We start from the raw sequence: 288,358 nt of genomic DNA on the forward strand, positions 1-288,358 counted from the left end.
GACTCACTTGGTCCAGTGGTTTCCCAGCAGAGATTCCACGCAGAGCTGCTGAATCAGAACCTTGGGTGCAGTCTGCTTCTCAGCCGGCTCCTAGCCAGGGATGGTCTGACAGCTGATGGATATCTAACCTCCTCACGAGGGAGCCTTCCTTCCTGTAGCCTTGACAGGTGGTCATCTTCTTGCACATTTCCAATGACCAAGAGTTTATTACCTCCCAGTTTAGTTCAGTTTAGTCACTCAGTCATGTCTGACTCTTTGTGGCCCCATGGACTGCAGCATGCCAGGCTTCCCTGTCCATCACCAACTCCCGGAGTTTACTCAAACTCATATCCATTGAGTCAGTTATGTCATCCAACCATCTCATCCTCTGTCGTCCCCTTCTCCTCCTGCCTTCAATCTTTCCCAGCATCAGAGTCTTTTCAAATGAGTCAGTTCTTCATGTCAGGGGGCCCAAATATTGGAGTTTCAGCTTCAGCATCAGTCCTTCCAATGACTATTCAGGACTTATTTCCTTTAGGATAGACTGGTTTGATCTCCTTGCATTCCAAGGGACTCTCAGGAGTCTTCTCCAACACCACAGTTCAAAAGCATCAATTCTGGGGCACTTAGCTTTCTTTATAGTCCAACTCTCACATCCCCACATGACTACTGGAAAAACCATAACTTTGACTAGATGGACTTTGTTGGCAAAGTATTCTTTGCCTCCCAGTATCTAGAATGCCTCCCATTCTATTATCTCCCAGTGTCTCTGCTTTTTAATATGTTGTCTAGGTTGGTCATAGCTTTACTTCCAAAGAGCAAGCGTCTTTTAATTTCATGGCTGCAGTCACTATCTGCAGTGATTTTGGAGTCCCAAAAAAATAAATAAAAAAAGAAAGAAAGAAAGAAAAAAATTTTTAAAGTCTTTTACTGTTTCCATTGTTCATTCTATTACCTCCCAGTGTAGCTCATATCTCATATATGCAGCTCATATTTTGCATTCCTATAATTTTCAGAACATGTTTTCTTCCACCTCACTGTAATTTTCTCACTGGTGTATTTTACTCTCTGATGTCACGTAGAAAACACTTCACACCATCTCTCCCACCCTCATTTCTCCTCTCTCCTCCCAAGACTCTTTAATCCATCCCCATTTGACTTGGTTTCTGGGATTTCTTCCCTCCCAATTCCCCTACCCTTGCTCCTCTCCTACTTGGGAATGTTGCTCAATATTCCATGTGTCATCAGACCAGGTCAGGGTGCTGTGAGTGTGTGACCTCCTCACCCCTGCTGTGGTAGCATCATCAATGCCAAAGAAATTCATCATCACCAGTTAAGCTTCCCATGTTAACTTCATATGGGTCCTTCATGTTGCTGCACCATGTACATTCATTGATAGTAGAAACACCTTTTATAATTGAATTGAGGTACTCTCAATTCTAGACATTTTCATCTAGAATTTCAAACTCTCATCTCAATATTTCTTTTATGTTTTCTCTTATGTGATATACTGGTTTGCAGTGCAAAATCTTAAAGATCTGATATCATCTATTTATTCTATCATAGTCTTATTTTATACCATAAAAAGTATGGCATCAAGACAAATACTGAACCTACAAGTAAGGTCAGCTGCTACCAGGTAGACCCAGTTCTGCTGAATAACATGTTTTAATATTTATTTTTATTTACTTGTTTGGGCTGTGCTGGGTCTTAGTTGTGGCACATGGAATCTCTGATCTTCATTGCAGCATGTGGGATCTTTAGTTGTGGCAGGTGAACTCTAAGTTACAGCATGTGGGATCTAGTACCCAGACCAGGGATGGAACCTCAGCCCCTGATTGGGAATGTGGAGTCTTAGCCACACTGGACCACCAGCGAAGTTCCTCCTGAATAACTTTTAGCAGGACACTTCCACTTTTTCCATCTCTCTGCATTCACCAATAAAATGAGACTAGAAATGCCTACCCTCCTGACCTCAGAAAGTTTTAGCAAGAATTAAATGAGTTACAAACTGAGAAAGCCTTTTAAAATGGCTTTTAAAATTATGCTATATTATTATTATTACAATGCAACTTGTAGGCATTTAATACATATTGGTGGGGAAATGAAACAGATAGATAAATGATATAGAGCAGACTGAATAATTACAAGAAGGCAGGATTAGAGGGAAGATAAGATGTAACATCAGTTCAAGCTCCTGGCATTGTAAGCTAGTGTCGTCACCAATGGCAACACAGACAAAATCAATGCTTAAGTCCAGTGCAGTGTTTAAAGAATGCAGGGCTTAGTTTCTGGTGAGAGATTATCTCACCTATGATTTCCATACCTCTGTGCAGTTAATGAGGCATCTAGTAGCACCTGTTCAGAATTTACCCAGGAAGAGATGAAATGGTGGGAGGCAGGAGCCAAGAGGCAGGGCTCACATTCATCAATGCGCATTGCTAGTCTTCTGGGGACAGCAACATATTTAACTGCTGAGCGGCAAATCCCATTTGACTGTTTAAGTAAAAGGTAATGATTAATATCAAGCTAAAAGTGTGTGCCTTTCTATCTTTTATTAAATAAAATACACTCAAGGCATATGTATGAAACGAAATTGCATTTTTAACAAGTTTTTCATTCTCCCATGAATTTGGCGTCACGGGATATTTGGTCCCGTGCATTTAGTCATTCATCCATTTATTCAAACAAACATCTCTTAAGTGAATTTTATGTGCCAAGTTTTCTCACAGATAGAGCAGAATTAAAAGATGAATAACCTCACAGCCTGAGGTCCCGGGGGTGGTGGGAAGGAGCGGGAGAGATGGAGAGAGTGAATGACTTAAATGCAACATGATGTGACAGAATATGGACTGACTCGGCGTGCACTGGGCTCCCAGGTGATCTTTGAGCAGCGGATGAGTCAGGACTCCACTGCAGATCAGAGAAACCACTCTAGCGAGTATAAGTAGGAAGAAATTTAATACAAGGAACAGGATGCTAACAAAATCAATGAACAGTCAGAAGGAGCCGTCTCTATGCTGGGCCTGGAGAGAAGAGCTCTAAAACAACACTACAGAACTCTCCCCACCCCTTTTAAGGGGAGTGCCCTCTCTGCCAAACTCAGGAAGCTTGGAAATCAAGAGGCTGCCAATGCAACGTTGTCTCCAAGAATAGGACGCACTAGCAGCTCTCCAGGGATGACAGTTGTTGGCTCCAACTGGGCCATTGTTGGGAGTCAGGGGTGGTGGAGGCTAATATGCCTCCATTGCTCTCACCATTTGACTCAAAGCATGTCCTAGAAACCTGCACTTGTGACACACACATAAAGAAATGAGCGAGCCAGAGCTTTGCAGTTTGCCGGGCCTTGTACTCAGCCAAGGGCTCCCTGGTGGCCCAGATGGTAAAGAATTCACCTGCAGTGCGAAAGACCTGGGTTCAGTCCCTCAGTTGGGAAGATCCCCTGGAGGAGGGCATGGCAATCCACTCCAGTATTTCTGCCTGGAGAATTCCATGGACAGAGGAGCCTAGCGGGCTACAACCTGTGGGGTCGCCAAGAGTCAGATATGACTGAGCAACTAAGCACAGCACATAATCAGTCAAGGTGAGTGTCTGGCAAGTGGTGGATCTTCCATTCAGAAGTTTTCATGAATATGTAATTCATCTATTCACGCTAGATGTACTTCATGCAATTTGGATAGTCACATGTTATTTCCTTGCAATAATGGCCTCCTCTGCCCCTGCTCAAAGAGGAAGAGCTGCTGAAAGCCAGGCTACCACTGAGTTACTGAGTTATAGCATGCAGACAGTGGCATGCAACTCACCTGCAAAAGTATGGGTGATATGAGGTGGCAATAAACTTCAAATGCCTCTCTCTCTCTCTTCCTATCTTTCCAGTCCAAGAGGAAAGAAATTCAAGCAAGCTATGAGAGAATATACAATCAGGTAAGCTTTTCAAATGGGTGATGAGCAGAGAAAAATGCAGTGCAACATGAACTGACCATTCTACTTGCTTAGGTTCTACCTCATTGTCTACACTTATGTGACAGTCAATGATGATAATACAGGAGACCAGTGCTAAACCAAGAAGTCACAGATAACCCTAGAATTAGACGCTGGGGGGCAAAAATCCCTAAGTAGATGTCTTCACAAGCAACCATCTACTTCATTCATGGTAGTGGAAGCAAAGAGTAACTCTGAGTTATAGCTTTCCCCAGATGAATGGAGCTAGTAACTTAGGTCCCTGCTGTGTTTCTGTTTATTCACTTGCACACACACACACACGTGTGTGCACACATAGGAAGAAAGAAATATCATAAAGATCATCTATGCTTTAACCAATTAACAGTTACAAAATAAGACATGTAACTATACTATAATTGAATTGTCACCATCAGTACAAGAGGGCAATGCCAAAATTTCCTTGTACTTATAATGAATTTTTTTCTTCTATTAAATATCTTTTTTTCCACCAAGCTTATGCCAATTATACCTCTCTTGTCTCTTTGACTAATGGGAATAACTGATCCCCACTTTCTAACATTTGTATCTGCCCAAATAATGTATTCTTCAGTCTTCCTCCTTTTCCCCAGAAAGTAGCTAACACTCTTGATTTTAGAAAGAATCTTTTAAAAGGTATCACTATTTCAAGAAATTTCTGGATCCTGGCCAACTTGACTTGCTGTTATTAAAAAAAAAAAATGAAATGTTTAAAACTTAAGAATACTTTATACCTGCAAGGTAACTAGCACCAATGATCTTGTTCAAGGTAAGATTTTTTTTCTCTGCTTTAATCTTTTTAACATGAATTAGCCACTGAGAGTTTGTATAGAGTTACGAGAAGATGGTCTGGAGCTTACAATGTGGCCAAAACATGAATGTCTCAGAAGACTGGCATTTCTTATATCTGCTGAATAATTGTCATGAAAGGGTTGCTGTGAGAATTAAGAAGGGCAGAGTAGGAACTATGGAAACAGAACCTTACAGAGGAATTAAAGAAAAGAACACTATCCAGAACTAAGAGCCCAGCACACGGCCTTGGCCTTGGGTCCAGCCACAGAGGCCGTTCCTCTGGCATTCTCTGGGAGGTCTCAGAACTCCTGGCCCTAATGTGGAGGGCACATCCTCTGAGGGGGACATCTTTCCTCTGCAGACAGGAGTCATGCAGACACAGCTGGACTCAAGGGGGAGACAGGCTGGTTCTCAAAGGCTAAAGGGGATGACTATCAGGTTCACCAAGAGGGTTCGTCTTCGCTTACTGTCCAGAAGACAACTATTTCAAGGCATAATGTGAGGAAAAGGATGGGTGAGCCAATTCCTTCAAGGGTAAGTGAAAGTCACTCAGTCGTGTCCAACTCTTTGCAACCCCATGGACTATACAGTCCATGGGATTCTCCAGGCCAGAATACTGGAGTGGGTAGCCTTTCCCTTCTCCAGGGGATCTTCCCAATCCAGGGATCAAACCCAGGGTCTCCTGCATTGCAGGCAGATTCTTTACCAACTGAGATATCAGGGAAAGAAGAGTATTATCCAGCTACTCCAGCCAACAAACAACTCATGCAGGATTCACAAAGTAAGAGAAGACCCTAGAGATCTGTTGCCTAAATATCCAACCATAACTTTATATGGTGTTCACAATCTCTGGATAATTGCTCTGCTTTTTGCTTTGTTTTGCCTGAGCAGCCTCAGCACTCATGAAATACCTACAATAGTGCATGAAAGCCTGCACAGAGGCATGATGGATTAGCCACAAATAATGCCTTGGCCAACTGCAAAATTTCCCATTTTCTTCAAGCTTCTGACGGTGGGGCAGGGGTGGGGGGAGGGGGGGAGGGCGGTGGCGCGGTACAGGAACCCTGCTTTATTAATTATTCTTTTGCCAGCTACTTAGGTTTTAAAGGGGCTTTTATGTGTTCTAAAACCACATTTATGTTAAATACCAACATAAACAAAGCACAGAAATAAACAGCAATGCTGTCTTGTGGGATCATAGTTCATGGAGATGATGGTTCTTCCCCCATTTCCGCTGTTTCACTCAGAGGACATTAAACTATTATCAAGCTTGCCTTCCCTTCCAGGCCTCAAGGACGGATTTAATTTTGTGCTATGCTCAGACTTGATGGCTAATAGCAATAATGCTAGTACAAACATCTGGACTCACTACAGGAAATCCTTTCCCTCATTTTGAGAGTCGGCCGCCAACTTCAGTGAAAGGCGGGTAAGAGGCTTCTGCACCTCAGCCACCAACAGAAAACTGCAACAGAAAGGTATTCTAGGAAGGAAGAAGGGAATCAGACAAGAAACAAGAACTGAACTTCAGAGAACATTCTGGAATCAAAGTGACAACCCATGTGGAGTTTTTATATTTAGAAAATGCTAGGGCAAGAGATACAGAAGACAGGGTTTTTAATCTTTTTTTAAAAAGTAACTCACAAACATTCCTAATTTAGCTAAAGTCATGCATATACCTTGAAAAGGCTGACAGTACAAAGCGAAACATGAGTTTTCATAATTGTATTTGAAATCCTGGTCCTAGCTCACTAAGATAGAGATAAAGTTGACCGAAACCCTCATACTGGAGACTGTGGAAGTCTAATAGTTCTCTGAGTATCTGGGGATGGGAGTGGGGAGGAGTTATAGTCACAGAAGTACTTTTTTTCCAGCTTTTCAGACTCTATTGAATTGTTCTGAGGTTTCCTATGTGGTGGGTCAGACAGTAAAAAAATCCGCCTGCGATGCAGGAGACCCAGGTTTGATACCTGGGTTGGAAAGATCCCCTGGAGAAAGGAATAGCAACCTACTCCAGTGTTCTTGCCAGCAGAAACCCATGAACAGGGGAGCCTGGTGGGCTACACTCCATGGGGTCGCAAAGAGTTGGATACCACTGAGCGACTAACACTTTCACTTTATTTCATTTCCTGTGTTTACACCCTTGACCCAAACCTGGGACCCAAATCCTTCTCCATGACTCCACTTGTCATGTGTTCCCTCCCCTCTACCACCAAAGCATCAGCAAACACAGGTACCAGAACTTCCCCCAGAAAGGTGGGAGCCTTTGGATACAATGGAGGAGATGCTTTGTAGACTGCTGCATCTTAAACTGTAAGAAAAGCACTTGAAAACCCTGAGTGAGTCCCTTCCACCATCCTTGCACCATCAATTTCTCAGTAGCTGTGGCCCCTTAGCCATATGACCTCCCACCATTTTACTAAGCCTTCGCACCTCTCTCCTGTCACATCTATTATGGGATGAATTATGTCCCCTCAAAGATACATTCAGGTCCTAACCCCTAGTATCTGGGTATGTGACCTTATTTAGAAATAGCATCTCTGCAGATGTAGTCAAGTTAAGAAGAAGTCATGAGGGTGGGCCCTAATCCAATATGACTAATGTCCTTATAAGAAGGGGAGAAGAGGCACAGAAAATGCCATGTGACCACAAAACCAGGGACTGGAGTGATACAGTTGCAGACCAAGAAATCCCCAGGATGGCCAGGCACCACTAGCCTCCTAAGAAGCTAGGAAGAGGCAAGGAAGGATTCAACCAAGAGCCTCTTAGCAAAAGCGTGACCCTTCTGACACCTTGATATCAGACTTCTAGTCTCCCAAACTGTGAGAGGATAAATGTGTGATACTTTAAGCCCCATTCTGTTATGATGGCACTAAGAAACTAATACAATACCTAATTCTTCCTTCTTTTTCCCTTCCTCCCACTTTCTCAGTAGAGATATATAGCATCTCATATGATCTTGACACCTACCCTTATATCCTCAATTTTGACCCACTAGTAGTTGTGAAAAGTGAAAGTGTTAGTCACTCAGTCATGTCCAGCTCTTTGTAACCCCATGGACTGTAGCCCTGTAGGTTCCTCTGTCCACCAGATTCTCTAGGCAAGAGCACTGAAGTGGGTAGCCATTCCCTTCTCCAGGGGATCTTCCCTACCCAGAGACTGAACACAGATCTGCATTGCAGGCAGAGTCTTTACTATCTGAGCCACCAGCAGTTGATGAGTGTATTTTCCTATTCAGGGACAGTTTTATCCCTAAGAGATAGTCTGGTCCCAGAGATTAAGAAAATATTTTTTTTTCCCTCCACTATCTGTAGTGTATTTAGATTGTAAAAACAAATAATCCAAACCCCCTAATTAGATTTGGAGGTCAAAACTCCACAAACTGGCGGTTGCTCTTGATCACAGAAGCAGACTTTTGCTTCATAACCATTGACAGCTTTCCATTGTCAATAGGGAGGAAGGTCTTCCTGCTTTTCGGAGCTTGTAATGCTGGTGTGACCTGGCCTCTGCCTCCCTGCACCTCACCCCAGAGCAGCTCCCCAGCCTCCGCTCTTGGCTCTGACAATACTGGCTTCTTTCACTTCCTCCTTTTCAATATGTGCTCCCTCCGCCCCCTCAGCTTTGGCTCTGCTACTCCCGCTGCCCGGAACTCTCTTTCTCTGGACCCCTGCCCCAGCCCCTTTTGAGCAACCACCTAATCATTTTCTGACCTCACTCAACTGTCACGTTGTCTGCAAGGCCTTTCCTGACACCCGGAGACTGAGTCACATCCCCCAGTTACAGACTTCTATGACACCCACTGCTTTTCCTTACTGATGTTTATTAGTTTTTAATCATAATAGAAACTCTTTTAATTGAGCTCCTCTGGGAAATTAACTGATGTTTTCAAATCCATCTGGAAAACGTATTGACTGATTGCAAGAGTATGATAAATGCTTGTGACTTCTGCCGCGTAATACCCTCATCACTTCTCCCCTGCCTAGTGGTGCTCTAGCCTTAGGAAGAGAGGGTTGTATTTGTTCCCTAACTTGTTTATGGCAGTTGAACTTGATTACTATAATTACATAGTTTAATTAAATATCACATAAGCTGATCAAATGTGAGCATAAAAAAGAGAGTCACTGTTTCTATGAAAACTTAAGTTCAATGCTATTGCTATGAAAAGACTTGAAAAAACTGGGGGAAAATTGCTCTTAAATTGTAGGCAAGATAAGTATAAAAGATTGGGGGAAAATAATAAGTTCTAAATGAATTCAAATTACTTCACAAGTGCCTTTAAGTTCTCCCTCTACTTTAATGTGTTTGAAGCTGGAAATTATAGATGATATACATTTTGAGTGGGCTTTATGCAAGAAAGATGATGTTAACCTTCAGTTATCAGACTGATCCTCAAAGAAAGCACCTGGGTCCTACCAAATTCGGCAAATAAACGTTTGTTTACACATTTTAAGTAAAAAATAAAACTGTTATGTTCGTGTATACATATATACACACACGCTCCTTCTGCCTGCATTTCCCAATCATCTAACCAGCTACTAGTCTTGCTCTCTGGATAAAAGGACTTCTGCAGTCAAGATCAGTAAATATTTATTGATGAGATCATTTGATTAACACCCATGTCCCCCACTTTGTGAATTCCATTATACCAAGGGGCATGTCTACTGGGTTCAGCCCCAGAGTTCTAGTGCCCAACACTGGCATGTCATACCTACTCAGTAAGCATTATTCTGAATAAATGAATGAAAGATAATTTCCCTTTACTTTGTGTTATGCAGGTATAGTAGATAACTTAGCAAAATATCTAAACTTATTTCTAAAAGATGCTGAAAGCAGTGGGAAAAAAGTATCCCTCGGAGTTCTTTTAAGCAATAAGTGTTAACTTCAAGTCTGTGGAAGACTGTTCAGTGTGTTGGGGCATGTTTCTTTCTGACCGATGGGCTGGCTACCCCATGCTGTCTGTACAGGGCTCCCTGGATAGGTGTAGATCGGAAGCAGGGAACGAAGGAAGCACTTTGTACTCTTCTCTGCTCTCTTTATGTTCTGAGAAATCTATTCTCTTCCATGATCGAGGTTTAGTGAACATAATAGATGGGTTTAATCCATAAAAGTGAAAAACTTTTCCCATTTCAAATCCATTTCCTGCTTCTCTAGGTAAAACAAAGCTTTCCCTGAGGAAATGATGTAAATGCACGCAAATGTTCTTAAAAGATGCCACATAGCACAAAATATTGCTATACACTGAACCATGTTTTTTTTCATTTACATTTAAAAAGAAATATGAATTGTGGTAGTGGAAAAGAAAAATACAAATAAGGGTTAGGACAGGTTTTTCAATCCCTGCTTCATTGTGTTCTCCCTCCCCAAGCAAGAATTTCCTAGAAAACGGGCTTGGTAAAAATACATGCCCTACCTATGTTACAGAAATCTTGCGAAGGATCAAAATAAAGCACATACACGAAAACCTCCAAAATACTACAAAAGGTAAACACACGTATCCTGTCATTGTCACTATAAGCTCCCCACACCAGATTTCCTCAGCAGCGTCAGTCTCTGCCCTTCTTTGTGCCTGGCAGGCTGCATACCATCCACTGACTTTTGCCCACTGCCTTTTGCCCAGACAGAGGCCGTCTTCTGTTACTACATTCAAGAGGTACTGGAGTGTACCAACTGGGGTAGACAGTCAGGTCCTGCTCCAGCAAACCTTCTGGGGAAATCCATAGGACACTCAATCCACATCTCCTCCCATAGTCTTTTCAAGACAGATATAGAGAGGCAGGATGGGTCCAGGTTCCTGTGAAAACCATAGTTTCATTGCCGGTGTGGGTTTAAACTTTAACAGCTTTGGTATCCATCTGTAAAATGTCATTTCTCTTGGTTCCATCCTAGTAGCTCAAACAATAGAAAATCACAAATCCACATCCCTTGATAAAATGTAAAAGACTGCAGTCTCTGTATAATATATGTGCACTCAAGCTATACTAATTTATTCTATAATTACTTTTATTTTTTAGCATTTTTATTTGGCTCTTATACTACATAATTAATGGTGTTTACATGGAAAGGTTCTTTAACTAATGTAAATAGCATAAGTGGATTACTGAGCAAGACTTAAAACAAATAAACATTTTTCTCCTTTTGAAATTTTCTTCACTCTTCTCTGAATCTCTGGCATGAGAGCAGAGTTTTTTAAATGTCAAGGGGAATATAGAAATCAGGTACCTGACATCCATTCTCCCCTGGTAAGACAGACTTATAATTCTCTTTCCTGTAATGGTTGGCCTGGGGGCGTCAACAGTGACCCAGCTGACCCAACACATCCAGACTCAGAAGCTCGTCTTTTCTTTGGGAGGTTGCCACTCTTTTTTTCAATGACCTTAAACATAACACAATATCTGGTCCCTACAGATGATTCCTGCAGAGTTTGCAGTACTGGGGATGAAACACTCAAGAGATAAACAAATCAGCTCACTATAAAAGCCAGAAAAAGACCAGGTTTCTAAATGCCTCTACCATCATGATCACATCGCCAGTTGGGGCAGTTATTAGGGCTGTCCCTCCTAGTCAAAGTTCAAACTACATCTTTCTTCAGTGACAGCACAGAGCCAGGTTACTGTAAAATAGAGTTGGCGTGATAGTCACTAACTGTCAGGACTTAGGTTATTTTTCTAAGGTGTTCTCAAGGGAAGGCACTGACATTAAAAGCCATTTCTTTGCTCCTTCTGTCCCAGAGGCAAAGCATGGCATATGGAGGGAAGATGCTTCACTCCTCACCACACATCCAGCCCTTAGGAGGCTTTAAAAGGAAGCCTGGCTCCAGGCCATCTCTGGAAGAACAGGCAATGTGTTTTCTAAAGCATCCTTGGAGTTGAGGAGCTGTGGACCAGGCTATACCAGCAGGCTTTCTCTAGAGCAGGATTCTGTCTCAGAACTGATCACAGAGCTGGCAGGGTCTTGAGATGTAACAGACAATTCAACCCAAGTGAGTTCTGACCAGACATTCCAGAACACAGAGATCCTTGCACCACTTCTATCCAGATTCCAAGAGCATAGCTTGGAACTGGAGTCCAGACCCAGATGACAAGATCAAATGTCTATGACAGGACTTCCCTGGTGGTCCAGTGGTTAAAAATCTGCCTTCCAATGCAGAGGACATAGGTTTGATCCCTGGTTGGGGAACTAAGATCCCACATGCCATGAGGCAACAAAGCTTGCCCACCACAATGAAGACCCAGCACAGCCAAAACTGGGGAAAAAAAAAATCCACATGACAAGCCAGTTTTGAGTGAACAAAGTCACTCAAGACCCATGGCTGCACTAAGACCTTCAGATTCTCTTAAGACTCTTCCTTTCACATCACATGAACCATGTTAAAATCTGTGCATCCTACACTTCATAATTTCGCTATAAGATTTTATAATTTTACTTTTGAAATTATTTAGCTAGAATAACTAAAATATGCTGTGATTTCTCAACACTCACTCAGGAAGAGCATCTCATCTAAAAACTGTTTTCAAATATAAAGAAATTGTTATGAGCACTGAATCCAGCAATCAATGAACATGACACAATACTGCAATTTGTAGCCATTAATAAATGTTTATTAATTTTGCTTTGGCAGATATTTTTTATTTTGGAGACAATTCTTCCTGGTGAGACTTCAGACATTTTCTCCAGTTTAACTCATATGCCCAGCACTGTGAGTCCTACTCCTAGAGGTAAACTGGTCCTCTGAGCTCGTGGCACTCAGCCAAATTCTCCTGGAGTGACTGGGCATCAATTACAGCAAGTAAACAGGGATGCCCAACCATCCATGGGACTTCCACTCTCAACTAAAAACATCATGAGGAGTTCTCGTACCATCACCTGAATGACCCAAGAAAGTCTTAGTAATTAAATTCTGCTTCTAGAATTTGTGAATTTTGGGCTCCATGGAGATATTTACCTTTAACCAATACTAAAAGCCTTCACTGTTGGCCTTTGGTGGAGTCATTCTTCTCATTCAGCAGATGAAATCAGGTTTCACGAATCCAATTATATTTCCATTCTCCAAGAAATGAGATTTGGAAGCTCATTTTGGAGTTGCATTTCTAGGAAGTTTTCCTACTACACCACAAAATGTGAGTTACACAGATTCCACCAAGGTGTTTATAACTAGACCCAGGATAACTTCTTTAAAGATAATATATCAGCAACTGTTAGGTGAAGTACACTTTGTCAACTGATTTCTTTTTCATTTTCTTCAGAAAGACTGGGTCTTATCAAAGTGTATCAACTCAAAAATAATCATAGGTAGTCTTAATGGATTGTTCTCAGGATCAATCAAGTTATAAGTGTAAAGCTGTGGTGAACAAATCAACAAGTGTTAGCTTTAAAAATTATTATTATCCACCATTTGATCACTATTTACGGTAACAGCTTCTAGAACTAACACCAAAAAAAGATGTCCTTTTCATCATAGGGGATTGGAATGCAAAAGTAGGAAGTCAAGAGATACCTGAAGTAACAGGCAAGTTTGGCCTTGGAAATACAAAATGAAGCAGGGCAAAGGCTAGCAGGGTTTTGCCAAGAGAATGCACTGGTCATAACAAACACCCTCTTCCAACAACACAAGAGACGGACTCTATTCATGGACATCACCAGATGGTCAATATCGAAATCAGACTGATATATTCTTAGCAGCCAAAGATGGAGAAGCTCGATACACTCAGCAAAAACAAGACATGGAGCTGACTGTGGCTCAGATCATGAGCTCCTTATTGCAAAATTCAGATTTAAACTGAAGTGCAGAAAACCACTAGGCCATTCAGGTATGACCTACATCAAATCATTTATGATTATTCAGTGGAAGTAGTAAATAGATTCAAGGGATTAGATCTGAAAGAGTGCCTGAAGAACTATGGATGGAGGTTCATAACATTGTACAGGAGGCGGTGATCAAAACCATACCAAAGAAAAGAAATACAAGAAGACAAAATGGTTGTCTGAAGCAAAATGGCCTTACAAAAAGCTGAGAAAAGAAGAGAAGTGAAAGGCAAAGAAGAAAAGGAAAAATATACCCAACTGAATGCAGAGTTTCAGAGAATAACAACGAGATAAGAAAGCCTTCTTAGGTAAACAACGCAAAGAAATAGAAGAAAATAATAGAAGGGGAAAGAATACTACAGATCTCTTCAAGAAAATGAGAAATACCAAGGGAAAATTTCGTGCAAAGATAGGCACAATAAAGGACAGAAACCGTAGGGACCTAGCAGAAGATATTAAGAAGAGGTGGCAAGAATACACAGAAAAACTGTACAAAATAGGTCTTAATGACCCAGATAACCACCATGGTGTGATCACTCACCTAGAGCCAGACATCTTGGAGTGTGAAGTCAAGTGGGTCTTAGGAAGTATTACTATGAACAAAGTTAGTGGAGGTGATGGAATTCCAGCTAAGTTATTTCAAATCCTTAAAGATGATGCTGTTAAAATGCTGCACTCAAAATTAGAGCAACTTTGGAAAACTCAGCAGTGGCCACAGGACTGAAAAAAGTCAGTTTTCATTCCAATCCCAAAGAATAGCAATGCCAAAGAATGTTAAAACTACCACACAACTGTACTCATTTTACATGCTAGCAAAGTAATGCTCAAAATCCTTCAAGCAAGGCTTCAAAAATATGTGAACCAAAAACTTTCAGATGTACAAGCTGGATTTAGAGAAGGCAGTGGAACCAGAGATCAAACTGCCAACATCCATTGGATCATAGAAAAAACAAAGGAATTCCAGAAAAACACCTACTTCTTCATTGACTATGCTAAAGCCTGTGACTATGTGGATCACAACAAACTGTGGAAAACTCTTAAAGAGATGGGAATACCAGAACCACCTTACCTGTCTCCTGTGAAACCTGTATGCAGGTCAAAAAGCAACAGTTAGAACTGGACATGAAACAATGGTCTGTGAAACCTGTATGCAGGTCAAGAAGCAACAGTTAGAACCAGACATGAAACAATGGTCTGTCTGGTTCAAAATTGGGAAAGGAGTATGCCAAGACTGTATATTGTCAACCTGCTTATTTATTTGCAGACTTGGAGAAGGAAATGAAAATCCACTTAGTAATCTTGCCTGGAGAATTCCATGGACAGAAGAGTCTTGCTGGCTACAGTCCACAGGGACGCAAAGAGTCGGACACAAAATGCTGGGCTGGATGATGCACAAGCTGGAATCAAGACTGCCGGGGGAAATATCAACAACCTCAGATACGCATGCAGATACCAGCCTAATAACAGAAAGCGAAGAGAAACTAAAGAACCTCCTGATGAAGGTGAAAGAAGAGAGTGAAAAATCTGGCTTAAAACTCAACAATTCAAAAAATGAGAATCATAGCCTCCAGTCCTACCACTTCATAGCAAATATATGGGGAAAAAAATGGAAACGGTGACAGATTTTATTTTCTTGAGTTCCAAAATCACTGTGGATGGTGACTGCAGCCATGAAATTAAAAGACGCTTGCTCCTTGGAAGAAAATCTATGACAGATCTAGACAGCATATTAAAAAGCAGAGACATCACTTTGCCGACAAAAGTCCACATAGTCAAAGCTACGTTTTTTCCAGTAGTCATGTATGGATGTGAGAGTTGGATCATAAAGAAGGTTGGCACAGAAGAATTTGTTGCAGGAAGGGGCCTGAAACTGGGCTCTTGTCTAACACTCGGAAATGAATTGTCCGAGGAGACACATGCTGACAAAGCAAGAGATTTTATTGGAAAGGGCACCCAGGTGGAGAGCAGTAGGTAAGGGAACCCAGGAGAACTGCTCTGCCGCGTGGCTCGCAGTCTTGGGTTTTATGGTGATGGGATTAGTTTCCGGGTGGTCTTTGGCCAATCATTCTAATTCAGAGTCTTTCCTGGTGGTGCACGCATTGCTCAGCCAAGACGGATGCTAGCGAGAGGGATTCTGGGAAGTGGACGGACACGTGGTGTCTCCTTTTGACCTTTCCCGAACTCTTCCGGTTGGTGGTGGCTTATTAGTTCCATATTCCTTATCAGGACCTCCTGTCATAAAACAACTCATGCAGATGGTTACTATGGTGCCTGGCCAGGGCGGGCAGTTTCAATCAGTGTGCTTCCCCTAACAAATTGATGCTTTTGAATTTGGGTCCTGGAAAAGACTCTTGAGAGTCCCTTGAACAGTAAGGAGATCAAACCAGTCAATCCTAAAGGAAATCAATGCTGAATATTCATTGGAAGGACTATGCTGAAGCTCCAATTCTTTGGCCACCTGATGGGAAGAGCCAACTCATTGGAAAAGACCCTGATGATGGGAAAGATTAAAGCAGGAGGAGAAGAGGGTGGCAGAGGACTAGACGGGTTGATGATATCATCGACTCAACGGACATGAGTTTGAGTAAGCTCTGGGAGAGATGGTAAAGGACAGGATAGTCTGGCGTGCTGCAGTCCATGGGGTCACAAAGAGTCCAACATAACTTAGTGACTGAACAACAACTATAGTAACACACTCAGGCCACCACACCTCACTCCTAGACTATTTATCACATCCTGCCTTTCCTGTTCCAGCTCTGCTCTCCTCTACCCCATCCCCTTCCCATGCCCTCCCTAAAGGTGAGTAATCTTTTCATGATGGAAAAGCAGTCAATTCAACCTACAAAAACAGTAAAAAAACAGTAAAAACAAAAAGTCCTCCAGCTGCCCTTAGCACAAACCTGAAAAGCCCTACAGGGTCTACTCAGGCCTATCCTTTCCAGCTTGTTTCCAACCCGCCCCCAACTCCCGGACCCCTGCCCCCATCCCCCAAGGCTTCAGCCTTGCTGGTCCCTCTTCTGCGCATTGCCCACATTCCTGCTCCCTCAGTGTCAGCAGTCCCTAGGCCTGGAGAGCACAGTCCCTGCCCAACCTGACCCTGTATGTTCCAGTCTAAAAGTTACTTCTTTACCTAGAGTACATTTCTATTCTTCCAGAGGTCCCCTTCACAACAGTTAGCCACAGGACTTGTAAAGCTCAGTTTCCAAATGTTTGACTTGCCTACACAGCCCTAAAGTTTGGGGCTGTGTAGGCAAGTCAAACATTTTGTTCATCATCCCTGTTCCCCATAACCTAGCTCAGCCGGGGCTCAGAGAAAGAGGGCAGTAAACAATAAATGAATGAACGCGGGGGAGGGGGAGTTAAACCGGCCTTCACTGCACGTTCTCTAAAAGCTGGCTTTCACATCTCGATATTAAATGGTTCCCAAACCTGCCAGGTCACTTTTCCGTGGTCTTAAAAACAAAAAAATAAACCAGTGTGGCCTTGATTTTCGCGTCTGTTTTCACGCGTTAACAGCCCAGGCGCGGCCACCTTTCAGAGGGGTGACTGGCTCGGGTTTGGCCTCCACTGACACGAGCCCTAAGGGCTGAGGGCCGGGGCGGAAGTGCGGGAGCCGGAGGGCGCCCGCGGCTGGGGCGGAAGTGCCGGGCGCAGGGCGGAAGCGGCGACAGGGGCGGCTGAGGCTCAGGTGGGTCCCAGCGGTTGGGCGCCGGCAGGTGGGCGCTCGCGGTCCCCAGCCCGGAGCCGGTACGCGGACGGGAGAGGAGGTCACGGGCGCTCCACGCTGTGCCGCACGCTGCCGATTTCGATTGTCATTACAGGAAATTTAATTAAACCGGAAGCCATAAATCCGTGAACCTCCGCGGGAAAATTATAAGCGCGTGTGTATGTGAGTGCGCGCGATGGCGCTTTGGGAAGTGAACACGGGTGGGAAGAGGCAGCTTTTTAAGAGGAAGCAGAAAACATCACAACTTCATGCCTCTTCCCTGATTAACAGATGCTCTGTTTCGGATTTAATTGAGTTCTGTGAAGTGGCAATGTAATCTCAGTTGGCTGAGATGACTGCCTTTTGAAATAAACGTTTTTGAGCAGCCATGTTGACCTTTAATTGAGGGCCAAAACGTTTAATCGTGAGTGCTGTCGGGAACACTGTGAGTCCTGGGGTTTTCTGGACCTCCTCTCTGCCTTTACTGGACAAACCCAGCCTTCTAGGTGCTGAACCATGAGAGAATAAATCAGAGCCTATACAATTCTCAATAAATATTTAGCCTTGTCAGTCACCCCTGACAAATATGACTCATACTTTTTTTTTTAATAAGTCCAGAGTTATAGAAGTCCCTACTGGATTGTTACTAACATGAATAGGCAAGTGTCTTTCTAAGGTTGTCCTGTGAAAGAACAAGGAGTTATTTTTCTTTTTTTTAAACCTGGCTGATCTTTATTCTTCATAGAAAGTATTTTATGTAGTACTTTGTATTTTATGTAGTACTTTGTATTTTAGAACACTTAAAAAAAGAAGAAATCCACAGTATGACCCAGCTCAACCCCAAGATTCTCAGCTCCTATAGCATGGAGATTGTTTCTAAGATCTGTTATGCCCCCCACACTCTCTGGCACATTTCCCAACATAAGTAGGTTTCCTTAACCACACACTGCCTTGGTTAAGCAGCAAAGAGCCATGGTTCAGTGTGTGACTGCAAAAAGATGAGGTGGCTAATTATCTCAGGAATGCTCTATGAAAGTGCTTAAAATGCTAGCAATATTTGGAGCTATATACATTGAAACTGAAAACACTTAGAAAAAGAGATGTGCCCTGAAAATACTGAGTGGTTATAGTAATGTTGGGGGTAAGGCAAAACTAAATCATGGTTCTGTGTGAAATGTCGTAACCTGATAACCTGCGTCTTGCTCTGCCAAGGAACTGCCTGGAACCAGAACAGGTCCTGGTGTGAAAATTAAAGTTGGTGGGCCTGGTGTTTTAGATAGGCAGACTCCCCAGAGTTTTTTCTTCATGCTTACTGTGGTCAGTAGTAACTGCCTGCCAAAGGAGGATCAATATTTTTTTGTCTCCTTTACCAGAGGAAAATGTGGCTATGTGGTTTTCTTTAGATGGATTGATGGCAGGTAAGGAAATAGAAATGAGGATTTTCCAACTTGGGAATTTATTGGACTGTATTTCTATTTTATTCCAGATGCCTGTTTCCAGCAGACTCTTAAATACTCAGAGGCAGTGTGGAGGTACGCCTTCAAAATAAGTTTTCTTTTTCTTATTATTAAGGTTTTTGTATTTCATAACGTGCAAACTCCAGGTGGCTGACGCATTTAGTTACTCTAATGCCAGGGCTCAGGGTTTCACACATAGCAGGACCTTGAGGTGAACTGGTACAAGTAGTAAGGTTTTTTATGTTCCTTATTTTAAATCTAATTTTGCCACTGCTTTATTCAAGGGGTGTACATCAGAGGAAGCCAAAAGCCAGCTGGAATAGTTCCTGCTTGCAGTTTTAATCTTGTTTGCAATTATTTTGAAGGGAGAAACCATCTGGATCCAGGGATGTGTAGTTACCCAGGTAGCAGGGACTAGGTGAGCTTCCATCATCCTTCCCCTAGCATCATGGCAAGTTCAAGAGACAAAAAAATTATTAGAGGAAGAACATGCAAAGTGAAAAGTTTTGGCTAAGTTTCACCTAGATATTATTCCACATCCCTACCTCCCCATCTCAGTTACAGAGGCAGGGAACTAGAGGCATGAAAACATTACTCTCTTTTTATTCCAATCCTTACCCAAGATAAGATTTCCAGAGATAGAAGTAAAACTCAAAATACCTTCTATTTTAAGAAAGTATCCATCTCCAAGGATTTCAGAGCATTTTACCAATATCTAGTAACAACCATTTTACTGCTGTAGACTTCATCACTGTGGTATTGTATTATTTGTTTGTAAATCTTTGGCCTACCCAAGGTGTGAGTTCTGTAAGGGCAGGGAAAGTATCTGAATCACGTTTATATTTCTAGTACCTGGCACAGAGCCTGGCACATTACAAACACTCAGTACATGGTATAAAGGGGAGGCTGGATCTGTAAGGAATATGAAAGCATCGGTGGGAATCAGCAACGTAGAGAAAAGAATGTAAAACAGTAATCTTTCAAGGGGCTACCAGATGCAGTTTTAAATGCTACAGTTAATGCCTTAATAAATAGCTTGGAGTAAGGAAGGGTATATTTGAGAATCTACAGATGGTCACCAAACTGCCATCCAAGGTGATCTAGCCTGGTGAGTTGCAGGGTCTTTCTTATACTGAACGGAATATGCAAAGTAAAGGACCCCACCAGCCCTATCTCCATTCTCTCTCAAGGCCTTCAGTGTCCAACTCCTCACTCAAACACCTGTTGAGTGAATATCTGAAAAGTATCCATTTGAAGGTATACTAAATTATTAGCTTATCTAAGCCACTAATATCTTGGTTTGGCCCTGCCTTAAGGATAAAGGATTTTGTTCACTATTTTAAGGCTAGGTTACCCAAATAATATTGAAGGAAAGCCACATCATCTTTTCTACTTGACTGACATTTCAAAAGACTTCAAACTTGTCAGCTTTTTGTATTGTAATAGGGCAAGCATGTGGTCTATCTATGCGGCTTCCTTCTGTTGCCAATGGGAGTCCAGCAGAAACCAGAATGGTACTGCTGGAAACAGATGACCTTCCTCTCATTGCTCCTGTGCTTTTTCATATCAATCATGAAATAATGGGGAAGTGGCTTCTAGTTTAGTCAGGGGTAAGGACATAAGACTGAATTATTTGATTTTTTTAAATTCTTTACTTCTTAAAACATGTAGTTCTTCCAGTCAGCCAAGAGAAAGGATACTGTTATTTAATAGAAATTCAGGAAAAAGAAAAATTAATAGAAATTCAGTCAGCTGAAGCAGCTTAGTTCATAGACTGAAAAAAAAAAGAGAGAGAGATCTAAATTCATCTCTGTTTCTCCAAGTTCAAAAATGAAGTTAATCTGTATCATCTTAGATTTAGAGATCAGAACCTTGTTCTTACCGTAAAGGAACTCTGCCATCTGAAGCTGAGACTTTTCCTCAGTCTCTCCATCCTTAAATCTTAAACAAAATGTGGTATCCATTACTTAGTATACTCTGAGGATTAAGGTATAAAGCTTTTGGAGACTTTTTGGGAAAAAAGAGTTGACCTTGGAGATCCCTTTCTGTTCTGAAAATTCTGTGCTGGTCTCATATGAAAAATAAGCATTGTTCAAAGAGAAAATATAGAGAAAAAATTATGAAAGTCTTTGGTAAAACAATTTCTTTATCAAGCACAGGCATCTCCAAAGTCCCTTGGAATCCATCTCCAAAATATTAAGATTTTCTATCAATGTCAGCTCCTAAGTAACCAGAATAGGACTGAGAAAATTGAGGAATCTCATGTATCTGAAGCTTACTAGAGCAGGACCTCAAGAGTGGATAGTCCCTAATGTTCTAGTATTAGTGTCACAAGTCCAAAGAAGTGATGGATTTAATATCTCAAATGTTCCAAAGGCATTTACTACAAAATGGCTAAAAATGAATGAAACATCTTTCAGGTCTTGTGTGGTCATGTGGATAACTTCACCTCTTGTGCAAAATGAATTGGAAATGGTGGAGTATTAGTGACAAATGGGAGACATTGCCTGGATGGATGGAATTTGAATTGCAAACAGTTGTTTTTGGAAATGAAATTGTGTGCTTTTTAAATAGCAAGGAAACTGACATTACTAGCTGGGTACAATAAGACTTAAGATTTTTTTAATGAAATTTCCTTCTTTCTGGGTCAGTAGTAAGCATTAGAGATACCTTCAAAGGGAATGGGTCATTTTGGTTAAGAAGGATAATAAGGAAAGGAGTCTGCATAATTCCTTATGCACTTTATCCCCAACCCTTGAACTAGCATGATTTTGCCCTCATCTTAATGCTATCTTTATGGAATGAAGGAATTTTCAAATTGGTTTTTAAACTCTATTAAGCCCTCATGTATGATATAACCCAAGCACATTATTCAGGCTTTCTTGGCTTTCAGGAACAGCTTTGCAGCCATTATGTCCTAATTGTACTGAACATTGTTGCACGCTCTGAATTCAGAATATACCTCTGGCTCTAGGCCAGATGCTGAGTCAATAACTTTGGAGTTGAGGATGAGGGGATGGGTACAGTGTGTGCAAGCCCCATTGTGTTAACAAGAATTAGTCTGGAATCCCTTTTGGACCCCTGGGTGCTAGAGGGAGGGGTCCTTCCTCTACTACTATTCTTGATCAGCATCTTCATTTTATTTTTCTTAGCTAAATGTTTTTCTGGTAACTAACCCTATTACCAAGTAGGCTCTTCTGAAGCAACGATCTGGAAAATGTGACTGCTAAGGTCCAAAGATTCTAAAACAAACTCTTGCTTACTCAGAAGATTCCTCCTCCCTCCTATTTCACATTTGTCAGCTTGCTATCGGCCTCGGCAAACACAGCCGCACTTCTGGAAGTGGAGGAGAATGCCAAGATGATGAGGGTCTGTCATTAAAAATCGTTCTTTAAATGTGTCTGTCAATAGGAAACATTATTCTTATTTTTGGAGGCACATTCTTGGTATTCTTTTTGGAGGTACTTTTCCATCTCAGATGCTTAAACAATGCAAGATCAATGTCACCTCCCCCATTTTCCTGCAGAGTATTTTTGGATGCCAAGGCTTCCCAGTTATGATCAAGGAGCTAGAGAAACAAGCTTGGGATCAGCAAGCCCATGTACACTTCTGCCCAGATCTATTTGAATGAATTTTGCCCAGATGAATTTTGGTCCTCTTTAAATGGGCCTAGCATTTTAGACTCCTACAGTTAACTACTTCTAAGGCTTTCTTTGGAGCCTTTTGACATCATGAGCTATTGCCACAGCATCTCTTCTGTATGTGATTTCCCCTTCTGTGATCTGGAGGACATTTGAAACCTAGGACAGTTTCTCCTAGTCTCTGTAAAATGAGAGAACAGGACAGGAGGTCATAGTTCCATATTACAGTTGATGAAACTGAGGCTTAAAGAGACGAGGAATTGCCTAGCATCAGAGAACTAATTGGTGGAGTTGTCTGTCTTTGGGGTTTAGATTTATGAAATCCTCACACAGGAATGCACCCAGGAATTTAAACGCGCTGAATTCCAACTGAAACTCTATAAGATATAAAGAGTAACTTTAAAGATGAAGAATCGTGCCATTTGTGCTTAATTCCCCTGACTGATGAGTTAGTGAAAGCTATATTCCTTTACATTTACTTTGACCTCTCTACACATTTATTCAAAATACTTTGGAACAAGTTTTGTCTTTAAAGATTATTAATAAATCCAACTTTACCGCTGCCTAAGCAGCTTCTGTTTTGATATACAGGAGTTGGGTTGAGGATATCATTGATAAAATAACAGTGGTACTGAATTTTCCCTTCTTTGAAAATATAAAGGCAAGTATTAGGAAGGAATAACGGGAAAGGAAGTGACCTTTGTTCAGAGCCCATCAAGGGAAAATCTCTGCCTCTTGCAAAATGAATTTCATTGTACTGTGTAAGGCCTGAGTAAGCTAAGCCAGATCCTGGTGCCAGGGTATTTGCTGGTCAAGATATTAAGTCTTAGTGGAAAATAAATGGGCTTCTCTGGTGGCTCAGACAGTAAAGAATCCACCTGCAATACAGGAAACCCAGTTCAATCCCTGGGACTGGAAGATCCCCTGGAGAAGGGAATGGCTACCCACTCCAGTATTCTTGCGTGGAGAATTCCATGGACAGAGGAGCCTGGCAGACTACAGTCCATGGGGTCGAAAAGAGTTGGATACAACTGACCAACTAACACCAGAAGATAAATATGTTGGGTCTTGAATCAGTTATATCCTGTCTTAGGAATTCCCATTTAAGTAATGTTCACAATCTGAAACTTTTCAGCTATTTGTTTGAAATGTTTTTCAGTTTTCAATTCCCTGTTTCTGAGACTATCACTCCTAGAGTTTTAGATCCTCCTTCTGGGGCCAGTAAAAACACATTTAAGTCAGTAGACTCATCATCATCAGTATTATTAACAGTACCTTATCTTTGTGTTATTTCGTAACAAATAGCTAAGCTTTATTTCTCTATTCTGCTTTTTAACTTGTACAAAGATTTTTATATTTATTGTCTCTTCTTAAGTCATCCATCCAACTTCTGCTTTTATTCTTCTCCTTACCCCACTGCCTCCATCTTCACCAGAAATATCTCCTTTTGTTTAAGAGGTGAAATTAGGCAGGGATCAGACAAGGCCATTCATTTTAGGGGTTGGCATTGGTTGTAAGATTTCATTCCTTTGGAGTAACATCAGACACATCTTATCTGATTCGTGGTAGATTCTTTGACTGTCCCTTTTCCAGTCCAAGCCCTCATCACTCTTTTTGACAATCGGCCACTCCTATCTTTCTGGACATACTTTCTTCTGCTGGTTTCCATGACAGCCCACTTTTCTGATTTTCCTCCTACCCCATCAACCTTTCTCTCTGCCTCCTTCACTGGCTCCTCTCCACACTACTACTGAATGTTGGATTGCCTGAGAGGTCTCTCCTGGGCCCTCTTCTTTTCTTAGCTATTTAGATGATCTCACAATCTCATCTGTAATAGGAGCCTTCAAACTGAAGGAGTCTTGAATGTTATCTTCAGTCCTGGTTTCTGTCCTGGCTACCAAACCTGTACATGCCACTTTCTACTTCAGCTCCAGCCTGTCCCTCACTGAGCTCCCAGACCCATACCCCGCTCAATCTGTTCCTGCCTCAGCATCCCTCATTTTAGTAAACTGGCACCACGACCCACCCAGAGGCTCACGACCGAAACTAGGATAGTCCTACTGTCATTTTTAATTACTCAAATCCAGTTCATTGGCAGGTCCTTTCACGCCTGTCCATGCAACACACCTTTCTCCCCTGGACTACTACAGTAGCCCCTAACTGGCTCCCTGGTTCCACTCTTGCCATCCCAAACCCATTCTTCACACAGTGCTAAGTGAAAGTGAAAGTCGCTCAGTGGTCTCCGACTCTTTGCGACCACATGGACTGTAGCCTACCAGGCTCTTCTGCCTGCTCTTCTCCAGGCCAGAATACTAGAGTGGGTAGCCATTGCCTCTCTAGGGGATCTTCCCAACCCAGGGATTGAACCCAAGTCTCCTACATTGCAGTCGAATTTTTGACTGTCTGAGTCATCAAGGAAGTCCACACAGTGCTAAAGTCATCTCTTTTTTTTTGACCGTGACATATGGCTTGCCGGGCTTCCCAGGTGGCACAAGTGGTAAAGAACCCACCTGCCAATGGGGGTCTTCTGTCTCCTGACGTAAGAGATGTGGATTCATTCCCTGGGTTGGGAAGATCCCCTGGAGGAGGGCATGGCAACCCACTCCAGTATTCTTGCCTGGAGAATCCCATGGACAGAGGAGCTGGCGGGTTACAGTCAGACATGACTGAAGCAACTTAGCAGTCACATGTATGTGGCTTGCAGGGAGTCTTAGTTTCCCAACCAGAGATACAGCCTGGGTCCCCAGCAGTGGAAGCACTAACCACTGAACTGCCAGGGAAGTCCCTACAGTCCTGTTTTTAAAATGTACATGTGATCACGTAACTTCCTTCCTCTAAATCTAATTATGCTTAAAACCTCAATTCTTTAACATAACCCCCGAGGCCTTAGGTGTTCCAACCCCCACTGACCTGTCTCCTCCACACTTCCCCTTGCTTACTTGCTTTAGCCACACTGTCCTTTCTTGTTTCTTTCACTAAATCAAAGTTGTCCTCAGCCTAGAGCCTTTGCACTTTCTGTTCTCTCTCCCACAATGCTCTTCTTTCAGATCTTTGTACCTTCTTAACCTTTAGTCTCAGCAAAAATGACACCTGCTCAGAGCACCTTGTTTAAAGGCCTGCCTTGGTTACCATCACATCAGCTGTTTCACTCCCTCCCCTCTGCTTACTACTGTCTGATGTTGTCTGACCTAAGAGTCTCTTTAATGTGCCCCGTGACAGTACGGACCCCAGGAGGGCAGGGACTTAACTGTTCGGTGCACCACTGAACCCAGTACCTGTGAGTTTCTCATACGTGGAAAACAGCAGGTAATTGTTGAATGAGTGACTTTCATCCCACACCTAGATTTTCATAACTCAACTCTTTCCTGCCTCCATTCTTCTTTCCTTTGCAGTCTATCCTGCTCACTGCTGCCAGATCAGTCTCCTAAAATACTGATTTTATCGCATCACTCTTTTCTTTAAAACCTTTCTTTGGCTCCCATCCAAAAGGCCACAGCATTCCTACCTCATGCCTTTGTGTCTAACCCTGACTTCAGAATGCTTTCCCCTTTTCTATGTATCCAAATCCTACATGACTTCAGATCCTTCTCTCGTGAAACCAGTTCCAATGTCAGCCCACAGTACTCTTCTCTTCTTTTCTCTATGACATCTGAAGTTGCCCATTAGATGCCCCCCCATTGCGATCTCTCCTCTATTTATATTGTTTCAGTGAAGAATTTATCTCCCTCCTAAATCCACTACAGCGTGTCTCTCTCTAGTTGCTTGTATCCAGAATATAGAGTTGATTTCTCCATGTGAGAGTTTTATTTGGAGGGAAAGAAATGGGCTAAACACCAGACAGGATGAAGGAAAAACAACAGGGGCTTAATTTTACTGAGAATTTGAAGGGAGTGGGATAGAGGAGCAGAGTGAATGTACTAAGTGATGGACATGTGAATGCCATATACCTTCGGAGTTGTAATGTTATTGGATAGGCCAGGGCCCACACTTCAAACAGTTAAAAAACTTTGTGCAGAACAGTGTGTTGAATGTAAATGAACGCAGCACCCATTGCATTCAAACAGTGGAGTGGAGACATCCAGATACTTGGAAACCCCAGAGTCATAGTAGTCATTTAAAAGAAAGTTAGAAAGGGGGCTTTGTCTCTAGGAGCTCATGTGACCAGTCATATCTTTCTGGAACTGCTTCTCTCTGCAGGCTTCTCTCTCCCCGGTGTGATGAACCTATTGCCACTGAATCCTGGAAATAGAAGCTGCAGGGAGCAGGGTGGATGTGTGGGTGTGTCTGCCCAAGATCTCATGTGTTATGTGGGATCAAGTCAACAGTCCGGATCACAGACAGATGAGGCTGTGATAATCATCTCACAGTATGTGCAAATATCGAATCAGTATATTTTATACCTGAAACTAATACAGTGTCACATTATTTTAAAAAAGAATGGAGCTGAGCATGAAGCCATGTACAGGTGGCCCCAGGGGTGCATGGTGAGCCAGGGATCCTTGTTATAACATCATGTCTGAATTGGGGCTATCTCCTTGGCAGTTCCCCTGGCCAGTTCCCCTGACTGCTGCAGCTGAGGTGCTGAAAAGCACCTGAGATCCCACCCAGAGAGTGAGGGGCCCCCTCCAGGCGGCCTGCCACCCCCTACCCTCTGTTTCTGTTCTGCAGCCTCATTCTAACGCTGCTTACTCTTGGAACTGACACCTCAAAGTATCAGCTCAATCTGCAGCTTTGACTGGGTCCCTATACACCGCCTCACCTTGTCAGTCTTGGCTCCACCCTTGGGCCCAAGATCCCAGGCTAGGCTCCCACTAGGGGAGAGAGGGAGGTTTGGACACCGCTGACTGACCACAGCACATAAGACCCCTGGGGAGGCATCATTCATCCCTGTCTCTCTGGATCAGGGAGAGCCCAGTGACCCAGATGAGTGGGTCACTTTCACCTCATTACATGAGCTCTCAGTAATCTAAAATAGTGGATTCTGTTCCCAATAGAGGGGTGTTTATGTGGGCCTGTGTGTGTGTGTGTGCGCACACACATGTGTTTCTAGTCACTGGATAACAATAGGAATGTTATACTTAGATGGTAGTGAATGTGAAATGGAGCACTTAACATCTCACGTGGCACGAATGACTGAACAGAAGCCCTGAGCCTCTCTGGAACTCAGGTCCAGCAAGAGCGACAGTAATAGTCTTAGGTTAATTCCAGCTCAGTATTAAATTTACGTTATACTCTTGTGAAGAAGCTCCAGCGTTTGGCCTTGGAGAACAGAATGAAGCAGGGCAAAGACTAACAGTTTTGCTAAGAGAACACACTGGTCATAGCAAACAACCTCTTCCAACAACACAAGAGATAACTCTGCACCTGGACATCACCAGACAGTCAATACCAAAATCATACTGATTATATTTTTTGCAGCTGAAGATGGAGAAGCTGTATACAGTCAGCAAAAATAAGACCAGGAGCTGACTGTGGCTCAGATCATGAACTCCTTATTGCAAAATTCAGACTTAAAGAAAGTAGGGAAAATGACTAGATCATTCAGGTATGACCTAAATAAAATCTCTTATGATTATACAGTGTAAGTGACAAATAGATTGAAGGGATTAGATATGATAGATAGAATGCCTGAAGAACTATAAATGGAGGTTCGTAACATTATATAGGAGGCGGTGATCAAAACCATCCGGGAGAGAAATGAATGCAAAAAAGCAAAATGGTTGTCTGAGGAGGCCTTATACATAGCTGAGAAAAGAAGAGACGTGAAAGGCAAAGAGAAAATGAAAGATATATCCATCTGAATGCAAAGTTCCAAAGAATAGCAAGGAGAGATAAGAAAGCCCTCCTCAATGATCAATGCAAAGAAATAGAGGAAAACAATAGAATGGAGAGACTGGAAAACTCTTCAAGAACATTAGAGATACCAAGGGAACATTTCATGCAAAGATGGGCACAATAAAGGACAGAAATGGTATGGACCTAACAGAAGCAGAAGATATTAAGAAGAGGTGGCAAGAATACACAGAAGAACTATAAGACCCAAAACAGACCTTTAAAGACCCAGATAACCATGATGATAGTATGATCACTCACCTAGAGCCAGACATCCTGGAGTGTGAAGTCATGTGGGCCTTAGGAAGCATGGCTACGAACAAAGCTAGTGGAGGTGATGGAATTCCAGCTGAGCAATTTCAAATCCTAAAAGATGATGCTGTGAAAGACCTGCACTGAATATGCCAACAATTTTGGAAAACTCAGCACTGGAAAAGGTCAGTTTTCATTCCAATCCCAAAGAAAGGCAATGCCAAAGAATGTTCAAACTACTGCACAACTGCACTCATCTCACTAGCAAAGTAATGTTCGAAGCTAGGGTTCAACAGTATGTGAACTGAGAACTTCCAGATGTATAGGCTGGATTTAGAAAAGGCAGAGGAACCAGAGATCAAATTGCCAACATCCGCTGGATCATAGAAAAAGCAAGAGAATTCCAGAAAAACATCTGCTTCATTGACTACGCTAAAGCATTTGACTGTGTGGATCACAACAAACTAGAAAATTCTGAAAGAGAAGGGAATACGAGACCACCTTACCTGCCTCCTGAGAAATCTGTAGGCAGTCAAAAAGCAACAGTTAGAACCTGACATGGAACAACAGACTGGTTCCAAATTGGGAAAGGAGTACATCAAGGCTGTGTATTGTCACTCTGCTTATTTAACTTATATGCAGAGTACATCATGCGAAATGCTGGGCTGGTGAAGCACAAGCTGGAATCAAGATTGCAGGGAGAAATATCAATATCCTCAGACATGCAGATGACACTACCATTATGGCAGAAAGCAAAGAGGCACTAAAGAGCCTCTTGATGAAAGTGAAAGAGGAGAGTGAAAAAACTGGCTTAAAACTCAACATTCAAAAAATGAAGATCATGGCCTCCAGTCCCATCACTTTGTGGCAAATAGATGGGGAAATGATGGAAACAGTGAGAGACTTTATTTTTGGGGGCTCCAAAATCACTGCAGATGGTGACTGCAGCCATGAAATTAAAAGATACTAGCTCCTGGGAAGAAAAGCTGTGACCAACTTAGACAGCACATTAAAAATCAGAGACATTACTTTGCCAACAAAAGTCCGTCTAGTCAAAGCTATGGTTTTTCCAGTAGTCATGTATGGATGTGAGAGTTGGACTATAAGGAAAGCTGAATGCCAAAGAATTGATGTTTTTGAACTGTGTTGTTGGAGAAGACTCTTGAGAGTCCCTTTGACTTCAGGGAGATCAAACCAGTTAATCCTAAAGGAAATCAGTCCTGAATATTCATTGGAAGGACTGATGCTGAAGCTGAAGTTCCAGTACTTTTGGCTATCTGATGTGAAGAACTGACTCATTTGAAAAGACCCTGATGCTGGGAAAGATTGAATGCAGGAGGAGAAGGGGACAACAGAGGATGAGATGGTCGGATGGCATCACCAATTTGATGGACATGAGTTTGAGCAAGCTTTTGGAGTTGGTGATGGACAGGGAAGCCTGGTGTGCTGCAGTTCATGGGGTTGCAAAGAGTTAGACACGACTGAGTGACTAAACTGAACTGAATGAAGGTGGTACCTGAGCTTAGATAGACTTTTTGATTTTGCACATGAACTAACAACACTGCAGCTTGCTGCTAAGAGATCATGTGAGCTTGGAGATTCGGTGTGCCAAAGGATTCTTTGAATGAATAAAAATTCTGATCTGTGAAGGTCAGTTTCTCTACTCAAGTGAGAACAAGTTGTTTGCCTTCTAATCAGACACACACAGCATTTGAAGAATCCAGGAGCCCCACAAAAGTGAGGTGCAGCCAGGGCATGGGCAGCTCCTCATGCAAGAAATGAGTAATCCTTAATAAAGGCGCAAATGACCCTGGCTTCTTTCTGTCCTATGATCAGTTGCTTTAATGATATGCCCTTCAGTGCTTCACAGGGAAAACACTATAAAGTTACCTTTCTTATACTGCTTCAAGGAGGACGGAATTGAGTCCAGTCAGCCCTCCCCCATGCTGTATTTGATTAGGCGGATAAGACCACTGAAGTTGGCCTCAGTTTTGTTGAAAAGCCAGCATTCCCTCTCTCTTTTGGGGTGATCCATGCCTTTGAGCAGCCGTGTACTTGAAACAGCAGGAGTCACCATCTTTATCGTTAGGCTGTGGAATTTGTTTTAGACACATTCTAAATCCAGTCTTATGCTTTTTTTTTTTTGTCTGTGACAAAGGTGACCCAGCTGTGCTTTTTTGATATTATGCACACAGCTCTTTTTGCTTATATTACAGAGACATGTAACAGAATACAAAGGATAAAATTGTGTGTGTGTATGTGTTTGTGTGTGTAGTAAAGACACACATTTCATGACTAAATTCAATGACATAATCAAAAAGTTGTCCTCCTAGTCATGAGCCAACAGGTACAGACCACCTTTCAGAACATTTCTTACAGTGCTGAGATACTGTTCAAAAATAATAGAACTATGACAATGTCACATTGACAGAGTAGTCCATATTAAGATTTTACTTCAAGAAGGCATGATTGGGTGAATATGACATTGACAGCAATGGCATTAGGGTTTACAGAGTTAATAAAATATTCTAAGAAGAATATTATAGGATTCCAATTGGAGTGTACCATTTTTCATTTTACTTTTTATTTCTAAAAGTAAGTGAACTCCAGTGGTCAGAACTTTAGCCTTAATACCTTATTTCTGCCTAGGAGAGGTATAGGGAATTTTTTTTTAGTATATATCAGACTCCAATATAATTTTATAATACAGTGCTCACGAAGAAATAAGTTAATTTAACAGTGTGGTAAAATGCATGTGCCTCAGGGCATTTGGAAAATATGCAGGTAGTAAAACTGCATAATACTCATGCATTTCTCAATAAACAAATGCCTCATGTTTAAGTGATTAAATTTACATGGGAGAAAAAAAGGAGAAATGGAGACTAACATGGAGAAGAGAACTAATTTAGGCAGAATGGTAGTGGCATCTCTGAAGACTTTATTTAGCTTTCTGGGTTAGTTGAACAAGTATTCTTGCAAATCTGAAATGAATAGCAACTCTGTTTACTATGACAGGTTTTATTTGTCTTGGGTGCAACCAAGACCGCATGCTGTGTTTTGTCATGTTGGAAATACTAAAGCAGATTTCCACTGTGATTGTGATTTTTTTTTTTTTTTTTTTACAAAAGCCTTAACACCTCAGTCTCAACTTAGCCAGCTAAAAGCAATAAGTTTTCTATTCCTTACCAGACAGACATCAATAAATCTTAAATCCTTCCACTCAAAGCACACAGCTGCCGTTCACTATCCTGGTTGTCATCTTAGGTCACTGCCTTACATGGCCTGCTCCTTCTCATTTCCAGGGCTGCCTTTCTGTTTTTACTCTCACAAAACTGATCTTCAGAATTTTCTTTCTCTTTCATTTAACACAGCTTCTTTACCTTCATACCCTAGGAGGGTGTGTCACTATTAGCATAATGCCTTCCCCAAACCAACGTGCAGAAATTTGTACCTAGTGTAAACATGGCTAGCATTCTACTTTCCCCCTTCATTTATATCCTCTGTAGACAGAGACATGTTTTGAAGCTACTGTCTCCAACCACATTCACCTATTGGAGTGCTGATTCTGCTGAATTTATGGAAAATATATACACCAGGGCTTATCACTTGGTTGAGAGTAGCACAGCATATTGTGAAACTATTTAGATCTCCTTTCCACCTTAGAATAATGCTGGGTCCTTGCAGAATTCTTATCACATTCTTTTTTATGCATTATCAGGATCATTTATAGCAGGGAGATCCAGGAAGAACTGGAAGACTAAGGGTTTAGGAAAGAAGGAAAGATTATTGTTTCCACAGGTCAGAATTCAGTCCTTTTGTCTGTCTTTACTCTAGTTTGATATGGGTTCAGTGCTTTTAAAGTCATATCATTCTGTTTGAAATGAGTTTGAAGCTAATGTTACACTGAGAAGCCTGGTCACCAGTAGAGACCAGAGCACGGTTAATACAGGCATGCCCTGTGGAGCAGAGCAGAATGAGACTGAGATGGTGGGGAAGGGCTGGGACCAGCTGCAGTGCCCTGCCTGCTCTTGTGGACACGCGGAGGAGCGCTTACCTTTAGTTATGATATGAGATCTCCCCAAACAGTGACTGCTCTGCACCCTGAGTGTCTGATGAGGGGCAGAGGTGAAACTGGAAAGGGGGATAAAAAGTGTTAGTCGTTCAGTTGTTTCTGACTCTTTGCAACCCCGTGAACTATAGCCCGCCAGGCTCCTCTGTCTATGGAATTCTCCAGGCAAGAGTACTGGAGTGGGTAGGTAACCATCCCCTTCTTCAGGGGATCTTCCTGACTCAGGGATCGAACCCAAGTCTCGCACATTGCGGGCAGAGTCTTTACCATCTGATTCACCAGGGAAGCCCCAATAGTGACAACTGTGCGCACTGAGTGTCTGTTGAGGGTTAGAGGTGAAACTGGAGAGGAGGAGGGAGGCTCACTGTAATACTACTGACATTCAGACAGTTATTTAAACAGCTACTGTATACCAGGTTAATGGTAGACACTCAGGAGTTACTGGAGTGAATAAGTATCTGCTCCTATGGAACTCATGTTGTAGTAAAGGGAACATACAGGTAAAGAAACAATTTTAGTGAAGGATAATAGAAAACTATAGCGAGATATGAGGAAGGAGAGTGGTGGACCGGCCCATGTTGATAAGGTAGTCACTAAGGCATCTCTAAAGAGGTGACATGTGCCCAGGCCAAATGAGAAGCTACCTGAGAGTTTTTCACACAAGGAGACAGGAAGTGCAGAAATCCTGACAAACAAATAATCTTTGGTTACTCAAGGAACAGAAAGAAAATCTTTGCTCTGCAACTCACCAAGATAAGGGAGGGGAAAACTGATAGGTGAAGTTGGAGAGATGGAGTAAAGAGAAGTTAAGAAATGAAGATCCCAGGAATGAATTCATGCTAGGAATATTGATAAGCAATAAAGTCAACAGTGCATATGTTTTAAAAGTAAAATGATCATATATGTAGTTTAAAGGACAAAGCTGGAGGCTCAGAAGAATAACTATAAATAAGTAGGGTGTCTTATGTCATGCAAAGTAGCAGGATGAGAGAACTTCAAAGCCTAGTGTTTGACATGCTGCTGTTACCACGCTGTTCTTATTGGAATATCTCCAGCAGAAACACTAGTACATTTGTGGATGTTTTCACAAATGATGGCAATCTCCTTTTAAAATACTTCTTAAAAGAGTTGAGTTTATTTTTGTTTTTGACAAGTTAGCTCAGCCTAATTCTCCCTGTAAGTTCCTCTGAGTACCGCTCTGTTTCCCCACCTCTTGCAGCAGAGCACAGATCTCATAAGTAATAGCCTTAACCTTCAGCTGGAAGCTTGTGCTGCTTACATACTGTTCCTTTACCGTGAAGGTGGCTGGGCACTGTTGAATGCCCACCAATAAGATAAGCTACCTCTGCAAATAAAAACCATCTCAGGAAACTTCCACATTTTAGAAGATCATCAGGATGCTAGCAAAACCTACAGGTGCAATTTAATTTTTTATTCTAATTAACACACACATGCAATTTGCTTACAGAAACCAAGTGATTAGACACATAGTTAATTCATACATTTGGATTTTTCTCCTTCTAAGTTCTGTTTTCTTTGGAATACAGTGCATATTGAGGCATCATGGAGACGTGCCAAACATCTTGGCCTCTCTGCCACTCCTAGACTCCAAGAAGTACATCTGAAGTCTTCAAATTCCATTACAGACTTGCAGCTTACTGTTCCTATTATAAAGAGCAAAGTCTAGGGCACATAAGTTTACTGCTCTGTTTTTCTTTTGGCAGAATTAAGATGCTCTGGTTTCAAGGAAATAGCATGCAACTTGCCAAACACTCCTTTCAACTGCTCTTGAGAAATCTCTCTGCCTCAAAGACTGCTCTGCCTGTGCTGACCTTATTCACAAAGGTACAGAGGAAAAAGTAAAATTACTACTTTAAAAACATAAAGTATTCAAATGTTGGGGGAAGAAAGTTGTACATTTATGAAAGGGGGGAAATGTTGAAAGGAAAGCAAGCAATGGTATAAATTTTCTTCAGACTCACTCATCAGTTTACAACAGTGCTAACTCTTACCCTACCCAGATACTTCATTGTCTCACTGTTTTCAGAGAGTAAATTAATATATTTGTCATCTAATCCTTACATTGAAAGAAAAGAACTGATGTTTACAAGTGTATCATTTAGCAATATAGTCAGTTCTTGTTATTTGTGATAGTCATAGTCTATAAAGTCGCTACAAATACTGAATTAGCAAGTATTGAACCACTGCTCCTAGGGTGACTATAGGGTTAGCGTCCTTTGAGCATCTGGTCACAACGTTTTTGTCAGCTGATCAATACGTAACCTTTGTTTTAAGGAAGATGGCCGGCTCTGCCAAATACTGCTGGTAGTTTGAAAGAGTGAAGTCTGAAAATTGACCAATGGATTCGGCAACATGAAGGTCATTGGAACTTACGAGCATTTTCAGAGAAATGATGAGGAGAAAGCTCTAGGGAGTTGGTCAAGAGAGGATAAGAGGCGGGGGAAAAATGCATAACTGTGTTTTAGGTGTGTCTCTGTTTAAAGGCACCTTATTTAATGAACACTGTTGATTCATTACCACCGAGCTCAGGGCCAGCAACATCATAACACGTGCCTGAGCGAAGCTCGTCGGACACAGCACCTTCTCCCTAAGGCACAGCACAGCCTTCTTACGCTTAGAAACAATGGACAGCACCTCAGCACTGCACTTGGGCTATTTTAAATGGCAGAAAAACACAAAAATGCAAGAATCATGGCACTCAGTAGATCATGATTTGGCCACCTGATGCGAAGAACTGACTCATTGGAAAAGATCCTGATGCTGGGAAAGATTAAAGGCAGGAGGAGAAGGGGACAACAGAGGATGAGGTGGTTGGATGGCATCATGGACTCAATGGACATGAATTTCAGCAAGCTCCGGGAGTTGGTGATGGACAGGGAAGCCTGACATGCTGCAGTCCATGGGGTCGCAAAGAGCTGGACATGACCGAGCGACTGAACTGAAGTAGATCATGAAAAGGACACTTGTTTCCAGTATGAGAGCTAGAAAGAGCTTCATCTTGTTGCAACTCAGCTGAAAATGTACACTTTGGGCACTCAGATTTTTTACTGCTCTATGCAACTGCACATCCATGAATGACTGCAAAAGTTTGGGTGTTAATTTTTAGGGTTACAAATAAGTTTTAGTGACTAGATGAATTCACAGATACAGAATCCACAAATAATGAGGACTGACTTGTACTTATTTTCTTATCCCTAACACTAGTTTTAAGTCTAAATTTGGCAATAAGGAGTTCATGATCTGAGCCACAGTCAGCTCCCGGTCTTGTTTTTGCTGACTGTATAGAGCTTCTCCATCTTCAGCTGCAAAGAATATAATCAATCTGATTTTGGTGTCAACCATCTGGTGATGTCCATGTGTAGAGTCTTCTCTTGTGTTGTTGGACGAGGGTGTTTGCTATGACCAGTGCATTCTCTTGGAAAAACTCTATTCGCCTTTGCCCTGCTTCATTCTGTACTCCAAGGCCAAATTTGCCCATTACTCCAGGTGTTTCATGACTTCCTACTTTTGCATTCCAGTCCCCTATAATGAAAAGGACATCTATTTTGGGTGTTAGTTCTAAAAGGTCTTGTAAGTCTTCATAGAACCATTCAACTTCAGCTTCTTCAGCGTTACTGGTCAGGGCATAAACTTGAATTACCGTGATATTGAATGGGTTGCCTTGGAAATGAATAGAGATCATTCTGTCGTTTTTGAGATTGCATCCAAGTACTGCATTTCGGACTCTTTTGTTGGCCGTGATGGCTACTCCATTTCTTCTAAGGGATTCCTGCCCACAGTAGTAGATATAATGGTCATCTGAGTTAAATTCACCCACTCCAGTCCATTTTAGTTTGCTGATTCCTAGAATGTCGACATTCACTCTTGCCATCTCCTGTTTGACCACTTCCAATTTGCCTTGATTCATGGACCTAACATTCCAGGTTCCTATGCAATATTGCTCCTTACAGCATCGGACCTTGCTTCTATCACCAGTCACATCCACAACTGGGTATTGTTTTTGCTTTGGCTCCATCCCTTCATTCTTTCTGGAGTTACTTCTCCACTGATCTCCAGTAGCATATTGGGCACCTACCAACCTGGGGAGTTCCTCTTTCAGTATCCTATCATTTTGCCTTTTCATATTGTTCATGGGGTTCTCAAGGCAAGAATACTGAAGTGGTGACATTGTATAGGAGACAGGGATCAAGACCATCCCCATGGAAAAGAAATGCAAAAAAGCAAAATGGCTGTCTGAGGAGGCCTTACAAATAGCTGAGAAAAGAAGAGAAGCGAAAAGCAAAGGAGAAAAGGAAAGATATTCCCATATGAATGCAGAGTTCCAAAGAATAGCCAGGAGAGATAAGAAAGCCTTCCTCAGTGATCAATGCACAGAAATAGAGGAAATCAACAGAATGGGAAAGACTAGAGATCTCTTCAAGAAAATCAGAGATACCAAGGGAACATTCCATGCAAAGATGGGCTCAAAAAAGGACAGAAATGTATGGACCTAACAGAAGCAGAAGATATTAAGAAGAGGTGGCAAGAATACACCGAAGAACTACAAAAAAGATCTTCACAACCCAGATAATCATGATGGTGTGATCACTCACCTAGAGCCAGACACCCTGGAATGTGAAGTCAAGTGGACCTTAGGAAGCATCACTACGAACAAAGCTAGTGGAGATGATGGAATTCCAGTTGAGCTATTTCAAATCCTTAAAGATGATACTATGAAAGTGCTGCATTCAATATGCCAACAAATTTGGAAAACTCAGCAGTAGCCACAGGACTGGAAAAGGTCAGTTTTCATTCCAATCCCAAGGAAAGGCAGTGCCAAAGAATGCTCAAACTACTGCACAATTGCACTCATCTCACACACTAGTAAAGTAATGCTCCAAATTCTCCAAGTCAGGCTTCAGCAATACATGAATTGTGAACTTCCAGATGTTCAAGTTGGTTTTAGAAAAGGCAGAGGAACCAGAGATCAAATTGCCAACATCTGCTGGATCATCAAAAAAGAGAGAGTTCCAGAAAAACATCTATTTCTGTTTTATTGACTATGCCAAAGCCTTTGACTGTGTGGATCACAATAAACCGTGGAAAATTCTTCAAGAGATGGGATTACCAGACCACCGTACCTGCCTCTTGAGAAACCTATATGCAGGTCAGGAAGCAACAGTTAGAACTGCACATGGAACAACAGACTGGTTCCAAATAGGAAAAGGAGTACATCAAGGCTGTATATTGTCACCCTGCTTATTTAACTTATATGCAGAGTACATCATGAGAAACTCTGGGCTGGAAGAAGCACAAGCTGGAATCAAGATTGCTGGGAGAAATATCAATAACCCTGGATATGCAGATAACATCACCCTTACGGCAGAAAGTGAAGAGGAACTAAAAAGCCTCTTGATGAAAGTGAAAGAGGAGAGTGAAAAAATTGGCTTAAAATTCAACATTCAGAAAACTAAGATCATGGCATCTGGTCCCATCACTTCATGGCAAATAGACGGGGAAACAGTGGAAACAGTGAGAAACTTTATTTTCTTGGGGCTCCAAAATCACTGCAGATGGTGATTGCAGCCATGAAATTAAAAGACGCTTACGCCTTGGAAGGAAAGTTATGACTGACCTACATAGCATATTAAAAAGCAGAGACATTACTTTGCCAACAAAGGTCCGTCTAGTCAAGGCTATGGTTTTTCCAGTGGTCATGTATGGATGTGAGAGTTGGACTGTGAAGAAAGCTGAGCACCGAAGAATTGATGCTTTTGAACTGTGGTGTTGGAGAAGACTCTTGAGAGTCCCTTGGACTATAAGGAGATCCAACCAGTCCATCCTAAAGAAGATCACTCCTGGGTCTTCATTGGAAAGACTGATGCTGAAGCTGAAACTCCAATACTTTGGCCACCTCATGTGAAGAGTTGACTCATTGGAAAACACCCTGATTGGGGGCAGGGAGGAGAAGGGGACGATAGAAGATGAGATGGCTGGATGGCATCACTGTCTCGATGGACATGAGTTTGAGTAAACTCCGGGAGTTGGTGATGGACAGGGAGGCCTGGCGTGCTGCGATTCATGGGGTCACAAAGAGTCGGACACAACTGAGCGACTGAACTGAACTGAACACTAGTTTTAAGTCATAAAGCAAGTGTAAATTTTTTAAGAGATTTTTCCTGTAAAACTTATAAGACAAGCATTATGGATTTCCTTTTGCTAATTAACATTACTTTGTGTGATTTATAATCAAAAAAGAAAGTGCTGGGTAACAGAATAACTTTAGTGAAAAATACTGCAATTCAAACAAAAAAGGTCTCTTGTTTAATAGACTTACTCAGATTTCAGGCATTTTAGCAATTTGAATATATCTGAAAATTACCTAATAAAATTTTAAAGTTAATTTCTTACTGAAAATAATCTTAACTACTTTTCATATTCATAATAATATATTGCACTATTATGGAACAAAAATATTTCATAATCTGTGTCTACATATGAGAAATGCATGTGAAAATTAACCACAAAAATAAAATAATCCATTAAGGTTAATGGTGCTCATTCAGCCTAACTATTCTGCACAATTTTTCAGTTTGAACAACAGCCAAGTAAGCCAAAAAAGAAAATGAAGTCACTCAGTCATGTCCTACTGTTTGTGACCCCATGGACTGTAGCCTACCAGGCTCCTCTGTCCATGGGATTTTCCAGGCAAGAATACTGGACTGGGTTGCCATTTGCTCTCTAGGGTGTCTTCCCGACTCAGGGATCGAACCCGAGTCTCCCACATTGCAGGCAGACTCTTTATCATCTGAGCCACCAGGGAAGCCTAAGTAAACCAACACATGTGCCAAAAAAAAAAAAAAAATTCCACCAATCTTCCGTTCAGCTTAAAACTTGTACTGAACCCTTCATTTATGTCAATAGACATACAAGATATTACTGTCACCTCCAGGAGTTCCCAGTTCTCTGAAAGAAAAAGTACATATCAGGTCTCTTCCATTTATAAATAATAGAAAGTACTTCCCAGAATGGCTTAAACGAAAAAGGGATTTTAGGGGTTAGTCTAGTTTCAGAAGTAGCTTGATTCTGCAACTTAAGCATATTACCAATCTCTTCAGCTCCACATTCTCTGAGTTAAATCAGTGCACACTCTGGCTCTTCAGATGGATAACTGCAGCAATCCCAATCCCAGATCTCACATTTCAGGTATCTACAGAAACCTCAGCAAAAGCCTCACATTATCCATTGTCTAAGACTGGCCAGTCCCTGAGTCATCTGTAGTCGAAGAGCTAAGGTGTGTGTGTGTTAGTTGCTCAGCTGTGTCCAACTCTTTGCAACCCTATGAATCCTGCCAGGCTTCTCTGTCCGTGCAATTCTCCAGGTAAGAATACTGGAGTGCACAGCCATTGCCTTCTCCAGGGGATCTTCCTGACCCAGGGATCAGACCCAGGTCTCCTGCATTCTTTACCATCTTGTCATTTTTCAGTTCATAGATTTCTTTAAAATTTGATGAACATTTCCTCATAAAAATACACACACATGTGATAATTTGCCCAGACATCCATGGTCCCTGGGTTAAAAAAAAAAAAAAGTGATCTTAGATCTACTAAAGTTCTTTATTATAAAAGCAAGTACTTCTGCAATTTCACTGGGTTTTGTTTTGCTTTTGCTTTTAAGATCCTCTCTTGACTTTTTTGAACTTTTTCAGAAAATTTTAATGTGGTTATCTTAAAAATCACAGACTACCCATCATCTGTTTATTATAATGCTAATAATAACATAATGAGCCAAATTCTCTGAAGCAGGAAAATAGGGCCAGAAAGACCTTTCGGAAGGAAAATGTCTTTTGATGATCTGGGCTCTTATTTCAAAATATGGTGAGTTAAGCTGGAGGAAGGGCCTCCATAACAGCTCATCGTTTTCTATCCTGTTAAAAAGCAGGTTTTATATAAGCATCAGTATGGTATCAGCATGTTGATATATAAGCATCAGTATGTTGAATCTGTTTTTAGCTCATACAAGAGAACCTACAGTAGTCCTTGTTCACTGAGTCAGGGCCTCATAAGCCTTTAAAATCTGCCAGTGGTCCATAGCATTCTCAGGAGACGTCTCCTCTAGACAGAGTGCAAACAACAGCCAAGAAACTTGCTCGTACAGTGGAGTGACTCTGGGAAACCTACTGCTGACACTTATAATGAGAAAACTGACAAAACATTAAAGAGTTGGTAAAATCAGCACCCAAAGTAAAGAGATTTTTCCCTTCTAAAGACGGGGTAGTAACTATCTAACTCCATCCCACTGGGTTGTTAGGAAAAACAGGCTGGGGACTTCCCTGGCAGCCCAGGGGTTAGGACTCCATGCTTTTGCTGCTATGGGTCCAGGTTCAATCCCTGGTCAGGGAACTAAGATTCCTCAAGCTGCATGGCATGGCCGAAGAAAAAGAAAGATAAAATAAATGGAAAAACAGGCTGGCAAAGCTCAGTGCCCCCCGTCAAAACAGATTTTAAGAAATTCTGGCAATGTCAGCCAGGCCTAGAAGGTGCTCCTCATCTAGGAAGGACAAAGCCCTAAAACTATAGATGTTTTGAAAATGATCTTCTCAGGTATCAATTATACTAAGCCAGTAACAAGAACATATAAACATCTAAATGTATTGTGTGTACATATATATACACATATATGCACATGTATATATATGTGTAACATGTAAGCATCAACATTTATTAGATAAATATGCTTGTAGAGAAGAAAATCAAAACACAATTAAAAATTGCCAAAAGCCCATTTACCATGAAATACCAGCTATTTATAAGATTCTGTAGCAGTGTTTTGCTTTGGAAATAAAACAGTATAATTAACCTGGGAGAAAATAGTCCTTTAAATTAAGTATAATCTGCTTCTTGTGGCTTTTGTCAGGCTGAATGCCATTTCTCTGGGATTAATGGCTTTTTTCTTCCTATAGGATCCATGTCCCCTTTGTGATGAAGCCAAGGAAGTACTGGGGCCTTATAAAAACCGGGTAATATGAAACACTATAGCTTTATGTATATGGAATGGATAGTATATGTAGTATAAGACAAAGCATCTGTCTGGATCCTTTCTTTAGGAAAAGACATTGAATTATTTTTCATTTAAATTTTCTTTCTGTTCTTTAGAGAGACTTTAGTGCTGATTTCCATAAAAGTCATTACACCTAAGTGTTTTTCTCTGAGCAGCACTGGTTTTCTTACTCTGACTGTTAAAATGAGTCAAAGTTAACCAGCAGGTACAGTATTCATGCTTTAAGCTTTTGTCCCTATTCCTTTTATGTTATTTTGTCATTTCCATGGAAGTGTTTTCCAGTTGCAAACTGTGACACCTTTCCCAATCTTCCAGTCCAAACATGTCTTTCTTGAGTCTCAGGCAGCTTCCCAGTTGGGGACATAGTTTATTTCATTTCAACTGAGTAGTAATGCTGAACCTCACAGATAGAACAGAAAAGTAGCGAACTGGAGAATTAAGGAATATAAAGAAATAAATCAGGTTGGGGAAATCAAGGTCATTAGATGACTGTGGACCTCAAATAAACAACAACCGTAAAAAAAACTCTCTGAGTGTTAGAACTGGTCTGGGGATCAGTTTGTCACTATAACCATTGCATTGTTCCATGTTGCTGAAAAATAGAGCTTTAGTCTGTCTCTGTTTCAGTTTATTTTACAGGAAGTGGACATCACACTTCCAGAAAACTCTGCCTGGTATGACAGGTATAAATTTGACATCCCCGTCTTTCATTTGAATGGCCAGTTTCTGATGATGCATCGAGTAAACATCTCAAAACTTGAAAAACAGCTCCAGAAACTTGAGCAGCAAGGTGCAAGAGGCTGACAAACACCCTCATGATTTTCTACCTTCTCTGTCCAGAACGTGTTTCCTGAGGAAATGACCGTGGCTTCAAACTCCTTTTGTCATTTTCACACAGCTCTACAGATGTTCTGAACTCAGTGGTACCAGATAGTGATATTCCTCTTGTGATTAATGGAAGTACCAGTGTGGGAACTGTTTACGTGCTGGCATTTTATAAAATAAGTGGAGTGTATTGGCAGGGAGGGGATGATGGAAGGCAGGAGAAATCCACTTGTTCTATTTATTTTACTCTTTTGTATTAATATGGAAGCATCTCACATTCACTGGACAGAGCCGTTTATAAGAAGAAGGCTCTGTGTCCCTGCTGCTGCCCTAAGGGCTTAACTTTTTAATGAAAGAATAAATGTTCTTCCACTTGGTAGATAAAGTGAAATGTGAATTGCTAATAAGTGTACACAGTCAATAAAAGGATGTTTTAACAAATACATCTGCATGAAGTCTATTTCAGAGGAATTTAATAATACCTGTTTAAAATTAGAGCTCATTTTTTTGGACAGAAGAGAATAAACTATCCTAGCCAAAGACATTTCATTTGAGAAAAACAAAAGGCTTGAAGCCCAAAATGTATGTAAGAATTTCAACATATTTTATACATAGTCAGTGAACTGATTTGTAATATTTGAGTACTGCCTTTCATAGTTTTTCAGTTATCATCAATTGAGTTAATTGAGCATATTTTAAGACAGTGGTTTTATCAGGTTTTAATATCTTGGGGAAAATTCACATCTGACCATAACTGAATAGATATGTCACCTAAAGACAAAATACTCTACCACCTTATGTAAAGTATTAAAAATGTAGTTTTGTTCTCTTAATTTGTAGTCAGGTTCAGCCAATAGAGGAATCAATTCATTTAAAAACATAACTGCCTTTTTCTCTTAAAATCACATCATTGCAATTTCATCTATAATGAAATTCTTTTGTGAACTATGTCAATGAATTTGGATATTGTGAGTCACTTAGCTGGATTTTAATTTTATCAGTATGAGTTAGTCTTAGAAATTAGAGAATTCTAAAGCTGGCCAATCTTAGACATTGTTTAGATCTACCCCCCTCATTTTATACATGAAAAGGACTCTGACATTCAGAGTTTCAGGAAGTTGACTAAGTCACACGGCCAGTCAGGTGTTAGACTAGGTCTTGCCACGCACCCCAAATCTCTAGTACCACCTGGGGCCTTGTGTTCTCTCAGAGAAAGCATTCTTAACCATTCTGGACCAACACAAATTAAGAAACAACTTTAGAAACCTTCCAAAGTAACAACAGGAAAAAGAAACCTTACAATTGAATGTCAGTATTCCTAATTTATAAATTTTGGAACATATGTCATTTGATTTTATAAATACTCATTGAGCCCTATGGTAGGCAAAATTCTAGGAGGACCCTAATGAACCATTTACCCTTGTATTCTCTCCCTTTTGAATATGGGTGAAACTTACAGATATGATGAAATATCCCTGCTGTGATTATGTTACATTACAGGGCAAAAGGAAGATGAACTAGGGTGGGCCTGGTCTAATCAGGTGAGCCCATTAAAAGCAGCCTGGTTCTCTCCGGCTGGTTACAGAAAATGATATCAAAGAGATTTGCTCCCTCTCTAGCTGCCATCTTGCATCCCCGCATGTGTGTGCCTAACCTCAACTGGTCTGCCTGAGACCACCTGAGCGCCAACCCTAGTCCCATGCATGCCCCCATTTCCACTCCAAGAAGATGAAAGAAACTATCATGAATCAAGAGAAACTCACCAAACTGCAGGCACAAGTGTGCATTGGTGGGAAAGGAACTGCTTGCAGAAAGAAGGTGGCTCACAGAACAGCCACAGCAGATGACAAAAAAACCAGTTCTCTTTTAAAGAAGTTGGGATAGACAATATCTCTGTTACTGAAGAGGTGAATGTGTTCACAAATCAAGGAACAGTGATCCACTTTAACAACCCTAAAGTTCAGGCACCTCTGGCAGCAAACACCTTCACCATTACAGGCCATGCTGAGTCAAAGCAACTGGCAGAAATGCTCCCCAGCATCTTAAACCAACTTGGCGCAGACAGTCTGATCAGTTTAAGGAGACTGGCAGAAGCTCTGCCCAAACAATCTGTGGATGGAAAAGCACCACTTGCCACTGGAGAGGATGATGATGATGAAGTTCCAGATCTTGTGGAGAATTTTGATGAGGCTTCCAAGAATGAAAAAAACTGAACTGAGTTAACTTCTGAAGAAAATAAATCTTGAAGAAGTTACTGGAAGCTGCGATTTTGTATTATGACTGCTTTTTAAAAATTTGTTTATGGATCTGATAAAATCTAGATCTCTTAATATTTTTAATCCTAAGTCCCTGGACACTGCAGCTCTTTTCAGTTTTTGCTTATATACAATTCATTCTCTGCAGCTAATTAAGCTGAAGAAGCCTAAGAATAAATTTGAAACAAAGATAAATAAAATTCCTTGCCTAGTGAAAAAAAAAGGAGAGAGAGAGAGAAAGAGAAAGATGTGCTCCTACCAGCCTGGCAAGAATCAGACATCAGTGTTGTGAACTGCCAGCAAAGCAAGGAACTGGGCAACCTCTAGGAGCTGAGTAGTACCTGGCCAACAGCCAGCAGGAAAATGACATCAGTCCTACAGCTTCAAGGAGATGAATCCTGTTAACAATCAGTGAATCTAGAAGAGACCCATGAAACCCAGGTGAGAATCACAGCCCTGGGTTATTTATATCTTGGGTTCAGCTCAGTGAGAATTTGATCAGAGAATTCAGCCACACCATGCCTAGGCATCTGATCTACAGACACTATGAGATAATAAATGTGTATTATTTCAAGCTGCTAAGTTTGTTGTAATTTTTTACACAGCAATAGAAAACTAATAGAAGTCCTTACAACACTGAAGCTCAATGGGAGGTGGTGGGAGTATAAAAGTGAATCAGGCACAGTCCTTGTCTCAGAGGCACTCACTGTCTCGGGCAGCAGCGAGAGGCAAGTTAACGAAGCACTATGATGCAGCACTGTGAGAGCTGGGGCTGAGACATGTGAAAAATGGAACAGCAGCCAGATGGGGAAAGGGGCAGGAAGACGTCACAGAAAATTAGACTTAAATTAGGTGAAGAGGAAAAGAGTGTGGAAGGGCATGGCATATTTAGAAAATGGCAGATGGCTTTGTGTGGCTGGCATGAAGGGGAGGGAAGTGAAGGGCATAAGACTGATGAAATAGATAGAGGTCCACATTGTGAAGGACCTCAGGTAAGGTGGTGTTTTCCCTGCAGCAGTGCCCTCCCTTCCTCCCTGCCCTCGCCCAGAATCAGCCCTTCTGGCTCCTGAGTCCTCAGAGGTATCTGGCCTCTCTACTCCAGCCCGTCTCAGTCCTCAAGCATGCTAAGCTCAGAAGTCCCCCGAGGAGCCCTACAGGACATTGACATCTTCCGTACAACCAGGGCTGAGGGGGCCATAGACAAGATTGCCCTCTCGTGTGTCTGGGCACCCTGTGTTCCTCCCTCCCTGCTCCGGGCAACTTGAAATCTACACGGCCCGTGTCCTAGGACTGTTGATCCAAGAGCTTCAGGCTCTGCTGAGCTAAGAGGGAGAGAATCCACTGGTTCCCTTCAGAAATCGGGGCTGGCCAGAGACCCTGGAGGTTGTTGTCTTGGACCACTTCTTGCTTGAGGATAGCCATGTGATCATAGGTGTGGAGGATCTGCAGGGACTTCATCCAAACAACACATTTCTGACATTAGGATTTCAAACAAGCAAACAAGAGAAAGGATATTTGGAGGATGTTTTAAAAGAAAAATATGCTCTCACTTCCCACCGAAGTAAAAAGTTGGGGTCACATAGTGTCAAGAACAAGCGACATAAGTGCAATTCATCAGAAAGCCTAATATATGTCCCTGGGTAGGAAGAACACAGTGATCTAGTTCCCTTCTGGACAATCACGTGAAAGAAGAGCTTACAAGCATTTCTGGTGTGGAGTAAAGGAGGACAGCTGCTGCCCCGAGTTTGTCCAGGGAAGAAGGGGTAGGTGGGTGTATGTTCAGGGATCAGATGTGTGCCAAACGTGAGAGAAGGCTGGCTGGGGAAAGCCTTGGGCACAGGCAGGCCTCAGAGGAGGCCAAGCGGAGGGAGAAGACTTGTTCCTCGGGCTGAGGAAGCAGGTGGCTGCTCAAGTGGAGAGCGCATTTGCCTGAGTCAAGGAAATAGCAGGTGAATGATACCAGCTAGGAGTGCAGCCTCCCACAAACCTGCGGAAGTCTCTGTGAAATGTCTGCACCACAGCCCCAGAAGGGTCAGAACCTGGCAGAAGCAGGAAAAGACCTTCTCCTTCCTCAGCTGACTGACGACACATGCCTTCTCGCTAGGGTAATGGTAAGACGTAATTTTAAACCAAGTTCCATATTATGCAACATAGGAATTGATGCACTAAAGGTGATTTAGAGTGACCAAGGATTTTCTGTTGCCTGTTGTTGTTCAGTCACTAAGCCATGTCCGACTCTGTGACCCCATGGACTGCAGCACGCCAGGCTTCCCTGTCCTTCACTGTCTCCAGGAGTTTGCTCAGATTCACGTTCACTGAGTTGGTGATGCCATCCCACCACCTCATCCTCTGCCATCCCCTTCTCCTCCTGCCTTCAATCTTTCCTAGCATCAGGGTCTTTTCCAATGAGTTGGCTCTTTGCATCAGATGGCCAAAGTATTGGAACTTCAATTTCAGCATCAGTCCTTCCAATGAATATTCAGGGTTAATTTCCTTAGGATTGACTGCTTGCCTAAGATTTCTGTTGCCTAAGAATGCTCAAAATAGTCCTAACACTACCTAGTTTTTATTTTACCCTAAACAGAGGGAGAAACTCCCAATGAATACATTTTATAGGGATAGAGGGAAACATAAATAAACATGCTTTCTAATTGTATTCCATATTCAAAGCATTGATTGCATGTACCTAATGTTCTTTACCTGTAGATCTTCAATGAATTTAATTATGCTTATTTGAGAGAGGAATCCAGTCCTGTGTCTAAGATTCCTGGAGAGCTTCAGTAATCCCTCTGGTCTCAACAGCTGGAAAACCAAAAGGCAGCTCTCTGGAAACATGTCATCTAATTATCCCACCATTGCTAAGCATCAGACAATGTTATGTCACTTATTATAGTCATTTTTGTATCATATTTGTAGCAGCAATTACTTTTCCTTTCTAAAAGTATGTTTAGGGATCAATTTCTTGACTAATTTTGACACAAGAAGCTCATAATATTCTCCCACTCCCAGAGGAAATAGTGAAAAACCTTCTCTTTTTTCCCTAAACTAATGCTTAAAAATGAAGTGGAATGAACACCAGGTTTGGGACTGCACATTGCTGCTTTTGGTTACAGCGCTGCTTTCTTCCAGATGTCTCATCAGAACACGGTAAAGGCTTACTGGAACACATAACTCTTTGGCCAATTTATTGAAGGAAGCAGAGGTTCACTCAGACTAGGGTTGTTGGTTTGTTTATAATAATGTCACGACTCCTGAAACTCTGACAATAGGAATGAGAGTAGGGCCAGGCCCCGGGAATTACTCTTAAAGAACCACAGAAGAGACGTAATGTACAACATGATAAATATAATTAACGGTGCTGGATGTTACATACGAAAGGTGTTAAGAGAGTAAATCCTAAGAGTTCTCAGCACAAGAAGAACATTTGTATTTCTGTAGTTTTCATATCTATATGAGATGATGGATATTCACTAAACTTATTCTGGTAATCACTTCATGATGTATGTAAATCAACATGATTCTGTATGTCAACTGTATCTCAGTAAAAACTGGAAAAATAAAGCACTGGATTAACATGAACCTTTAAAATTGTATTAAACATAAATGATAAAAAAAAAAAAAGGATAGTAGAAACTGAGGCAGCACCCTGCTCACAGTGCCTCAGCTTCTTTCTTTCCCTGTTCTCATCTTGCTCACTGGCTCCCCTCCTTAGGTACAGTATCTGCTTTCTCATAACTATAGCTTGTTCACGCCCATCATTCCAACTGACCCTTCTATTCAGCAATGCAGTGATCCCAGTCTCTCAGCTTCTCTATTCTGGAAGTTCCTCCAAAGGAGGAACTTTACCAGCTTGTATTTTGCAACCAGCCACTCAAGTCATATGTTGGCTGATCAAGCCTATAGCAAGAACCACCCTTGGATCAGGTACCCATCCCTAGCCCAATCAGCTATGGGGACCAAGATCATGTGATGCAAATTATAGTCACTGCCCACTCAGCAGAGACTGAGAGCATGACTGGGGATCAGCAGCTCTGGTACACAAGCGAAGAGTATGTCATTCTACCATATTCAGGAGAAGCTAAGAGGAACAGTTTGGTAAGTTCATTTATCTCCTACTTGTGGGAGTGACGAGGACTTGAACCATGGCAATGCAAGTTAGACAGAAAGAGATATCAGGAGATATTTAGCAGTCAGGCTGACACAACTTCATGACTGACTGGAGCGGATAGGGGAAGAGTGAGCAGAGAGAAAGTATGAAGTCTGGTATGGCTCCCAGTCTTTGTGCTTTGGCTAGTAAGTCAATCCTGGTACTTCCCATTCCCTGAGAGAGAGTATAAGGGGAAGGGGAGGTTAGTTTTTGGTGGTACTTGGTGGATGGGAAGGATGGGACATGGGGAATTTGCCATGCTTGTGGGCAATCTAAATTAAAGATTAAAGTTGGAAGTTCAAAGATCGGAGGTCTGGGCTCGTACAGATTTGAGAGCCCCCAGGATATGGTTGAATGTGGTTGGGACTGCATCTACCTGGCATGTGCAAGGAGAAAAGTAGACTAGCACCAAGTCCTGAAGGGAACACCAATCTTGACTGAATGGGTAGAGGAAGGACCACTGAAGAAAAATAAGAATGAGACGTGATAGAACTATGAGTGGGAAAGTTCATCCAATTTGTATTATTCAATCTCTTTCATGATTTGATAGTAGTAGAGACTATTCTAATCACTGGGGATAGAGCTTAGAAACAAGAGAGCCTAGATTTCTACTCAGGAGCTTGCATTCTAGAAGGAGAGGCAAAATAATATCAAACAAGAAGAACAAAATAACCCATATCTTGAGGTCAGAGGAGCAGTTTTTCCCAGAGTAACCGACAGTATCAAATGTCATTTGAGCAAGGATGGGAATAAAAAGAAGACACTGGGTTTGAACATTAGGAACTCAATGCTATAGTAGTTGAAATAGTGGCCTCCAAATACCTAGTAACTAATCCCTGGAACCTGTGAATGGTACCGAATATGGAAAAGGGACATTGAAGATGTAATTAAGGATCTTGAAATGAGGAAATGATTGCGGACTATCCCTGTGGGTTCTAAACATAACCCCAAGTGTCCTTATAAAAGGCACAAAGAGAGGGATTTGACTGCAGAGACGAAGTAGGAAATGTGCCAGTGGAAACAAGAGGTTGGAGTGATGCAAGAAAGGGGCCCTAAGCCAAAGAATGCAAGTGGCCTCCAGAAGCTAGGAAAGGCAAAGAAACAGATTCTCCCCTAGAGACTTCAGAAAGGGCGAGTCCTGCCAGCCTCTTGACTTTAGCCCAGTTAAACTGATTTCAGACTTCTGGCCTAGAGAACTGTCACAGAATAACCTTGTGTTGTTTTGAGCCAACAAGTTTCTGGTAATTTGTTACAGGAGCAATAAGAAACTAATACAAAAAGGTAACTTGACCTTATGGAGAACAATTTTGGTGGGAGGAAGATGCAGACAAAGAAAACTACATGTGGATGATGAGTGGGAGGTTCAGAAGAGATGGCAGACTAACTTCCAGGAAGTTTTCATACATACCTCAATTAATCCTCTAAGAAAAAGCATCAGAGAAGAGCTGAAGTCTGATTAACTGATGAGCTCAAATCCTCAAAATGGTAAGCAGTGTTGGGAAGCACTATAAGCTTCAACCTATCTTAGAAGAGTTAGGCAGCTGGAGAGAAGAATTCAGGGGCTCCCAGTTCAACTCTGCCACTGGCGAGTAGACCACAGCACCACATTCTCGTCTGCAGACATGCAACAGACCCAAGACTCCTGCTCATCACAGAGACCAGAATACTTTGAAACTGTGACCCGAAATCCTGCACCTGGCACAGATCTTATACTTCTCCATTAACACAGGAAGCCACACCAACCACTGAGCCAACAGAGAATGGCCTCATCTGGCCAGTCTTTAATTTCGGCACTGATGCTTTACACCTAGCCTCCCCTCTCAGGTTCGAAAAGGATGACTACCCAAGCCACAGGACTTCTAAATTCTAAAGCCTGAAAGAGCATATAATTTCAGGAAAGGGGGGAAATACTAACATGATACAGAAGATGGAGAGCAACTCATACAAGCAGTGGCTGCCAATAGATTTAGACACAACAAGAGAATCCAGTGAGGTATCCCTTCCTCACGCCAAAATATTGTATTTGAACTCTTGCTGGTGGAAAGCTTTCCACCCTCAGAAACAGGGTACACAGCATAATATCAATTTAGGATTTTAATGATTCAGAAACAAGAAGTAGAAAAGGCACAAGATAAAGGCAAATTCTGCCTAAGGTCTCATTGTGCTTCTCACCATGTACCAATGTGACCCGACTCCCCTGAGAAACACTGATAGCCTTACAGCAGCACTGCATTGTACAGACCCCAGCAATGATCCCATGTCCTCCTGACAAGGTCAACCCATGCTCTGCCCACCAAAGCAGGAGAAACAAATCATAAAAAACACTTCCCTCAAAACTGGGTTAAACATGAGACTAGGTTAAATATCAGTTGAGAAATTCCCTTTTTCAGGACAACCTATAGCCTGACCAGGTAAGGAAGATGGTCTTGTACGTTCTTTGTTATGAATTTAATGTCAAGAAGAGAAAATGGGCATCTATTTATAATCTGGGTAATAAAGAGGCATTAGAAATTGGGAAGATCCAGAAGAGCTAGGTCGCTGCCAGAAGAGCTAAAATTCAGGAATTATTAATAAGTCCACCTGTCCCTTACTTTTCTTCAAAGTAAAGCCAGCATCACTCTTTTAAGATTGGAGAAGATTAAGACATTTGGAAACCACAGTTTGTGGGATTTATTCCCATTGTGATTGCTGACTTCTAGTATTGGCCTTCTGTTCTGCATGATAGCTCTCGTCTTGAAAACTAGCAAGACTCCTGAATTTGGCAAGGATCCTGCTCTGTGAAGCATTTTCAAGTTAGAGTTTTTAACAATGTCACATTTCTCTAATCCAATAATAAAGAAAATGTTGAGAGGACAAAGGATGCCACTGAGTTCTCACCTAATAGCAGAAAACAATCTCCCAGCAGGCAGATGCAGGCTATGACCTGTGAATTACAAAAGTTTTTTTTTTTTTTTAATTTCTTTACCTTAACAAATGACTTTGATAGATAAAACTGAATTTAGAGATCATCCCTCCCCCCTTTTGTTCTATTCATTGAAGGTGGTATTTTCTATTTGTATATATTGTGACTACATGAAAAATACAGTATTTCACTTCTTGATATGTGTTATAGCCTGTACACAAAGTGAGGTCAAAAGGATGCCTTCAAGAGAAATAAAGGATACTACAATCACTCTATGGAGGAGGAAATGGCGACCCTCTCCAGTATTCTTGCCTGGGAAATCCCATGGACAGAGGGACCTAGCAGGCTACAGTCCATAGGCTGCAAAGAATAGGACATGACTTAACGACTAAACAACAAAGAGTCACCCTAAGTAAATTTTCCAGGAGGAGGAAGGAAGAGTGGAACAGATGATTACAAAGACTTAGAAAGACGCATCACCTTGCCAATGGTGCAGAGCCTACAATTATGTGCAATTCCCTGTTTAGACTTTTTAGTTTTGCTGAATATTGGAAAAAGCTAAATGATGGGGAGAAGAAAGAAAGGGGGAAATTTAAGCATTCTCTGTAAGGCATTCATTTAAATGGAGATAGCACTTCACCATAAGGGGGCAGATAATTCTGCTGGTATCCTGTTATCAGGGGCTTCCCTGGGAGCTCAGCTGGTAAAGAATCTGCCTGCAATGCAGGAGACCCCAGTTCGATTCCTGGATTGGGAAGAGTCAAACCTTTTTTTTAAACCATGAATTTGGGATCCTTAAAAATACTCTGTATAATTTATAAGTCAAGATTGGTTCCTCCTGCTCACAAAACCTGATCACTTTTCATTGATATTTTTTAATGCTTTGACTGGTTTTGCACAGGCAGAAAAGATAAATCTTCAACTCTTGGAAATAAATCTTTTTCCTCCCTGCCAAATCCATAATATGATCCCAGTCTGTCAGTGACAGCACCATCAGATAAGTAGATGTGTCTTGCTTGGTTAGAGGTGTGCTGTGGTTTCCAGCAAGAACAAGACTGTAGTTAGAGATCCAGACTGAGACATGTTCAGAGCACATTACAAATTCTTTTCAGTTCTATCCTAAAAGTATCTCCTGGAGCCCCAGTTTGACTGTGTGACTCATTCAGGGCTGACATCCTCTGGAATCGAGTGTCTCAGGGAGGGGAGAGAGGAGGCCTTTGGGACTTGGGCTTCAGGAGGTGACATTGTGATTCATGACCAGGTAGCTGTAGACCCTTGGCTCTTTACATTCCTGGGGTCTTCTCTACCCTCAAACTGAAGATGAGTTTACACCAGAATTGGTGCTCTGGGGTGGGAGAGGCAAATCTGAAGACGAGCAAACCACAGAATCACTCAGAGGTATCTGAAAATGTAGTGTGAGATTCTACAACAGCCCAGACTTTTTTTTTTTTCTTGTTCCCTTTCATCATTTCTAAGTAAAATGTGGAACAAGCGACAGGAAATAAGCTACACTACCTAGAGTTATATCATATTTTCTATGTTCCCCCAACTTTTATTTTTAACATATGTTTTCTTTTTCTTTTCCTTCTCAGAAATCCTGAGATATAAATAGGGCCACTATTATTATCTTTCTCTTTGAGATGAAAACAGTGAGGCCCAGAAAGCGGAAGTGGCCTCCATCAGGTCATGCAGCCAGTCAAAGGAGGCCCAAGGAATGATACTCAGTTCTGCTTTCATTTAATCCAGAAAAGTCACCCTACCAGCTTTCAGCCTCCCTTTCCTCCTTTTCCCTTTGGTGGTTTTCTATTGAATGTGATCCCTCACCAACTGAGGAGTGAAGATAGATCTGTGTTCAGAGCTGCAGAGAACTGTTGTTTAAAGGTCCCCCAAGGGGCCTGTTTCCATTGCTTACCTGCAAAACCAAAGTTTGAATGTGTGACGAAAGACCCTTAGAGGCATCTGTTGGGCTTCCTCCCACCCGAGACTGCTGTAATTAGCTCTGCTAACAACTGTGATTGAACATAGCTCCTTGCAGTCATTGTTCACTGACAGGCACAGATAAGAGCCGCATGTCAGCAAGTGGTGTTCTAAGTGGTGCTCCCTGCTTGGTTAAACTCATGTAAGGCACTTATCAGAAACGCTGTTCCCAACTTCAGCTAACAGCAGGCAGTGTCTTTGCAACACCTTCCAAAGCCTCCAAAGGAGACCTCCAGTGAGCATAACCAATACCAGGCAGTGGGAGAGACTTGGTCGATTTTGACCTTGCCCGGGAACTGGCTGTCCTCCTTCTAATGGAAAACATAGGTGTGGCCCTGCACAAATATGAGAAAAAGCAAACTTCATCATCCTTAAGACTCCCACATTCTCAGATCTCCCCTGTAAGAACACTGGTAAGTGAAAGTTACAAATGTGTGGTACATTCAGCCTATGCTTTTCAGAGGCTGTGCTCTCATTAGAAGCAAAACAGAACGCTGCTTGCGAACACCCGCTGGTGAGGACAGAGCCAAGAGGCAGCGTGGGCGATGGAGGGGAGGTGTTGCCCTGGCAGTAAATCCAAGCTGCTCACCCCAAGGGAAGGGTTTCCAGGGAAGTTATCTGAGCAAGAGGTAAATAAATACTTAGTCATTCAACAGGCCATATATGACTGCTTCACCTCTAATGTGGCGAGGTCTGATTCCAATGAGCTCCCAAAATGAGGGGATAGAATTTCTTTTCCAGCCACCCTTTATTCACAATATACATTCCTTTGTTAAGAAATGGAAGAATCTCCGTAATCAAACCCTTGTTGACAAGGTGTTAAAGAGCTACAATTTGGCCGGTTGGTGTTATTTCAACAATATGAATTATGATTCTAAATTACATAAAAAGACCCAGCCTTTCTGTGGCCCAAGATACCCTGTTGTATATATCCTGTGTCTTCTCACCTACTCCCCAGTGTCACAAAATTCTGTGATTCTACTTCTTAAATGTTTTCTCAAATCTGTCCTTGTTTCAGTGCTCACTGCTGCTGTCAGAGTTGAGGGCTTCATCATTTCTTGTCTACACGCACTAAACTAGCCTCCTAAGTGGTCTGCCCTGCTCACTGCCTTCCCACCCCATCTCCCAGCCACCTCAGCACCACCTTCAATTATCCTTCCAGATCACAGCCATAATCAAACCACTCACAAACCAGTCACAGTTCTATAAAAACGAAACCAGTAGTAGAACTAGTATGGTAGTGAACGCTGTGCATCTAGCCCCCATCGACTGCACCCTTCATGCATCCTAAACTGCATCTTTTCCAGATAACTAGCCTTTGCATAAACGTATCATCACTCGACTATCTTTGAGCATGTCTTCCCTCCTTACAAAAATCACTGTTTTGACTGAGCTCAAATGCCATTTCCTCCAGGAAATTTTCTACTACTTTCTTCCAGTCCAAATTAATTAACCACTCCTCTCATTAAGTCTATATAGCACTGTATATATATATATATATATATAAAAATACACACACACACACACACACACACACACACACACACACGGACTTCCTACATGGTGCTAGTGGCAAAGAACCTGCCTGCCAATGTGGGAGATGCTCAGGAGATGCAGGTTCGATCCCTGGGTTGGAAAGATCCTCTGGAGGAGGGCAAGGCAACCCGCTTCAGTATTCTTGCCTGGAGAACCCCATGGACAGAGGAACAGCAGGCTATAGTCCATGGAGTTACAAGGAGTCAGACACGACTGAAGTGACCAAGCAGTAGCCGTGTGTATATATATATATATATATGTATATATATATACACGTACACGTATACACTTTACTGAGATATGATTCTCATACAATTCGCCCATGTAAAGTATATGATTTAATGGTCTTTTAGAATAGTCACAGAGTTGTGCAGCCATCACCACAATTTTAAAACATTTTAATCAACCCCAAAAGAAACCCTGTACCTACTAACAGTTCCTCCCCACTCCTCCCCAACAAGCCCCCAGCCTTAGGCAACCACTAATCTATTTTCTATTTCTATAGACTTGCTTATTTAGGATATTTTATGTAAATAGAATCATACAGTATGTGGTTATGACTGGATTCTTTCATTTAGCATAATTTTTTAAAAATTCATCCATGTTGTTGTATGTATCAGTACTTCATTCCATTTTATTGTTGAGTGATAGATAGCTTATTGTGTAGACATACCACATGTTATTTATCCATTTATCAACCGATGGACATTTGGACTGTTTCAACTTTTCAGCAACTACGAATAAGGCCTCATATACACTTTGACTATCATTTAACATGTGAAGCTGAGTATAATAGGATTTTGGTTTGTTTGGCCTGTGTCTATTTTATCACTTGATTATAAACTCCTTGCAGGCCAGGACCATTTTTACTCTGCAACTCCACATAGTAAGTATTCAATAAATGTTTGAAAAATGGATGAAAGGCTTTTGGATAGCAGCCATCCTGACTGGCGTGTAATGGTACCTCATTGTGGTTTTGATTTGCATTTCTCTAATAATGAGTGATGTTGAGCATCTTTTCATGTGTTTGTTAGCCATCTGTATGTCTTCTTTGGAGAAATGTCTGTTTAGTTCTTTGGCCCATTTTTTGATTGGGTCATTTATTTTTCTGGAATTGAGCTGCAGGAGTTGCTTGTATATTTTTGAGATTAATCCTTTGTCTGTTTCTTCATTTGCTATTATTTTCTCCCAATCTGAGGGCTGTCTTTTCACCTTACTTATAGTTTCCTTTGTAGTGCAAAAGATTTTAAGTTTCATTAGGTCCCATTTGTTTAGTTTTGCTTTTATTTCCAATATTCTGGGAGGTGGGTCATAGAGGATCTTGCTGTGATTTATGTCGGAGAGTGTTTTGCCTATGTTCTCCTCTAGGAGTTTTATAGTTTCTGGTCTTACATTTAGATCTTTAATCCATTTTGAGTTTATTTTTGTGTATGGTGTTACAAAGTGTTCTAGTTTCATTCTTTTACAAGTGTTTGACCAGTTTTCCCAGCACCACTTGTTAAAGAGGTTGTCTTTTTTCCATTGTATATCCTTGCCTCCTTTGTCAAAGATAAGGTGTCCATAGGTTCGTGGATTTATCTCTGGGCTTTCTATTCTGTTCCATTGATCTATATTTCTGTCTTTGTGCCAGTACCATCCAAAAGTCTACAAGCAATAAATGCTGCAGAGGCTGTGGAGAAAAGGGAACCCTCTTACACTGTTGGTGGGAATGCAAACTAGTACAGCCGCTATGGAGAACAGTGTGGAGATTTCTTAAAAAACTGGAACTAGAACTGCCATATGACCCAGCAATCCCACTTCTGGGCATACACACTGAGGAAACCAGATCTGAAAGAGACATGTGCACCCCAATGCTCATCGCAGCACTGTTTATAATAGCCAGGACATGGAAGCAACCTAGATGCCCATCAGCAGATGAATGGATAAGGAAGCTGTGGTACATATACACCATGGAATATTACTCAGCCGTTAAAAAGAATTCATTTGAATCAGTTCTAATGAGATGGATGAAACTGGAGCCCATTATACAGAGTGAAGTAAGCCAAAAAGATAAAGAACATTACAGCATACTAACACATGTACATGGAATTTAGAAAGATGGTAACGATAACCCTATATGCAAAACAGAAAAAGAGACACAGATGTACAGAACAGACTTTTGAACTCTGTGGGAGAAGGTGAGGGTGGGATGTTTTGAAAGAACAACATGTATATTATCTATGGTGAAACAGATCACCAGCCCAGGTGGGATGCATGAGACAAGTGCTCCGGCCTGGTGCACTGGGAAGACCCAGAGGAATCGGGTGGAGAGGGAGGTGGGAGGGGGGATCGGGATGGAGAATACGTGTAACTCTATGGCTGATTCATGTCAATGTATGACAAAACCCACTGAAATGTTGTGAAGTAATTAGCCTCCAACTAATAAAAAAAATAATAATAATAAAATGTGTTAGGACATCAAAAAAAAAAGAAAAATGGATGAAAGGATAGAGATTATAGGTTCTTAACGTGCTGATTATCATACAAGGTGATCAGAATAAAAACATTAGGGTGGACTAAATAATAATCCAAGAAAGGATCCAGTAAGGTTAGCCAACAAATTCTAGCATTCAAACCTTATCAGTTCTTATGTAAACTTTCATCTTTGTGTTATTTCCTGGAATTCCACGCATGGATACTACAGTCAGTTATTTCATGGAGGCAGTTCCTTTGCTAATAACAGTTGTGAACTGGTGGATAGAACCTGGGAGATTTCTCCTAAATTGACTCCACAGTGTTATTGTTATTGTTGCTTAATTGAGATTATTATTCTGATCCAGAATAGTGGCTTTCAACCTTAGCTGAGTATCAGAATCCCCCTGGAGCTTTTTCAAGACACAGATCACCTGGGTCCTCTGCCCAACTGGGATTCTGTTCTTCAGGTAGGAGGCCAGGTGCTCACATGCTCTCAGAACTATAAAGATGTTTCTGATACAAAGCTAGGTTTCAAGAATTCCTATTTTGAAAGTTGCTCTGTGGTTAAAAAGAATTAATGTCATAGAGCATGTATAGCACTTTACTCCTGGAGTGTATTTTACTCATCCTGGGATCATGCCCATTAATATTACCTAACAATCATAAGGCACTTTTTATTTGGAAAGAGCTTTGATGTTATCTTTTACTAGCGAGGCGAGCATGCTGGGTGACCTTGTACAAATCACATAATCCCTTAGTGTCATAAATTTTCTCAACTGTAAACTGTAGGCAGTAATACTGACCCACCCTCAGGGGGTATTGTGTAGACTAATGGAAGACTATAAGGCACTTAGCAAACATAAAAATGTAACATGCATGCTTATTAGACAGATATGAAGTCCCAGTCACAGCCTCTTAAGATGAGACAAATACCAAAATAAACTCTTAAACAAGACTTCCTGCAACCTTCATTGTCAACCAAAAACATCCTTTCCCAGCACTAAAGTACAGCAATTCCCTCTTTCCACCAATATTAATAAGCAGATATAATTTGCAGTCACAAAGAAAGAGCTAATAGTGGCAGCAAATAAATATATAAAATAGTCCTGAAATATAGTTTGCTAGCCTTGTTGTTTACCATTCACAATGCAATTAGAGATTGTATCTACAAATACACTTTTCTGAAAAATATTCTTAGAAAATATTTGTACATGTTCACACAAGTCTTCAAGCTGATACTACATACTCACTGTTGACATTAAGCTTGAAGTTGTTTTTGCTGATAGTTATCACGTGGCTATATTCAGCTTCTCCTCATTTCCACCATGTAACTGGAAGAATAAATGGTCAAAATGAGACTTTGAGATCTATCTCAAGTTGGGGGTGGGCAAAAATAGGGAGGCAGAGGAAGAGCCTCCAATCTTGGAATCAGAGACAAGTCTCATAAGGATGATAACCCACAACTAAAGACTCAATGACACCATATTTTCAGCTTCTTGGTAAAGGGGGTCAGAAAACAGACATGGTTTTCCTTTTATTTTCCATTTTACTTCGAAAGGGCCATAAGATTTTAAAGGGCCAGGTCCAATTACATATTCCAGCTCATTTACAATTGAATGATTTCTGTGATTCTGAACTTGAATTTGTGTCCTCACGCCCACCACAGCTGATCTGAACCAGGAATCCTAAGCAAGCATGACCTGTCTGGGGCCACTTGACATTTGACCACGCTCTTTCCTCTTTGCGCCTTCTGAGGGTTTTGGTTTTATTCACAGGGGAAGTTGTCTATATTGATTAAGCTTACCACTTGCTAACAACTAAACTTACTGAGCACTTTTATCTGTGGATAATATTACAGTGCTTACTGTGGAGGCTACCAAGAGTTCCTTGAGAGGTTTACAGGGTTGCTACAACTCAATGACCTTGGATCCTTGAGTCAGGACAAGACCAACATCCTCCCCACAGAGACTCTTAAGGTTTGGTCAGCTGACATACTGGTTTCTTGGGGACTTCTGGACTGGCCTTCACCAGCAGACATCAGGTTGAAATGTCATTCAGCTTCTCACACATTTTCCTACCTGCGATACCCCATTAGACTTCACTAGAATTCAGAAGCTCTTGTGAAGAGCCTCTGTACAGGAAGCCTGTTGGTTGGGGAAATTATCTATTATGCATAGTTATTGTTTTTTAAATAAGGTTAATTCCAGCATGTGTCTACCCCAATAAGCCTGGAGAGTCTCAGCATTTTTGCTGAACATCTTAAGGGAAGAAAGAGCCATGTAGGCTTCATTTCAAAAGTTAGGAGAAATTAATGCTAATACATACCTTCAATGGGATTCACTTGGTACTCTGAACACTTTCTTCCATCAACATGGAAAAATCCCCAGATATACACGCTGTGGATTTTTCCTCTGTAAAGAGATGCAAATGGTTACAATAAGCTGTCTGATTTCATCTGAGTCTTTCAAAGTCCTGTTTCCTCCACATCTCAAGGTAAGCATCCCTGTTTTGTAGATCTAGAAGTCGAGATGCTGTGATTTAGTTTCATCGTGTTCCTCAGTGAAACACAGGCCACCACACCTCAGCCCACTGCTTTCCTTGACATCAGAGGGAAAAGTCATGCATTTTAAGATAGAAGAAACCAGCTACAATTTTCTGGTCTAGTGCTTGTTTTCCATATCTTTCACAGGGGATCCTTACAATCTTAAGATCTGAGATGTAATTTAATCATTCTTACCTGTTAGCTTTACTTTCTTTCAACTTCTTAAACACACACACCAAACATGAAGAAACACTCAACCATTTACTCATGAATCAATGAGTTGGGTCATATAATACAATCTGGGCAAAGCAAACAAGGCACCAGAGGGTTGAGAAATAGGAGAATGTTGTGTATTGCATCTAGAATTTTAAAATGTCCCATTTTAGTGGTTCCCATTTGTTTTCAGGCAGAAAGTTAAAACTGGCCTATCATTTGTGGTAGATATTTGACCTAAACGAAGACTTCCCTGACTGATCATGATTAGGCATTTTTGAAGAAAACTCTCCCACAAAACCAAATTGATTTAAAAAAAAAAATCACCATGTTAAAAGTTTTCACTTTTAATTTTTATGTCACCTAAACATCCACCCAACTCCTTAGAACACTGCTTTATTCCTTTATAGAAAGACTTAAGTAAGCAATCTGTTTCCTTTCTAAATATTTTTGGGTTAACAGTCATTCTTCTCTCACCTGTGTTTTAGTCCTGATAATTAAACAGTAAAAATGCTAATTAGTAGCCTGTATCTGGAGAGAAAAAAGCTTATTTCTTGATGGGCAAAATTCAAGCTGAAATGGAGACCTTACAGGGCACTAAGATAAATGGGTTAGGTTACGGGCTAAGGGGAAGGAATTAGATCAAATTGACCAACTCCAGAAAGAGATTCTGGTTTAGTAGAAACAATAAGTCGAAGTCAAAATATATTAAAGACACTTACAAGACTAAAGTTATAAAAATTCAGGCATTCGTTGTTAATTGTAGGGCAGAGAAAATAAGAGGAAACACTGTTTGTCTTTTTTTAACCTGGAGCTAACTTTATAGATAGAATAACTTACATGTTAAGAAATTAACTTTATTTCTCTCCTATGTATTTTTGTTTCTAGAAAGACAATGAGCTAGACAGAGGGGATACTATTAGCTGGCTATCTTGAGTACATTGTCCGGAACCTGCCCTTATTCTTCCCATAAGTACATACCCATGAGGAAGTGAAGAGTGCTCCTTTCAAATTCCTCATCTGTCATTACCTACATGAACATTTTTTCATCCACTTAAGGAAGAATAATAACTTGTATCTTCCTGGAATGCTATGAAGTTTAGAAAAGCTGATGTATGGGGAAAATATCTGGAGACTAAGCACAAAATAATAGCACCCAGTACATGTTAGAATAACGAGTGAATGGGAGAAGTCATAGATGAGTCCAGTCCCCATCACCCACAAACTAAAATCTTTATATTTAACTGGGAATTCAGCACCCTGGAAAATCTGTTCCTTTCCACTCTCCAGCCCTTTTTCCTCCACTGCCCTGCTGCAGTCAAACATTCTCTAATACATCTTGAATTTGCCCATCTTTGTGTCTCTCTGTCATTCCCATCACTCTCAGCCTCTATTTTCCAAAATTCTACCCATCTTTCAAGGGTCTCAAATCCCATTATCTCCTGGAATCTTGGGAGACTCACCTCGTCCTCCTCTAAACCCTGATCCTTGCCGTCTAGATCGTTCCGGAAGACATAATCCACCAACCACTTATTGCTCCAGCAGATCGCAAGCTCCTGCAATGCCAGGGCCTTGTATACAATACCCACCTCTGTACACCACAGACCGTGGTGCCTTGCCAAGAGTAGGTGCTGAATAGACCCGTGATTGAATGGATGTGTGATTTGTCACCCTGCCCCTGTTGTGTTCTTGGACAAAATGCTTTGCCTCTTTTGAGTCTCAGCTGCCTCAGCTGTGAACATCGGATAACAGCATGGAAGTACTCCCCAGGTGTGCTGTGAAGAATAAACCAATGACTGAAAAGCAATTTGAAAATGTGAAATGAAATGCTATATATAAATGTTGCATAATCAAAATCGTTTCCCTCTGTATTATGTTTTATTTGGCTTTATATCTTGGAATCCTTTGTGAGTTCCAGAATTTCACAGATGCAATACCATCCACATTATCACCTAAATTCTCTTGGGTAATAAATGATTGTGTGTATTATAGCTCACGGCTACTTTTCCCTGGCATACTTATCTGTGAATTTTTCATAATTTGGGGTATTCATAATAACTAATGAGAGAATTCATTTTTAAGGGATCATCAATTTTTTTCCTTCTTTGGCTAGCCAGTTATGATTCCAACATTGTTGCCTCAAGGGAGCTAACTTCCATTAAACCAAAACCCAGATGATGAGCACACAGTTGAGAAGCCCAAATCTTTTAGGAGCTTACAAACCAAGACCTGGAAATTGATTTGGAGTTTTGAAGCACTTGTTTTCTATGGCCCTTTCTGTGCTAAACTCTGAATCCCTCATTTGCTTTGCTATAACATATGTGCCGCAGAGTATTCATGGTAGCCTCATTTTCTAGATACCAGGAAAGGTGGTATTAGCCCACTCCACATGAAAGCAAGACAATGGTAGCTTTAAATGTTATTTTCTTTCTTAGTATGTTCAAGAAAGAGGTTGCCTATATAAAAATAAATTTTTTGGAATATCTCCAGTACCTATAAAAAGAAGATTTTGACTATTACTGCATAGCAGGATACTATTCCTAGAATAGTCCTTCTACATAGACAGAAACTGAGGAAGAGATGGCAGTGACATCATAAGGTAGTTGCAAGGATTAAGTGAAGTCATTAGATGAAAAGGCTCAGAACAGTGCACAGCACTGAGTGTTGCTCAATAAATATTAGTTATTATTATTGGTAGAGGACCCACTGGTTTGATCTCCTTGCAGTCCAAGGGACTCTCAAGAGTCTTCTCCAGCACCACAGTTTGAAAGCATCAATTCTTTGGCACTCAGCCTTCTTTATGGTCCAACTCTCACATCCATACATGACTACTGGAAAAACCATAGTTCTGACTATAAGCACCTTTGTCAGCAAAGTGATGTCTCTGCTTTGTAATATGCTATCTAGATTTGTTATAGCTTAATATCAACCGGAACATCATCAACCCTGAATATTCATTGGAAGCACTGATGCTGAAGCTGAAACTCCAGTACTTTTGCTACCTGATGTAAAGAGCCAACTCATTGGGAAAGACTCTGATGCTGGAAAGAATGAAGGCAAAAGGAGAAGGGGGCTGGCAGAGGATGAGATGGTTAGATAGTATTATCGACTCAACTGACATGATTTGAGCAGACTCTGGGAGATAGTGGAGGACAGAGGAGCCTGGCATCCTAGAGTCCATGAGGTCACAAAGAGTCAGACACAACTTAGTGACTGGACAACAAGAGGGCCCACTAATCAGCCTGGCCCTGCGCTCAGAGTTTGAGACTCATAACAAACCAGTAAGAAAAACCTTATCACCTTCCAACCCCACTCCATCTGGCTCCAAGAGACTATTACTTATCCAAGGTCTCAAAGTGAGGAAGCAGTGGAAAGAAAATCCAACCCTCGGTCTATGGTATTTCCAGAGCCCATATTCTTTGTCCTGTTTCTAGCCTCACTGCTCTTAAATTTTACATATGTTGGGAGTCCATTTTTCCTTCCTGAACACATGGTCCTCCCTTCCCCAAAGTCTAATTCCTCGGTTTTACTCATTTTGTTATGAAATGTTTAAATTAGGACTATTTTTTCTAGACCAATTTGTCTAATTTTTATGTCAGGCCATGTTTCCATAATCATTCTTGTCTTTCATCAGACTTGTGCTCACTCAGTGGCATTCATTTTTTAAAAGTTCAATGTAGTTTTGTTTGTTTGTTTGGTTTTTTTTTTCATTGTTAAAACTTTTATTTGAATAGTTTCTTCAAAATTATTATTTTTTTATTTTATTTTTTTCCCTTTATTTATTTTTTTTCAGTGGGTTTTGTCATACATTGATATGAATCAGCCATAGATTTACATGTATTCCCCATCCCGATCCCCCCTCCCACCTCCCTCTCCACCCGATTCCTCTGGGTCTTCCCAGTGCACTTCAATGTAGTTTTTCTTCTGGGGTATGTATGAGCAAATCCCACGTTTCTGTGGAATAGAGGCTTTTCCCTTCCCCACCCATTTCTGCTATCACATTTTTACTTAGTTGGGTCTGTGGCAATACACCCTCATATGGAACAGCAGCACTGTCATTCAAATGCAATGAGACATCATTGTTTTTTAGGTGGTATTACCCTGACCACAGATACTGTACCAGAATACTCTGTGTTACAAAAATATCTCCTAGTTGTGGTGTACAAACTAACACCATACTTCAGTTTGCCAAAAATATCTACATGATATTTTGCAGTCTACACTACAATTAATATTTCAAAGTGCCTTATCATTTGTTATCTTTCCTACCTTTGTGATATTAATCAGAAGTATCACTGTAGTTTCATAGATGGGAAACCAAGGTATGGGGAACATTAATGGTTTGCCTAAGGTCTCAGAATGAACTCATAGCCTAGCTGGTATTTCTTTGCTCAACCTGTTCAAATTCTAAGTTTCTAAGTTGAATATATGCTGAAAGAGGTGGTAGACATGGGAAAGGGGGAAAATACTATTCACTAAGTAAAACTTTCAAAACATTTAGTAATCAAAGAATAAGGACTGTGAGGGCCCTTTGCCCTCATTTCCATTTGCAGGATGGAAGAACAGTAATCCAACGAGATTAAAATGAATAGAAATTGCAAGTGTAAAAGGGAACTGTTCAGACCACACTATTTTCCCATTTCAACATTGTTCTGTTCTCCTTTTCAGCAGCTGGTACATTTACAGTGTCACCAAAGGCATGGTGTCCGCCTTAAGGAGATAAATACAGTGCATTCAGCCACTGCTGTTTTACAATCAAGGAAGCAAGGGTAAACAGAGGTTAAGTGACTGCCAGGAGCACTCGCCACAGTAGTCACTCAGACTAGAACCCAGCGCTCCTATCAGTCACACCCTATTGAAATTTAGGAGGTCCCAAAATATTCTTTGTGTCAGAGGTGGGTGAGAGTGCCTGAAGGCAAATTTGCTCACCATCCACAAAGGGACCAGACCTGCTTCCAGGGTCCCACCTCAATCTTCTCATTCTTCCCTTCTCAATCTTCCAAGCCATTCCATAAACTTCCCCATTCTTTTGAGAGAGAGAATATTTCTTTTTGGTGAAACAGGAAGAACTAAACAAGAGATTTCCAAGTTCAGATTTCCACGGTTTTGTTTTGTTTGTTTCATACAAATAGGACCATAATGAGTTCTTAGGCAAGTAATAGGTTTACTTTTCCTTTGTATTAATAGAATGGGGATGACCCCAACTCAAGAGATCATTAGGGGGACTGGCAACAAGTGAAGTAAGTCTGTGCCTGAGTGATAAGCTCCTGTCAAGTACCAATTATCACAGAACATGGCGTGGAAATATGAATGCAATCTAGACGTGCTCTGCCTCTTCCAATGTCATCCATCCTATAAGGGAAAACAAGACCAGTTGCTTGTCTACGAATTCATGGACGGGAAGGTCTCTGTGAAACAAACAAACAGAAAACCTTGGAAACTGGGACATGGAAGTTACTTGTTGTTAACTTATTTCATGAAAAAACATTTCCTATTTCCTTTTTTCATCATCTAACATAAATACTGTATCAAGTGTAGTCAACAGCCAATGTTTGGCTCCTATTACCAAGGTGATTTTTAAAAAAATAATTATTAGCATCTGTGCAAAACCTTCACAGGGTATGATAAACTGGTAGAAAACTTTTTCTCCAGTCATCCAGGAGTTGAAAAAAACATCCAAGGAAAGATATTTTTCCTGTATCTCCCATCCTGACCTCAGTATAGACAGACCTAGTATAGATTCCATTCACATGGTCTACATCTAATTCCTTGTGGGAAAAGGCCATTCTCCACAGCACACTAAACAACTGTTGGAACTGGATGGAATGGTCTTCCTTGCCTGTACCAGTCTTTTGGTTCATTAGATGAAAGTGGAAAAGTGAAAGTTGCTCAGTCGTGTCCCACTCTTTGTTACCACATGGACTGTAGCCTGCCAGGCTCCTCTGTCCATGAAATCCTCCAGGTCAGTACACTGGGATGGGTAGCCATTCCCTTCTCCAGGGGAATCTTCCCAACCCAAGGATCAAACCCAGGTCTCCTGCACTGCAGGCGAATTCTTTACTGTCTGAGCCACCAGTGAGGAAGGGCTTAAATATGCACAAGTTCTGCATGACTAGTCTATATTTCAGGGCTTCCCAGGAGGTGCCTAGTGGTAAAGAACCTGCCTGCCAATGCAGGAGACATAAGACACACGGGTTCGATCCCTGGGTTGGGAAGATCCCCTGGAGAAGGAAATGGCAACCCACTCCAGTATTCTTGCCTGGAGAATCCCATGGACAGAGAAGCCTGGCAGGTTACATTCCATGGGGTTACAAAGAGTCAGACATGACTGAAGTGACTTAGCACAATCGATCTTTCAGGGCCTCCTAAGGACTGTCCAGACCCTGATTTTCTTGCCCCCCCCCCCCCCCCGACAGCCTGCTTTCCCCACTGAGATGGGGAGATGAGGTGACACAATTTAAAACTCAGTCCAAGCACATAGCTCCACTCAGAGTTGCAGCCTTCCCTGCTAGAGGGGCCGTTTCACTGCTTTTCAGCCACAGGCCTTTTCCTTCCTTCCTTGCCAATGACCCTCATTAGAACCTGCTCTTGAGAGGTGGGCTACTTATGATGCAAGTCCTTATGGGGGCCAGTGAAAGTTACTCATTCCTGTCGGACTCTTTGCGACCCCAAGAACTGTAAGTCCACAGAATTCTCCAGGCCAGAATATTGGAGTGGGTAGCTATTCCCTTCTTCAGGGGATCTTCCCAACCCAGGGATCGAACCCAGATGTGTGGGAGACAACAGTCAGTGATGGAGGTGAGTGTCAGGGTGCCAGGGAGCTTGACCCCTGTCCTGCCATGCACATCTTCATTTCACTAACATGGGTTGGGTGTCTACCTGTGGAAGGCATACGGAGGCTGCTCCCCACGAACAGCTTACAGTCAAGGGCTTGCTAACATTGTAGGCCTCAGACTGGAAAGTAGCACCCAGCTCTGCTTTGTGACTCTTGACACCCCCAGCTCTGTATGTAGGTGTGCCGCAGTCAAGGCAAGGACTTAAAACCCGGCTGAGGAGCTGATCGGCCGAGAAAATGAGCGACAGTGATGTGGCTGTCCAGGGAGGGCAGAGCCCACAAAGCCTTCCTTCGAGGCCACTCAGCCACGGATTGACCCAGCGAGCTCAGAATGCCCCCGAGTCCAGGCACTACAACGGTGTCTAACTAGGACCTGGGACTTCCGAAGGAGAGGGGGCAAGAGCGCGCAGTCTGAGACAGGCGGGGCCTGTTCTGCGCCGTTCCTGCTCGCCAAGATGGGACGGTCCTGGTCCATCCAGCAGACCCCAGGGACAGCGGCAGGGGGAGCCACCTCTGCGGAGGTCATTCCGCCAGACAGCCCCACTATCGAGCGCCCCAAGCCTTCCTTTCGCCCCGGGGCCCTGTGCAGGTGCCAGGGCGCCTGCTGCCGGTAGTGTGGAGGGTCGGGGTGAACAGGGACGGTGTCGTGAACTCTCCGCGGGGTTGGCGGAGTTGGAGATTTATTTCGGAGATAACATCAGACCTTAGTCAGAACCTTTTCAGAAAACCCGGAGCTCGCAGTTCCCGTCCCGGATGTCCACCGGCGGCTCCGTGATCTAGCCCGGCCTTCATCATCTTTGGGTTTGTTTCCTCCAGCTGACCCCCTTCGGGAACGCCAAGTTCCGCACCTCCTGCGGGCGCCAGGGGTGGACGGTGTCGACCCAGTCTCGGCCCACGGGACGCTCGGGCTTCCTGCTCCACAGCGCGCCGACTCAAGGTGGTTCCAGGCGGCCCCAGGCCCACAGGAGCCCTCCGGGGCCACCACTTCCCTTGCGACGCGTCGGGGTCCAGCCGCAGCCGCCCCCACAGCGCCAGCCCGCAGTCTAGGCTCCACACCTTTGCCAATTTCCCCGCCGCGGGCGCGTAGCCCAGCCAGCCCTCAGCTGCGGGCGATTGGACGGCGGCGGCGGGGCGGAGCCAGGCGCTCAGCAACGCCCGCGGCCGCCCCGGGCCCTGACGCAGTTGCGATTGGCTGCAGGCACCGCCAGTCACGGTTGGCAGGGCGCCCCGCCCTGCGGGGCTGGCCCCGGGTTGGCTCCGCCCCGCCCACCTCCTGGCCCCGCCTCCCTCCGGAGCCGGGTTGCCTCTACACTGCTGTCCGCCTCATTCCCAGAGCAGGTCCGTGAATTGTCGGCGCGCTCCGGGCAGCTGCTGAGCCGGGGCTACCATCGGGCTTGTCGTGCTCCCTCCAAGGTGCCTGCCGGAGCTAATGTGCCCCGGTCGGCCAGGGCGAGAGCTGTCGCCGGTTCGGGGCAACTTGGGATTCAGGACTCGCAGCAGGGGCGTCGGTTTGCGATCGGGACTCGGCTACGAGGGTGAGTGGCCGCGCGCTAGGAGAGCGGCTCCCCTTGCGTCGTTCGGCGACTGGGGGACGGCGGGGTACTGGACGCGTCCTGGCGCGCGTCGATCTGTCGGTGCGAGCGTATCGGCTTGTTGGGAGGTTAGGGCTTGGCGGTATTCTCTCCTTGCCAGCACCCCCCACTCCCGAACTTCTTGTTTCAAAGCGTCCTAGGACGCGGCTCTGCGTCGGCGAAAACTTGGTGTGTTGTAATTGCCATCATTAGATGGGGTCCGAGGACGCGTCCCCTGGCCCTCTACAGCGGTGACACGCGCGCTAGGGGCTGTCTTCGTGTCAAGTGGCATGCGGACAGTAGTTCCTAGATGCTTGAAGATGGGTTCCTGAAAAATTAACACGCGCCGGAGTCGGCGGGAAGAGGTAGCCCTGTGCCTGATGCCAGCGATCATCCGGCTCGCGGTGGGTCTTTAGGGCTCAGAGAACTTAAGTACCAGCCAGGTTCCGTAGCAGCGGCTTTAGTGCTTTGCCGTTATTGAAAGGAATTGACAGCGCGGATATAAAACTTTGTAATTACTTCCCATTAGCACTTGAATCCACATCCCTCATGAGGTGCTCGGACCTCTACATCCTTATGCAAGGTGTGCCCGAAGGACTTCGTTAGGACCGGGGGTAGCTGCTGTCTGTCCCAATGCTGGGAGGCCCCGGGGAATCCAAAAGACTGTGAAAACGACCACCAGGCTGGTCGGTTGGTGTTTGAGCTCCTGTATGTTTAAGTGATGAAGTTGTGACAGGAACTGACAACAGAGGATTCAAGGTTAAACCTGACACTTAATGTCTGTGACTCAGTCTGGGATAGATTTTTTTTTCCTTCTGGTTGATAAGGGGTAAAAGCAGCTGTTTTTGTTTTGTTTTTGAGGGTGGTTACATATATGTGATTTATATTATGTGTGGACTAAATAGAATTAATTATCTTCTTGTAATTCTTATTTAACATGAATGAGAGAGAGCTTATTGAGAGTACTAGGTAGAGACTTAGGGACAGGATTGGAGGATATTTTGATCCTTGAGAATATATAAAAACATTGAGATATATAGCTATCCATGCATATGTAGATGTGCCATATATGTGTGTATTTATATGTGTGTGTGTATAACTGATAAGCAAATGAAAGAGATATGGAAGGGGAAACTGCCTTGAACGTTTTCTGATCTGTGGGGTGTATGTTGAGTGTGTGTGTGTAAGCATGTCTGGATCTGCCTAGTCTGTCTGGGTCAGTGTATGTCCATGAACTTTATGAGCATTCAATTCAATACCACTCCAAGCAGATTCCCAGTTCCTGTTTTATAGCCCAGCAGCCGCCAGCCGGCCCATCTGTTAAAACATAGTATGTATACTTCCCTGGGAGCTCTAGGGTGGAACATGGGTAGGGGGCAACCCTTAGTAGAAACAACAGGCTACAAACAAAGCCTCCTCTCAGGCCCATTTTCATTCACAGTTCAGCCTGAACATGTGATTTTTGGTGAGGGGGAGAAGGAGTGCTTGATTCTTCAGAAATGGCAAACTGTATTTTGTGAAATAATTATAGGCATGGTTTGGAAAGGAGGAGTATATAAAGAAGAAAAAAAAATCCCTCTAGAAAAGAAATGTGGAGCTTGTCACATAACCATGCAACACTGGTTTACTGCTTTGCAGTAGCATGTATACCAGAAACTGTTTCCTTTTGCTCCTAAGAGAATGAATTAAAACTGAATTGTTTTGCACTCCCCCCCAAAAAATCTTAATAGAAGTAAACAGAACATTACTATAGAGGCTATTTAATCTACTAGCTCTGACTGCCTTAGTAATTCTAATGAAACATATTTTTAAGAATGTATCACTCGGATATAAATTCATATTCAGCCTAATCACTAGGTGCAGTGGTTCACAATTTATACTTTAAAATAATAATAATAAAAAAAGCCTTATCACTAAACTTTTGATGACTAAATAGCTATAGGAGGAGTGGAACAGCTTATTAAGTTCCTGCAGCCAAGTGACTGATACTTAAAAAAACTATAAATTCCTTTAATAGCATAATTACTTTTGGTGACAAAATAAAGGCAGTGTTTTTGAGAAGCAGGGTTGATATTTTACCCAATAATTTTTTGCTCGTAATCACATTTTAATAATGGTGCTTATTATACATGGGTAGAAAATACTGGCTTGGTTCTTAAGAACTTATCATAAACATTGTTTTCATTTTTATGGTACTTAAACATTAGGGGGAAAATATCCTAACCCCTAATCCATACACTTCTGATGGACTGTGTATACACAATAATTCTCCTGTCTTGATATGGGTCACCTGAGTCAATTGGGCTTCTCCTTAAAAATTCAGTTCATGGGCTGGACTTCAGTCTCCAGGGTTAGATTCAGGAATCTGGGGTGGGGCTTAGGAATCTACATCTTTAACAAGCACCCACAAGTTACTCTGATGTCAGGGATCCTCTCACAATATTTTGAGAAACACTGCAACGGCATTTATAATATAAAAGAACAATTACAGTCTGTGAGTTGATTCAATAAATAATTGTTCCAAAATTTCCAGGTGGCATTTACTAGCCGTGTGAAATTTATAGGTAAATTTATAGGTAAACTCTTGTGTCCTCAACAAGGGTACCTTTTGTTCTATGTTCAGAAGTGTCTGGGGACTCCTTAGTTCCGGTTAGCCCCAATTCTAAGGAAGTCTGTCTTGGGAAGCAAGATAGTTTGAGACCTCACCCCAGCTGGATCCCTTCCCTCCTCCAGGTCCACTGGATTCCTAGGGTGCTCTGGGGTAACCTTACGAGTCCTAACTCACATTGTTGGGCATTTCTCCCTGGAGGGTACAAGACTTCCAGTTCTTAAGAGCCACCTTTGACTCGCTCCAAGCTTGGAGCTGGAACCTCAGTGGGGCTACAGCAGACTTGTCTGAGGTCAGAGATCTCCTTAGGAAACTGTAGCTGGTCTGCCTGTTGGTCAGGAGAGTGTCCCAGGCCACAAGCCAGAGGCTCAGGGAGTCTCGGTTTCAGAAAGTCATCTTCAGCATTTTGAGGTATCCAATTAACCATGTACACAGACTTTCTCAGATCACAGGGAGAAGGATTGAGAACTGACTGCCACCTCTCCTTTCAAATCAGTGTGTGGACCTCCCTTGTGGCCCAGTGGTAAAGGATATGTCCTGCAACGCAAGGGTGTGTGCGTGCTAAGTCTGACTCTTTGTGACCCTATGGACTGTAGCCTGCCAGCCTCCTTTGTCCATGGAATTCTCCAGGCAAGAATACTGGAGTGGGTTGCCATTTCCTTCTCCAGGGGATCTTCCCAACCCAGGGATCGAACCTGCATCTCTTAAGTATTCTGCACGGACAGGTGGGTTCTTTGCCACTAGCGCCACCTGGGAAGCCCACGGGGCAAAGGATGCAAGTTCAGTCCCTGGTTGGGGAACTCAGATTCCAAATGCCATGGAGCACGAAGCCTGTGGGCCACAACTACTGAAGTCCGTGCACTCTGTACACTGCAGTGAAAGACACCGCATGATTCAACAGAGATCCTGCATGTTGCAGCTAAGGCCCGACAAAGCCATATAAATAAATAAGTTAACTTTTTAAAAAGCAGTTGTTAAAAAAAATCAGTGTGATTTTGATGTATTAATCAGTGTCAATTAGCTTTTTTATATGTAGTTTGATACCTTCAGATTCTGTTCTTCCCTTTCAAACTGGCATAGTTCTCAGTGTTTAACACTCCTAGGTAAAGTTTAAAAGAGAAAAGATCTGTTGGAAGTTGCTGCCCTTCCCTCTTCCTGCCCTCCAAGTACCTAAATAACCAGGTGACTTCTCTGAGGTCAGATGTGCCCAGAATATTTATTTCACTGCTGACAAAAGGACCTGTATAGGCTAGAACACTGAACTTGGATTCTTCCAGGCCACCGGATCGTTACTGGTACTTTTATGGAGCAATTTATGTTCTGAGGAACACTTGGCAGGCATGTTTATAGGTTGCTTATCTTAACAATCCTTTGTGTGCAAGGATTTTTTTCCCCACTTTGTTACAGATGAGCAAAAGCAGCCACAAAAGAATAATAATATAGTCATCCATCAGTATCCTCATGGGATTGGTTTCAGGACTCCCACCCCTGCAGATACCAAATCTGAGGATGCTCAAACCCCTTATATAAAGTAGCATAGTTCAGTCGGCATTCCATATCCACGGGTTCCTCATTCGAGGGTTCCTCATCCCCAGATACCAAGAGCCAACCTTATTTAGATTTTTTTCTTTCACATCCAAAGATGACACCAATAACTGAGAAGTTGGTCTTGTATTGGAATTGTTTTTATGTAACTTTGTGATGAGATGATAGTCATGCTTAGTCATTCATATCATCTAAGTTTTTTTTTTCACCTCTTCAAATTTTTTATATTGCATGTTACCTTGGAACAATTTTCTTTCTAAAGCTAACCAGCCACACACCATACATTAATATGATAATAATTCAATGATCCTGACCTTAACCATCTAGGTTTGACCCAGATTGGCAAATAATTTGCAAAAGGTCACAGAACCCAAATGCAGCAAAGCCTGTATGTAGAATTTGGGAGACTTAATATTTTAGAACTGTATGTTGCCTATTGAGTCATGTTGTATGGCTAATAATGTTAAGCTGGCAAAAAGAACTTGTCCAGCTTCTGTGTGATTGGATGGACCTAGAAAATGTCCAAAGCCTAAGGTATAATCACAGCCCCTGGTTCTACAATGGTATTGATTTATGCCTAGTTAAAAAACTACAGTAGAATGCTACTTTTCTTGAAACTGGCCATAGGTCATTGCAAGGTTCTAAGCAACAGTTCTCACAATTTTTTTTTGGCGGGGGAGGGGGGGGGTTGCCCATGACACGCTTTTAGCAAAATTTTTTGGCAAAAAAAATTTGACAAATTCAACTTTTTGACTTTTCTTTCCATATCCTTATTCCCATGGTGAAATCTACATATAAAAAATTTACTTTTCAAATCAATCTGCCTTTTTAACATCTCCTAATACTTAAACCTTTGCCATTTTGACTTTTTCTCTTCCGTAATGCCCCTTTAAGTTCCTACCTTCACTTTGGTTTTTGGATTCAGTAATATCTTCTAATAATAGAATGGTCATTGAACTATGGAAGTTCTACTCTAGCTTTAACTTTGTGGATTAACTATAACAATATTAAGAAAAAAGAAAAACTAAAAAGGATAATATGAAAGTCATGTTTTACAAGTATCTTATTAAATATTCCCAGCATAGAGTTTCCATGGGAAATTTAAGATCCAGACAAATAAAGTGACAGATTCACTCATCTGTGTCCTTACATATACTCTTGTGATACAAGCTGAGAAATATAACTGAATACAGCATCCTGGGTTAGAGAAGAAAAACAAATGTTAAGCTCTGAGAAAAGAATTGGCAGAGAAGTGAAGGGTCACAGTTGGGATGGGATGAAAAGAAGGGTGGGAAAGAAATACCTCCAGTAAAATGCCAGATAGGATGGTAAGAAATTTATAGAGGTGCTGATGGTTTGGGGTTTCTTGGGGGCATTGATTCTGTTTTATATTGTCTTCACAACCCACTCGCCCTGCTTGCTTTAAATAATTTATTACAGCACAAGCCTTCCCATGGTTAGTTTCTTTTCTTTTTTATAATGTTTTCCTTCTCATCTCTGAGTCTAATCAGAGGCATTTATGGTAGTATGGCTGTTCTAAAATACTTTGGAAAATCCATGATCAATATCCCTACATTATAAACCCAAGGCTGTTCTGTTCTATTTTGCAGTGTTTTCTTCCCTGCTGTATTAACTCAGGATCTATGTTTTAAACAGTATTTTATTAATCTTTGCACAATGAGACTTCTGGGCTTGTTCTTCTTGGCTGGAACTATCTTTTGAGTAATCTATCGTCCAACCACCATTGATCTAATGATGTATTTATTGCTCACTATTGCAGCACTGGCAGGAAACCCAGTATGATTCTAAAAATTTGATTAAAAAGAAATCAAGTTTTTGCAAGGCGTAGCCACCCAATTATGTTAGCAGCTGCCAAGTATATTTTATGCTAAAATATACACACATATTTCAAGTGAACAAAATGTGATCTTTTCAAAAGCTTTTAAAACTTTTTGCTATGAAATAAGTATAATGAGAAGACGTCTTGTAATTAGAAAAATTACAAGTGCACTCCTCACCTCAGCCAAAGATAAGGTGTAGTAATTTTCAGATTATACCCATAGACACTAAACCGGATAGGTTTATCTTTTTGATTCACAGTATTAAAAACAATGGCGATAAGAACTATCTCCTAGTCCTTGAACAATCTTCCAGGCAGTCCTCACAAACCAAAATGAACAGAAACAAATTAGCAAGTAGTAATTGAATGTCTATCACAGGTAGCGCCTGGTCTCAGCTTAGCCAACTCAAAATGCAGTTCAAGCATAAGCACCTTTGGGAACCTTTTCCATGCGCCTCTTTGGCCTGGTTGTATACGACCAGCAGAGCCCTTACCTGCTGTAATCCCTCCCTCCAGACTGGGAGCCCATTAAGGGCAAGGACCACACCTGACATCTTCTAGCTTCTCAAGAGATGGTATTCAAAAAATAGTTGCTAGGTGCACTAGAGACTATAAAGAATTATAGGTGAACACCTGCAAGACCTTAAAAGGACTTGCACAGGCTATTTACCCAAAGTCTGCATGATAGTAATAACTAAATTGTAGTCCCAAACTTTCTGCTGTAGCCCAGTCTTAGAAATTCATAAAACTGTCATCCATGCCTGCCCATTGCATCCTCAGGGTCTCTCTGCTCCATCCCTGCCTTGCCTTCTTCTCTTACCACCTCCCTGTTGTGTCTTTAAGAATGTCTCCAACTACCCACTGCCCCAACCAGGCCATCTCCCCTGGTTCCTTTGATGTTCCCATACCTGTTGGCATATCTTGACAAAGCAGCTGACTCATGGGTCCCACTTTGAGACTAGGGACAGCCTCACGCTTGCATCGTTTGAAGTCTCAGATGGCTTGGTCTCTTTTGCCATCCAGTGTAGGTGACTACCTAGGTTTGGTCATTGGAGATTTAGGGGTCTTGCAGGAACTAGAGGTGCTGTGCCTAGAGGCTGCTAGTATAAGTAGTATGCTAGTATGCTAAGCCCAGCATAATGGGGGAACTTGGCCTTTGAGTTAAGCTTTTTTTTTTTTTTAATTCCAGCAGATTTTTATTTCAGAAATTAACTTGCATATTTTTCATTGATAAAGCACCCTTTGTTCAGGAAGCATCGTCCTTACGGAGTCAGGTTTATGACACAGTCTGAGGACTTAGATAAATGCCAGCTCTCACCTCAGAGCTGGGTTATTGAGGCGGTATACATACTGTGTGTCCAGGCAGTTTATGGATCAGCTGAGTTAAGCATAACTGCCTGAGGTCAGGGCCATTAGGATAGCCCTTTTATGTTAGATCTTAACGGGCTTTAAATGACTGCAAGAGATCAAGGACCCCTATTTTCCATCTCATCTGGGAGATTAAGCCTCTCTTAATATAGGTGCTTTCTTCTCATACCTGCCAAGAAAATATCACTAGAAAATTGAGTGATTACATCTAAAAGTTATTTCAATGTTCAAGGCAAGAGAGAAGATGACCACCCTAGATTAAGTCATGGACTCAACCACTGGTTTCTTTTGGATCTTGTGTCAGGAGCACCCGTCCCTGCATACCCTGGGGCTGCGGGCTTCCCCCGGGAGCGGGGCCTGGGAGGACTTGAGGAAGGCTTGGGTGGAGGGGTGGGGGCTGAGGCAAACCTGAGTGCAACACGCAGGTCATCCCCTTCCCCACAGTCAGTGGAGGTTCTCCCTGTGTGCAGGGCTTTGGCATTTTCTCAGATCTGCTTCTGAGCATCCCTAAGAGCCAGTCTTCTTTCTCTTACACTTTGTGAGTGTGTTACCCAACAGAGGTTCTCACATTCCGCAAGTTTTTATCCTTAACCTTCTAAGTTTTCCTAATTTCCACTTCTCTCTCTCCTGTAGCCCCACCCTGCGATAATGTTTTTCTTTCTTTAATATTTTCTTTCTCTTCTGTTCAGGTAAGAACTCTACGTTATGAAAGTTCTTCTAATCAGTGTTACTATTCATCTTTTCCCTGCAGGAGTAACTGCATTTTTGACCATTTTCAAAGGAATTTCCTAGAGCATTCCGGTGTGTGTGTGTGTGTTTCTAGTGCTAAGAAAAAGATCACAATAGCACAGCTCCTCCTCGCTGGGATATTATAGCCTTCCACAGTGCAAAGGTAATTAACCTTACAAAACCTCACTTTTCAGCAGCTTAACCCATGCTTGCCAGTGACGCCCTCCCTCACCTGCCTGATCACTCTTACCACCTCCTGCTCACTTTTTCTATCATTAAGAAACAAGATCACATCTCTATTAACACTAGACATATTCATTACAACCAAAGAGATGAAGCTTTCCACAGAAGCCAAACCTGACATACTCAGAATAGGGAAAAGAGGGGTAGGGTCACCATGATTTCTTTAAAAGAAAGGATATGTGAACTGATGCATCTTTTATTAAGTCCTTAATTTGTGTTGTGACAAACCTCGGCCTGTTTCTCTTTTGAGGCTGGGTAACTGCCTTATGGAGAAGGAAATGGCAACCCACTCCAGTGTTCTTGCCTGGAGAATCCCAGGGATAGGGGAGCCTGGTGAGCTGCCGTCTATGGGGTCGCACAGAGTCAGACACGACTGAAGTGACTTAGTAGCAGCAGCAGCAGCTGCCTTATAGCTAATGTCAATAACTGTCACTTTTTTCTTTCCCTTCAAAATTGTTGCCTGCAAGTTTCAGTTTTGTCGCCTTCATTTATTTAATTTTTATTTTTGGTGTTTCAGATTGTTTATCGTGACCTACTTAACACGTGTTGTTTCTAACTCCTCAAGATATCTTTCCCCCACTTTCCTGCCCCTGACAATGTCTCACAGCTAAACCTAGTCCTTATGTTGAATGAATTCCCATTTTCGCTGCAGATTAGTAATGAAGACATTAAGTGGGATTCTGATAGCAACCCTTTCGAGAGCTAAGGCACCATTTACTATTCTGTTTTAATTACAATCTTTTAGCAAATTTTCACCAGTTATAATGTTCACCCCATTTTCTAAGTAATGTTTCTCAAATACTATGCAACATTATGAAATCTGTGTGCATTACCCTTTCTGTTCTCCATTATGAGCTAAATTTATAATTCTATAATTTTCTCATAGGAAAAATGCTTATTAGACTGGAATGGTTACTTTGGTTTCAAGCCATACTGCTTTTTTGCTTATTGTGAATCATTGTAGACATTTATGTAATCTTTGTTTTACTTCATTCCCAACCCCCACCAGCACCTCCATAAGCCGTAATCCCACTGTATCCCTTCCCTACATAGTTAGTTATCATCTGGGCCTTTTTTCCAAGATGAATATTTTATTTTATGGGCCTTTAATATTTTCAATTTTAAAATAATCCTGCACAGCTAAAACAAAAACAGGCAGGATCCTATCATGACCATAGCATTTCCTCCTTCCTTTTCAGGACAACCCCCCTGCCTACAAATTGCCATAATGCACCTCCTCTAAGTGACTAAGTCATGTCCAACTCTTTGTGACCCCATGAACTGCAGCACACCAGACTTTCCTGTCCTCCACCGTCTCCTGGAGTTTGCTCAGATTCATGTCCATTGAGTTGGTGATGCTATCCAACCAACTCATCCTCTGCCACCCGCTTCTTCTTTTGCCTTCAATCTTTCCCAGCATCAGGGTCTTTTCTAGCGAGTCAGCTCTCTGTATCAGGTGGCCAAAGTATTGGAGCTTCACCTCCAGCATCAGTCCTCCCAACGAATATTCAGGGTTGATTTCCTTAAGGATTGACTAGTTTGATCTCCTTGTGGTCTGAGGGGTACTCAAGAGTCCTCTCTAGCACCACAATTTGAATTGGGATCTGTGTTCATCCTGCATGTTCTCTGCTCATATTCTTGTATTACAAAAGGGTCCACAATCGGCAGCCTTATGGTGGGGGTGGGGAAGCCAGTGAGAGCTGTGCTTTATTTGGGTCTTGGGGAAAAAACAGTTGTCCTAGGCAAGTGGGAGATGAAAGTCAAAGTTTTTGAAAGATTGGGAAAGCCAGAGGCAGGCCATTTGGTACCAGCTACACATGCCCAAGTACTGTCTTCCTGTGGTGCTTTCTAGGGTGTTTTCCCCTTGGGCTTTTCTAGGTGACTATCCCAGTGTTGCATCAAAATTAAAATGCTGTATCAGCTCATATCCACGACGGCTGGAGTTCACTGGGCTGGAGTCAGAAGTCCTAGTTCCATTTGCAGACCTTCCCAGAGCCAAAGGAAGGAGTGATGTTTCCAAATGGAAATGTCCATGTGGAGATAACGTGCTTGGAGACCTTCCACACAAAACAGAATTCCCTGACCCAAACAGACCTACGTGGTAAGGCAGTGTATTATATCATGTGAGAAGCAGGTCAGGCGGCAGGACTGGTTGACTCAGTGACACAAAGACAGTGATACAAGCTTTATTCATCTCTTTCACCTTTCTGCCACTGTTGGCCTCCAGGACCGTAAATTTTACCTAAGACTGGTCCTTTTCTTCTGTAGGATGGTAACAGTAGTACTGACATGTCATTGCAGGCAGTACAATATCTACGGCATGGAAAACTGATCCCCCCTTCCAGGTTCTTTTGGAGAGCATGGAAACATGACCCAGAAGAATCCAAGAAGACCTGTCTTTTCTTCTCATTGATTACAATAGGATTCTATGCCCCATCTCTACATCAGTCACTTGCAAGAGGACAACATCAGGATTCTGTTAGTAAGAAAGAAGTATGTGTGTGGAAATGAGGGGGCAGTAGAGGCTATCAGGCCATTATCACCCACTCCAGTACTCTTGCCTGGAAAATCTCATGGACGGAGGAGCCTGGTAGGCTACAGTCCGTGGGGTCGCTAAGAGTCGGAGACGACTAAGCGACTTCACTTTCACTTTCACGGCACTCAGTGGCTTGAAAAATAGCTGTGAAATTCGCCCTTATGACTGTTGTGTAGGTGACAGATACCACTGAACTGCTACACAGTTCTGGATACAAAATGACAAGGCTATAGGTTGACAAGGAGAGAAAAGCCACAATGCAGACTAATTAAGGACAGAACTGAGCCAAGATCAATAATTATTCTGATTAGAACCACAATAAGCCCTAATGAATTTGAATGTACTAATTTATGTCTATTTGTCCTCAATAAGAATATGATCTTTACAGAATAAAAAAGATTTTTTTTGCTTATTTCTCAATAATTCTGTATTTCTGATATATCATTTTACAGTATAGCCTTATTTGAATGGAAAAAAATTTTAACAACTTTATTTACATGTCAGAACATTAACAATAATGATGACTGGTCATTATGTGTTGAATGCCTTTTATAAATTAGAAATTTATTAATAGCATCTAAGACACGCCAGCAAGTTGCTTATCCCACATAGTGGGCAAGCTTGGATCAAGACTCAGGTTCATCTGCTCATGCTCCTTCAGCTCTGTGGCTTTCCTTTGCCTTGGAGGACAGTCTCAAGACTCTTGTAGCCTGCGGGGTCCCACCCATCTCTGTGGCATCACCACTGACCCTCTTGCCCTCACTCAGTTTTCCAACCACACCAGCTTCCTTGCTGTCTAATAAACCAGTCTCACTCCCACCTCGGACCCTTTGGATCTGCTGTTCCCTCTGCTTGGGTCACATGTCCTTCTTTCACACAGCTAACTCTTTTCCATTCAGGGCTTCTCATCGCAGGCACCTCCCAGGACTCTTCCATCTCATCTGTTTAGGCGCCCACTCAATTCCTTGTTTCTGTCCCATTTTTGTTTCCAATATGGTTCTTGAACAACATTAGGTAATTAACCAACTTGTCTGCTTGTTTTTGTCTGTTTCCCCCATTAATTAAGTTCCGTGACGGCAGAGGTGGTATATGTAAAAAGAATGATCAGGGGAGTAAGTTAATGAAGGAATTAATGTTTAGAAGTCTTAACCTCTAAGAATCCATGGTCAGTCTTTTATCTTCTACGCTAAGAATAAGGTAGGATAGTAATCATCAGTGAGCTAGGTATGTACACCTTAGGTTTTTTTCCTGCAAAATTTGAGAACTAAAAGAGTCTACTTTTTTCCCCTTCTGTCTTTGAGGGAAAATAAAATATAGATATCATAGTTTTTTGGAGAAAAGATAGATTTACTATTACAATAGTATTACATAAAAGTTCAAGAGCTTAATCTAAGACAGAAATCTGAGTAATACTCTTAACTCTAGTTTTTGTATTGATTTTAGTTTTATGGACTCCAACTCCTTTCATTTTAGGGCATGAAAACGCAAAGTGTTAGCCTCTTGATCATGTCCAGTTCTTTGTGACCCCCTGGACTGAAGTCCACCAGGCTCCTCTGTGCATGGGATTTCCCAGGCAAGAGTACTGGAATGAGTATGGTAGGAAATGGAAGGAAGGAAGTACTGGAAGGAAATGGCTATTTCCTTCTCCAAAGATCTTCCTGATCCAGGGCTCAAACCCTGGTCTCTTGCATTGCAGGTAAACTGTTTACCATCTGAGCTACCAGGGAAGCTCTAGGGCATAAACCCTTAAAAATGAAAGTATACATATAAGGCTGAGTTGTAAACAGGGAGAATAATAATTGCATGATAATTTGGAGTGGCAAATTCACATAAAATTGTTTTCTCTGCTTACACATAATTTTTCATTTGAACTCATGTAACTACTAAAATGATTTATTCTTAGAACTGTGTTATTAATTATCCTGAGGTAATTATGAAGGTGCAAATTGAAAAACAGCTTTACCTCACATATTAACTTGGATGGGATTGACAGAAATGAAACAGAGTGCCTTCCTCCGAATCCCCTTTTCTTTGGCTTTTCAGCATTTACAGTTGAGAGTAACTTTTAATCTAGTTCTTTCAGTTTGTTTTGTTCTGTACCAGAGACAAGTCAAAAGGCAGGTGGAGCGAGGAGAAAAATGTTTTGATGCTGCTCACATTGCACTTCCTTGGTGTGTATCCTGGCAGGGACCCCTTTCTTCCTCACTTTGTAACCTGCGTAGATTTGGGGGTGAGATTGGGTAAGAAACCATCAGGATCCAGGTGACAATGGGATCAGTAATTAAGGAGCTGGGTCAGTGTATCATCATTACTAAAGTTAGACAGGTGCATGGTCTATAGACACCCTTGAGAGCCTGCCTTCGATCGGGTAGTTTTCATATACAGTAGATTGGCCCTTTCATGGCTCAACAAAGGCTTCTTTCTTTCTTTCTAAGCTGTGTGGGTGGGAAACAGCATGTGGTTATAGAAAATGTATAGCGAAAGCAGTAGCAATGAGAAAGAATCCATAATGGGTACACACACATTGCTGGAATATTTCCCAAGGATGTGTTGCGGGGGGGGGGGGGAGGGCGGGGAGGGCAGGCAGTGAGGTTTCTTTGGCAGAGGCGAAGTAGAACATGGGCTTTTCCACGTGTGAACACTGGGCTTTGAAATGTCCTTTATGATTCACAGAAGCAGCTGCTTTTGAATTGATATAGCTATAGAGTTTGGGAAATTCACTTTAAAAAGGTGTACTGCAGACTCCTGACATGTGTTTTGGAGACTTGGTTGAGTGTTGGGAACTTGCTTATTCACAAGTGACATGGCACAAGTATTCCTCATTAGAGTGTTGGGTCCTCTGTTCATTTCTTTAGGGTGTGTGGATCAAAGCTGACAAGACAAGACGTAAAATTTTGAACAGTCATTTGCTATGTTACATACACACTTACATAAATTTGCAATGATGGCTTTTTTCTTAATTTATAAAACTATGCATGGCAGTTTTACTTTGCCTAGCAAATCAACTTTCCTGAGTTACTTTCAGACATTTTCTGTTGTATTATAAGGCTTTCTTGCTCAGTATTTGTAATCTTAATTTGCATTTTTTTGTGTGACTTTTAGTTTTACCTAGCAAATTCTGTGGCTCTTTTTGTATACTTCTGTTGCATTTCTAGTGTTTCATCATCACTATTAAGTTATTTCCACTCTTCTAAGAATTTCAAACCTAAATAATACCAGCAGTATTGTTTCTTGTCACTTCCAACAAGAGCCATTTGTGTCCAGTTCTTCAAACAAGATAAGTAACTAGGACATAGGATTCTTTTACTTTCTGCTCATTAGTTTTCAATTTATTAGATACTGACATAATGTGGTATTTTCACATTTAAGAATAAGGCAAAAACTTTATTTTTAATGTGTTATAACTGTTGTTATTTTCCTAAATGACAAAGCAAAAAAAGATTACCACCAAATAAGATTAGTGTGGATATCTTGAACTAGAAATCATTTGAAATGTTTCACAGCTATACTTTGTGCTAAATATAAAAATAATTGTGTTTCCCATGTGTGAGCATTAAAAGACCCAGTTGGAAAGTCACATAGTATAGCAAGTAGGTCACTATTGATGGTAGAACATGAGACAGGAAATGTCACAGCTAAGATTAGAGGCCAAGCAGTGTGTCTCGCCATGCTCACTGCATTGTTCATCCTAAGAAATGGAAAAACTCAACAGGGTATAACTAACTTTAGCCCAATTTAAAAGTATTAACAAGGATAGCCTTTTAATCTGTCATTCCCATTTGTTTCTATATAACTCACTTTCCCAGTTGGGCAAACTAATTGAACTGCTTTGGTTTGCACATGAGCAGACCTCTGAATACCAATTATAATGGTAGCCTTCACATTTTAGAAGTATAAATGGGAAGCAGTAATCAGCTATGTACAGTTATAGAAAAAGATATACCTGGTGTTTGAAATTCCTAACAAGGAGTAAGCAGTTAAAAATGAATTCTCAAAAAAAAAAAGAATTCTCTTAAAATCTCATTTATCTTCATCTTTGCATGTAAAGTAGTATATGGATACAGGAGAAAAGTATACTCTTAGGGAATCCAGTTGCTTTTTACTTTTATTTTTGGGGTCATGTGAGGAAGACCTGGGCTTCCCTAATGGCTCAGATGGTAAAGAATCTGCCTGCAATACAAGAGACCCTGGTTTGATCCCTGGGTTGGGAAGATCCCCTGGAAAAGGGAATGGCAACTCACTCCTGTATTCTTGCCTGGAGAATTCCATGGACAGAGGAGCCTGGCGGACTACAATCCATGGGATCTTAAAGAGTCGGACACGATTGAGTGACTAACGTTTTCATGAGGAAGATTTAATATTTATATGTAGAAATTTTCACCACAGAAAGTACCTAATTTTGCATATATTTGCATATTCTAATTTTAACAAGATTAGGGGGGAAAAAAGCAGTGCTCTCTGGCATCTGCCCCACACCTTGTTGGGAGGGGCCAGACCAAGATGGAGCCTTGGATTATGAGAGAAGCCATCCCCTCATGCTAGACTGAGAACTGAATGCAAGCCCAGAGTGCAAGCCCAGAGTGCACTTATTTGGATGAATTGATGGAGGCATGCCGAGATGACTGAATTTGAATCTGTCTTTAGAGCACTGAGGATTCATTTACTTCCAGCACAGAGTCCTTCACAGAAGTACCCTGGCTCATGGGTTCCATATATTCTGTGTAGACCATTTCACTGCTTGAATCTCAAGGTCTTCCTAGACTCACCTTTTCAAAGGTCATTAATGCAGATTAATACGCTCTGAACTAGGATTATTTCAGGCAGGTTGTAACTTTCAAGAGGTGAGCTGAGTGGTGTGGAGGCTCAATGAAAAAAAGTACCTTAACAGTGTTTTTAGTCTTTATTCCTTCTCAGCTTAAGCACAGAGTCTACATTTTTATTCCTGATCCAGGGGAAGCATGTTGGAGAGGGATTGGAAGCACAGCTCTCACAGATTCCCCTCTGGAATGAAAATTCTGGGAGTGGTTTTCATTTGGCAGGAAGAGGTCTGTTGGCTTCTGATTGAAGCAAACACAAGTGATGTGGCCACGGGGTCTGGTTGCATCACTGTATGTGCCGGGTTCTTGCCCAAAATGATGCAAGCTGATTGTGAGTGGTAAAGTTAGCTCATCTTCTAGGCCTCTGTTGACAGAGATTGGTGGGAACATCCTAGAAAATATTTAGGCGTGCCTGAAATAGATTTTTGCTTTGAAAAATCTCTTTTCTAGCTTCAAAAATGTATGAATAACTAATAAATATTTAAATCCTTACGTGCATTGTAGAACTCCTTACCACCTTATGAAATTGGTTATCTAATTTTAGATAATGCTACATGAGATTCCTCTTTGATATCAGTGTAAATCACCAGAGGGTCAGGTATACCATTCTACTTTGACCTCAGTCAGAACCCTGAGCCTGCCTGTGACAAGAGGTAAATATAGAATAAGTTCCTAGGATCCTTTGTAAACCTTGTATCCATCTTCTAGGAAAGGAACAGAAAAAATGGATCATTTCTATGGACTTGTTCCAATCTAAATAATTTATGATATTATTCATCTTTCAAGCCTGTTTGCTTATTTTTCCTTTCTGTAGTGAGAAATACATAAAATTTTCTTGTTGGCAACTTTTAATTGTAACGGCAATACCCATCAGGCTACTGGTTGTCTATTTGAGTGCTTTATACGGCTGTTTCTTTTATCTGTGTTTGATTTTAGTGTTTATTTATTTATTTGACTGTGCCGGGTCTTAGTTGCGGCATGGGAACTCTTAATTGTCACTTGTGGGATCTAGATCCCCAAGCAGGGAATCAGACCTGGGCCGCTTACATTGGAAGCACAGAGTCTTGGCCACTGGACCACCAGAGAGGTCCCAGTGTTATATGCAAGAGCTCAAATACAATCTGTCTGATCACAAATTTCAAGCAAGGTTATCAGTAGGTTTTGCATTTTAACACAAGAAGGGCATAGATGGGGGGAAAGGTGGGGTGGTTGATAATAGTGGGGTGTGGAGGGCCTAGTTTCGTGGGGAAATACAGAGAGGGAATCCATTATGCAAATATGTAATAGGAACCCAGTCACGATTCACACATTTAATAACCTCTGTCCCCGCATATAGGAAATACAATACCAATGCTTATAAACCTGTGTGCAAGGAAGTAGCACAAATAAAGCCTCATTTATAAGAGCCATCTTGTTACTTTCTAAAAGGCCTACCGAAAAGAGTTTATATAATATTAACTGAGATACAAATAACCCTTTACATTATCTTAGGCTTTCTGATGATAGATAACGTTGGTGGAATCTCTAAAATACAGAAAACAACCTAGATTGGATTATTTTTCTTGTTGTCTTTTTGTCAACAAAACTTTCTTTGCAAAGAAAGAAAGACTGAACATCACCTGTAGTCTTTACACCATCCTGTCCTCAAATACAGACATAGCCAATCAAGGTTACTTTCATAAGTGTGACTTATCCTTAGTTTTGAAGGACTCTCTGGTTGTGAGAGTGGTTAATGTCTGAAAGGAATTAGAGGCTTTGGAATCTCCTCCTTGGGAGTTCTCAGACAACACAAGAGAAGCTAATTTTCAGGGAGGAGAGTTGACTGCACAAAGTTCCAAAGATCATCTTTTGGTCCTGTCTTTATTTGAAAACCTACCTATGTTCTTGTTAAGTTAGTGCCTTGAGAGATTTTACTTAAGGGTAGCCAGATCTTGGCACTGTACAAATAATTTCTTCTAGATGTTTATGTCTGTCCTTCCAGACTCTTGAAACAGGCTCTGGGCTCTGAACTGGGTTGTCTGGCCCTCTGCCCAGTGGATGACTGTTACTGCTGGCTGCAGAGAACACACTGGAGTTCCGGAACTCCTACCCCTCAGCGGGGCAAATGTAGAAAACAAAAATAATCCAGGTGCTAAAAGATTCTAAATTTAGAAGACTTTTCCCTTCCACATAATAGAGTACAGTTTGTTTCTTCTTCCCACACAACCTGGAGCTGTCCAGAACAACCATGAAAACACATGACCCCCCATCCCGTCCCCCCCACTTGCAGCTGTCCGGGCTTGCAAGTGAAATTTGTGTGTGCTGAATTATTTTGCTTGGAGACACATCACAATCACCTGTTTTAATGTTTGTGGAGGCTGAAAACTGCCAGTTCATTTGAGGGGTATGTGAGTGTAGTCTAATCGGGAGACAGAGACTGGCCAACCTTACCTGGTTCTTCTGGATGAATTCAAGAAGGCTCTTTTCCAAGTAACAGAAGACGACTCAGCCAGGTAACCCGTCTTCATTCCTCACTCAGTACACTTGTACATGGTGGGTTTTTCCAGAGCTACCAAGAAACATGAGTTTGGGGGTTATCTGGGAGTTGTTTGAGCAGTCAAACAATGAGAATATCTTTCTAGCAGAACATCCGTTAATTTTTAATTTTTGAGTTGGAAGTGGCACTGGAGATTGTCTAAATCAGGGTTTAGAAAGTGAAATTTCCATGATAAACCAATGGAGCATGGAGAAGAAAATACTAGAACTCCTATTCACCGTTTTATGTTCCAAAAATAAGAAAAATTAAATTTTACTACTATATATGGATTTATATGTTCACCCTTCCCTGTTGTTCAAGTCAGAGACAGTATATTCTGAGGGAGGAGTAAGTTTCCCTCAATATACAAGTGTTGTCTGGCCCCATTTGTCTATAGTATGTTGCATTGTATTGGTATATGTCCAGTTAATTTGCAGAATATTCTTAGTTTCAGTTAAACTACCTTTCAACAATAACAACCTGCTCCCCACCATAGCCAAAAAAAAAAAGAGGCAGGTAGCTTGAAAAGATCCTGACAGAGACAAAGTGTGAATTAAAGATATCATGAATTTGAAAGCAAGCACAGGGGAACAATATGAAGATGGAGGAGCTGACACTTCATTCCTGGACACGCTCTTTGATAGCTGCATTGTAAGTTAAAAACAGTAATGGTATGATCCGTTCTGATCAGAAACCAGCCCTCAGATTTCAAAACAAACAACTGAAATACGGACTTATAGCTACTATCATTAAGAATGAACACTTTAAAAGGAGGTGTAGACTTTGCCTTGAGAAATTTCCTGATGATAAATGAAGGTACCATGATTAGAAAAACATGGAGGATAACCTTTGCAACTTTTTTAAACCAATGTTTATAAATTCACCTACTAAGCTTTATGAAATTTCATTAAACTAAATGGTGGTTTGAACTTCTCTTGACATCTTTTACTTGTACCCAAAAGTAGAAAAGCAACATATCTTTAGGAAACACTGGTTCTTCCTCCTAATACAAGACCAGATAAGATATGTTGAAAACAATCTAAGATGAGTTTCCTTGTCAGAAAATACTGCTGAAAGTATTAGTGGAAATATTGCTGAAGAAGCAAATACTGTACTAGAACAAGTGAGGGGTAGCAAAAGACTTGTTCTACGTTGGCAAGATGTTAGATCTAACCTGTTGTATTTGTTCATTTTCTCTTTAACTGATGACATATACTAAGTGCTTGGATTTGGTGAGCCACCACTAGGTGAGATTTATTCATAACCTTAATGAAAATGTTTTATGAAAAAAACTGAGTCGCGTTTCCTCTTAGGCAGCAGCTGTTGCTTAGAGAAGGATTGCAGGGTAAGGTTACCAGAGATAAATTCATTCACTGCATCATTCATAAGCAAGCAGCCAAGTGGTTGAAGCCAGAGGAACACAGAATGCTGCAGGATGCTACACTGTAGTTAACTTGATAAAAATAAAAAGCCTTTAATATACAGTCTAGCAGAAGCGGTGCAATATTTCGTACAAGGTTAAGAAGAGACCATGAAGGTTCTCTACCTCACAGAGGTTTGCTGGTTATCTTGTGGGAAAATACGTCGTTGTCAAACTTACAGATAAGTTATATCCATTTTTATTTTATAAAAAGGAAATGGCTTTGTATTTTGTAACCACTTCTGTGATAATAGGCAGCTTGGATAGTATGCTACCTAGAGGTCATTAAAAAACAGTTAGTTTGTTCTTTCAAAATAAAGGTATCTTACTAAGTAAGAAAATAACTGAATTTGAAAGAAACTCTTATAGAGAAAACATTGTGAAAACAGTGTTTGGAAGTGTTTATGTTGTTACGTGATTTTATTGCTTAAAATTATGACAGCCAAAACCCATCTTTGTAAAATAAATTGAAGTTAAAACTAGTCCTTCAAAGTAACGTATCACAGATAATAAAATCTAGATTTTTAAACACAAAGTATGTTCACTCATACTGCCCTTGACAAAATGATGATTGTTTAGTAAGATGAAAAAAGTTTTTACTATTAGATATAAAGAAAATATTCTTTATTTCATATTTACCTTGTACATCTGTCATTTTGATGTTTGTTTTATAATGTACCTAATATAATACATGTGTGCCTACCTAATACATGAGTGTGGTGTGCATGTTCAAAGGCTTTTTAGTGTTGGAATTCATGATTCAGTAATTTTGGAAACTATTGCTGGGCTAAAGATTTTTAAACTTTTGGGGGCAATAACAGTCACAGAGTCTTTGAAACAATAAAAGATATGCACCCTCTTTTCAGAAATATTATACACATATTCTGCCAAATAAAATTTTGCCCAGAATTTTAGGGCAGTCACATGCCTACTGATGGTTATTGTCACGGACTCCATTCGATCCCCAGGATGAGGACATGAATGACCTAAGGAGTTATGCGGCTTACCCACAGTCACCCAGTGACATGATCTGATCTTTCAATCAAGACTTCCTGAGCATATGTCAGTCTAGGCTTTGGTCTGGTTGCTGAGGATGCAGACATGGGGATGGAACTCTAGTTGGGCTCCCAAGAAATTCCCTAGCTCCCTGGCAACTCCAATGTGCAACAAATAATCATGATACAATTGATGTCTAGGAGAAACTTGTTTATTTGACTGGCCTTAAATAACACTAACTATGTAAGGGCTTTGTGTTGCACTCCATAGGAAATGCAGAAATGGGCAAGATAACCCTTGTAGAAAATCAGGTCCCAGTTACTTGCTCCAGCTTCCAGGGCTTTTTCTAACGCACCTTTTATATTGCTCAACCCAGTGATGCTACTCACTGGGGTTTTGCAGCTTCGTGCGCTAAATGACGATGTACAAGTAGAGAGGTGAGGCATCGGGGTCACGCTCCTCCCTATTTCTAAGCAACCAAAGGCTCTCTTTTTTAGCTTATGTGCACTAAACTGCATGCCTTTGTGCAATAGAGAAATGAACTCTTAAATAAATTGGCAAATGGAAGAAAACAGGGAGTAATAAATGAGGTATAGAATTTTATAAGCTTCATGATCTCCTTCCCCAAAGGCCTGAATCTATGTAATAAGGTAGTAGAACAAATTCCTGTTGAGTCTGAATTTATTCCTATAAAAAAGGGAATGATAGGAATAAAGTGTAAATTTTTTTTTTCTGCCTAGGTCATTAGTTAGTAATATTCTTGAAGGTGATATAGAGTTTTTTCCTACAAATATTGTGCTATGTGTAAGGACTAAAAATAAACAGAGCAGCACAGGGAAATCAGCAAGCATTATTGATCGCTGTCAGAGCCATTTCCACTTTAATGTTTACAAAAGGTACAACCTGGTGTTGCAAACCTATTTATAGGGAGCAGTTCGTTCATTGGTCTATATGGGTGATAAAAAACAAGGTGAACTGTCAGGTAAATTTTGGTTTATATTAGGAAATAGAACTAGAAGGGATCTCTTGCAGAATTAGTGAAGAGGGCTCCTCCCCTGCGTTCCTGTGGAACAAAGGAAAGACCTGTGGAGTCTGGCTTCTGGGGCTCCCAACCTGAGTGCGGCCTCTGGTTGGACTTTGCTCCATGGGCTGCACCCAGCCTCCCTCAGCTGCAACTTGCCACCTCCTGTCCTGGGAGCAGGGGCTAAAAACCAAGAGGGCGCCTCCCAGACCCCTCCTTCCCTTCAGTCCTTCTAGCAAGCTCTATTCCCCATTGGTGTGCATGCTTGTGTGCACATGTGTATGTATGTGTGTGTGTGCATACCTGTGTATGAATGGAATGTTTTGTAGGACCCTCTTTTGACATTTGGTTCTCCATTCATTTTTGGTGGATTTCTGTAATCTTTTTTCCTTCCACTCATTTCTTACCAGAGTCGTTTAGTCCTCACACACTCCTGAACCCCTTATTTTTCTAATTTCCTTCCCACCCTACTCACCAGGCTTCCACCCTTGGGCTTCTTCATTTTTTTAACAAGTGTCAGTTCAATTCAATAAGTGTTAAGTGAGTCCTGGTCACAGCTTCAAGATTTGAGGCTAAACAGACAAGGCAGAATCTTTGTCCTCAAGCTGCTCAGTCTGGGGGACTTGTGGTCTGTGCTCTGCCTTCTTCTGTCTACTCTAGTTATTGATCGCTCCCTCCAGGCAGAGTTTCTTGCCAGCGTACTCCACTGTAGGAATAGCTAAGCATTGGTTCAGTAGAAATGAATTCCATCTAAAACCCCCAGTGACATCTGATTTGTGAAAAGAACTGGCTTGTAGCAGGCTCACCCACCTTGAAATGTCATTTAAGAAGGGCTTGGATTCTATGTGTTAAAAATGCCAAAGGGATGCTAATGAGCCTGACCACCTTCTACCCCTCTGCAGTGATGTTATTTCACTTGAGGGCATGGCTGTCCAGGCTCTGGGAAATGGCCTGTGGACTGTTTTCACTCTGATGTGCTGGTTTTGGTGCTACTGCAGCACTGGAATGCTAAAATAACTAACCATTTTTAAAACAGTACCAAAAACAGACAAGCAAACCAACTCTGATGCTGGGAAAGATTGAGGGCAGGAGGAGATGACTACAGAGGATGAGATGGTTGGACGGCATCACTGACTCAATGGACATGAGTTTGAGCAAGCTCTGGGAGATTGTGAAGAGCAGGGAAGCCTGATATGTTGCAGTCCATGGGGTGGCAAAGAGTCAGACATGACTGGGTGACTGAAAGACCAACTCTGACTGTGCGTGGGAACAGTTTACTTCAGTTTGGGGCTGGGAAAATTGCTTTCCATCATCTCTGTGTCCATCTCTTCCCTTTAGATCTTTTCTAAGCTCCTCTGTTCATCTAAATACAATGCCAGTTTATTTTCAGTGAAAGGGGCACCAAGATAGGCAGTTCATCTTCCACAGTCCCAAAACTATGCCAGTTGTATATAGGCCAGACTTCAAACAAGCAATAGGGATGGAACTTGAAAACTAATAAACATCTTAAATATAACCCTCATCTCTATTCCTCAGTCTTTCTGATAATCACTAGACAAACGGTTATCAGGGCTAAGATAATGTGAGCTCTTTACCCTTCAGGGCCTTGCTGTGTGGATGGAATTCTTAACTGGTTTCATCACTCATGACAGGATTAATATCTTTCTTGTGGCTGGGTATTGTTGGTTTCCCAGATTCATTCTTGAAATCCTTTTGCACCATGTCACTCTTTACTAAGTCTACTCAATTCATCCTTTGTCTTCCTGTGTTTCTCACGCCATGCCCTCTGGAATATGTCACTATGTGTGGTGTCCATTCTCTCATGTCTCTGAGTGGCATGCCTCCAAATGATTACAGCTGTCTTCCTAGAACCTTATATAGAGTAAGTCATTCTTGCCTCTTTCAAAGAGCAGTGATGCTTTGAAGTCACTGGCATTGCCAACTCCAAATTATTCCTCATTTTCCTTCATGTTATATCACTGCCCAGCATTCCAGACTAATAAAAGTTGCTGGGGCCAAATTCACCATGATTTCCTTGCATGTTATAAGCACCCTGATCACTGGTTGTTGCATGGCAAATAGACTGTACCTGGACAAAAGTGGAAGCAAGGCAACCAGTTAGGAGGTTACTGCAGTAATTCAGGTAGATCTATCAATGGCTTGGAATTAGGTGACAGAAGTGTGTAATTTCAAGGTGGCAGAACAAACAGGATTTGAAAGTGAACTGAATATGTGGCATGAGGAGTGGAATGCAGAAGCATGACACCTCCTAAGTTTTGGGGAGAAGGAGGTTAATAAAGGGACATGTGCTGAAGGGAAGGGGAATAGAGATAGCACAAGTTGGTTAAATGATGTTAAGGATCTCTTTAAATTCACTAGTGAGAATTTGACTTAAGATCATTAATATTGAAATATATATATTAGCCTCTTGAAATCTATAAAGTTGAGAATGACTCTGAGGCATTGTTACTATTTTGCTTTGGTTTCATAATATGGCTGCCATGGAGTGGGCTGATTTCTATGCAGTGTGGGGCATTAGTGATGGGTAAGTTCTTTGAGGCTGAGAGCAGGCCCTTATTTGTTGTGTCTTCAGTACCAGGAGTCTTAACAATCATAGGAACTTCCACTTCCATTGCAGGGGGCACGGGTTCAGTCCCTTGCCAGGGAAGTAAGATCCTGCATGCCACATGGTGTGGCCAAAAAAAAAAAAAAGTACAGATCTTACTTAACAGTCTTACAATCATAGGTGTTGGAGGTCTGTCGAAATAAATAAATTAGGTTGTATATTTGATTTACAGAGAACTTGACCATCTAAACAAATAGCATGTCTTGAAAATACATCTCTTTGAGGGGAAGTAATGCCCCCTGAAACTGCCAGGGACCAGAGGACCAGGGGCTGAATCAGCAGAGAGTCATTACTGCAAAAGGACTGGCTGGATAGATGCCGTAATGGGGTAAATTTAGGCCTGGAATAGAATAGTGAGGGCCAAATCTGAAAGTCAGTGACAGAGTAGCCTGCAAGAACAAGGATTAGAGTTTGGAGCTGGGAGGCCCAGCATGTAGGTCAAGTCATCCAGGACCTTGCCCTGTAAATAGCCTCCCTGTCCCCAAGGTGTAGGCTGTCCACGAGGTTGTGCTGGGCTGGCTGCTTCTAATGGGCTCACTAAAAACTGGCCTGGGCATAATTGTCATTAAGATGGGCATTGTATAAGGGGAAAAAAAAGTCTGCTGTCTGGAAAAAAGGAAGAAAATGAACCCATTTTCTGCATCATATATGTTAGATAAAAACTTCTTATCCCCATTGGCAATATTTTGTCCGTTTGCCCCAGCTGAGGCCTACAGCTCATAGACCTGCCAGTATTATAGGATCAATATAAAAATCCCTGCTGGTTTGCTGACTTCGGGATTATTTGAGAGACAGACCTGGAAAGCAGTGATATGGCAAATTCAATATGCTAGTTCTCCTTGAAGAGGGTCTCTGAGAGGGGACTTTCTGGGGGACCCTCCAGTTTTCAGTTCCTCCCCATGTCTGGTGGCATGTGGTAATATTTCTTCCAGTTCTTAGTTTTTTCACTTCAGTCCATCACTTTGGGGATTCTTTAGGTAACATCCACAAATATTTTGGAGCTCATTCTTTTAACCACGAATCTTTATAATATTTCAGCTTGTTTTGGCATGGTCTGGGGATTGACACAGAGGGAATGGTGCAGGGGAACAAGTGAGCCTGTTGTTTTAAAAAAAAAATGGCTTTTCTCAGCTCGATAGCCAGGGGAATACCCATTTGTTGTCCTCCTGGCATAGATTTTAAAGTTGTCATGAGGTTGCCTTTTCTCCATCCCGTTCTTCACTTTTTTGCACCTCATCTTCCCACCTGTTCTCCCCACCGTGAGAAAATATGTTTTCGGTGGAGCCATTTCCACCTGATGGCGTCCAGGAGTGGCCTCGGCCATGGGATGCTGAATGTTTGCACTGGGTTCGCAGAGAGCCAAGTCGAGGGACAAGCGTGTTTGTGTGAGGCCAAGTGCCCTTCTGGGGTGGCTGCTCTGGTTTTGTCCATGACCCAAGCTGAAGTACGTTCTCCAGGTTGAGGAAGGCTAAGGAGTGGCTTGAAAAAAGAGCAGGAGCTTTGTGCTTTATTCTCAGCTATGAGAGCCGAATTCTGCCTCACTGTCAGTACTTTCTGCTTTCTGATCCGCAGGTGTAGCCAGACCTGGCTGATCCCTGGTTACCCAGCTCCCTGGCTGCCACATGGGCCGCTTGGAAGCTACGAGTAATACTTCTGCACTTCCATGCACCCTCCTTCGCTTGCACATGACGTTTTCTAACTTCTTTTGGGACCTACACAAAATAAAAGAATAACCCACCAACACCTAAGATTTCCCATGTTGTGAGATATATTATTATTTCCTGCCATTCAAGAGATTGTTTTATAATGCCAGCCAGGAGAATTTTTAGGAATAGGCTAACAATCTTTTTTTTTTTCCTCTCAGCATTTCCTCATTAGTCTTAGATTGCCAGCAGCCTCCAATGGGTTTCTGTAATAAAAGTTCTTCAGTATTTTCTTTGCAGTGATAAATAAACAATCAGCCAACTAATTTCTTTTCTAAAGTCACTGGCAGTGTTCCTTTGCTATATTGATACCAGGGTACAAATGGTTAATTCCCCAACAATGGTAGCAGTAAAGCCTAGGCTGATCAGATGTAAGTGGACACAGAGAATGATTGCTCATCTCACAAACATTCTTTAGAGAGAGCGAGCTCTGAAAAAAATGATCATCTTACCAAAAAATAAGGTATCCAGTCATCCTGGCTAAGCTGGCATTTAGAAGAATAAACTGAATCGGTTATTCTATAATTTCTATTAGAAAGAGAATCTGAACTCACAGGAAAGGCTGCCCTGAATCCCCTGACCCTTCTGCTTTGGGGTACCAGTGATGGTGAGAAAGAGTAAGCCTGTCCATCAGGGCAAAGGGCTTCCTCTTCCTACTCCTGTCCCCACACTTGCAAAAAGAAGAGTGTTTCTCGAGAAGATTCTTGAGATAGAGCACCAGGCACATACACTGGTAAAGAACAATCCTGTGAGAGGCTGGCTGCTCTGGTTGAATATTATTCATATATGTACCAATGCTTTTTTACCACTGACAAAGAAAAGGAGATGAGAATGTGTTTTAAAGCACCCATGTACACACTCCAGCATGTTTGTGAGGAGGGGGAGGGAATTCTTTAGTAGTATTTTCTCATTACTAATTCCAGTTCTTGGGTCTTGGTCCACATAGCTTCAGTTTTTAAAGCCTTTGATGGAAAAATATTAGCCCTTGTGACTGAGAGGGGCTGAGATTTTCAGATCTTGGAATTTCTTCTTGCTTCTAATACTGATCAGATCCAAAACAGAAATAAGAAGGGCAGATGCCTCGATGTCAAGTGAAGGGCTTGCCATAGTATTGTTTTCTCATTCCTGCTCTTTTCTTGCTCCTTCTGCTTCACCAGTTCAGACCCTAAGCCATGCCTCCACCAGGAAGTCTCCTCTGCCTGGCTTTCCCACTCATTCACATTATGTCTGTTGTGTTTCTCCCTGTCTTAACTCACTGCTGCACCCTACTACTGGCTGCTCAAGAACTAAAACAATGACATATCCAGTAACCACTTCTTAAGCTGTTTAATAATTATTGAAATGAACCTCTAGTCTCTGAATTGGCCCTCTAACAACAGTAGTCAGTGGTCTTCACTTTATATTGCAAGTCAGTCCAGGAACCATTATAAGTATGAATACTTTATGTGATCAAAATCATCATCATCTGAACAAGTAATTAAAAACAAACTCAATAAACTCAGTTACAGCAGGGTAACAGACTAGTTCAAAATTTGGAAAGGAGTATGACAAGGCTGTATATTGTCATTCTGCTTATTTAACTCATATGCAGAGTACATCATGAAAAATGTTGGGCTGGATGAAGCACAAGCTGGAATCAAAAATGCTGGGAGAAAGAAAAAAATAAACAAAACAAAACCAAAAAAAAGAATGCCGGGAGAAATATCAATAACCTCAGATATGCAGATGACACCACCTTAATGACAGAAAACAAAGAGCCTCTTGATGAAGGTGAAAGAAGAGAATGAAAAAGCTGGCCTAAAACTCAATATTCAAAAAACTAAGATCATGGCCTCTGGTCCCATCACTTCATGGCAAATAATAGATGGGGGGAAAATGGAAACAGTGACAGACTTTATTTTCTTGGGCTCCATAATCACTGTGGATGGTGACTGCAGCCACAAAATTAAAAGAAGCTCGCTCCTTGGAAGAAAAGCTATGACAAACTTAGACAGTGCATTAAAAAGCAGAAAAATCACTTTTCTGACAAAGGTCCATATAGTCAAAGCTATGATTTTTCCAGTAGTCATGCACAGATGTGAGAGTTGGACCATAAAGAAGGCTGAGCGCCAAAGAAGTGATGCTTTTGAATTGTGGTGCTGGAGAAGACTCTTGAGAACCCCTTGGATAGCATGGAGATCAAACCAGTCAATCCCAAAGGAAATCAACCCTGAATGTTCATTGGAAGGACTGATGCTGAGGTTCCAATACTTTGGCCACCTGATGTGAAGTGCTGACTCATCGGGAAAGACCCTGATGCTGGGAAAGATTGAGTGCAGGAGGAGACGGGGGAGACAGAGGATGAGATGGTTGGATGGCATTATCAACTCAATGGACATGAGTTTGAGCAGATTCTGGGAGATAATGAAGGACAGGGAAGCCTGGAGTACTGCATGCAGTCCGTGGGGGTGCAGAGTCGGATACAACTGAGCAACTGGCAACAACAACAGAAGGGTATAAATTGAAAAGTAAACATTTCTCTTTCTCCTACCCTCATTTTCCACTCTCCAAATATAACCAATGCTAACAGTTTTTATGCATCCTTCTAGAGGTTTGTGTGCAAATGCAGATATAGCAGGGAGCCTATTATACATACTCTTCTGCACCCTGACTTTTAAATAACATGAGTAATTTATCCTAGAGGTCTTCCTGTCTCCTCACACTATTTTTTCTTACTGACTATAATATCCTATTGTGTAAATGATCAGTTATTGATTTAAGCACTTCCCTGTTGATGAGCATTTAGATGATTTTCATCTTATCAGTAATGACAGTGTTGCAATGAAGTTTTCCCTGCATTCATTACTGGTGTTTCTTGCCAACACCACTCCCCAAGGAGCTTGAAGATCCTGGATCCATACCCCACTGGAGAGGGACAAGGCTCCACTCCCTCTTGAAGTCTGCCACCAGGGTGCCTTCTTCTCCCTTTCCCGTTCATTTTATTTTAACTTTTCACTCACCTCTTCATAACTAGCTACTCAGCCACAATCAATCCACTTAAATGCCTTATAGAGAAGGCAGTAACTTAAGTACATGAAGTTGTCGTGTGTGAGAGAATAGGGTGCATTGGGATTCGTGGAGAAATGGAGAACCCCAAGGCCTCAAGACATGGCAATTCCAGAAGAATTTTGAATAGTCGTGGTTTTCAGGCTCTAGGACGCTAGCTGATGATAACCGATTTGAACAAAGGTGCACTTACAGGACCCTTTATGCTAAGTAGTTCCTCAGCCTGGACTCTCTGCAGTCTCAATCTTCCCCATCCTTCAGGGGCCTAGCTTAAATTCCACTTTCCCAGAGGGTTTCACCTCACCCTTGCTGGCTTAGCATGGTATTTTAGCCTCTGCTTGTAACACATCACACTCTGCCTTCCATGGGAGGTTTTGAATAGCTGATGTTGGCTATCCAAGAGCCTGGGTCTTTGAGTTTCTTATTCTGTCTGCCGGCAGCATTTATTTCCATCGAGTGGACTCCTAGCAGATGTCAGGAGAAGGAGAGAGAAGAAATAAAGCCTAGTTTTGGAGACAGTATATTATGGTCAGGGCATCCAGGAGAAAACCAAACAAAATCCTTTGACTATCATGGACATAAATATTTTTTGGCCAAAAAAAATCTGTACAAGGAATCACTAAATTAGGGAAGTCTGTCTTCTTTGTGTTATGTCTCGTTGGTATAATAAGGTTAATTTCTTTATCATAAAAAACACAGACAGAGGGCAGGCTTGAATTCTCAGTCTGAATTAACTTTTAACTCGAGTGGTTATAAAAGCAGTGACATCCAGGCAGTTAGAACATTAGGCAAAGCAAGGTAGGAACACAGGCAGTCCCCTGCAGAGTCAGCAGCACCTTCATGTCCGAATGTCAGAAGCTTTCTCATGAAGTACAGGCTTGGAAACATCCTAAATGAGTAACCCTAGACATGGGGACATGCTGACACATTGACTTTATTGATTTACGTATTAGTGCTTTATTTATGTGTCCAAGAGTGACTGAGTGCCTGGTTTCTGAGCACCCCTAGATCCATTTTGGGAGAAGGCCCCCAGATCCTGATGTAGATAGGAAGTTCATCAGCAGTTTTGAAGGCTGCCTTTCTTAATCATTGAACATTTTCTACTGAGATTGTATATTCAAGTTGCATTTTTTGAGGCATAATTTCCATATAGTAAAAGTCACTTTTTAGTGTAGAGAACTATGCATGTTTAACAAATACATATAGTCATATAACTAACACCATAAGCAAGATATGGAATGGTACTATCATTTCCCCAAATTCTTTTTTGTGACTATTTTCAGTAGTTGAGATTTTATTTCTCAAGCCCTTTTACAGTCAACTCGCTTTTACTCCCAGCCCCTGGCCACTGGTGACCTGTTTCCTGACCCTATAGTTTGACTTTTTCCAGGATGTTACATACATGGAATCAGGTGATATGGAGCCTCTTGAGTCTGATTTCTCTCATGCAGCAAAATATATCAAGATCCATTCATTCTGTTGTGTGGATCAGCAGTTATTCCTTTTCTGTTGCTGAGTAGTGCTCTGTTGTATGGATATACCGCACTTCATCTCTTCACCAGTCGAGGGACATTGGGGTTGCTTCCAGAGTTGAGTCACTGTGAGTTAAGTCACTATAAACATTCACATACCATTTTCTTTTGGTGTGAACACATGTCTTCAGTTCTCCTACCTAGGTGTGGGATTGCTGGGTTGAATGACAAGTGTGTGTTTAACTTTTATAAGAAACTGCTGAATCATTTTCAAAGTGGCTGTTCTATTTTGCCTTCTGAGAAAGGTCTAGAATTAAGGTTACATCTATACCATCTTAGATCACTTCAGTAGGATTGTATATTTCATGTGGATTAAAAGTCGCTTAAAGGTGTCCATGAGGTGGTTCTGCTTCAGCTGTGGTTGAGTCGAGAGGAAGGGAGAGAAGTGGAAGAGGGGTGTAGACCCTATCTCAGTGGGTTAAGCTTTTTATTTATACACAGAACTTCTTTTTTCCCCCTGCCTGAAAATGATTAAAGTGAGTGAGTGCTTGCTTGGCAAGCCACAGACCTGATATTCAGGGAAGATTAGAACAGCTTTGCAGATAAGCTCAGAAAATCTACTGGGCCACACAGTCATTTCCCACGCCCCTCTGGGCAGTCCCCAGTGTCCTGGTGTGATGATATTGGATAACGTCGAGTACTGTGAACCTGAAGATGGCGCGTCTTTTAAGGATGATTTTCCAAGTTTTATTCAAATTCTCAATTGCCTGGTAACTGACGTAGAACTTCACCTAAATGCTTTCAGATTCTGACCACTGGGCATACTCTCTGCAAAAGGCTACTTATCATCTAGATTTTATGTGGTTCGTATAGGGGAATTGTGGATCTGGCCTCTCCCACTGGCCTTGGAGCCTCAGCCCTGACTCCTGAGAGCTATATCTGTGGGCTCTCTGGCTTTTGATGCCATTGGCACTGCTGGGCTCAACAGGAAGATCAGTTCAAAGGCTCTTGAGGTTGGAGGCCTCATCCTCCTACGGCTTGTCATGGGTCATGCTGGTTTGCTTTAGAGTCAGCTGGGCATCAAAAACAGGAAGGAAGAAAAAAAATCAGTGATGTGGGGACCTCTAATGCCCTTTTGTAACCTTCAAAATTCTGTAGTAATTGTATCCAGCACCTTGACCTGGAAATCCAGCCCGTGTCCTCTGGGGACCAGTTACTTGCAGTGTTTGAGTAGGAATTAATGCAATGATCCTGACTAAAGGCAAACTTCCATCCAAGGGCACAATGGGGGTTTTGTATTTTAGCTCAAGCTTCTACTGGAACAAAACAGAGAGGAGATGGAAAAGCAAATGGAAGGATGATTTTTTCTGTCTGATTTTGCTTCAGGGGGACTGTCCATTCAGTGCTTGCCTCTTGGGGGTCACAGCTTCCGGCTCTCCTTCCCTCCCTGAGTCTGTGTGTTCAGAGGTGCTGTGGAAGGTTTTTCAGCATCAGTTGGCAGGTCTGTTTTTGGAGCTGATGTGACAGTCTTCTTAGTGATGCCAGTTTGAACAGAATGTTAAGGACCAATGGACATGATACCTGAGGTGTTGAGAGGAAGCAGCTTGTTTTCTTTCCAGCTATAGATGTGACTGCAGGTGAGCTCTTTGGAGTTGAGTTATCAGAATTCAAGAGAGAAGCTGGGGCAGTGCAGGAAGACAATCACAGGTTCTGATTGTGTTACATACCCTGGAGCACCCAGCAGTTTTGTAACTTTTCAGTTGGCATTAACTAAACCCACAGGATGGCTTTCCCTATTATTGTCCGGGAAATTGTTCCCCCAGGGCTGCCGGTGTTGGCAGCCCCAGTGAATGGTCCAACTTTGTGTGCTGCACGTGGCCCAAGAAAGACCCAGTTGGCAGGCCCTACGCATCAGTTCCAAAAGGCAGAGAGTAAATGGAAACATCTTTGGGGACTCTTGCTTGCTAGGCATATGGCGAGTTCACAAAGCTAGGCATCTTATCAGGCCAATAAATACATTTGCCAAGGAAAAGAATACAGTGCTAATGGATGTAAGGGAGAAAAAACTCAGAGAAGCAGCCTGATGCTGCTAAATTTCATTCTTAATAAGGGAAGTTGCTATCAGTACAGGAGACACTGAGGATGAGAGCATAATATCATAGGAAGCTGTTCATAATTATCATTGATGTACTTTAAGTATTATAATTAATATATTCATACTGGTTCTATCAGTAAAACATTTCTCTCCATGATGTGTATTATAATTTATGGTTTGCTAGGTCACAGTAGTGCTGAATACTCCACAAATCTCATTCCTCAGCCAAGAGATGGTGTCAGTAGACCAGCTTATAGAAGCATTTGGTCCATTTTTCTGCTTAGATTTATGGTGGACCAGTGCTCATACACTGACAAAATCCACAGCATCTGGGGGAGAGAGAGGGGCTACTAAACTGCCTTTTAAAAACTTCCTTTGCTTTTTGACAAAGAGGATGGTTCAGAAATTCCCTAATCATCTTCCTGTTTGAACTTCTCAATCTGCATTTGAAATTGTTTCCCTTTGGTCCTATTATTATAGGCTTTTTTTCTTCTACGATGCAGTGTGTTAGCAATGTCAGTGAGTGTCACCTACATAAAAAAACATCTCATTCAAGCCTGAAAGAATATTTTTTAAGAAACTCCTTTTAAGTTTTTACATGTGTAAGTTAAAAAATAGAATATCACAGAAATGCTTATATGAAAAGCCATGTGCCACCTCCCAACCCCCAACACCAAGAAGGGGCTAGATTTTAGACAGGAGTTTGGAGGTGGTATTCCAAATGTCCGAGGGAGGACTTTATTCTAGAATGTTGGAACACATGCTAGCCCTCCTACACCTTTCCAGACCATATTTTTAGGGTTTTCTTTTGAACTAATTTTAGACCTAGAGAAAAGTTACAAAAATAATAGAGTTTCTGTACATTCCTCACTCAGCTTCCCCTAATGTTAATGTCTTACATGTAGTACAGTTTCCAGGCAATTCTAAGTTTTCTCTATAGATCAAGAGTTCTCTGATAGTTTGGGCACAAGTCAGTTTTTGAGTTTCTAGCACAGTGTGTGGACCTAAGGCCCAGGATGGGGAGGAGAGTAAGGGGTACCTGCAGGCCACAGGTACATCATTGTTGTTTAGTCGCTAAGTTGTGTAGGACCTGTGACCCCACGGACTGTAGCACATCAGGCTTCCCTGTCCTTCACCATCTCCCGGAGCTTGCTGAAACTCACATCCATTTAAGTCAGTGATGCCATCCAACCATCTTATCCTCTGTTGCTCCCTTCTCCTCCTGCTCTCAGTCTTTCCCAGCATCAGGGTCTTTTCTGATGAGTTGGCTGTTTGTGTCAGGTGGCTAAAGTATTGGAGCTTCAGCTTTAGCATCAGTCCTTCCAATGAATATTCAGGGTTGATTTCCTTTAGAGTTGACTGGTTTGATCTCCTTGCTGTCCAAGGGACCCTCAAGAGGCTTCTCCAGTACCACAATTCAGAAGCATCAGTTCTTCAACATTCAGTCTTCTTTATAGTCCAACTCTCACATCCATACATGACTACTGGAAAAACCATAGCTTTGACTAGACATACCTTTGTCGGTAAAGTGTCATCTCTGCTTTTTAACACACTGTCTAGGTTTGTCATAGCTTTTCTTGCAAGGAGCAAATGTTTTTTGGGTAGATTCAATGAACTTTTCTGTTTTTCATCCCCTTCAAAATCCCAGTCTCTGTTGCAGCTGCCCAGTGAGCCTGGGGTTTTCACCGGTACATTGCCAAACTGCTCACTCCCACCCTCCCACTTATCCAAAGTTTTCTCCTACATGTTCTAGACTCTTATATTCTTTCTCCATATCAGTCAGGGTTCTCCAGAGAAAAAGAACCAGGTAAATACAGATATACATGGAGTGATAGACACAGAGGTTGATTTATGTTAAGGAATTGGCTCACATGATTTTGGAGGCTGGGAAGTCTAAAATCCACAGGTCAGGCAAACAGGCTAGAAATTCAGATGAGTTGCTGCTGTGGTCTTAGATCCCAAATCCATAGGGCTGGCTAGCAGCCTGGAAACTTGGGCAGGATTTCTATGTTAGTGTTGAGGCAGAGTTCCTTCTTCTCTGGGAAACCTCAGTTTTGGATCTTAAAGTCTGCAGTTGATTGGTCAGAGCCTGTCTCCCCTCAGCCCACCACATTATGGACAATGATCTCCGCCACAGAAAGTCACGTGATCATCAACACTCATCACATCTTTAATAGTAACATCTAGACCAGTCTTGTTCCCCAAACAACTGAGCACCACAGCCTACCCAAGTTGACACAAAAAGTTAACCATCATCTGCCCAGTTCTCTTTGCCATCCTCTCCTTGACCTCCAGAAATCTGTTGAAATCCTTCTTCTTTCCCTGATGTATCTTTCCTGGTTGCTCCACTGTTACATCCCTCTTCCCCCAGTATCATTTTACTAGCGTCCAGAGAGACAAATGCTTATATATATTCCGCTATTAGTGGACATCCAAGTTTCTCTGTCAGAGACTAACTGCTCATGCAAGTGCCTGTGTCATATGCTGGCTTGTTGGCAGAGATCAGCAGCCCGCTTAAGGTGAGAGGGAAAAAAAGGCATCACGATTCATCTCAAATTTATTTGCTTTACTCATTACTTGATTTACTAATACTGATTCTTAGTTATCTATTGTATTGTACTTATTTAGATTTTCTCAAGTAGTTATTTTATTTAATCTGACCCATCTAAGTGAAATTATTTATTTTCCTATTCATTTGGCTATAAGTCCACCCAACTTTGAAATATATGAAAAAAAAATCTTCATAATGTGAATTCTGACCCTTAATTTTATTTTAATTTTTAAATCATAAGCAAAGCTCTTTGAAGGACTTATATTCACCTCTGTAATTCACAACACCTAAAAGTGCTTTATTCAAAATAGGCACACAAAAAATTTTCACTATGCTTACATTTTCAAAAAGTCCTTTAGCTTTGTATAATAATGTCATAGTTTCATATGGTACTTTAGAGATGTCAAATGTTTTAATTTCTGATATTTCATTCACTGGTCACATTTGATACTGATGGGGGTAGGGAGGTTGCAGGTATTTTTAGTCTTATTGACTGGTAGGACACTTGTGAAATGGTTAATAATTTGCTGAGGTCATGTAACTTAGAATTTAATTTCTGAATCTGCTTGACACCAGGTCTTCTGACTCCCAGTTCTATGCTCTTTACTCAGGATACATTGCGGTTGTGCTGTATACATCCTAATGGGAACATTAAACAGTGGGCATATTTCTATAAATCCTAGTGCCATTAGATATGCTTGTGATGGACTCATACTCAGGGAATGTTCTGCTAATGATCTAAACTATTTCCTTCTTTTGTAAGAAGCTAAATTTCCTTGGACAGTCAGTCCCTCTCACTGTGCCCTTACATGTTCTGTACCCATGGACCAAATAGAGTCATGCATGAAAAATGCTTCTAAGGTCAGACCCTCTCAGAGCAAAGGCATGTTTAAGAGTCAAAAACCACTGTGTTTTCTGAACCAGACCCTCCTTGCCACCAGCAAAAATTAATCCATACAAGAAATGCTCTAGTATTAATACAAAAACATCCAATTAAACCCATCACAGAATTTACAAACAGAAAACAGAGCTGCAACTCTCTTCCCCCCAAACCTTCCAAGATGCAGCTTTTCAAAAATAAAGTTGTGGTTTAATTAAATGACTAGAGGAAAAGTAACAATGCCTTGTTCAGAAAAGAACATCATTGCAATATAAGTATAGGCTCACTGGTGCAAGCAAATATTCTCTCTCTTTCTTTTTTTTTTTTAAAGAAATACTATGTGTTACAATTTAGTATAAACCAAATGTGACAAAAGCCAAGAATGGTTTCTAAAAGCAGAGCCCCATCATGCAGGGCCATTTACCATTGTTCTGAATTAACTTCTCCCACCACCACCTGGGGATGAATGAGGGGGTATTTCCTTGCCAAATACTCCCTACCTCTGCTTTCCCAATTTTTCTTTATTCCACTTTTTTTCAGGGCTGCCTCTGACACTTCTCTCCTGCCCTTCCAGTCCCCACCTCTCCACTGGACCCATGTACTCACCGTCAGGTGAAGTATCTTAACTAATCCTAGTTGTAAATTATGGATTATTCGGACCAGTTTCAGGCCAGGTCTCATATTATTCCACTGAGTCTGGCAGAGGCTTAAAGGCTTAAACAATCCTTCAAGTATTTCCTGTTCTCACTCCTCTTCTTTCAGTGTCTAGGATCATGCTTAGGGCCTGGGGCTCGTAACCATGGATGGGTATGTGACTTGGCCTGTGGGGACCTGTGAGTCTCCAGACGTGAAGGTGGAATAATATGAGCATAACTGCATTTTCCTGGGAACTGGATCTAGTGTTTTCCTCAGATCCTAAAAGGGACCCATGACCCAAGAATATTTAAGAAGCACAACTGGCTCTCAGAGGCCTGTGAGCTTCCTCCAGCTGCCCCTGTTTTCACCTGAGGCCTGGGCTGGGCCCTGGCATTGATCCCTCGGGCCCTGGAGCAGCTGCCTCTTTGCCGCCTCGTTTCCCCAGATGTTCTGGGCTTTGCTTCCTGCACTGTCTCTCCAGTGTGCTGCCCGTTGGCTAGACCTAACCTCTGCCTGACTTTCCTTACTCCTTTGCACATCCCCCCTGTCCTGGTGTGGAAGGTATTCCTGCCCAGTTTCTTTCCCAAGTAGTTCTACTCCAGCTTGGTTTATCCTAGAATATCTTTTCTGAATATAGAGCATCACCAGGAGTTTTCCTCAACCCTCTGCCCCCTGATATAGCTCAGTTGGTAAAGAATCCGCCTGCAATGCAGGAAACCCCGGTTCGCTTCCTGGGTCGGGAAGATCCTCTGGAGAAGGGATAGGCTACCCACTCCAATATTCTTGAGCTTCCCTTGTGGCTCAGCTGGTAAAGAATCCGCCTGCAACATGGGAGACCTGGGTTCAGTCCCTGGGTTGGGAAGATCCCCTGGAGAAGGGAAAGGCTACCCACTCCAGTATTCCGGCCTGGAAAATTCCATGGACTGGATAGTACATGGCGTTGCAAAGAGTCAGACATGACTGAGTGACTTTTACTTTTCACTTTCACTGCCCCTCATCAGTCCATCTGTTCCATCCCAGACCCACTGCCCTCCTTAAGGGTGACATATAGGGGCTTCCCTGGTGGCTCATATGGTGAAGAATCTGCCTGCACTGCAGGAGACCCAGGTCTGATCCCTGGGTTGGGAAGATCCCCTGGAGAAGGGAGTGGCCCATTCTTGCCTGGATAATCCCATGAACAGAGGAGCCTGGGGGGCTACGTCCATGAGGTTGGAAAGAGTCGGACATGGCTGAGTGACTAACACTTTTACCTTCTTAGGGAGTCTTACTCCAGGGATCAGCAGCATCCCCTTGCCCTGAGAAACCCTGGCACTGGCTTCCCTCCTATCCCCCAACAACTGCAAGGTCCCACACTAACATTATATAACATCCTGTCACTCCCCACCCCTCATCAGTCCCATCCAGGGTCAGCTGCAGGTCACAAACAGGTTTTACCTTGCTTCAGCCTCACTTTAACAACTTCTTTCTCTCCTGGTTTTATGATAGCAGTTTCTACATTTTCTGGTTAATTTTGTTTTTTTTAATGTTCAGGATTGGAAAAAATAGCCAACACTGATTAAATTTGAAAAACAGGAAGCTGGACAGAGATAAAAGATAAGAAAAAGATCAAAGAACCAGAGAGTTGCAGTGCTCTCCTTTGGTTAGGGTCTATGCTCTGGCTTGGGCCTCTTCTAAGAGCCCCCTTCACAGCCTGGGCACCTTCTGGTCCGCCCCCCGTGAAGGGCCTGGCATACAGAGGGGGCACAGTTGGAAAGGAAGCTGAGGGGTCTGGCTCCTCGGCCACAGGAGCCTCAGTGGACGGACCCCAGATCATAAGTCTCATTGGCAGTGAGGGAGGTTTGGGGCCCCAAGTAACCGCTGTTCCAGTTCAAAGTGGCTCCCCGCAAGGTCTGCATTCTGAGCCTGCTGCCATCTCCCATAGCCAGCCTGTGCTGATTCCCAGATGAGAGAATTCACCCTGCCATCTTTAGATGCCTGCTGTCAGTCAGAGTTCTGAGCTGTCCTTTTGCTGCTTGTGATACTCGATCCCCAGCCGAGGAAGCGAGCCGCCTGTGGCCTCAGACTCACAGGAAAGCTGAGTCATAGGCAGAGGGCAAGTTCCTGTCCTCAGACAGCAATGGGGGGCGGTGCCACGGCCCCACTAGATCTCTTGCCCAGGCCTTCCCTCTCACCCCAAGGCCGGCTTTTCAGAAGGGATCATCTGTCCCTTCACTGCTGAAAAATGAGCAGTTCTCTTGGGAAGCCACAGCCACCTCCTCCCTTGGGGCGTGTGGGAGCGCTGGGCAGCATCTGGGCCATCTACTTCTGCATTTCCTCCACAACTTTCTTCATCCAGTGCTTCTCCTGCCCAGGGAGAAGAATCAGGTGTGCACAGCCGGCTCCATGAGAAGGCTTTGTCACCATTAAGACTTGTTAATGAGACCTTGAAAAATATTTGAGAGCCCATGGCTACCAGGTATCTCAGTTTAATGTATACAGTGAGCCCATGGGAGGAGAAAAATGATGATTGCCTTTAGTTGGCTGTGGAATAGGTGTCAAGAACAGCCTGAACTGTGTGCGTAAGTTTCCTCGCATCGCGGATCACCCTGAGTTCTCCTGTCTCATAACCCAGTGGCCCTCCACACACCACACTGCCTGCATGACCGCACCGCCCTGCATTGTAAAGCAATGATGCAAAACATTGGGGCTAGGCCCTGCACCTGGGCTTGGATCACTTTAAGAGCCACGGTGCCCTCAGCCAGCTGTCATTTTGCCTTTCAGCAAAGGAGTCACCCTGAGGTGGGCCCTTATAGGAGACATACAGTGGTTCTTGGTTGGCACTAGCCGTCCGTGTATTCCCTACTCTGCTGTCCACTTTCTGAGCACCTTCTTTGTGCCAGGCACTCGGCTGTGTACTTCATCTGATTTCATCCATACTCAGAGCAGTTCCATGGAAAAAGTGTGTTTAGCCCATGTTACAGGTAAGAGCATTGAGAGCAGAGAGTTAACACGCCCCAGGGATCACAGCTAACCTCTGGTAGACCAAGGTCTTCTAACCCAAGAGCCCTTGCTTGTCCTACTAACACCGTGCTATTGTGACAGTCTGTAAGATCCCAGAACTGCACGTGAGAGTCACCTGGGGACTTTGAAAATAATGTCAGAGCCTCTTCAGATGGGGCCCAGGCAAAAGCTACCAAATACCCAGCTTCCTCTCCAGCACTGAGAGGCCAGCCTTGCCTCACTGTCGCCCCAGGCTCAGCATAGGTCTGTGCAAAACCACCTGCTCTCCTGCACTTCCTCCCCTCTCTCTTCCCCTAAGACAAAGCCATTCAGGCCGTCGTTAAAGAGTCCACAAGCAATAAATGCTGGAAAGGGTGTGAAGAAAAGGGAACCCTCTTAACGCTGTTGGTGGGAATGTAAATTGGTGCAGCCACCATGGCGAAGTATGGAAGTTCCTCAAAACACTAAAAGTCGAGTTGCCATATGATCCAGCAGTCCCACTCCTGAGCATATGCCCAGACAAAAGCTATAACTCAAAAAGACACTTAGCCAAGAGCAGCACTACTCACAATAGCCAAGACATAGAAACACCTAAAGGTCCATTGACAAATGGATGGATAAAGAAGCTGTGGTACATCTATACAATGGAATACTACTCAACCACAAAAAGGAATGATATAATGCCATTTGCAGCAACGTGGATGGACCTAGAGATTATCATACAAAGTAAGAAAGAGACAAATACCAAATAACATCACTTATATATGGAATCTAAAATATGACACAAATGAACTTATCTATGAAACAGAAATAGACTCACAGATACAGAGAACAGGCTTCTATTGCCAAGGAGGAGGCTGAACAGAAAGGATGGGGATTAGCAGGTATAAACCATTATATGTGGAATGGATAAACAACAAGATCCTACTGTATACCATAGAGAACTATATTCAATATCCTGTGATAAGCCATAATGAAAAAGAATATGGAAAGCTGTGTGTGTGTATATGTGTGAGTTGACACATACATATGTATGCATTATGTATGTGTATGTGTATATATATGTATGTATATATGTATATGAATCACTTTGCTGTACATGGGGAACTAACTCAACATTTTAAATCAACTATACTTCAACTGAATACGTTTAAAAAATTAGATCCATTCACTGCAGTTCATTCAGGCTAGGGCTCAGCCATGGTGCAGACTGGAGCAGATGACTGCAGGCGGAGAGCCAAGGAGGGTGGCCGTGAGGGGGACTGGGACCGGGAGTGAACCTGAGCACGTAGAGGCAGGCAGGCAGGAGAGGCTGTGGAGGCATCTGGCACAGGGATGGATGCATTCGACTTGAATGAGGGGACAATGGCTAGGTGTTCAAGTTTGTGTGGGCAAAAGGCTTTTCATTAACAAAGATGAGTGGACACAGGAGAGTATTGTGTTTGGAGAGGGAAAGTGCTGAGGTTGTATGGTCCACCCTGAGTGTGAGAGGCTGTGAGGACCAGACCAGAAGATGGCTACTTGCAAGTGAACATCTGCAGTGAGAGACCACAGGACCTGCTTGATTTCCTAAATGCACTGAGATGTGATGCAAAGTCTCTGGAGAAGGTGAGGCAGTTAACAGCAGCACAGGGCTACCCAGGTGCTTCTGGAGCATTCAGACAATACTCTTGTGTATGTAACATCTGTATAGATCTCTTAGAAACCTTATGACACGTGGGAAAAACAAACCAGACACAGAAGGCTACATATTGTTGATACATTGTATGTAAAATGTTCACAATAGCAATCCATAGAGACAGAAAGTAGGTTAGTGATTTCCGGGGACTGGGGGCAGAGAGGAGTGGAGAGTGACTGCTGATGGATGTGGAATTTCTTTGGGGAGTGAGGAAAATGTTCTAAAATTGATTATGGCAATGGTTGCAGTACTCTGTGAATATACTGAAATCCACTTTAAATCAGGGACTTGTACAGTGTATGAATTATATCTCAATACTCATATAAGGGTAAATACATATATTCTGTTCAAATTGTCATTATTTGCTTGACTAAAAATAAAATCCAAACCAAAAACTAGTTCCAAATGGTATCCAATCTTTAACTCAAGTATATATGGGCATCTTGATTTCTTATGCAGAGAAAATACACATCCTTACTTCACTTCCCTTTCATACGTTACCTTAATTGTCAGAGCAAGAAGCAAAAACCTGTGAATTCGGAGATGGGAAAGCAATCTAAGGAATAATTGGATTCTTTATTTAAAGAACCAGAGTTGCTTGCTGGAGAGAAAAGCCCATGATCCTTTGCTGTCTTGTTTGTTCCCTGGGAGAACCATTCTTCTTGGCCTCTTTTTAACATATATGCTCTTACATATTTATGATTTGAAAAAGTGGGATAGAAAAGGAGAGATTGAACAGATTCTGTCTTTGAGATTTACACTAAAATATGTATTTGATCTTGGTCCCTCATTTTTAAACCTGCAAGGTACAGATACTTGAACAGTGGTATCAGATTTCATGATCATTGGTATTTCCTTATAACAGGTTGGGACTGGGTATGGGGAAATCTGAGTTAGCCTCAAACTTAGGCACAATTTATCAAGTTGACTTGAAAGTGTTAACCAAAATGGAAAGTACTGTTTGGAAACAGCCTCGGATATTTCACGAAAAACCTTGGGAATACTCCAGGACAGGGATTCTAAATACCACAGTAGTCAAGTCATGTGCTCTCCTTGTAAAATGAAAATGAGCCTGCCTGGCAGCCCATGAAGAACTAAGCTTCCCTCCAAACATAATACTTGATACTGTCCACACTTCAGTGCTTTGTTACTGTTGGCCCAGGTATCTGATGTGATATTTTCCTTTGTTGCTGTTCAAAGAAAAAACGTTGGAAAATTCTCCGATTGCTGGTGTGATGGGAGGGAAGTTCTGTGGGTGCACAAATAGAAGTCTGTCTCCAAACTAAACACGTACAGTATACAACATCTTCGGTATGAGGAGAATGCTGTGTTCAGTAATACTTCCAAAGCCTTGCAAAATGCATTAATATGCTGCTTCCATTTCACTAATGTATTTGAAGAGAAGGTGGCTCGAAGAAGTTTTCTCCACATACAAGTCTTAGATCTGGAGTGGGACCTGATGGAAACTAATGCTTAAAGTTCTCCAAAATCTCATCTTCTTTGTTATGTTTTGGCATGGCTTCTTCCATCAGACCTTCAGAGGCTTTGCTGTCCGGGAAGTAGGGTGAGGCCCCAGGTGCTCCAATGCTAGAATAGTTGATCCCTGAACGAGCCTAGATTTATTTGGCATTTTGCACAGCCTGGCTTGACAAGAGAACAAGGTGTAGTAGGGAGCCATATTTAAGGAGAAGGTCCGTTCTTCCGAAGGGCTGGTCGTCCTCACTGGACTGTGACTAACTGGAGAAGTCCTGGAAAGACTCATTTGTTCGCTGCTGGAGGCTGATCTGCTGCCCTGCAGAAGCACACACTATGCAAGAAGGCCTCCGGCGGGTCGTGGGTTTTTCTGCAGATTCAGCAGAGTGCTGCATGCTAACTACCAGCTGAAAGAGTGCTGAAGTCATGTGTCAGTGCATCCTAGGATGAGGCTTGCTGTGGAGAGCTCGACTGGGGCTTAAGGAAGTCACACACAGCTTGATTTTCCATTTGGAGCCATGGATGGCTTCTTTCAAACCCACAGATGGTCTGAAACTTGTAGCCTCTCTTTTAACCACTTCCCTTACAAACCTTTCAATAAAGAATTGAGGGCGGCCCGCTTGGGCTGGGGAGCTGCTGCCGCTGCCGCGGGGCTGCGGAGGCGATTCTGTCATGTGACGAATCCATATACAATTAAGAAACAGCTTCTGCACCAGTTTGTCCAAAGACCGCTTTTCCCACTCCCTGCAACCTTATGTAACACAGTGAGATACATGTTTATTCAAACACAAGATACCCCGAATCCCAACAGTTTAAAATTTATTCCCGGAAAACCAGTTCTTGAGACAAGGACCATGGATTTTCCCACACCAGCTACGGCATTTCGCTCCCCTCTGGCTAGGCAGTTATTTAGGATTGAGGGAGTAAAAAGTGTCTTTTTTGGACCAGATTTCATCACTGTCACAAAGGAGAATGAAGAATTAGACTGGAATTTACTGAAACCAGATATCTATGCTACAATTATGGATTTCTTTGCATCTGGCTTACCTTTAGTTACTGAGGAAACACCTTCAGGAGAAGCAGGATCTGAAGATGATGATGAAGTTGTGGCAATGATTAAGGAATTGTTAGATACTAGAATACGGCCAACTGTGCAGGAAGATGGAGGAGATGTAATCTATAAAGGCTTTGAAGATGGCATCGTACAGCTGAAACTCCAAGGGTCTTGTACCAGCTGCCCCAGTTCAATCATTACTCTGAAAAATGGAATTCAGAACATGCTGCAGTTTTATATTCCAGAAGTAGAAGGCGTAGAACAGGTTATGGATGATGAATCAGATGAAAAAGAAGCAAACTCACCTTAAACTTATTTGAGTTTTCTGTGGGCCCTGCTGTTGGACTTGTTGATAATATGTACTAAGCTTTTATTATTAATCTGCTAAGCAACTAGGATTAATAAAATATGTCCCTTCGGAGAATGATAAAAAAAAAAAAAAAAAAAGAATTGAACAAGCAGCAGAACTGAACTCCCCTCCAAACCCTCAGTCTGCCTGACAGGATCAGACCAGGGTCCCAGACGTTTCCCAAATGAAAACCAGGTTTGCGTACTGGTGGCTCACAGGCCCACCCAGCCATAGATGATGTGTTTTATTTGGTCTATATAATGTTTTTTAAAAAATACTTGAATGAGTTGTCAACATCTAAAACTCAGGAAATTCCATATTTAATCTACGTTTCTGGTTTCTCTTAAAATTCGGAAGATGTGACCATCCCGGGCCAGCATTCTTACATGAGTGTTGAGTCCAGGGGGGCAGCTGTGCCCTTCGGATTAGATGTGGCTCCCTTCTGGGTGCCCCAGTTCTCACCCAGCCCACCTGTGGCACTTCCGTTATCTACTGATCCCTTTAGATGTTCGGGTTTGGGACCAGCCAACAAGAGAAGTCACCTTGTTTCTTGATGTTTGGACAGTGGTACCAGATCTTTTGACAAAGTGCCTGTCAGTATGAAATCTGATCTAATGATAAACAAGATCATCATACACATGCCTGAGTCCTGAATTCAGAGACAGGTAAAATGAGTTCAATTTAGGATATAAGGTTCCACACTCATGTCTAATAAGGTATAAAAACCATTTCAGACAAAGAGATGTATGTGGAAAGGCCTATAATAGAAGACAGGTAACCTGAGTTTTTGACTCAACTTCCTATGCCCCATGCTGACGGAGCTCAGCTTTCTTACCTTCATGATGGAAGCATTTGTAACCACCACCATTATTCTCATTTAGCATTCATTCAGTGTTTATCGAGTGCACATGACATCGAGGCTTTAGAATCTTGCAAACACGGATCTGCACACACGACTTCATTTTCCTCATCTAGAAAATAAGGAACATAATATTAAACACCTCTGTGTGAGCTTCAGGACCAGCTGTATGCCAAGCTGAGTGTCAGGCCTTAGAAACATCAGATTTTTTTTTTAAGAGGAGTTCCATATCAGACTTCTATATCAGAGGTCCTTAGGGGATCAGCCCATTGATCCTTGAATCAGAACATGATCCCCTGCTAGAAAGTTGTCCACACACAATAGTTTGCATGACATTCCAGGGGTTGGGGAGCCCACCCATGCGGCCGGCTTCATCTCTAGAACCTTCTCACTGGGTTGGTCACACAGGATGTGGAAGCAGCGGTTCCAGAAGAGACAGAGCTACATACCAGCAACAGTCAGACAGGGCAGCTCTGTGTGAGGGCAGGGGGCTGAGGTCCACAGAGGTGAAGCGGGCAGTGAAGGGCATTTTCAACGAAGGTGTCACTCAGCCAACACAGAGTTAGCATTCTGTGTATCTGTCATGTAAATAACCGTGGCTACTCTGGCACAATCACAAAACTGTGATCCTTTCACAGTTTTTTCCTAAATTGCTATTTGTCATCCTGGGTATGAAAACTAACCTCGGTATTTAGTAAGTCAGAACACTGCTTTTGCAGAAGGCTGGCTGACGTTACTGTATTCCCCGCCCACCCTATAGTTCCCAGTATGTGCAGGACTGATTGCACCGGAGACCCGGTTATCTGTTGATGACCCAGATGGTCACTCTTGGCAGTCTTTTGACCTTCTCTGACCTTTGGGTTGGATACAACACTTTATCACAGTCCTTCCAAAGCAAATCCAACTGCAAAAGCACTGGGAAACAGGTAGGTTTTACTGACAGTTTGGCAGACAGGGTGAAAAGAAAACTCATCGCACTTCACTCCCAGATTCCCGACAGACAGCTCTCAGCTGCCAAAGCTTGTCTCTGTCAGAGGCCAGCCCCCTCACCTTTCCTCTTCACCCCTCCTCCCCCTATCGCATGGGCTAATAAGTCAGAGAATGGAGCTCCCTGAGCTTCCAGCATTGCTTCCTCATTCCTGTTATCTAATACCGCCCTGAATATGAGAAAGCCTCTGCTGAGGATCACGGCTCTTTATACCAGGCAGCCAGCAACAAGTCCTCCTTAGAGTTCATTCTATTTGTGGTGGGGTTGGGAGAAAGTTTAAATAACAGATATAGCCTCCCCTTCCCTCTTGCCCCAAGGTAGTTTTTGTTTCCACTTAGCACATTAAAGACATCCTTTAATGGGTTGAGCATGTAAACTCGTCTCTCATTGTTTAATAGCAGCACAGTATGCCATCGTGTACAGCAGCATGATGTGTTAATATTTCACCATTACCGAGCATTTACTTTATTTCCTTTTTTTCTATTACAAACAGTGCTACAGTCAAATAAATATTGCATACTTGTGTGTGTCTGAAGGATGAATTTCTGGAATAGGTATTTCTGTTTCATGAATATGTACATTATAACATTTAATAGCTATTGCTGTCCAGAAATTTATCTTCCCACCAACTGTGTAAAGACTCTTTCAAGTTGCTGTAAAATTACCTCATTCTGCATGTTTGTTGATACATATCCCACCTTGATTCAGGAAGGGTTTAAAGTGGCTAGCAGGGGAGGTAAATGAGAGGTAGATGGGAGGAAACATGAAAAACAAAAATAAAGACATAAAATGGACTGATGAGTAAGGTTATTACAAAAATTCATTCAAATTCATGGTATGCCCTAGGCAACCCTTGTGTTTGGCACTAAGCTTTCCAGTAGCCAGTGCAAAGAGGAAACCCTGGTCAATTATAGAATCCACACCCGAAAACCAAGTCACAGCTTGGCAGCCTCATAAAAAGGACCTCGTATGGCAAGACAGTGTTCTTAGCAGTGCAACCTCATGTGACCCCAACAGCACCCCTGTGTCTGCCCATTTTTCTCAGACCCAAAACACGTTGCCCAGGGACAGAGCCCTCTCTTAAGGTGCCCGTGCTGATTATGTTGGGTGGGGAGCAGGCTGGCCAAGACTGATACGCCAAGCTTCTGCTCTGAACGTGGCCAGATAGCAAGGCATTCAGAGCAAGTGTCGTCACTCAAACACGCAGACCTTCCTCTCTCCCAAAAGCTTCTGGGAATTGCCTCGGAGCAAGAGACCGGAAGTGAATCTGGGCCAGTGTGCGTAAGGCTAGTCAGGAAAACACTCCAGAGACAGCCCCTGGGCAGGACGCGTGGGCTGCCTGCCAGGTAGGCGGGCAGGGTGCCAGCCGGCCGTGACTCTCTGTGCTGCCCAAGGCTGAGGGCGAGGATCCCGGAGGGAGTGAGGAGCCAGGGGCCACCGGAGCAAGTTGTACCCTAAGAGTGGGCTCATGAAGGGGCCGGGGGACATTCAGACCTCAGACCTTGGAGAGTGGAGACAGGAGGAACCCGAGCGAGCTCAGCTGGGAGGGAAGACTGTGCTAATTAGCCCCCCAGGTGTGGAGCCGGCGGAGAGCAGATGGAGGATGTGAGGAGGCCCCGATGGAGAAAGGAGATGAGCTTCCCCGAAATCACCAAGGACCTGAGTGTCCCTGTGCAGATGGTCAGATGGCTCTTCAAGGAAGCTCTGACCCAGAGCAGAGGGAATGAAGCTAGATACCCAGCCGCAGGCTTGCTAAGAGACAGCTGACCTGGACCTGGCTTTGAAAGGAGGGCAAGCTAGCAAGAAAGAAGGGAGACTCCAAGGGTCAGGACTGGCAAAATATTTAGAAAGCAAAACTGATTGAGTCACGTAAGATGTTGTCCCCAAATCCCAGTGAGTTCTAGATAACTTTACCCTCAAGGTACCTGCAGTATAGTCCGGACACCCAACCACATCCCATGGAGGGCAGGAAAAGAGAATTCAGAACATGTAGTACAGCCCCATGAATGCAGAAAGGGAGATACCTTCTTTTGTCATTCCCTGGGTGACAAAGTAGAAAAAAAGGAGGGGAGAGTTATCCAAGGGGAAGAGAAAAAGACAGTGAGAACCTGACTGAGGGAGCTTTAAGTGTTACCCTGGGGAGTCACAGAAGAGATAAGGATGTAAGAACAGCGGGCACTTCCAAAGGCAGTAAACAAAAGCAAAAAAGAAGCTGGGGCAGGCCTGCTGGGGATGTGACGGCATGGGGAGAAGAGGAGGCACATTTCTTGTCTGAGAGGATTCATCTATTCGAGGGGCATTAAATTTCCTTGATTCCTTTCAGGCGCTTCCATGTGAAAATTTGCATTTCAAATCATCCTGAGTCTCGGCCAGTCAAGTTGTTGGGTTTGAGCCTCACCCACATAGACCCTGATCCATTATTTAAAAAACCTACCACCTTTCACATCAGTTTGCTAACAGACTGCTTTTGCTCTTCCTGGGAGAAAGGCTTCACCATTCCCATATTCTGCGTCCCTCCCTTGTTGTTTTGTCCAGTCACTAAGTTGTGTCTGACTCTTTGTGACCCCATGGACTGCAGCTCACCAGGCTCCTCTGTCCACGGGATTTCCCAGATAAGAATACTGGAGTGGGTTGCCATTTCCTTCTCCACGGGATCTTCTCTATCCAGGGATCAAACCCACATCTCCCGCTATGGGAGGCAGATTCTTTACCACTGAACCACCAGGGAAACCCCTGGTGATAAAGAGCTTCCTGGGATATCTGGCTTACTGTATTGGCAGAACGTGGTTGATGAGAAAATATGACCCTAGTTTAGGTTCTAGTGTATTTCTGGTATCAGTTTACCAGAAATATCATACAAGTGAAAATATAATGTGAACCTATATACGGGAAAACAGGAAAATGTAATAATAAAGTTTTAGTGTTAGAATACCATATTCTACTTTAAAATAGATATAAGGATGTGGTTCAGTGGTAAAGAACCCACCTGCCAATGCAGGAGACATAAGAAACATGGGTTCAATCCCTGAGTCAGGAAGATTCCCTGGAGGAGGAAATGGCAACCCACTCCACTATTCTCGCCTGGAAAATTTCATGGACAAAGGAGCCTGGTGGGCTGCAGTTTCTAGGGTTGCAAAGAATTGGACACGACTGAGCACACAAACAGATGCAATGATAACCAAATGACTTCAACTGTCACATATAACTTAAATAGCTTTTTGTTAAGGCTTCTAAGTCATAGATAAAAATTAATTTTTTGTAATAAAGTAATACTCAGGATGTGACTGAATATGCAAAAACTTAGTAAATGGAGTGTGTCTTATGAAAAGATACCCATTTCCTTATTGTCTAAATAGCCAGTTTCCGTGAATTTCATGTGATCTGAGGTCTTGGTCAGGACTCCCTGGCCTCCGTTTTCAAATGGGCTCATCATATGAACACTGCTAGAAAGGTGCCACCTCTGATCGGAGTAATGCTTTTGATTTGAAAACCCCTAATTAAGGACCTTCATCATTTCCTTGGTAACAGAGAGTTTTGAGCAAAATACCAGAGCAGGAATATTATGAAAAGGTTATTTATTTTTCCCTCCGCCTCTCATTATCCAGAGAATAACACTGCCCAAATACGGAGGAAAGCAAGGCCTCTTTGGGCCAAAAGAATAGAATTCAGAAGCGGAACATACTGATGAGGCCTCTCCCTCCTAGGGTGATGGCTTCCAGGAATTTTTTTCTTCTTCTCAGTTGGGTGTAACTTTGACAGAGTAAGGTGGGAGCCAGAGGCCTGGACTGCCATCCCCAGCAATCAGACCATCTTGGTGGACGGAGGGTTCCCTACCCATCTTTTCTTCATTCTAAGCCCCCACCTTAAAAAATACCTTTTGCTCTCTTATGAATATGAAGCATATATTCCTCTAAGACATCCTTCAGCCCCAATTACAGTGTTTTCAATGAATAGTCTTTTCTGCCATCAACTTTAGCCACCTTTGTGTGGTGATTAACTGCAAAAACATATACATGTTCTACTAATAGAGATCACTTTATACTTTATAGCCATAATCCACACCCCAACATTTCTTTTCTAGCGCTGGAAACTGATAGTCATTACAGTGCCTTTTAGGCAAAAGGGATGTGAGAGTTGTAATGGATGCTTACTCCAGCTCTCTCTGTCACCTTCTTTGCTCTGGGATTGCCTGCTTTAGCCTCTGACTGGGTGAAAGGCACAGAGTTCTGTGACCTCCAGGCTGCCAAGTGTGTAGGTGCATTCCCCTACAGGGAGAAGCCTTGCTTCCTCTGGCTCACCCCAACTGGCAGGAGCCCCCCAGAGGTGGAATGCACTGGGGTGCCCTCACTCAGGCCTCCACGCACTACAGGCTACACAGAATGTGTTTACCTAGTTACAGTGACCCCACCCGCAAACGTGTGGACACAGAGTCATCCCAACTCCCACGGCAGCCCGAAGTATGCAGGTCAGGTTGTGAAATAGCACCCCTGGTGATTTAGAAGGGCGTTTGGAATTCACAGGGAGGCTGGTTTTGTTTTAAGCTCTGCTTAACAATAAATGTTGAATACCCTTTCTTCCCCCTAACATTAGTGATTCTCTGGGAGATGCTTGCAGTGTTATTCTCCAGGGAGCCATGATGACATGGACTTAGGTCCTATAACCAGGGATTCAGCAAAAATAGCTAAATAAAGAGCCTGAAACATATTGAAATTATAAGGGAAAGTGTGAAAATACACAATTATGAACAAAGGTTTCATTTGTATTCAAGGCAAAAAGAAACTATTTTAAAAGTGACATGATGATCATGTGATGTAGAGAAATAGGTATATAATTTCTGCTGGGTATGGGGGAAATGCAGTATATAAATTATGCAGGAAACAAATTTTCTCCATTGCCTGAGGGTATTTGGGATTCATCTCTAAATCCTCTTGAATTTGCAAGTTTTACTTGCGGTACTGTTTCTCACATTCTGTCTCAACAACTAGTTCCGAGTCATCGGACCTCCTTTCCCACGATCTGGATACATTTTCTTGCTCTTCTCATTTGTTCCAGGAGGCCAATGAGGGCTTCCCAGCTGGCTCATTGGTAAAGAATCTGCCTGCCACCACAGGAGACACCGGAGACACAGTTTCGATCACTGGGTCAGGAAGATCCCCTGGAGGAGGAAATGGCAACCCACTCCAGTATTCTTGTCTGGGAAATCTTATGGACAGAGGAAACTGGCAGGCGATAGTCTGTGGGCTAACAAAGAGTCAGACACAGCTGAGCACAGCTTAGCAGCAGCAACCGGTGAGAGTGAATTGGAGCGTTCAATAGTAAAAGCCTCTCTTTCCCTCCCCTCACGTTTTGACAGCAGTCACAGAAGATGAAACCTGCTAGGGATGAGCGTGGTTGGTAGTAAGGTGGCACCAGGTGGGAGGAATATGCTGATAGAGGAATCCGGCCCTCAATTAATGAATGACATCAATGCCTTTCATGTTGAATGGCACACCCGAGGGCTATGTGAGACAAGCAGGCAAGAGGAGAAAGATCATATCTTGCTAATTGACCTAATCGCACCTCCTCCCCCAGAACTATGGATGATTTATAATACGGAACTTCCTTTAATTTCATCAAACCGCCTCACCCAGAAACGAAACACGGTAGTGATTATGAACAGTGATTACAGACAAGAAGATATTTTGCTCCTGTCTCTTGCCATTATTTCCTCTATGAGCTAACTTTTTTTAGGGAAAGCTGAAGTGAAGCTCATTTCTTGTTTTGTTTAGGGTGGGGTGTTTTTTGTTGCCTTTTTTTTTTTTTCTTTTCATTTTAAGCAGCCACACCCTCTGTTCCAAATGGAGTGCAAATGCCATCCCTTATATTCTTGGTGTTATAAATGTTGGGCTCTGCAAAAGCAGCCACAGTAATGGTGGAACTGGTATGGATAATAAAAACTTTGGGTCTTGGAAAGGAAAAAATGAAAAGACCTGTTCAGAATCACAGGGCCAGGGAGTCTGGCAGTTTTTCCTCATATTTCTAGATGATAGACAAATTGTTAGTTACCAAATGTATAATTTATTAGTAATTGCTCTAATTTGCTTCAGGTTTCTAAATTGCCAGTTCAATGAGATCAACTATTTTGTACCCATAAAATAGGAATCGTGTGGTCATTAAATGAAGTAGCTAACCAGTTGGGGTGATTTCTGTGCAAATGCAGTTATTGCCATTGTAATTTAGAAAAGTGAGGGGGGAATAACACAGTCAAACTTCTTAGAAGCCTAGTGACTAATACCACTCCCTGGGATTAAAACACTGCACATATGTTTCCCTCTGGTGGATGTATGGATACTGGGATGACTGGTTTTCATTGGGTTGTGGTCTATTTAAAATAAAAAGCTTCCTTCCTCCTTGGGAGGGTTGCTATGGGGTGGAAGATGAATCCCTCCTTGTGGGTGGTTGGGTAACAGAAGGCTTGAGAGTGTGCAGATGAAACTTGGAGTGGAGCTGGGCCTGCAGATGTTGCAGACAGGGTTGGCACAGGACTTTTGTTTCTTCTTCTCAAAACCAATGTCCCATTTCTCTCAAAACATGATTAACAGACTTCAGGGATTGCTATAAGAATCTAAATGCAAAGTGTCTTCTTGTGTCCAGCCTGTCAGATTTCTCTGTGTTCCTAGATCACCTCGATTGACCAACAGAAACATTTTCTACTTACCTTTTCTGCCGAGAAGCCAAATAAGCTGAGGTCTCATTCTGCCACCGTGCAATCAGCAGAACTGTAAACTCCCTTCTGCTCGCTGAACTCTGCCCCTGCTGATTCGTGAGAGACAGGAACACAGCTTAACATTCAGTTCTCAGGTTTAAGCTTATGGTCCTGGAAATGGCAGAAAATAGGGAAAAATGGAGTTTTTAGCTGACCTTTCAGAAGGTAGGAAGTACAGGTGACAGGGTAAATGTGGATTGTGCAGGACATTTTAGAAAGTCACTCGTTTGCCCAGCTCAGCTGGCAAACATCCTGGGACTGATAAAATTCCTTTGCAGTTCATCAGAATTTAACTTTGGCTCAATCTGTCAAAGTCACAACCACATCTCTCAAGAGTACTGTTTGGCCGTAGGTCAAATCCATTATGGCAAACACAGTGAATGTTCTTGAATAGCATTCCTAACCACAGCTGACATATACATGCATCAAGCAAATCAAATACCAAAGGAAAAAAAAATCAGAAAAACAAAATAATTTAGATAATCCCTGCTAATTTTATTGAAATCAGTATGCATTCAAATCGGGATGCATTCCCAAGTGACCAAATGGCATTTGGAAAAATGATCATATTCTTGGAACCTGAAATGAGACTGTCAGTGACTAAGAATTTAAACCAAATTTTGAAAGTATACTCACAGCCTCGTGACTTCCTTAGTATACTATTAGCATGCGCCTGACCAAGGTGGAACACAGAGGAGTCTCCTGGCTTAAAGCTTGCTTGCTCAGGGTTCACTAAGCAACAGGGCGGGATGGGCAGTCCATTCATCCTCAAAGTGGGGTCTTAGGGCCAGAATCTCCTAGCCTATCAGAAAGGCATGTTTTTGGGCCCTTCCCCAGCCCATTGTCCACCATTTCTGGGTATGGGACCCAGGAATCTGGGTTGTTACAAGCTCTCCAGGTGATTCTGATGTTCATTTAAGTTTGAGAACTACTGGCCTCAGGGTCTAGAACAAACTGTCTACTAACAACTGTGAAGGTTTGTGGATATATCTGGGTGAACATGAACTTGGGCAAACTCGGGGCAATGGTGAGGGACAGGGAGGCCTGGCGTGCTACAGTCCTTGGGGTCGTGAAGAGTCGGACATGCCTGAGCGACTGAACAACAACAGCTGGGTGTCTTTCTACAGTTGAAAAGTGTGGCCATCATGCTGTCCTCTGTGATTAGAAGCTAGGTCTCAGCTGCTGTATTTTGCTTTCTTTTCTCCCCGACATTTTCCAATATGTGGATCAGAACAATGGGGCACCCTACACTGAAAATGACTTTAAGATGATAGTCTGTGTTTTTAAACTTGAAACTATAAGGAGCATTTCCTAAATATATTTGCACTGTTTTAGTATTCTGGTACTAAGAGGTCACCATACACTTAAATAGTAGTACACACTTTTCCTGATTCAGCTCTCCGCACATCTCAACATTCTGCAATACAGCAAAACACCAAAAAGGAGATTAAAAAGAACTCTCATTTAACTTTTTAAGAAAACTGTGCATGAAAGTTCATACTTAAAAAAAAAATTCCTGGAGGCTGCCAGAATTTACTTACTTTTACTTTCCAAAACTAGTTGTACCTCAGAATCACACAAGAAGCTTTTGAAAAATTCAGATGCATGAAACCTAAATGTAGGAGCTAAAACTATGAAACTCTTAGAAGCAACTTATGTGTAAATCTTTGTGATCTTAGATAGGTAGCAGTTTCTTAGACATGACACCTAACGCACAGGCAAACTAGGAAAAATTCAGTACAGTCACTCAGTCGTGTCTGACTGTTTGCAACCCCATGGACTGCAGCACACCTGGCCTCCCTGTCCATCACCAACTCCCGGAGTTTACTCAAACTCATGCCCATTGAGTCAGTGATGCCATCCAACCATCTCATCCTCTGTCATCCCCTTCTTCTCCTGTCTTCAATCTTTCCCAGCATCAGGGTTTTTTCAAATGAGTCAGCTCTTTGCATCAGGTGGCCAAAGTATTGGAGTTTCAGCTTCAACATCAGTCCTTCCAATGAATATTCAGGACTCATTTCCTTTAGGATGGACTGGTTGGATCTCCTTGCAGTCCAAGGGACCCTTAAGAGTCTTCTCCAACACCACAGTTCAAAAGCATCAATTCTTCAGTGCTCAGCTTTCTTTATAGTCCAACTCTCACATCCATACATGACCACTGGAAAAACCATAGCCTTGACTAGACAGACCTTTGTTGGCAAAGTAATATCTCTGCTTTTTAATATGCTGTCTAGGTTGGTCATAACTTTCCTTTCAGGGAGTAAGCATCTTTTAATTTCATGGCTGCAGTCACCATCTGCAGTGATTTTGGAGCCCCCCAAAATAAAGTCTGACACTATTTTCACTATTTCTCCATCTATTAGCCATGAAGTGATGGGACTGGATGCCATGATCTTAGTTTTCTGAATGTTGAGCTTTAAGCCAAGTTTTTCACTTTCATCAAGAGGCTCTGTAGTTCTTCACTTCCTGCCATAAGGGTGGTGTCATCTGCATATCTGAGATTATTGATATTTCTCCAGTAAACTTGATTCCGGCCTGTGCTTCATCCAGCCCAGCATTTCTCACGATGTACTCTGCATTTAAGTTAAATAAACACATTGACAATATACAGCCTTGACATACTCCTTTTCCTATTTGGAACCAGTCTGTTGTTCCATGTCCAGTTCTAACTGTTGCTTCCTGACCTGCATACAGATTTCTCAGGAGGCAGGTCAGGTGGTCTGGTATTCCCATCTCTTTCAGAATTTTCCACAGTTTATTGTGATCTACACAGTCAAAGGCTTTGGCATAGTCAATAAAGCAGAAATAGATGTTTTTCTGGAACTTAGACAATTAATTTAAAACTTTTACGCTTGAAAGGGCACTATCAAGATACTGAAAAGATAGTCCACAGAATAGAACATAGTTGCAAATTACATAACTGAAATGAGTCTAGTACCTTGGCTTAAAAACTCAACAGTGAAAAATAAAACTCAAATAAGCCAATTTAAAAAGGGGCAAAAAACCTGAATAGATATTTCTCCGAAGAAGATATGCAAACAACTGATAAGCACACAAAAAAGACACTCAGCACCATTTATCACTGCTGCTGCTAAGTCACTTCAATCGTGTCCGACTCTGTGCGGCCCTATAGATGGCAGCCTACCAGGCTTCTCTGTCCCTGGGATTCTCCAGGCAAGAACACTGGAGTGGGTTGCCATTTCCTTCTCCAATGCATGAAAGTGAAGTCGCTCAGTCGTGTCCAACTCCCAGCGACCCCATGGACTGCAGCCCACCAGGCTCCTCCGTCCATGGGATTTCCATTCATCACTAGAGAAATGCAAATCAAAACCACGATGAGCTACCACTTCACAATAGGAATGGCAGGAATCAAAATGACAGCAAGCACTGGGAAGAATCTGGAGAAATTGGCAGCCTCATACATTGCTGGTGGGAATAAAATGGTGCAACCACTTTGGGAACAGTCTCACAGTTCTTCAGAAAGTTGAACATAATCATCTGAACCAGCAATTCCACTTCTGGGTGTATACCCAAGAGAACTGGAGACATAAAAACTTGCACATGAATGTTCCCAGCAGCCTTGTTCATAACAACTGAAAAGCGGAAACAACCCACATGTGCATCAACTGGTGAATGGATTAATGAAATGTGGTGAATTCTAGAATGGGATATTTATTCATTCAGAAAAAGGAGTAAAGTATTGATACATGCTACTACATGGATGAGCGTTGTAAATACTAAGTGAAAAAGCCAGACACACAAAAAAAACTTGCATATTGTGTGATTTTCTTTATATGAAATGTCCAGAATAGGTTAAGGCCATAGATGTGGAAAGTTGATTCGTGGTGGTCAGGGCCTGAGTCATACTACTGGGGATGGGGCTGATGATGATGCTGTAGAAGGAGATAATGGTGAGGATTGTAGAGCTTTATAAACTAAACCACTGAATTATATACACTTAAAAGGGTGTATTTTATTTATTTTATTTTTTTTTAAAAGGGTGTATTTTATTGTGAATGAATTATATCTCAATTTTTAAAAAACTTGGAGCAAGTTGGATTTGGCCTGTGGGGCCAACTTTTTGTTTTTTGTTTTTAAAAAAAAAAATGGGGAAGGAGCAGGTACATGGAAAAGATCAACAGAATGTTAATAATTATTGAACTGGATGATGTAGAGGTTCATTGCACTGTTTTTTTCTACTTTTGTGATCAATATACACAAGCGTATTTCCATAATTTAAAGAAAGGTGATATGGGATGCATCCTGAATTAGATATTAGAATCACTGAGGAGGGAGCCTGGACATCTGCAGTTTTGACAAGTTTCCAGGGATATATTTGAAACCAGTCAATTGCTGGTTTGTAAGTCAATAGGTGGGAACCACTGCTCTATACATATATGTGCTGATAATTTGATTATCTTAGAAGTTAGAAGAGAGGAAAGCAACTCCTACAGAGAGACAAACAGGCAACATCAAAAAAAGAGAAAAAAAAAAAAAAGCTTGCTGATAGCCCAACAAGAGAAAAATAGGAAAGAATAAGATGCAAGCACAAAAACTTAAAAAGCTCAGTATTCTGAGGCCATTTAGCATAGAAGCAAATAGTTCTATGTGCAATAACAAACTGAAATCATCACTGTATTACAGAATAGCACAACTTTTTATATTCATAATGATGACCTCGAGGCATTCAGAGAAGATTAAACTGTATTCAGTAAATGTTATTTAAGGCATATGGAGGTAAATATTCATTTTAGAAAATAGTATTTTAAGAATACCCCGACTGGTAAAACCTCACATATAGAGGAAATCTGATTATCCAGGTAAGATGGTTTAAAAATTCTAAATAGCTTTATTTTTAAAGTCTAATCATTTTTTTCTACTTGGCTTTTATGAACAAAATCTAACTTGCAACTAAGGAAAAATAACAGGATATAAACTTCCTGAAACATTCCTGTAACATTCTGGTTACAGAAAACATTGTGGAAGAGAGAAACTGAGATGGAGGAATTTTTGTTTTTTAATGCATGCTCTCTTCTAAGCCAGTAATCTTTTTTTTAAAGTCAACTTTATTGAGTTATAATTTACAAACAGTTTAAGTCTATCATCTGAATACCTTGACTCATGTAACCACCACCCCTTCAACACTCAGAACATTTCTTTGCAAAATTCTGTGCCCCTTTGCAGTCAGTTCCACACCCCAATACCCACCTTGCCCTGGCAAACCACTGAGTATGAATCAACTGTCACTGTCTATTATTTCTGCCTCTAGAATTTCATACAGACTTGTACTGTATATATTGCAGTGTCCAATTTCTTTCAGCATGATAACTATGAAACACATGTATGTTGCTGCATGCTATGAGTTCATTTCAATTTATTGCTAAGTAGTATTCATTATGTGAAAATGAAGTGAAAGTGCTGGTCACTCAATCGTGTCCAACTATCTGCGAATCCAAGGACCATAGCCCGCCAGGCTCCTCTGTCCATGGGATTCTCCAGGCAAGAATTACTGGAGTGGGTTTCCATTTCCTTCTCCAGGGGATCTTCCCGACCCAGGGATCGAACCCACATCTCCTGAGTCTCCTGCATTGGCAGGCGGATTCTTTTTCACTGAGTCATCAGGAAGCCCTAAAATTTTAGTTTTATTAGTCGTATGTTAATTATATACAGTATTACTTATATGTATGTTTCCAGGTGGCTCAGTGGTAAAGAATCCATCTGCCAATGCAGGAGACACAGGTTCAATCCCTGATCCAGAAGGATCCCACATGCCAAGGAGCCTGTACACTACAACTATTGAGCCTGTGCTCTAGAGCCTGAGAACCACAACTACTGAAATTTTCATGCCCTAGAGCCCATGTTCCACACGAGAAGCCGCTGCAATGAGAAGCCCACACACCACAACTAGAAAATGAGCCTTTGCTCATTGCAACTAGAGAAAGGCCCACACAGCAATGAAGACCCAGCACAGCCAAAAATAAATAAATAAGATTATTTTTTAAAACAACTAAAATTTTAAACACAAAATATTTTTCCCAGCACTGATAGCCAAAAACTGTTTCTGAAACAGCATGTATGTTCCTCTCTAATAAGTAGGCAATGACAACCATTTAAAATCTTGGCAATTTATGTTATTTATGCATTTGAAAGTCGACTTTCTATGGAACCCAGGGTCTCTGATCATGAAAGAAGAGCAGTGCAGTTTAAAGATAAAGAGCTCTAACTTAAAGATTGTCAGACCAGGGTGAGAATCTTGGCATCTTTCAGGAGCACATTCTTTAACATGCAAAGTCTCAGTTTCCTCATCTGCAATCTGGGGGTGGGGGTGGTCATAGTTATACACATCTCACATGGGTGTTCTGAGGACAGTGATCTTGTGTATATAAAGCCTTTGGCAGTATTCCTAGTCCATATTTATTGCTCAACAAATGGAAGCTTTAAAAAGATGTGTTCATTGAAGAAAAGCTCATTAAAAAGATGTGTTCACTGAAGAAAAGCTCATCACAGGAAAAGACAAGAGGTTCTCTAGAATGTGAATTCTCTCTCTTCCTGGCTTTGACCAGGATCATGTTCCTTCTCTCCCCTTAGAAGTCAGAGAGACTCTGATTCCATTAGCTTCCCACAAGCCTCACCCTCAAGGTCACTCCCTCCCAACCCTCTACTCCTCCTGGGGCCACCTCGTCTGAGGCGGGGTATGACCCTTCTCTCACCAGTTCCAGTCTGGCTTGCCTGCGCAGAAGCCTGGATTCAAGGCTAGCTTACCATGTTGCACTCTGCCTCAGCTGTTTCAACTAATCTCACACTGAAACGTCCTGCTTCCTCCCAGAATTCAGCCTTAAGTAACATCCCACATGTTCAGGAGAATTACACGGGATTTGTATGCAGCTGCTATATGGACCCCAGCCTCAAACAACCATAATAGGACAATAGGGGAAAAAAAAAAACAAAAAAAACTCACTGGACTCACATCTTAAAATTCCAGAAGATTTTTTTTCCCCCTCAGTTCAATTTTCCAAAGTCATGAGCCATAAGAAAGGAAAACTCCCCAGTCTCAGGCTTTCAATTTAAACTGTGTGCATGTGTGTGTTCACGCACACACGCTAAGTCATGTCTGACTCTTTTGCACCCTGATGGACTGTAGCCCGCCAGGCTCCTCTATCCATGGAATTCTCCAGGCAAGAATACTGGAGTGGCTTGCCATTTCCTGCTCCAGGGGATCTTCGCACCCAGGTATCAAACCCACGTCTCGTGTTTCCTGCATCAGCAGGCGGATTCTTTACCACTATGCCACCTCAGAAGCCCAATTTAAGACCACTTGGTAAATGTTTGTCTTTGCATCTGCACATAGGGCCTTTATGGAGTAGCCAGTATTGCATCTTCCCTAGCTCCTGAGTCTGGAGAAACTGAAATCTGTCAGGAGGTGAATGAATCATAATAAGGAGTAAGTTAATTAAGAAACTGTGTGTGTGTGTCTATGTCTGTGAGTCTGTCTGTATATAAACATATATATATATATATATCTCAAGCAAATAGAGTAACGAGAGAAATCAGGTTGAACCAGCATTATGACATCACAGTACTCATTTGGACCTCCTATTGAGGCAAATTTTGTTATCCTCACCTTTGTGTGTGCTGTACCCTGCACCCTAGGGTGTTAATTCCACCTTCAGGCCAATGACTGATGAGGTACAGCACAGAGAAAGTGAGGAGGAAGGCAGAGGTTATGGTCTGGTAGTACTGGGGTGAAGTCATGCTAACCTTAGGTCAATAGTCAGTTCAGTTCAGTTCAGTCGCTCAGCCGTGTCCGACTCTCTTTGCGACCCCATGAATCGCAGCGCACCAGGCCTCCCTGTCCATCACAAACTCCTGGGGTTTACTCAAATTCGTGCCCATCGAGTCGGTGATGCCATCCAGTCATCTCATCCTCTATCGTCTCCTTCTCCTCCTGCCTTCAATCTTTCCTAGTATCAGGGTCTTTTCCAGTGAGTCAGTTCTTGCATCAGGTAGCCAAAGTATAGTAGTTTCAGCTTCAACATCAGTCCTTCCAATGAATATTCAGGACCGATTTCATTTAAAATTGACTGGTTTGATCTTCTTGCAGTCCAAGGGACTCTCAAGAGTCTTCAACACCACATTTCAAAAGCATCAATTCTTCGGTGTTCAGCATCTTTATAGTCCAGCTCTCACATCCATACATGACTACTAGAAAAATCACAGCTTTGACTAGATGGACCTTTGCTGGCAAGGTAATGTTCTGCTTTTTAGTATGCTGTCTAGACATTTTAAAGACAGCATATAGTCTTAGCCACTGGAAAACCAGTGAAGTCCCTAAAAATTTACTAATTTTAAAACTAATTTTTGTGAGCTTCTAGTTCTTAAAATGTTTATTGTCTTAAGATCGAATTTATCTTACATTAGTTCTACCTAATAAGTCAGTCTCTGTAGCAAACATCTTTTATGTCATTTGTTCATGCAGAAAATGTATGTGCTTGGTTTAACTTTCTTTTCATATGTAGCATTCCCCCTTCCACCTTTTTCTCCTCCAATTGTCAGCAATAACATTCTAAGGTTTGTTTGCTTTTTTCCCTGATAACTTTGGCAAGTTACCTAAGACTGGTCATATCTTCCATTTTGGTTTATATAGGTATTAAAATCAATACTGTCTGGGCTTATCCTACAAAGTAGCAAAGTCAATGTGTAATTACTCTAGTTTATCTTTTAAAGGAGGATTGCATTATTTTAGGATCTCTTCTTTCTGTTGAAAACATGTATTTCCGAAACGCAGATGCTGCTTCTCTGAGTAACTGTAGTTCATTAAAAAATATTTTTGTAACAGTTCATAGTTTCCCTTCCAATTGGATAATCATAAGACTACTTATTCTTTATCTACTTGTTTTATAAACAAAATAGAGAGGGCTACAAAATAATATTTAAAATGTATCAAGTACTTACTGTGTGCCCTGCACTAGGCAAAATATTACGTATATTATCTGGGTAATACTCACAACATACTATAAACAATGATATGTGCTATTATCAACTTAATTTATATAAAAGGAAACAAAAGCTTGGAGAACATTAACATGCCCAGAGTTACCTGGGCTGAAAGAAAATCCTGTTATTGAAAAATAATAAGCCCAATAACAAGTTACAGAATCTCAAACTCATATGAGATTTAGTATTATTGCTGTTGTTGAAAGCATATATATATATATATGCATAGGCACACACAGAGATAATCCTTGTTGTATAACCTTAAACTGGAAAGGAATTCACAGGCAACATCTTATACCCTTGTTTTCCAGTTGATGAAGTTAAGGTTCCTGGAAGAGAAATGACTGGCCCCCAGGGACACAGCCAGTCACGTGAATTTCACACGTAGTCAGCACATGTGCATCGCGTGCCTCCGGTGAACACGAGTTCCCCAGACAATGTCAGTTTGTCCAAAAGTTCCTTCCTTCCCCGAGTGCTCACGCTGCAGAATCACTGTGCCCACGGCATAGACCCATCCTTGTTTCTTCACATGGTGCCGCCTCCCTACCTCGATGGACAAAGGCACATACTGCATGCTGCTCTTCCTTGTTGCAGACGCTTGTTTTTTACATTGTCTAAGAGTAACCTGGGCAGCTTCAAGGTTCTCACTATCCAGACTATCGATGTAATTGTATAGTAGTATCACTGGAGTTGGGAAACAAACATTAATATCCACTCCTTGTGTTTATATTTAGCAGTGAGTGTTAACGGTGTGATTATCAAATGTAAACAAGCTCCACCCAGAATGAGACTGGATGACTAAATGATTGCCTGGGGGACTTAGGTTATCCAGTGCATATTGCACTCCGAAATGAAAATATTCAGCATAGACAACTTTATTATGTCTATAAATTTGGCTTCCTACTATCACCATTTCAAGCCAAATTATGTATGTTTGATGAGGCATAATTTCTTATTAGATCGAGAGAATACCAGGCCAGAATGCATCACGATGGAATTATAATTTGAATTTTAATCAAGCTTTGTTCATTTACCAATACTAGCTAATGAAATAAACTCAATACTGTAGTTATACAAATGAACAGGGGAAAATATATAACAAAAAGGGAGCAAATCATACTGCTTACCATAAATATTTTTTATAACAGTAAGCATAACTTTTGGCATTTTTTTCCCTGACCTTTCCATGAACCCTCTTTCATCAGCCTTATGGTGGTCGCTCCTGAAAGACAGATGTCTGACTCTGGGTTTTGGCATCTCTGATTAAGGATTTAACATGCTGTATTCAGCCCTTTAATGATTCTCTAAAATTTTATTTTGATAACCTCTATGTAAACCCAGCATGCAGATCAATGTTTCTCATTTCTGACAAAGAGAATATGTTGAAACCTTTCCAACAACACATCATTAGTGAAGTGGAGAGGAAACTGATGTGGTGGACTTTGGTTTGCTTCATTCTGCTTGCTGTTTCCTCTCTTCTCTTCATCCAGCACACCCAGAATTCAGATGTTTGAAGCAAGTGTTTATAACAAGAGATGCCATTGGATGAATGAAGTCATAGCTAGAATTGCCTCTAACACATCATTGTATTGTCTGTACTGACCACACCATCAGCTCCATAAGAATGATATAAATAATACAAAATTCAGTTATCTGAATAATGAGCCATTTTTCCTTATTCCTAGCCACTTCAATTTAGTCTGGAGAGTAACTTCTAACCAGAGTATTTATCACCTGGTCATTTTTCTTAATCAGTATAATAAATTTGAGTATATGAACAATTAGAGTTTTGTAAAGGTTAAAGATTCAAGTGGCCAACAGACACAAGTTGATATAATTTTGAATATTAAAACTGTGGTATTTGCCACCTGCCAGACACTTCTCGCTTTAATCACAAAAAGCAGGAAAATATCATTGCTGTAAATGGCTTGGGGGCCTGTTAAACGTTGTTTTTCTAAAATATTTAAGTCATCAAACAGGTAGCAGGAGGTCAGTGTCTAATAATGTTGCTTAATAGCTGGAGGCAGATCAGAATACTCTTAGATTTCTTTTTCAAAACATTTTCACAAGGGCAAATATTAATAAAAAATTTAAAAGCTTTAGAGTTTGCATAAAATAAGCAGAAATAAGATTTACACTCTGCCTCTGTAAGGGTGTTGAATATCATTTCAACTTGCAAATATTGGTACAAGTGTCATATTATTTTCACATTGTGACAGTTTTGCATTTTCTTCACTTGAAACATTGTCCCGGGGGCATTGTGATTGTTAAACTAATCTTTATTCATGATTTATGCAGCCTCAACTCAAATCTCTGGAACGAAATTAATAAATCATATGTTCATAGAATGGCAGAGACCATAGATAATTTGATGAACAATTTCTATGTGATCAGTACCACTTATGCCAACTTATAGTTTATGTAAATTTTTTCCATAAGATATAAAAACTCTTAGAATCTTCTGGAAAGTATAGATATTCAGTTTCTTGCCTGATTTACTTTCAGATGGGCTGAAGCCAGGCTGGACCAAACCAATGTATGGTCAACTCACCCTTAAAAGATTAACTAGCAAAGAATATCACATAACTTGAATTCACAGCATACCAGAACTCTTAACTCAAAACCCTCCTGCTGCAATTTATGTCCATTTGTTCTTGCTGTTGTCTCAAAGGAGCTCTTACAGTATAACTGAGTACCCTCTGTGGAACTATAACTAAGCAATAACCTAGGAGAAAAGGTACATTGGTAATTAGTCCAGGAAGTGATGCTGGCTGGAATACCAAGCAGGGCTAGCTGTCTGTTACTGAGTTTTCATGCCATTATAATAATTGCAGCTTTAAGGACACCCAGGTATTACTGGGTATAATTACTGAAGGTAAGATTATTTTTTTAAATAAACTTTTAGAATAGTTTTATATTTACAGAAAAATTGCAAAGATATTACAGTATTCCCATATACTTCACACCTGGTTTCCCCTATTATTAACATCTTACCCAGCTGGACAACCTGAAAGAAATGGATACATCCTTAGAAACATACAACCTTCCAAAAGTGCGTCATAAAGAAGTGGATAATCTGAATAGAGTGATTACTAGTAAGGAGATTGATCAATAATCAAAAACCTCCCCAAAAGCAAAAGTGCAGAACCAGATAGCTTCATCGGGGAATTCTACCAAACATTCAAAGAATTAGTAGCAATCCTTCACAATTCTTCAGAACAATTGAGGAGGAGAGAATACTTTCAAACTCATTTTTACAAGGCCAGCATTACCGTGATAACAAAACCAGCAACATACATCACACATGCACACACACATACACACAAAAATTGTAGACCAATATCCCAGATGATCATAAAAGCAAAGATCCTTAGAAAAAATCAGCCAACTGAATCCTGCAATATAGTAAAATGACCATACACAATGATCAAGTGGAATATATTCCAGGGATGCAAGGATGGGGTCAACATCTGCAAATCAACCTGTGTGATACACACATTAACAAAATGAGCAATAAAAATCTTATGATTACCTCAACAGGTCCAGAAAAAGCATTTGGCAAAATTCAACATCCACTTATGAAAAAAAAAATCTCAATAAAGTGGGTATAGAAGGGACATACATCAACATAATAAAAGCCATATATGACAAGCCCACAGCTAACATCATACTCAATGGTGAAAACCTGAAAGCATTTAAGATCAGGAGCAAAACAAAGATGCTCATTCTGGCCACTTTTATTTAATGTAGTATTGAAAGTCTTAGCCACTGCAGTTAGGCAACAAAAATAAAAGGCATCCAGACTGGAAAGGAAAAAGTAAAACTGAGATGATTTAAGGATGACATAATTTTATGTATAAAAACTTTAAAGATTCCACCAAAAAAAATGTTAAAACTAATAAAAATATAGTAAAGTTTCAGGATACAAAATCAATACGCAAAAATCTATTGTCTTCTAAAAACTAAAGTATAAAGATAAGAACCATAAGAACAATCCCATTTATAATTGTATCAAAAAGAGCAAAATACCTGGAAAGAAATTTAACCGAAGAAGTGAAATACCTATACACTGAAAACTGTAAGACATTGATGAAAGTAACTTAAGACAAATAAATGGAAAGATATTCTATGTTCATTGATTGGAAGAATTAATATTGTTAAAATGTCCATGCGGATGGATACGTACACACTGCTATATTTAAAATGGATAACCAGCAAGGACCTACTGTATAGCACATAGAACTCTGCTCAGTGTTAATGTTGGCAGCCTGGATGGGAGAGGAGCTTTGGGGAGGATGGATATGTGTATGTGAATGACTGAGTCCCTTTGCTAGTCACCTGAAACTTATCACAACATTGTTAATCAGTTATACTCCAATACAAAATAAGAAGTTTTTTTAATAAAAAATCCATACTCCCCAAAGCAATCTACAGATTCAGTGCCAATTTCCCATTTTTCATAAAAATAGAACAATCTTAAAATTTGTATGGAACTACAAAAGACCCCCAAATAGTCAAAGAAATCTTGAGAAAGAAGGACAAAGGTGGCGGCATCATGCTTTCTGGTTTCAAACTATATTATAAAGCTGTCATAATCAAAACATCATGGTATTGGCATAAAAACACAGAATAGAGTCCAAAAGTAAACCCATGCATATATGGTCAATTAATTTTTGACAAAGGAGCCAAGAATATATAATGGGGAAAGAGCAGTCTTTTTAATAAATGGTATTGAGAAAACTGGGCAGCCACATGCAAAAGAATAAAACTGGACTACTCCTACACCATACACAAAAATTAACTCAAAATAGATTAAAGACCTGGAACCATAGAGCTCTTAGAAGAACACCTAAGCAGTCAGCTCTTTGACATCAGTCTTGGCAATCAGCCTTGATTTTTTAATTTGACACCAAAAGTAAAGATAATAAAAGCAAAAATAAGCAAGTGAGACTTCCTCAAACTAAAGTTTCTTCACATCAAAGGAAACCATCAACAAAATAAAAAGGCAAAATATGGAATAGGAAAAAATATTTGCAAATCATATATCTTACAAGGGGCTAATGTCCCCAATATAAAGAACTCATATAACTCAATAGCAAAAAAAGAAAAAAGAAACAATCTGGTTATGAGCAGAAGATCTGAATAGACATTTTTCCAAGGAAGACATACAAATGGCCGACTGGCACATGAAAAGATGCTCAACATCCCTAATCAGAGAAATGCAAATCAAAACCACAATGAGATATCACCTCATACCTGTTAGAATGGCTGTTATCAAAAAGATAACAAATGATAGGTGTTGGTGAGGATGAAGTAAAGGAACCCTTGTGCACCATTGATAGGAATGAAAATTGGTGCAACCACTATGGAAAACAGTGTGGAGGTTCCTCAAAAAATTAAAAACAGAACCACCATGTCATCCAGCAATTCTACTTCTGGGTATCTATCCAAAGAAAATGAAAACACTACTTTGAAAAGATCTATGTACCCCCACCATGTTCATTGCAGTAGTATTTATAATACCAAGATACTGGCTAAGTGTCCATTGATGGATGAATGGATAAAGGAAATATGGTATCTATACTGGAATACTCTTCAGCCATAAAAAGGATGGAAGCTTTCCATTTATGACTACATGGACAGATCCTGAGGGCATTATGCTATGTGAAATAACCTAGAAACACAAATACCATATGATTTCACTTATTTGTGGAATCTAAAAAACAAAAAGAAAAAAAACCCCAAGTCCAGAAATATCATATGACATCCCTTAAATGTGGAGTCTAAAAAGACTTGATACAAATGAACTTATTTACAAAACAGACTTCACGGATATAGAGAACTTAAGGTTGCCAGGGGCAGGGGAAGGGATAGTTAGGGAATTTGGGATGGATGGGTACACACTGCCATATTTAAAACAGATAACAAACAAGGACCTACTGCATAGCCCAGGGAACTCTGTATAATGTTATGTGGAAGCCTGGATGGGAGGGTATTTGGGTGAGAATAGGTACATTTACATGTATTCCTGAGTCCCTTTGCTGTCCACCTGAAATTGTCACAACATGGTTAATCGGTTCATACTTGAATTCAAAATTCAAATTCATACTTGAATACAAAATTAAAAGTTTAATTAAAAAAATAATAAAAACAAAAAACCAAGCCCATGGCTACAGTGAACAGTGGTTGCCAGAGGGGAGAGGGGTGAGGCAGATGAAAGGAGTAAAAGGGTTCAAAAGATACAAACTGCCAATTATAAAATAAATAATGTGCAGCATGGTGACTATATTTAATAATACTGTATTTTGTACTTGAAAATAGCTAAGACAGTAAAAAAAAAATCTTACATTAGTTGTATATTTGTTACAACAATCAACCAGCATTGATAACATTATTAATAACTAAAGTCAAAAAAAAAAAAAACTAAAGTCTATACTTCATTCAGATTCTTTAATTTTCACCTGATACCCATTTTTCTGTTCTGAGATCCCACATTACATTTAGCTGTCACATCTCCTTAGGTTCCTCTTGGTTGTGACAGTTTCTCAGACTTTTCCTTGTTTCTGACAACCTTGACAGTTTTAAAGAGAACTGGTCAGGTATTTTGTAGAATGTCTCTCAAGTGAGATTTGTCTAATATTTTTCTCATAAATGGACTGGGGTTATGAGTTTTGGAGAAGACCAAAATAAAAGTGTCAGTGTCATCAAATTTGAAGGGCACATACATTGATGCTTATCTTGATCGCCTGTCTGAGATGATTATTTGTCTGGTTTCTCCAAGTAACGTGACTGCTACATACTCTCTGGAAGAAAGTCGCTAGGCACTGCCCACACTTAAGGAGTGGAGAGCTATGTTCCATGTCCTTCAGGTGGGAGTGTCTACATAAATTATTTGAATTTTCTCTGCACAGGAGATTTGTCTCTTCTCTTGTCCCCCTCCCATTCATTTCTTCAATCAATTATTTATATCTGTATGAACTCTTAAACTTTGGGTTATAATGCAATACTGCTTCATTTTGTTTCTCAGATTATTCCACCTTTGGCCACTAGAGTTCTTAACACCTGGATCCTACATCTCTTTGACATAAACACTCACCACTGTGGGTTTTTGTTTTTTGTGGGGTTTTAGTGATTTGTTTTCAAATTAATTGTTTCTTGCACTGAAAATCAGTTGAATTGGTATTTACCAACTTTTCTTCTGTATTCCAATATTCAATCATTTTCTATTCAGGTGAACAAGTAGGATTTTTAAAAATCAGTCATATTTGACTAATAACCAGATTATTCAGTACCCTTGATCTTTCTCCTCCTTGTATATACTACCCAATCATGAGACCCTTTTTGGATTTAAAGATTCATTATTTTAAAAGCAGTGATAAACAGATTAGATCAGAAGTAAATAGGGACAAAAACTGGAATATAAAGACTCAGATAATGAAAACAAAAACAAAAAATAGAATACAAAAGCAATGGGCTTTTTGAAGTAAAAAAAGGAACTCTGTGAAAAATGAGCTTAAAATTCAAGATAAATACCCTAGACCATTTATTAAACTAACATACATCTTTATATAATCAAGAGTGTCTCAGCCAGAGAAACAACTTAGAGCATACTGAATGGTAAGCCGGAGACACTGCATTAAAATCAGGAGTGACATTATCAGAGAAATGAAAATCAAAACCACAATGAGGTACCATTACACGCCAGTCAGGATGGCTGCTATCCAAAAGTCTACAAGCAATAAATACTGGAGAGGGTGTGGAGAAAAGGGAACCCTCTTACACTGTTGGTGGGAATGCAAACTAGTACAGCCACTATGGAGAACAGTGTGGAGATTTCTTAAAAAACTGGAACTAGAACTGCCATATGACCCAGCAATCCCACTGCTGGGCATACACACTGAGGAAACCAGATCTGAAAGAGACACGTGCACCCCAATGCTCATCGCAGCACTGTTTATAATAGCCAGGACATGGAAGCAACCTAGATGCCCATCAGCAGATGAATGGATAAGGAAGCTGTGGTACATATACACCATGGAATATTACTCAGCCATTAAAAAGAATTCATTTGAATCAGTTCTAATGAGATGGATGAAACTGGAGCCCATTATACAGAGTGAAGTAAGCCAGAAAGATAAAGACCAATACAGTATACTAACGCATATATATGGAATTTAGAAAGATGGTAATGATAACCCTATATGCAAAACAGAAAAAGAGACACAGATGTACAGAACAGAATTTTGAACTCTGTGGGAGAAGGCGAGAGTGGGATGTTTCGAGAGAACAGCATCAAAACATGTATATTATCTAGGGTGAAACAGATCACCAGCCCAGGCTGGATGCATGAGACAAGTGCTCGGGCCTGGTGCACTGGGAAGACCCAGAGGAATCGGGTGGAGAGGGAGGTGGGAGGGGGGATCGGGATGGGGAATACATGTAAATCCATGGCTGATTCATGTCAATGTATGACAAAAACCACTACAATATTGTAAAGTAATTAGCCTCCAACTAATAAAAATAAATGAAAAAAATAAAAAATTTTAAAAAAAAATCAGGAGTGAGACACTTTTCACCATGATCATTCTGTATTCTACTGGAAGCTACAACCCCCTATAAAAATAGAAATCAGAGGAAAGGAGGAAAAAGATAATCATTGTTTGTATGTTATATTCCTATTTATCTAGAAACTTAATAGAACAAAAATAATAAATAAAAATGTCTTAAAAAGTTAAAATCTATATACAAAATAAACCAAAATCAGTAACTTTTCTTATGGACAATAAGTAATTACAAAATATAATGGAAAAAAATCTCATTTACTAGAGTATAAAATAATAAATAGTAATAAATTATAACTTGGAAATTAAAATACTTTATGGGGAGAAATAAAAGGAAATTTTGCATAAATGCTGTGTTCCTAAATGGGAAGATTAAATTGCATCTTTAAAATGGGGACTAAAAAAATAAACGGTAAGAATAAACAGAAATGATCAGTAAAGTCTGGGGGACAAGAATGTTGGAGATCTTCCTCTACTAGTTATTAAAATGCATTATAAAGCTATAATAACTTTAAAACATGATATTTTACGAGAATGGAGATTACTGAGACAGAACATAGGAAGAGGTTTTAGTATGTGTAAGAACTTATTCTAGATAAAAGTGATACATAAATGAAGAAGTTATCAATAAATAGGATTGAACCAACTGACAAACAATTCATAGAAAATGAAAATTAGATTTTGACATCATACCATACACTAAAATAAATTATAAATGGTTTGAAGAGTTTATGAAGTCATAAAAGTCATAGAAAATCTAAGAATTATTATTTGCACTTGGAATGAGAAGACCCTTCTAAGTAGAGGAGTAATAGAGGAAACCACAGAGAAAATAACTGATAGGTTTAAATTCTAAAACCTCCAAGTCAAATAGACTATAAACAAGATTAAAAAATAAATGATAGGATCTCTTTTAACTTAAACATATATGGCAAAAAGTTACTTTCATATATATGTAAAAAAAAAAAAAAATAGAAAACGGGGGAAAAGGCATGAGTAAACAAATTAGAAAGACAGAATACTATGGGCCAAGAAGTTTTTAAGGAGTATTTATTTACTTGATATTTGTGTATTTACTTATTTATGTCAAGAAATTAATAATGAAATACTATCCTTAATCTGCCAATTTAAAGAGATGTTTTAAAACAATGAAAACCCAGTCTTGGCAAAGATTCAGGGAAATGGGCAATTTCATTCACTACCAGCGGAAGTAAAACCTTGACAGAAAATGGAAATTCATAGGAGAGGTAGTATAAGTGGAAAGAGGATTGGAATGCAGGCTGAGATCCTGCTCTAAGCTTCTGTCTTGCAGTGTGAACCTAAACAGCAAGTGTAAGATCTCTGCTTCTTTTTTTTTTTTTTTTTTAAGATCTCTGCTTTGTTTTCTCATCTGCAAACAGAGAGGTGGGTTTAAAAATATTGTCAGTTTAAGTGAAGACAAGAGAAGCACTGATACTGGGGAAAAGATGGGAAATTTAGAGACCAGAAGAGAGAATCTGTTTGGAGAGGGAATCTGACTAAAATCTCAGATCTTTTCATTGTAATAACATAGAAACCCCAGAAACAACTCCCCACATCTATGAGGGTAAATTAAAGCATTAAAAATAAGTGGGAAAAGGATCGTTTGGTAAATTATTTAGCTCTCATTATGAAGAAAGAAAAGTAGATGTCTCACCCCATACAGATAGATAATTTTAGATGGATTAAGGGCCTGAGTGTGTAAAATAAACCCTTAAGTGTTTTAGAAGGAAATACTAAAGGGTATTTTGATGACTCTGGGAGATAGATTATTTCTCTGTCAATACACAGAAAGGAGAGTTCATAAAGGAAAGATTACATTAAGAAGTAAAACTCTATTATGCAAGAGCCACTACAAATAAACTTAAGACACAAACCCTGGACTGGAAATATATAATGTTAACACATAAAGCATAAAGTATATTGGTTTCCAGACTCTATAGGTGGAGAATCCTTGATGAGTGAGTGAGTGAAAGTCACTCAGTCGTGTCCGACTCTTTGTGACCCCATGGACTATATAGCCTGCCAGGCTCCTCTGTCCATGGTATTCTCCAGGTAAGAATACTGGAGTGGGTAGCCATTCCCTTCTCCAGGAGATCTTCCCAACTCAGAGATTGAACCTGGGTCTCCTGCATTGCAGGTAGATGCTTTATCATTTGAGCCAACAGGGAAGCCCAGAGAATCCTTTCAAATCAGTATTAAAAAGACAGACAACTGACTACAAAAATGAGTAGCAAAGATACCTTCAGGAAGTAAACAAAGGAGAAGATTTAAAGGACAAATAAATATAAGAAGAGATGCTGAGCCTTACTAACAATTAGGAGAAATGCTTACTAAAATAGGCACCATTCCTCATCCATCAGAATGACAAATTATGAAGTATGACTGTCCAAATGTTGGGCAGGATGAATGGAATACAGCATTTTCTCAGCTTGCTAGGCATGTAATCTGGTATACCTTTTGGGACAGCAAGTTGACAGTACCTGCTAAAGTTGAAAATGTGGTCTGTTAAGCAGCAGTTTTACCCCTAAAAATATTCCCTAGAGAAGCACTTGCAACAGAAGCCCTGCAATAAGGACATTCATTTGTCATAGCAAAACCTACTGTCTGTTAATGGAGTAAAGATAAAATAAATTATGCTACTTTCATATTTTGTTTCCTTCGTTGCTGTGTCCCTAGCCACCAGAACAATACCAGGAGCACTGTTGGTATGCATAAATATTTGTTGAATGAATGACTATGGAGGACACTTACAGCATTAAAAATGAATAAACTAGGTCCATATGTATCAATATCAGTAGAGTCCAGAAACAGTGTTGGGTGGACAAAATAATTTTTGAACTTGCATATTGTACAAATTTAATACACAGGAAACAATATTACATAGATACCTACATATAGTAAAACATAGTCTAGAAAAAAACACAAAATTTTAATGGTGGTTGCCACTGGAAGAGAAGGGAAAGATGATAGTAAATAGAAAAGGAGAAGAAGGAATTTGAGAGTAGGAGTTGGGAAACAAAGGAGACTTCAGTTTACCTCTGTGGTCTTATTTCTTCTAATAAAAATTCATCTGAAGCACAAATGACAAAGTGTAAACTTTTAAAAAAAATCTGACTTGAAAATACATGTTTATTTTCTCTGCTTATAAAACTTTTAAAATAGAAAATACTTTTAATTCATAAAACAAGAAGAGGTAACTATATAAATGGGAGTAAGGAAAAAGAAACAGTGGATATTCAAAATACAGTAGATGAAATCAATTCATTTACTGAGTTTAAAATAAAATCAAGTAAATCTCCTAGACTTTAGACCAAAAAGACAAGAAGATAGAATATACAAGAGAAAATATAATGGGCACAGACACTCAATCCTAGAAGTCTAACATCTGATTAAAAAGAGCTCCAGAAAGAAAACAAAGACAAAGGTGAGGAGGTAACAGGTATTTAAAGAGATAATAAAACATCTGCTAGAGCTGAGAAGAAGCAAGGGCCCTCAGATTTAAATCGTAAATCCTTGTGAAATTGAAAACGCAAAAGATAAAGAGAATATGCTAATAGCATTCAGAGGAGGAAGAGAAGTTACTTACAAAGAAATGAGAATCAGAGTGGCATTTTATTTCCAATCAGCAACACTCTAGAAGAATGAATTCACAATTCTGAGGAAAAATGATATTGAACCCAGGCTTTATATACCATTAAGCTATTAGTCAATGGAAAGGCAAAATAAAGATTTTTTTGGAAGATTCAGGAATAAAGCTCTCCAGGGGAATACTTGTTTGAGAACATTTTCTAGGAGAGGAAGCAGGGAACTTGAAGGAGAGAAAAAAGAACATCATTTGAAAAAATATTGACATCACTCTCAAAAAGTACAATGAAAAGAAACCCAAAGTTGTGGCATGCTTAGATAACACGATGTCTGAATTACAGCATAAAGTCAGAAAGCAACAGGAAATCTTCAAGAAGAATGTGAATTTTCTGTATTGATTTGATTAACCAGCCATGTGAAATTAGTATTCAGGCAAAAAATAAGCTGCTACTGTCAACAGAATAGAAACAAAACAAAAATAGAAGCAGTTCATACTGTCAGGAAAAACAAAAAGCTTCACAAGAAATATAGTCCAACTATGAAACAAATGAAAATGTGATTTGATTTTGAGCAACTGGTGGAATACAATATAATTTTTTTAAAGTTTTGACCTTGAGGCTCAGAGGATTCTCTTTCAAGCAATATGGATTAAGCAACCCAGTACCATCTTTTCTCAGGAGCTGAAGTGAGTAGTATCTATAGAACTGTAATACTGAAATGCTTTTTCTTGGTTTTCATTTTCTACAGTTTATTTGTAGAGAATTTGTGGAAGGCAATTAAGACTACCAACAATTTAATGATAAGCCCTAAAATGCAAAATGTATGCTATGGCCGAGAAAATTTAGGTGATGGAAGAAGAGAAGTGCAATGGAGGGAAGTGCAATTGTGCCAGTTCCCTCGAGGTACACAATTAAGAGATACTGCTTTAAATTGATGGATTAAGAAATAAATGTTTAGGCATGTTATTTAAAGTTCTAAAGCTAGCAAAGAACTTAGAAGTAAAAAATGTAGCAAAATTTGGGGAAAGGAGGAAGGAGGGAAGGAAAAGGTAGTGAGCTAAATTTCTAATTTCTTAAAAACAGAAAGCTAATTGAAACTGCTAAAATTTGATAAATCAAGAGAGTAGGATGTATAAGGACTGCAAGAACAACTAAAACCAGTAATCCTAGCATCTGGTCCCTGGGACTAGGGGTGGTATATAATCTGGAGATGTTATAAATATCCTCCTTTAGTGAGTGAATTTGTATAACCATGAAAGTTTGTTACTTTTATAATAAATTTTAAAAAGGCGATAAAAAATTGTAAGGCTCCCTCTGCCTTGCTGATTCCTCCAACAGCACTCCATGAGAAGAGTCCAGCCAGAGGAAAGAGCAAGAGCTTGCTGTCAAAGTTCTTTGTGTTATAACTTCTGTAGTCTTCTTAGAGAGTAAAAGAGCCTTGATTACAGTTTGGCCAAAACTCAGAAATCCTAAAGCAAACACTGAACAATGTACAAAAATGTCCAAAGAACTCTAATGGAAACATTTAAGGTCACTGCTTTACAGACGATGCTGTTAGTGGTACATCTAATCCACTACTCTTATCCAGATGCATCAAACGTTACCCAAAACCATCAGGGAAAAGAGTGAGTCCCAGGAACCCAGACGGCAGAGAAACGGACGGACGATAGTATACAATAATAACAAAGGTGAAACTCTACACTCAAGTTCATTGTTCACTCAGAGGAAGTCAAAGTATGACTCAAAATATTATCGTGAAGAAACTCCCACAAGTAGTTCAACATTTTGAATTCCATTAAACATAATAGCTGACGTTTTACTGAATGCCTATTATACGCCAAACACTGCCGAGCGCTTTATGTGTATTATTTAATCTTCAGAAGATTCTAACGAGGTTAGTACCGTTATTATTCCCAATTATAGGTAAAGAAGGGGCTTCCTCCATGGCCCCGCCGGTAAAGAATGCACCTTACGGTGCAGGAGACATCAGCCCAGGGTTTGACCCCTGGAATGGGAAAATCCCTTAGAGAAGGAAACGGCAACTCACTCCCTGGCAGGCTACGGTCCCAAGGGTCACAGAGAGCCAGACTCGACTGAGTGACGAAGCACGCAAGCCTAGATAAGGAAACTGAGTCAGTGAGGGTTCAGTAACTTGCTCAGAATTACACAGACAGTAGGAAATGGAACATATGTCCCAAATCTGCCCAGTTCCTCTGAGTTTAGAAAATATGAATACATTGTTAAGAAGTGAATTAATAATTATAATCCAACACCCTGGGATTTTTATGTACTTTTATACATCTCATCTTCCCAAAGTATTTTCTGAGTGTGATGCATTTTCTATTTCTCACCGATTTGGGGGTCGTGAATCTCTTTCTGTCCTGTGCTTATTCGTAGCTGACTCTACTGTGACCCCATGGATTGTAGCCCACCAGGCTCCTCTGTCCATGGGATTCTTCAGGCTAGAATACTGGAGTGGGTTGCCATTTCCTCCTCCAGGGGATCTTCCCAACCCAGGAATCAGAACTTCATCTCCTGAGTCTCCTGCATTGCAGGTGGATTCTTTACTGCTGAGCCACTGGGGAAGACCCTTCTATACTATAGATAGGTAGTATAGATAGTATATCTATACTATAGATACATATATAGATAGATGGATAGATTTCTATATCTATCTATATCTATATATAGTGTGTATATGTATATGTATATATGTACGTACAGATATACACACACAAAATAGATATTGTTTAATAATCTTTTTTCACTTAAGAATAATTGGATATTATTCCATATGATTCCATGGTCTTCTGCAAATCTGCTTAGTATCAATTTATTCATTCACTCGATGTTTATTGATGAACGAGACACTATTCTAGACACTTGTATTACACAAGTGAACAAGCACACAAAAATCCCCAAATTTATGAATTTATGGAGTTTACATTTCACTGTGGGGAAATGACAGGAACGGAGTAAGTGACGTGTATATTATGTTGGAAGCTGAAACATACTATTGCTCTTAATCCAATATATGGATTAAAAGCTATAGCAGGATAAGAGGGATCAGGAGAGCTAGGAGGGTGGTAAGGTGACTGAAGTTTTCATTGAGAAAATGACATTGGAACAAATCCTTGAGGGAGGTAGAGGAGTAACCCAGGCAGCTATCTGGGGAGAAAGCTCTTATAAAATCGAGATATAATGCATGTATGATAAAATTCACTCTCTTAAAATATATAGTTCAGTTTAACAGAAAACTTTAATTCTTTAGGGAGGATTAATGTGAGACACTGTATCATTTACTAGCTGGCTAGTGCTTTGTTTTAACATACGTACATGAAGGAGTTGGAATATGGATTTGTGTGTATTTATACCTGTATTTGAGCTTCCTGAGTAGCACTAGTGGTAAAGAACCTGCCTGCCAATGCAGGAGACATAAGAGATGCGGTTTGATCCCTGGGTTGGGAAGATCCCGTGGAGGAGGGCATGGCAACCCACTCCAGGATTCTTACCTGGAAAGTTTCATGGGCCTTTCCAGGTGGGCTACAGTCCATGGGGTTGCAAAGAATCGGACACAGCTGAAGCGATTTAGCATGCACGCACAAATACCTGTGTTTGCCTCTTAAGCCTTGTCTTTTAAGGTATTTGCTCCACCAGGATTTGCCTTTAGAAAAGCTAAAATTGACTTCAAAAGAAAGAATTCCATTATGCTGCTATCAGCCTTGTTGATGACCAAGTAAGATTTTCCTTCATGGTGGGAAAAAGCCTTTCTGCCCTTTACATGGCTACATTCCCAGTTATGTCTGCCTCCCCACCTTCCCAGCTGCACACCAACAAAGGCACATGCGTGGAACATGCACAACAGATGGTGCCAAGTCAAGAAGCCCGCCCTCACTATGAGCGCTTCCTCAGCCTGCTTCCACCAGGCACAGATACTGAAGATCATGACTTAGGGAGGATCCATCCACCTTTATTAATTCTGTTTTCCCATTGTCTCCTCTGCTCACTAGAGTCTTTCATCCATAAGTTCCAGGCTGCTGGCCTGTGTCACAGACGTGATGAAATCCGTGAGCACTTAAGAAATAACCCCCACTGGACCTGGCTTCAAGATCATTATGCAAAACGGCACATAACAGAGAAACTCCAATACCACAATTAGGGACTATTTTCAGCTGTCTCGTGCATTCTTTTTTTTTTTTTTTTCATGCATTCTTTCATTCCATGTATTGTTTTTCCAAGGAGCATGGAGATGAGTAGGGGCAACATTTTCTCTGTGTCTTTGTGCATTTCTGCACAAGCCCTGGTCTGGTGCACAGAGTGGATGCTCAATTATTAACAGCCTGGGTGAGAAACTGGGCCGTCCCACGGAAGAGAGCCCGCAATGCCTTGCGGTGGCCGCGTAGAATCGGGCTACAAGGAGCTGTTGCTGGTGCTTGGGGAACGCAAGTGGGCAGTTCCTGGCCTGGCATTATTTTGTCGCTATAGGATGTATATATTGCTTTCTCCCTCCACCAAAAAAATGATTTTGGTGAGTGAAAAGCCTTGCAGGAAAATGCAGTTAAGCCAAGAAGTTGGTACCTGCAGACACTGCTGAAAATGTCTTCTGACCACATACACAGTTGTCATGTTTAGGGTGTCTGCTATCCTATTGCTGGTGCCCCCCCCCCACACCCCCACCGGAGAGAGGTGGTTTCCTAATAGCTATGGTTTCAGTGACTGTCTGAACTGGGCACGTGAGAGCTTGCACGCAGGGAAAGATGTCCTTCTGTTCTTTTGCTCCCTTACCTTCCTCAGTGGAATCAGGGTTTAAGAGGTTATTTTTAGCCACTTTTGTCAGAAGGAAAAGAAGGAAAAGGCAAAGTGAAGAAGCCCTGATGTGCTGTGGCAACTTACTGTAAAGAATGGGCTTTAAAAAACATCATTGGTGAAGATGAATGCCTTTGTCAATAAATGCCGGCAGCTAATCTAATGCCGATTGCATATGCCTGGGGAATGAGCCCTGTGGACACTCAGGAAACTAAATCATCGTCTGATGCAGCACTTGTTTTTTCTCCCAAACCCTGACCAGGCATCTGCCATTACTTTCCATTTTTTAAATTGCAGAGCAAAAAGAAATGCCAAGCAGTTCTTGCAGCTCCAAAGGGCAAATTGGATATGTTTTGACATAGGGTGAAAATAAATTATTCTAAAGTCTATTCACATAGAGAATTATCTTTCCAAACTAAATGTCTGTTTCACCTCTTAGTTCCTTTCTGCACCAAGCCTTTGGGCAGCAACCTGATTGGATGGTGTTAGTGAGTTTGACTCCTTTAGGGCTGAGTTTAGTGACCACAGGGCAGCTGGCGGCCCTGAGTACCCTTTCCCCCCCATTCACACAGCCACTCCTGCTTACAAGAAACACTCCCTCCCCGGTCTTTGGCTTGTGGTCAGGGGCTACTAGACAGCAGATAACCTAGAGCTAGGGTCCCATCTGGGACCACAGTGCATCAATTTTTACTGGAAGCGAAAAAGCCTTGGAAACTCAAGGGAACAAACCCCTAACTCAGACAACCCCAGCTCCTGAACTAGGAGAAAGCTGGGCTGGCCCTGTTTTTTCTCATCCTGCCTACATTAACCCAGAAAGCTCACGGGAAGTTTCCTGTGGAAAACTTTCTCACTTTCTCACTGTAGTCCTCAGGAATAAATTTGAACATGGCAACCCAGTACACACAAACACAAAATAAAACTTACCTTGCAACGTACGGTGGGTTCCAGTGCTTATTTTTTTTTCCTAGCTCCATTTAATTCTTATTTCTTTTTCTTTCTTTTTTAAGTGCTGCCCAAGACTCACTAAATTCATTTCACAACTCACTAGTGGGTCACCACCCACAGTATGAGAAACACTGTCCTAGACGAGCAGTGTTTTGAGGTGGAAAGAACTGCAGACACAGTGCCCGTCCTAGAGAAGGTGCCATCTGCTCTTCCGTGCTGGGATGCCACCCAGCAATTGCGAGGAGCCAGGCCTTGTGCTGAGCACCTGACCTGCGGAGCTCCAACTGCAGGAGGTCTGAGCGCTGTAATCACTCACAGATGAGGCTCAGCTGAGCTCAGATGCTTGCCCGAGGATCCCCAGCTGGTGGAGCCAGAATTCAAGTGCATGCCACTCTGACTGAACCCCACACTCCTAGCCTTGACCCTGCCCCCAAGCCCACTGGTTGCCCTCAGGATCAAGTTGAACCTCTTAGCCGCTCCAGCTTCACTCTTCTCCTCCCTCGCACTTTGCACTGTAGCCTTAAGGACCTTTCTTCTGCTGCTCTAACAGGCTGGGTCTTTACACAAGTTGTTACTTCTGGAATTCTCTTCTCTCCCCTTTGCCTGCCTAGCCTCCCTCATTATTTAGGTCTCGTTGTTTATGTAAACCTCATTTCCTCCAGGACACCTTCTCTGGACGCCCTGCTCACTGCCCTGTTCACAATAACCAGTGCCTCCTTTAGGCTCCCAGGTCACTCTGTACTTTCTCCACCCCAGCACTTGTGCTATTTTATTATTTTGCTTCTGTATCCAGTGGTGTGCTGGTAAAAGTTCAACAGCCAGCTTCTGGGGAGCGGGGAAGGAAGGAGAAATTTGTAGTGTTTGCCAGTTTCCATAGTGTAAATACTTCCACTGTTGCCAATTTCAAGCTACCAGCATGGCTTCACTGAATATGCAGTTGGAAAGAAATTGGTGAGAACTGTTGGAAAGAAGTCGGCTCCAGTCCAACACTGGACATCTGTCTTGTCTTCTCTGACCGGGGGGGAGGGTAGAGATCCTCTTTGTTTTGCTGACCCTTTGTAACTCCTCAGTGGATACAAAGAAGAGGAGGAAAAGACTGGCAGGAAAAGGGACCGATATCCTGAGAAATACTAAGATAGTCACAACAAGTAAAGAAAGAACGAGAGATGAAAGGATAAACGCTGTGTGTGCTGAAAATAACCAGCAACAATCACCCCTTCTTTGTAGTTTATAGAATGCTTCCACATGCTTCGTGTCATTTGATCATATCACAGAAATGTTAGGTTAGGTGTTACCCAGGAGATGAAGAAACTGTGTCTCTTGGAGGTAAAGTGATCTATGTAGGGGATCACACAGTTCACACCTGAACTCGAACCGAGGTCCCGAGTTCCAGCCCTACATCCCTTTATTATTTTGGGTGACTTCCCACATGAACATACCTGCTCACAGAACGAAAGCAGATAGCCAGACACATGCACGGAATGAGGCAGGTAATAGTGCAGGGAAAGGCAGAGACTGTCTGGGAATGATGAATGCTGCGTGTGTATACGTGTGTGCATGTGTGTGTGCATGCATGCATGTGTGTGCGGGCGTATGTGTGTGTGCGCGCACTGGAGCCAGTGACACAGTGTCTTGGGAAAGGAATACCAAGGGAGTGACAGCTATTAGTGTCAGATACCCTGTATTTGACAGGTGGGATTGTGAGTGGCTAAGAGCAAAGGTTCAGGAATCGGATACCTGGATTCAAATCCTATTCCACCTCTTCACTGTGGGACCTTGAATCTGTAATATTTTTATGCCATCATTTCCTGCTACCAACAACTCTTTTAAGAAATAGTGCCTCCCTCCAAGAATTGATATGAGGATTAAAGGAGATAATTCATGCTAAATAAATAAAGCACCGCTTCTCCTGGAGTGAGCACTCAGTATTGTTTCTGTCTCTTGTTCCCTTCTCTTTATCAGTCTTTATTTTTTATGACCCTGAAGTGGTTATGCGTCTTTTATTGATGTAACTTATAGGAAAAGAAAGCCTTGCCAGCAATGCAGTGCTGTTAGTACGGCTACAATGCCACCCAGCCTTCCAGCTCAGGAATGTTTTACTGTGTTTCTGAGGAAGTTTCAAAACATGCCCAAAAAACTGATCTGAGACAGTCACAGAGTTAGAATGAAATCCAGTGACCACTTGGACTTGTCTTGTAGAAAGCTCCAATGATTTCCCTTCTCCATGTCAATTCACCAGTGGCTTTACAAGGCTTAAGACATGCTTTGCAAAGTACCATCTTGAGCAAAACATACAGAAACATTAAACTCCATTGAATACAAATGATTTACCCTCTCCTGTTTTCTTACTATGTCTGCTGTATACTTATTTCTCTGTGTCTTGTTTGTTTGTCTGTGCTCACTGTCATCACTGTAGATATTAAACTCCTAAGCAGTTAGACAGGGACTGCATTTGAGTTTTTGAACCAAGAGTATGTGTTTACATTCTTAAATATTTTTAACAAAACTAAAACAAAAACTACTATTTTATGATATGTGAATATCACATGAAATTCAAAACTCAGTGTCTATAAGTAACATTTTCTTTAAAGTTTTTTCATAGCCATGCTTATTCATTTAGTATTGTCTATGACTATTTTAATGTTACAATGGCAGAGTCAAGTAGTTGTGATGAGTTTGAACGGTCTGCAAAGCTTAAAATATTTACACTGTGTCCCTACAGAAAAGGTTTGCTGACTCTTAGCCTAGGATAACTAGTACATGCGTGCTAAATCACTTCAGTCATGTCTTATGAACTGTAGCCCACCAGGCTCCTCTGTCCATGGAATTTTCCAGGCAAGGATACTGGAGTGGGTTGCCATGCCCTTCTCCAGGGGATCTTCTCCACCCAGGGATTGAACCTGAGTCTGTCTCCTGCATTGGCCGGCAGGTTCTTTACCGCTAGCACCCCCTGGGAAGCCCAAGATAACTACTAGTAGATCCCTTAAAAAGGTAAGGTTTCATCAGCAAATACCATGATGGCCATATTGAGGCTTTCAAGATTTTCACTGCTTCTTAAACATGGGGCATGGTGGAGACTGTGCTGTGCTGCTGTCTCTTTTTAAGCCAAATGCGATTAAATAGCTCAAAATGCTCAAGAAGGCTTGCTTTCAGAAATACCTATGAAGTTCATTTTCATTAAGAAGCACAAGGCAGGAAGCCTGCAACACTGAATTTCAGACAGCCCCAGGATTCTACAAGTTAGCAATAACTGGTACCGCACAGGGCTGTTTAGAAGATTAACTGGGATGGTCTGTTTGTTGTTATTATGATACCCTCGTTGTGTGCTCACACCTTACAGCACTTAACTCTCCTTTCCATCCTGAACTTCTTCCACGAGTGGGGTGCCTGGGGATCTATCTGGGATAAAACAATAGCGGTAGAGTGGTCAGGGTGACGGCTGGCAGCACCACCAACAGAAGGACCCTGAGACACTTCCTCCATGTGGTTCCTCCAATGATCCAACTAATGAACGAACGGATGTGCTTTCCTGGGGTCAAGGCCCAAGTGCAAACAGTGACCCTGCCAGAATCTTATCATAACTCTGTCCTAGACGTAGACACAAGTCAGTCCTGCCTTATTCAGGTTCTACTCCGTGGGACACTTAGCACACACAAACGTGCTTTGGCTTAAGTTTTGAAAACCCAAGCACAATTCCGAAAACTGTTTCTAACAAATGTGAATTTCCCCACCTGGTTTTTTGGTTTTTTGGTTGGTTGGCTGGTTGGGGTGTTTTTTGTATTTGTTTTTCCTATTTATTACACCTGCTTATTGAGTAGATGATGTCAAAAATTTTCTCCACAGTTTAGAGAAGATAACAACTTTTAAAAAATAGGTTTGAATTTCATCTTGCCTGGAGTGTTAGAAAGTTCCTGAAATGCAGCTCAGGGCAAAAGGCTTAAGAAGACCAAGGCCTCGTTTTGGTATGTTCAGTTCAGAATCTCTCCCTTTCTAGAACATTAGGAGTTGGTCATGATTCTTCTACGAAATTCTGAGCATACCATTTCTGAACCAGAACAAGTTATAATGCAGTACTGATAGTTTTACTTGAATTACAAAAATTGACTGCTGTATCTTTTCCAATCAGAACTTAGATTCAACACTATCTTTTACTGTAACAGGGTACTGGAGGAAATTTTGTGAGCTTATAGTTTTATACTTTCTATCACTCACAGTAATGCTCATTAGTTTTTCAAACTCAAATCTAACATTCTTCTACTTCAAAAAATAAAACAAAAACAAGCAAGCATATAAATAATATACAGTTGCACTACAATTTTAACAGCCCCCTAGTATAAAGATTCTTTTTGGTGTTCAGCATGAGAAATCACTTTAATTGAGACTATCAGTGCTTAGGAGAAAAAGAGATAAACAAAGCACGATCTGCTATTGGATGAGAGGCAGAATTTCTACATTTGATCCTTATTATTCATGGATTCCATATTTGAGAATTTACACCTACTTGTTGAAATTTACTTGTAAGCCTAAAATCAATAATTGTAGCATTTTCACTGCAATATGCAGGCATGCACAGATAGGTAAAAAATTTGAATCACTCTCTGAGTATTAATATATTCCCAGTCAAGGTCCAACAGGCAACGCTCAGCTCTGCCTTCTTGTTTCAGCTCTCATATTGTATCTTCTTTACAATATACTCCTATGGTACTTGTTGCTCCTTTTGCTCTTTAAAATGGCCCAAGCACCAAAGATCTAAACAGACATTTCTCCAAAGAAGACATACAGATGGCTAACAAACACATGAAAAGATGTTCAACATCACTCATTATCAGAGAAATGCAAATCAAAACCACAACGAGGTACCATTACACGCCAGTCAGGATGGCTGCTATCCAAAAGTCTACAAGCAATAAATACTGGAGAGGGTGTGGAGAAAAGGGAACCCTCTTACACTGTTGGTGGGAATGCAAACTAGTACAGCCGCTATGGAGAACAGTGTGGAGATTTCTTAAAAAACTGGAAACAGAACTGCCATATGACCCAGCAATCCCACTCCTGGGCATACACACCGAGGAAACTAGATCTGAAAGAGTCACATGTACCCCAATGTTCATCGCAGCACTGTTTATAATAGCCAGGACATGGAAGCAACCTAGATGCCCATCAGCAGATGAATGGATAAGGAAGCTGTGGTACATATACACCATGGAGTATTACTCAGCCGTTAAAAAGAATTCATTTGAATCAGTTCTGATGAGATGGATGAAACTGGAGCCCATCATACAGAGTGAAGTAAGCCAGAAAGATAAAGACAATACAGTATACTAACGCTTATATATGGAATTTAGAAAGATGGTAACGATAACCCTATATGCAAAACAGAAAAAGAGACACAGATGTACAGAACAGACTTTTGGACTCTGTGGGAGAAGGCAAGGGTGGGATGTTCTGAGAGAACAGCATTGAAACAAGTATACTATCAAGGGTGAAACAGATCACCAGCCCAGGTTGGATGCATGAGACAAGTGCTCAGGGCTGGTGCACTGGGAAGACCCAGAGGGATGGGATGGGGAGGGGGGTGGGAGGGGGGGTTCAGGATGGGGAAAATAAAATGGCCCAAGCAGAATGCTGAAATGCTGCCTATATGTCCCTGAGCACAAGAGCGCTGTGATGTGCCTTATGGAGAAAATATGTTAGATAAATCTCATTCAGAAAAAAAAAAATCTCATTCGGGCATGAGTTATAGCATTGTTGGTACTGAGCTCAATGTTAATGAATCAACAATATATACTAAATAATATATCTTGAAACAAAAACACACAGAAAACAAGGTTATGTATTGATCCATTGATAAAAATGTGACCAGAGGCTCACAGGAAACTGACCCTGTATTTCCACTAGGAGCAAAGGTCTGCTCTTCCCTAATTCAGTGTTGTCAACAATTTATAGAACTAACTGCCTCAAATAACAAGCAGCAGCTGCTTTTGGATTTACTGTCAAGTCTTAGATTTGGAGCGTATGTACTGTTACTCCAGAAGACTCTCTGGTTCTTAAAATTATAACTATATTTTATAATTACAACAGTTATTCTCAAAGCACTAACAGGAATTTCTTCCAGTCCTTCCAAGATAATTACAGTTCTCTATTTTATTAATATTGCACCATGTTCAGAAAGGAATCATAGTGAAGGCTGAATGCCCAGCATGGATGATATTGGAAGAGGTAGGGGATAAGAGGGAAATGAAGAAATGGGTGGCAGCAAGGGAAGTATTAGTAAGTGATCTCCCATCCCAACCACTGCTGAGACCTTTTGCCCACCCTGGCCAAACAGTTTCTACCACTAAGGAAAGCTTTCCTCTCAGGAAAGGGCATGAAGGGAAGGATTATATGGATGAGAATGTTGATCCAACCTATTACTACAAGGAAAGTATAGCCAAGAGGATAGAGTTGTCAATGAATAAGTAATAGTGTTTAAGTTATTAAAATCAACCCTAACATAAGGTTATGTTTGTAAAAGAGCTGGATGCTAACAGGAGTATGTACATGCACTGTTATTACACAGTATCCAAAAAGGGGGAAACCTCTGGCTATCTTTATAAGCTTTTCTAAGAAAAAGAGCCATTTGCAACTTTAGTGATTACCATATTCACGGAATTCACTTTCATTCAATGGAAGAACAATCTGTGATTTCCAGCCCCTACTCCCAAAATACCTGATTTTAATAGCAAAGGAGATCAGTGTGGACTTTTCTTGTTGTATGTAAGAAAGGAGAAAAATTTATTTTGGCTTCTGTGAAACCGAGGAAATATTACATTTTCCTCATTGTAATGCACATGTGACGTTATTTCCCTCAAACCAGATTCTAATTTTCTGTAATTCAGTAGGACGGCTCACAGAACTTTGTAGCCCACAGTTCTGAAGTGCTGTGGGGAAAATTAAATCATTGCACAAGATGGGAAGTAGATGAATTGTGATGCTTATAAAAATGTGTGATGATTCACAGATAAGAAGAGAAATTTCATCCGCAGTGTGAGCCTTTGGGAATACTAAGGAAAGTGATTCAACTTCAAGGTTTTTTAATTTATTTTCTACTTTTGTGCCCTACTCATTAAAAAAAAAGTTATATAGAATCAGATCAACAGAGCTGAGAATTATGTTCTATTCACCTCTAATTAAAATGTGTTTTGAAAAAACCTGAGGTGTACATCAATGTGATAGCCACTACAACTGTCTATCATAAGATTTAATCATGAAATCTTGCAACCATTACACACTGCCTTGCCCAACCATTTAAAATACCAAGAATTCTTCCAGTTTCCAAATTTGACCCTAATCAAAAGAGCATGTACTTTCCCTTGAAGCATCAACCCTACTCAGTGTTATTAGGATACTCAGGAATTCTTTTGTGGAATATGCTTATCGTAACTGGAGAAATCACCTACTTTGTTAACTTTAACTTTGGGGAAAAGAGTTTTCACTTTTTAATTTCCTTTTTCCTACTCTTCCTTCTCACCCACTCTCACCCCAGCTGGAATGACTAAGGGTGCAGAATATGCAGGCATGCTCAGTCATGTCCGATTCTTTGTGACCCCATGGACTATAGCCCCACCAGGCTCCTCTGTTCATGGAATTTTCCAGTCAAGAATACTGGAGTGGGTTGCCATTCCCTTCGCCAGGGTATCTTTCTGACCCAGGAATCAAACCTGCATCTCTTGTACCTCCTGTATTGCAGGTGGATTCTTTACTGCTGAGCCCCTGGGTACCTTGCATCATATATGCATTTGATCCGTGTTAAATAACAATAGTGGTAACAAGGCATAGAAATGGGAGTCAGAGATGGAGTTATCAGATTCTTCCACTAACTGGAGGGTACAGAGAAAATCATAAAATTCCCCTGCTTTGGTTTCCTCATGTAAGAAACAGAGGTGAAAATGCTCACCAATTCTCATAAGGCCATGTGGCTTAAATATACAATTGATGGCCAGGCAATTATATCAGTTCCAAACAGGAATGATAAATGATGTTTTAGAAAAGCTTGGCTGGTTATTACAGCTTCTGTTTATACATTTGTCTTCTCTAGCAAGGATATGACTCACAATAAGTATATGGGGTTTTAATCTAAATTGGCATGTTTTCTGGTTAAAAAAGAAAAAAGCCAACCAAATGTTCATTTAGGGCACGTTATATTTGTGCATGAGGGAAAGTAGAGAGAGAGAGAACAGCCTGTCTGGGTGGTTTTGTGTCTCCACTGTTGACACCTGTGAGTGGCACCAGGGGAGGAGGGGCCATCAGAAGACTCAGTCGCGAGCCTCGTGGCGGGGACCAGCGATGCCTGTCACACCGCAGGCTTTGTACCTGGGAGTATTTGTGAATTTACTACTTCATTTTATTCTGACAAACCCCACTGTAGCTCATAGAAATGGATTTAGTTCTCATGTATTCCTGATGAAAGAACCGAAACGGAGGGAAAGTAAACGACACGCTAGTGACCCCAGCCAGTCAGCAGCAAAGAGCCTGGGGCCTCTGAGGTCCGACCCAGGGGCCCTCGCACTAAACTAGCTATTTCCTAGGGCAGGCTGCTCTGGACAGGGGTTATCTAACTTTCTTCCCTGGAGATCTGTAATGTCACGTCTGCACCTATGGAATAAAGGAAATCTTTCTGGCTGCTTTTTGGATTATTTATGAGGAAGTTATGTGGTTTGGGGTTTTTTTTGTTTTTTTGAGTTTGGGTTTGGCTGGTTTGGCTTTTATGTTTATTGTTTATTTTTCAGGAGGTGGTTTAATATGCTTCCCCACTTGAGGGTTCTAAAATGTTATTCACTTGTCCTTTTTTTCTAAATAAGATAGAAGTATGTTTTATTTTAGAAAATACAGAAAGCATAAGCATTAAAAATAAGAATGACGTATTACCCAGAAAGAATCACTGTTCACATTTTGATATACCTTCTTTCTGTCCTTGGTAGTTGAAATCATCGGTACCAATACTTGTATAGTCCCCTTTCCCCCGCCGTAGGCTTATATATAAGTATTTTCAGCGCCACTACACAATTACAACAGTAATACTGATGGCTCCACCAGCGGTTCATTTTTGGATGTACTCTATTAGTTTAACCTTTCCCCAGCTGTGGGACGGGCTTCCCTGGTAGCTCAGCTGGTAAAGAATCTGCCTGCGATGCAGGAGACCCCAGTTGGATTCCTGGGTCAGGAAACTCCCCCTGGAGACGGGATAAGCTACCCACTCTGGTATTCATGGACTTCCCTGGTGGCTTAGATGGTAAAGAATCTGCCTGCGATGTGGGAGACCTGGTTTCAATCCCTGGGTTGGGAAGATCCCCTGGAAGAGAGCATGGCAACCCACTCCAGTATTCTTGCCTACAGAATCCTATGGACAGAGGAGCCTGGTGGGCCCCAGTCCGTGGGGTCGCAAAGAGTCGGACACAACTGAGCGACTAAATACAACAGCACAGCTGTGGGACTGTGGTCTCGCACGACTGAGAGGAGTCCTGCACTGTAAAGGAGCGTGCAGGTTGTGCCTAAGTCCTTGTGTGCATTTCTCATTATGTCACTAAAATAGATTCCCTAAGAAGAGGTTCAGACATTATGTCTTAAAAATAGATTCCTAAAAGGAAAGCCACAACCATTTTAAGACCATTGAAACACACTTCCAAATTGCTTTTCAGTGTGTGTGAGGGCTCATCACATGCTGAGAAGAACTTGTGTCTTCTCTGCCCATCACGCCCCTGTTATCCACTCTCTCAGTGTATGACTGGGATCACGGGTTACTTTTTTACAATAGCCTGAGCATCAACAAAATAGATGGAAATTTGCTTAGTTTTGCTTCATGGATTTTAAAGCCATAAAGGTCTATATAGTCAAAGCTATGGTTTCTCCAGAAGTCATGTATGGATGTGAGAGTTGGACCATAAAGAAGACTGAGCGCCAAAGAATTGATGCTTCTGAACTGTGGTGTTGGAGAAGACTCTTGAGAGTCCCTTGGACTGCACGGAGATCCAACCAGTCCATCCTAAAGGAGATCAGTCCTGAGTGTTCATTGGAAGGACTGATGTTGAAGCTGAAACTCCAATACTTTGGCTACCTGATGCAAAGAGCTGACTCACTGAAAAAGACTCTGATACTGGGAAAGATTGAAGGCAGGAGGAGAAGGGGATGACAGAGGATGAGATGGTTGGATGGCATCACTGACTCAATGGACATGAGTTTGAGTAAGCTCTGGGAGCTGGTGATGGACACGGAAGCCTGGTGTGCTGCAGTCCATCGGGTCACAAACAGTCAGACACAACTGAGCAACTGAACTGATTGATATATATATGTATACACACATACATACACACATATGTGTATTTTTAGGTTGTCAGTTCCTTGGTGCTTCCTGCTATATTAGTATTCTCCAGAAGAATAAAACCAATGGGATAGGAGGAAGATAGAGATTTATTTTAAGGAACTGGCTGACATAATTATGGATGCCGACAAATATCAAGATCTACAGGGTGAGTTGGCAAGCAGGACACCCAGAAGAGTATAAGTTTGCTTCCAAAGGCTGGCAGGTTTGAAACCTAAGGAGAGCCAGTGTTTTATTTCAAGGCTGAAGGCAGGAAAAAAAAAATGATATCCCAGCTCAAAAATAGGTAGGTAGGTAGAATTCCCTCTTATTTATGGGAGAGTCAACCCTTAGTTTTATCCAGATATTCCACTGATTGGATGAGGCCCACCCAGATTAGGAAAGACAATCTGCTTGTCTATCAATTTAAATGTTAAACTCATCCCAAAATACCTTCAATCTGTCAATTTAAATGTTAAACTCATCCCAAAATACCTTCAGAGAAATACCGAGAATAATATTTTGACCAAATGTCTGGACATCCTATGGCCCAGTGAAGCTGACACATAAAATTAACCATCACACCTCAGGTGACTTATAAAATAGGAACATTTTTTTTTCTTTAGGACAGTAGCTTTTTCTGGTGATTTTGCTGCTTCACATCATTCAGAAACAGAATGGGCAGGCCTCCCTTAACTTGTGAACATGGGGTATGGTGACAAAAAGAAACCTGATGATGTGATGGTTTCCAACACCAGCTCTTAAGAGCCCAATCACGTAACAGTGTTTCTGAATGTGGAAGTAAGGGTACCATTTCAACTCTAACTAGCCATTTTATCTCCACTGGGATAATGTACCCTCGAGTTCCAAATCAGGATGCCAAAAACATGCTGCTTGCGCCATGCTTCTGCCTCACACAGCAAATCAAGCCTACATAGACAGGATAGGATCGTTGACCTGAGATCCCCCTTTTCTGCACTTTCAAAGTGTCCTGAATTGACGGGGAAATAGAGATTGCTTTACCTCTAAGTATTACGGACCTTTATTTACTCATTCAGTCCTTTCTTCACTACATTAATTCTTTAAGGATACTTATTTCTCAACAGTATCCTCCATGCCAACTTCATACTACATACCTGGGGCAAGTGGGGAAGGGGATTAGAAATTCTTCATTTTAGAGATGCTTGCAAGTCATTTCCAGGTTCAGAGTTCAAATTTGCGGTCTGCAGGTTACTTTTTCTAAACAGTCTGTAGATTTCAAGTTTGGTAATAAAGATAAGGGTTATCCGAAATTCAAGAAAAAAAGTTAAAATATAGGTAACTGTCAAGTAATAGAGGGGAATGCTAGACTGCTTGGAGGTTAAATGAGATAGAGGGTATTGTATTTCTAAATAAGAGGTATCAGCTTTGATTTAGAAATAAGAGGTATCTGGATCCAGAATTTGATATCAAGATGGTGAACTCACTTATTCATTGAATGAGTCAGCAAATATTATATGCCAGATACTTGTGAAAAAGAAGTGGGTTTTAATAATATTTTTTTTAAAAAGGAAAGTAGAGAGAGGCTAGAAGACAGCGGGAAGATCTATAAAACATACCTTTTAATTCAGTCTTCCCAATGACCACATTGCCATTAAAGAAGATTGCTCATGTAAAGAAACTGCGTATGTTTTGTAGTTTAAAAAATAATGCAGTTTACTGAAGCAGATTGGAGCTTTATTCCTTGGAACTAATAAAAGAGGCTTATGGGAGTTGGAAAGAAATAAAGAGAATGACTTTACAATCATTTGTAGATACACAAGTATCTTTAAATGGCCTTTTTACTCTTTATAATGAAAATATCCAAAAGCCTCCACAGTAATGGGTAATTCACCTAGGAACTCATCTTCATTATTTGTGTAATTTTTAATTCCCCCAGCTTTTACCTTCATGTACATCAGAACCACTTAAGGGCTCTAAAAAGTTACTGAAGAGAATGCCATGTTTAGAGCAGAAAATTTTGTTATTGAATTTACCATAGTGATCATCGTTTGTAAATCTAAGGAATGAGTCCAGTTTATGAACAGACCAAGCTGGAGAAATCAACATGCCTCATTTTGCATCCGTACACACTGTCATCACGGATTAGGTTTCATTGCATTTTCTCCCCTAGCAGACACACATATTTTATGTCACCTTGAAAGTAGAACTTAATAAAAAACCATGAGGCAGTATATTCTAATCTCTTTCAAATGTGCAGATCCTTATGACCTAAAAATCCAAAAAGTTGTAAATTTCTCCATCCACATATCCCTGTTTTATTAAAAGAACATCCCTTTCTTCCTAATGTACCTAGTAAACATCTGAGCAGGCCTTGTGCTGAATACTGTGTAAACAAGATAAAGACCATGCCGGTTCTGGGAATGTTGACATCAACAGATGGAAGTGGAATTACAAACTCAATTTGATTCTCTCTTTATTGTTAGGAAAGTGCAAAGACACATCTTCCCCAGTAAAGAATGAGACCATTCATTTCTCTGTATCCATGCTGAATACTTCAGAGTGGCTATATCACTCTAGGGCCAAAATGGTCCCTGGCTCCTTAGTAAACCCAGGGAGAATAAAGGGAAAGTTCCAAGAGCTATAGTGGCCAACCTGGCTCCCCAAAGCCTCGTACATGCCCGCCATATGAAGGGAGACAGTCTTATATTCTGTGTTATATTGATGCAGTGTTTTAAGATAATAGGCTCTGCACACTTCACTTTCCAGTAACACTCAAGTTCTTTAGACTTCTGATGTGCCTGGCGATGTGTGTTCAGCCCCACCCTGAAGTTCCCCTGGCAAGTTCTGGCATGTCCATTACAATATCACAGCATCTAGTGCAGGATTCATCAGGCCCACCTCTGTCTCTCTCCAGAGCCTTATATATTATTCTAATAATTCTGGGAGATACTACTGAGTGGGCTGTCACTGGGTAAGGCATTGTACATACCCTGTGGGCTAACCGCACAATGACTCTGTAGGAAAGTCAGCCACCCTCTCCCTTTTCAAAGATGAGCGACTTGACCTGAAGAGAAGCATCGTATCTAAGGTTGAACCCTGGTAACTGGTGGCAGGAGCCAGTATTTAAAGCCAGGTGCTTGATTCCTAAGCTCATGTTTTTTTCTCCATTTTGCCTCTCAGTACTGCATTGCTTCCCATATTATGATCAGTATTGTGATAAATTGGAAAAGGAAATGGCAACCCACTCCAGAATTCTTGTCTGGGAAATCCCATGAACAGAGTGGCCTGGTGGGCTACAGTCCATAGCATCGCAGAGTCAGACATGACTGAGCGATCAAACACACACATGGTGATAAATGTCTGTTGGCTTGAGCAGAAATATCGAATAACATAGATTACCCTAGAGACATTTGAAGTTGCTGTGGCCCTAGCACAATATTGCGGGTAGCAGTGTTTGCTCTGTGCAAAGCTCTATGTTAAGCACTTTACATGCATCATTGCACTGAATCCTCAAATATGAGATGGGCACAATTTTATTTCCACTATTTGGGAAGACAGAACTAATAGATGGAAACTCTGGGATTCAAACCAAAGGTGTCCATTTCTCTGGCTCACATGTTGAATCGTTGCAGAAAATAACCTTCCCCCACTTTGCTTTTAAGAAAGAAAACTGTAACACTACGTCACTGGTGAGGCTAGTGATTTCTGGTTTCTCTCCTAGTCAAGCTGACTGCCGCCCCTGGACACAATGGCACCTGTTTTCCTCCTATCCATGCCCATCTTAGAACTTTACGGTAGGAATTATGCTTGAGTAGGCTCTAGGTTCCATGGCCCAATCCTGGATGGTAAGATTTTACAGTGAATTGTTAGCATAAACGTGGCATTCTATTACAATCATTAATTGAATAAATTAAAGTTCCACTGGATTTAAAAAAAGACAGTATTATACAGGGCGTGTGTGTAGGATATGTGTGTGTGGGATATGCTTTTATTTGCATTAGCCAAGAAGTCAGGACCTGAACATACGGTTGGAGATTCAAATAACTGAGTAATGGTATTACTTTCTGACAGAGAACTATTTACTAGAAAGATTCTCAGTAGGAATTGAATTGCTTTTATTAGTTTATTTAAAGTGTGCAGTTCCCTTTTCACCTCCTTTTCAAAAGGCAGTATTTATGCTATTTCAGAATGTGTGAACATCCTCCATTTACAGAGCCACGAAAGATGTTTACTGCCCGTTCTCTGGTTCAGCAGCTCTCAGAGAGTTCCAGTGAGGCAAGGGGGAAAAAAAACAAAAAAAACCTGCTTTCATCCTGCTCATCCTCTTTGGCATGCATTTCCTGACCAGTCCCTCTCCTGGGCAGAGCAGTGGTCTCTGCTGGTGTCTGCAGGGCCATTTAGGAATTTCTTCTGATCCCTTTTCTCTGTTATTCCTCTTCTCACTGCTTTGGTATCCTCCACTCAATTTCCAACTTAATAGAAATGCAGATGGGCACATAAGTTTCTAGGTTTCCCAAAATACACATTTTTCATGAGTTCTTCCTTCTTGAAGTGTGTGGACAAAGTCGTTATCTTCCCATTATCACTGTGTTTTAATGTCTAACTGACAGATGCCTGTCAGTAAAACAAGGCGATAATGGGCAGAAAATATCTCTGCTCCTAGAGAGCAAAAAAGAAAGCTCCTGGATTCCTGTCAGTCTCAGAGACACTTGTCAGCCATCATTATGGAAGACCTATGAAGGGCCTAAGTGTTTTCGCCCTTATTAGTGAGAAAACAAGAAGGAGCTGTTTCTAATACATGTGCAGAGTTCACCCACATGCAGTTTCTTCCCCAGGGGAAGCTTGCCCAGTGTCTTAAAGCACCACCTTTGCAGCCTAGAGCTGGGTGTGGTCATGCCAGATGGCACCTGAAGGCTTTATGGGACGGGAATGGCTTCCTGATGGATCATAGAGAAAGCCCAATAATGTGATTTTTTTTACTTGATAGCCTCAGCTATTCAGTCTGAAGTGGTTCTGCTGATTGCTTCCAGACTGGAGGCACCTTCTGATGTGTTTAGTAAATACTACGATGGTGGAAATCCACAGGGGCAAGTTGACACTAAGTCATCTGTGCCACAATTAGCAGAAGAGGGGAGATTTTATGATTGTTCTCGTTTCCCCAAGGGATCAGTAAAGGCAGACAATCACTGTCTGCAGGGAGTGTTCGGCCAGCTCGGGAAAGACTTTATCAGACCTAAAGAGGAGAGTCATATACCAAAGCAGGTGAGGGAAACAGTGCCTGGCCTTCCCGTCAGAAGACAGCTACAAGATGACAGGGATTTGTGCTCAGACTTAATTTGTGTCCTTGTAAATTACAAATCCAGATCTCTGTACTCAAGCAGAAGGGTTGGTTATAGGGTGGTGGTTTGATTTTATTTTTTTAACTTCAGTAAAAGCAGATGGACCTTTAAGAATAATATGAAAGTGAAAAGTGAAAGTTGCTAGTCATGTCCGACTCTTTGTGACCCCATGGGCTATGCAGTCCATGGAATTCTCTAGGCCAGAATACTGGAGTGGGTAGCCTTTCCCTTCTCCAGGGGATCTTCCCAACCCAGGGATCGAACCCAGGTCTCCCGCATTGCAGGTGGATTCTTTACCAGTATAAACAACAACAAAAACAACTTAATAATAGGATATACATAAAGCACCAATCCCTTACTCTGAAAATTGGCAAAGGAAGGAATGAAGAAATGATTATGCCTTTTCTGTGCAAATTGTTTTTCAGAATAACCAGATTGAAAGGATTGATGAAGGGAAGTTCTTCTTCACATGAAAATTCTAGCCACTAAATGTGGAAGGGAAGTTAGAATTGAAAAAGCATAATTTTGTAGACCCCAAATGAAATCATTGATTCAAGCACCTGTCATGCAATCTAATGCATCTAATGGATGCAATCATTAGACCACTAGAAACATCATGAATAACTCCACAAGGCAGGAATCAGCCTGCCATTACCTGAAGCCACTGAAAATAGATCATTATTATATTAGGAGCCTTCTGCAATGATGCAGTAAATAAGTACACGGTGCCACCAATGAGTTATTGTTGCAGAAGAGTTGACAGTAAGTTTCCAGAAAATACAGGGGATAGAAGAACAAGTTAAATGATACTACAAGAAAAATTAAGAATGTGGCTATTGAGATGGGCTCATATGGAGCCCTGCATGAGTTTCTTCAGCATAGAGATAAAAAGAGAGGTGACTGTGTGCAAGTGAGAGGGACTTAGATGTATCAGATGTTATACCTTGTCTGGATCATTTAAACAAAGCAACCATAACCTACTGTATAGCACATGGAACTCTGCTCAATGTTATATGCCAGCCTGGATGGGAGAGGGGTTTGGGAGGAAATGGATATATATGTGTGTGGCTGAGTTCCTTGAAACCACAACATTGTTAATCGGCTCTGCCCTGTGCTGTGCTTCGTCACTCAGTCGTGTCCAACTCTTTGAGACCCCATGGACTGTAGCCTGCCAGGCTCCTCTGTCATGGGGATTCTCCAGGCAAGAATACTAGAGTGGGTTGCCATACCCTCCTCCAGGGGATCTTCCCAACCCAGGGATTGACCCCAGATCTCCCGCATTGCAGGTGGATTCTTTACCATCTGAGCCACCTGGGAAGCCCAAGAATACTGGAGTGGGTAGCCTATCCCTTCTCCCTGACCCAGGAATCAAATTGGGGTTTCCTGCATTGCAGGCAGATTCTTTAGCAGCTCAACTACCAGGGAAGTCCCAGCTATACCCTAATACAAAACAAAAAGTTTAAAGTTGGAAAAAAAGATTTTTCAAGATAGTTGGAGAAATTTGAGTACAGTTTGGATGACAGATGATACAAAGAAATTATTAAGTTTGCTAGGTATGATAATGGCTTTGCAGTCCTGTAAGATATGTCCATGTTTTTAGAAATTCATATTGAAGTGTATAGAGGTACAATGACAATTTCTGAGATTTGCTTAAAAATTTTAATAGGATAGAAGGAAGGAGGTAAGGGTGAAATGAGTGTGGCAAAATCTTGATTAATTATTAGACTGAGATGACGGAAAATATGTGGGTTCCTGAATTCTATTTGTTTGAAATTTTTCATGATAAAAATATTTTAAAAAGAGTAACAGCTCTCTCAGAAGGTGGTGGGGATCCATTGGAAATGTGATTAGAGAAAGATCATTCTCTAATGATCAAAAAAAATTTTTTTTAATATCCTTTATTTAAAAAAAAAAGTTTTGTTAGATTTTGGAGGTAGTTACTAGAAACCAGTTTCATTGCTTTATGTCAAGCAATTGGAGGAGAATTTGGGAGACAGATAGTCCCCTGTGTGAAAGTGAATGCTGATCTTAGCTGGAATAACTTGCTTTCTTCAGCATCTGCAGTGTCTGGTCTCTAAGGACCTATCTGGCTACATGTGTTTTTCACATTTATTAGTGAAATTGGAGATTCAAGAGTAAAACACAGTCCTCGGGAACATTGTGTTAATTTGTGACACACTAGAGATTTTTTAGCCCATAAAGCAAATGAATGAGCTCCGTGGGGGTATAACTGTTATTTTCACCCTGGAAGGCAGTAAAGACTCACTGTATTTATTAAGTACTTAGAGAATGGAAAGTGAATAGTGCTATGAAAATAGAAAAATACACTCTTGCCATTTACAGTGTAATTTTTTCATCTGTTCTGAAGGAAAACTACCATCAGATGAAAATTTTAACATCAAGGTAAACCTCTGTATATTTGGTTGTTTGATCTTGGGTAATAATTCAGTGTCCATGTAAAAGTTGTTTTTGTTTCTGTCAAACAGGTGGGATGAGGTTAAGGAAGCTCACCCATTATTTTTGCAAGGATGAATATATAAAGAAATGAACAGATCAGATACTTGATTTAGGTCCTTCCCTCTGAGTGGTTGAGGGGCCTAAGGGAAGACATCCCTTCTGTGTAAGCTGATGCTCTGGGGCATTTCTCCCCGACTATGAAGGCTCGGCTTCCCTGGAGGCTTAGGGAGAGAGTGGGCTGGTTCTCATACTGAACAAGTCCAGGTGAAGCTGGTGCTCCAACAGGTGGGGGCTATGTAAGATGCGGGGACCAGTGTATCCACCAAGGTCAAGATGCATGGCAAGATGGGACAGACAGCCAGAGAAGCAAGTACAGGAGGGGGCACGTGCTGGTCTTAGAAAACATAAGGCCTCGGAGGTTCCTTTGAAGGGGTTCAGAAGTGCTTTGCATTGAGGTAAGTAGGAAGCAAGCACAAATGAGGCCCCATTCACCACCAATTTCATGGTCCACAAGAATCCAGGATATACAACTGTGAAGAAATGAAGTGATAAAGACAGCTCAGATAACTTGGTCCTGGGCTAAGTGTTAGTTTTTTCCCGTGCTTGTTTATATCTTGAAGGTTTAAAAGACTGGACACTTTTAGGGAACCAGTGAAAAGAAACTGGTTTTTGTGTGTACATTGTGAGTGTGTGTAGTGAAAGGGTAGCGGTGTCCAAGAGCAGAGTAATTCCAGGGGGCATTACTGTGGTTTTTTACCTCTGTTCATATAAGACTGTCAAAGCATTTCAGCCCCTACAAGACATTCGCTTGGGAAAATGGGAGGGAAGTGAGGAGGACTGCAGAGAGGTGGGCTAGGCAAGGGGACTAGAGGTAGGGTCTGGAAGGGACCTCCCTTCCTCACCCTGGTCCTCGGCTGTTGTGAGATGACCCTGCAGCCCTGCAGTCTTTTTTGGGGGGGGAGTGGTTGCTTTACAGTGTTGTGTTCATTTCTACTGCACAGCAAAGTGAATCAGCCATAAGCATACATATATGCCCTCTTTCTTGGATTATCTTTCCATTTAGGTTACCACAGAGCACTGAGTTCCCTGTGCAATAGGTCCTCGTTAGTTATCTAGTTTAGACATAGTGTCAATAGTGTTTATATTGAGGTCAATTCCAACCTCCCAATTCATCCAGTCCCTCCCTTTCCCTCCTTGGTATCCATGCCTTTGTTATCTTCATCTGTGTCTCTGTTTCTGCTTTGTAAATAAGATAATTTATAACAATGTTTTCAGATTCCACATATATGCGTTAATATGCAGTATTTGTTCTTCTCTCTCTGACTTACTTCCCTCTGTATGACAATCTCTGGGTCCGGCCATTGCGGTCTTAAGCACTGCCCGTTACCAAGTGAGCACCACAGGCCAGGCACATACCTACCCCAGGGCCACAGTGTCGGGAAGGAAGCTGAGGCTCAGTGCCAAGTGGGTGCTGGGTGGCAGTTCAAACCCTAGACTCCTTGATCCACAGCCAAGGCCCTGTCCCCTCCCCTGCAGTGTCCCCCAGAGCTTCCTCTGAATCCAAAGCCAAGGATGCACAAAGGTAACACGAAACACCTAGAGACTCTGACCGTGTGAGAAAGAACCAGTGGGGTTTGGGGGCCTTCAGCAGTGTGAAGCATATGATGGGGAGCCTACCCGTAATGCCAAAGACACAGCTGAAAAGCAAAAGCCGAAGAGTGTTGGTCTTTGCCCCTTGCCTCGCTGTTCCTCGGCTAGCTGAGTAAGCTCGAACATCCTCATGTGTAAATGGGGGTCAGCCAGCCACGTCTCCTGGGGCTCCAACAAACACCGCATCCTGGCAGAATGCGGAGCTTGGACCCTGCCTCCTGAGAGGGCAGGATGGCAACCTCCCTGTGGCCTTGGTGAAATGCAGCCCAGGAAAGGCCTGGGGAACGCTGGGGTTTAAAATAAGTCCCAGCTGGTTTGATTCCAGGCTGCAGGAGGCTGGGGTCAAGATGGAGCACATCTGTGTAGCTAGTAGGGAGTTGTTTGTACAGAGGAGAGTGAGACACGACTTTGAATGAGTCTCAACTTCCTTTAATGATGGGCATTCAGTTGGACGCTGGTGGAAGATGTGTATGAACCTAATCACAAATCCAGAACTTGGAGTTCTCAGAGCATCTTCAGCCCTCACTTGTAGCTGAAATAGCTTCCTCCCGTATCCTCAGACATCCTGGTAAGGGTGCCAGCCCCTTCATACCTTCCTTATGCCAGACAGGTAGCCTTTTATTTGGCACAGGGCACACTGCATGTCATCTGAACCACACACTTTTATTGCTCACCTCTGAATAACGTCACATGAACATCTCATTCTACTTTGCCTGCTCCCATCTGTTTTTCAAACTTGACATTTAAACTTTTCTGGTGTGCCCTGATGGTTCACCAGCCCCCGGAACTCCACCGGGCAGCTCTGCTTCCCCTCGGTTCCCCCAACTCAGCGGGGCATCCGGACAGGACCAGTTGTTATTTACAAGTGTGATTCAGCTGTCCCTGTGTCTTTGAACACACAGGGTTGTTGCTGTGGGATTTTAATTGCCATTTTCCTCTGTATAATTAAAATAAAATGAAAAAAATGGGATAGTCTCCAAAATCTGAATTAATTTCATGAGGACTTCTTGAGGGGAAAAATATGTACAAATATGATAATTGTTACTTGCCTTTAGCAGAACCATAGAATTTTACCTGGCTGAAAATAAAATATAGTCATTTTAAATGGAAGAAAAATTAGTCTGATACTTTGTGTGGCTGAGAATCAGAATTAATAACATGGATGGGAAATGATAAATAACTCTGGATATAAGTTTCAAAAAGAACACAGGGAACAAACTGTAACTCTCTCTGGAGCCAGCTTGCCTTATGCTGGTCTGGGCTTTTTTCTCACCAGGGTTCATCGTTGGTATTTACACATTTCTCAATAAAATGCCATAACCCCCAAATCAAACATTCCTTCATGCTTGGAAACAGGCATTTCACCTGCTTACTCTGCTCTGTAAGTGTGACAATGAGCAAGTAGCAGAGAAAAATGAAACGACAAAAAGAGAAGGTTTTTTTTTTCTTTTCTTTTTTTTAATTCACTGGGCCCCTAGTGTTTCACTCTGCAGACTTACCAAGCACCTGATGGGCATGTTTATAAAGACTTGGATGGTCACTTTATTTGGAATGACAAACTCTCCGCTCTACATAATGAGGTCAGTGAAGCATCCAGAAAAGAAATGTATAATTTGGTAGCTTGGGTCTGTAAGCACAGCCCTGCTGTGGCTATTTAAGTTTAATGAAGCAGCTACTTTGCCGCTAACACGCTCTTAGTGAATAGCCTCCTTGGCATGTTTTTGAAAACTTAAATGTTGCTGGTAATCATGTCCCAGCCATCTCCTTGGAGAGCCTTTGTGCCCTGTTCTCAGAAGAAATATGCTGCTTTTTACATGTTAATGGTTTTGAAATTAGTCATTTGCTCCATTTTCATTGGAAAGGAAGGTCAGTGTGTGATTTCCTGCCTGCCTTCATTTTCTCTGAACATTCAGGATTCTAAGTCACTTCATCAGCCATGCAGTGCACTGGTTACAACATGCCTGAAAACCCAGGGAAATATTCTATCAAAGAGTGTTCCTGTTCTCAGAGACTGTTCTTAGAATTCAACTCAGAGGGGAAAGTTCCTAGACAGGTCATTATTGCTATTTTTTCCCCTTTCAATTACCGACCGACCTGTGTCATCCATTCCTTGGCCTCATTAGAGGAGGACTTGCTCCATGAGCATGCAACTCCTCGAAGAAGGCTAAGGGACACTTTAGAGACCCTTTCTGAAGCAGATTTGCTCATGTAAAACTAAAGTCAGTTTCTGAATCCTGGATCAGCGTTAAGGATGCACACAGCTCTGTGGGAGCAGAAAGCCATCTAGCCGTGCCATAGTTCTGCAATTTCATTCCCTCAAATTTAGGGCATAGAGTGGTGTCCTCTGAATTAGCAAGTACATGATTGCTAGTGTTGTTATTGTCACTCAGTCATGTCCGACTCTTTGCAACTCCATGGACTGCAGCACACCAGGCTTCCTTGTCCTTTGTTATCTCCCGGAGTTTGCTCAAATTTATGTCCGTTGAGTCAGTGATGCCATCCAACCATCTCATCCTCTGCTGCCCCCTTCTCCTTTTGCCTTCAATCTTTCCCAGCATCAGGGGCTTTTCCAATCAAAAAGTGAGTCAGCTTTTCACAATAGGTGGCCAAAGTATTGGAGCTTCAGCTCAGCATCAGACCTTCCAATGAATATTCAGGATTGATTCCCATTAGGATTGACTGGTTTGATCTCCTTGCAGTCCAAGGGACTCGCAAGAGTCTTCTCTAGCACCACAATTTGAAATCATCAATTCTTTGGCGCTCAGCCTTCTTTGTGTTCCAATTCTCACATCCATACATGACTACTGGAAAAACCATGACTTTAACTACACCGATCTTTGTCAGCAAAGTGATGTCTCTGCTTTTTAATATGCTGTCTATGTTTGTCATAGCTTTCCTTCCAAGGAGCAACAGTCTTTTAATTTCATGGCTGCAGTCACCGTCTGCAATGGTTTTGGAGCCTAAGAAAATAAAATCTGTCACTACTTCCACTTTTGCCCCTTCTATTTGCCATGAAGTGATGAGACCAGATGCCATGATCTTAGTTTTTTGAATGTTGAGTTTTAAGCCAGCTTTTTCACTCCCTCTTTCACCCTCATTAAGAGACTCTTTAGTTCCTCTTCACTTTTTGCCATTAGAGTGGTATCATTTGCATATCTGAAGTTGTTGATATTTCTCTCAGCAATCTTGATTCCAGCTTGTGCTTCATCCAGCCCAGCATTTCGCATGATGTACTCTGCATATAAGTTACATAAGCAGGGTGACAATATACAGCCTTGACATACAGTGGACTCATGTACAAAGCCCACTCTGTCATACAGAGCCTCATGGCTCTGCAGCCTTGGAGAGAGTCTGGGAAACACTCCAGACTGTTTGGTGACCTGTGCTTTTCTTTGGGAAGTGAAAAGCAGGACTTGAAATGGTTAGACTCTGCACCACCAGAAACTTCATAGGAATACATAGTAAACTCTCAAAAAATGCTTGTTTGAATGGATGAAAGAATGAGTGAGTCCTTTTGTTGAAAACTCTGGTTGGGAGATGATACAGGACCCTTCCAGCTGTATTGTGACCTGAGGAGCCTATTTTTTTTAAATCTCTGGAATTATCATTAGGGTTGAATTTGGAGGTCCAGGCTAGTTCTGGAATGCCCCTCTGAGCTTAGGCCTGTTCAGCCCACTACCCAGGCAGCCTACATGACCAGGTTAGTGCCAGCGTACACACAGCATTATGCTCATTTACACCTTTAAATCCTGTGGATAATTTTTATACCCAAATAGAGTTACCAACATACCAGCTACCTCCCCCAAATAACTTTCTCATCTGTTATCTTTATTTTTTTTAGTTTCCACATACGAAACTGAAAGTGAAAGTCACTCTGCCTTGTCCGACTCTTTTCAGGCCAGAATACTGGAGTGGGCAGCCTTTCCCTTCTCCAGGGGATCTTCCCAACCCAGGGATCGAACCCAGGTCTCCTGAATTGCAGGCAGATTCTTTACCAGCTGAGCCACAAGGGAAGCCCCAACTTTCTCATCTTACATCCGAGAAATTAAAGTTGACTTGGCACTGAAAACACAGTTCTGATAGAAGCAGGCTTGAAAAAGTATCTGGAGTGGCTTGTGTTTTATTTTTCACTGTATTTATCATGCAATAGATTAGCTAAGATAAAGGTACGCATGCATTCTAAGTTGCTTCAGTCATGTCCAACTCTCTGTGGCCCTATAGACCATAGCCCACCAGGCTCCTCTATCCATGAGATTCTCCAGGCAAAAATACTGGGGTGGGTTTCCATGCCCTCCTCCAGGGGATCTTCCCTACCCAGGGATAGAACCCGCATCTCTTATGTCTCCTGCATTGACAGGCAGGTTCTTTACCACTAGGGCAACCTGGGAAGCCCAAGATAAGGGTAGCTACTGTAACAAATATTAATGACTACCAAACATAATAGCAGTTTTTCATCATGGATCTTTACTAAACATTTTCACAGAAAAGTGCAACCTGTGTAGGGGCCTATGGAGATGACAGGTCTCAGGAGAATGAGAAGTTGGGTGCAAGGAAGATTCCCTTTGTACTTCCCACTGGGAGAAGACAGAGTGGTACGAAGTCAGGGCTCAAGTGTGATCTAAACGATGCAGTGGGTACAAACTGACCAGCAATGGAGGAAGAAAGTTATAGAGGACAGAAACAAGACGCAGCTCAGGCCAGACAAAGAACAAGAAAGAAGGTTAATGCAGTAATAAAATGTGCATATGCATAGCTCCCTGTGCAAGGCTCATCCAACTTGCAGAGCACGTTCACATGTCTCATCTTATTTTAGGCCTCACAAATAACCAGAAGGGGTGGCTCAGGATATCAATACTCTGATTTCAAATGCAAGAAATCTCAGCAAAGTCTGAGAGAGTGTGTGGTTTACCCCGGTGAGTGATGAGCCAGGGCGCAGGCTTGGGTGTCCTGCTTCTAAGAACAGAGCCTTTCCTATAACTCCACGATCTTTGTGGAGGTTCAGGGGCTGTGGGGCACGAAGGCTGCAGAGGTGAGCACGGTTCGCTTCCCTGCCCTTCCCCCACATCCTCTGAATGCATCCTCATGACGCCGGCCGTGTTCCCATGGAAATCACTTACCTTCAGCAGCCTGTTCAGCCATGATTAGCTGCAGCCTGGTTGGGTCCATGCTTTTATGAAACTGTACTCTAGCCTTTAAAGGGGTCACAGTTTCACAGACAGTCCTTTTTATCTTCACAATTGTCTAATCAGGCTTTCATTTCTGTAGCCACTCCTTCCTTTTTCATTTGTCTCCCTCTCACACACCTATTCCCAGTCCGCCCACTGAGTGCAGCAGAATTTGGCCAGTGCCAAATCATGTTTTATTCTCAGCCTGAGGAATTATATAAGGTGTCAAACCTAACCAACAAAGAACTCCCATCAGTGTAATTTGAGGTTTCGCATTTATAGGGACACTGCTCCCTCCCAGCATCAGTGTTTTTGTCCTGCGAAATCCAGAGAGCAGAATTCTTGGGGGAATTTCCTAGGAGCAGTACTGATTTTAACAACAACAAAAAAAGACGATCAAATGGCACTTGAAATTTTTCAGGAAAATCAGTGGAAGACCAGTGCTAGGCTACAGACCCATAGCTTGACTATTTTTAGCATCCTCAGCAATAGCCTGCTATTTTCCTAGGTGGCTCTGGAAGAGACAGGGCAAGGCAGTGGGCCATTTGTCACTGCCCCAGGTGCAAACATGTGCATGCCAATTGGTGCCCGCAGCCTGAGAGAACCACTCCTGCCCCATGCCTTGATCTCAGCCTCAGGGCTTCTTTTTAACTGAGGTTGGGGAGACATGCTCCCCTCTCTCTTCTTCCACCTGATTAGACTCCCTCTTCTGGGGCTGGCGCCCACTCAGCACTTCCCAACCAAGGTCAAGGTGCCCATCCTCCATGTAATCGCTCCCACTGCAGTTGCAATTCAAGACACAGTCTTTAAGGAGCGTGGGGACTCACCTCTGGCACGCCGGACTTAGTACATCAGGATTATTCTGGTATGTGGTGATCAGTGGACGTGCCAGTGTGTTCTTCAGCCAGTGTTGGACGCGAGTATCATTTCAATCAGGTGCTAGGTTGGTTGCAGAGCATGAGGGAAAGAGCCAGGGCTTGCTTGCAGGAGAAGGCAAAGTAGAGGAGGAATCTTTTTCCTTTATGCCCAGTTCAATGCCTGGTGCTCTCTGTGAATGGAATAAACTGATCAGATGGTGGGTAATGGCTCCGCTGCCTTTGAGAAGGCAAGTGAAATGAAGAATATCATCTCAAAGTAAAATAATACTTCTAAGGAAACTCTACTTCCAGAACTGTTTTAAGGGCAATTTTATTGCAGATTTAGGTCATACATTTAGAACTACTACCTGTGTGTGTGTGTGTGTGTGTGTGTGTGTGTGTTCAGTCGCTCAGTTGTGTCTGACTCTTTGTGACACCATGGACTGTAGCCCGCCAGGCTCCTCTGTCCATGGGATTCTCCAGACAAGAATACCGGAGTGGGTAGCCATTTCCGTCTCCAGGGGGTCTTCCAGACCCAGGGATCAAACTGCGTCTCTTGCGTCTCCTGCATTGGCCACCTGGGAAGCCCTCAGTGAGGGCTTAATCTAAGTTTATAAGTGAATGAACTTGGGGACCTCTTGTGTCTGAGTGGCAGTCCCCTCAATAAGGGCAGCCTCAGTGCTGACCGGCCTGGCCTCCTTTCCTCACTCTGCATCCCTTCTCCTCCTCCTTGCAGCTCCATGGAGTGGAGGGAGGGAGTGCTTGGTCCTCTGAGTTGGAGTTAGGCAAAACCCGAAAATAGACTCTCAGCACGCACCCAGACATAATGATTTCGTGCGGCAAGAAGGTCACTGTGTCTGCTTTTCCTGCCAACACACCCCTGGCTCTTAATCTATGGCTGCCTTGTGAAGCAAGAGAGCTGTGCCAGGAAGTTACACTTTGTGACTGTCAGGCATTATGAGAATTTAAAATCATGTCAATGGGGTTTTATCAGGGCAGGCCAAGGGGAAAGGGGTTAGACATAGTTTTCGAAGCTGACCTTTGAACATCCTTTTTGTTCTGCGGTCTGAAAACTTTGGGAAAAAAAAAAAAGAGAAAGCTATCTGACCCCAGTTACAAATCAACTCCACCCTGCCAATCCTGCCAAAACTTAAAAAGCTATCCACACACAAAGTTTACTGTGGTTATTCAAGTGGTGGCATTTTGAGTGAGTTTTATTTTCTTTGTGCTTTTCTGTACTTTCTATAACATATATTTCTTGATCTTGTAATGTGAGAAAAAAATAAAAAAGACAAATCCTATTTAACAAGCAACACTATACTAGCTAATCAGCTCATTGGGTTTCTTGAATGCTCGGTACCTGGGGGTTGAGAAGGCCAGAGGGTCATGATAGCAGGAGTTCCTGCCACTACTTCACATCAGGCCTCAGACCATGGCTGGTGTCCACAGCCCCCGCCCCATTGCCAGTTTTCAAAGGGCTCCTGGGAGAGGCCAGACCGCAGACCCCGAGAGGACTAGAGGCAGCCAAGGAGGACAGGAAAGGGAGGCCAGCCAGACTCCTCGGCAGGAAGGAGGGGATTCCATTCCCACCCGCTGGTCAGGGCTGCGGATATGTGCTTGTCAGCAGTGACCGCATCAGCTCAAGTTCTTCTGAAAACCCGGCATTCTCCTCCTGAGAATGTCCAATGGATGGACATTGTTGGCAGACCCTATTTTCCAGACCTGTAGGAGTCAAGTAAAATGTAATAAATAGAGACAAATATCTAGTAGAAAATAACCCTTAGAGGAATTCCAAAAATCTCTTAGGGTTGGGAGGCAGATTTTTTTACACTTGGGGCCTTGACCACCCAGACTACTAACTCACAGGAACTTAGTCTGTCTGCCAGCCCTGCCGCTGCCCACTGGGTCCAGGCTGTGCCGGGCTCAGAAGCTCGAGGTGAGCAGGCTGGGCAGAGACGGTGTGTGTGGACCGTGAAACTGTGTCCTCTCAGCTTTAGACATAAAAAAATGCCTCCTGCGCGTTTCTCTTAAGGCCTCTATTTCTTACACATCACATGCAAATCTATTATTGCATGCAGTGGGGATCCTTACTCCACTGGGTCTGAATGCTTTGAACTTGAGGTCAAGTTGAAGCTTACACCGCACAAATTGGGAACAGAATTTCTTGCAGTCTATGTGACAGGCTATGTGTCAGCGAGGTTAGGTCCTTATTAAGAATGGATTATTCTTAATAGGTGGTAGAGACCTCAATCGCCTATGTGATCTCCTCTGAAAAGGCAGTGTCCCTAGATTTTAGGTGGTACACAAAAAGAACCAGAAGCTTAGTACTAATGTATTTATTGTAATGTCCATTAAAAATATATATAGGGACTTGCCTAGAGGTCTAGTGATTAAGACTTTGCCTTCCAATGCAGGGGGTACTGGTTCAATCCCTGGTTGGGGAGCTATGATCCCACATGTCTCACCACCAAAATACCAAAACATATTGTAGCAATATTGTAGCAAATTCAACAAAGACTTTCAAAATGGCCCACATCCAAAAAAAAAAAAAATCTTTAAAAGAAAATTGGTATAACAAGCTCATCAAACTCATCATTTCATGAATAACTTGAAGACAAGGCTAAAATAGGTTAACTTTTTAAAGGAAGCTAATTTTCAAGACACATCAAGTAGATAATTTTGTTACGGAACACAGATATGGGAAAAGTCAGAAAGGTGGCTCATTAATTGAGTGATTCACGTTTGGCAAATATTGCCCAGGAAGGTGCTACCTCGCCAAATTCACATGGGTTTTGTTTTTTTTTTTTTCTCCTTTCTTTTGCCTTTCTTCACTCTCTCTCTTTTTAATCTTAGCATCTCAGAATGAAGCTGCATAGAGAATAAATTGCTTCGAAGAAAAAAATAGTTGCAAACGGTTTTAATAAAGGTTCTAGTAAGTCTGAGAGAGTGTCAACAAAGACTTATTGCCTCTTTGGCCCAGAGCGGGAGAGGTGCTTATCTTCTCTTCAGATCTGGCTGCAGGGCCCACCAGGCCCTCCCTCCTCCGGTGTTTACAGACGCTGACACGCTCACTGTCCTGTTCATAATAACCATATCCGCTGTTTCTCGTGGGCCGAGTGTATGCATGTGCTCGGTAAACGGCTGCAAGATACAGGACCACCTGTTATTTCTAGTAAATCATGACACGATGATGGTGGCCATAATTCTCCGTTTTCTATTAAGTACCCAGCCCAAGTAAACTGTTTTCTGATCTCTCTTAGATGGAAATCCTGTATGAATGTGGAAGCCATTAGCAGAGTAATTGCTGTCTGTTACCATGACAACCAGCCGCTGCAGTCACCTGCCCGAAGTGCTGCCAGACTGCACCGGCCCCGCCGCGCCCGTGGTGAAGACCGTGGAGGCCTGCGGCAGCCTGGCGAATGGGCAGCCGCAGTATGTCATGCAGGTTTCCGCTAAGGACGGGCAGCTGCTGTCAACCGTGGTGCGGACCCTCGCCACCCAGAGGTAGTGCCACCATTAAAATCAATGAATCTGCAATTGATCCCCAGCGCCTTCTGTCAGACGGGAAATGCTGAAGGGAGTGTAATGAGTGGCTCAGGTCTTTGTGTCAGGTGAGAGGAGGTACTGGGGAGAAAAAACAAAAAAACTACACAAGTTCTGTTATTGCCGTTTCTATAGCAATGGCATAAAAAGCTAAAAACTCACACTGTGGAGTTTTCTGCTTAAAGTCACACTCGCAGAGGGCCAGGCAGAGAAGGATCCCACAAGGCACCAGGGTCACTTGCTTAACATTTGTTATTTTGACCTTGCAACGGTAATGAATTTCTTGTCGACTTCAGGTACTAACAAAGGTAGCCCCCTTTGTTAGGATAGAACCAAGGAGGCCTCCGGGTCTCAGGTGACTGAGCCAAAGTGATTGGATACGTGGGTAAAACTCTTGAAGTGACGTTCTGGTGTGCAGCCTAGTCAGCACCCCGTGACGGGGGCCTATTCAGCGCAGCTTCCTGGGGGACTCCTCTGGCACATCCCCATTTAGGAGCCTCTTCTGCTGCCTCCTTTGCCCTCCACATGCCCCCTCCACGATCCTTCACACACACTCTGCCCTGTGAAGTACTATCATTAACCCCCCGCAGCGCGTCTCCCCTGAGTGATGAACCAGGGCCAGACTGAAGGCTTGGAGCAGCCCAGACACGGTTTATCCAGGCCGGCCCTTTGTCCCTGGAGGTCTGCTCCGGCGCTCTTGCCGCCCAGTGGAAGGCAGAGAGCCACAGGCTGCCTGGCCACTAAGTGCTCCTCGGCTTCTCCATTTATTGCAGAATGAGTAAGTGGGACCTGACTTATGACTGTAAAACGTGTTTCAACACTAGACATGCCCTATGATTTCACTGCTGACACGTCTGACCCTGAAACTTCGGGTCAGTCACTCAGACCTCGACTGCTTACCTTGGTCTGAGCAATTCAGCCAACTCCTCCAGTGCAGATACAGGCTCCTCAACCCCTACGTGCAACAGGACCCCTGGGGACACCACAGCACTCTCTGTACCGCCCCCAACCCCCTGGCCCCACATGTGGTGGCCGCCAGACATGGACTCACCCACCCACACCTGTTATAAACATTATCCATGTGCCTTCTGCTGTCCATCTGTGTGGCTTTCACAAAGGGAAGGGGGAAGAAAAAAGGTCAATATATATTTTTCTACCTCTGGGAAAACTTGTAACAATTGGTTAGGACTCAGAATACAAGGAGGCAGTGAGTGTAAGTGCTCAGCGGTGAACTGAGACAGACAGTTATCTGTCTGCATGTGCCCCCGTCACCCTCGAGCCATCAAACACCTCATTTGATCAAGAAGCACGGGCTGCAAAGCTGAAATGACTGAGACCTGGGAGCCAGCGTGTGTGTGTGCACACGCGTGTGTCAGGCATTCTTACATGTTCTCCTACCATATAGTAGTGTAAACCAGAACTTTTACAGTTTTATAAGCATTTGGCTCAATGTGAATGATGGAGGCCAGGAATGATGAGAGAAAAAAGTCAACTCTTTAAACTTTCTTTTCCCGCCCCTGAGCATGTGGGGCTCCTCTTGGCAAGTGGGAAGGAGCTCCTTTCCTCTTTTAATCCCCTTTTAGCCTTCACTCAGTCCCAGGATCATCCCCAGAAAGGCCTTTGGGAAAGAGCAGTGTTTCCGTGGCTGTTTCCACAAAGATGGAGCCAGAGAGATGGGGGTGAGCATAAGCTTGGGTCACTGTCCACTTTGGGGGATAGGAAGAAGTGGGGAAAGGTGGGTAAAGAGGCTGGTCCTTGGGTTGGCACATACAGTGATGACATTTAAAAATCTAATACCCTATAAGGACCTCTAGCAATATAAGAAGACATTGATCAGAGGCAGATAGCCCTCCAGTATCCATTGAGAACAGAGGCCGTCTTGGAGCTTTCCCTTGGCCTTTGACATATGTGATGAGGGCCACGTCATTTGATTTTCCCTGACCTGAGTTTTTCTACAAGTGAAAATAGTGAGCATTAACTAGGCACTTTACTACATGCTGGTCCCTCATCTAAGCTTGTAACCTGGATTACACTTGCTCATCCTCACAGTCACCATATGAGGAAGGTACCCTGCTTTATGCCCATTTTAAGCTAAAGTCCAGAGAGATGACATTACTTGCCCGAAGTGAGCCAGCTCATGTGCAGCAGAGCTGGGTTTGAGCCCAAGTGGCACGACTCCAGAGCCTGCCTCACGAGCCACAACACCATGTGTCCTCACAGGGGTGACGTTTCCAAGTTAAAGGCCAAGCCCTGGACGGAGGCCGCCTTGGTAGGACATACCTTCACCGGCTTTCAGCTGAGTGTCCTCAGCAGCCCAAAGCGCAACATCGGGAAGCTCCAGCTCTGTGCTCCGGCTCAGGCTGCAGTTCTGCGTGGCGGCTTCAGGCTTGGCTGCCCATCTGTTTTCCTCCTCTCACTCTCCCATCCCACTAAAAAGAGAAAGGCAAAGAACCTCTGGGTATTCAAAAGTGTCCCGGCCTGGTTCGAAAGACTCAGCTTGTCTAGAAACTATAATCGGTGCTGTTTGCAAACAATTTCTTACTAGCAAAGGATGATTTTTATTTTTCCATTGGTAGTTTGCCTGAATTCGATCAACATCTGAGGCAAAATTAAAACATTGCTCCTTTGCCCTCACTGTGTCCCTGGGTCCGCCTACTCTGGTATTAGCCACCCCCTAGTTCGCTGTTTTGACAAAAGTAGGTGCCCAAGGATCCCGGCCCCCACTGCCAAATGCCAGTGTCGATCTCAGGTTTTAAAGCAGATGTATGTTCTGAGCAGCTGCCGCGGGGGAGGGTCCGAAGGCCCCAGAGCCGGAGGACCGCGGCGTGGCGGTGGTTACCAGCCCGTGACCAGCAGGTCGCCCCTCCTTCTCTTGCAGTCCCTTCAATGACCGACCGATGTGCAGGATCTGCCACGAGGGCAGCAGTCAAGAGGACTTGCTCTCTCCGTGTGAATGTACAGGGACCTTGGGGACAATTCATCGGAGCTGCCTGGAACACTGGCTGTCGTCCTCAAACACCAGCTACTGTGAACTCTGCCACTTCAGGTTTGCAGTCGAGCGCAAACCCAGGCCGTTAGTGGAGGTCAGTAATTGGGGCACGTCTTGAAAACTTAGCTCTAATGAGCAAATGATGTCTGCTTTTATGCCCAGCTCACAGACCCTGTGCCGCTTCATTGAAGCATAGTAATAGCTGTGTGTGTATGTGTGTGTGTGTGCACACGCATGCGTGTGTGTGTGTGTGTGAGACGTGAGACACAGATTCAGCACTCGGGAGCCAATGGCAGAAAGGTGACCTCTATGAAGTGGAGATGAGAGAGTAGAAGAAATCAGTGTGAGGAGATAGGGGACGTTTTAGAGACTTGATCTCCATGTTTCCATTCCTGTGACATGGAGCAAGCAGATCAAACACTGTTCTCTTTGCACACCGTTGCTCACCTTGAAGCAACAGATAAATGGGCATTTGGGTTGCCTAGTCTGAGAAATCTTTGTAGAAAAGTATAATGGCATGTGTGCTCAGTCACTTCAGTCATATCCAACTCTTTGTGACCCTATGGACTGTAACCCGCCAGGCTCCTTGTACATAGGATTCTCCAGGCAAGAATACTGGAGTGGGGTGTAGTATAATGCACATAGACCTACACTTCTGCGTTTGACTAGTTCTACACCTTAGGTAAGTGACTTCACCTCTTGGAGTTACTATGAGGGGTAAATGAATTAATATTTATAAAACACTTGTAATCTTAGGTATACATGCAAGACTTTGAATAAAAAAAAAATCTCTCCTAGGAAATGACACACGAGCTTTTTTCAGCCAATAACCTAGTATTTATATCTCTTTTCTTAAAAGTGATGCTGTCAACCCAGCCATTAAAATGGCAGGACATTATCTTTCCTATTTTAGGAGCCACGTGATTCTTCTTTAGACCCAGGGTCTGGTCTTGTATCATTGTTGTTCAGTTGCTAAATTGTGTCTGGTTCTTTGCCACCCCCATGGACTGCAGCATGCCAGGCTTCCGTGTCCTCCCCTGTCTCCCAGAGTTTGCTCAAATTCATGGCTGTTGAGTCACTGATGCTATCTATCTCATCCTCTGCTGCCTCCTCCTTTTACCTTCGATCTTTCTCCACATCAGTGTCTTTTCCACTGAGTTTACCTCTTCACATCAGGTGGCCAAGGTTTTGGAGCTTCAGCTTTAGCATCAGTCCTTCCAGTAAATATTCAAGGTTAATTTCTTTTAGGATTGACTGGTTTGATCTTGTAGTCCAAGGAACTCTCAAGAGTCTTCTTCAGCACCACAATTCAAAAGCATCAATTCTTTGGTGCTCAGCCTTCTTTGTGGTCCAGCTCTCGCATCCATACATGACTACTGGACAAACTATAGCTTTGATTATACAGACCTTTGTCAGCAAAGTGATATCTCTGCTTTTTAATATGCTGTCTAGGTTTATCACAGTTTTCCTTCCAAGGAGCAAGTGTCTTTGTATTAACTGGAGAAATCGGAAAAGTTATTAGATTATTTTTGCCTTCTCTCCTACTCCCCAGCTGCCAGTCAATCAAAAATTGCATGTTGGCAACAATAAATATTCTAGTACACTTGAACCAGAGCTAGCTGGATGGGGCCAAGACATTGTGCCTATAATCCAGTTGGGCTGATAACCTCATTTCAGCTGACTCAGTGGAACTTTGACACTAAACTAAAGCTAGAAATCAAGAAGCCCTTCTTGGAGGCTATTTAAAACAGCATGTTAGCGTGTTGGCACTAAGGTTCTAGAGAGCTCTGTTTATACATTTTCTTGGTTCTGACCTTGAAAATCTAATCAGGACCTATAACTGGGGGCTGTTTTAGCTGTGACCTCCTTGTCAAACGGCACAAAATTTATTTGACTTGCCCCAATAAACTCAATACTCCTTTTAAAGATTCTAAATCAAGTGACCTCTTAATTTAGGTGTCTTGCTGCTTGACATCTACTTCCAGAAATTCATTTTTGTAGAGTGCCATGAATATTTAGCTCACCACCACATTCCTTGGGATTTTCATTTCAGAACTTCTCTGCAGAGGAGGAAATATAATTAAATAATAAACAAAGGAGGCGAAGATTTTCAAGCCCAATAGCAAAAGTTAAAAAGAAGCCTATTTCTCCTTTCCAGAAACTTTGTGGAACCTCCCCAGCTTGATATTGCAGCTCTTTCCAGGGCAGCTGGCTTCCCAAAGTAAGAAAATCTTGCTTCGAAATGGGCTGTATCCAGCCCATTTTTTTTTTTTTAAACTGGTCTCTCCCCAGTAGAGAAGACTTTTTACTTGGCAAAAACCCCAGTGTGTGTATGCATAATAGCTAACAAAGGCTGGGGTTGGGGGTGCATGCATGTCAGATAACACACATGTGTCAGGTCATGCAGTGAACCATTGCAGGCTCAGAGAGGCACATGTATCCCCACACAGAGGTTTCTTCAGAGCCACGGGTGTCAGGCTGTAGATGGACTCTTGCTCTCAGACCACTGTCATTAAACAAGGAAACAAGGCAAAAGACCTTGAGAATGTGTGAGGTGCTCTGCAAGATTTAGGGCCTTGCCTACAAAAACTTCACCCAAACGGTCACTGGTGGTGAAATTTTCATTGCACAAATGGAATGTGACATTTTTCAGAGTTAATGATGATTGAACAAGTTGAAAGTGAAAGGCGGGCCTTCTCAAGCTGGGGGAGGCTGGCCGTTTGATCATCCGATGGCGAGATGAACTTGCTGTTTGACCACAGGCAATAAAAAGAAGTTGTCTTTGGTTTCTCAGCTGGAGGACAAATGAGAACCAGGTGCAGGCAGATTTTTAAACAAATGACATTACTAATTGACTTTTCTCTTCTTACCAAAGGGCAAGTTTATTCACAGTGAGCATTGCTTCTCAATATGTTTACTTCAAGATGAAAATGAATCTTTTCAGCAAATCAGCAAAACCTGCCTATTTGGGTTTAAGCATTAGGAGTATTGTTACTTTATTTATCATTTTCCCTCTTTAATTGCTTTAATCATTACTTTATTTACCAGTTGATTCTGCCTTCTCATTAAAGCAAGAAAATTCCATAACATTTCATTTCAAAATCAATGTGATAGTAACAACTCCCATTGCTAGAGGAAGCGGTTTAAAAAACCATTTATAAATTTTATTTGTCAGCATCCAGACATTACATCAGTCGGAATTGCTTAACTCCTCAGACTCCCATTCTTTAGTAAACTCTCAGTCCTTCATCCACCGCAAGCCTTCATCTTCCTCAATCCCATTCTGAAGATACTTCTTCTCCTATTGTTTCTTACACTCTCTGCAGCCAGCAGCTGGATGTTCATTTTTTAACAGATCAGGAACCCAAAGCTATCTTCTACACAGGCTGCTATTTAAAGTCTTTCTTCCCTCTCCTTGCAAAGAATGAGTTTCTACTCAAAATGGCCAAGTCAATAGACTGATTATTAATAGTATCTCCAAACTGGGCATGACTTCTCCACTTTCCACTGACCATCTGGGTGACATACCTGTTTCTCTGAGCTGCAGTGTGGAGGGTGAACTGCAGATTCTCCCTGATCTCTTTGGTCTCTAAAAGGATCAAATTCTTGTGGAAAAAAAAAAAAAATTCTACACTTAAAATCAGCCCACTGTAAGGTGAGTAAATTATATTATGTTGGCCGAAAAGCCCATTCCGATTTTTCTATATGCTATCACAGGAAAACCCAAATAAACTTTTGGACCAACCCAGTGCCTCAGTAAGTTGCTGTGTGTATCTACTTACCTACCTACCTAGATGGCGAGACTAATTCTTTTAGTCTTTTTAATTCATCGCCAGTTTTATACCCTAAATATTTTCTTGGTGCTAAGTAAGCTAGTATAACAAGTTAGTTTCAACCCAAGAGAGTTGGTTGGGTTTAATCAATTATGGGTGGATTTCCTCTATGGTCCAGCTAGTGTAAATCTCCTAAGAGATCTGTGTCTACTTGGGCAAAGTTTGAAAGGAAGGCATTCGAACTGTCCATGGCAAAAAGGAAAACAGACATAACCCATTTACATTTCATACCTACCCAGCCAGCACTTCTCTCAGGAAGGCTACGTATTTTTGTTGATGATGGAAAATGTGTCCAGTGGCAATTTGTCACATGAATTAGCCCCAAGAATATTGACCTGGTAGAATGCAGTAAATAGACATCCACTAACCATAAAAGGATTCACGGAATAACCAGCCTGGGTGGTTTTATGGTCTCCTCTCTACTCATTTTCAGTTTTCCTCATTTCCGTCTGTAAGATGAACTCTAATACCATTCTTTTATAAGGGTGAAATACAGCAAAGCAATAAAAATAGCACAATTTGTTCCCAAAAATGTGTGCCTTGACTTCCGCCTTTTGCCGTGATTGCATATCTGATTGAGCAGTTTGCCAAGGAAGTCCAGCTCATTATGTGCAGATAGCGTGCTTACAACATCAGCTTCTAGGATGGGAACATGTGCCACTGGGCTTTCCTAAGACGTATATCAGTAACACCTGCCCTTGCCCAGGAAATTCATGAGGTAATAGATCAGCTCAACAATGTCAAGATTAAAATGAAACAGCCAGGAAATGGTGGAAATCTGCTGGAAAGGTTTCCTAGGATCTGATCTGTCTCCAAACAGGAAAACATGGTGATTTTTCACAGAAGGAGTGATTAGGTTTCTGTATTCCTATTTCCTTTACACAAGCCCAACTGATTGATAGGAATTGTATGAACAATTTAAAAGCTGTTCCCGGTTGAGTCTGAGGTTGAGCTAAATTGAAACTGAGAGTGTTTTCACACATATCAGTTACTCAGAATAATGGAATGTAAAGCTTGGGAGATGAGGATTAAAGACTTTTTTTCCCAAACTTTTCATTTATAATTATAATTCACTTATAATTATAATTTAAGTCACTGGAGGAAAATGGTTTTAAAGTGTGCCTAGGATTCAAAGTCATCTTCAGCTATACAAAAGAGAGCAGGGTTGAACTGCTGTGAAGAAATGACTTTGTACCTTGGCACTTGGCTATTTAATAGATTTGAGACTTCACTGAAACCCTCCTACTATGTTTCTGTCAGGCTTGGGAAAGGATGTTACTCACTTCATCGTAGTGGGTTTGGTTTTGTTTTGTTTTTTTTACTCTATTTTATATTGGAGTATAGTTGATTAACAATGTTGTTAGTTTCAGGGGCACAGCAAAGTGATTCAATTATACATATACATGTACCTATTCTTTTTCAAATTCTTTTCCCATGTAGGTTATTACAGAGTATTGAGTAGAGTTCCCCGCGCTATACAATAGGTCCTCATTGGTTATCTGTTTTAAAATACAGCAGTGTGTACATGTGTATTCTTCTAGGTGAAAATGTGCTGGCATGCTGCAGTCCATGGGGTCGCAGAGTCAGACATGACCAAGTGACTGAACAAGAAGTTTAAAATGTGAAGTTTTGGTTTCAGAGTGTTTGTTTTCATCAGCAAACCCCTGTAGCCTTGGGATAATTAAGGAATGACACCAGAGAGGATAGGAACTGATCGAGGAAGCTTCCCAGGCATGAGGACCCCCCTGCGTCCTCAAAGGAAGGTGGGCAACCTCCCCTCTGCATTCTAGCCAGTGAGCAAAGCACAGCCCAAGAGTAAGGTGGCCAGACTGTAATCACAGCATGTGATAGGCCGTCACAAAGCCTCTGTTCATTAAACAGACGGATAAATGGAGAATCTTCCTCCCAACTGCAAACCATATATCATATTTGGAGCCTGTGGTGGTACATCAAAGAGAATGACCCTTTGCCCTTCAGTTCAAGACAGACACAGTTGGACAAGGGCTTGTATAATACAAACCAGCACCACTGCTTTGAGCCACACAACAAATGTGGTGATTCTGACAAATTCTGCCTGCCTTCTAGTCATCAGTCCTCCATCAGGTTTTCAGGAAGGCAGGTGGCAGGAGCCCTGTTCCACCGTCAACCAGTGAGGAGAAAACATGTGCTTCAGAGCTTGGCCAGGAGACGCTGACCAGAGTTAGAGGAGGGAGACTGGGAGTGGGGAGGGTCAGGCCGGCTGGGAAGATCCATGCCCAGCTGGCCTTTGTCAAGCTTTTTGGAGTGCAAGCTCTGGGCAAGCAAAGCCTTCAGCATGGTCTGCCGGGGAAGAGATGGTCTTGCCCATGTGGTAGATGAAGACCCAGGTTTGATCCCCTGGAGAAGGCCATGGAAGTCCATCCAGTATTGTTGCCTGGAGAACTCCATGGCCAGAGGAGCCTGGTGGGCTACAGCCCACGGCGTCACAAAGAGTTGGACACAGAGTGACTAACACTCACTCACGTGAGGTCAAAATCCCTGCAAGGAGCAAGGAAGGTCTCAGGTACTGCTCTCAGGGCTTGCTCTCCTCCTGTGTTCTGGAGGGATGAGGAAAAGCCACATGCTGTGTCTGAGCGGTGGGGTGGGGAATGGATTTACCTGAATCCACGTGGAGCTCCCACTTCCCTCCCTCCTGTCCACCAAGCATGGGGCCTCAGCTTCCCCAGGGCTGATCGGGCCCTTCCTCTCCAGCCCTGTCTCCCGGAGGCAGCTCTTCTAGCCACTTCAGGCCAGGTTGAGGCTCCCAAAGCCAAGAGCAAAGGAAAGGTTACATAACAGAAAGGGGGCGTGGTGAGGGACTTTTTGTGTCTGTTTTTCAGAGAACACAACAAAAGCCCCTCACACTGAGTGACATCTGTGCTGGTGACTTTTCCTAGCAGGGCTTAACACCCCGGCTGCGGCTGCAGTTATAGAACCATGAGACAGCCAGCTGGCCGCCCACCGCCTCAGTGAGAACCTGAGCAAACCGTTCCTCCTCTGAATGCACCAGTCTTCTCCCCAGTAAAACAGAGCAGAACTAGCCAACGGGTGACCTCCTTCTTGCACACAGGTGTGCTTTATTGAATTAACACTCTTTTTTTAAAAATTGAATGCCTTCAGGTTGGACATGCATGCACTGTCTAGTTCCCGAGGGTCTTGCCTTTTGCTTAGTCCCCCCCCAGTCCTCTTCACCCTCTGCAGCATGTGCCTGCTTCTTACATTTGAGATTCCAAAATTGGGTGGCATCCCCTACCTTTAAAACCTAACATTAGACAGTGTATTAAAAAGCAGAGACATCACTTTGCTGACAAAGGTCCATACAGTCAAAGCTATGGTCTTTCCAGTGGTCATGTATGGATGTGAGAGTTGGACCATGAAGAAGGCTGAGCACCAAAGAATGACGCTTTCAAACTGTGACGCTGGAGAAGACTCTTGAGAGTCCCTCGCACTGCAAGGAGATCAAACCAGTCAATCCTAAAGGAAATCAACCCTGAGTACTCATTGGAAGGACTGATGCTGAAGCTTAAGCTCCAATACTTTGGCCACCTGATACGAAGAGCTGACTCATTGGAAAAGATCCTGATGCCGGGAAAGATTGAGAGCAAGAGAAGAGAGTGGCGGAGGATGAGACTGTTGGATAGCATCCCCAATTCAGTGGCCATGAACTTGGGCAGGCTCCAGGAGATGGTGACGGACAGGGAGCCATGGCATCCATTGAGTTGCAGAGTCAGACGTGACTTAGCAACTGAACAACAACCCCACCTTTAAAAGAATTTGCCAATGGTATGTGATTTCTTGCTACCAACATCTTTCTCCCAAAGTAGTACAGACTGAACTTAATGATCTCCTCCCATTGTCCCCACATTATGAGTGAGCTGAAATGGCTGGTTCAAAATCACACAATTAATGAACCAGTAAGAGAGTACTAGCACAGGCACTGGTGAGAACTGCCGTGCACCGCAGCATGCCTTGGTGTTGGCCAAGCACTTCCTTGCCTTCCTTGTCACCAGCCTCCCTATCCTTTGTCCAGTAGTTGAGATGACCTGCCTGATGACTGAAGTCTAGAGATGCTTAATCCTACAGTTGTTCGGCTTTGGATTTTTCCCCTTGATTCTGGTGGCTAATTTGGCAGTTGCTTCGTTACTTAAAGCTTAGTTACAAAGAAGCTGTTTTAAGGTATCTATTAAATTCACAGCTTGCTTCATTAAAAATCACTTCATTAAAAAGGCAAGCCAACTGAAGTGTTCACATGGCCATGCCAGATGGAAGGGAGCTAACTGCCTGGTGCCGGGGTGTTCAGCCCATCCAGTGCTGGGAAAGGACTAATTTGGAGGGGAAATCCTGTTCCCTGCACAAAAAGAATTACAGGACCGACTCTAGCCTTTTCAGTTGTATTGATACTTGCAGTGACTTGGGTTGAAATACAAATCAGAAATCATGCTTTCAAAAGGACCTTTCTCAGACCTCCCTCATGGCTCATGTGAATAAGAATCCACCTGCCAATGCAGGAGACACAGGTTTGATCCCTGACCTGGGAAGATCCCACATGCCTCGGAGCAATTAAGCCCGAGTGCCACTACTATTGAGCCAGCAAACTGCAACGACTGTGCCCACGTGCTGCAGCTGCTGAAGCCCATGCTCCTCGACGAGGAGCCACCACAAGAAGCAGCCCAAGCACCGCAACAAAGAGTAGCCCCTGCTCACCACAAGAGAAAGCCCGTGCGAAGCAACGAAGATCCAGTGCAGCCAAAAACAAATTAATTCCATTTTTAAATATAAATTTTAAAAAAGGACCTCTCTCAGTCCTAGCAGCTGCCTTCAACGTCTCCCCATCTGAGGGTCCCTGGAACAGAGGCACAAAGATGCAAAACACTAGGTATTGGTTTACACAACTTTTTGATTTTAATTATTCTATGTTATAACACATAGAGAGGACGGGAAAAAAAAATATATATATAAACAGTTGTGTATCCACCACCTAGAAATAACGAATGTCACCATTTTGTGAGTGGCACTTCTTTTAAATATCAGCCTCTTGAGGGGGCAGGGAGAAAATGTCTGTAGTCGTCACTAACTTGGGTTTCTTTGATGGCTTAAATGGTAAAGAATTTGCCTGCAATGTGGGAGACACAGATTCGATCCCTGGGTCAGAAAGATCTCCTGGAGGAGGCATGGCAATCCACTACAGTATTCTTGCCTGAGGAATTCCATGGACAGAGGAGCCTAGTGGGCTATAGTCATGGGTTGCAAAGAGTCAGACACAACCAAGCAACTAACACACTTGTCACTAACTCATCCTCGGGTAGTATCAAAAACAGGAGAAGACTGAGCCTGTATCCCTGAAGCACATCTGGGCCAAGAACAAGCAAACAGAAGGAGACAGATGATCTTGAAAAATCCCAGCCCCTTTGAGCTCCCTCCACATGTAAGAACAAATAGTACAGTAGTGCTGGCCACCAAAGGGTCCACTTCTTTGAAAGGCAGACAGTTGGAAGCTATCATATGGGAGTCTGGGGGGTTGTCGGGGGTAAAGGAGAAAGTGTCCCTGGGCAGCTGGCCAGAGAGCTTTGTAAAGGCGAGTGTGATCAAGAAGCAGTGAAATGTCACTGCGTAACTACACCAAGTAATCATCTCTCCCCTAAGTCCTGCTGAAATAACAAGGCACAGTTAGCCCAGAGGAGCGGCCCTGTGCTGGTGAAAGCACCAGGTTGAACTGAAGGGAAACATAAATTGCATGAGCCCTGGTGCAAATTTCAGACACAGAGTTATCAGATATGCATAAAACTCCACACTGAGGGCATCTGCCTGCCCTCCTCTTGCCTTTTCAGTTTTAAGTGTCAACACCTGACACTTTTAGCTCCAAAGAAAGAATACACATTTTGAAATACATAATGGTCTGAAATATTGTGAGCAGTAAATGATTATGGTTAAATGGTGCCTAATGGACAATTACATTCGAATGAGCCAAGTAGAGAAGTATCTTCAGTTAGGCAGTAGGAGCCCAGTGGTCATTTATTCACTGAATAACACCCTTCTTTGCCCATTTATGCTAAGATCTCCATTTTCTAGCATAGACACAGATCTTGACATGATATTCCAATCCAGTGGCATTCATTAATTTCACTTTGAATCCATCTGTTTTTATCCTTAAGATATTCACACCCCAGAGTTATCTCTTCTTAAATTATTTAACCATTTCCTAGTTCAAGGAGAGATGTGTATGCTGTACATTTTATATAGCCATCTTATTTCAGTGTATCTGGTATCCTATAATAGATATTATCCCATTTTATAGATAAAGAAGCTGAGATTCTGAGATGTAGTCACTCTTCAGAGATCTTAAAGACTTTTGGCCACAGGGCAGTAAGCAGAGAAGGTAGAAGAAGAATTTAGGTTCCTCTGGCTCCAGAGTCCATGCACTTGCCACCATACCTGGCTTCTTCCTTCCTGGCTCAAGAGGTCTTTCTTCCACTTGTTCACTGACATGTTAACACACAAGCACACACAGAACTGAGGGCTTCTTTACCAACAGCCAGAGTTTCTAAGGGACTATATGTACTTTAGAAAGGGAAGCATGAAAAAAAAGTGATGACTAAAGCCCTGATGTGCCTTTGACATTGACCCCATCTATTAAATACAGAGCTGTTGGTGAGGAGGGAGAGAGAAACAGGCAGAGCAGAGAGGATTTTTAGGGCAGTGAACCTATTCTGCATGATACCACAATTGTGGCTATGTGTCATTATACATTTGTCCAAACCCACTGAATATACATCAAGAGTGATGTACATTTATGCTGCTGTAAACTATGAACTTTAGGTAACAATGTAGGTGCATCAATTGTAACAAATGTAGCACTCTTAATGTGAGGCTGTTGATAGTGCTGGAGGCAGGGGATATATGGGGACTCTGTACTGTGCCCTCAATTTTTCTGTGAATATAAAACCACCTCTAAAAAATGAAGTGTATTAAAAACACAACAACAATGAGCTGTGCCAGACTAGGTGCTGGGCAGGTGGAATGGCATTTCTTCTCTGTGCTTCTGATGCTCTGGGCTCGTTGGGAAGCAAAGCTTGGCGGTACACCACCCTATTAGAAGCCAGAGAAGTCATTCTTCATTTCCAAGGGACTTTATATGCCCTGCCTTTCTCTCTTTTCATCTAGTTACTCTTTCTCTGCATTTGTCTTCACTTCCATGAATCATAATATCACTCACTTCTTCCAAGGTCTCTACTAGGAGAGATGTTATTAGAAAGCTTGGTGAACCCCAAATGATTAAGAGCCTTTTCCCTCCTTTCAGGAGCAGGTTGTGAAGGTTAATTGCTTATAATATGGTTGTACACACGTGTGAGGTGAATTTCTTTAAACACTGTCATCTACATAACTCAGATTGGTGAAACTGATTTTGCAACTCATGAAGGAAAACACTGGTCTTTCTCTTGAATTATTTATATAATTGCCTCTGTTCTTTGCTTCCATTTCTTGACAGGTGCAGCAAATTTGGGGAAAGATAAGAAAAACCCTGTCAGGTCTTGTGGCTTTGTGTGCCTCCTCCATTGTTCACTAAACGTATATTCCCGTGCAGTGCCTCGTGGCTGCCTGCCTTCATTCATAAAGAAATAGGGACCCTGTGAGACTGCCTGGGATAAAATTGTTTCTTTGCAGCCCATTATTACAAAGCTAGAGGGATAGGTTTATGCTGTGATGGATATATGAGAGCAAAGTTATATTTGTGTGTGTCTAACATGAAAGAGAAAGAAAAACACTTTTAAAGCTTTTAGTTTAGAATACTGAAACACGGGCTTAATTCTTAGGTGTGCTACTTATTAAAATGTGTAAAATAAAATAAAATGTGTAAAAGATCTTGTTTGTAAAGACTGAGGTCAGATTAAAAGAAGAAAATGAAATATTTTCTAATCATTATTTTATCATCACTTCATCTCCAGCAATGCTATTAGAGACAGAAAGTTGGCATAAATGGTGAAGTTCAAACTCTTTTAGGGCTCTGAGGAAAAATGGCTAATGTAGTATATATGAAATGCTGCTGGCAGGTAGGAACTGCAGGAAAGTTGTAAAATAGAATATATAGGCATTAAGGACTTATATCTGTGTAGAACCAATAAAAGCAGAAATCAGGAGATGAAGAGAAAATATTCGCCATCCTAGAAATTTATGCAACCTCTCCTAACACTGTGCTTACTTTGAAAGGCTAGCTCTTTGCATTAACGCTGGTAGATGATGGGAGAAAAGGGATGAGAGATGAAAGTACTAAAACGGCTCTAATATTTTTCTAAACACTGGCTCATCTGCTTAAAAGCTATGACTTTAATGTTGAAACCCAGAAGTCATTCGTTCATCAAAATATACACATTTTCAGCTGTTTGTAAGACATACCTGACAGATATATATATCTGAAGAATAACCCTATTAGATGAAGTTGTGACAAGGTGGAAAGAAATACCTGCAAATCAGAATTCATGCAGGAGAAGGGATTCTTTAGGGAAATCTACAGGCCACTTCAGAATATTTTTACCAAGGGTGTTTCTCAGTCTCAGATTTTTAGAACACTTATTCAGATACAATTCATATACCATATAGTTCACAGAAATTTTAGAACATTTTCATCACCTGAAAAAGAAACATCACACACTTCAGCCCTGACTCCCCAGTCCTCATATCTCTCCCTTCACACCCTCCCCCAGCCGTAGGCAACCAGGAATCTATTTTATATCTCTGTGGATCGATCTGCCTGTTCTGGATATTTCCTATAAATGGAACCCTGCAGTTGAGACTGGCTTCCTTCATGCAGCATAGGGTTTGCGAGGTCCAATGTCAGAATTTATAGAAAACATATCTTAAGCTTCCTTGCTATCATTTTTTACTCCTTCTGCACTTTCTATTTACCTTAACATACTGCTTCCTCTCCTACTTGCTGTCATTTACTGAGTCTTTAGCCTACGCCACTGTTCTAACCTGTACCGCTTTCCTGTTCAACAATTTACAAACTTCTCCTTTTTTTTTTTGGCTGCACTGGGTCTTCATTGTGGCAGAGGTTCAGTAGTTGCATTGTGCAGGCTTAATTGACCTGCAGCACGTGGGGTCAAACCTGCATCCCCTGCTTTGGAAGGCGGATTCTTAATCACTGGACCACCAGAAAAGTCCCCAACCTTCTCCGTTTTAGAAAGGAAGAAAGTGGCACAGAGATGTGGATGGTTTATTCCCCTCTTAAAGTTTTGCCTTTTCCATATCAATATTTATGTGATGAAACCCTGTTCACTTTTATTGGGCAGAAATAATTATGCATTGATTTTATGTTGTCTGAAATTTTGCCATCTTTGCCCAGTAAAAGTCTTTTTTTTTTTTCCCTTAAGCCTTTTAATTTAGATGTTTTCATGATTCTGCTGCCCTACAACCACACAATTTATTTTTTAAATATCACAGTTTGTGCCCTAGGTTGATTTTTGTCTTAAATCTGGGTCTAAGGAGAGATTATGGATTCTCAGAAGGTAATCAACATCCTACTGCCCATATTCTGAAATTCATCAAAGCTCAGAAAGCTGGACCAGACCAAAGAGTGTCTTGAGACAGTTTAGGAAAACGCGCTGGAACAGTACTGCTTCCCCTCAGTCATGTTTGAAAATAGGATCAAGGCTTGAATTCTCTCCCCTGAAATGCACAGACACCCCGTGTTCACATAAAGTCACAAAGGGGTCACAGATGTTCTGAAGCCCTGCGCCCAGGGTCAAACATCCTTGACCTACACAAACTGTAATATAGGCTGCAAGGGAACATGTAGACTGTCCAAAAGTGTCTCTTGCCCCCTTAAAAGGGAAACTTCTCATTGCTTCACTGCAAATTCCTTCTTCTGTGAGGAGGCCACATTATAATTCTGCAGATATCCACAACAGTGGGTATGATTTGCTAGTGGTAAGGGGACAGCTGTTGATTCAGTTCTGCCCACACACAGCACTGGGCTGGTTATTAACTTGGGTCCTCCCATGGCTGGCTTGGTTCTGCCACAGGGACACATGTCTCAGGGTCACTCAAGCTAGAAACGTCCCCTGGTTGAGGTCGAGCTTTCCCACAGACAGCAGCTGTGTCCTTCCAGCCGGTCTCCTGCTTGGCCTTCTGTAAACGCCAGTCCCTGACATCATGACCCCTGACATCCAGCCGTTGCCACTACTCCTTAAGAATGTCTTCCCTGAAGGCAGCCATGGGAGATTTGTAGCAAAATGGCCTACAAACACTGAACATAATCAAAACAACTCATGCCAAAAAAGGAAACTGGCACCCTCCCCTCATGTAACGCCATGGTGTATTTTTCCATGGCAGTCTGATGTAGTGGGACCCACTCCTGATGAAGGATATCTGAAGAGCCCAACATGTGTGTGCTCAGTCATGTGTGACTCTCTGCGACCCCATGGACTGTAGCCCACCAGGTTCCTCTTGTCCATGGTATTTTTCAGGCAAGAATACTGGAGTGGGTTGCCGTGCCCTCCTTCAGGGGATCTTCCCCACCCAGGGATGAAACCCAAGTCTCCCACATGTCTCCTGCATTGGCAGCTGGGTTCTTTACCACCGTGCCACCTGGGAAGCCCCCTGAAGAATCCAAGGGAACCAGAAAAACAGGTGACTGGGGTGGCCTGGACAGAAAGAGGGAGACTCTTTTATTTGGATGTGAGGAGGCTAAGGAAGGGCATGTCTGAAATCGTACAGATCATGAAAAACTTTGATAACATGAGCATGGAATTCGTAGCATAATCCAAATTACTTAGATTGTGGGCTGGTGGGCTCCCTTTGAAATTTGAGGGCAGGAGTGCCGAACAAAAGTAAAGAGGTTCCGCCAAATACTGCAACTTGTAAACTTAAGCCATTGTCTCAAGTGGCTTGAAGGATTCCAGATCCATTGGTTGCTAGGAGGTGTCCAATGTCAGCAAGATCAGACAAGCCCTAAATATTTGGGGAATTTTTTGGCAGCAAAACACTGGACTGTAAGCACTGTGAATCTGAAAGTTCCTCTATTCTCATAGTCGTCCGTCTAGCAGAGAGTTCCTCTTCTCAAAGTATTCCCATCCTTGCTGACTTTGGGAATATATGGTCTTGGTGAGAATGTCTCTTCCATCCTTTATTTTGCACATGGATCATATTTCACTGAAATTCCTCCACCACACTCTGCTTGGAGAGTTTTCATACTCATATTCTTAATACGTGAGGGTTTTTCAATGTGGTCCCATTTTGAGGATCTGCTTGTAAATTTGATTTCTCCTTCTATATTCCTTTAAACATCCCCGATTCTCAAAATAGGTATTTATTATTCTTATACATGTTATTTGTCATATTCTCATACTTTGTCCAGTGTTCCATTGAGGGTCTTTACTTGGTACCCTGTCATGGCACCATTTACTCTGTGATCCTGTCTTTCCTTTGAAAGTAATTATTTAAAGCTCCAGAATCATGGGCTCCAACCACAGGCCAGCAGAAGGGGTGTTAGATGCCAGCAATTTCACCAACTGGAGGGCCAGGGGTCCCATAAGAGCTCCAGGAACTTGGAGCTGCTATATGTGTCCTATTTGTAATAGATTACACAGTATAAAACCACTATCTTCCGGAGTAACCATTTTTATTGTTGGCCGTATGCTTTTTATTAATTTCATCTGCAAATTTCTGTTTTCTTGCTCTTCCTGCTCTCTTGGTTGTTTATCTCATCTTATGTTTCTGGCTTTATATGGACCACATATACCACATAATTCTGCAGTATCTTCTTGTATTTTGGATAAACAATCTGCATTTGGCTGTGATCACTTCTACACAGTGATATAAAATAGAGAAAAATGACTCCCCGTTTTACTTATATCTGAAATTGCAAGTGAATATACAAAATTATTTTGCCATCTAATCCTGCTGTGCTGCTAATCTTGTCTTTGGAAAATTTCAAACCATTGGTGTAAGTGTGTGTAGCAGTTGTTCAAATAATGCTAAAGCCAAATTATAATGTTCCAGACACAAATATAGTAATTTATGGAGCATTATAGCCCTTTAATTGACTTATTGGCCTGAGTCCTCCAGGGAGCATCACAGATCTCTAGGGTGTCCTTGAATATGATGTATACTTCAGCCAATTCATAGCTGTGAAGGCCAGAACAACTGCTAAGCATGCGTCTAGGACAAAAATTACTTTACTGGATTTGATCAGAAGAGTCATGGGGAGTGATTTTATATATGTGTGTATATATTTCAGTTAAACTCATCTGATTTAAAAGCGATCTGATAAAAGCGATCACCAAGTTAAGAAGGATTTATGTATTTCTTCAACTAACATTTATCAAACACAAATATTTTAGAAAATGGGATAGAAATGTGAACAGGCTAGAACACTCTGTACTAACAGAGTTTACCTGCTAGGAAGGATGACGGAATAAAAACATAAATAAAAAGATTATTTCTGATAGTGATGCAAGTTATGAAGGAAGACACAAGCTGCTATGTTACAGGATGACTGAGGAGAAGGAATTTGGGGGTTTGTGAAGGCCTCTCTGAAGAGGTGATGTATGAACAGAGGCATGTCCCATGAGAAGGAGCTAGATGTGGGAAGAGTGGCAGGCAGAAGGAGCCGCCACTGCAAAGGCGCTGAGCCAGGCCAGCTGAGTGTTTCTGAAACAGGAAAAAAAGAAACAACGCTGCAGAGGAGCACTGTCTGAGGGGCCAGAGGAGCCAGGTTTCAAGGCGCTTCAGCTTTTCCGTCATGGATCCCATAGGCAGATCCAGTCTGCCTGTGGATCTCCTCTCAGAATCATGTTTTTCATCATGTAAAATACAGGCCTCCCCAAATGGCGCTAGTGGTAAAGAAACTGCCTGCCAATGCAGGACATGTAAGAGACAGGGGTTCAATCCCTGGGTCTGGACGATCCCCTGAAGGAGGGCCAGTATTCTTGCCTGGAGAATCCCCTGGACAGAGGAGCCTGGTGGGCTATAGTCCATAGGATCGCAAAGAGTCGGACCCGACTGAAGTGACTTAACACACACAAGATAAAATACATAGGAATGCAAAGAAAACCAATTACATTATAATACAGCTATAAAAATATTTAAAAGACAAAGCTGTGACATAAAATATAGATGCTGCTTCAACATGTCTTGTAGCAGATCTAATGACTATGAAGTATAATTTGTCAAAATACCTGCAACAGTTTTAGTGTGAGATATCTGTGGTTTCTCTAGGTGACGGTCACAGGTACTGCTCACATCACTAAGATTTTCTGCATAACTCAATGAGATACTAAACTTCAGTTAGAGGCTGTGAAAATAAAGATGTGATTTTTTTTCCTCCCGTCAAAAAATCACAGATCCCATGAATCATATCCTTGGACCCCTTTGGGTCTGTAGAGCCCAGGGTACACACAGTGGGGCTACAACATGCAGGCTTGGTGGGCCACAGCGAGGCATGAGACTCACTGCAATGGGAACCCACTGGGGAGTTTTAAGCAAAAGAAGTGATGTGATCTTGCTGCTTTTTATATAGAACCTGGATTCTAGGGTAACAGGATTAGAAGGGTGAAGTGACTATTACATCATTCAAGTGAAAGATGAGGGTGGCTTGGAAAAGAGTAGTGGCCCTAGAGAGAGAGATGTGAATATGTTCAGGACGTGTTCCAAAACATCGGGATCTGCTGACGGGTTGGGTAGAGGGAGCAGGGAATGAGGAAAGGGAGAGTAAGAATGAGGTGGAGGTTGTTTGCAGGAACCTGTGGGTGTTGGTGTTGCCATGGGCTGGCGTGGAACGACCTGGGAGAGGAACTGGAGTCAGTTTGTGGGAGAGTTGGGGAGGCGGTGGTGAATCCAGTGTTACACGTGGAGCTGGTGAAGGGTGAGATGTTTGTTACACAAACGGAGAGAGATTCAGCGCGCAGTGGGATCCACGAGCCTGGAGCTCAGAAGAGAGAAGGGCTGAAAGATGACACATCCACTCTACAGTTGGACCTGATGTTTTGAACAAAAGCGGGATGTTAAGACAACTAGCGAGGGGTGTTCACCATCCCCTCAAAGCAGGACCATCCTTACTCCTTGGAAGAGGACCCCCATTTTCACTCCCCCAGAGAGGTAATGGAACTTAATCAAGTTCACACAGCATAAGGGGGAACCAAGAAGGTACACGGGGAAGCAGGGTTCTGTCTCCTGCTTCCAATCCCATGTTTTATTGCTGCTCAGTGCTGCTTCTCCCGGAGAAGGCAACAGCACCCCACTCCAGTCCTCTCGCCTGGAAAATCCCATGGACGGAGGAGCCTGGTGGGCTGCAGTCCATGGGGTCGCTAAGAGTTGGACATGACTGAGCAATTTCACTTTCACTTTTCACTTTCATGCACTGGAGAAGGAAATGGCAACCCACTCCAGTGCTCTTGCCTGGAGAATCCCAGGGACGGGGGAGCCTGGTGGGCTGCCGTCTATGGGGTCGCACAGAGTCGGACACGACTGAAGTGACTTAGCAGCAGCAGCAGCAGCTGCTTCTCCAACTTTACTCATTGTGAGAGCAAACAAAAATTAGGATCAAGGTTTTCTGCAGCACAGAAACAAGCTGAAGGGAAGATATGAAAGAACAGTAGGCTGGAGATTTCAAATACTGGCTCCTCCACCGTGTAACCTTGAACAAGTCATTTAACCTCACTGAGTCTTAATAACCCAACTCAAAATGGGAATAACACCACCATCTGGTGTCATTAAATTCAGTAAAAATACCTGGCACATAATAGGCACTAGGTACCTATTTTTAGTTGAACTCAAGTTGTATAATTTTTTAAATGGACACTTGGTATTGTTTTCTCATATATTTCAAAGTAGTTTTTTTTTCTAGAAAAAAAAAAAAGACAGTAACTGTGACTAAAACAGTACAAAGGACCTTGAATAATTTACTGGATTTCTCATGCTATTTCATGACCTATAGAAAAGTAGATGGTATTTCATGATTATTTACATCTTAGGGTTAAAAGATGACTTGAACAAAATCTACAGGATTTTTCACGTTGGAGCAACAAAACACTAGATATTTTCTTGCCAACCGAAAAATAGTGCTATATAAGGAATTCTATCTCCAAACTAGAAGGCTAAAAGCAGTGAACTTCAGGACTTGATGTTTACCAGCCAACACAGTTTCTTCGCACTGACTGATTTAATTAGTTTAACATATTGTAGGGTCATTTCTGGTCAAGGCCACTGGCATCTCAGATGTTTATTTATTCATTTTCATGAAGCGTCTACTATGTTCCAGTACTGTTCTTGGATCAAGGCATACAAGAATGGACAAAAATGAAGTCCTACCATCATGGAGCTCTCATTGAAGTGGGGAGCGAAAAAATAAACAAGCAATCAGATAAGTAGATAAACAGCATCATTTCATAGTGTCATGCACTCTATAGAAAATATAGCCAGGTAATGCTCAAATGTGCAAGGAGTATTTTTTACCTAAATGATGAGAAGGAGCCAACTATGCAAGAATATGGACAGAGCCTGTTCCCCTTATGGGAACAGTCACGTATAAATTTGGAAATGAAGGGGGAGGGGTTGTAGGAGGCACACAGAAGAAGGGCAGAGTTTGGACTTTATTCTAAGCATTGGAGAATTTTAAGCAAAGGAGCAACATGGTCTGGTTTATGTATTTACAAGGTCACTCTGACTGCTGTTTTGGATCTGGGCTAGAAGGTGACCAGAGTGAAAGCAGGAGTGCAATTGCCTCCCAAATAAAAGGTGACAGAGGCCTGGGGATGGCAGCAATGGAGATGAAGAGAGGAGCACAGATTCCAGATATGTGTTGAAGGAGTTCTGACAGGGCTTACAGAAGGACTAGATTTGCAGGGTACGACATAAAAAGGAAACAGGATTAATGAAGCAACTGGTTGGTTGGTCATGTCATTTACTGATAGGGAGTCTTGCAGAAAAGAAAGGTGGTGAGGTCCATGCTAAATCAAGTATTCAGCTTTGGGGACTTCCCCTGTGGTCTAGGGAGTTTGAGTTGTCTATTAGTCATGTAAGTGGAGCTGTGGAGTGGCCTGCTGAATACGCACATCTGGAGCTTTGGAGAAAGGCCAAGGCTGGAGATTGGCATTTAGGGTCATGAGCAAATCATCTGTGACATTTTCCTTTGAGGTGCGTTGCTTGCAGCTGGGGTTGATGGACATTTGCAGCGAGCATCTCCTTGGCTTCTCCAGAGTCAGAATCTCCTTCTGAGCAGCTTCAACTGTCCTGGAAATTCCCTGACAGAGCTGCAAAGTTCAGGGATTTCAAACACTGGTGGGAGTTTGTTCGGTTTTCTTCTCTGTTGCGTTTCAAGTTAACTGAGATGTGTGATTTTCAAGTTTCATCTTCAGTTCTAAATCATGCAGAGAACCTGTCACATGTCTGCTGATCTTTGCACTGCCCCTTTCCCATCGCAGCTCTCTGGGCAAGCCAGACAGCTCAGTGCAGGCTGTGTTGTGTTGGGCTTCAAGAAGAAGCCTCATTCCAAGAAAGGCAAGCGCTTGGTGAATAACTCTGCCAAGTGTCAGATTAACAGGAGACACTCAGGCAGATAAACCCAAGTGAGTAAACATTCTGAGATCAGGCCTTCTTTTTTCTTTTTTTTTCTACCCTATAAAATTGTTACGGTTCTATCGGTTGTTATCCCTCTCTATCAGTTTCTTTCGTTCTCATGATGGTTCCTCATTAAGGAGATTCATGGGGAAGGTTGTAATCGATCGGAGCTATTAGCCACCAGAGTGTAATCTGGTTCCAGTACAAACTGACCTGCATGATGTCCCGTCCACCTTGGGGATTAAAGCCGATTAACTCAGAGTCTGGGAGGCAGAAGCTAGTGTCCTGTAGCACTGCACCCCCTCACTCCTCCCCAGCAGTAAGGGATTTAACAAATTCACACTGTAATTAGAACTGAACCCACAGTTAACCCGCCTTGCAAATAACCACTAGTGCCTGGCTCAGCTTGGATATCCATTTACAGCCAGTGTGTCCCTGGTAGCGGAATTCTGCTTTGATTCCCTCTGCTGTCTCTGCTGTCTCGGGCCCTACACTGCTGATTACCGTGGAGGTTTCTGTTTTGTTTCATTTGGTTGGTTGTTTGGTTGACTTTTGTACCCATTTCCAAGAGTAGATCTATCTCATCATTTGGGAACAAGCCAATGATTGGAATGAGGGCCCTACAAAAAAAAAGCCAGCTCACTGCTAGGGCTTTCAACAGCACAATCTCTCTGCTTTATGATTTTGATGGAATCAGAGAACAAAAGCCAGGAAGGTGCCCCAGGCTGCCCACAGATGCCCTGGCAGCCATGTAGGTGGGCCTGCCAAGGCGCAAGAGGCCATACAAATGAGCGTTCTCCATCACTGACCTCTGCTCTTAAAAATACAACTAACCACCAAGTAGAAGTTGAGGACTAGGGTCAAACTAAAGACTCGTTAAGAATGATATTTTAGGGAATTTCCTGGCAGTCCAGTGGTTTCACTCCAAGCTTTCACTGCAAGAGCCCCAGGTTCAATCTCTGGTTGGGGAACGAAGATCCCACAAGCTGCACAGATACCCCTCAAAAAAAAAAAAAAAAAAAAAAAAGACTAATTTAGCTCCAAAAACTGTCCACAAGCAACAGGATAAATTAATTGGTATTTCATTCCAGGGGAACCATGGAGAAGGAAATGGCAACCCACTCCAGTATTCTTGCCTAGAAAATCCCATGGACAGAGGAGCCTGGTGGGCCACAGTCCACAAGGTCACAAAAAGTCAGTCAGGGGAACCATGATAAGTAAATATTCCTTCTTGCAGTAATAAAACCAGTTAAAGTGCAGACCTCCTCCTCCTCTCCCCTTTATCCACCCACCCTTTCTACCCCAACCTTTTTTTTTTTTTTTTTGAGAATGAAGATATAATAGGAGCACAATCTTAGGAGCTAGACTATATAGATCAAGACAAGGTCACACTTCTATAACTTATTTAACTTCTGCATGCCTCAGTTTCCCTATTGATATAAAATATTAATGTTAACAATGGTACCTCTTTCAAAGGTTATTAAAGAGTGGATAAATTACTACATGTAGCAGATGAGATAGTGCTTGGCATATTGTAAGGTCTGAGTTAACATGTAAACATAAGTTACTGTCATTCATTCAGCCTCTGAATGCTGAATGTGCTATAAAATGCCAGTGATATAAAGGTAAGGGCCACCTCAGGTCACTGGGAAGACAACATACAAACAAACCTGCCGTTCTGCCTCTGTCTGCTCTTTACTGAATGTTTGGGACACAAAGATGCTACTACAGAATAGGAATAATACTTTATGTTAAATAAGTATAACTGGTAAGAGAGAGGCAGAAGACATATAAAAGGCAAGAAATGCAATTGAACAATAATTGAGATCAGTCTTTTGCCTATTATGAATTAAGCTAAAATGCATGCTAATGTAGCTGAGATTAAACACCCAGAATATTGTGGCGTGGTAAAAGAATTAACATAGAACAGAACAGCAGTCTAAGCAAATTTTATAAAGTTACCATGATAACATCCTGGCCTTCCAACCATTCAGTTACGTGATGTACCAAGAAAACAGCAGGACTTACCATATCCCACCTAGCCAAAATTCTGCAAAACATCTAGTGTGTACATGTGCAGGTGTATACACACACAAACACACACACTCATGCACACATGCAAATATCATTTGGAGCAGAAAGAAAACATAAATACGGGAAGCAAGGGTCAGAACAGTAAGGCTGGTTTCACTCTCAACACTTGCTATCTGTCCTTAGGTACATTGCTAAATTCTGTTCCCCAGTGTTTGTATCTGTAAAATGGGGATAATATTAGGATCTGCCTCACAGGGTTATTGTGAAGACTCAGTGAGCTATTGCACAAAACCCTCCAAATATCTAGCACTGGCTTGCCCCAGCCTTGACTCAGTTTATTTTATTGCTATAGTTTGCTGTGTTCTAAACACCTGCCTTGCCTGACTTCCTCCTCTCTCTTCATCTCTCTCCCTCCTCCCCCCTTCCCTCTCTCTCTCTCTGGATGTTTTGTACATAACTGCACAGGTAATCCATGTTCATTCTAGAAAAACATGAATATACATACAAAAAGGAAAAGTTAAAGACCATTCTGATTCCACTACCAAGAATAGCAACTGTTTTGCTAGGATCCTTCTGGTCTTTGTCTATGTAAATTCACTACATCTATGTAAGTATAAATGTTCATGTGCATGTAGATATATCACTACATATATAGGATCATACTGTAATTCTGTCTAGTAGAATTATTTTCTTGTTCAGCAATGTATCGTGTCAGTAAATACAAAATATACGTTATCACTTGAGATTACTCCATAGAAGTCTGTTTTAAGAAAATGCCATATTGTATTTAGACAATCCCCTATTGCTTGAACTTGAGACAAAATCACATTCTGTTACAAACTCTGTTTAAATATGTTGTATCAACTTATTTGGACACATTAGCAGAGGGTCTTACCATGGCACAGGGCGAATTTTTCCTCAACAACAGATATTGCTAGTGGTCTTATTCACGGGGCCTGCATTTGTGGGAGATAAATTATACTTAGGATTCTGAAGAAGTCACAGATTTTAACATAACAGTACCTGTTTGAAGAACTTCATACTAGGCTTCCTTGGCGGGCTAGTGGTTAAGAACCTGCCTGCCAAAGAAGGGGTCATGGGTTCAATCCCTGGCTTGGGAAGATCCCATATGCCTCAGAGCAACTAAGCCCAGGCATCACAACTAGTGAGCCCGCGTGCTGCAACTGCTGAAGCCTGCGTGCCTACAGCCTGTGCTTCCCAACAAGAGAAGCCACCACAATGAAAAGGTTGCACACCACAACTAGAGATCAGCCCCTGCTTGCCGAAACTAGAGAAAGCCCGGGTGCAGCAACAATGACCCAGCAGAGCCAAAAATCAGTTAAGTAGTTAATTTTTTAAAAAGAACTTCATACAAACAACACAAAGAGTAAAGTGAGCAAAAAAAAAAACAAACATAGTGTTAATAATATGCAGAATCCAGGTACTGGTGATCATAGACATAGAAAATGACCCGGAAATTTTTTAGGAATATAGAAGGTCAAAGAACAATTAGAAAATAGGAAACTGGGAACAAACAATAGTAATTTCTAGTTTGCCTCTGCAATTTATTGTGCATCAGACAGAGCTCTGCAGTGATCCATAATCACCTCCTTGCATACCTGAGTCATTTCAATGAGCCGTGTCAAGGGTCACATAAAGTGTTAAGTTAGATCTGATAAAACATGTTCAGAATTCCCAAGGAACAGAAGCTGGGGAGGTGCAGGGGGGTCTTAGCCAAGGAGGGAAGCTTGTCTGCGCACTTGTCACAAATTTATTGAGAACTTACTATGTTCCATGGAGAAGGAAATGGCAACCCACTCCAGTACTCTTGCCTGGAAAATCCCATGGACGGAGGAGCCTGGTAGGCTACAGTCCATGGGGCTGCAAAGAGTCGGACACGACTGAGCGACTTCACTTTCACTGTGTTCCAGCAAGTGGGGGCACAGAGAAAAACAGCCCAGCTTCCCAGATCTGCTTCCTGGGAAAATCTAAGCTACCAGGGGAGTCAGGTTACTGCTAGGTCAGCACTAGTGTTTAAGAATCTGGATTTCCGAATGCCTTGTCACTTAAGTTTTTAAATATTTCACTGGCAGGACATCTGAACAAGAGTGGAGAGACCCTGATCCCCTCTCAGTATCACCCGGAGCAGTCATTCTCCCTTGCTGAGCCTCTGTAAAGTGGGGATAACCGTATCTCGTTTCTGCTCTCCACTTCACAGAAATATTGCCAGTATTTAGATAAGAAAACATTAATTACTAAGAGCTCTTTGAATTTCTTTGAAGCTGCTGAGATGTCTGAGGTAGCATGACAACACATAGTGAGGTTAATACTGTTTGCACTAGATCGTTTTGGTATTTTTATTAAATTTTTATAACACTGTGTTTATGTTCACAGACAAGCCAACTCCCCATTATCTATGTTTTAATATTTATTCAGGTCCACTTTTGAACGGAGGTGACTTCTTTCAGCATCTCAGCCATTTTTAAAGTGGAATGTCAGGGACTTCCTTGGTGGTCTAGTGCCTAAGACTCTGCACTCCCAATGCAAGGGGCCAGGGTTTGATCCCTGGTCAGGGAACTTGATCCCCCATGCCACAACCGAAGGTTGTGCGTGCCACAACTAAGACCTGGCACAGCCAAATACGTTTAATTAATTAATTTAAAAAATGAGTTGTCACTGGAAAGGGGTAATTTAGGCATTTTGGGTCCTTCACTATTTGCCTCAGGCAAACATTCAAGGAAAGTTTGCTGCTTCCTTGAACAGAAAATTGCCTTCTGTCCTTCTGACCTTCCACCTCTTGAGGCTTCTGCTGGCCTATACACAGCTCTTTCCTCTGTTCCCTCACCCTCTTTGCAGCTTCCCTGTCTTCTGGGTCTGCCCTGGAGTATAGCCTTCCCTCTCTCCAGTCTCCCCTGTCATGGTCCCTTCCCTCCCACCAATGGTTTTGTAGGAATCACTGTGCTGGCCCCTTGGGGTAACTTTTCTGCAGCCCACAGCACTGCTGGCCCCTGAGAAGAGGCGGAAGACAGCCAGCCAGCGTCTCTCCCACCTCACCTGACTCCTTCTTTGGACTCCTTGGCCTCTGTCATTGCTTGATGGGGTAGTGAGATGAGAAAGTACTTGAGCATGTTTCCATGACAATCTGAAGGAAAGCAACCTGACCTTGTTACCAATATGCACTGACACCAACACGTAAGCATGACTTTTCCTAGATGGATTGCGGAAGACATCTCAGCAGACATTCAGCAAACCCCCAAGCGGGAGGACAGCCTTGTTCCTGTCCTGCGGGAACGCTCATCTCTAGTCTTTCAACAAGCTGATGTTTTCCCCACCCTTTGGGGGTTGGCTCAGTCAAAATGGTAGCACAATTAAGATGTCAGAAAGTAAAAGCGAAGTCGCTCAGTCGTGTCTGACTCTTTGGGACCCTGTGGACTGTAGCCTACCAGGCTCCTCCGTCCATGGGATTTTCCAGGCAAGAATACGGGAGCAGGTTGCCATTTCCTCCTCCAGGGGATATTCCTGACCCAGGGATCGAACCCGGGTCTCCCACATTGTAGGCAGACGCTTTACCGTCTGAGCCACCAGGAAAGTCTAAGATGTCAGAGACAGTCCTAAATAGGAGATCCAGGCTCCTAAAATATAAGGGAAGGGGCATTATGGAGTTCATGGAGTAAAGGTAAATCTCCTTCCCCAAGAGCACCCTCAGTGACTGACTAGGACTCACAAGACCCAGAAAAGCTCTTATACTCATGGCTACAATGAATGACAACACAGGGATACCAGTTAAAATCAACAGAGGCAGAAGGTGCTGGGGCAAAGTCCAGGAGGAACTAGCCACGAGCTCCCAGATGTCCCTTCCCAGCAGTATCACACAGGTGTCCCTAATTTTTATAGCAATGATTTATAACAACATGTGCAAGGCATTATCAGCCACGGATGCTCACGCGAACCTTGGTGTCCAGGGTGTTTATTAGGGTCAGTCACGTAAGATATGCAGTGCCCACGTGAAAGACCTCAGCTACTCAGACTCCCGCCCCTGGAGCAAAAATAGGTGTTCAGCATAAATGACACCGTTGGCATAAACCATCTGCTTACCCTGGCACCACGTGGCCCAAGGCCTCGGGCATGCAAAAACACTCTTCTCAGGCACAGTATTACAAGGACTCAGAGCTCGTTTCTTAGGGGCCAGTCTTAAAAAAACAGGTCTTGGAAATGTGCAGGATTTGAGCAATACGGGTGCAACGTGGGCATGGTAAGTCAACCCTTTCCTGCACACATTCCCAGGGCCAAGACAGGAAACTACAGCACTTCCTGCACCTCAACTACCTTTCAAAGGTAACATTCTCTCTGCCTTCCCCACAGGGTCGCTGTGATTCATAATAGTAATCATTGAACTCTTTTCAAAACCAGCAGGACATCTACAGCAAGGATGCTTTTATTATTGTTACTATTATCATCACTACTATCGACGGGACAGGGCTGGGAATGAGCCCTTACTCCTTCCATGTGATCTCAGAACAGGTCGTGCCTTTTCCAGATGCTGAAGACAAACACAACCTCAGAGCAGCATGTCTGCACCCCTCCCTGGTGTTTAACCTTGTCCCTGCTTTTCTCTGTCTCCCTTCCCCGGCAGTGGCTCAGAAACCCAGGGCCCCAGCACGAGAAGCGGACTCTGTTTGGAGACATGGTGTGCTTCTTGTTCATCACCCCGCTGGCCACCATCTCGGGCTGGCTCTGCCTGCGGGGCGCCGTGGACCACCTGCACTTTAGCAGTCGGCTCGAGGCCGTCGGACTGATTGCACTCACTGTTGCACTCTTCACTATTTACCTCTTTTGGACACTAGTAAGTATGGCCCGGGGCCCGGGGATTGCGGCCGGCGGGAGCTGGCAGCACCCAGCTGGCATGGCTTTCCCACTTGTCTGGAGCTCATCTCACCTTCCTGGGAGCACACAGACCTTTAAGTGCTGAGAATAGTGATTCGGGGGGTGTGTGTGCGTGTCTATGTATACATGTATGCGCACTGCTGGGAAGAGCAGATGAAGCAAAGAAAAAGCCCCAGCTTCTGAGAGTTCATCGGTCAAAGACATACACCCTGGGCATTCCTCCCCTCTCACAGCCAAGCACTCCTCTGTGAGCAGAGGCCTGGCATCTTCTTTCTCTTGTTCATGCTCCTCACTTTTGCCAGGATTGTAGTATATGATGTACGTGATGAATGACGTGCTTGGCCATTGTTGCTGTTGCTGCCCGCACAGATCATGAATCCTCCTGCTGGTTATTTTCTCCTTTCGTCCTGACAAGGCCTAAAGTCTTTGTTGGACAAGGAGATGCACTTCGCCTGCTGATTATTCTGGGTTGGGACATTGATTCTGCTGCCCATAAAACCACTAATTCATCTAGCTGAGAAGCTGCCACTAAAGAAAAACCATTTCCCAATAAGTGTTCCTGCTGGATAGATAGAAGGAAAAAGACTTTAACCCTCTCTGGGTTTTTTTTATTGTTTTAATTAACCTCATGATTGCTTGGGTGCCAGCTGGCAGCGCCCACAAAGAGGGGGCAGCATTTGCTCTCTCTTGACGCTTCCCTGTGAGACCTGCAGGGAAGAATGTCATCGTCCTCTAGAAGGTTTTCAGACACCGGGCCCCCTGCTTCCCGGCATGTGCCTGCTCATCTCTAATCTGAGCACGCTCCGCTGTTATTCAATATGTCTCTCCTGTCTAGGCTGTCCCATTCCCATCTCTGCAGCACAGTGTCAGCGTGTGACGCTCACGCTGTTCACACCTGCTCCCTTCCCTCCATCCCAAGCCCTGGCCACCAGCTGCCATCCCTACCACGCTGACCACAACCCCCCGCTCCCTGCACTTCCCTCTTGTCCCTCCTCTCAGGTGACAGGTCCAGATGCTAAGTGGGGGAATGCGTTTCAGTCTCAGTAAAAGGGGCATGACTTGAGCCTGGGTAAGTAGGGAGTGTTTCGGTGCTTGGAACTTTATGGGAGTCTTCTGGTTAAGGGAGGCGTTCATTTTCCCAGCTTAATAAAGCCCTCAACCAAAACTTTTATTGTCTCCTCTAAACATCTACGCTTCTAAACTGTGTCTCGATTCACTGTGAATCAAACAATCAGGCTGACTCAGAAGCTGCAAGGACAGTGTTGTGGGAAGAGGATTAGAAATAAGAAACTAAATTGTCTGTCCACTACTGTCTAAGACGATGGAGTGAGCAAAAAGAAGGAAAGGAAAAAAAGAGATTACCTAGAGAAAAATGGATGTTATCCTGTTTCATCTCTCATCTCAGGTGAAAGGAAGGTTTGGGTGGGAAAGGTACCTGGAGTGGCTCTTTCAGGAGACTGATGACATACTTCACTCCAGAAATGCTGCCAAGAGGCAGCGCTACGTGGTTAAGGGGGGGAAAAAAAGCACATGCCTTCAGAATCCAAAGGCTCTGTGTTTAAACCCAAGATTTAGCATCCGAATAGCTGTGTAACTTCAAACAGGGTCCCTAACCTCTCTGATCATCCCTCTCCTTATGCACAGACTTGAGGAAAGGACTGCTGACCCCTGGGTCAACTGTTGTGAGGATGAGGTGGGATAACTTCGGGGACATCCATCGAGGCACTCAGCAGAGGCATGGGCTCTCTTCCCCCAGCTGCTGGGCTCCCCCATCTCACACTGTCCCTCCCCCCTCCATAAAGCGAAGAGCAACTGGAGGGAAAGACAGGCGTTTCTCACCCTTGATGTGAAAAACCCGCAGTGGCCACAGCTCAGCGATAGGTTACTGAATCTAGACTAACTCCTTCCCAGATAAATGCTGTACTGAGCCGGCCTGGCAAGAGCCGTAATTCAGAAGCTGACAGCACTTGGAAACTGCCCTCCAGCAGAAACCCATTGTAAACAAGCTGTCAGACTTAAGGAGAATATGCTGTGAAAATGTCTTAGATAAACAAACACAGTGTCAGTCCCAGACCGGCTCTCCCCGGAGGAACCTTCCCGGAAGGGCCTCGCCGGCGCTGTCAGACGGACCCTCGCCCGAAGGTGCATTCGGAGCTCGGCGCCTCCATGGGGGCCAGGCTTGACAGACTCAGGGAGTTCTGCCTTCTGGAATCCACTGCTCGGACACACAGGTGTCTGGCACCCAGGTGGTCAAGACCTCGGTCACCTCCACCCGGACAGCTGGAGGGAAGAGGTGCCCCAGAAACATCACTGTGCATGCCACAAACCATCCGAAGTCCGTGGACAGACACGAGTAGGTGAGAACTGAGTCCACGTGAAGAGTTCAGAAAGTGTCCACATAGATCTGCATTAGCCACGTGGGTATAGCAGTACCCACGTGCAGTGACCACCGCCCCCCCCAGGAGGTTCCGCCATCTACTGAGTCTCAGTGGCAACTGATTAAAACACCAGACAAAAGGAATGAATGAGCCAGCCCTTCTGGCTGACTCCCAGTGCCGTGGGTCAACCATTTAAATTCTCTTTACAGAGGGGAAAGCTTGAATAGAATGCTGTCCTGGCAAGGCTCACGGTGGGTTCAGACACACCCTGAGGGTGTCCGGCAAGACCTGGTGTGGCTGACTCAGCCCCTCACCGCCCTCTTGTCTTCCACAGGACCATCACAGATCAGAGGTCAGGCCCCATTCTGGGAAGACAACTTCCACAGCCCTGGCATCATCCATATGCTTCAGTCACACCATGAACCCCAAAGAGAAAGGGCAGAATCAAAATGCCTAATGAGATTTCCCAAATCATGCCATGACTTTACAGCAAACGTTTGGCCTCAGCCAGTCACCTCCCTTGGGGAGCTATTGTTGTTTAGTTTCTAAGTCCAGTCTGACTCTTTTGTGACCTCATGGACTGTAGCCCACCAGGCTCTTCTGTCCATAGGCTTTCCTAGGCAAGAATACTGCAGCAGGTTGCCATTTCCTTCTCCAGGGGATCTTCTCGACCCAGGGATCAAACCCATGTCTCCTGCATTGGCAGGCTAATTCTTTACCGCTGAGTCACCAGGGGAGCCTCTCAGGGAGAAGTGATGCTAATACGTGCCAGCCCTCTGTGTGCCGTGCACGTGACTGCAACTCTCTACAGACCTTGCCCGTGGCTGGAGGTTAATAAATAGCCTTTGGATGAAAAAAGTGAAGACACTTCAAGAAACCCATCCCATAAAGAGTAGTTTTTAGAACAGTGGCCCTGTGCTCTTCCTTCCTCCTCTTTCTTTAAAACCTCAGAAATTTAATAAATATCTAAATGAAGTTCCCAGTGTTACTACTGCAATAGCTTCTTTTTACCTTTATGTTGTTTATTTTTTTTCCCTCACCGCCTCTTTGTTTCCCTAAATCAAACCTGTCTTATTCTTCTTCTGTTCAACTTGAGGGGAGGGAGTGTCTTGGTGCTCTTAGAGCCCAGAGCCAGAACTACGCAGGGCAACTGCAGACCCATCATCCCTGTGCTCCGCGCCTACCTTCATGATCTCCGACGCAGCGTCATCGTCACATGATGCTTTCTTATTGATTGAATTCGCCTGCAGACCGTGGTGGTGAACAGCAATTAAGATAGATGAACGCGTAGTAAGGGCTCATTTGTTTGTCTGAACAAGTGGGTCTTATTTTTGTACTTCCCAGCCAAGGAACTGGGAGACCTGCTAAGTCATGGACTCCCTGCGTTCCTTGAAGCAGTGCATCTCAGGCTTGAATGTATATGTGAATCACCTGGGGATCTTGTTAAAATGCACGCTCTGATTCCCTATGTCTGGGTGGAGCCCACAACTGTTATAGTCTAACAAGCTCCCAGGTGGTGCATCCTTCATGGCCACACTGAGAGCAAGGATTTAGAGGAAATAGCCCAACCTCTCTTTTTCTTTTTTCCCCCCACCTTCCTGTATCTGAGAAGGAGTGTTGCAAAATTATCTTCTTTTCAGATTTAACCCGCCAGAAATAACAGGCCAAGAACACTAACATGTGGCAATGGCACTGTGCAGCGGGCTTTTTATGCATTATCTCTGATATCATTATTCACATTTTACAAACGAGGCATCCCACGGGCTGCTGCCTTACTGCGCGCAGCTACCGCTGCGCCTGCGCTTACTGAGCATGCGCAGTTCATGACCATCCCGACGGAGGGTCTCGATTTCAAATCCAGCTTTCCTGTAATATTTCCAGATTCCAGATTTCTTGTACTGCCCCAGCTGTTCACTAGTACTCGTCTGTTTCCTACCCCTTCCCTGCCCTTGGCCCTGATCAGCACATTTTCCAGCCTGCCTCTTACATTTATGAGTAGCACCAGGCAGCGGCAGGACAGGACAGATACAAGAGAATCGAGCTTTAAAAAAAGAGAAACAAAACAGAACAAAACCTCTGATCCACTCTGGCATGTTCAGAGCCTTTTGGAGAAAAGCACATCTGTGTGAGTTTAAAAGCTTATATTTTCACACTGAAATCTCTCTGGCATTCTGTCTGTGGTATCTGCTTTCTACCCTAAGAAATTTGAGTGAGTGGCCTTGGATTTCGTGATCCTTTCTGATCAAGAGCCTGCATTCTCTTCCAGAAACACTGAGCTCAAACCATCGGGTCAGTCCACTTTGGCCAACAGGGACCCTGTCCTAGGGTCAGCATGACTCAGCTACCCCAGGTGGTTAATACAGTCTGTACCTTGAATAATTTGTCATCCTGAGGTCATGGGCACCTTCTTCCCCAGTGCTCACCTAGACATCTGGATATACTCAACCTAGAACCTATACTTCCACTTTTTAAGGCAGTTTATACATCTTCAGAAGAATTGATTCTTTGAATTTCCTGGGCAAATTGATAAACGCTTTTCTCCAGTCTTCTTCAAAGCAAGCCATAGAAGCAAGCAAGCACCTCATTCGAGTATATTTACTCAAGACGCAAGCACTTTGGGGGCACAGCTATGTTACAGTTGATGATGCGTTTACTGCGCGTGCTGGGGTGTATTGTGGAAGAGAGGCCCAAGTCTAAAAGCAGTGTTGCAGTTAGGAGGTACAGGATATTTATTCACTCATCCATTCACTCGGTGAACTTAACTGAGCAGCTTCCTAAGCGCCAGGCACTGTGACAGGTGCAGAGCATGCAAAGATGAATACAACAGAAGGCCCTGCCCTCAGCAAGATGCTTCTAGGGCAGGGAGAGGGAGAAACAAGGGCAGTGGTGTGCAGGGCACTGATGCCATGCTGAGGTGGGTGCAGGTGCTGGCTCGGGAAAAACTCATCGGGGGAGCTGGTGCCCATGCTGAAGCTTCTCCACTGGGGGCAATGGGGGTCACTCACAGGGGTTGCCAAGTACAGTGGTGCAGGTTGTCCATGTCACAGTACGAAGGGTGCCTTTCTTGTCATACCGTGAATGGGGTCCTTTGAGTTGTGCAGTATCCAACCTACAGAAGGGTGTGTGAAGCCCTCGCATCCCTCTCGTTTAACAGGGAGAAACTCAATGACCAAAAGGGCACGCCGCCTAGCCCCACAGCTGCGTGAAGACTGGCGCTGTACCCACTCTGCCCACAGCCCCCAAACAGCTTTCTTCTCCTTTGGGGTCCAAACCACTACTCTGAAAATAAATCCAGACTCAGGAGGAACGTCATTTCCTATTAATACTATGATTTGACCCAGTGTGAAGAGGCATGAGGGGAGCCCTGCCCCTGTGTTCAGGGCACGAGTGCCCTTGGGTTGAACCTCAGACTCCGCCCGCATCTACCTGTGAGAGCAGTTTTGCCCAGGCTCTTGCCTGGCTGTACTGATGTTTGGAACTGTTTTAAATGGCACATGGGTTGTTTGACTTGATAACCAGCTTCCGTGACCTGAAACCTTCTCTTGTCTTCCTCTCCCCACCCTAGGTGTCGTTTAGGTACCACTGCCGATTGTACAATGAATGGCGTCGGACCAATCAGAGGGTGATTCTCCTCATTCCAAAGTCTGTCAACATCCCTTCCAACCAGCAGTCCTTGCTGGGCCTCCACTCTGTCAAGAGGAACTCAAAGGAGACAATTGTTTGATGTTTGTGTGTTTGGTTGGTTGGTTGATTTGTTGTCTGGGGTTTGGAAGTTTCTGCACTGGGGCCATGCACTGAGCCACTCCCAAACCCTTCCTCAAGCCTGTGGGTCGAAGAACATCCAGAGCCATGTAATCACGTGGCCCTGACCAACGGACTCCGCCCGAAGAAAGCAAATGCTCTTTGACTTCAAATCATGGATGCTGCAATCATATGATATTTGCTAAGCTGCCAAACATGTTTATTTAGCAGATACTATATGGAATTTTCTGAACACCTCTTTCACATGTGAGGAAGGTTGTCCTGCTAAGGATGCAATTCAATTCTTCCTTTTTTTATTACTATTTCAAATATAAATATATATATATATATTAAACTTAGATGATAATCAAAATTGAAAAGCCAATGTTAAAACTGGTTTCCTGGTTTGAATGGGTTTTGTTTGGGTTCATTGGTTTGTTTCCCAGTTTTTACTGTAGATTATTTGGGGTAATTTGATAGCTTGAGTGGTCTTTTCCATCTCTTCCAAGTCCCTTACTCAAGGGGACAGCATAACTGCAGGACAAATCATATTTGAAGGATGTTTTGTACTAAAATCCATTTAATTATTCAGTTTTTAAAGAAAAAAAAAGGCGTGACAACTCTCCCCACAGTGAACTGTTTATTTAAACTTCATTAAGGAGAAAAACAATTTATGGTGAGAAGCACGCTCCTTTCAACTTGTTTGGTACTGACAGCTGATAGAAGCTATTTTCTAATAATAAATACCCAGTGTGTGAAAGACAAACCCCACTGATGGCTATACTATTTTTTTTTTTAATCATAAAACCTGTGAGGTTTCCCAAAGTCGATTTGAAAAAGGAAAGATAAAAAGAAGGGAAAGCAAAAAGATTGGTGTTCTTACTCCCGTTTCACTTAGCGCAGGTCTTAATTCTGCATTCACAATGAATTGGAGGATCATTAGACATTTCTAGGAACTCTGGACCTGTTTTGCATATCAATTAGCACTCCCATTGCTCTGCTGAATTTCTAGCTTGACAGGTAGATATAGCAAAAAAAAAAAAAAAAAAAAGCCTGTCCGAGCAGTCTAAGACCCCTTTGTCTGATTTTCGAAAAAGAGCCCCATGCAGTGCCTTCCCCCAACCATGAGCCAATTCTGTCACAGGCTGAAATAGGCTTCCTCTAAGGACTCCCTCTTTTATCCATCACAGTGTAGAAGGTCTAGACTTCCCCTGCATTTGGGTGTCCACTGAAGCCAGGGAGCAGATGTGCGTCCGGGGAAGGCACTTGCTCACAGCGGCACTCAGGCTCCCATCCACCCACTCACCCACATGCCCTGAAGAGAAGGTGGAGCCCAGCCTTGGGGGAATGCTTAAAATATGGATTTCTAGAACTTGACCCACGTTGTGACTATCAACTTCAGCGTCTGCCTTGTGCTCCAGGAAATGCAAAGGAGCAGGCAGTGAGGAGGGTAACAATTTTGTCTGCAGACTGATCAAGCCATGCAGGTGTCGCCTTTGTCTGCCAAGCCCTCTGTTCGCAGGCCGCTCCCTGTGCTGCCTGGGGAGGGAAACAGCTGTGCTGCTTTCCGCTGCAAAACTCAGATGTGCTTTATGGCTTGTGACAATAGATTTCCTCCCCACCACGCTGCACTTCGACACTTCAATTCCAGTAATATACGTCTCAGTCCTTCTGTTTACTCGGCCCTGCTCACCCCCTTGGGCTGTCACGAGCTGCACCGCCATCAGCCATTTCTTAATTGACCTTTTTAAAATGCTGGACACCACTGGCTGCACGCAGCTGTCACACATTAGATTTCCAGAGCCAAGAGTCCAACTTGGTAGCTTGCAAACTGCATCCCTGTACTATCGTTGATAAATGACGTCCACCCAGCCTGGGTCCCCAAGCTGACAGGTGAACCAGTGACACCTCCCAACGGAGTGGCACAGACGCTCCTGAGAGGGACTTGTCCTTCCTGTGTTTTCCATGATTTAAGGAAGAAGCAGCAGATTCCCGGGATCGTTTCCTGTTGAGGTTGACTGCAGAAAATTCCTGCTGTCTTGGTTCATGAGACATAATGAAGCCAAATAGCAAAGGCAGGCAGGTTCCGGTATTTCGCCGGGGTTTCCAGACCGGGGAAGGGTGGCAAGGTGGTACTGTGGCTGGGCCACACCCCTTCCCTATATGGGCATCTCCACCCTGGGAAATTAGAGTTCACGTGTGAGGAGCGGGCTGCACGTGGGGTGGTGGCCAGGACACCTTACCAGCTGAGAGAGGCATCTGCGCCTCCCTGCCCAGTCTCCGCCTGTGAGACTGATCTCCCTCAGCACCAGGGCCCGTCTGGGATCCTGAAAGTTATTGGAAGACACTTCATCCACTCTTGGCCCTTTAACCCTGAGGTCCTTCGAGGCAGGAGAGTCCAGGGAACTGCAGCATAAGCACACGACATCGGCCAAGAGGACAGAGGCAGTGGGAGCTTTGGTCCAGGCTCTGCATCTGTCACCAAGCCACACTGCATCTTCTAAAGCTGAGGGTACTCCTAACTGGCACAAAGGTGCTGCCTGGGTTACCGGTGGCCCTGCCAGCCTTGTATTGCTCTCTCACTCTCTCTCTCTCGCTCTCTCTCTCTCTGCTTCTTTCTTTTTGAAACAGGAAAAGGCAGAGGCAGGCAGGTAAAGGATCCTGCTGCTTCACTGCTTCCCTCCTCCGACCCCTTACACAGTCATCTCTCGGCACCCCTTGCTGTATCCTCTCCTTGAGAATCTTAGAGAAAAATGTGTGTCACAGCGATGCCAGAGGGGAAAGGAACAGCCAAACAAGTCCAGGGCGCTCTCGCCATCCCCGTGTGTCATCACCAGCTTGCTGCTGCTGCTTCTCCTCTGGGGAATGACAGGAACCCAGAGCGTGCACCCGAATCCTCCAGCTCCTCGGAGCACTGAGCAGGAGCTCAGATGAGCTGTAAAACCCAATTGAGGAGACATAAGTAGCTTGACTTAGAAATTGCCTGTAATTGTCTTCCGTGTACAGGTCTTCCTCCCTGGACCCCCAGTACCGCGGTGGCCGCTTGCACGCTGCTGGGCTAGTAATTCATCTGAGGATGCCGAAAAGCCAAAGAAGAATATGGAAGTGAATGGGCAGCCCAGCTATCTGCACTGGGGCCCCAGGCAGCTGGGGACTCCCTCCCCTCAGACTTCTCTTGGCCCTGCCTGGGTCTGCCTAGCGCCAAAGCTCCATGCAGCTCACAGAAAGGCCTGGCGTGCGTGAAACCTCTGTCTTCATCCTGTCCTCCCAGGAAGAGTCCCCAGGCTGGAAGACCCTAAGGAGGAAGGGGAGGGAATAGGCACGTGTTCCCTCTCCACTTTCGTCCAGTGTCTTCCCAGAAGCTCCCGGCAGACCAGCCATAGGGTGGGCAGAGCTCAGGCTGGAACAGATTTACAGGTTATGATTCTGAAGTGGGATGGGAAGTGGGCCAGCGGGTGGGGACAGGGTCCAGGATTATTTTAGGTTGAGATGTTGGGACCAGGACAGACCTGGCTGGACACCATCCCTCCCAGCCAAGCACCTGCAGGATCTTGCAGGCTGCTGGCCAGAGGCTTCATGCCACGAAGGCTGCTGTCATGAGAAATCAGCTCTAGGTTTAATGATAACCCGGGAAACTTCAGACCCTTTCCAAAATGTGTCATTTCTATTATGTCCCACGATCTACCTTTTCTGACTTTATGAAAGTCTTTGTGTTGAGGAGCTGGCTTTGGGCCACTCTGCCTTCCCCTCACTGTTGAGTTGCCCTGGGGTGAGCCTGACTCTTGGCTTCTTGGTGGGACAGAGCGGGAGAGGACCAGCTATGAGTCTGTCTCCCTGGGTTGGCAGCGTACCAGCGGTGGGCTGTGGGCAAGGCTCCCCGCTATGGAGGCCTCAGTTTCTGCATATAAAATGGGGATAACACCTACCTCAGACAGTCCTTACAGGATTTTTAAGGCGCCCAGTAGGCAGCTCACGAATGGACATCAGCACCCTTCCTTCTATTCACCATTGCTAACGTCTGGCTGATTGCCTGGGTTTTAACAACTTTGATCAATAAAGAGAACCATAAAGAAGTCTGAAGAGCCATAAGGAATTTTAAATCCTTTTCAAAAAGACGAGGGATTAAAAAAAAAAAAAGACGAGGGATTAATTTTAAATAATCAACACATATTTATCCAGCACACTGTGCTTGGGAGTACAAAGAACTGTGAGAGATCCTTCTGGAGGTTGAAATGACTGACTGGATTGAGATCTCTGAATCACACGTGGATTTCAATTATCTTGGCATTTCCTGATACTGGAGCCTTTGGCTAATTAAGAATTCATCACAGATGAAAAATGTGCCAGTTCTGGAGCTCGCGCTACAGAGGAAAACAAATATAGTCCATCAGTTGTCTGTGTTCCCAGAAACGAGGGACGCGTGAGTCACTGAGCTCACACATCTAGTGCCTTCTTAGAGGTTCTGAATTCCACGCACAAAGACAGCAAAAGGAGATGGCTCAAGGAAGTTTTACTTCCTTTTGAAAAATGCTTTTTTTTCTTTTTTGGATACACTTTGCACCTACTGGGCCATAGTTACCCATTAAGGAAATGAATAGATGGACCTATGAGAGGTTTTATCTTATCTCATTTGTGGGCGCCAGGTACAAAGAATTGAGTTATCCATATATTTTAGTCCATGACACAGTTTCTGTCACCATGAGCCAACATAGGTCCCTGTTCTATTTTATTCCACAAATGTGTACATAGTGTCAAGCACTTCCCACAAGCCATGCACTGTTCAGCGCTTTGAAGATTACCTCCTTTAATCCTTACAACGACCTCATCCATTGTTACCTAAAAAGCCACCCTCTAATTTAGTGATCTCAACCTCATGAGTTCTGTAGTGTGGGTCATCTTATATTACATTTTAGAAGTCCTTTCTCTTTCTAAAATCACAAAGATACTCTCCCACATTTTCTTCCTTTATCTTTATGGTTTTATGGATCACCTTCAGGTGTTCCATTGACCTAGAGTTCCTCTGTATTTGACATAAGGATCCAACTTTATCTCCCTGAGGTAGGTTTGCCATCACCATCTTCTAAACAGTCTCCCTTTCCTCATTCACTTGAGTCACCTGGATGGTGTATCCTCTTCCATATAAACATTATCTGGTTTCACATACTCAGTTTACGACTTTAACCCGTCTGTCTGTTCCCTTGTTACCTCATTGTTTTTCTTACTAATGGCTTCATAATGTGCCTCATTATCTAGTGGAATGAGCAGTTCCTCCCCAGTCCCCCACCAACCTCACTCTATTTTTCAAAACTGACTTAGTTACTTGGGAACAGGCTTTTCATTCTTGTGTATACATTTTAGAATAATTTTGGTAAGTCATTTTAAAAGTCTTGATGGACTTGTGATCAGAACTGTAGTGAATTTACACAACGATTTCATGAAAATTACAATCTTTACAAATCTTTACAGTTTTTAGCCAATCTCATATGATAATCATAACGTGACACCATTTATTCAGCCATTCTTTCCATCCTGAAAATAGAGTTCTAAATATTGTCAGTAAATTCTTGTGTGTCCTTTGTTAAATTTCTAAATAGTTTACAGTTGTGTTGCCATGGTACAATAAGTGATGTCTGATTTTCTATTCTAATTTTTCACTGGTTATCCTCTCACTTGCACCTTTTATGACTTCTGCATTCGTTCTCACAGTTTCTGGATCCCCTTCCAAGCCAGCTCTCTCCTGTCCTAGTGGGCCGCCAGGCCCTTCCTGGAGCCCAGGATCGCTGCAGGGGACAGGGCATGGGAAGAGTGCCCACAACCTTGGCCCTGGTACCCCAGCCCCACCCAGCCACTTTACCTCCGCTTCATGTACTGGGGATCTAGGCTAGATCTCACCTCACTGCTGAAGTCTTGGGTCCTTTTTTACTCTAAAATCCTGAGTAACCTCATGTGGTTTCCTGGCTCTTGGGCACCCTGGGTTTACAAAAGGTGATGAAGTGCTTGGCAGGAAAGGATCTGTGCTGTGTGAGTCACTCCTGTGTGAAAACTCCTGGTTCACGGCAAGAAGGTATCTGTGACTTTTAACCCAGCTGCAAATAAGTAATACTTAGGAGACATATGAACTGCATTTTATTCTCAGATAAAGCTCAAAGCCTGTTGATGTTAAGATTTTTTTAAAGTCAATCTGGAGATTTGTAGGAGAAAATGCCTAGGAGTGACTGGGAGGCTGACTGTGCAGAATACCCATCACAGACCCATTAATACATGGAGGCCCTTCGAGGCCAGGAGGCAATGAGCAAGCCTGTGATGGTGGGTGGCCCCACAATGGGCGAGAGGCATCACTTCAATCACACAGCAACTAGAACTGTTTTCCTGCCCCTTAAACAGGAAGCTTAGACTGGCTTTGGAGAAATTTGCAAATAACTTTTATAACATATAAATATACTCCTACAGAGCTTGAAAATGTCACTGGCTTTTCTCTATCACTTACCTTTCTTCTCACTGTCCCTGCCGAGTAAATGTAGGACCAACCACATCTGAAGCCTCCAGCTTAGCAGCTGAGGGTACCAGGCAATTTGGCGACATCCACAGAACCCTGGCTCAGAGCTTACCCTCTGCAAGACCTCTCAGCAGTAAGGGGCCAGCAGCACCCTGGCCCCAGACCACAGAGAAAGATGGAGAGTCTATGGGCAGTGTGATCTAAGCCTCTGTCGTCTGGGTACCACTGGATCTCTTCTGCAGTCTGTGAGGGCACAGGACCCAGGCTTCATGGACATCTTAGCACAAAATTAGCAATCCTGAGTTAGGAGGTCTGTGTGTGCCACAACCTGTCCGAGGGCACGTACGCACCACTCTGGAAGGGGTGGGGCAGCCTGGCTGGTCTTACAGAACAATAGCTGCTCTGCCCCCAGCAGCCTTTAAAGCACAGAGGACTGGAGAATCCTCAGCCTGACCATCTCCTCTCAGAAGCCTGTGCTCATGGAAGGGCAAGAAAAGATCGAATGCTTGTGGGTATATCTAATTCATCCCAGGAGGAGGGCTGGGAGTCATACTCAGGCAGGGTCTGCAAAATCATACTCCATTTGAGGGAGCTCGGGTGGGGTTTATTTTGTTTAATGAACCCGGTGGAAAATGCAGTGGCTGTCGGTCATGCTCCTGCACACCACTTGGGTCCCCTCTGTGTATAGAGATCTCTTACAAGTGCATTGTTATTTATGCAAAGCCTTCAAAAACTGGGCATAGGTGGTTGTGGTTTCTACATACTGTTTTCCTACTAAGATGAATCAGGTCTTCTCAGAGAAATGTCTGAGTCTAGGTCAGAGACTGGGAATGTGTAAGATGAAAATGGAGCACCTTGTCATACCAGAAAGCAAGGGGGACTCCTGTGGTCATGTCCAAGGGACAGAGGATAAAACCCAAACAGGCTCCCCCCAGCCTAAGGTGAAACAGTATGAGCAGCACAGAGCATAAGACTGCACTGAATTGTTACACATAATCTATGTTAAAAGTCACGAGTTTATAATGATGCTAAAAAAAACACAAGCACTTCACTGGCCACCTTTGGAGCATGCTAAAGAACTGAGCCATTATTCCAATAATGGCTTTTTAAAAAGCGTCTTGTGTGCTCTGTACCTTGGGGTATAATTGATGAAGGAAAGTTCTTTAGAGAAGACTTACACCTTAAAAACGTAGAAATAACGACAGAATCTAAATGAAATCATCAATGTGCCTAATGATCATTAGCAGGTGCTAAAACCATTAGCTGATGGAGCACTTTATGCGAGAAGTCAGACCCTCATCACCCAAACTCACAGATGGATCTTAACATCATGAGGAGAAAATCTGACGCTGGGTACCTCCTGATGTGATGAGGTAGGAACCAGGAAATATTCCTGCAAAAAACTGAACCTGCGTATGATCAAGCACTGCTGTCTATCAGTTTACAGGAGTGAGAGGGATCAATAGTTCATTAAATGACACTGACATTTAACAGCAAAGAGCACCATCACTATTGACACTTTCAGGTGGATAATTCATTTAGACTTTAAAAACTGATACCAACAAATACAAGATGTGGACCTTGTTTGGATCCTGATTCAGAAAACCCCCAAATTTTTTAAATTATGAGACTATCGGGGAACTTTGACCAGTGGATATTTGGTCATATTAAGGAATTGTTTTAGGTATGGTTACAGAATGATGATTATGTTTATAAATATAAACATAAGCCCTTGTCTCTGGGTTGGTCAAAAAGTTCTTTGGAGTTTTTCCACACTACATTCTGAAGGAATTATGAAGTTGTGCAATATCTGAGATTCCACTGGATAGCAGAGCAGAGTGCACCCCTATGAAACACACAAGACTGACCGGAAGTGGCTCATTATTGAAACTGAGTTCATGGGGTTCATTATACTATTCTCTCCACTTCTATACAGGTTTAGACTTTTCCATTGTAGAAAATTATTTTTAAAAAGAAACAAAAAGTAGGGCACAGCTGCCTGACACGAACTCTCTAACAGGCCTCCCCGCTCTGCCAGGAACAGGGAGCTGAGGGAGGGCGGGCTGAAGTCAGTGCCGTAGGAGTGAGAGGCTTTGCAAGAACCCAGAGACCAAGGAGGGGCCTGAATCAGAGGCTGCGGGGCCAAGGCTGGTCATTTTTCTTAGCGACGTTACACAAGGCAAGATCAACTGCTTCGTGGTTTGACCTATCCCCACCCGGGACAAGGAGGATGTGCCTAGTGGGTCCCAGGGTATAACAGAGACTTGCCACCCAAAGGGCAAAATGAGGAGAAAGCTTTGTCAATCAAACCCTCTTTGGGTCCAAAATGAGTTAACAACCCTAGACCAAGAACCAAAAATGGAGTTCTTCTCCTACAGAAAAACTAACTTAACAATTTAAAAGGTAATTGTGAACCAGAAAGTACACACTCCCATAGACCTACACATGCATGCACAGGTGCACATTAAAAACCCCCATCATAAAGAGAAAGACAAATATCCTATGATATCGCTTCTTTGTGGGATCTAACCAAAAAAAAAAAAAAATTGTTCAAATGAACTTATTTACAAAACAGAAATAGTCATAGATGTAGAAAATAAGCTTACGGTTACCAAGGGGGAAGGCAGGGGATAAACTGGGAGATTGGGATTGACATATAGACACGACTATATACAAAATAGGTAACTAATAAGGACCTGCTTTTTGTGTAGCTGCTATTGAGTAGCACAAGGAATTCTACTCAATAATCTGTAATGACCTATATGGGGAAAGAACCTAAAAAAGAGTGGATATATTTGTCAACTGAATCACTTTGCTGTACGCTTGAAACTAACACAACATTGCAAATTATCTATGCTCCAAATAAATGAACAAACACCCTGGAGAATCCCTTCACGGTCCAGCCGTTAAAACTCCGTGCTGCCATCGCGGAGGGCACGGGTTCGATCTTTGGTCAGGGAAGTGAGATCCCACACCCCTCGAGGCACAGCAAAAAATAAATTAACAAATAAAAACAGAATGCCCTAAAAAAAAAAACAAAAAACACTCTGTCACACACACAGCATTAAGAGAATCCTGGGACAGGCCAACTCTTTTTGCTGTCAGTATCAGAGTGTCTCAGGGTGACATCCTCTGAAACCCCTCCTCCTTCTTCCCCACCCACACTCCTGAGTTCAGCACCACTCAGGAAAGAAGTACCTGGAACAGGGTGATCAAAGGAGGGAAAAGAATGAGCCAGCAGGTGTGAGAAGCAAAAGTGGACCCTGCAAAGAAAACACGGGAAAGAAGTGGCCGTAAGCCCTGCCCAGGTCAGGGGGTGAGAGGAGGGGAGGACACTTCCCTACCCACAACTTCCAGGCAGCTCTTCCATAACAGCCTTCAGATGGGGACAGTTGCTGTGTAAGTCAACTAATGGGGAGTAGGCAAACTCAAGTTTCTTGCTCCTCCCCTCTCTTCCTGGAATTGAACAAGCCTCCTCAAACAACAGCCTTCCAGAATCCTGTCGGTTTCCTCACTTCCCCGAGACAGAATGCATGAGCCATTCACTTGTTCCCCACGTATAACAACCCAGAGTCACTCACAGGTCAGCTCATACTTCCTGAGTCTGTTGATAACAAAACACTGAAAAAAAAAAAGTTGCTAAAGAATAGCACGGCACCCTGTGACACACCATCACAGGGACGAGCTCGTTACCGTAACTCAGCATTCAAGAGCCAAGGATGACAAAAGCACCCCAACTGCCGGCCCCTATTTCATAATTCAGTGTTTCCCAACCTTCATCATGCAGTTTGGCAAAGAGCAGCCAAACACCCGTAGTTACTCCTCCAGCAAACTAGGCAGGGAGTCGGGGCTCGGCCCCCCTGGTTTGCCCCGTGCAGCTTTAGCATCCCAGGGAGGCTATGCCTGGCGACGCAGCCGTCCCCTCTCCCAGCTGAAGGCTGGAATTATTTAAATGAAAATTTGAAATCAACCTTGACAATCAATCCTGTCATCTCAGTTCCCTGAATCAAACACAGACGAGTCGGCACACCACCATTCATGTGCAGACAGCTCAGCTTCGGCCACGTGCAGGCCCCACGCTCGTAGGGCACTCGGAGAAGGGCGGCCAACCGGCAGCAGCCGAAGACTTCCTCAGCGATGGGGTCTCAGTGGAGAACTGGGAAGTGATTGCCAAACACGTTCCAGAGATCCTCTCCCTTTCCCATTTGAGCCCTGAGCACAGAGGCACCTTGACAGTTTTGACAATTTGTCACAGGCTGGCCACGTTGGCACCTTTGCCCCTGTGGTTTCAAACCAGAGTTCACGAGTGCCTCCTTCCTCCCTCCTCTTATGGGAGACCAGCTGCCCCCGGGCTCTTACGGGAGACCTACTGTGTGGGGTGCCTTCCTTTTAGAAGCATGCTTACTACAGCTGTGGTTTTCCGTCTTTGTGTGATTATTTGATTAAGGCCCACACTGAGCTATAAAGCTCCTTCAGGGTCAGGACAAGATTTCCTTTTACTCAGCACTGTACTGAGCATTTGCCAGCGCTAGAACACAGGAGGACACTTGGTAAATGCTGAATCAATCTTTGCTGAAATTGGTATTTATTCACAAAACGAATAAAATGTAGCACTTACAGTAATCTCAGTGGTTTTCCTTGCTTAACCATTCAGTCGACAAGTGTTAGCTCTGACCAACAGCGTCTGTACTTGTAGACTCATGTGTACTAAGAACATTGAACAACCTACCATTTCAAAACCAAAGTCTCACCTTACTTCCCAATTCTCCTCATCAAAAATTTTGAAGTAGTCATTAGTTTCAAATTCCTATGTATTTATTTAGACCTACCATATTTGAATGATTGTTCTACGTGTTCTAATATAATTCTACCATCAGCTGTCTAATAGAATTTTCTTTTTTTTTAGCCTCAGTTTACAGATAAGGAAGCTGAGCATCGGAAATGTCAGGATCTTACCGTTAAGTGACAGCAACAGTGTCAGGAACACTGCTGCTATCCAGGGCTTTCCACTCACAGAGCTAGTCCAGAGACGGAAACAATGCTGCTTTTTCTTCTATACACAGCCTGTCTTGTGGAGAAGGACTATCCATGTGGGAAAGTACAAATTTGGGACATAACCCATGACTACACTTGGAATGTTTTAAAGAATAGTTAGTTCTCTATAATAATAATAATAAAAATAACCTCCTTTGTAATCAGAGCTGAATCACAGTTCCAGTAATTCCTGTCATTCACAGTCCCTTACTGCCCGCTAGGATGTGGGAAATATGTGAACACTCTCTAGGCTACTTTCAACCATTCCCAGGTTGGACACTAACATTTTGGTTTACTGAGGCCCAACCTGCTCTTTTAAGCCGTCCATCACCTCTGCTTAGCTTACCTGATGCTGACCCCACAGGAGACTTTAAACCAGAACAATTAATCAGCTCCCTGATATCAGGGAAGACGCATCCTAAAACATAGCCAACTCAGGAAAGGGCAGTCCACCCAGGCTGTGGCCGGCCATCTCATCTGACAGAGTAGAATGCAGTGCAGAGTGAGGCAGACAGGATGAGCACAAGCTCTGCAAAGAAAGCAGAATTCCTCACTGGCTCCTGACTAAGACACATCAGCTAATCTACATGAAAGCATTTCCTAACCTACAGCATGCAAATATTCATTACATTTGCCATTAATGTCAAGAACATCAGAAACACCAGAGACTTAAAATAGGGCTTAGGGGGTCACCTGACAGTTGCGGTTATTCCCATTCATTGATGCCAGTGAGTAGCACCATTGTCACTGGTATACTAGCTATGTACGTTATTTTCCAACAGCTTCCTGGGACAATGGAATAGGCAGAGCTGTCAAAGATGGTGGCCTGGGGATTGCCCTGGCAGTCCAGTGGTTAGGCCTCCATGCTTCCACTGCAGGAGCCCAGGTTCAATCCCTGGTCGGAGAACTAGGATCCCACAAACCACAGGTTCAAAAGGAAAAAGAAAAAACAAACAAAAAAAAATAGTGGCCTGGGTGATCAGACTGAGTTCCCAAGAAAACCACTGGATCTCTCATCTTGGTGTTCCAGGTGCTTGCTAGGCAATGCCTAGCAAAACTAAATAGCCAGTGAACGGCTGTTGAAGGAATGAATGAATACATGACTTAACCTCTGGGCAAGTTGGGGCTTCCCAGGTGGCACCAGTGGTAAAGAACCCACCTGTCAGTGCAGGGTTCCATCCGTGGGTCAGGAAGATCTCCTGGAGGAGGGCATGGCAACCTACTCCAGTATTCTTGCCTAAGAAATCCCATGAACAGAAGAGCCTGGAGGGTTAGAGCCCAGGGAATCACAAAGAGTTGGACCAGCTGAGCATGCACGCACACTGGGCAAGTTGCCCCATCTGCAAACAAGGGTACCATCACTTGCCCAGAGTGGCACTGTGAGCTTCAAGTGAGTTAACATTTGCTGTGACGCCCCTGAGCAGACTGCCTGGTGGTGTGAACGTTCAACAAACATCTGATCCTTTCGCTTTCTCCCTTCTTCCTCCTTATGGCTCTTTCCTTCTCCTTTATGAAACTGAAACTATTCCATGAGTAAGCACGAGACCAGTGTGGTATTCTGTGCTCCCCACAGCGTCAGAGCAGCACTGCAAGTCCAGGACACTGCCCTTGCCCGTTCTCGGTTGGGTTCCCAAAGTTCCCCAGGTACCTGACACAACTAAGGCCCTGCTTTAGGTTCCAATAGGAATTTCTGCTAAGAGGCACCCTGAGTCACCCAAAGTCTGATGCCCGCTCTGATGCCCAAACCCTTCATTCTCCATAAAAGTTCCTCTCCCACATGGCTGAACATAAGCACCAGTCCTAGTCACCCCACAGCTACACCTCCCAGAGTTCAGCCCAGGCCCACTATTTCTTTCACAACACAGAATAAGAAGTAGGCAACAGGCACTCAGGGAATGTTTCAGCTCGTTTTTCCAATGTTCAAACTTCTTAACATTTTTTTTCCGCTAGCAGGACAAATACTTAAGAGTAACGGGCACCTGGGAAAATGATTCAGAGGAAAATTCTGGCCCTCGAAAGAGCTTGGGTTTAGCCCTCTTAACACTGGAAGGCAGCATACCAAAGGAGTGGGCAGCTGGTCGCGAAGAGGAAGGCTGGGTCACCACCCCAATTTCAGAAGAGACAGACCAGCTGCCAGGGCCTAGGTCAAAAAGCAGTGCTTGTTAAAGCAGGGGCTGAGCTGGGAGACTGCCTGGCTCACATATAGAGAAAGGAGGGAGAAAGAGAAGGATGAAGGGAACAGGTACCTGTTTGGAAAACAAGACAATGATCCAAGATTGCCACTAAGATCACTCTTGGCCACTAAGCGAGAAAGCCCATTTCTGCCACAGTGAGACCTGCTATCTTGAGACGTGTCCCTCCAGCATGGTCACACAATGGACACTTAGCTTACACTCATGGCTCATTTGTCATAGGACATAGGATTATATGGAGGGGGCTATGGAAACACCCACGCTTATTTAATAGACCAAATCAGACTGTCTGAAATAGTTACCCAGATGGAGTCACAAAGCCTGGAAGAAAAACAGACTAGGGGAGGTATCAGACACTGTTACAGGTGGATGGGGAACTGCCCCAAGCCGGATGTGTGGAGAAAGTCTGAAGGCTGGCAGATGCTAGTGGCAAAGAGGATTAGGGCACACGAGTTGCGGGTCAAGTGGGTCATGAAAGAAGGCTTAAAAGGCAGGTGAGGATTCTATTTTAAACCAAAGAAGTCAACAGCATACAAAATGCGTACAAAATGCAGAGAATTATTAAGGTACATGGGCTGGGGTACTCATGTAATTAATCCACAGGAATATGTGTTTTATTGCTGTAAGTAATCAAGCTACTGAACAGGCTGTCTCCTTAAACTGAGAGGTGCATTTTGTCTCTTGAGAAACATCAGCAGAAGACAGGATTTACTGCGCTGTTAAAGAGAAGGAAAAATTCGTATGGTGGAAGTGAGGGTAGGAGGTAGGGAGCGAGGTGACTCCCCGCTGTCGATGCATGTTTCCAGGATAGACTGGCTCCCAGGGGACCTCAGTGATTGTCCTCTGCCTGCACTCTGACCCTTCAAAATAGCAAAGCAGCGTTGGGTCCCAGTCCTGCTCCATCAGTTTACTATTCTTCCCATTCAACACGTTCAAGTCAAGCTCCCTCTTGACACTGGAGGGAGCTCCCTCCCTGCAACTTCAAATATGACCTCTGTGATCTTTACACGTACTCTGCCTATTTTCCTCAGTCCCATCAACTTGGTTCTGAATGCCCTTTTAGTAAGGAAGACAAACAGCAAAAACATCGAATGCTAAACACTACCTCTTTTGGTGCCTTTTTTTGGTAGAGAGGAATGGAGTCAGTCTCAATTTCAGAATTCTGGGTTTTGCCAGTAAATATCATGGAAATTCCAGAACTCTGCCTCAGGGGTTCGAAAGTTTGATCTCCATCACTCTCCTCCGGTACTACCCCATAAAATCATATCCATGCTGCTACTTCATGCAATGGAACTAAGAAGATCTGTGCTTTGTTGAGAAGCCAATGACCCAGAAGCAAGGATTAAAGAATCTTTTCAATTTCTCACTTTGTTTTAAACATGTGATTTAGCCAGGAAAAGAAGAGGCATTCAAATAAATTTCTCAGCAATTTAAGATTTGGTAAAAGGGATGATGGGTAAGAAACTGAAACTCAAAGGAACATGATTTAGCATAACTGTATCTCTTCAAAATATACACGCATACCAATAAAGTGTATTTATTTGTATGTATGTATGATGGTGGAATGAACCGATCAAGATGACCCCTTCCTTCCTCTATAAAACGGATAACATAGAACTAATTTTTGTTTTAAAACAGGGCCAAACCTAAAAAAATAAGAAATGTCCAGGTATAAGGGAACAAAGAACTTGGCCTGAAGAAGCCTCAGGGACTAGAGACACAGACAGGAAACATGTCTTTAAGTCCATTTAAGGAAGAGGGTCTGCTGCAAAAAACACATAACCGTGCCATGCAGCCCTCAACACAGGTGACCAGGGCTGCCCGCCAGCCCAGAGCAAGAACCAGCTCCTGCTGAGGCTGGGGGACCGCGTGTGGAAGCCACCTGTGAGAACCAGACAACACTCCGCAGCAGGGTCCTAGTGGATCTTCACCACCCCAAGCTGAGAAAGCAGCAATGATGGTCCAAACCACTATACCATCTCATCACCAAAGAGACACACGGGGAACTTACAAATGATTCTGTAGCAAAACGCTGGGACAGGGACCCACTCACCAAATAAAGAGCCCTTGCTGAAGATAAGTTCATAATCCTAAAAACCCCACAAGGAAACAAGTCACCATTCATTTTTCGGTAGCTGAGAAAAAAAATGAGCACTGCCAAGAACTCAAGAATATAGAGACTATAAAATAAGTGTGATTAAAATGAACTTTTCAAAGGAACGGAACTATAGTTTTTTTTAAAAATTGAATAAGGAACAGACAAATATGAAAAAATATCAAACACAATTTCAGAAATGAAAAGTATAGTTAAGGAAATTAGAAACTACAAGTGGGATAAACAGATTAGACAAGGCTGTGAACATAATTAGTGAGGTAAATACTAAGTTACTGAGAATACAGCGTCAGTTCAGTTCAGTTCAGTCGCTCAGTTGTGTCCAACTGTTTGCGACCCCATGAATCGCAGCACACCAGGCCTCCCTATCCATCACCAACTCCCAGAGTTTACTCAAACTCATGCCCATCGAGTCAGTGATGCCATCCAGCCATCTCATCTTCTGTCGTCCCCTTCTCCTCCTGCCCCCAATCCCTCCCAGCATCAGGGTCTTTTCCAATGAGTCAACTCTTTGCATGAGGTGGCCAAAGTACTGGAGTTTCAGCTTCAGCATCAGTCCTTCCAATGAACACCCAGGGCTGATCTCCTTTAGGATGGACTGGTTGGATCTCCTTGCAGTCCAAGGGACTCTCAAGAGTCTTCTCCAACACCACAGTTCAAAAGCATCAATTCTTCGGCACTCAGCTTTCTTCACAGTCCAACTCTCACATCCATACATGACCACTGGAAAAACCATAGTCTTGACCAGACGGACCTTTGTTGGCAAGGTAATGTCTCTGTTTTTTAATATGCTATCTAGGTTGGTCATAACTTTCCTTCCAAGGAGTAAGCGTCTTTTAATTTCATGGCTGCAGTCACCATCTGCAGTGATTTTGGAGCCCAAAAAAATAAAGTCCGACACTGTTTCCACTGTCTCCCCATCTATTTCCCATGAGGTGATGGGACCAGATGCCATGATCTTCGTTTTCTGAATGTTGAGCTTTAAGCCAACTTTTTCACTCTCCTCTTTCACTTTCATCGAGAGGCTTTTTTAGTTCCTCTTCACTTTCTGCCATAAGGGTGGTGTCATCTGCATATCTGAGATTATTGGTATTTCTCTCGGCAATCTTGATTCCGGCCTGTGCTTCTTCCAGCCCAGCGTTTCTCATGATGTGCTCTGCATATAAGTTAAATAAGCAGGGTGACAATATACAGCCTTGACATACTCCCTTTCCTATTTAAAGAAACCTAAAACATGAAAAAGAATAGGTTCAGTGTAAGTCTGAAAGAAATCCCAAAAGGGAAAAACAGCAAAAGGGGATGAGCTAATACTCAACGAAATACGAGCATCCAGAATTTTCTTGGTCAAAAACACTGAGGTAAGAGGAAAATAAATCTGTATCTAAACTTAGTAGTGAAAGCAGATCACTGAAGACAAGATAAAAGGGAGAAATTTCACACTCGTTATAAAACAGTTCAACAATGCAGCCCCAACCTCCACTGATGCCAAAACGCATCTATACACATACAGGCAGCCTCTGAGTCTGTCTCCATGACACTCCATGGGGACAGCCCTAGGTGCAGCTCACGTTCAGAAAACCTCTCTTTGGTATGAATCTGCCAGCTTAAATAGACTCCAAAGTCTCCTGCCACATATTCAGTGGCACCCAACTATGTATTAACTGAGTCCTGGATTTTCAGTCTAAATTTCACGAGCATATATAATATTCCTCTGTATTAAAACTGCCCAAGTTTCTTAATGCCTAACTATTAAAGTGATTTCTATAACCTAATTTATCCAGCAGTAAAGTACCTAGATTGGATCCTGATGACAAGAACCCCATCTTGTGGCAACACTTTTCACAACCAAGTCGGGCCACACACAGCACTGCCATTCTCATTCCGAAGATAAATCTGTGCAGAGTAGTTACCATTTTATCTGCTTCACCAGACAGGATTTCTAACCCAGCATTTATCTTGTGTCTGCGACGGCACCAGAATATGCAGTAAATCTGCAGCGCACAGAAATTCTGAGACTTCATGAGTTATTTTCAAGTGTAAGCTGCTCATCTTTGCACAGCTTACTGCAGGAGTATTTTAAGAGAAAGGCAAACACTGGCTCTGGATTAGCTTCTGAACTGTCATCAGCTCAGTCTAGGGAGAACTTGGATATTCTACTTTCTACAAGATGAACTCACTGAGCGAAGCAATCACAAGATAAAAATCCCCCAAATGCATAACAAATGACATCCTAGTTATCACCATATAGAACTACCTCACAGAGCACACACCTCCCTGTATTTTCTATCATTCATACCATATTCAATCAGTGTTGTTCAGTCACTCAGGCGTGCCCAACTCTTTTCGACCTCTTTGCAGCACTCCAGGCTTCCCTGTCCTTCACCATCTCCTGGAGCTTGCTCAACTCACGTCCATTCAGTTGGTGATGCCATCCAACTGTCTCGTCCTCTGTCAACCACTTCTCCTCCTGCCTTAAATCTTTCTCAGCATCAGGGTCTTTCCCAATGAGTCAGCTCTTCACATCAGTTGGCCAAAGTATTGGAGCTTCAGCTTCAGCATCAGTCCTTCCAACAAATATTCAGGGTTGATTTCCTTAAGGATTGACTGATTTGATCTCTGTGCAGTCCAAGGGACTCTCAAGAGTCTTCTCCAACACCACAGTTCAAAAGCATCAATTCTTCAGCGCTCAGCCTCCTTTATGGTCCAACTCTCATATACATAAATGATTACTGGAAAAATCATAGCTTTGACTAGACGGACCTTTGTTGGCAAAGTAATGTCTCTGCTTTTTAATATGCTCTCTAGGTTTGTCATAGCTCTTCTTCCAAGGAGCAAGCATCTTTTAATTTCATGGCTGAGTCACCATCCACAGTGATTTTGGAGCCCAAGAAAATAAAGTCTTTCACTGTTTCCATTGTTTCCCCATCTATTTGTCATGAAGTGATGGGACCGGATGCCATGATCTTCATTTTTGGAATGTTGAGTTTTAAGCCACCCTTTTCCCTCTCCTCTTTCGCCTTCATCAAGAGGCTCTCTAGTTCCTGTTTGTTTTCTGCAACAAGGGTGGTGTGTCACCTGTGTATCTGAGGTTATTGATATTTCTCCCGCCAGTCTTGATTTCAGCTTGTGATTCCTCCAGCCTGGCATTTTGCATGATGTACTCTGCATATAAGTTTAATAAATAGGGTGATGATATACAATCCTGATGCACTCCCTTCCCAAGTTTGAACCAGTCTGTTGTTCCACGTTCAGTTCTAACTGTTGCTTCTTGACCTGCATACGGGTTTCTCAGGAGGCAGGTAAGGTAGTCTGGTATTTCCATCTCTTTCAGAATTTTCCAGTTTGTTGTGATCCACACAGTCAAAGGCTTTAGCATAGTCAATGAAGCCAGTCAACATTTTTCTGGGATTCTCTAGCTTTTTCTATGATCCAGTGGATGTTGGCCATTTGATCTCTGGTTCCCCTGACTTTGCTAAATCCAGCTTGTACATCTGGAAGTTCTTGGTTCACGTTGAAGCCTAGGTTGGAGGATTTTGAGTATTACCTTACTAGCATGTGAAATGAGTGCAACTGTGTGATAATTTGAACATTCTTTGGCATTGCCCTTCTTTGGGATTGGAATAAAAACTGACCTTTTCCAGTCCTGTGGAGTATCCAGGAGTATTCCAATCCACTGCTGAGTATCTGTTCCATATTTTAAGACAGTAAAACTAGATTCTAGAAATATTATCTCCATCTTTTTCCTTTAAAAGGAATATCTTCCCCAATTTCTCCCATAGTCCCTACATTCCCATACAGCTTTCTTAAAGAGATTTTAAAAGGTCTTACTGTTAATAAGCTAAAAAATATAAATGATATCTGGGCTCCAAAAAAATTAGCTATTATTATTGCTTTTATTATAAGTGCTATTATTAATGACAGCAGGGTACTGAAAATAGGGGAGACCCCAAAAGAGTCTGTGTGTTTATCTTCCCATTGTCAGAGCCTTAAAGAAAAACCTAGTTCAAACAAGGAGCCAAATTATTTTTATCAAAAGTACAACTGAGACAATAATTTTCTCCCCTCAAAATGTTTTTAAAGTTAAAACAGACAACAGGTTAATATTAAAACAGCCTTTTATTGTTAATGTCACGTAAGAAATTTAAGCAAGTTACACTATCTTAAAAAACACAACTAATGCGTTTTAGGAGAAACCCTTCCCTTCCCTCTCCTCCCCCTCCCCCCATTCCCCTTGCGAATTAAGAATCTAAGAGAAGAAGTAACCATAAAACAAAGTTTTGTGGAATCCTTCATCCAGAGTGCTTACATGATGATTAGGTTATACTGCCTTCTTACAAAATTTCTCTTTTCTAGTTAAAAAAAATTTTTGTAGCCTTGATTGTTTATTACAAAAAAATTCAGTACAAAAGTTCGATATATTGAAAAATGCCTTTCCCCTCCCTCACAGCACCGTTATATATAGCAGAGGATAATCAAGAGCAGATTGCTAATCTAGATGGAGCAATCTTCAAATTAAACCCAGACACACAGTGGTTTATTTACCCTCCCCCTCCGCCTCCTAAGAACTTTAAAAAAAAAAAAAAAATACACATACAAAAAAATGTCAAAAAATTTGAGGGACCCTTTCCAAACAGTACAGTTAGTTCAGTGTCAATAATTCACATCTTGCAACAAAGTGTATGGATATGATTTCTTTTACAAAACTTTCAGTGTCAAAAAAGGAAATTAAGGCCATCAGATTCGCAGCTTAAAAATTCACATAAAGGAATATAAAAATATTCTGTGCTTCTGAGAAGGCTCTGCACTGCATGTAGGTAAGGATTACCATACTTCTTTATTCTGAGGAAGACGGCTGACTTGAGAAGCTTACATAATTGCACAGCTTCTGTTGGAACCTCTTGGGGCTCCCTGATGAGGAAAACAGAAAGAAACCTTAGTGCGAAGACAATGGATCACAGTATTTTAAAATAAGGCAGAGATACTACAAACTCATTATCACTTACCTTCAAATGGACCTTTATTACTTCTCACCCTTTCTAACCTTCTCTCACGGACTGCCCCCAGGACACTGCAACAAACTCCAGAACACTGACTCTCAACTCTAGCTGCATGGACAGTGCCTGAGCAACTTTTTAAAAAGCTGATCTAGGCCTCTAGATCAAATGAGAATTTCTCACTTACCTGGGGAAAAGGATCTATTTATAAGTCATTTTAAAGTTCTCTAAGTAATTTTAATATGCAGCTGAAGCTGAAAACCACTGTTCAGTAACATCCTTTTGTCATTTAGTAAACGAGATCAGTGGACAGGATTTCTGAACATGAGAGAATATGGCTGGCTGGATCCTCAGCTTTCACATCTTGAAGCATCTGCACTGGATTCTCTTCAAATGAGAAGTCAAAATGGCTCCATCTACCCATTTCTTTCTCACTCACTAATTCCTTAAAATCTCACAACGTGACTACGACTCACCACTTGACTAAACTGAAACTGGTTTCTTGAAGGTCAAACAAAAAGACTTCAAACCAACTCAAGAGGCCACTGGACTCTTTCTCTAATGTGAAGTCAAAACAGCTGGTCTGTCCTTCCATCTTCCTTTTTTTGAACCTCAATATCATTATTTCTTCTGATGAAAGAATCTAAGAAACCTTGCACATCTTTCATTTCTTTTTCCTTCTTGCCCTCAAGTTCAGTCACTATGCTCTAATGAATCTCTATTTGTACAGTCCCTCAGTGTGTCTGCAGTCTCCCTTCTAGAGTCATCCCTCTGATACTGTCTCAAATTCTCCTTTGCTCCAAAGTATGCATAAGCTACTTCCTTAGGCATTCCTAACTATGTCAATTTAACACCAACTTTCCCACTTCATTTCTCTCTCACGCACACACAACCTACAATAAATCTGGCTGGATGGACAGCTATACCTGGTGCTTAAGTCCTGACATATCCCCTGTGATGAATTAAAAGTCCTCATAAATTCACTGCCGTTCTTCCTATTATGAGATACCCGGGATTTACCGCCCCCACCCCCTCCAGAATTAGAGCTGGCCTATGATTTACTTTGACTAAGAGAACATGGGCTTTTAAGAAATCTAGTGCTCTCTGTTTTTACTCTCTTGGGAACCAGCTGCCATGTTGTAAAGAAGGCTGGGTTAAATCACCAAATGATGAGAAACCGCATGGAAAGAGACATGGAGAGCATTCCAGCCCCAGCCAAGCTTCCAGCTGAATGCAACTGCATGACTGACTTCACTCTCCATTGTGTGAATCAAAAAAACGCGCAGTTAAGCCCAGTCATAGGAAATAAGAAATCACTGTTTTCACCCACTGAGTTTTAAGGTGGTTTCTTAATGTAGCAACAACAGACAATCTAAACACCGATAGAACACCACTGTGTATGTGTGTTAGTTACTCGGTCGTGTCTGACTCTTTCTGACCCCATCGACTGTAGCTCATCAGGCTCCTCTGTCCACGGAATTCTCCAGGCAAGAATACTGGGATAGGTTGCCATTCCCTTCTCCAGAAGAGTTTCCCGAACCAGGGATCGAACCCAGATCTCCTACATTTTGGGGTAGATTCTTTACCTTCTGAGCCACCAGGGAAGCCCAGAACACCACTGTCTGACTTTTAATACTCAAATAACTGCCTATCCTTCAAAATACTGGACAGAACCTATTTTTCAGAGATCTTCTCAACTGTTCTGGTGGCTTAAACAGCCTTCTTCAGCATTTGACCTGCTGTAACTCAAGCTCTGAACCCCTAGTCTCTTATATTATTCTACTACCAGTCATTATAATGTTTCCCATAAGAGCAGGAAATGGATCTTGTGTCTGTTTCTTGTTTAAGCCACGTATAAAATACCTGTTCTTAACGCATTACTCACCAGAGATGTATTAATACTACATGCCTTAGTTTCTACAACCTCCAGACCCCCAGGGCAATAATGTGTTAAATATTCCTCCAAAATGTATGAGGAAGTATCCAGGCCAAAAATCCACCCTACCGTAGCCTACCTCAAGTGGTTCTCACTCTAGAGAGTGAGCTCCTAACTCCTGACTCTGGAGGCTGTATACATAAGAGGATGTTTATCTGGAGCAGGACTGGGGCTAATTAAGGCAAATGAACAGATTTATAAATCTAGAGACATGGTGATGAAGTCTTATAAGGATAAGGGTAGGAATTCTGATTAGTGATCAGACTTGAACAGCTTGAGAATATAAACTGAAGGCTTATTACTTATTAGTAATTCCAATTTAATTAATTAAAATCAAATTTGGAGTTCCTTTATTTCAAGGGCTTTCAAAAGTCTAAGCATCAACTAAAATCTAGCTTGCAATTAAATGATTAAAAACTTAAGACAGCAAGAATGTTTGCTTTACATTGAAATTGAATATTACTCTTTTTTTAAAGTTTATATGTAAATACCTACTCTTAGTCATCTAAACTCAAAGAACCCTTCAATAAATAATTCTGAGCATGCATTCCAATCCATATATACTTACATGGCATACATGTCCCACTATATTACATACATTATAAAACAAAAGACAAAACTGAAATTCAATATGAGGAATAATTTTTTAAAAAGAAGTGCTAACATTTTCTTCCAGTACTCAAACGTACTGTTATCTTGAATATCCCCTCAGGAAAAACAAACCCCACTTGGTAGATCACTGATTTGGTTCATCAAGTAATAGGAGGGAAAAAAAAATCAAGCCCCATTATTGGTTTTTGGTCTTCATGTAACTATGTTAATAAAATTTAAAAAGAATGATATTGAAGTAATACCTGCTGGTGGAAAAGTTCCTCCTCAACAGCCACTTCGGCTGCTTCTTCCTCCTCCTCTTCCTCTTCAGGTATGGTTGTTTTGAAGACTGTACTTCTCTGAGCAACCTCCTAAACAAGAGTTTGATTTTAAGTTAAAACACTATACTTAAAACCACAAAGTCTGTGGGAGGACATCCCTTCTTTGCATAAATTTAAGAAACTGCATTCCTACATCAGGGACTTTTTTTTTAAGTGGTTCATCAGTAGCTTCAACTACTAAACAGGAATTTTTGCATAATTAATAGCAGTTCTTAGATCTTCAATATTCCTTGCAGGGAAGCTACTGGGATCCAATTTGAAATACCCACTGAGAAGTTTCCACTGCTTTTCATCCCATTCTGTTACTAAGAATTCTATAAATGATTTGGCACACTAAATTCTTCATAATACTCAACAGGAATTCTGCTTAAAGATCATGGCTCCTGGCAAAGAGAGGGTACTAAAAAAATGCTGAATAAAAGGGAAGTAAGAGGCCAACTGCTGTGCTCTCAGGGATCCTGGTAGCAAGAAGACATCCTGAGACTGAAAAGGACAAGCTTTCATCCCTTCAGCAACTAGTTCCTCTTAAAAGAAATGGAATCAAGACACAGGAACAGTATTTATTCATAACATGCTAGTGAAGTCCCAATGTACTCTGCACAAAAAAACTGATTTGTCATTCACGGGTGTAACAGAAAGTAGGAGCAAACACAGATGACTTTCCTGTAGAGAATGCTGACTTGCACAAATGCAGCAGTGTTTTTGTTCAAGCACAAGGCTAACCTGATGAAGTTATGTGTCCTAGAGTGCTACAGAGCTTCTAATTTTACTCTGTACTGTGTCTTAAGCTCACTCAAGAAAGGTAACTTCAGATGAAGATGCTAAAATCACGTGAGTAAAAGCTTATCTGAAACTTAAACATGGACCAGCTAGTTTAAACTGGCAAAGGAAGAAAATCAGAGAACAGTGTCAGAGACATGAAACTTCAATTTAAAGTATATCCATGGATATATCTTATAAATGAAGTTGAGGTAGCACAGTAATGTTTTGTTTAGACTTGATTTTTGCTGCATGGCCAAAGAAGATGGACCATTTTGAGTCTCAATTAGCCAGAAACTTCAATTCTGTGAGATCAGTCTGAGTCAGATTGCTTAAACCAAATTAGTACTAACAAAAAAGCATGTGAATCCTTGGATAAATTACAGCTCTTGAACTAAGATATCCACTGAAGTATGGTGGCACACAAAACAGAAAAAAGACTTTCAAAAAGTTTTCAGAGTATCTAGCGTCCCTCAAGCCATCTTAAAGTAAGAAAAGAAAAGTCAAACAAAACCAGTTACAGAATTCTCAGACTTCCTGGTTGTCCGTCAGTTGAGAATCTGCCTGCCAGTGCAAGGGACACAAGTTCAGTCCCTGGTCTGGGAAGATCCCACAGGCTTTGGGGCAACTAAGCCCATGCACCACCCCCACAGAATCCTTGCTCTGCAGCAGAGGAGCCCCTGCAACGAGAAGCCCATGCGCCACAACTAGAGGAGCCCTTGCTAGCCGCAACCAGAAAAAACCCACGCACAGCAGTGAAGACCGAGCACAGTTGGAAGGAAAGAAGGAAGGCTTTTTTTAAAAAAGATGGTTAAAAAAAAAGTGTTACAGAATTCTCACATTTCAGCTTCTAGCAGCTCATGACAATGTACACATCCCATATGGGAACACTGGCTCTTAGAGCTTGTGATAAAACACCAGACTATGAGCCTCAAATGAGAAGCTTAGAAAAGAGCAATTTGCCCAACTTCATTAATTATGAATTACTTCAGCATAACTGCCTTTAATTTAAGCCTGCTGTTAAGCACTTTTCATTTGACAACATTTAAAAACCAATTAATCTAATGCAGAAAGCCTGTATGGAATATAAGTGAGCTAAATGTCTACAGACTTAAATCAAAAAATAGTAAAACAAATTCAGAATCAAAACTTGTTGGGAGGTTTAGGCCCAAAAAGGTACTAAAGATAAATGTCTTTACCAAAAAACTTCCTCTTAGAAGGACAGCTAACCGTATCAGTGATCTGAAAGGCACACACAGATGGTCTCTGTATCAACATGACATGGGTCTGTGCAGGTAAAGCCCTGGGTACATAAAGGTTCACCATCTACCCAGCAGTGCAAGCTCACACGCTGTCTCTCCAACTCTGCACTCAGTCATGACATGTGGGTAGCCTGAAATTACCAGTGAGTATTTACACCACAGAAATCCGCGACCACAAATCAAGATGGTTTTTATTCATGAAGGAGCTGACTGTTAAACTATGGTGTCTCAGGACACACAAGTAGTATCTACATGGAAAAGTTTCAGGGACGCCTATATTTTAAAGGTACAAAGAGATTACTTTATTTTCCTCATTAAAAAAAAAAAAATCCATGTTTTCTGTAGTGCCACTTACTGCTTTTAACCCACCAGCATTCCACCCCACTCATTTCTCATTAAGAACGCACAGTTTACCTCGGTACCCTCTCTCACATGGAGATGTGACGTGTGCATCACAAGGAGTGTGATCTAGCCGTGGAGGTGGAGGAGGGCTCAAGCTCAAATTCTGTCCTCCCAACTCCAGAAACTAGCTAAGAGATGGGCACGTGACCCAGGCTGGTGAAACAAGAGTGAAGCCCAGACGAGGACCCGCCTGGGCACCAGCTCCTGCCCACAAGAAGTCAATCTGGAATGATGGCACCTCCAGCCAGCAGCTATCTTGCATCCATGAGGGAGACACTCAGGAAACAGACTGCAGAAAGATCCCAGGCAAGAGACGGCAGAAAGATCCCTGGGGACGCTGGGTGAGCCAATGGATCAAGGCCACTCTCCCTGGATTGTTGGTATTGTGAGCTCACATATCCCCATTACTTGAAAGCCAGTTTAATTGGGTTTCCTGATGTCTCCAATGCCTCAGCAAGAAAACATGCCTTGAAAAATTAAGTTGACTCAATAAGTCAGTTACCTACAATCTTATAGAAAAATGGTCTTTACAGGTGGTCATTATGAATTATGATAAATACAGTCTGGAACCTACTAATGAACATGGCCTTACAGAATGAAATAGATAAGTGCCAAAAGTATTTGTCTGACAATCACAGAAATAAGAACCGTATTCATAATACTTTCCTCATTTCTGACAGAAGTCACTTTACACAGTCTAGCAAGCAGAAGACAAGTTTGTCAAAAGAAAAGGCAAACAAATCAACTCAACAATCTAAGATTCAGTGGTTTGAATTATGAAGGGAAACCTAAGCTTCAGTCAGCTATATTGATACATCATCAGTAACACTAGCTCGAGACATATCCCATGTCATGGTATCTACTTTGTTCACTTTTCTTTGAACCTATTTTGTGGGCTTTTAAACCTCCTGCATTCCAAATTATCTTCCTATAAGATCGTTTCTAAGTTGGAACATGTTTTCACACACAAAAAAGATGGGACTAGCTTCCATGGCTCATAAAAACCTATTTCATCTACCATGGCCCCTTATAACAGCACTTTTCAATCTGTGTGAATCGCCACTCGTAACATTTTGAAAAACACACGTATTCTGCCAGTTTCAGACGTTGGAGAAACTACCAATTTAGGAGCTGCAGTAATTTCAGCACTCGGGCAGCAGCACCAGTGACAGCCAGGAAGAGTTCCGAAGTGCTGAAGGCAAGAAGTCTGCAGGGCTCCACGCTGAGAGGAGAAAGATTCGGTTCCTTGCAGTTTGTCAATTACTGAAGGCACTTTTAAACACCCTCCAACCCTGAGAACCTTGGAGGTATTTGGAGGTGAACTGTACTGAGGTCTACAGTAAAAAAAACCAGATGCCCTTTCATTTTCAGCCTCAGTCTGAGATCAAGGGCATTCTTCCTTCAGCAGACAGTGAGTTCCATATGAAAAGCAGTCTAAGCACCAGCAGATGTTTACAGTGAGGGATGGGTGGGAAGATGGCTGGGCACAAGGCGCCTCATATGCAAACACCTCAGAACCCATCATGAATGCAGTTAACAATTTTATTTCTCTGTACTTAAGTGAAGGTCTATGTTTGAGTTTCCTAAAATTTTATCTAGTAAATTCTTACTGAATATGTGCCAGGAAAACTCAGAACAGGTCCCTGTCCCTGGTGTCTTATTACTCTAGTGAGACGAGACAACCTAATGAGAAGGCAAGAAGCCTGGCACTCTGGGGGCAGGGGAGGACTCCTGACCTGTAGCCACGCCTTCCTCGGCAGACACTTTCATCTCCTAGTGTGTGTGTGGCTGGGGGGACCTGGCGGTGTCTTTATGTGACAGTAGGGGTAGGTTAGATTCTTTGACAAGAATTCTACCACTGATAGGTTGAAAACATACACATCAAGCAAAGGTACACTCCTCAATCTTTAAACTCAGTTTCACAAGCATGCTGAAAGCTAGTAACAAGGTTAATAATATAAGCATTTACCAGAGGCCAGATACTGTTCTGAGCACTTCCCAAGGACTGTCTCATTTATATTATTCTTCAACTATCATCTCATTTATAGTAATTACTTTGTTATTACCATCTTCACTCTAAAATGATAAAACTAAGAGAACTGAAGGAACTCACCTAAAGTCAAAAGACCACTGAGCGGTGGAGACAGAAACTGAACACAGACTGAATTCTGGAATCTGCGCTAACAATCAAAACTACGACAAACTCCTATTTCATTCCTAAAATCTAAAACCTGCGGTTAGCTTTACTTTCACCGACTCAGCAGCCTTGGTCTGATTTAAGCAATCAGTTACTTCACATTTGATTTCATTCTTGAAAAGAAATCACACTTGCACGATAAACTCTCAAACGAAACTGACGCCGCAGTGGGGACACAGAGAACTGGCTTGCGGTTGCCAAGGCGGAGGGGGTTGGGGAGGGATGGGCAGGGAGGTGGGGTTAGCAGAAGTATGCTCTTACATACTGAATGGATAAGCAAGGCCCTACTTTACAATAGCACAGAGAAATAATACATTCAATAGCCTATGATAAACTATAATGGAAAAGAATATTTTTACAAAATATACGTATTTGTGTAACTGAATAACTTTGCTGTAGAGCAGTAATTAACACAACACTATAAACCAACTACACTTCAATTTAAAAAAAAAAAAAGGCACTTTGGTGGAACTGATACGTACTTCTCCCTGAGAATTTTTCAATATAACCTTCACATCTTCGCCAGTGCCCCAAGAGTTCTGGTTCTTCCAGATGAGGTCGGTGGGAGGGCTGGCTGTGACACCGGCATTTGCAGCCCAGATCTGGAAAAGAGACAGGAAATCAAATCAGTCTCCACACAGCCCTGCTCGCAAACGTGCCAATAACATAATGATGAGACTTTGTAACATCTCGTAAGAGGAGTGATTCTAGAATTTCCAGGACTATGGTTTAGCTTCAGCCTTGCTATATTAACCAGTTATGTTTCCAAGAGCTACAGAGCTTATCCAGACCTCAGCTTCCCCATCTAATAAGTAAAAATGCAGCTACAAGGACTAGATTCATATCCTAGCTCTCCTAACATGTCAGTTCACCTTGAGCAAACTACCTGACTTTTACCCTCTAGTGGGACAGAAACGGTACTGTTAACACATGGGACTACTGTGAAGGAAAACGATGGCCCACGAAGAGGAGTTGAAGCTGAAACTCCAATACTTTGGCCACCTGATGCGAAGAGCTGACTCATTTGAAAAGACCCCGATGCTGGGAAAGATTGAGGGCAGGAGGAAAAGGGGACGACAGAGGATGAGATGGTTGGATGGCATCACCGACTCAATGGACATGGGTTTGGGTGGACTCTGGGAGCTGGTGATGGACAGGGAGGCCTGGCGTGTTGCAGTTCATGGGCTTGCAAAGAGTCAGACACGACTGAGCAACTGAACTGAACTGAACTGACAAAGAGGAGATGGCTGACTCAATGAATATAGGCTCTCACTGCCAGCACTCTATTATTCTATGGGTTTTATGAGCCATCCTTCCATATAGAGCCTTCTGCCCTCCTCCAGTGGGATCCTCTAGCTGCCTACAGCAGGAACTGAGGAAATGACTAACTTCTCTCAAAACCTCTGCAGCAGACAGCCTATCTACAATACTGTAATGGAAAGTGGTATGTACCCAACTAGAGACAGTGTCATAATACTCCAGAGCGTCTGAGATTGAATTCCAAAAAGAAGTCAGGAAACAGAAAATCATTCATTAGGGTGGAAAATATGACTGCTATTGAAACAGACAAAACAAAAAGAAATATTTCCCTTTTCCTAAGTAGGGAAATTCTGCAACATTTTAATGTATTTACTGGCAGAAGAGTATTGGTAGAATAGAGAAAACTTGAAAGTTAGAAAACCTGGGTTTGAATCATGGGCATATGTGTGTGATATGTGATGTGATAGTCCCTCAATCATGTCTGACTCCTTGCGACCCCATGGACTGTAGCCTGCCAGGCTCCTCTGTCCATGGGGTTCTCCAGGCAAGAATACTGGAGTGGGTAGCCATTTCCTTCTCCAGGGGATCTTTCCAACCCAGGGATCGAACCCGGGTCTTCTATGTCTCCTGCACTGCAGGCGAATTCTTTACCGTGAGCATAACACTACACCTCTGCAAACCTCTATGTCCTCTACGAAGGGACACTACGACCAGTCCTGATCTTTTCAGAAGACCACATGAAGACAGAGAGCAAAGTTTAGTACTCTATAAATCGTTTAGGAACATAAAGGGCCATACAATGGCAAAATGAAGACTGGAGATGGTATAAGCTGGTATCTTTCTAAATGGGGAGAAAACTTTATCAATTACTAATTAGGAGAAACCCCTTTCCTCTTAAGGTGCTCCCTTGAAGCTTCCAAATCTTCCATCAGCTATATAAATGGAAAAGGGCAGAGAGCATTTACTAGGATAAAATTGAAAAAAAGAACTGGATCCAGGCTGACCTTTAGGTTTTGTGGAATATTAATCTAACCTCAAGCTATACTTTTCACTATTCCATATGGAATCATACACTTGATTTAGTGTTAATAATAACTGTAACACGTCAGTAACCTTACTGGGTAATTTAACCTAAAACTAATATGTCCTAGAGCTGTACTGTTCAACATGGTAGTCATAGGAAACTTGTGAGCACTTGAAACGTGGCCAGTAAGTATATCTCTAAGTATAAAGATTTAGTGAAAAAAAAAAAAGTAAAATAGCTAGTAATTTTTTCTATTGATCATGATATAATAAATTGTTGAAATGATAATATTTTAGATATACTGAGTTAAATAAAAGATAGTTCTAAAATTAATATCACCTTTCTTTTTCCCTTGTTTTAAATGTGGCTACATGAAAATTTTAAATTACATATGTAGTTCCCTTATTTCTGATCTAGTTTTAAACTGATCTTTGCTATTGGAAGATCACTTATCACTACCATGTTCCACAGAGCTTCTTAACACATTTAATGCCAGTTAACAAATGAAAAAAACAAGTATTACTTTTTTATGTGAAAACTGATTTCTCCCCTAGATCCATAGAATATATATATATATCAATTGAGTCACTGAGGAACTACATTCAGTGGAAAAAGCAGATGACTGGCCTAAGGGTTTTATACTACTTTAAAGAGATAAAAAGCACACTCAAATCTGAAAATTCTGAATTAAAATGTCAGATTCTTTCCACTACATTATGCAGCTTCCACATGACACACAACAGGCCGAGCAATTTTCTCTCACTACAATAATCACAAAAGAGATGAAAAGACAGTGTGGTTAGGGTATGTTCCCATTTTCACTAATTATTACAAAATTAGCATCTGATATTTTCATAATGTGGTGGCAAGTTCTATGAAAACATTTTTAAAAAGAGAAGTTCTAACCTAGTTGAGGCTTTGATATTCAACACTAAGTAAGGTTTGTATCAATCATAAAATATTAAACATTTGTTTAATATTTTTAAAAAAGAATTGATAAAAGGACAGCCACTTCAACATTCTTTACACATGAAAACAGTGACTTCTTTAAAATCTGTATCAAACTTAACATATTTTGTTTGCTAAATCTACTTGCTGAGTAAAAACAAAGGAATTGTGTGTTTGCTCAATGGAGAATATTTCTCTAAAAAATGAGTCAGTAATACTTAGTAATGATTACATATGTGAAACTTCAGAACACAACCACAAAGCACCAACAGTCAGAACGGCATGAAGCCCATCTCCCTCTAAATCTTGACAGCTCAGATATCTGAAAAACCACGCTAATCTTGCTAAAATATTATGTTTAGAGAATGATACTTTACAACAGTACCTATCACCTAGCTGTGTTCAGTTGCTAAGTGGTGTCCAACTCTTTGTGACCCCATGAACTGCAGCATGCCAAGCTTCCTGTCCTTCACTATCTCCTGGAGTTTGCTCAAACTCATGTCCACTGAGTCAGTGATGCCATCCAACCATCTCATCCTCTGTTGCCCCCTTCTCCTCCTGCCCTCAATCTTTCCCAGCATCAGTCTTTTCCAATGAGTCCACTCTTCACATCAGGTGGCCAAAGTATTGGAGCTTCAGCTTCAGCACCAGATCTTCCAATGAATATTCAGGGTTGATTTCCTTTGGGATTGACTGGTTTGATCTCCTTGGAGTCTCCAAGGGACTCTCAAGAATCTTCTCCAGCACCACAGTTTGAAAGCATCAATTCCTCAGCGTTCAGCCTTCTTTGTGATCCAACTCTCACATCCATACATGACAATGGAAAAACCATAGCTTTGACTATACAGACCTTTGTGGGCAAAGTGATGTCTCTGCTTTTTAATACACTGTCTAGGTTTGACATAGCTATTCTTCCAAGGAGCAAGCATCTTTTAATTTCATGGCTGCAGTCACCATCTGCACTAATAATCTTGGAGCCTTTTTGTTAAAACAAGTCCCTAGCCCAACCTCAGAGATGGTAACGAAGAGTGAGGTAGAGTCTAGACACCAAAACACTATCCAGATGATACTGATCCTCACCTGAGGCTAAAGACTGCTGTTTTAAGCCATACCTCAGCATTAACAGATCACCTCCTAACGGTTCTTTATGCCAAGCAGTATCTCCTGCGTTACACTGGGCTACCATACCAGCTAACACTCAAGAGGCAGCTGCTTTTGTTTGTTTTGTTTTCCTTTTGTGGGGAGACAAGCAGGGAGGGGTGGGGGGAATCAGCTGTTAATATCTACTGGAGTAGATAAAAATATTTCAGAGGCCAAGTCTTTCACTTTTAACAGTCAATTACCATCTCAAAAACACAGAAGTTTTTAAATCTTTGGTAGCACTTGTAATTCCCTAATAATGTCAAAAACGTTTTAATGCCCATTTCTAAAATGTGTCTCTTTAAGCCAAAATGGTTTCAATTACTTTAGTTATTGGTTAAGACGATGAAATTAAACGATAACTAAATTAACTTACTGTAACAGTCTGGCCTGCCTTCAGCACGTATCTTGAGGTATATTTGTAACTGACTGATGTGTCTCCAATTTTTCTGATCATCTCCCAGCCTCCCATTGGTTGGTCCTATTGAAAAAAAAAAAAAAACTCAAGGTCACTTCAAATATACGAAAAGTTACGGAATAATCAAATAAATCAATCCCTAGGCAGTTAAACTAAGACAACTTTATGACTGTCTTCCCATGGTTCCTATTTTCCCTACTATAAAAAGAAAACATGGTTTTGTCATTCAGCAAAACAGAAACTTTGACAATGCTGCAATCTTATTAAGGTGCATGATCTTAAAGAGGGCAAAATTGGAAGAAAAGAGATGTAAACCAAACTAAATGGTCATATTCAATGCTAGATTAGGTGCATAATTTAAATTTACAACATCATCTAGCTTAATAACTACCAGTTCACACATCGAATTTTTGACCATTGTAAGGTTTTAAAATACAGACACAAAAAGCCTGGAAAGAGATGGAAGAAAATACACCCTTTTTCTTCCACATCTGTACCAGTTGTGCCCATATTTAACACTTACCTTAAAGCATAAGAGGCTCAAAAAGGGTTTTTGACATAATAAGCCAGCCCCAAGCGCTGGCTGTCAATGCTAACCCACAGCCTGCCCAGAGCTGCCTGACTCCTAAGGAGCAGTTCAGGGTATTAAAGCAATTAGCTGCACTAATTTATTTATATCCATCTCCTACTTAAAGACAGGAATAAACAAGGCTGACAGCCAGCTCCAGAACAGCTCCAAAAAGGGCGGCAATGACTCCTGTAACAGCCAAACTGCTACAGTGGAGCGCCTCCGTCCTTCAGTTTCCAAAGTCGTGACTAAGAGGGCTTACGGCCTGTGCTGTTTTGTATCAGAACCACTAAAGCACCTTTGCCCATCCAAAGTATTTATTCATCCACACACAAGACAGTTTTAATAGCTTTGAGGAGAAGTGATTTTACAGACATTTTACAAATCCTGAACGTGCTTCTGAAAGTGAGATCCATTCCACTGTACACCCCAGACCTGCCTCTGGCATCATCTGACAACCCTTCACAGCCCTAGCTCGAAAGTTCAGGATTCCCTGCTATGAATATTTTATGTTTACTTTTAAATAATTTCAAGATTGGGCTTCATATTATTCCTAGTGTATATTAAATCAACAGTGTTCATTCCTTTATTTAGAGAGAAAAACACTCCTAACATATGTCAGAGTCTGGGCTCATATTTCCTTCCTTTCATAAAGCTAACAGCTGTGAAAGAATATCTACATAATCTATCTTCTTCACAATTCTGGCTAGGACAGGGAATATTAATAATTCATCCTTAGGACGGCCACAGTGACAAAATGACCGGGTGTGAAAAAAATCCCTAGCTCTCTAAAGAAGAGCTAACGAATAAAATTTTTAAAACACTAAGTGCACCATCCCTCTTCCTTTTCCTATTCAAGTTTATGCTACACTTCATGAATTTGGGTTAAAAAGGAGAGGGAAACTCTTTTATTTCATGAAGACGACTGAATCCAAATAAAGGCTGAGGAGTTATTACAATTGCAAGACACACCCCCAATCAGCAAAGTCTCCCTGGGCAGACAGGGGTCTGTGTTCTCACCTGTTCCGAAGTGTTCTTCAAGCGGATAAATTTTCCATCAACATCTATCTCTTCAATGCAGACATTCCCAGTGGCTGAGGCAGAGTGAGAGATGCTGACACTGCTGCTGGCCTCGGATTCCTCCACGTCCACCCGCTTCCGCTTCCCCCTGGTGGTGCGCACGCTGCGACTCGAGGAGGCGCGCGACACTGTCACGCGGGAAGAAGGGCTTGGCGAGAGCTTCAATCTACACAGGAGAAATAAAACACTCCAGTTATGAGACACGTGTGCTCTTCCTACTTAATGCACATGCATCACTAAAGCACAACACTAATGACGATCTGTTAGACAAAGCCAACGTACATCTTAACAAGAAGAAACTGACTTGTGCTACAATGCCCACTATCAACACTCTTTGTAAAAATTATTATCTGAATGTTTTAGCTAAGAAAAGACCACAACCGTAATGCAGGAAGTTTGGAAAACGGGGAGAGGGGGTGGTGAGAGGTTGGGGTGAACCACTCATCTACCATCACCCTACCACAACCACTGTTACCTTTAGTATACTTTCCTTAATTTTTTCAAACCTGTATTTTCTGTTTACAAAATTACAATCACAATGTATGCAATATTGAAATTAAATGTCTTTTTATTCTAAGTGAGATACTTTCCCTTTGGAACTTTCTTCTCAGAAAAGGTCTAAAAGGATTTATACACTAACCAGATTTGAAAAGTATACAGTCTCTTTCAGCAAATCTGGTATTTTGCAGCATGCCTGTGTGCGTGCTCAGTCGTGTCCGACTCTCTGCGACCCCACGGACTGTAGCCCACCAAGATCCTTTGTCCATGAGACTTCCCAGGCAAGAATACTGGAGTGGGTTGCCATTTCCTACTCCAGGGGATCCTCCCAACCCAGGAGTCGAACCCACATCTTCTACAGCTCCTACAATGGCAGTGGGATTCTTCACCACGGAGCCACCTGGAAGTCATTTTGCAGCATATTAAATTATCAAAACATTTAAAATCCCAAAGGAGAAATGGTATCCTTTCACAGTTCAGCATTTAAAAGTAATAATACTAAGACTGCTTATACATCTTCTGTTGTTGATGTAGAAGTATGATCTATTATTACCTACCTCTACACCTAGGTATTAAAAAAAAATGAGAAAACATTTAGTCATCCTAATTGTTAAAAAAAAAAAAATCCTATTTACTTTTCTTTAAATAGAAAGGGTGGGGGCAAAAGTAGACTACGAGCCAGGGTGACAAGCAAGTTACATACCTCTCTTCTTCACCTTCTAGGAGTTTCCTATAAGCACTGATTTCCATGTCCAGGGCTAACTTGACATCAAGAAGTTGTTCATAATCGTTCAACTGTTGCTGCATCTGATCACGTATTTCCGCCATCTCTCTCTCTTTGTCAGACAGCATGCGGCGAGAGTTGTCTCTTTCTTTAGCAAGCAAGTCCTCCAACTCTTGAATCCTCTCCAAACATGCTCTAGACTGAAGATTCAAAGGAACACATTTACTTTCTAGGAACATTCCAACATTAGCACAACACTAGCACAGCTATTTTAAAACATTTCCTGACCTGGAACAAATCCAATCTCTTAACACCAGAATTCAAGAACATTTTTACTTTAAGAAATTAAAAAACAAAATTCCTCCAATACAAAATACAACTCTTAGGAAAGTTTTGTCTTATAAAAAGGCTAGGAAAAGACGGAAAGTTTTGTCTTATAAAAAGGCTAGGAAAAGACATTCATCAAATGTGTCATAAATATACATATAATTTTTCTTTGACCAAATGAAACAAAATTTTAAGCTGTGGTTTTAGTAAAAAAAAAAGTCTGGCTCCCCTACAAACCATTTAGCTCAAAAGTATAAAGTAACGAAAACAAAGAATTAAAAGAAAACTCATTGACAAAAGAAACCGAGTATCTTATGGGGAACTGCTGGAACAATTCAGAAACTTAACAAAAGGGATTCTAGTTACCACTTCAGAAATGGTGTGCTATCCCACGCTCCACCAGCATGCAAACACCATATGATATAGTGTAGTCTGTCAATATTATTGTAAACATGGAAACCTCATATTTGGTATTTAAAAAAAAAATGAAAAACCACACCTCCTACACAAGAAGGTTCATCTTAGAAACCTTGTCATTCACCAGGTAATCACTCATCTGTATGTCTCCAAAACAGAATTCATCCCCCTAACCTCAGAAAATGACCAAGGTAATCAACTCCAAAACACTGATGTAGAGCTTAGGCCCTTAAATTCCAAGTACCTATGCATCAAAGCAGGAGGGAAAGGGCACAAACTGTGCGAAAGTGAAATCTGGAAGGCTGAAGATAAAAAGGATCTCTATTCTGAGCAGAAACATTACACTCTAGCTAGTGAATTTATTTCACACAGGGGTATAGGCTAAATAATTTGAAACTGTTTTACATGTATACTGAGGCTGGACAAATAAGGAAACGAGATGGTAGAAACCAGGCTTTTTACTCTGAGAGACAGAAGTTATAGGTAAGCAAGGAAGAAAGTCCAAAGTGAACCCAGGGGTACAGGGCCAGAGTCCCAGACATCTGTGTAAACGCTTGGTTACCTTAATATAAATACAAGTGGACAGAGACACAATTACAGATAAGCATGTAAACATGGGTTAGCATATACACATTTACCTAGTTCTGCCCACAAGCAGACTTAGAAACAATGACACCCCAACACCAAGGAGCATACCCATGGCCCACAGAACTTACTTTCTAGATACCACTCTCCAGTAAAAAGAACCAGAGCTCCCTGAAGAAATAACTGGTACCAGTGCTGAGATAGGGAAAATACACGATGAGCCTGGAGTGTATCACAGAACCATAAAAAAAAGAAGTGCTCCAAAAACGGGGGAACATGTTAGCCAATCTGACAAAACTCCTCAAAGCCAACGCTGGAACAATCTGAGCCAATAAAGTAATCTAGTGTCCAAACATAGTCCAAATTATAAAAAGATTTCCGTGAGTCCATACTGACAGAAACCAATGAATGAATAAATAAGTACACAAATAGGGGAAGAAGAGGTGAATCTTTACAAAAGCATTCCATTTAATAAAGGTAAAGACTCTCTTCAGAATGTGACGCATAATTCCTGCTCTTTATCCTTGACAGCAGGCTGGATTCAGTGACTTGCTTCCTAAAAACATAGTAGGGAAACACAAAAATAGTAACTTACAGTTGGGAAACCTGGCAAACAGTGTCTTAGCCAATGATGAAGGTTATCACCATCAATGATATTGTGTGCATGTCACATAATCCCTGATATGATGTAACAAGAAGGGCACTTAAAATCCATATCTCCAGGCTAATCATAAGAAAAGCACCAGATAAACTTAAGATTGGGAGACAGCCTACAGGATACCTGGCCAGCTCTTCTTAAGACTGTCAAGGTCATGAAAAACAAAGAAAGTCTGAAAAACTGTCACGACCAGAGGAGACTACGGAGATCTGTGGTATCCTAAAACAGAAAAAGAACAGTAACAGAAAATCTGGTAAAATCCAAATAGTGTAGAGTCTAGTTGACAATAATGTACCAATGGCAGTGTCTCAGTTTTGACAAATGAACCACAGCCATCTAAGATGCTAACGAAAAAGGAAAGCTGGGGGAGGAGCTAAGGGAGTTGTGTGTACCAGCTTTCCAACTTTCCTACAAATTTACAGTTATGCCAAAATAAAAATGTTACTTAAAAAATAATCAACCAGCGAATTAATTAAAATCCAGAGACATTCTATGTCAGAAGCAAGCATTCATCTCAAGGGGGATGCTAAACAAAATCCTGCCTCAGAGAACATGCATTTAACTGTATTTGAAAAAAAAAAAAAAAAACAGGCTATAAACTGAGAAATCCATTTTTTCCCTTTCTCAGGGTTCTTATATTTTCTTTCCTCCAAAATAAAAAACAGTTAAGTGTAAAATGTATGTTCTTTGGGAACTTCCTGGCACTTCAATGGTTAGGACTCTGTGCTTCCACTGCAGTGGGCACAGGTTCAATCCTGGGTCAGGGAACAAAGATCTCTCATGCAGCGCAGCCTAAAAATAAGTAAGTAAAATGTCTCCTCTTCAATCAATCTCTTTATTTTTATTTATCAGGTGGGAGAGACAGACGGGCGACAATGTCTAATCTGAAGAGACATAAATCACCCAAGACTCAGAGAAAACTTTTAGCCTCGATCTGTAAAGGCCAAAATGTAGCCTATTTGTACACCTTAGATGTTACAGGGTTCTGTAAGAAGGAAAAATCAAAATCTAGGTATAAATAAGCTTTAAAATTACTCTGAATCACTTTGTATTTTTAAATAGAAATATTTAAATGTAGTTTAAATAGCTGCACTACACCTGCTTCATAGTGAAATACAAAGACTGCAACACGAGAGATAGATCTAGATCTTTCTTCCTGATTCTGCCATTAAATAACACACCTCACTAAACTGGTACCATTAGGAAAACAGAGAGGTCCAACTAGACTATCTGTAAGATTCTGCCTCAAAACTATAAAACTGTATTACTTATTTCTAATGGCGTAGGGTTCTCTTTGTTTTAAAGTACATAATTGTACCAGTTTATTATAATCTAGCTCTCCCAGAAGTTTCCAGAATTTGGGTGTTAGAAAAACAAAAAATAGAGGTGCTTTCAATGCGCCACTAAACTCTTCTGCAATTCAAACAGACCCTGACCAATTCGTTAATTTAGCCAAAGTCAAAAATATAGATAGAAACGAAAGAAAAGCTGTAAGCAATATATGAAATGCCTAATTACAAAACATAATACTCCTGCTACATTACATAAAAATATTTTCTAAGTCAGCATTTTAAAGGCTATATCAATTGTAAGTAAAACTAAAGAACTACTGCATTGGTTATGGGTCACATAACCAGAGAGGAAACTATGGCCTAACATGCAGCATGATGAAATCAGTGACTCCACAACAAATACTCTGAAACAAAAATTTAGAGATGTCTTTTTAATGATCTAAGGCTAAAATTCATCAAAAGAAGATATCCCTCAAGATATATTATTCATCATAAAATTTGATACTGGAAAGGATCACTCTCCACCCCCAACAGAGAAATTTAAAACTATCTGGCTGAAGCAGGTACTTCTCTCCTATTTCCTAAGGAAGGAGCTCTTCAAAACACCGAGGGCCCTGCCTAACACTGTGTAAGAGCTGCTAACCTGATGCAAAGTTAGCCACCTGATGCGAAGAACTGACTCACTGGAGAAGACCCTGATGCTGGGGAAGATTGAAGGCGGGAGGAGAAGGGGACGACAGAGGATAAGATGGTTGGATGGCATCACTGACTCAATGGACATGAGTTTGAGCAAGATCCAGGAGTTGGTGATGGACAGGGAAGCCTGGTGTGCTACAGTCCATGGAGTTACAAAGAGTCAGACATGACTAAACTAAACTGAACTGAACCTGAAGTTAACCAAAAAACTTGCTGACATCACTAACAGGCAAACAGGGAAAGAGCCCTGAAGCTGAGTCAGAGGACACAGCCACAAGTGTCAGAGCCTACTGCCATTTAACCACAGGCAAGTGCTATTCACCTCACCTGTAGAACATCCACGCCCAGCATAATCAAGTGCATTAAGCACCAGCCCCTGCCCCCACCTCCTAAAAGATAGGGAAATGTAAAACTGAGGGAGACGGAATAACCAGAATATCATTTATTAAATGGAGAAAAGTAGTAAATGTCAACTCAGAGTAAAATCAGACAGGACTATATTTGGAAAGGTACCTATTAAATAAGGCAATGGAAAAAATATTGTTAAATTCTTAAAATCTTTGAAGAGAGTAAGGTATAAAGAGAAAAACTGGGAACAGTGAAAGAAACCCATTTGTCAGCTTACAGTTTCTGGGCTGGTCATTAAACTCACCCAGGTCTGTGGTCAGACTGAATGAACTCAAAGGCCCTTGTCCTTCCAGCTCTTTAACTTTATGCTGTGAGTAATGAAGTACATGTGATAACGGCAAAGTAAAAACTTCTGTTTTAATCAAGTTCTTTTTACATCACCTCGTTTTACACAATAAGGTGTCTTCTAAATTCCTACAATAAATGTCTTCAGTTTTATAATCAGAAAAGGATACTACTAAAAACAAAATATTAAAAAAGAAGAAAGCTTATTTAATCAAGAATAAAAAAGTTTACTCTTATATGAAAAATTTAAAACAACAAAACTTCCCCCCTTAAGGAAAACAGAGCTGAAGTTATTGCCTAAGTCACTAAGGTGAGCAGTAGATTATCAACATATCCCACACACTTACATGGTTATACATGTACTTTGCATGCATACTGGCATCACCCTTGAACCAAAAACCAGATTCCAGGCGGTGTCCACACCTGCTTATGCAGCACCTAGAGTGCCCCATCACGTACTGACAGGCACCCATCAACACAACCAGCAACAGTCATAAGACAGTTAGGTATGCCGATGAATGAATCAATCGCTAAATTCTTAGCCAAGATGCAAACTAATGCTACTTCCCAAGATACTAACTACTGAGTATTCTAAGTACCAAGGGAGTTTGTCTAGAAACACAAAGCATTTACCACCCACAAAGAACTTCCGCAGGTTTTTCTGCATAAGTTTCTAAACGTGATGAAAACAGGTACGTTGGGAAGAGCACTGTGTGGAGACTGGACTGCTGGCTGGGGCAGAACACCAGGGTCCTGGGGTGCGTCCAGAGAATAAGCCGGCAGGTCGTTCCCTCAAAGGCAATCCCCTTAGCTCCAGGTAATCAGGTTAGGAACAACAGTCTCTGCCCGGAGGATGCTTATGCAGTGAGAAATAGAAAAAAAACTCTGGGGGGCACTGTGAAGCCAGAATTCAAGAAAATACTATCCTCTCTGAAGAGTGATTTCAGGAAGAGCCAAGCCGGCCGACTACCGTGGTGGAGGTGACCTTCCAGCACAACTCTGAAGCTTATTTACCTCTTTCTGTAGATTAGAAAGCTGAGACGAGAGGCTCTCAATTCTCATACGACTTTCCATCAGTTCTTCTCTGGCACTATTGACAGTAGAAGTATTCATCTCTGATGACAGTCTGGCATTTTCAAGCTAAGAAAAGAAGCAAACCACGGTCAGTCTTAGCTAGTGAATTAGAACAAACAAATGAGGAAGCATGAATCATCTCAAGATATTTCATTTCAACCCTAAGCCCTGTCAGTAACTAGCTGATGAAACAGGAAAAGCATCATGAAGTTCGCTGAGGTGGTATGAATTACCTTAAAAGTTTTTCTGCTTTTTCAGCTCAGTTTCCAATATGGGAGCTTAACAATGCTGATATACGTGGGTTTACCCGAAATTTAGTGCTTCGTTATTTCATCTATTATATGTCTAATGTCTCAGACAATGCTGCTAATAAGGAGACTGAACAGAGGCAATTTAGCCATGGTAGTGTTTATAGGAAACAAGCATCACATATCCCTAACCCACCAAATCTGATACAGAATATAAAACAATAAACAGAAAGTACTAATTAAGAGATTATTGCAAACCAAACAGAAATACTTCCTTTCAGAAGCAAAAAAAACGCTCCTCTGGTAGAAACAATGGCCCATTCCCCCAAATACCCACAGCATTTTGTCCTGCCTGTCTTCAGGTATGTCTTCCATATGTCTCTTCCCTGACTCCCTCTGAGGCCAGAGTCTATGTGACCGACCCATCCTTAGTTCAGCTTCTTCAGTGCCCAGCACAGCGCCAGCACTAAGGAAGGGCTGAACAACTAAATGTAGCAATTACAAGATCACCCTCTCATCAGCCAATTACTATTTCATAAAGTGGATTAAAAGCAATGTGACCAATTTGAGGCCATGCAATGGAAATTATTTTCAACACCTCTATGACTTATTTTCTAAGTCTTCCACTAACAACTTTTTAATCAAATCATGTAACATTTAACACATCAGGGTAAAATCATTTACTATGAAAGCCTGTAATGACTTAATAAAGTTTTGCATGGTCTCCTAATACAGGAGAGAAGTTTCTATAGTCTTTTTTAAATGAATAGTTAGTGACTGAGGAAGAAATATCAGAGACTGTCCATTTGGCCTTTGTTCAAAACAGCCCAAAGTGTGGTGGTCACAATCTATGTACAATGATGACAGGTAGTCAGAATTAGATGCAGTTCAACAAGGTTAATACTTGCCACTGAATGAAAATTTATTTTTAGATCGCTGGAGTTTAACTAATATAACTTGACATGAATGATCAGTTGGACAAAGAGGTTAAAGACCATACCTTTGATAAAAGTGGAATAATCCTACTTTCTCTGAATAATTTCTAGTTAACATTTACTTTATAAAAAATTGCTTTCAATTTTCTATATTCATGGAGACCACAGGAATTCACTTAATAAAACTAGAACAAACCAAACATCAAGTCATGTTCTCGGGGAGTTTACAGCCACCCCGGGCAGCCCGCTCACTTTGGCGTGGTAAGTCTGCTCTAGCTCCTCTTTGTACAGCTTGACTTGGGCGTCATGTTGCTCTCTCATCTCATGCAGGGCTTGAGCCAGCTTGTACTCGTACTCAATCTGACGCCCAGAGTCCACCTCTACCAAGCGAGTTTCATGCTTTCTTCTGGTTTCATTAATCTCCTAGGAAGAAAAAATGACATAAAACCAAGTTACTTAACCAAGTTACCATGGCTGATATCAAGACCATCTGAAGTTTTACACACCAACCTCCTCATGTCTGTTCTAGGAGAAGCATGTGAATAGACACTTTTTCACCTTCATTTTCAAATGAGAAGATTTTTGAGACAGAACTAATGACAGAAATGGTGGCATCTCAAACCCTAGGAATTTTATGTTCATTTTCAGTAGCACAGCTATTTATTTCTCTGAAGGCAAGGAATGGCTGGAAGACTTTACCATGCAGTCATGGATAACTAGGTATACTGAATAGCATGTAATTATTTTTATAAATTGTACTGACAGTATTAAGAATAACTCTGAAAAAAAATTCCACACGAAAAGTTAGAAACTTATCAGTAAAACTTCAACTAGAAGGTTTATGCATAAAATAGAACTTGTCTTAGACATACTAAGATGCAATGGACACAGCAAGCTAATTTACGTGACTCCTCCTAATAGCTGGTGATGAGAAGGCATCAACTCGTCAATTGATACAGAATCTCATTGACCGTATCACTTCTCTATCTCAAGTACATATGACAATTCACTATCAAAGAACAGAAATAATAAGCATAACCCTTCACATTAGGTTTTAAGGAATTATCCAAACTAGAATGGCTAGGAACACAAGTCCAAGAATAATATTTCCATTCTAGCATCTAGCTCTGAAAATAAAATAGATCTGTCTTTAATGGCAATAATTAAAGAGGCCACAAGGGGGAGATATAAGAAGAACTTGTTTCTGTATCTTGCTTCTGTATCCTCTCATGCGGTTTTTCTGTGCATGCCCTCATCTTTCTCTTAGCCAGAGGAAGATGAGCTGGACAGAATCAGAAAACCAGGGATCAAATTCCAGTTCTGCTACTCGTCTCCCAAGGCTCATATCTAGATGAAGTGAATGCTACTTAAATCATGAAAATATGCAAATAAAAGGTTTAGTTCAACCAGTATCAGGTACCTACTAGCTATTTCGCCCTTCATCTGCCTTCCTTCCTCTTCTTGCTGCTTTTCTCCTTCCTCTTACCCCTTAACCATTCATAATAAGGAATCTAGTTATATTTACTGAATAGAATTTGACCCTCCATGTGAAAAAACAAGAAATGAGGAATATTTTTTTAATTCACTCTCAAAAAGGCAAAACCCCAAAATTCAAAGTTGCTACCCAAACATTCTAAAAATACTAAATTACTTTTTACTGATGTAATTTTCACTTAGTATTTTACATAAAGTAAATGACTTGCAAAGAAAAAAATTCTCAACCTCTGGTTTAAAGATGCAGGAATCCACACAGCTTCAAAACTAAGAAATAATAGATCATGGGCAATTTTAACGAAATGAAACAAAAATGTAAGTCAATGTAAAGATACTTCAATTTATGAACTGTAGTGAATAATTATATGATAGCAGTCACGGTAATTTATAAGGAGCTTTCACATATGGTATTTCACTTTGATCCTCACCACTTCTTGGGAAAAAAACAGCAAGCAATGGTATTTCATTTTTAAACAAGAAACCGACTCAAGAACTGTCCAAAGTCTGGCTGCTTATCCAATGAGTGCGCTTTGTCCCCACAATACCCAGTAAAAACGGTCAATTTCTATTAAATTATTTTTCTCAAACTAAAATTATTTAATTTCTATAATAAATTCCTATGTTGGAGAAGGAAATGGCAACCCACTCCAGTACTCTTGCCTGGAATGTCCCATGGACAGAGGAGCCTGGTGGGCTATAGTCCATGGGGTCACAAAGAGGCGGACACAACTGAGAGACTTCACTTTAGAGACAAATATGAAACTTACAAGCCACAGTTATTATCGTTGTTTATTTAAATATAATATGCTGCCCCCTTTAAGTTAGCCTTATCAAAAGTTAAACAAATAACTTTTGTTTAATTTTGTATCAGGCTCTAAGATTTCTCAATATCTTTATCTAAAATACATGGTTTAAGTAATTAGGATGAAATCCATTTCCTTGGAATTTTAGTCAATCAACAACCAATGGGGGAGGAAATATATTTTGTAAATACTATCTGAGAATGAGAACACATCAAGGTAACCTAATGGTAATAATAAAAGAAAAACTCTGAAAAAAATAAATATTTTGGTGCTAAAACCAAATTTAAAAAGTCACTTTGACTCCTTTACTTTGAATTTGAGATGCAATTATCTGCTGTGCGCAAAGTATATTTTGAGGTGTTTCTTTGAAATTACAAATAATTTATAAGCAAAGTCATACAAAAATATAATTAGATGAAAACATCAATCATTCCATTGTGTCAACAAGGTATTTTAATTTGGCAAACAAAGTGGCAGTGTAGATGCAAATATTCTGAGATCAAAGCTTCTTTTTTTTTTTTTTTTTTAAACTCATATGTGTATCTACTCCTTTGTTCATAAGATCGTGAGCAGCAACTGTATTCAGGTCTCCAACCTTGGAAACGTGAACTCAACTTGCAGTCCTCTTTTTTTAATCATCCCTCATATGATGTCTGCATGACATCTTGAAATATAGTTCCTCAAACTTCTTTCCTTTCTATGGCAAAACCTATATATGGGACAGTGTTTGAGTTGGGACTTCTTGAAACTTGTGCCAAGATCACAATACTTTATCTGAATTTCAAATATTTTCTTTTAAACATTTTTTTTCTGTCAGTAATTTTTAAATTTGTGGCAATATGAAATAAAATTATTTTAATTATTTAAAAAAAAATTCCTATGTTAAAATTGTTAGTCATCATTTTTAACATTACATTACTTTAAAAAACATTAAAACATTTAAAAAACATATGTATTTAATTGCACGTTCTTTAACCTGCATGTTCTCAAATCCTCAATTTCGAGAAAATACACATGCCTCTTTCTTCAACTGTATTACACTACACGTCTTTTTCAGTAACAGCTGTTACTTTTACCCCTCAAGGCTGAGCCACAGAAGTTATGGCTGATAAATGACATTTTTTAGTATATACACATAACTATAAACGCTGTGGGTAGCCAGCCCCCAATGACTGCCGCCTCCAGGTGTTCATCTCCTGTGTGAGCCCCCTTCCACACTGTATCGTGGTTGGTCTGTGAGATGGGGAGTGACGGTGTATCATTTAGGGATTAGTCTCTTCAAGAGAATGTGGTTTGCCTTGCTCGCTCTCTCCCATCACCCACTCTTGAGGAATCCCATCATGTGCAGCCCTGACAGAAGAGCCTGTTGGGCTACAGTCCACAGGGTTGCAAAGAGGCGGGCACGACTGAGCGACTAACATATACACATAAAGGAAGCCGATGCTGAACTGGTATCTCGAGACAACAGTTGTGAATGAACTGTGAAGTGTTCCTCCAGACCAGGCTGAAAGCCTGACTGCAACCTCATGAGACCCTGAAGACACCCATCCAAGTTAAACAGCTCTTAGATCCCTGACCTTGAGAAACTCTAAGATAGTAAAAGTCTGTGATTTTAAGATACTAAATTTTGAAGTAATATATCACTAATACAAATGCTTAAAGAGGTTGATAGTTAATTAACAGCTGTGGCCAGACCTTTTTAAGTTAGATGAAGTAAATAAAGTTATATTATTGCACAAGTGAAAGTCGCTCAGTTGTGTCCAACTCTTTGTGACCCCACACAGTTTCCATACAGTCCATGGAATTCTCCAGGCCAAAATACTGGAGTGGGTAGCTGTTCCCTCCTCCAGGGGATCTTCCCAATCCAGGGATCGAACCCAGGTCTCCCCCCTTGCAGGCGGATTCTTCACCAGCTAAGCCATCAGGGAAGCCCAAGAATACTGGAGTGGGTAGCCTATCCCTTCTCCAGAGGATCTTCCTGACCCAGGAATCAAACCAGGGTGTCCTGCATTGCAGGCGGATTCTTTACCAACTGAGCTATAAGGGAAGCCCTAGATAAAGTAAAAGCTTATAAATTCACCATAACACCTTGAATTCTTACATGCAGCCTTTTTAGCAACAGTGCCTTAAATCCTTTGCCTACAAAATTCTTCCCATTTTTTTCACATGTATGGTTTATAACAAAGCCTTTTGGGATCCCTCCATCCCTTAAAGAAGAAAAATTATTTATAATTACCTCCTCATACATGTTTTTACGAAACTCCAAGTCCTCAGTAAGGCTCTGACAGCGATTCTCCAAATCCACTTTAAGTAAAGTCTCATCTGCTAACTGTTTCTTCGCAGCAGCTAAAGAGGCTTCCAACTAATAGAAGGAAAAAGAACTAATGAAAATTATACAGCAATCATTTAGTAATGAATCTAATAGATACCTATGGACTGAATCAAGTCAAGTATTACAATTTCTATACATTTGTCAATGTATGAGAGTCCCTCATGATAATCTTTATCACAGAACTGTGGGTTCAACCGCTGGTCCCACCCACAGAGTGTCACATCAAAACACCCCTCAAATCTGGTAAGTGGCAACAGGGGATGAACAGATACCTATGGCTTACGTTTCAAAACTCAAACGAACGATTTTAGCTACCAATTCCATTTTTTCCTGTGTGGAGGGCACCATTAAGACATCTTCTCTCAACTATAAGCAAGGTGAAAAGACAGCCCTCAGATTGGGAGAAAATAATAGCAAACGAAGCAACAGAAAAGGATTAATCTCAAAAATATACAAGCAACTCCTGCAGCTCAATTCCAGAAAAATAAATGACCCAATCAAAAAATGGGCCAAAGAACTAAACAGACATTTCTCCAAAGAAGACATACAGATGGCTAACAAACACATGAAAAGATGCTCAACATCACTAATCATCAGAGAAATGCAAATCAAAACCACAATGAGGTACCATTACACGCCAGTCAGGATGGCTGCTATCCAAAAGTCTACAAGCAATAAATGCTGGAGAGGGTGTGGAGAAAAGGGAACCCTCTTACACTGCTGGTGGGAATGCAAGCTAGTACAGCCGCTATGGAAAACAGTGTGGAGATTCCTTAAAAAAGTGGAAATAGAACTGCCATATGACCCAGCAATCCCACTGCTGGGCATACACACCAAGGAAACCAGATCTGAAAGAGACACGTGCACCCCAGTGTTCATCGCAGCACTGTTTATAATAGCCAGGACATGGAAGCAACCTAGATGCCCATCAGCAGATGAATGGATAAGGAAGCTGTGGTACATATACACCATGGAATATTACTCAGCCATTAAAAAGAATTCATTTGAATCAGTTCTAATGAGATGGATGAAGCTGGAGCCCATTATACAGAGTGAAGTAAGCCAGAAAGATAAAGAACATTACAGCTTACTAACACATATATATGGAATTTAGAAAGATGGTAATGATAACCCTATATGCAAAACAGAAAAAGAGACACAGATGTACAGAACAGAGTTTTGGACTCTGTGGGAGAAGGCGAGGGTGGGATGTTCTGAGAGAACAGCATCAAAACATGTATATTATCTATTGTGAAACAGATCACCAGCCCAGGTTGGATGCATGAGACAAGTGCTCGGGGCTGGTGCAATGGGAAGACCCAGAGGGATTGGGTAGAGAGGGAGGTGGGAGGGGGGATCGGGATGGGGAATACATGTAAATCCATGGCTGATTCATGTCAATGTATGACAAAACCCACTACAATATTGTAAAGTAATTAGCCTCCAAGTAATAAAAATAAATGGAAAAAAAAAGACATCTCTCTTTTTACCTTACATTTGGGTACAATAATGAAATAAGCTGTGAGATCGTGAAACGAATGAGCACAAGCACAGCAGAGAGGACGAGCGGCAGCAACAAGATCTGCACGATCCAGACACAATGATGGAGCGGGGAGGGTGCTTTACACGTTGGCTAGCTCAGGTCTACCCCGCAGGTGTAACCACACACCCCCGCCCCCGGCCAAAATAACTCAGTGCATTTTTTAAGATAAAAAGCATAAAACAAGTTTTACAATCAAGACAGATGGGGCAATTAACCTTTGAAATACAGCTCAAGAGCAGAGTCTAACTTACCTGGGCGATCTGATCCTTCAGATCTTCCAAATCACTCTCTAAACTTTTCTTATCACCAAGCGCAGTCGCCAAAGCTGCATCTTTCGAATTCAGCGCTGCTTCGTATTCTCGAAGCTTGATCTGGGCTCCATTAAGATCAGATTCTTTCTTAGCATAACTGCAAAACATTTGAAAAAGTGCAAGACATCATATTATACCCCTGAACTGAACCATTCTCCCACCCTGTTTAAGCGGGACACAAAAGAGAATGCAATTTAAATAAAGGTTGCCATAACCTACTAAAATTACGGAGTGATTCGGGAGCACTCTATCTAGAGTGCTATCTTTGGTGGATAATAACTTCTTCCTTCAACGACCACCCTTCCCCGATTAGGAATGACTCTAGATGTAAGATGTCCAGAGCCCCAACGTATCAGAATCTGGTTGTCTCTGAGAGAGAACACAAGCCTTCTTGTTTTATAAAGAGGTGTCTGTATGGCTCACTAAAACATTTCTGAAGAAATGAAAACTTGTTATTTTTTTTAAATACAATGAATATTAAAAATCAAGATAAACAGGAGACATAAATCAAGATAAATGATGAGATTAAATAAATGAAAATGAAGTTGCTTCAAAAAGTAATGCTATGACTTGTTGATATATAGACACTTCTTTGACATTACCTAAGAACTGACCCCAAGCTTGCAAGTAGTTTCCATTTCTGACACTAAAACTTCCTTAACTACAAATAAAGGCCTTCCTAGTATTTTGAAGAAAACAATTTTTTCAGTTTATACTAATAACTATACAAAAACGAAACTAGAATTAAGGTGTATTTTACTTCTAAATATTACTTTTTACTAAATGGAATTCTACATTATAAAATTAAGGTTCCTTAGGATATAGTTTGTCAAATAATTATATTTTAAAGATCAGTATTTTTTAATCCAAATAATTCTATTATCACTAATAGGTCATACTGGAAAAGCCTTAATAATATAAAAACTCTCAACATAAGTTCTTAATTAAAACTGCTATTAAAAAAAAAAACCACTATTACAGAGAAGTATTTCTACTACTGATGTTTGAGAGTGGGTTCAACAGAGCCCACTTTAATTAACAGAAATCCTTAAAATATTATTGTATCAATATCATAATAAAATGAAGAAAAAAACTATCCAAAGAATAAGGAAAGGTAGTGTAAAAAGAAGATTAAATAGTACTCATTTTTTACTCATTTTGGTATTATAAAACTACATACACATATAAAATCTCAGCAGTCACATAACAAGAATTATTTTTTCTTAAATTCTGTATTTTTAAAAACCACAAGATGGCAGTCTTTCCCTGAAGAGTTTGCTTAGAAACGTGGGGGAAAAAATCAACTGTAGGAGAAAATAAAATTCCCATACAGTTATTATTTGTAACAAAAATGCCTAATTCATACAAGTGCTGGGTCCCAAAGCGAGGAACACCATAGAAAAGAACCAATGCTTGTGTAAGAGCCATTACTTTACCCCATAGTATAAATGACCAGAGCTGGAAGGGAGAAATAGCGCAATACACTGGAGTTTAGAACACAATCATATTTTATAGAGAATTGCACAACATTTACAAAAGCTACTGACTCAAAATTACTTAACAGAAAATTCTTCTGCATCATTGACTAACATTTAGTCAGTAAATATTAGGAGGGGCTTCCCTGGTGGCTCAGTGGTAAAGAATTTACCGCCAATGCGGGAGACAGAGGTTTGATCCTTGGTCCGAGGATCCCACGTGCCACGGAGCAACTGAGCCCCTATGCCACAGCTACTGAGCCAGAGCTCCAGAGGCCAGGGATCTCAACTGAAGCCTGCGCCCGATCGCCCCTGCTCCACAACAGTGAGAAGTCACTGCAGTGACAAGCTTGCACACAGCAGCTACAGAGAACCCCTCCTCGCCACTAGAGAAAAGTCCACACAGCAATGAAGACCCAGCACAGCCAAAAATAAATAAATAAAATTGTGTTTAAAGATCATGCAGGAAGTCTTGGTCTAATTACCAGCACATGGTCCAAGTCCAGAAACCTGCAAAACTGACATCATATCATACACATGTGAGCATGCATCACCTAAGCACACAGTAACAACTGACAATGCTCTGAACAAGTAACTTAGACAGGAATCCAGAGTTACGAGGAAGTATCACTTAAGGCATCGGTGGGCATTTTTCTGAGACTATACTTCCTAACTGAATTTCTTCAGTTACTGACCTGCCTATTCAAAGGAGATGTTATCACACATGCACATGCTGAGTATAAGTCAGAAAACATATCCATTTACTGGACGTGTTTACCTAAGAACCAAAACTAAATTGCAACAACAACAAAAAAGGTTTATAAAACATAGCTAACACTCTAATTATCTCCTCCCTTAAGAAACAAAATTACTTTCATTTCAAGTAAGCTTGAATTTCAGTCATAGAGAAGGAAATAGCAACCCACTCCAATATCCTTGCCTGAGAAATCCCTTGGACAGAGGAGCCTGACGGGATACGGTCCATGGAGAGTTGTGAAGAGTCAGATACAACTTAGGGACTAAACAAGCTTGAATTTCATTCATAGCAAGTAACCAGGTCTAATCAAATAGCTGACCATTAAAAAAATAATCAGCTGGAAAGGCTACATTTACATTACTATGCCAAAGCCTTTTACTGTGTGGATCATAATAAACTGGAAAATTCTGAAAGAGATGGGAATACCAGACCACCTGACCTGCCTCTTGAGAAACCTGTATGCAGGTCAGGAAGCAACAGTTAGAACTGGACTTGGAACAACAGACTGGTTCCAAGTAGGAAAAGGAGTACGTCAAGGCTGTATATTGTCACCCTGCTTATTTAACTTATATGAAGAGTACATCATGAGAAACACTGGGCTGGAGGAAGCACAAGCTGGAATCAAGATTGCCGGGAGAAATATCAATAACCTCAGATATGCAGATGACACCACCCTTATGGCAGAAAGTGAAGAAGAACTAAAGGGTCTCTTGATGAAAGTGAAAGAGGAGAGTGAAAAAGTTGGCTTAAACCTCAACATTCAGAAAACTAAGATCATGGCATCCAGTCCCATCATTTCATGGCAAATAGATGGGGAAACAGTGGAAACAGTGGCTGACTTCATTTTTCTGGGCTCCAAAATCACTGTAGATGGTGATTGCAGCCATGAAATTAAAAGACGCTTACTCCTTGGAAGGGAAGTTATCACCAACCTAGACAGCATATTAAAAAGCAGAGACATCATTTTGTCAACAAAGGTCCATCTAGTCAAGGCTATGGTTTTTCCAGTGGTCATGTATGGATGTGAGAGTGGACTGTGAAGAAAGCTGAGCACTGAAGAATTGATGCTTTTGAACTGTGGTGTTGGAGAAGACTCTTGAGAGTCCCTTGGACTGCAAAGAGATCCAACCAGTCCATCCTAAAGGAGATCAGTCCTGGGTGTTCATTGGAAGGACTGATGCTAAAGCTGAAACTCCAAAACTTTGGCCACCTGATGCGAAGAGCTGACTCATTGGAAAAAACCCTGATGCTGGGAAAGACTGAAGGCAGGAGGAGAAGGGGACGACAGAGGATGAGATGGTTGGATAGCATCACCAACTCGATGGACATGGGTTTGGATGGACTCTGGGAGTTGGTGATGGACAGGGAGGCCTGCCGTGTTGAGGTTCATGAGGTCACAAAGAGTCGGACACGACTAAGCGACTGAACTGACTGACCGACATTACTATTATTCTATCTCACTGGATGAAGAGAAACAGACATAACTTCAATAATGTACTTCCCAATAGAACCTGGTACCTAAATCTGGGACCTGTCCTTATAATCTCCTGAGGCTTGTAGGACTAAATAACCTAAATACAATTCATTACATACTACTTTCTGAATTACTCCTGACCACCTCTGACTACCAAGAAAACCACTGTGCTTCACTGCTTTAATGATCTTGGTTTTTCAACCTATCAACTCTTTGAACCTGACTAGTTTTAGGATCAGCATTTCAACCCTGGCGTCGGCACTGAACTACCTGGCTCTTCAACTCTGTGTCGGTTTGCTGAGGACTCTGCACTACCTTTTCTCCTTGGATGACAAGTATCCCACTCCCTTGGTATCCTTCATTTGTGTAAGTGTACCCCATTCCAGACTACTCCCACCAATAAATACCTGGAAATTAGAAAATGCAACCAATTACATAATTGCTGGAAAACGAAGGTTTAACTGAGCTCCTAGGGGATATCCATCGTTGGCAGGTAGTAACTAGAGCACATTTTAACTAAAGGCACATCACAAATGCACAACATACAGAAAAATCACTAGTAGGTAAAATCACAGAGAAGACCTAGTAAGTATATAATAATGACTTAAAAGTTCATTATGAATCATACTGTAGGTGTAAAACCTGAAAAATTAAGTTGACCACTTAAATAGGGAAAGAAGAATTAGTGTGAATCAGAAATTAAGCAAAACTTCTTGCCTGGAGAATCCCAGGGACGGGGGAGCCTGGTGGGCTGCCGTCTATGGGGTCGCACAGAGTCGGGCACGCAGCAGCAGAGGGACAAATACACGCTAGAACATGAAACTTGTTACAGAACAGTTTTAATTAATTAGTCAGTCATTGGCAACTTCCCTGGTGGTCAGACGGTAAAGCATCTGCCTATAACGCAGGAGACCCAGGTTCAGTCTCTGGGTCAGGAAGATCTCCTGGAGAAGGAAATGGCAACCCACTCCAGTATTCTTGCCTGGAAAATCCCATGGACAGAGGAGCCTGGTAGGCTACAGTCCATGGGGTCGCAAAGAGTCAGACACAACTGAGCGACTTCACTTGTCAACTTACTGCCCTTCCATTAACATTTCACCAGTCAGTTTACACACAAGTCAGTATGTAGCACAATGCTCAGCTGAATGAATTCTCTAGCTTGACTAGTAACACAACCCCAAAAGTCCCTGAATTCATGTTCTCTAAACCACCTACTACATAGCCATGAATGAAGAATCCATGTTCATTTTTAGGACAGGATTTATATATTTGGGTTTGGTTTTCTTCTTTCACAAGTACCATTAATTTTCAACTTTTCCTCAAGTACTTTTGTCCTTGTTCATTGATTCTCATATACAGAAATATAAGTAACAAAGTGTCACATTAAGCAATTCAAAATAAGAGACCTAAATGGTAAGATGGCCTCTAAGTTGATAGAATAGTTACATAACTAGAAGAAGGTATACAAAATTACTTTCTGGATAGTAAATGGCATTTCCATGAAATTTACCAAAGGTTATTATACTGTAAATACACAAGAATAGATAAGGGCAAGAAAACTAGGGCTCTAGTGGCTCAGAAGTTAAAGAGTCTGCTTGCAATGACGGAGAACTGGGTTTGATCCCTGGGTTGGGAAGAGCCCTGGAGAAGGGAATAGCTACCCACTCCAGTATTCTTACCTGGAAAATCCCATGGACAGAGGAGCCTGGTGGGCTATACTCCAGGAGGTCGCAAAGAGTCGGACACGACTGAGCAACTAACGCACACGCACACACAAATGCTTGCTAAATTAATAAAATCTGTTGAAGATGTGTATTCTTACGAAAAAATACATCCAAACTGTAATAATGATAGACTTTAGAATACTGACTTTAAAAAGTCACATATCTCGGGGGGGAAAAAAAAAACAGGCAAGAAACACTCATGTTTCTAAAGATAAAAACAGAAATACAAGCATTGGGTCTTTTTAATTACTGCCTTCACACATCAGACAACAGCTTATGGAAACCAAAAAGGAACCACTCTCAGGTATGTTTTAAACCCCACTCACAATATTCCACAGCAAAATACTAGACAACTCTGGTTGCTCAGATCTCTTATTTGCAATTTTGAAAAGCTATTACAGATTGTCAGGTTCATCTTATACGAGAGTAGCTATTCAACAAATTCAGACTGAATAAGGTTCCTAATTTATAATCTCCTCGATGGAAATGAGACTACAAAGGAAGATGAAAGACCAACAAGAACAACTCACACCAATGATTTCTCGGCAGGTGTCCGGCTACCTTTCTTAACTCAGCACTCGTCACTAACATTTACTTCAGGACCATTCTTATTTAGAAAAACAAATTACAGGGAATGAACGGGAAAAGTCATTCAGTTTTTTACCTCCAATCAGGTAACAGGAACCATTCTTTATATATATATAATATATATATATACAGGCCGATCAGGCCCAGCTCTTTGAGCTCTGGTGTTAATATACAGTAAGGTTCACCTCAACAGCTGTCTGCTGGCAGCTGACCACCACTCAACGCTAGTGCAATTATTCAATGGCGATCAAATAATCCAGATTCTAAGGCGCTTTTCATACCCAGGGTTTAGAATCAATATGCCCTATATTATGTAGCCATGATTCAGACTTTCAGTGCAAAAACAAACTTTATTTTGGGCTTCAGTTCAGTTCAGTTGCTCAGTTGTGTCCGACTCTTTGCGACCCCACAGACAGCAGCACGCCAGGCCTCCCTGTCCATCGCCAACTTCTGAAGTTGACTCAAACTCATGTCTATTGAGTCGGTGATGCCACCCAACCATCTCATCCTCTGTCTCCCCTTCTCCTCCTGCCTTCAATCTCTCCCAGCATCAGGGTCTTTTCAAGTGAGTTGGTGTGGGAGCAGAGGCTGTGTGGCGTGGGAGCGCCTGTGAGGAGATACCCCGTGTCCAAGGGCAGAGAAGCCCCAGCAAGACGGTAGGCGCTGGAGTGGAGGCTGCGTGGCGGCGGTGCGGCTAGAGAGCGGCTCTGCAGGGATACCCCACATCCAAGAACAAAGGAGGCGCCCCAGCAAGACGGTAGGAGAGGCAAAACCACACTTAGAATCAAATCCCATACCAGCCAGAAACGCTCAGAGGGTTCAAACAAACCTGTGCACACCAGGACCCAGAGACCCCACAGAGACAGACAGAACTGTGCTTGGGCTTAAAATAAAGGTTACTAATATGCCCAACCAAAAACCTTCTGTCCTGAAACTGAGTAATCTATCTAAAGTAACGGACTCAAACTGCATATTAAATGCATCTGCCCCAACATTCATTCATCAGCCTCACTCCTGTCCTCAAAGTATCTTCCCTTCCAAAGGGAGAAGGGATGTGGTCCACAGTATTTCTACCAAGGAAAATTAATTACAACTAAGATAAGTATAGAGGAAATGGCAACCCACTCCAGTACTCTTGCCTAGAAAACCCCACAGATGGAGGAGCTTGGTGCAGGCTACTGTCCATGGGGTCGCAAAGAGTCAGGCACGACTGAGCGACTTCACTTTCACTTTCAAGATAAGTATAATTTAATATACAAAGTCACCAAGTCATGTGATCACAATTTCCATTAATAAGGGTCTCCTCTGACACAAGCAAAAAGACTAAGATGCTTCTGCACAAGCCCAAAATGGATAATTTCTGGTGGTAATAAAAGTCTGCTTCTCATTCAATAAACTGAGCAGCTGGGAATTCGCTGGTGGTCCAGTGGTTAGGACTCTGTGCTTCCACCATAGGGGGCATGGGTTCCATCCCCGGTCAGGGACCTAAGATCCCACAAGCCAAGTGGCCTGGCCAAAAAATAAACATAAATAAACTGAGCAGTCAACACATTAGCCACAACCCAATCAAAGTCAGGTAAACTCTAATTGCAATCAGATTAAAATTATGAAAAACATTAAGCAAGATCAACATTGGATCACAGTACCATTTCTCTGAACAAAAGAAATCCACTGACACAAACGGACACAAGAGTGAGGAATGGACAAACACAGTTTAAGTTCTAACAAAAAAATGACTTACTGGGGGAAAAAACAACCAAAATCACAACTTCATTATTCCAGGTCACTGATCTGGGTGTGTGGAAACTAGCAATGAACAATCTTACAGAAGATACATTATACTGGGGAGAGACACAAATACATACACAGCAGGGATAATCTATATTTCAAAGAAAAATAATTCAGAATAGGAGTTAGAGAAAGGGGAGGATGATCATTTTATATAGTTCGCTCAGAAAGAGACTGATTTTATGTCAACAGCCATTTTCACATCAGAAAACCACTTTTCAAACCCAGATTTTATCCAGCAATACAATTACCATCATTAGTTATTTCACTGCTCCTCTATGGGTTATCTGCAACCCAATCTAAAGGGAAAATAGTCTCCTACAAAAATGGCTATTACTAAGTCAATAATTATTTTGGGGAAGCCTAGAGAGTGCTAAGAAATGTACTGATACAAGATGCAGCAAAATCAGACTCCAGCCCTGTGCACAAAGAGATTCCAGTCCAGTAGGGGAACCAATGAATCACACAAAATTGTCTTAACAAATCAAACCTATCAGCAACATCCGCAAGAAACAGAAAATAGTGCACAGTGCCCTAAGAGTACATGATGTAACTCCCAAGTAAAAACGGCACGTTAAACATGGCTCCACTAGTACCCCATCCAGAAACACAACAACTGAGTAACAAACTGACAAGGAAAGAGCAAAATTTTAGAAGCTAAAATTTGATGAGTGAAAATGAGCTTAGCCAACCCTACAGGGCCGACTCTCCAGCCAGACACAGGGCTATGTGAGAAATAGCCTAATTTATACTGCAGATACTGTTGAGAGCCAGAGATACCCCAGTAGCCTGAAGTAGGACTAGATGGAAATCTATTTGCGAGGCAAAGCAGTTCATACTCTGTTCCTTGGCCAACGGCTCCTCACTCACCAGGATAAAAAAGGAAAAGTTTACTCTCTCAGGAGTAAAACAGAGTCTCAGACCTGGCGCCACCTGGAACAGTCAAAGGCAGCGCTATCATACTGAAAAGGCAGGAGAATTCCAGTGGACTTTCACAGATGCTGATGCTGCCTCTCAATCTCCCTCAGCTTAAAGGACACTGTACAGACAAAACCCAAGAGAGGCGACTTGGAGACACTGATACGGGGTGTTCCCAACTAAATGATTCCACTGTTACCTAGTAATGCTTAGTCAAGAAGCTCCATTCATGCACACAGCTTCCCATTTTTAGAGCCCTGCTTCTGAATAGAGAGGACATATAACAGTCATCAGACCTTTGAGGAAAACTCTCACTGTAAACTGACTCACCCAATGTCCATTCCACCCTCCTAGTTGTGGTTTCTTAAACTAGAAGACATAAAACTACATTTGCTGGAATCTCTTGCAGCTAGGATTCTGGATGCAAAGTATATACTCTCGCTAGTACATCCATAGTACAAAAGAAGGAAGTATCAAGGGGCTACCTTCCTAGTATTTGTGGCAATTTCCCTGCTGACAAGCAGGGTCAACACCACATACATTATTATAGCAATTTTGAAATCAGGAACTCGTTCCTCCAATTTTGAGACTGTTTTGGCTATTCTAGATAGCATGGATTTCCATTTAAATTTTAGGCTTAGCTTGACAATTTCCTCAAAAAAGACAACTGTGATTCTGAGAGAGGCTGCACTGAATCTGTGGGTCAATTTGGGGAGAATTGCCAGCTTAACAATATTAAAGTGTTCAGAGACAGCTGTGGGCTTAGGAAGCCTTTGGTCAACCTGTCTGCTGACGGGTGGGGCTGTGTGCCCCACTGGTTGTTTGCTAGGCCTGAGGAGTCATAGCTTACAGGCTGTTGAGTGGGGCCAAGCCTTGGTGATGGTGACCCATGCAAGACGTCCACCTCAAGGAGAGTTTGTGCAGATGGATACTCCTGATATGTTCACCACCAGATTTTATGACTCCAGAGTGAACCACAGCCAGCCCCCACCTCCACAGGAGATCCTTCAAGACCAGCAGCCTCAGATTCAAGATGTCCAGCTCCCCAAGGCAGAGAGTGGCTGTGATGGTCATCACCTTCCACAAGTACTCCAAAACAAAAGGATATGTCCTACAAGCTCTTTAACTTTTCAGTCATTAGTACTTCTTAGTAACAACAAAAGCTAGAAAACTGTAGAGCATGCCTTCGAAATCCTGAGAAATATTCTTTACAACTTAGAATTCTACACCCAAAGTATCAATGCTTATGCAATGCAACTAGACAAGAAAAGAGCACAGATGCCAAATTATATTTCTCTAATAAGATAGAACTAATAGAAAGCCTCCTGATTCCTACTGACTTGATGTCTTAACAACTGATATCATCTTTCTTTATAATTAAACAAAACTAAATAAGGGGGGGGAGGGGGAAGCAAGGGCATTCCAAAAAAAAATCTACTTCTGCTCCGTTGACTATGCTAAAGTCTTTGACTGTGTGGATCACAACAAACTGTGGAATATTCTTAAAGATATGAGAATACCAAACCACCTCACCTGCCTCCTGAGAAAGCAGTATGCCGGACAAGAAGCAACAGTTAGAACCAGACGTGGAACAACGGACTGGTTCCAAATTGGGAAAGGAGTACGTCAAGGATGTATAGTGTCACCCTGCTTATTTACCTTATATACAAAGTACATCATGAGAAATGCCAGGCTAGAGGAATCACAAGCTGGAATCAAGACTGCTGGGAGAAATATCAACAACCTCAGATATGCAGATGACACCACCTATACAGCAGAAAGAGAAGAGAAACTAAAGAGCCTCTTGATGAAGGTGAAAGAGGACAGCGAAAAAGCTGGCTTAAAACTCAACATTCAAAAAACTAAGATCACCGCATCCGGTCCTATCACTTCAAAGCAAACAGATTGGGAAAATGTGGAAACAGCATCAAATTTCATTTTCTTGAGCTCCAAAATCACTGCAGATGGTGACTGCAGCCACGAAATTAAAAGGCATTTGCTCCTTGGAAGAATAGCTATGTCAAACCTAGACAGTGTTTTAAAAAGCAAAGACATCACTTTGCCCACAACATAGTTGAAGCTGTGTTTTCCCAGTAGTCACGTTTCGATGTGAGAGCTGAACCATAAAGAAGGCTGAGTGCCAAAGAACAGACGCTTTTGAACTGTGGTGCTGGAGAAGACTCCTGAGAGACCCTTGGACAGCAAGGATATCAAACTAGCCAATCCTAAAGGAAATCAACCCTGAATATTCATTGGAAAGGCTGGTGCTGAAGCTGAAGCTCCAGTACATTGGTCACCTGATGGGAAGAGGCTGACTCACTGGAAAAGACCCTGATGCTGTGAAAAACTGAGGGCAAAAGGAGAAGGGGACAACAGAGGATGAGATGGTTGAATGGTTTCACTGACTCAAGGGACATGAGTTCGAGCAAACTCAGGGAGATAGTGATGGACAGAGAAGCCTGGCATGCTGCAGTTCATGGGTTCATAAAGAGTCTGACATGACTTAGTGACTGAACAAGAAGAAGTAAGTGGGGAAAATACTATTTTCATAGGTAATCAAAAGGAAGAGCAGTACAGGAAAGGAAAACTATACAACACTACTGAGTTCTGTTGAGGATTATATTCGTAGAGCATAGGCCCCTCTGCTGTAACACAAAATGTGTTTCTGAAAACTCTTACACATTAAAAATAAGAGAATGCGAAGAATAAGGTTGGAACTAATCATTCAAAAGTTACACAGCTGTATAACCAAAGCACCAGCAGTAACATAACCTGTACCCCAGGAGATGGCCTGGGCAATGCAAACAGTCAGTTCAGTGTGGCTAGAGCTGCCTCAAGAGATGCTCAGAGATGCACAACATCAGAGAGGCCTCTCTGACCTGCAGGAACTGAGACATTAGAGACAGAAATAGACTGAATACAACCAAGGCTCTAAGAACAAAGGTAGAGTACATCTCTGGGGAAGGGAATCCTGGGCGCAGGATCCTTAACTTTGTTAAAATGGAACTGAGGTCAGAGCTTTCTTTTCCTCTGAACTCTACTCTTGAAATTCTGACTCTCCTTTACTAGGAAAAGTCACATATAAATCAATACAACCTCCAATTATAATTACACCATTTCTCTATTTACCCGTCACATATGAGCAACTTGGTGCTCCAGGAGCATTTGCAGCAGAACACCATTCATTAGTACTTTATATACCAAAAACTGACCTAAAGCTAATCTCAACTAAAATATAATGTATGACTATTAGGAGGAAAAGAGGAAGAAAAATTTGTATTATGAATAGAATGAAAAACTCAATTCTTCATCTTCCATAGATGGGAATGAATAAAAAACTTCGTGTTTGGAGAGGAGGGAGCAAAGCCAAGTATGGTATAAGCTGAAGCCAGACAGTCACTCAGGAGCCAGTTCATGAAGGGAAGAACATTTAGGTAGAATGACCATTATGTCCAAGTCTGTCTAGGGCAATTTCAATGGGCACCAGCTGTCCCAGTATAATTATCAATAGCTCTCTCTTTCACACACAGAAAGAAGTATCCCTGTTTGGATGCTAAATTATATGGTCAATCTATCAGGTGATACTGAGGAGTTTACTCTTTACTCTAGAAGCCACAGTCCTAGGAGCTACTTAAAAGTGTCTTAGGCAAAGGCAGTGAAACAATCACATTTTTTAGGGCAGAATCTTAGAGGGATAAGTGTTCTGGTACCCTATCCAATGTTTCGCTACATAAACATCAACTAAAAATCTACTTTAAATCAACCTTTAAGAACTTCTTCCTTTCACATCAAGCATCCTTTGTGACCTACATGCTTATTCCCATTTCTTCCTTAATAATGGTCACTGGCCTTTGACTAGCATTAGATGCTCCTCACAGTCAACAATATGTTCCCATGAATGAAAGTCAATGGATACTTTTTAGGCCTTATCAAACCAGAACTACATTAACATTCCTTTGTAAATCTCCTTGTTCCATGACTCAATTCTGGGCCTACTTCTCTTGCTATTACTTATTATCTTCACTGTAGGTTTTCCATCCTCTGCCTCATCCTCACATGTAGATGTTTTCCATGTCTGACTTTGTCCTTCTCTTTTCTCTCTTTACCCCTCAATATCAGGCTCGAAAAACTGTACCTCCAGTCAAGTCTCTCCTCAGAGCTCCAGAGAAGTCCTCCAAATTGCTGGCATCTCCACCTAGCAATCTAGCAACAACTAACTGACAAACACCATTAACTTCTCATTAACTCTGAGTAGGATGCTCCACATCTGGTCCTTTCCTGCCAGTCTCTGTTAAGAGCAACTCCATCTCCCCAAGTGCCCATGCATGGAAGCCATCTCCCAAGACTCCGATTTCCCTAACCTCCCGCACTCAGTACCTCTTCAGACCACCTCTGCCCCTCCCCACTTCCTGCCTCAGTTCAGGAGCCCTGGCCCCACCTGTTCATACTAGTGTTTCCACCTCTACTTTTTTTTTCCTCCACACAAATGCCAGACTGATCATGTCAGTCTTCTGCCTGAAATTCTCGAGGCTCTTCACTACCTAAAATCAAACCCTCCCTCACCTCGTTTTTATATACATCTACACAGCTCTAGTTTGCCCTTCTAAAGTTTTCCGTTTAGAAGTCAGCTGTACTTACCTCTCCACGTTCAGCTCAGATCTCACTGCCTCCCCCGTTCTCAGTAGCAGCTTTACCAGCTCCTGCTCTGCCCTGGGTGGTTGGCAGCCCCATCCCCCACAGCATGAAGAGGATCCTGCTATCACAGCGCTGATTACATTGCATTAGCATGCGCTTATGTGCTCAGTGGCTAAGTCCTGTCCGACTCTTTTGTGACCCCATGGACTGTGACCCACCAGGCTCCTCCGTCCATGGGATTTCCCAGGCAAGAATACTGGGTTGCGTTGCCATTTCCTCCTCCAGGGGATCGTCCCAACCCAGGGATCCAACCTGCATTGGCAGGCACATTCTTTACCACTGAGCCACCGGGGAAGCCTGGGTATGCATTAGCACATCGCCTCAGTATTTCAAACGGCTGCCTCAGTTACTGCACCAGTTTCCTCACCCAATGAACAAGGTTATCACAAGGCTTAAGAGACAGTATCTGTAAAGCATCTAGCACAGTACCTGGCAAACACAATAAGCACAAAATAAACATCAGCTCTTTTTGTCCTGCACCTTGCACATGTATTCTAATCTCTCTAGGTCTCAATTTCTGAACCCACAAAGTGAGCTGGATAGATCAGATGACCCAAGTCTCCTCCTAGCAGTAAAAGTGCTGTAATTCTATAAATGTAATAAGAGCAAATGCAGTAAAGGCAAAAATTTTATTTTAAAAGGACCAAGTAAACATACTAGCTAGGATAGTCTCACTTTCATTCAGGTCTACAGCAAAGACATCAGCAAAAACCCAAGACTGTGACCCAAATGTGAATCTTTACTCCTTTATGCTTGCAACATGACCATAACAATAAAAATGACCAAGAACTAAAAGAAATCCCCAGAAACTAAATTCTCTGAAACAAGAAAAAGTACACCCATATACTGTCAGCGGCATCAAAAATTGGCAAAGTTGTAATTACTTTACGCAGTGGTTAACATTTAATGAATAAATTAGTTAACATTTAACCATTTCTAGGTTAACCAGGAGGAAAAAAAATCTTACATTGTCAGCAAGAGAGAAGATAATCATGGCCCTCTATGATCTCTCAGAAATTAGGTAGATATAGCCACTGCAAAACCTACATCTTTGGTCACAGTAAACTAATCCTACCCTAAAGGCTGTTGATGTATCTTTAAAATGATGATACAGCACACGTACTGACATGTAAAGAAGTTCACAAAGCAGTGTAGCATGAAATAAGGCTACACATCAACATTTATCATGAACCCATTTTTGTTAATTATATGGATATAAAGAGGAAAACTTCAGAACTCTTATTTATGGAACTAAGGGTGATTTTTATTTTCTTCTTCGTACTTATCTCTATTTTCCATAAAGTACGTACAATTTTTGTGTAGCAATATATATATATGTATTTTTTTTTTAATAATTCCCCAACAATAACAGCCAAAGCACAAACCATTTTATCAGAAAGATATACTGGGGGAGGGGAGGTAGAGTTAAAAACTCCGATTAGGAAACCCCGGACCCCAGAAATAACTGGCAACTTCAGTTAGACAGGGTCCCGTCATACAATTGATACTTAGGGCTCATTCTCACTGTGTGTGCAAGAAATACATCTACAGTGATGATACAGAAGTCTAAAGATACCTAATTCAAAAATACCTGAGGTGACGTCATCTGGACAAATGAAAAGAACAAGCATATGGAGTGTATGGAGGGAAAAAACACCAGGCGCATTTTTATAGTGCTTCATCTTTCATTCTGTGTGTTTACTTCCTTGAATCTGGGTACACCAAAAGAATACCTAGTCTATCCTCCTACTTCAAATAAACAACTCCAAAAGTTATCTTGCTTTACCAAACATCCTTTGAAAGCATGGGAAGGAAGCATCATGATGGTTTCATTACTTAGAACCTGTCGCCTAGACTTTAGTACCAATTCTAGGCAGCAATCCTTCCCATTCTTCCCTTGAAAATTAAAGTTAATTAATTAATATTTACCATGAAGTTTTACACCTCTCATATTAAGGCTAGGGAGTTACTGGCAACTTGTTTCTACCAGGGCAAAATCAGGACATAAACAGAAGACCAAGCAATACATGAGATTAAGGTTTTTGGAGTTTTTTTTAAACTAACTACATACAAAGAAAAGTCCCTGGAGCAGATTAGCATTTATTATTTTAGATTTGAAAACTGGAAAATATGAATATTAAAACAACCCACAGGTATTGTTTAGTCTATACACCTAAATTGTATTCTCTGTGACCAAAATATGTATAAAGTCAACAGAATACATGTATACAGTAAGTCCTCACCACTCCCTTTTCCCGAGTAAAGTAAGAGAAAAATAAACAGCTTATGTGATTTACATTGCATTTCAGTATGCTTCCTAATTTCTTCAAATTGCCAATCCTGCTAAAAACCCACCCATTAATATAAAACAAGTAAATGAAAGACTAGAAAAAGGTCTGAATTTCTTCATTCTTCCTGAGATTCAGAAAATGACTACTTACACCTTATCCCAATTATTCAGATGAGGAAATGAAGGTTCAAAGAACTGAAGTACCTGTCCCAAATCACAAAAAGTAGGAAGTGCTACTATATCTCAGGCTGTCATGAGACACATGATTGACAAGTGTCCCGATTATACTTGTTAGCAGCACATCAGCACCTGTACACAACTTTTAATGAAAACACACAAACCTTCCAACAGGAGTTTCCTTACGAAGGTACCGACAAGGCAAAAGTCAGAGGAACGTCCTTTTCCCGAAGGAATATACTATGTACGTTTGATCCCCTCAACCTGAAACCTATCCCACTCAAAATCTGCTTGGGGATGGAAGTAGGAAGCCTACGTATCTTCATATGCATATGCAGCATGAAAAAATACAACCAACATTAAACTTTATTCTATTTGGAGAAAAGACATTCTTTTCACAAAATTATATTTAAAAAGCACCAACTTTTGAAAAGATAAGACACTCCACTTTAACAAAGCATTTGTCTAGTACCTCAAAGATTAATATGAAAAAAAAACTGGCTTTGAAAGCTAATGTCTATAATATACTAAACTAAGTTTCTTGGGATATCCTTTTAAAATTTTTTTTTAAAATGAAAATGTAAGTTGACTTGCTCAGCATCTCAAACAACCCTACAGCATCCATTGTATTAGTTACATTCCAGTGAGAAAGCTGAGTGCAGAAGAATTGATGCTTTTGAACTGTGGTATTGGAGAAGACTTGAGAGTCCCTTGGACTGCAAGGAGATCCAACCAGTCCATCCTAAAGGAGATCAGTCCTGGGTGTTCATTGGAAGGACTGATGCTGAAGCTGAAACTCCAATATTTTGGCCTCCTGATGCGAAGAGCTGACTCATTGGAAAAGATCCTGATGTTGGGGAAGACTGAAGGCAGGAGGAGAAGGGGACGACAGAGGATGAGATGGTTGGACGGCATCACCAACTCAATGGACATGAGTTTGGGTAAACTCCGGGAGTTGGTGATGGATAAGGAGGCCTGGCGTGCTGTGGTTCATGGGGTCACAAAGAGTCGGACATGACTGAGAGACTGCACTGAACTGAACTGAGCTCCCATTTCCACTTTCCTAATTATTCATAATTCTCAAAAAAGAGAAAATCACTATAGAGTTAATTTTGCATCCTTTCAAGTTTGAATATCTACTATGAATCAATCAAATTTATTTGTATTTGATGAATACAGTACAGCTTCTAGAACCTGATAAGCCAAGTGAAGTTATTAAGCAGTCAGTTAAAAAACATAATCATTCCTTTCCTATACATAAGTCCAGAGCTCTAAAGCTTACATTTTCATTAATTCATTTGGTGACAAAATTTGACCTGAATGGATATGAGGCTATTTTTAGACATTTTTCTCCACTTACTGTGACTATTAATATCTTTCCTTGCAGAAATGTTTATTTCACAGAGTGCTACCCCAGACCTCACTGGGGGTGTCATGTACAGTACATGCATATTATCTTCTTACATTTGGAACTGCTTTTAATTCCACAGGTAGCCATGTGGGTTTTACATGAAAGACTGTGGACTTATACCACTGAAGGAAAAAAAAGTGTTTCCATGTAATTAGTTACTAAATAATCATTCAACATTATTTTCTCTAATATTTAGTTTTTCTGCATAATTAGCTAATATGGAAATTCTCAATTAAATCCATTTTTTATTTTTTGTTTAAAGTGTTGACTGATGGTATGCATCATCATTTTTTGCAACTATTCCCCAAAAACCTTCCAATGAAACATACTAATAATTAGGCTTTCAGTTCAGTTCAGTAGCTCAGTCATGTCCGACTCTTTGCAACCCCATGGACTGCAGCACGCCAGGCTTCCCTGTCCATCAACAAATCCCGGAGCCTACTCAAACTCATGTCCATCGCATCAGTGATGTCATCCAACCATCTCATCCTCTTGTCGTTCCCTTCTCCTCCCGTCTTCACTCTTTCCCAGCATCAGGGTCTTTTCCGATGAGTAGGTTCTTCGCATTAGGTGGCTGAAGTACTGGAGTTTCAGCTTCAGCATCAGTCCTTCCAATGAATATTCAGGACTGATTTCCTTTAAGATTGACTGGCTGGGTCTCCTTGCAGTCCAAGGGACTCTTAGAGTGAATCAAAGTAGCTATATCTTAGATCTGAAATCAGTTTCCATGCAAGAGACCACCTGAACAGAAACTGTTGTCAAATTCTTTCTAACAGGACAAGTGTCTCCAAGAATTCTTCTGTCTTTGGACTTCCTTGGCAGTCCAGTGGTCAAGACTCCATACTTCCACTGCAGGGCACATGGGTTCATCCCTGGCTGAGGACCCACACATGGAGAGGTGAGGCTAAAACAAAGAATGCTAAAAACCAAAAAAGGAACTAAGTAATTTTTGAATCTATAATTCTCTTAAGACTTGTTTTCCTAACCTAAATACACCCAAATGATAAGACTAATTACAAAGACTTTGACTCCAAGTAAGTTAGAGAAAATTATTCATAAACAAAAGAGCTCAATCATAATGAAACAGATAATAAAACATTACTTTGTCATCCTACAAATCATACTTCAATTATTACATTGCTCAAAATTAAATGATTTCCAAAATTTCCAAGGATTACCATGCATTGATCTCCCCACTAGACTCTTAACAAAAAAAGCAGTTAACAACAAATAAACCCACAGGATCAAAGTGAACAGAAAAGGGCTCACTAGCAAACATTTCAACAAATTTCTAGTAGATGAAATGTAGATAAATGTACCTATCACAGATCATGCACACAAAGGCTACAAGAGAAAGTGAAGCAGAATTAAAATGATGGATTAACCCATGAAACAGCTTTGCACCTCACCCTCTTGGGCACCCCTTAACATAAATGCAGGCTTTCCAACAAGTGGGCCAAGAGTACATTCCATTCATATATAAAGAAGTCTTAATTTGCTCTTCCACTCATAAAAGTAGAAAGGAACTACCTAAACAATCCAGCATTAATTTTCAAGCTTCACCTAGTCCTTCACTTGAAAATGTAGACTACCAAGGATCAGCAATTGACAAAAATTAGTAGGGGAAAAAAAAACCCAAGCCAAACAAAAGAACAAGCAACCAGGGAAGAAAAAGAGATAATCCAATGAGCAGAAGAGAATTTTAAAAAGAAAATTCTAATTACCCTCAGAAAGATTAAAGAAAATAACGCATCCTTAGACACAAGTTGAATAAAGAGAAATATCTGTATAAAGATTTCTTGGAATTAAAAGTATGACTCTGCCTTTAAAATGTCACTACTGAGCTGCAGAAAAGCAAAGTAATCTCCCAGAACAAAAACGATTATGAGAAAACAAGATACCCAAGAGTTCAACATTCTAACAAAAGAGAACTAAGAAAATAGAACTCAAAAAACATATGGAATAAAGGTCCCAGGGCTGAATAAAGATCAAGCCTTGAAATAGAAAAGATGCATAACAACTAGAATGCATAAGAAGATATCCATATCTAAGACCTATCACCACGTAATCCCAGAAAACCAGGATAAAAGAAAATCCCAAAGCTTTCAGAGAGGAAAAGAAAATCAAAGCAAATACCAAAATAAATAAATAAATAAATAAATAACTGTGACTGGCATTGGGTAGACAGTAACAACATCTGGGTGCTAGAAGACAATGGGTCACTATGATAGTTTCCAAGCTTCGAGGAAAAATTCTGAAGTGGAATTTTATACCTAGCCCAACTATCAATCAAGCATGAGACAAAAATTAGTTATTTTCAGACATACAAGACTGGGAAAGTTTAACTCCTGCCATCTTTTCTGAATAAGTAACTTAAAGCTTCTCCCAACAAAATGAATGAAGGAACCAAGGAACCAAAAATATGTAACACAGGAGGAAACTGGATCTAAATTAGGTATATTAGTCTGTTAGTTGTACACCATGTCTTAGGAGCAGGGAACTTAAGGGAAGAAAATGGCCTCACATAATAGATATTATAACTAGATATCTTCAAAACATTTCAAGATATGCTAAAGGAAAATTTTTCTTTAATCAGCCAGAAAGATGGAAGGCTATTTAAGAACAAAAGAAAGTTAGGATTGAAATATCAAAGTAAAATGTGGCATGTTTTGAGGAGTTGATACATACTAAAAAATAAAATATATCTGACTCTGACAACAGAAATATATGTATAGGCTCTACATATATAAATATACATCTATCGAGCTAAATATATATCTATCAAGCTATTTTTCTATCAAATCCCAGTAGACATCTGAAATATTGTTTTCAGTTGTCAAGCCCTCAGACAGGCCTTCCTTAATGACACCATCCCTCACCCTGCTTCATTTGTATTCCCTTAGTATCTGTTCGGAGGAGGCAATGGCACCCCACTCCAGGACTCCTGCCTGGAAAATCCCATGGACGCAGGAGCCTGGTAGGCTGCAGTCCAAGGGGTCGCGAAGAGTCGGACACGACTGAGTGACTTCGCTTTCACGCATTGAAGAAGCAAATGGCAACCCACTCCAGTGTTCTTGCCTGGAGAATCCCAGGGAGCAGGGAGCCTGGTGGGCTGCCTTCTATGGGGTCGCACAGAGTCGGACACGACTGAAGTGACTTAGCAGCAGTATCTGTCACCCTAGCATTATATCACATACACTGATTTCACTGATTCTACTAATAATACACATATTCTTCACTTTCTCATCTAGCTGAAACCAGCATGCATTTTACAATCCATGCAGAGCCTTCTACAACTACAGTCAGCCAGGTGGCAGTCTTGTTACTATGTAAAAAAAACCTTTCCTGGATGCCTTCTGGAAAGATAACAAAAGCACCAGCACCAAAAATGTTTCAGATTATATGAAACACAATTCTTACTTAGTTGCTGAGTATCTCCCCTACATTAACATAAGAGCAGTAACTTAAAAAAAAAAAAATCTCTGCATCCTCCACATAAAACAGTGACTGGCACTTAACAGATACTTGATCTGTGTCACAGTTAACATGCCGGAAACCAGGATGGGTCCAACAGGATATATCCTACACATTTGGCCCTGAAATTTCTTTTTTCTTAGTGGTACATATGATACTGGTGAATCACATAAGCAATAGCATCCAAGATAAGAAATTCAGTAACAACAAATTTGGAGGAAGAGGGGGCCAGCAGTGAGAGTACTGACCCATTTCAAAAGCTGACTCCAAAGGTTGAAAAATCCAGGAAACAGAAATACAAGCTTTTTTTTTTTTTGCTGAGAGGCCAGCAGGGATATTAGTTACCAGACCATCTCCCACCAGGGATGGAAACCATGTGTGCCCCCGCATTCTGCCATATTCGGCAGGATATTAATCACTGGACTGCCCAGGAAGTCCCAGCTTATTATCTTTATTTTGTGGGACTAAATACTCAAAGAAATAAAAACAAAAAGAGCTAAATGTGATTTGTCTCCTGGAAAGAGTCAGGAGACATCATTTATCACTATAAGCCAGTCTATATAGCATTTTAGTTTTACCAAGTGTACACACTCTTTCTGAACCGTTTTTCAAATATCTAACATCAGAGAAGTTGAAATTCACATATACAAAACCACAGGGACCCAGACAGGGACATTTACACGGATGGAGACAGAAAGACACTCAGGGGAACACAAAGTAAATCAGATTCAGGCATCTCCAGAAATTTCAAATGGCAAGAGGGGATGGAGACCTCCGGAATTCTGATGGCCTAACTGAGCAATACTTTAAAGCGTGACATCAACACTAACTGCCTACTGGTGGTAATCATGCCATTATTTTTTGCCTCACAAAGGCAAGGTAGGATCGGCAAAGTTTATCTCTGTGCCCTGGACTGATAATTCACACTCTCTTACGAGAATTAATTACAAGCTTTCCTTCGTTCGATCCCTGGATTGAGAACATCCCCTGGAGAAGGAAATAGCAACCCACTCCAGTATTCTTGCCCCTGGGAAGTCCCATGGACAGAGGAGCCTGGCGGGCTACAGTCCACCGGCTCGCAATAGAGTCCGACACGAGTTAGCGACGAGACAGCAACAACTACAAACTCCCTCACCACAACTCTCCACATTTATACAACACCCTTTCACCTGCTCTGGCCTGTCAACACGACAGTTGAGGGTACTGTGCTAGGTCTATCTTACATTCGAAAAATCAAGTGACTATTTCTTGGCGATGCAAAAGTTATGTGAGAGGACTGTTGCCGGGGGGTAGGTGGTCCGGCGATAGGAGAGCCGTGGCCATACAGGAAAACCCAGCTTGCGAAGTCCCGTACAAAGCAGCCAAGGACCCGCTTCTGTCTCCACAGAAAGGACACCTTTCCCCAAAGCTAACCAGCTTGAAAAACCCAACTTGCACGGAGCAGGCAGTGGCGCGCAGTTCAGACTCCTCCCCTCCCTCCGTGAGCAAGGCAGGCGCAGAACCAGCGCAAAATGTCACAGGGCCAAGACTAAGCGCGCCAAAGCGGGTCCCACCCCCGGGAGACCGGGACGCCGGAGGCAGGTCCCTCCCCTTCCTCTCTCTCTCGGCCCGCGCACAGCTCATTCATTCTCCAGGCGGGCAGCGGGATCTCCCCGGACAGCCATTCCAGCACCGCAAACCCACCAGACGCTTTGTCTCCGGCCTGGCCGGAAACCGGGGCGCGCATTCAAGCGCGCGCCCTGATGCCACCTCCCCGCACCTGGCGCCCGCCGAGTCCCGGGGCGGAAAAGCCTTCTGGATCTTACGGTCCGAAGCCCCAAGCCCGGAGCTGGTCTTTGGCGGGCACACGCACACACTTCGCCGGGTCCTACTGGGTATACAAGATCGGGAAATGTGCATCCCCGTCCCACTATCACTACTGCTTGAGGGCTCTGAGCGACCCCTGCCCCCAATAAAAAACACTAGATTCTTTCTTCTTGGAGACCGAGACCCTGCCCCTTCCGAAGGGCGTGGGCACTCCGGCCCTCGCCTCCCGCCCGAGCGGCACCCCCCGGTCCGTGTGTGAGCTACAGCGGCCGCCAGGCGAGCACTCACTTGAGGAGCAGCTGGTCATGCTCGGCCTTGAACTTGCCCAGCTCGATCTGCAGCTTCGCGCGCTCGCGGGCCGTGTCGTCGAGCGCGCGTCGCGCGTCGGCCAGCTCGGTCTCGTAGAGCGCCTTGAGGCCGGTGAGCTCGCGGCCGCGCACCTCCTCGCGCTCCGTCACCTGCAGCTGCAGCGCGCTGTTCTCCGTCTCCAGGCTGCGCACCTTGTCGATGTACACGGCCAGCCGATCGTTGAGCTCGCGCAGCTCCTCCTTCTCTTGGAGCCGCGACAGCCGCGTGGGGCTCAGCGGCGTGGTGGGGCCGCCGGCGCGACTGCCGCTCCGCGGCGGCACGGGGGTCGCTGTCGCCATGGCGATCGGCGGGGAGAACGGAGCGCGGAGGCCGCGGGCAGCGCCGGGGCACGGAGGGGGCAGCAGAAGGCGAAGCGGGAAGGCACGAACCGGCGACCCGCGCTCGCGGAGAGGCCGCCGTGGGGAGGAAAGACGGAGGACCCGGGGGTGGCGGGAGACGGGCTACAGCACAAAGGGTAAAGGGGGAGGACCGCGAGTCAATCAAACATAAAACGCCCTTTGTAAAAATAACATGCACACAGTCACACGCGAGCGCGCGCACACACACACTCACACGCTCGGGAAATACGGGGCGAGGGTGCCCGAGAGGGCCGAGCAGAGTCCGCGCGCCGCCGCCGCCGCCGAGTCTCCCGCCCGCAGCACTTTGTTTCCTCTCAGGCGGCGCAGCGCCGCGGGCGGGGGGAGGCGGGCGGAGGGGCGGGCTGGCTGCGAGCCGCGGGGGGCGGAGGTGGCGCGGGCGGCGGCGCCGCGCTCCCTCCCCAAGATGGCCGGCGCGCTCCGGCATCGCCACGTGACCGTCGCGGGCCAACGCGGAGCCCGCGGCTCAGGGGCCGAGCCTGTAAATTCAAAATCGGGCCCTCAGGCAACCGTCGGCTCCGCGCGCCTGGCTGGGCGTGGCTGGGGAAGGACCGAGGGCGGCGGGGAGGGGCAACGGGAACTGCTCGCGCCGCGGCCCTGGGCCCGGCGCTGGCCGGGCCTTCCCAGCGCCCCGCGAGGACCCCCAGGCGGGGCAGGGCCAGCGGATGGCGGGAAGGGGCCCAGAGGTTTCCGGGGCGGTTCCGTGCCACCACCCACACCCGGCAGTTCAGGGAAATTCAAAAGTAAACGTTTCTAGTAGCCACACACAGAACTCGCAGAGGCTGCGATGACCGCGGACGTTGTAACCTTATCCCTGCCCCGCGAAGAAGGTTCGGAAAACGGCCTGGAGGCCGGACCGCGATGGAGTTACGTAATGGGCGCTGATGACCGAGGTTCGCAGCCAGCCGCCTGCGGGTTCCAAGTGCAAGCCTCTGCTTTTCTCTTGAGTGGAAAACGTTATCAGGACACCCTCCCATCAAAGTGACACACGTGCGTCTTGAAGACAAGATAAAAAGCGAAGAAAAATCAGTGCTGACAGGCGGTCCCCTGTTCCGTTTTATTTCTTAACAACTTAGGGTCTTATAAAATCAAAACCTCACATGTGATATGATTCACACGTTACTAAGTATTTAACACAAGCTGTTCATTCTCATGCTTCAGTAAAATCCAATGCATCGAAATCTAAACTTGTGAAAATGTAAGTGGAAGTGACTTTTTGCCTTAAAAGGGGAGCCCCTAAACTTGACTACAGTTCTAATAGAACGTCCATTAATCCCGTTGAGTTTTAAGCTTTCATGTTTAACATATATTGAGATTTACTATGTCCTCTGCCCTGGGCTTTTCGTGGATAATAGGTCCAGACAGACATTCTGTGGTATAGAAACTAGATTCTTTCCATTTGAAAAT

The 288,358-nt window shown here is 42.2% G+C and overlaps 4 protein-coding genes and 1 pseudogene across 9 annotated transcripts; 4 read left to right on the forward strand and 1 right to left on the reverse strand.

The window, feature by feature from the left end:
- The first annotated feature begins 17,159 nt into the window (after nt 1-17,159).
- On the forward strand, nt 17,160-42,831 carry C9H5orf63 (chromosome 9 C5orf63 homolog). 5 transcript variants are annotated; one of them, XM_043912209.1, is made up of 6 exons: nt 17,174-17,236; nt 18,741-18,786; nt 26,550-26,718; nt 34,230-34,350; nt 41,468-41,524; nt 42,205-42,831. In XM_043912209.1, the coding sequence occupies exons 2-6, from the start codon at nt 18,741-18,743 to the stop codon at nt 42,367-42,369; spliced, it is 558 nt and encodes a 185-aa protein (XP_043768144.1). In that variant the 5' UTR covers nt 17,174-17,236; the 3' UTR covers nt 42,370-42,831. The 5 variants fall into 5 exon arrangements, with proteins under 5 accessions (XP_043768145.1, XP_043768144.1, XP_043768142.1 ...); XM_043912207.1 differs by having other exon boundaries at nt 17,181-17,236; nt 42,193-42,831; XM_043912208.1 differs by lacking the exon at nt 17,174-17,236 and adding an exon at nt 17,290-17,437 and having other exon boundaries at nt 42,193-42,831.
- Nucleotides 42,832-42,968: 137 nt separating this feature from the next.
- LOC122699819 lies at nt 42,969-45,227 on the forward strand (annotated as a pseudogene).
- A 23,437-nt stretch (nt 45,228-68,664) lies between these two features.
- MARCHF3 (membrane associated ring-CH-type finger 3) lies at nt 68,665-215,030 on the forward strand. The gene is made up of 5 exons (XM_043912213.1): nt 68,665-68,786; nt 177,551-177,794; nt 180,712-180,916; nt 207,895-208,104; nt 214,089-215,030. The coding sequence occupies exons 2-5, from the start codon at nt 177,607-177,609 to the stop codon at nt 214,245-214,247; spliced, it is 762 nt and encodes a 253-aa protein (XP_043768148.1). The 5' UTR covers nt 68,665-68,786; nt 177,551-177,606; the 3' UTR covers nt 214,248-215,030.
- Nucleotides 112,117-113,099, forward strand: LOC122700738 (NFU1 iron-sulfur cluster scaffold homolog, mitochondrial-like). Its single transcript, XM_043913803.1, has one exon. The coding sequence runs from the start codon at nt 112,117-112,119 to the stop codon at nt 112,960-112,962; it is 846 nt and encodes a 281-aa protein (XP_043769738.1). The 3' UTR covers nt 112,963-113,099.
- Nucleotides 215,031-234,196: 19,166 nt separating the features above from the next.
- On the reverse strand, nt 234,197-287,271 carry LMNB1 (lamin B1). Of its 2 annotated transcripts, XM_043912216.1 has the most exons (12): nt 271,065-271,069; nt 268,515-268,518; nt 263,590-263,746; nt 261,700-261,825; nt 257,419-257,589; nt 255,924-256,049; nt 250,221-250,441; nt 248,960-249,185; nt 247,330-247,434; nt 243,064-243,183; nt 237,884-237,991; nt 234,197-235,007 (listed from the first exon to the last, which is right to left on the reverse strand). In XM_043912216.1, the coding sequence occupies exons 4-12, from the start codon at nt 261,709-261,711 to the stop codon at nt 234,966-234,968; spliced, it is 1,131 nt and encodes a 376-aa protein (XP_043768151.1). In that variant the 5' UTR covers nt 261,712-261,825; nt 263,590-263,746; nt 268,515-268,518; nt 271,065-271,069; the 3' UTR covers nt 234,197-234,965. The 2 variants fall into 2 exon arrangements, with proteins under 2 accessions (XP_043768151.1, XP_043768149.1); XM_043912214.1 differs by lacking the exons at nt 268,515-268,518; nt 271,065-271,069 and adding an exon at nt 286,515-287,271.
- Between the last annotated feature and the right edge of the window lie 1,087 nt (nt 287,272-288,358).

This window comes from Cervus elaphus, chromosome 9, assembly GCF_910594005.1.
Source record: "Cervus elaphus chromosome 9, mCerEla1.1, whole genome shotgun sequence".
NCBI lineage: Eukaryota > Metazoa > Chordata > Mammalia > Artiodactyla > Cervidae > Cervus > Cervus elaphus.

Excerpts from the sequence above, each read along its gene's own strand:
- C9H5orf63 (XM_043912207.1), top strand. The coding sequence starts at position 18,741 with ATGCCTGTTTCCAGCAGACTCTTAAATACTCAGAGGCAGTGTGGAG. Across the intron at positions 34,351-41,467 it reads TGCTGACCTTATTCACAAAG|GATCCATGTCCCCTTTGTGA; the intron begins GTACAGAGGAAA and ends TTCTTCCTATAG. Across the intron at positions 41,525-42,192 it reads TGGGGCCTTATAAAAACCGG|TTTATTTTACAGGAAGTGGA; the intron begins GTAATATGAAAC and ends TCTCTGTTTCAG.
- LOC122700738 (XM_043913803.1), top strand. The coding sequence starts at position 112,117 with ATGGATGGCTTCTTTCAAACCCACAGATGGTCTGAAACTTGTAGCCTC.
- MARCHF3 (XM_043912213.1), top strand. The coding sequence starts at position 177,607 with ATGACAACCAGCCGCTGCAGTCACCTGCCCGAAGTGCTGCCAGACTGC. Across the intron at positions 180,917-207,894 it reads AACCCAGGCCGTTAGTGGAG|TGGCTCAGAAACCCAGGGCC; the intron begins GTCAGTAATTGG and ends CTTCCCCGGCAG. Across the intron at positions 208,105-214,088 it reads TTTACCTCTTTTGGACACTA|GTGTCGTTTAGGTACCACTG; the intron begins GTAAGTATGGCC and ends TCCCCACCCTAG.
- LMNB1 (XM_043912214.1), bottom strand. The coding sequence starts at position 286,873 with ATGGCGACAGCGACCCCCGTGCCGCCGCGGAGCGGCAGTCGCGCCGGC. Across the intron at positions 261,826-263,589 it reads TGAAGGATCAGATCGCCCAG|TTGGAAGCCTCTTTAGCTGC; the intron begins GTAAGTTAGACT and ends TCCTTCTATTAG. Across the intron at positions 249,186-250,220 it reads CTAGAAGGTGAAGAAGAGAG|ATTGAAGCTCTCGCCAAGCC; the intron begins GTATGTAACTTG and ends TCTCCTGTGTAG.